Source organism: Hemiscyllium ocellatum, chromosome 28, assembly GCF_020745735.1.
Source record: "Hemiscyllium ocellatum isolate sHemOce1 chromosome 28, sHemOce1.pat.X.cur, whole genome shotgun sequence".
Classification (NCBI taxonomy): domain Eukaryota; kingdom Metazoa; phylum Chordata; class Chondrichthyes; order Orectolobiformes; family Hemiscylliidae; genus Hemiscyllium; species Hemiscyllium ocellatum.
In genome coordinates, this window is record NC_083428.1 from 18,167,604 (window position 1) to 18,447,638 (window position 280,035).

Consider the following 280,035-nt stretch of genomic DNA (forward strand, 5'->3'; position numbering starts at 1 on the left):
AGTCCTCACTTTCTCCTGCCAGCTATCTAACAATCAGATGTTGTGCTACACAGACCCAACAGATTAAAGGTAAAATGAAGCGGTTAGCAATAAGACACTAGAGATCAGATGACAGTCAGGTAAGTGTTCAGTTATGAGCACTCAAATTTGATTCAAAGCATAAACTATAATGATTTTCAAAGCAAACCACGGAGAAAACTAAGACAAATTGCCTATAGGTTGGGCTGAAAAAGCTTCAGACACTATCTATAAAACCCTCTAAAGATCCTGCTACAAGAATTTGTTGGAGTAAAATAATGAACTGCAGATGCTGGAAATCTGAAACAAAAGCAGAAATTACTGGAGAGACTCAGCAGATTTGCCAGCATTTGTGCAGAGAAAGCACAGTTTTCCTGAGGAAGAGTCACTCGGCTTGAAACATTCAGACTGCTTTCTCTTCACGGATTTTGCCAGACTTGCTGAGTTTCTCCAGCAATTTCTGTTGTAGTGTAAAATCTGTGTGAGGTTCCTTTCTTTGAAATTACATTTTTTTTCTAGATTTTTGAGTGAAAAAAATCACTCCTCAATGGATATATTTCTTTAGGTATTGAGACAAACAATGATAATATCAGAATGACAGAGACAGGAGAGAAAGTCCTTTGCTTACAAAACTCTGAAAGAAGAAGTATAATTTTGGAATTTGGTGTTGAATAGCTAAGATGAACATCAGAGGAATTGTGAATATATTGTCATCATTCAAGAGTTATCCATGTTACTATAAATAAATAAACATCAGTCTTTCCTGAGGTAAATGGTCATGGTGTCATTCTTTTCCAATGCTTCAGGAGATATATGACAAATCTAGGGCATGAAACCAAAATATTATTACAATCTGAGTACAATACTGGCATGTATTGAACTGAATGCTGAACAGATTATGGGAGGCAGTTATTATAGAAGCTGGATGGTAACCAGACATTGGGTACCAAAATATCTTATGTATATCTTCTTTGAAAACTGTCAGTCATACCTCACCCCTTTTTTTTATTTCTGTGCAATCTCCTGTTGTTGTTTTATGTATAGACAGTTTGCAAGTGCCAGGTTTGATAAGCAACATTTTTGTGAACCATCATACTTAAATAATTGCTCACCACTTTACAAGGATCCTGAGAATGAATGGTGAATCCATGCTGTATTGGTAAAAACTACAGTGACAACAATTTAAACTGTCAATTTTGCTGACATTTTATGTCATAAAATGCTAGTGCTTTGGAGCCACTTGGGGAATTTGATTAGATTCCCTACAGTGTGGAAACAGGCCCTTCAGCCCAACAAGTTCACACCAACCCTCTGAAGAGTAAGCCACCAGACTCCTTTCCCTCTGACTAATGCACCTAACACTATGGGCAATTTAGCATGGCCAATTCACCTGCCCTGCATATCTTTGGACTGTGAGAGGAAACTGGAGCACCAGGAGGAAACCCACGCAGACACAGGGAGAATGTGCAAACTTCACACAGACGGTTGCCTGAGGCTGGAATTGAAGCTGGGACCTGGTGCTGTGAGGCAGCAGTGTTAACCACTGAGCCACCGTAGAAAGAACGCTAAACATCAGTTTGCAATAATGCCATCAACCTGAATTAAGGGACCAAAAGGCATAAACAAAACAAACCTGTGAACTTCTAATTTGCGTTGAGAACTTTATTAAACTGATTAACTCATTGTACTGTTTCTATGATTTGTGAGGAAAGTGTGTTTGAAAAAAAACTAGCTTGCACAAAAACATCATTGGAGTTTCTGAAATGGCAAAATAGAATGTAAAGTTTGCCCAGAATTGCTCGTTTAGGACTGAAATGGATGTTCATTGACCATTATGAAGCCATGGAAACATATGATGTTTACATTGCGAGACTGGACTGATTTCATTCCATTGATGATAGGATAGAGCTTCTGCTTTGGACGCAATCAACAATCCCAGCACAAACTACAGCTGAAATTGCTTTGGATTTCACTTAGGATCAATTCAGGAGACTTGGTTACCAGGAGATCAAATTAGGGAAATAAACATTCAGAGTTATAAAACATTTTGAAAAAAACAGGCAGAAAGCCAAGGGTGTTTGGGTAGATTTGTTGGTATGAGATGAAATATCAGTTGCAAGGAATAACCTTGAGTTGGATGATGTAGAATCCATATGGGTGAAAATAAGAAAGAACAAAGGGAAGAAGGGTGAGAGTAATCTATAGGTCACCTCATAATAGTAGCTGTTTTGCAGGACAGAGAATAAATTGTCAGATAATAAGGATGTTTAAAAAAGATCATGGGTGACTTTAACCTTCATGTAAATTAGAAAAATCAAATGGGCAAAGGTAGCCATGAGAGAATTCATAGAGTGGATTCAGGGCAGTTTCCTAGAACAATATGTTGTGGATCCAACCAGAGACCAGACTATTGGAATCTGGCAATGTTTAATGAGGAAGGTTTAATAAATTACCTAAGAGTAAGAGATCTTCTAGGATCAGTGGCCACAACATAATATAATTTAGCATTCAGCAGAATAACTACTACTAGAGAAAAATTACAAGGAAAAGTGATGGGAAAATGCTGATGGATCCCCTCAACCTGGGTTGCATCATACAATTTTAAAAGATAGAGCTAAGAGATAATGGATGCACTTCTAATATTTCTTTCAAGAATCTTTGGATAATGGGGATCCTGTAAATGTAGTATATCTGGACTTCCAGAAGGCATTTGATAAAGTTAATACACAAGGTAAGATCACATGGGGTTAGGAGTAATTTATTAGTATGGACAGAGGATTGGCTCGAAATGTCGAATTCTCTATTCCTGAGATGCTGCCTGGCCTGCTGTGCTTTGACCAGCAACACATTTTCAGCTGTGATCTCCAGCATCTGCAGACCTCATTTTTTACTTGAAGATTTTAACCTACTGCGAATCCTCTTACAAGGATGCCTTCCTTGAAGAAGCTCTCTTCCTCCCTCTACAAGGATTTCATGAGTCCCTCTCTCACTGCACCCCCCAAGGTCATCTCCTCTGCACAGAAACTCTTCAGCCACGTTCTCAAACAGACTCGTTACCACAGCCACATCTCCTTCCTCAGCCCTCCTAACCTGCAATCTTCTTCCTGACCTCTCCGCCCCCACCCCACTCCGGCCTATCACCCTCACCTTGACCTCCTTCCACCTATCCCACCTCCATCGCCCCTCCCCCAAGTCCCTCCTCCCTACCTTTTATCTTAGCCTGCTTGGCTACTCTCTCTCATTCCTGATGAAGGGCTTATGCTCGAAACGTCGAATTCTCTATTCCTGAGATGCTGCCTGGCCTGCTGTGCTTTGACCAGCAACACATTTTCAGCTGTGATCTCCAGCATCTGCAGACCTCATTTTTTACCAGAGGATTGGCTAACCAACAGAAGCCAGAGAGTTGGAATAAACAGATCTTTGATTGCCAAGATGTAACTAGTGGGATGCCACCAAGTTCAGTCCTTTGTGCCACAACTATATACAATCTATATTAGTGATTTGGATGCAGACATACAAAGTACTACTGTGAAGACAAATTTGGAGATGACACTAAAACAAGTGAGAAAGTAAGTCGCAATAAGGAAATAAAAAAATTACAAATGGATATGGATAGGTAACATGAATGAACCAAAACTTGGCAGATAGAGTTTAATGATAATATGTGTGAGGTTATCTATTTTGATTGAAAGAATAGTAAGGTAAGTTATTATCTAAATGGTGAGAAATTTCAGAGCCCTTAAGTGCAGGGGGATCTGAGAGTCCTTGTGCATGAATTGCAGAAAATAAGGATGTAGAACAGCAAGTGATAAGGAAGGCAAACGAAAGAATGAGAGGATTTCTGATTAAGAAAATAAAATGATAAAGGGAATTGGAAAAAAAGTAGATGCAGAGAGGATGTCTCCACTTGTGCAGCAATCTAGAAGATTTAGACTAAGGGCTGGAAGATTTAAAACCGAGACTATGAACAAGTACTTCTCTCAAATGTTCATGAAGGTATAGAATTCATTACCCCAGAATATGGTGGATGCCAGAACATTGAGTAAATTTTCGAAGGAAGTAGATGGATTTTTAGTTAGTAATGGGTTGAAGAGTTAGGGAGAGTTACAGGAAAGTGGAGCTGAGGCTGAGGTGAGATCAGCAATAATCATATTGAATGGCAGAGCAGGCTCAAGGGGCTGAATTGCCTACTCCTGTTCTTGCTTCTTATGTTCTTAGACTTGGGAAAGGTCCCTGAGAAATGGGCTCCCTCCCTCACACTCAAAAAGGTGAGGGAGGGAGCCAAAAAAATAAAAACGGGCAACAATGACCAATTAGGTAATTGGGAAATCCTAGAATCTATTAAAAGATTTAGTAGCAGATAATTTAGAAATAAATTAAAAAATCAACAGAATCACTGTGGCTTCAGTATTGAAAAATTTGTTACAGTTCTTTGTGGAACTAACAAGCAGGACAGGTGAAGGGAATCACTAGCTGTAGCATATTTGAATTCCAATTGGCATTCCAAACAAGTACCCCGCATAAAACTACCCAATAAGAGAAGCGCCCATATTGTTGGGGGTAGTACCTTGGTCTGGATAGAGGATTGGCTTACTAATAGAAGACAAAATGTTGAGTTGGGGGGTATTTTCAGGATGGCAACCTGTAACTAGAGGAGTGCCAGAAATATCAGTGCTGGGACCATGATTAATTATAAATAATTTGGGTGATGAATGTGAGTATACTATTGTCAAGTTTGTAGATGATACAAAAATAAGTGGAAAGGGAAGTGGTGAGGATGACACAAGTGGATTCTGCAGGGATATTGACCAGTTAAATAAATGGCAAAAATTTAAGCAGAATATTGTATGGGAAAATACAATGTTATGTAGTTTGTCAGGAAGAATAGAAGAACTGAATATTATTTAAATGGGAAGAGACAGCAGGAAGCTGCTATATGGTGGGGATGGGTTTTGGTGCATGAATCACAGAATGTAGCATTCTAATTCAGTGAGTAATGGTGAAGGCAAATGGAATGTTAGCCTTTATTTCAAAGGGAATGGAGCTTAAATTCAGATATAAAGTATAAAATAACAAAAAGAAGGGATATGAAAATAGAAAGATCTTCCTAAAACTGTATATGACTGTAATCAGACCACAGCTGGAATTCTGTGAACTGTTTTGGTCTCTTTATTTAAGGAAAGATAGACTTACATTGGGGCCAGTCCAAAGGAGGTACGGTAGATAGATTTGGATATGAAGGGATTTTCTTATGAGGAGAAGTTGAGGTGTTTGGGGTTGTAATCATTGGAGTTTCGGAAGAATGAAAGGAGACTTTGTACAACCATCTGAGAATATTTGGAGGCTTGACAGGGTAAATGTGGAGATGTTGTCTCCCCTTGTGGGAGAGTCTCGGACCAGAGTGTATAATCTCAGAATAAGAGTTGCTCACTTAAGAAATGTGGAGGAATTGTTTTGTCTCAGTGGGTTGACAATCTGTGCATTGCTTTACCATCTTTAGCTTTAGCTGTAGAGGCTAGGCCATTAGTATATTCAAGGTTAAGATAGACAGATCTCTAATCAGGAAGGAAGTCAGGGGTTATGGGGATAAGGTCAGAAAGTGGAACTGAGGGTTAGCTGATTAACCATGATCTCACTGAATGACAGGGGACTCAATGGGCTGAATGGCCTACTTCTGTTCCTTTATCTTGTGGACTAATTCAGATCACGTTGAGCCTAAAGTCTGTCATGAATCAGTGCAAGCAGGTGTTATTTTAGAGTCTTATTTTTAAAAAGAATACTTTTATTCTTTCAAAAATATTCCTTTAACATTTGTACAGTATGATTACTGCATCTCACAATTATCACAAAAATTTACCATTTTTTAATCAGTATCTAATCCATTTCTTTTGAGTCACTTGGTTTTGACTAATTAAAAATTACTTTTTAAAATGCAATAAAATCCATTGCCTGATTCAATTGGTTTTAACTAGACAGTTTCTTAGTACTTTAAAAATATTTGAATTTTATTTTTAATTTCTCATTCATCTCTTCATTTTAAAGGAAGCTTAATTTTAAGAGATTCTGTGAAGGCCTATAAATGGGTGCGATTAGCAGAAACGACCAGTGATGGTTTGATTTCACTGGGCAAGGTTGGTGTTTCAGGCAGGGCCAACTTCTAGCACATTCTTTATTAAAATGGTGGAAATTGCATTTCCATGGACATATATTACACTTGAACTTCTATGATTACTTGCACTGGATTACAGAATTTGGACACGTTGTGATGGAGAATTCTGCTGCTTAAAAAATCCCAACGCTCTCCTGAAATAGCAATTTCTAATGTTGCACAGAACCATTCTCCTAGCAATTTTCTTACCTCTTCTACTGTTGACAACAACTGTGACTGATGTAATAGTCCACAAATGCTCTTGGGTGTCTTGTTCAAGTGGCCAATCTATATGTGTGGGATTGGACAGTGAATAAAGCCATGCTCTTATTGCGCATGACACCACTGTTCCTTCTCTTGGCATTCTCACTAGCACTGCACTGCATGGTGGCTCAGTGGTTAGCACTGTTGCCTCTCAGTGTCAGGGACCCGGGTTCGACTCCATCCTCGAGTGACTTGGCTGTGTGGAGTTTGCACATAATCTCTGTATCTATGTGGGTGACTTCAGAGTGCTCTGGTTTCCCTCCACAGTCCAAAGGTCTGCAGGTTAGGTGCATTGGCCATGTTAAAATTGCCCATTAGTGTCCAGGGATGTGCAAGCTAGGTGGATTAGCCATGGGAAATGTAGGGATACAGGGGTGGGCTTGATCAGCTGAATGGCCTGCTTCCTCACTGTAGAGATTCTATGATTCTGGGTACATTGGTTAGAGATCTGGAGAGGCAACTCCAGCTGAGTCTTTGTTCACCTGCATCCCTAGCATAGACCACTTGCTGCTGAAACCTGCAACCATGCATTTGTCATCTCTGGGTTTACTCTTCCAAGAAAAGATTCTGAACAGGCTTCCATCCTTCAGAAACAAGAGCTCATTCAAAACTCTACTGGTTTGCATTCTCTTCTGTACTGACGGTTCTTCAGCGTTTACACATTTGTTCACTGACACATTTTTCAGTTTCAATCCTGCTCGCCCTTGGATTAATAAATTCTTAGCCCTCGATTCAAATCCCCATAAAGCCTTGTATCTCTGTAATATCTTTTTGCCATATCACCATTTGAGATTCCCGCATTTCTTGAATTTGCATTCTTACATGTCCTCCACTGCTTGTGCTGGCTGTGCAGCCTTTAAGCCCTACATGCTGCAAGTCCCTCTCTAAATCCTTCTGCTTCCCCTCCTTTTAAGACGTTACTTGAAATATAATTTTCATCACTCAACCTAGTGTTTCTTCCTTTGGTTTTGAATCTCTTAATCCGAGATTGATTTTAGTTGTTTTGTTCTCCTGATTCTATAGTTTTTACTTAGCTAGCAAATGGGATTCCTGATTGCAATTGCCTTCACATTTTGCTGAGTCTAAAGTGATCCAGTCACCAACTGATCTGTAGAGCAGTCACTCTTCAATAATGTGCATCATTGCTTGTCTCTTCACAAGGGTTATGTACCCCCCGTGATGGAGGGCAGCTTCACAGGGGCCATGGTTTGCCCTGTTTAGCGAGAATCACTCTCGCCATGGTTGTTCAAAGCCTGCCATTCAACAGATGGACTTTGTCACCAGGAACTTGCAAGCGACTTCAAATAAAACACTATTCTGCAGATGCTGGATGTCTCAGATTAAAAACAGAAAATGCTGGAGAAACTCAGCAGGCCTTACAACATCTGTGGAGAGAGAAACAGAGTTAGCATTTTTGAGGCTGATTTGGCTCTTCTTCAATGCCTCCTCAGGCAGGCACTATGAGGTAAAATACACTCATCTCCTGACTCTACTAAGTCCTGACCACAGTGAAGCCACTGGATGCTTGGGAAACCTGGCTGACTCAGGTGAAGTCAGAAACCTGAATGTCAATGAAGCTTGAAACCTCATCATTCTCTTTAAAGTTCTATATTCCAAAGCCTCTTTGGGCTGGGAAGGGAACTCACCTGCTTTCCTGACTTCAACCCAGTCAGGAAAGGGTATGTTACAGTCAAGTTTTGAATCAGATGCTGATTTTTTTCAGTATTTAACCTCACATCTGACACAAATCTGCCTATTACTTTCATTTCCCCCCAGCTCTATGGGTTACTTCTCTCTCATCTGAACTGACCTCTCCTGGAATCATCTCCAGGGTGGATGCAGAGAGGCTGTTCCCAATAGTGGGTGCATCCAGAACCAGAGGTGTCACACTCTGAGGATTTGGGGTGGACCATTTAGGACAAAGATGAGGAGACATTTCTTCACCCAAAGAGTGGAGAGCCTGTGGAATTCATTACCACAGGAAGTAGTTGATACCAAAACATTGGATGTATTTGAGAGGAGGCTAGATATAGCACTTGGGGCGAATGGAATCAAAGGTAATGTGAAAAAGCAGGATTAAGCTATTGAGTTGGACGATCAGCTATGATCGTGATGAATGGCAGAACAGGCTCAAAGGGCCAAATGGCCTCCTCTCTTTTACGTTTCTTTGAATAGAGACCAAAAACCTAAAAGGCTAACTCTTGCTTCTCAGAGATTTCACTGAAAGATTTATTGGTAAATTTGTTGTTAGCTGACTTCAGATGGGAATAAGTTTCAGAGTACTTCCAGCTGTCTGTCTCCCACTAGTAACAATTTGCAGTTGGAATATCTGGTAACAAAAGGAAACCAGTGAATGTTTGTCCGCAATGAGTTTTAATATTTTTGACACTTCATTTAAGGTGAACATAAGGTCTGTCAATTTACTTGAGAGCTGGCATCTCTTCTAATCAGCTCGTGGATAGAAAGGGAGATGAAATGGTTGGGCTCATACTGATTTGGGAATATTACTGTCAAAGCTTGGACTTGTAAAAGATGATGGAAATCTTTACAAAAGCAAAGCCTGTTGTTAAGGTTTAGATGATATCATTTGAATGTCTTTAGGGAATCACTGCTAAACAACACAATGTGAATAGGCTCAGGTGAATAATAAGATTTCACAATTAATCAATTACTTTTTTTCCTGTTTTGCTGGAATAGAAAAGAAGCATCCGGAATTGAAATGCACAAGAGTCTACAGGAAGGTTACTTTGTGTAACAATAAAGAAATAGTAAGAGAGCAAAGGCCATTCAGTGTTTTCCTCTTCAGCTTTGTAAAATTTGAGCAGCATGGAATTTACTTAATCTCACTCAGAAATCTTGATGGAATTGATCAAACATTGTTAAAACCCTACAGAAAGTGACAGCACCATCAAATTTCTGCTTTGCTTTATATTCAAGTGAATAACACTTCGAAATATTATAGCCCACGCAATTCAGCTCTAACCAGTGGCATTCCACAGCTGACTTCTACCTTCCCTCAGCAGCACTGATGTATCATCTTTCAAGGAGTTATTAATCAGTCTATCTAAAGTCAGGCCCTCTGCAAATTTACTTCCTGGGCTGAATAAATGGTTTGAGAATAGACCTTTTGGTTTTTAAATTACTAGATGCTCCCTGACATTACACAAAATATGATGAAATAACACTTAAAGGTCTCGTACAAGGGTAAACATTGACAAATTCTTTGGACGGTCTTTTGGCAGAGGGCAGACCACAAGATCTCTTCTGAGTGACCGTTTTTTTTTGTTTCCTTTATGCCAACTTTGTGTAACTTCTCACAACAAGGAACAGTGAAAATTAAGCCAGACCTCCAAATACAACAGAGTGATTGAACCCCAATTTAGAAATGATTTTCTTTAAATAAAGATTATGCTTCATGTATGCACCTAACAGAGATTTTCAGTACATTCATAGTTTAAAACTCATGCTTTGGAATATTGCAGTAGGTAGAATCTTACTGAGTCACTGGGGGTCTTGTCAACTGGTGAAGGAGCTGGGGAGAGGCCTGCTTGTGGAAGGCCTGATGAACCACATTGCAATTACATTGTAGGTAGGGCTGTAGCCATCAGCAAGCCTTCCCTTGGGATCAAGATCCTGGGAACAGACATCCCATCCAGGGAGAGCTGTCAGCCAGTCAGAGGCTGGCAAGACCAAGGAGAAGTGATGTGGGGAGAGTGGTATGTTGGATTGATTGGTCTCAGAAGAGGGGGTGAAGAAGGGTCAAAAGGAAAGGCAAGGAGTTCGTTCTCATTGAACCCCCCCACCCACTCCTTTATGATATCCAGCCCCATTATCAATCACTGATTGCTTTTGGTTGAACACCCGTGATCTCCCCAACCTTGAGACAACAAGCAGCCGGCATGGTTTGACCTGTCACTCATGCTGTAAGGCAACAAGCCTGCTTGCAGCTGGGTAATCCTAGTGGCCATGGCATGGAGACCCTTTTTCTGGTCCTTTAATTGACCTCAGTTGGCAGTGGAATGGTCAGCAATGGACTTGCCGTCCAGAACTGAATTCTGCTAGAGGAGGGAAAGCAGCGAGGTTTGGTGTGCCAACACCCATGCCCACACCTCTTCCCCCCCCCCAACAATGTGCCATTCCCATCTTCAACATTCTATCCCATGAGATAGTAGGAATTGCTGGATTGAAAAAGGATGCTTCATTTGTGCGCCTTGACAGATCCTGGTTAATCGGAAGGGGGAAGTAATGATAAAAGATAATTGCAAAATAATGGAACAAGTCAAAGTCAAAATACAAGCTGAAAAAAGGGAACAGTATGCAAAGGAAGACAGGTCCTGGCCACAGCAGCATTTTATATAATTAAGAGGCTGCAGCTATTTAAATGTATGGAAGAGAATTTGATGTTCTGCTCACACTGGTCTCAGTAATAAAGATAATTACAGCTGAGGGAGGACATTCAGCTTATCTTGCCCCAATCTACTATAGAAACCAATGTTCTCTCCATGACAACATCTGACTACCTCTTAAATAGCTCTCGCCTTTTGTAGCCTCATCCTCTTTTTAAATTTATTTTGAGCTTTATCACATCTCTTATAAATTCAGTTTTTAGCTTAAAAGACAGAAAGCAACTCTCAATGGCATTTTGCTACTATTTTCAAAAGACTGCAAGAAAAATAACAATACTGGTATCTGACTAAAGGGCTACTTCATCAATGTAGAAATGCTAAGGGAGAAAGAAATCCCAACATCAGGGATTTGATATGAACTTTCATCAACCACTAGGATACCAAAAAACGTAACATAAAGGCTGAGCTTATTGCCAGTGTCACATTAGATAGTGTAGCAACTGCACACATGCAGAGACACAGCATGGCACTCAACTCCTCAATGTCAGCTCATTGCAATCCATAGACAGAACAGTAGGGCAGAATTAACATGTTCGTGTGTGGCTTTATTAAACGTGCAACACTGAGCTGTACTCATGCAGGAGGTGTCTCTGCAATGAATTAGAAAATCATTGACCTAGAGGTACACACAGCACCCTTGCTGTTTTAGTTGATCGCTGAGCAAAGTGGTGAGCTGTGCAGTGAGTGATGGAGCTAGCAGCAGGGGCAGAGGCATGGAGAGGCAGCAACCAGTGGGATAGACAAAGGCTCCATCATGGTGCCATGACATCTTTGCCGCCCACTGTGGCATTGACAACACTCTCACTCCGTAACATAATGAATACCTTCAATCCAAAATCAGCTCACATTTAACATTGATCACAACTGCTGACAATGACACCAAGAAAGCAAAAACATAAAGTGAACTAGAACTAAAACAAAATAACCTGATGGACCCATATACCTTCAATGAAAGAGACTGAGAAGTACCAAATTTCCAAAGATGTCAAGATGCATATTAAGATCATAAAACTTTTAAGATGAAAGGAACAAACAGTGGACATGCAATTAGAATGAAGTGGATTACACTTAATAGCTTACTCCAAGTAGGAGGGCTAATGATGACCCAAATGACAGCCTCAGAGGATTTTCCCCCAAGCCTAATGGAGTTAATATGTTGATCGTGAATAAGGAAAATACTATAAACAGCTACGAATGCATTAGCTGCAGTCCTTCATAATGGGGTTAGGAAGAGTCTAGATTGTAATATTGACATTTATTTTTAATTGGGATTTTTGTAAAGGTTTATTGGATTAGTTAAGCTAAGAATGGTAAGGGCCTTATCAGTACTAAATGTGGGATCTTTGTTCTTTATTCCCTACTATGATGTATTAGGTAAACCTGGGTTTAAACAAGTATAGCACAATGAAGCATCAGTATTGGAGGGATATGCCTCCATTCCACTAGCTTCCTGATCTGGACCAAGACGATATCACTTACGGACTTGTGGAAAGCAATATAATGAGAGGCCAGCCATTCTGCGGCTACTACTTATGGTCAGCACCTACTGATGATCCTAGATTATCACTTCAAAGGCATGAGTGTCATCAAAGTGTACCAGCAATTAGACAAAGCAGTTTTACTCCAAGTTCATTTATATTCTCGAAGCAAATAAACAATTCGAACTCTTAGGTATGGCTGGAATTGTTTGGATTTAATAAATAAGTGAACTTTTGCAACACAGATAACGTTTAGCACGGTAACTACTAACAGAAAACCATTTATTGCATGTTAGTGCTGCCTAACTAATTATTTTGCTATTTTTATAACATATCACACCTTCATTCATTAGTTAGAATGTCGAATCTTTGAAATGTAATTGCTTGTGTAATGTACAAAAAAATAGCAGTTTGTGCAAAGCTAAATCCCACAAACAGAATTCAGAAAATCTATTTTATGATATTTGGTTTTGGAAGATTTGTGAGCAAGGACACCAGAGAGAACTCTCCACTTTTCCTCCAACAGTACCACGAGATTTTTAAATCTCCATCTCACTAAAGGCAAACATAGTCTCAGTCTAACATTTCATCTAAAAGATATTACTGCTGAGAATGCAATAATTTCTCAGTATAGTACCTGCATTTGAGCCCACATTGCTCAGATGGGATTTTGTTCCAAACCTTAGAACTCCAAGAGAAAACATATATTTTGTCTACTTAATATGACTGACTTGAAATGAGATTAAATGTCAGCCACATGTTTACAAGCAGGTTAAGCATGTTTTTTTTAATTTTCAGGTTCATGACTGACAAAAAAAACTCTCTCAAATCAAATTGATTCAGACTTTCCCAATGAGCATGCAAGAATTTTGTCTAAAGGTTGGAGTAAATTGTTTCTGAGAGAAGATGATGTACATGGCCTGATTTATACCAACAAACAAAATACGGTAAGGCAAGCAATATTGACAGCTACTAGTTTTGTACAGAAGAGCACCTCGTATTTTGTAAAGTTGAAGAACTAAGTGGTAGATAAAGTTGGGTTTGTGGAGATGAGGTTATAGTAAGGAAACATGAGGGTTAATGTTGATTGGTCAGGTGGCTGGAAAATCTGTTTTATCAAGGACAGGTAGAATTTTAAGTAGAAGAGAATATGTGAATGAACATGAGTTAGGATCACATAGGAGCACATGAGAAAACAGTAGACGAGGCCTTTTAGCTCTCACTCTACCATTTAAAAAAATCACAGCATATGCCACGAAGATTGGTGGAGAAGCAGAAAGCATAGGGGGCTATCAAAGAATACAGGAGAATATAGATAGACTGGAGAGTTGGGTGGTGAAGTGGCAGATGGAGTTCAATCCAGGTAAATGTGAGGTGATGCATTTTGGGAAGTCTAATTCTAGAGCAAATTATATTGTAAATGGAAGAGCCTTGGGAAATGTTGATGAGCAGAGAGATCTGGGAGTTCAGGTCCATTGTACTCTGAAGGGGCTGCACAGGTGGATAGAGTGGTCAAGAAGGCATATGATGTGCTTGCTGTCATCGGACAGGGTATTGAGTATAAGAGCTGGCAGGTCATGTTAAAGATTTGGTTCGGCTGAATTTAGAATACTGTGTACAGTCTGGATGACACATTACCAAATGGATGTGAATGCTTTGGAGAGGGTGCAGAGAAGCCTTACGAGGATGTTACCTGGTATGGAAGGTGCTAGCTATGAAGAGAGGTTGAGTAGGTTACGATTGTTTTCATTAGAAAAAAGGAGATTGAGGGGGACCTCTTTGAGGTCTACAAACTCATGAAAGGTATAGACAGGGTGGATAGAGGTAAGCTTTTTTCTAGGATGAAGGATTCAATAACAAGAGGTCATGTGTTGAAGGTGAGAAGTGAAAAGTCTAAAAGGGATACACGCAGGAAGTACTTTACATAGAGGGTGGTAGGTGCCTGGAATACATTGCCAGCACAGGTAGTAGAGACAGGCATGGTAGATTCATTTAACGTGCATCTGGACAGATGCATGAGTAGGTGGGAGCAGAAGGATACAGATGCTTAGGAATTGGGCGATTAGTTTCAGACAGTGGATTTGGATCGGCTCAGGCTTGGAGGGCTGAAGGCTGTAAATTTTCTTCGTTCTTTGTTCTGATTGTAAGCTCAAATCCACATTCCCAGCTACCTCTGATAACTATCACTCCCTTAATTATTTATTCACCTCTCTTTTAAAAATATTTAAAGTCTCATCATCTTTTAAGAAAGAAATTTCTATAGACTGAAAACGTTTGTCTCATCTCTGTAGAATGACGTGCACAAAAACATTGAGGGATGGATAGATGAATTAAACAAGAGGATAACTTTCAACCTTCAAATTCTGTCTCTGCTACAAAGCAATTTTATTTTTCTTTTAATATTTGCTTTGTTGTTTATGTAAGGCCTGTACATTTTTGGCCTACACTAGCAACATGGGAGTTTCTCAACTAAAAGACTTCTCATTTGCCCAGTTTCAAATCCAATATTTTATATATTCAAGCAACAATGCCAATGGAAAATGGAAAAAAAACAGGTAAAACCAAGAACAGTCAATGCTTGAGGTCTGAAACAAACAAAAACTGATATTGCTGGAGAAATTCAACAGGTTTGAAGATGGGTGACTGGACTGGATATGTTGCAGATGCTGGAGATTAGAATTGAGAGTGTGGTGCTGGAAAAGCACAGCAGTCAGGCAGCATCCAAGGAGCAGGAGAATCAATGTTTCGGGCAAAAGTCTTTCATCAGGGATTGATGAATACGTTAACTGTCTTCTCTGCACAAATGCTGCCAGACCTAGTTTCTCCAGTACTACTTGCTTTTGTTTGAACTAATTGAGGTAACTATTTAACTAAAACCAGACTTGTTAAAGAAGCAAGTGGCTAATAGACTATTTCTCAATAGTCTCATCTTTCCAAGTGTTCATGGTTCCTACAAAATGGAAAATGGGCAACATAATGGTGGCTTGATGGCTCAGTGGTTAGCACTGCTACCTCACAGCACCGGGGACCCAGGTTCAATTCCAGCCTCGGACGACTGTCTGTGTGGAGTTTGCACATTCTCCCCGAGTCTGTGTGGGTTTGCTCCGGTTTCCTTCCATAGTCCAAAGGTGTGCAGGTCAGGTGAATTGGCCATGCTAAGTTGCCAGTAGTGTTAGGTGCATTAGTCAGGGGTAAATGGGACTGGGTGAGTTACTCTTCAGAGGTTCGGTGTGGACTCGTTAGGCCGAAGAGCCTGTTTCCACACTGTAGGGAACCTAATCTAATCATAAAGAGGGTGAATTTCAAACTCTTTGATTACTATGTCTTTCAAATGATAAGATCTAATATTCAAAATGTCCTCATGCTTCTATTGAAGGTAACTATGGAGAAAACCTAACAAAAACCTAATATTATTAATGGAGTCTATATCTGCAAATATCCTCATTTATAATTTTTATTTGCAAAAACAAGAACTAAGGAGCTAGTGGGAAAGAGTGACACAATGGTTCAGTGGTCAGCACTGCCACCTCAGAGTGCCAGAGTTTCAGCCTCTGTTCTATCCAAAAAATGTGGATTTCTATCTTGGGAAACTGTCTGCGTGGAGCCTGCACATTCTCCCTGTGTCTGTGTGAGTTTCCTCCGGGTGCTCTGCTTTCCTCCCACAGTCCAAAAGTGTGCAGGCTAGGATTGGCCGTGGTGTCCAGGGTTATGCAGGCTAGCAATGGGAAATGCAGAGTTACAGGGATAGGGTAGGTCTGGTTAGGATGCTTTCCAGAGGGTCAGTGTGGATCTGAAGGGCCAAATGGCCTGCTACCACAGTGGAGAGATTCTATGGATTCTATCTTACCTGAGGACATGAATGTAGTCCTGATAATTACTGTGTTATGAATCGGAAATGTGATTGCTTAACCTGATATGTATATACAGGAAAATGCTTCAACTCTATGTTGTCTGGGTGTGGGAATAATCTTGTCTGCGTTCTGTCCTGTTGTGCGGAATACTCGATGGATGTTCCAGCCTAGGATAAGGTCACATGACACGATTGAGCCTATACAGGCAAGAAGTGTGGATTTCTGTGGCAGTGTGTCACTTGAAGTGTGCAATCTAACAGTGTTTGTTTCACCAGTCTCCACAATGGAAGTGATTCATTCCCGCACTAAATTGGCAAATACACTCGGTGCATGGAAAGGGTTCAGCTGGGGAAAACAGCATAATCCTCTTCCGTTTCCAATTTCCACGGCCAATATAGCCAAGACTCACAAATGAATGAAACGCATTCTCAAAAGCCCAACCCAATGCTAGTGCGCACAAATAGGCTTTTGTATGTGCGTGGACCCTCGGGAAAAAAATTGCAAATGTTAGAAATCTGAAATAAAACGGGCAAAAATGTCGAATATGGACATTTAAAAAAAAGCTTGCTGTTTCAGAGCCGGCATTCTGTAATGCTGAGATCTGTCACCAGCAAAACAAAAGACGAAAGACCTATACCTGAAATGTTAAAATCTATTTTCTCTCTTGCACTCCAGTATTTAGCATCGAAACTCACCTGCGAGCACAATATTCGTGGCGACTGTTCTTTCCCCAATCTTTTGCTTTAGCATCATTGTAAGGACGGAAGTGCAATTTATAATTCTTTTATATCTACGAATCGAGGAGGAAATATCAGGCTAGACTGAACGGGGGCTCCATCTGCTGTTGTGCACAGAAGAGAGGATAAATGGCGCTTTCAGTTGTAACCTACCCGGGCAACTGCCCAGCTGAACAATGCAGCCCTGAGAGATTGGCAGGAGCCGGGAGGAAATTGCTGTCTGGTAACCTGGCACATGTGGCAGCGGTCCGAGCATTCCCCTTCAACCCAGCTCAGAGAGAGAGAGAGAGATAGATCTGCCTGGGGGTGGGTGGGAGGAGGCCAAGGGTCGAGACCCCTGAAGGTGGACAGCTCATGCCCAGTTGAAAGCAAAAGAAAAGCATTAACTTTGAAGCCAATGGCGCTTACCAGAGTGTAAGGCCAGCCCCAGCGTCGCCCGGGCAGAGAGAAGCTGAACAAGGGGAGGAGGTGCCTGCGTGGAAGCTGATCTGGGGAGGGCTGGGGAGAGAGGGAGATTCCTGCTTCATGGGCGATTCCTCCGCTTGGTCCTTGTGCAGTCGCTTTCCTCTCTCTCTCAGATCCCTCTTTTCTTTGCAGCCTTGGGTTAGGGGAAGACTGGACCCGCCAACCTCTCCCCGCCAGCTATTCCTTTGCCATTTAGTATGAATAAATCCGGAAAGAGGCGCTGTCATATTCTGTTACACAACAAGTGAGTACATTGTGAAATGATGCGTTTCTCTCAGTTTCTGCTTCGTTCAATGCCCCTTGCCAACTGAGGGAACTTTTCTGTTCTGCATTAATACCTTCGGTTGCTTCCTGTCGAGTTGAGCTCACCTCCTTATTGGAGATTTAACGCTGATTATTAGGGATAGCAGAAGAAACATTATTGCCAGGAGCCTAGCTGCAATAAAACCCTCCACATATCCGACCGTAAGATGCTATTTTTTCTTTTGTTGTATTGTAGGAGGATAAAATAACCCTGTCTCCGACGAACTGGACCATGAGCAATGATTTGCCTGCATGGAAATACATAACTGAGAACGCGACGGTGAGTGACTTAACCACAGAGATGCTATACTATCATATTGTAGCTAAAACAAAGCTGCAAGTGTCAGTCTCTAACTGAGAGATGACACAGGGGCGGCTTGTTGCCATTGTACCTGAAGAACCGTGTTCTTGCTCTCAGCTTAATGATCTGGTCTCCACAATAGGAGGATGCTGAAATAATTGCCTGTTGTATCCCACTGAAATAGACAATCACTGATAGGTATTACTGTGTATATAACACAAACTGATTAATTCCAGTAATTATTAGCGGGTTATTTTTCAACACTTCACCCTCCCCCCCTCGGATTTACAGGTGGAAATGTGTTAATATATAGACCCAGAAACATGCAGCCTTCACGTTATTAGTGCTAGATGTAGGCCTTTAATGAAAGCTGCGAGCTTCTGGGTATCTTAGAGTGGAGTAGGAAAGGGGATTGAAATGCTACGGTAAAATTACCATCTCTGACATTTTCGTTATTGATGGCGTTGTAACCGGGTTAAACAATCTTTAGACTGACCCTTTCTTTAAAAATCTGTGCTAATGTGTACCTCTCGCCTTTCCTTGTCACCTGCTTTCGTCTGATGATCGAAAAACAGTTTGTAATGTATCTCATTGCCTGTTTTTTTCGCGACTGTGTAAAACATGTTTGCCATATCGCTTTTTTCTGTCTTTTGGAAAAATGTGCACCCCATTTGATTTAATAATTGTGCAACATTCATATTTTGGATATTTCAATTGCCATCTGTGTCCCCTGGACAAGTGCAAATCAAACAGCTGCTCAATTTTTCGCTGTCCCGTTGCCTAGGTGAATATATATTCCTTTGGGAGTGAGCACGTGTGATAGGATGCTAAATCTCAGCCACAATTCCTGGCAGCAACACTCACCCCTCAACTCGGGACGAACTAGATCATTAGAAACAACCATTGGAGCATCCTTAAGGTGTTACTAGCAAGTGGACTTCTCGCCTTGAGTTCGATTGTCCCGGATGCATTATTGTTCATGAAATAACATTGCAGAATAAGGTGGATGGAATACAGTGATTATCCTGAAATTAGTAACTGGAAACGTTATCAGTATATAATGGCGGGGGAATAGCTTAGTGGTGTTATTGCTAAACTATTTATCTGGAGACCAAGACAATGTTCTGGGGCGTGGGTTCGAATCCATGCAGTTCATTTATAATTTAAAAAATCTGGAATTAGTGATGATGATATTGGTTGTCGGGGAAAAGGCATCTGGTTTACTAATGCTCTCTGGAGAAACCAACCATCCTTATCTGGATTGGCCTATATACCCAACTCTTTCCTGTCCCCATCTGGGCAATTAGGGATGGACAGTAAATGACCTAGCCAATGGCGTCTATATTCATAGTCATAGTTATAGTCAAGGAGTATACAGTACGCTTCAGTCCGACGTACCCATGCTAACCAGGTTTTCCCCAACTAAACTGGTCCCATTTGCCTGCATTTAGCACATATCCCTCGAAACCTTTTCCATTCGTGTAGCTGTTCAAATACCTTTTAAATGCTATAACTGTACTTGCATCTACTACTTCCTCTGGCTGTTTATTCCACATAAGAAGCACCCTCTGTGTGAAAATGTTGCCCCTCAGGTCCCTTTGAAATCTTACTCCTGTCACTAATAATTATGCCTTCCTGTGAATTAATTTTTAAAATGGGATTCATCTAACATGTGACAACAGGATGAATTTTGTTTCTATGTGCATAGCCTCCATTGGCAAGATAAACATGAATTAATATATAATGGGCCAGATTTTGATGTCACACAGGCTCATGACACTTTTAAATATTGCAAATTCCAGCAGCAGTATGGTTACATGTTACTATCCAAAATGTTCCCGTCTCACTCTGTGTGATTCCGCCATTACTTGTGTGAAAATGTCATCTCACTGAAAGGCTAAAAAAAAGAGGGATCTGAGAGAAAGAGAACAACTAAAATTGGCAGCCCATTCCTTCAGGTATTAATTGTATTTGGGGATTTTCAAAATGAGTGTGCATGCACCTGTTTACTTATGTACTTTATGAGGACAGAATTTAGCATTATGATAATTCCAACTTCTTGTTTAACCAACTTCCTGATATTTCCTGGCACATGAAGAACGAAGGTGCCAGAAAACAGCTGTATACCAGAGTGATGCTAGGAAGATAGTAGAAAATAGCAAGCGAAAACATATGTGAAGCAACTGATGACTATGCAACAAGAGTGTAGTCCAACCTTCATTATAAAGATCGCAATTATGATCTTAAACTTTGTTTCTCTTCTTTCACGTTATACTTTGTGTTATGCCATGAGTACTTTATCTTTGCAGAAGGGCTGGACTTTATCATAGAGAAAGACTTAGCACCAGGGGAAGATTATTAGGCGAGATCAAGGAGATAAAGGTGGAAGGCTGTTTTCGAAATATTGACTCTCTTCACAGAAGCTGCTGAATTTCTGAGCCTTTTCCAGTCTTCATTTATTTCAAGTAAACATTGTACCTTAGTTATTAGAGTTTTTGATAGTTAAAAACAGACAATAGTATACTATTAAAATAAATATTTAATTTGTGATGTTAAAGAGACATCAATTGATAATTATTGGTTTAGGGCAAACAATTCGCCATTATTTGAAACACTATTAGTATATTGCTATATCAGATGTGATCTGGCCATTTTAAGCTTATATGAGAGATTATAAGAGATCTACAACAAACCTTGTGCCCAGCCAGTATTCTTCCTTTTTATCATTATCCTGTGACCTCTGATGTGATATGAATGTTATATTTTGGGTCCTACCTGTCCATCTTGTTGCAGACATTTTGCCAGCTTTATTTTAGATCACTCTTTTGGGTGAATTTTCACATTCTTCTATCCTCAAGCACCTTCATTGACTGTAATGTTAGGTAAGAATTTACAATGTTGTTCAGGATAATGAACAGAAAACCTTTTTTGTTGTTTCCCAACTGAATCTACTTGAAAGTAGCAGAGCATAATTTCAGGCTGCAGCTGTTAAATGAATTTATTGATTAGTGGATGAATAATCAAATAACCAATGATATGTACGTATTTACACAAGATCTTGACTGGATTTTCCCCTGGCTTATGCTAGTTTTCTTCAGCACAGAACATCCAAACATAGCCTAATAATTGCAAAAGATTGTAAAATTTCAGACACCAATTTAATCCAGCAACGATCTAGTTTCTGCAAACTCTCAGCTAATTTTAAAGAAAACATTGGGCAGGAAGTCCTTCCTCACCAGATAATGGCCCTGACCCAAAATTGAATTAATCACCATGATGGACTGCTATTAAGCAGATCTTTGTGAGCCTAGGAGGAGGCTCATAAAGTCACTCCAGGTTTAATTGTTAACTATAAGGACACACAGGCACATTTTGGAAAATATTAAAATATGCTTAATTTACCAACAAGTTGACCACTCAATGCTAATGAAACTGATGAATGTTTCTGATCAGTTTTATTGAAGTAATTTGCAGTTATTTAAAATTAACTTATTCACGGGGGAGGCTAGACACTTGTTAAAAATGCTTATTCATTCTGTTGTATTAATAAGACTGAGCCTGCTTGTCATTCTTAAATGCACCAATGAATATCTTGTCATGCAGGAAAATGGATAATTATCTTCCAAAATACTGTGCAAGTGGATTAGCTCATGAAAAAGTTTGTTTTGGTGATAAATATCTCAGTTTCACCAGAATCTTGTGCAAAATTTATACTTTACAAACTAACATGATTTTAAGCATAAATTTGTGCCCAGATTGTCAATTGTGCCCAAAACAGAAACTCCACCCTATTATGTCCTTCCAATGACTATGATATTCATTGTCTCTATATTAAACAACTACATTGTAGGTAACACAGCTATTACTTTCCATATCAACTAATCAAATTTGGGAGGCAATAGTCTGAGGTATCTTTGCAAAAGTTCAATGGCAGAGTCCTCTTGAGGGTCTCACTTACTCGTTGTAGATTCAGTGGGAGAGCTGTGCTGTCTATACCAAGGCTCACTAAGCCATAAGTCATTTAGACAGTGGAGAAGCCATCTGTAGGCCTTCCCCTATAACTGGTCCCCAGGACAAGACGTCCCTCCCAGCTGCCAACCAATAAGAAACTAGGAGGTCTTGCACTCATCAGCACCTGTGAGGAGACTGTGACTGCTGCCAAAGATGAACCTATGGGATGCCCCAGATCTTAGTGGATTTAGAACAAAGATAAGTGATGTGGGTGGCTTACTAACAGGAGTTGACAGAGAGAGAGAGAGAGAGAGAGCAGGATAGTCAGAAGCAAGGATGGAGGGAGACTGCAATCAGCAGGCACCCCCTACTTGATGGACAGTCCCTCAAGCAGAGATTGCCTTTGATTGAGGACCTTGCCCACCATTGCCTGAGGTGACAAACTGCCTTTAAGACGGAAGCTATGAGGAACATTGAATGGTGGTAGATCCACCTGTTGCTGCATTATTCCCAATGGCAGTTGTCAAAGGGCCGTAATTGGCCACTTACGGGCTTCAGCAGATGGTAGGGCAGGAAGATTAACCATGGGCCTTTGAACCCAGAATCCAGGGTTAGGAGCTGAATGTTCAAGTCTATACATCCTATCGAAAAGATAGGCAGGTGAGCAGAGGGGGGTGGGGTTGCCTTGTTACTAAGAAATAAAGTTAAATCAATAGTAAGAAACAAAGTAGGGTCAGATGGTGTAGAATCTGTGTGGGTAGAATTGAGGATCCGCAAAGGTCAAAAAGCCATAGATGGAGTTATGTATAGGCCTCCAATAGTACTCAGGAGCTGGGGCGCAAGATACACCAGGAGATAGAAAAGATGTGTAGGAACGGCAAAGTTACAGTGATCATGGGGGATTTCAATTCGCAAGTGGACTGGGAAAATCGGGTTTGTATTGGATTGCAAGAAAAGGAATTTGAGGAATATCTATGAGATGGCTTTTTGGAGCTGCTTGTGGTGGAGCCCACTAGGGGATAAGCAATACTAGATTTAGTGATGTGCAGTGAGGCAGAGTTGATAAGTGAGCTTAAAGTGAAGGAGCCCTAAGGAGGCAGTGATCATAATATGATTGGTCTGCAATTTGAGAAGGTGAAAATAGAATCATAGGTAACGGTATTACAGCTGAATAAAAGCAAGTACAGGGGCATGAGGGAGGAGCTGGGTAGAATTGATTGGGAGAGGAGCCTAGCAGGAAAGACAGAAGAACAACAATGGCAGGAGTTTCTGGGAATAATTAAGCAGACACAGCAGAAATACATCCCGAGGGAAAAGAAGCATGGTACAGGGAGGATGAGGCAACCATGGCTGATGAGGCAAGTCAGGGATAACATAAAAGCTGTGACGATGTTGCGCCTTTAACAAGGTTATGTTGTCCTGCCTATTTTTCTCAGCAAGGTCATAAAAGCAGCAATTCCGATAAGTCTATGTTTGGAGGGTTTCAGGCCCAGTTTGATTATAGCTAACAGATACTGCCTCAGGCAAAAAGCTTTCAAGTTTAAAAAAACTACTCATGCAATGAAAGGGGAATGGCCAGTTCTTCCGGCTCAGCTTTTCTCTGGTTTGGTTTGGTTTTTAGCAATCTGGCTGTTCACTAGAAGCAGGCAGTCAGTCAGTTTGAGGAGGAAGCTGTTCCATGCTGAATCCCTCTGCCATCTCTGTCTCTCCTGTAAGACCCTGTATTTGATTTTTTTCCTTTTTTGCCAAAGGACGTCTATGGGGATTGTCACAAATATTTGAAACAGCATCATTAAAGTTGGGATATCTTGTTGGGTTTTCGATTAGGTTAAGTTATTCTGTATTCTGTTCTCTTTTGTTTGTGTTCCATTCGGTAATCTTGCAGTTAAATTCTGACTTGTTTGAAACGAAGTGGTTGGGCCAGCTGCATCCCTCCTGAAATATCCACTATATACCTGCTTAAAACAACTCACCAAGTTACGGTTAGGGCTACTTTCTTGAAATGTTTTGAGGGGGTCTGGCCTGGTCCATTAGAAAGCAAAGCAGAAAGCCTATAATGTGGCGAAGGACAGTGGAAAACCAGAGGATTGGGAAATTAAAAAGACCAACAGAGGGCAACAAAAAAAAATAAGGAGGGAGAAGATCAAACATGAGGGTAAGCTAGCAAGTAACACTAAGGAAGACTGCAAGAGTTTCTTTAGGTATATCAAGGGGAAAAGAGAGGCAAAAGTGGACATTGGACCGCTGGAAAATGACACTGGCATAATAGTAGTGGGGAACAAGGAAATGGCTGAGGAACTGAATAATTACTGTGCGTCAGTCTTCATGGTGGAGATACAAGTAATATCCCAAAAGGTCAAGAGAGTGAGGGGGCAGATCTGAGTAAGGTGGCCATCACCAAGAAGGTGCTAGTAAAACTAAATGGCCTGGAAACGGATAAATAACCTGGACCAGATAGACTACGCCCCAGAGTTCCCATGGAGATAGTTGAAGAGAGAGTGGATGTGTTAATAATGATCTTTTAGGGAATGCTAGAATCAGGTGGAGTCCCAGAGAACTGAAAATTGCTAACCTGACACCCCTGTTTAAAAGGGAGTAAGGCAAAAGATGGAAAATTACAAACCGATTTGCCTAATCTCGGTTGTGATCCTGGAATCCATTGTGAAAGATGAGATTTCTGAATACTTGGAAGTGTATTGTAAAATAGGGCAAAGTCAGCATGGTTTCATCAAGGGGAGGCCATTGCCTGACAAATTTGCTACAATTCTTTGAGGAAGTAATAAAGAGGATTGATGAGGGCGGAGCAGTGGATGTGATCTATATGGGCTTCAGTAAGGTATTCTACAAGGTTCCCCATGGGAGGCTGATTAGCAAGGTTAGATCTCATGGAATACAGGGAGAACTAGCCATTTGGATACAGAACTGGCTCAAAAGTAGAAGACAGAGGGTGGTGGTGGAATGTTGTTTCTCAGACTGGAGGCCTGTAACCAGTGGTGTGCCCCAAGGGTCAGTGCTGGGTCCACTACTTTTCATCATTTATATAAATGATTTGGATGTGAACACAGAAGGTATAGTTAGTAAGTTTGCAGATGACACCAAAATTGGAGGTGTAGTGGACAGTGAAGAAGGTTGCCTCAGATTACAACGGGATCTTGATCAGATGGGCCAATGGGCTGAGGAGTGGCAGATGGAGTTTAATTTAGATAAATGTGAGGTGCAGCATTTTGGGAAAGCAAATCTTAACAGGACTTATACACTTAATGGTAAGATCCTGGAGAGTGTTGCTGAACAAAGAGACCTTGGAGTGCAGGTTCATAGCTCCTTGAAAGTGGAGTCGCAGGTAAATAGGATAATGAAGATGGCATTTGGTATGCTTTGCTTTTTGGTCAGAGCATTGAGTATAGGTATTGCGTCTATACAGGATGTTGGTTTGGCCACTTTTGGAATATTGCATGCAGTTCTGGTCTCCTTCCTATCGGAAGGTTGTTGTGAAACTTGAAAAGGTTCAGAAAAGTGTTACAAGGATGTTGACTCTAGATTAGAGTGGTGCTGGAAAAGCACAGCAGGTCAGGCAGCATCTGAAGAGCAGGTTGCCAGGCTTGGGGATTTGAGCTAAAGGGAGAGGCTGAATAGGCTGGGCTGTTTTTCCTGGAGCGTCGAAGGCTGAGGGGTGGCCTCATAGAGGTTTATAAAATCATGAGGAACATGGATAAGATAAATAGACAAAGTCTTTTTCCTGGGATGGGGGAGTCCAGAACTAGAGGGCATAGGTTTAGAATGGGAGTGGAAAGATATAAAAGGGACCTAAGGGGCAACGTGCATGGAATGAGCTGCTAGAGGAAGTGGTGGAGGCTGGTACAATTGCAATATTTAAAAGGCATCTGGATGGGTATATGAATAGGAAGGATTTAGACAGATATGGACCAGATGCTGGCAAATGGGACTAGATTAGGTTGGGATATCTGGTCGGCATGGACTAGATAGACTGAAGGCTATATTTACGTGCTGTACATCTCTATGACTCTCAGTAATGAGCAGGTTAGACCAAGGAGAGCCAATGGATGTTACCTACCTGGATTTCAGGAAGACCTTTGACAACTTGCGCGCAGGAAGCTAGTGAGTAGGATAAATGCCTATGGTGTTAGAGGCAAGACACTAGCATGGATAGAAGCTTGGCTGTCTGGCAGAAAGCAGTGTGTGGATAAACGGGTCCTTCTCAGGATGGCAGTTGGTGCCAAGTGGTGTTCCACAAGGCTTAGTATTGGGACCCCAACTTTTCATTTTATATGTTAACGATCTAGATGAAGGAACTGAGGGAATTCTGGCTAATTTTGTAGACAATACAAAGATAGGAAGAGAGACAGGTAGCCATGAGGAGGCAGGAGGCTGCAGAAGAATTTGGACAGGTTAGGAGAGTCGGCAAAGAAGTGGCAGATGAAGTATAACATGGGAAAGTGTGAGGTCATGCACTTTGATAGGAAGAATAGAGGCAAGGACTATTTTCTAAATGGGGACAAAATTCAGAAGTCTGAAGTGCAAAGAGATTTGGGAGTTCTAGTCCAGGATTCTCTCAAGATAAATTTTCAGGTTGCGTCAGTAGTTAGGAAGATAACCACAATGATGGCATTTATTTTGAGAGGACTTGAATATAAAAATTTCTGAGGCTGTGTAATTTGGAGTATTGTGCACGGTTTTGGGCCCCATATCTTAGGAAGGACGTCCCTGGAGCGTGTAAAGAGGAGATTCACGAGATTGGTCGCAGGAATGAAAAGCTTAACATATGAGGAACATTTGTGGAATCTGAGTCCATACTCGATGGAGTTTAGAAGGATGAGGAAGTATCTATTTGAAACATACAGAATACTGAATGGCCTGGACAGAGAGGATGTTGGGAAGACTTTTCCATTGGTTGGAGAGACCAGGACCCGAGGGCACAGCCTTAAAGTAAGGGGAAGACTGTTTAGAAGGGAGATAAGAAGAAACCTCTTCAGCCAGAGAGTGGTAAATCTATGGAATTCATTGCCACAGAAGGCTGCGAAGGCCAGGTCATTGAGTGTATTTAAGACTGAGATAGATAAGTTCTTGACTGTCAAGAGGATCAAGGGTTACGGGGAAAAAAGGAGGAGAATGGAGTTGAGAAACATATCAGCCATGATTGAATAGCAGAGCAGACCCGATTGGCTAAATGGCCTAATTCCTGCTCCTGTGTCTTATGGTCTCCAATGGAGGTAGGGAGGTGGTAGTTTTAGATACATCACCACACCACATAATTAAATGCTTTTCCTATCTTGTCATCTCATCACAGCCGGACACAGAAGATTCCACCAGATGACTTTGAATAATCTTAAATAATTGATTAATGGGATGAATCAGTATAACCACTAGCTGAATTCAAAGCTGATGTCAATGATACCCATACTGAACACAACCCATGTGTTTTTGTGTTTTCCTTGACTCCTGAGCCCATGCGGAGACCAAGCTTATTATATCTTTGCCAAGTTGGTACTTTCATAAGCCGGGAACATGATTTGGAACTATTTGTGTTTCCAAAGTTCCTTAATTTTGTGATTGAATTAAAAGAACTGTCACCAAGCTAAATTTAGATTTTTTTTGCCATAGTCAAAATGTTTCATTCTTTTTTATTTTATTCCTCTCATTTTTGTGAAAATGTTTTGACTATTTGATCAAGATCAGGAACTAATTGTATTGAGTTTGAACCTGTGTTCTGTTGCTTTTGCATATGTATGAATGTATTATTGAATAATATTGTGCATTCATTTAAAGAATACAATGAAAGAAACTCCAAGTTAATAAAATTAAAATTAAAGAGGTGGAATAGATTATCTACAATTCAGCAAACTCACTCAATTTTCACCTAATTTAATAAAAATTAGACAGACTATGACTGCTGCCAATGATGAACCTATGGGATGTCCCAGATCCTAGTGGATCTAGATCTAGATCTAGAATCTAGTAAGTGATGTGGGTGGCTCACAGATTGGAGTTTGCAGAGAGAGGGGGGGCAGGATAGTCAGAAACAAAAACAGACCATGAGAGTACCCTTTATAGCTTGTCACAAATTCCAATAAATTAGCACTCATGTAAATAAGTATACAAAGACTAGTGGGCAAAATTAATGATTTTAATCAACAATTGCAAATCTGGATAAACTAATTCTGATTTACAAAACTTATGCTACCACCATCCATTTCCAATTTATCATTAATCTCTTGGTATGACTCAGTCTACCACTCGCTTCATTATTTGACTAACATGGGAAAGTCTGCACCAAATCAATTTTGGAATGAAACAGTAAATGTGAATGCTCAACTAATTTTATAATGAAGATCTTACATCTAATGAATTGAATAAGGTTTTGGTTCATCAGCTCTTCTGTATACCTGAAACTGGTGTCTGATGGTTGTTATCCCAAAAAGTAAACTATTGGCATGTTGTAGATTGATCTCGCACCAACTTTCTCAAAGACACCTTAATGATGTCCAGCACATACATGCTTTGTTTCATGCATGGAACTGTGTTCTTCTGGCACCTAATATTTAACAGGCAGTAATGTCTGTTTTATCCTCACATTGAATAAATTCCATGTAAAACTTACAAGTGCCCAGTAAGTTCAGTGGATCACTTTGAAACTGGTGCAAATGTGAAGCAATGCACACCGACACTGATTAGAAAGCTGTTTAATTGCTTTGTTTTAATGCATTTAGAAACCAGGTTGGGATCTGACTGCCAAATTATGCTACTATGCTTTACATTGATGACACCTAATTACTTTGTATTGACATGAAAGTGTTTGCATTAATGTATCCTAGCTCACCATATTTGTGTGAATTTATAACATTAACCATAATGGTTATCTTTCAAGATAAGAGACTCCTTTGTTCCTTTCTAGCAAACTGATCCAGTAGAATAATAATAAATAAAGCATCATCAAATTTATGTGGAAGCTCCTTTTGAGTTCCCGCTTCTGTTTTGCATCTCTGTTACCATATATTCTATTCTCCCTCATATACTTACCTAACTCCACTTTAAATATACTAATGTTATTCACCTCAACGTCTCCCTGTGGCAGCAAGTCCCACTCCCTCAATAAAGAGCTTCCTCCTGTATTCCCAATTGAATTCATTCATCAATATCTTATCATCCTGGTGCTCATTAATACAAACACATTTTGCATGTCAAGATAATAAGGCATATTTCATTTTTTAAAAATCTATTTGTGGGCAGCACGGTGGCTCAGTGGATAGCACTGCTGCCTCCCAGTGCCAGGGACCCGTGTTTGATTCCCGCCTTAGACAACTGTCTGTGTGGAGTTTGCACATTCTCCCCGTGTCTGTGTGGGTTTCCTTCAGGTGCTCCGGTTTCCTCCCACAATCCAAAGATGTGCGAGTTAGGTGAATTGGTCATGCTAAATTGCCATTAGTGTTACATGCATTAGTCAGGATTAAATCTAGGGTAGGGGAGTGGGTCTGGATGGATTACTCTTTGGAGGGTCGGTGTGGAGTTGTTGGGCCAAATGGCCTGTTTCCATACTGTAGGGAATCTAATCTAATCTATATCTATGTAGAATGGTAAAATAAATATTTTTAAAAATTAAGTTGAAAATTCACACAACACCCAATGTACATGCCTCAGGGCATCTTTGCCTGCAGCGTATGAGATAGACAGCATTGGCTGAGTCACATGAGTACCTTCCATGTATATGGTGGGAGGTGTCTCCACGGGTAATAGTGGCATCCGTGTCCACACTCTGACACATTTTGCAGCGTCTACCATGACAGGGTTGTAAGGAGTTGTCCTGAAATTAGAATCAGTCTAAATATTGTGGCACAGACAGTATCACACAGGGGAGCTCACACCTTCAATACATTAACTGGGCTGACCGACACCAGTTGTTAAAGTCGCTTGAGAATGTAACTTTTAAAAAATAGTTTTGCGATTTACATATAAAAAACTGAAACCAACTTGGTCATTCTAACAGACGAGAGACTTAACAAACAATCCAGGTCTTTTTCAATGTATAACTTCAGTGACATCACACTGTAAATGTTTGCTATTTATTCTGTGTCTTACAAGCTTATACTCCACAACCACCTGATGAAGGAGCAGCATTCCTAAAATTAGTGCTTCCAATTAAACCAGTTGGATTATAACCTGGTGTTGTGTACATCCCAGTCCAAAACCAGCATCTCCAAATCACAAAATTTGGGTAGTAAGTACTCTTTTTCCTAAAGATCTGCCAACTAACAATCGCACTTAATTTTTAAGTTAACAAAAAGAGACGAGGGAAAACATTTGGTTTTGGCATAAATCAGCTGAGTAGTTGTCCAGGCGGGTGATCCATTTGAGTAAGAGATTTAACATGTGACTCATGCCCTTCTGTGGCGTTAATTCAGTGAGTTGCCAGTGCAAAATGTGCACCTTTTAAAGGCAGCGCCAACTTGGAGGCGAACCAGTCAGTGATATTGCAGGGACAGCAGCAGCCTAATGGAAAGGCTGATTCGAAGAACATGAAGTCAGAGGAAACACTAACTTGCAGCAGCTGGCACAGTAGTTGCCACATCAACAGTACCAAGGAGTTTAAGTGTGGGAGTTTTCGGTAAATTTATTTCTTACTGATAGCTGTTAATAATTATATCCAAGGTTAATAACTGAAGTCTAGGAGGTGAGTGCAAATTGCATGTGAGATTAGAACCAGAGTTCTCGAGGAACTGAAATAAAGTAACAAAAACAAATGGAGGTCTACAGATGCATAGAAATAATTTCCCTTTGACTTTAATTTTAATGAGTTAAACATGAAAGTACTAACCCTGAATGAATGTCTGTGTAACAGTTTAGAGGATTGCTTCCCTTGAGGTCTTTTAAAATGTTTTATTGCTTGTGGTTTTGCCCATCGACCAATGTCACTGCCTGCAATATTACTTATGTTAGACAGTATCTGGTTTAAAGGTTAAAAGTTGCTTGTTTTAAGGATCTCAAACCTCAGCTTTGTTCAACTTTTCACATATGTTATTAGAATATCTTTTGTGAGCAATTTGGTTCTCCACTAATAAAGTATGTTTCATGAATTGCCAAAAACAGATGACTGATCTTGCCACTGTAATAATTTGTATTACATGACGGAAGAAAGAAACGCTTTATACAAAGTCTAAGACTAAATGAGGGAATTCAATGTATTTTTGAGTGATGTTCTGAGGGCAGCAAAAAGAATACTGTCTGTTCATTGATTAAAGGTCATTAAGTTTGAATTATGTGAAAGGCAATATAATCATTTAGAACTTTAGAAGTTTTTGCACAGAAGGAGGCCATTCGACTTTCTGTAACTGTGCCGGATCTTCGCTAGAATAATGCAAAACTAATCGCATTGGTCTGCTCTTTCCTGTGGCCTGCTATACCCCTTTGCTTCAAATACTTTTCCACTTTACTCTTGAAACATACAATGGCTTCTCTGAACTATTCCCTGAGGCAAAGCACGCTTTGCTCCTGCAATTCTCTTTGTAAAAGACATTTCCACCAACTGTTGCCCTTACTCATTTCATAAGGATTTTAATTGAAGGCTCCTTGTAACTGGCTTTCAGATCAGACAAAATAATCTTTCACTGTTCGTCCTACCAAAGTTCTTCAGGATCTTAATAACCTTTATTTAATCTTCTTTTAGCCTTCTCTGCTTTAATAAAAATAGACCTAATAAATAACATATTTCTTCACAACAATAGTTTCCTGTTTCCAATTATCCAATAGTGTAATCTTTGTAAATCTGCATTCTATCCTGATAGCTTTTAATGCTCTTTCTATAATGGAGCACACAAAGCTGTGACTTTTAAAATAAAAGTTCTGCGATGTGGTCATCATTGACAAGAAAAAGGTTCAATTTATTTGCCCTGTAGGGCTCCTTTTGAAATATTGCCCTGGGTTACTTTGTCTTTCAGGTGCTCCATTTTTGTTTTAGTGGCGATGTTTAGCTCTTAGGGGCTACATTTGCAATCTCAGTAATTCTTTCATCAGATGATCCAGTCACGTTGTAGCATTACTTTCTGTATATCTGTTGTGTTTTTGTCTGGGGTTCTTTCTTTACATATACAGGGTGGTTACAAAAGATTGTGCCACCGAAGGACAAACCAGTAAAACTGGCAAAGAAACCTACTGGTGTGATTTGTCTTGTGTACCCTAAAATGAGGCTCTGGAACAACTTATACTTTCGTTTCTAAGTATTGCCGTCTCTTTAAATTTTGGACGCATTGAGGCCTAATTGATGCTGGACATCATCAGTCACCTTTTTTCTGTCTATTTTACTTCTTGCCTGTTATTCCTGCTCTGTTGCTTGCTGCAGCCAATTTCTTAGCCAAGTCAATAATTTGCTTTCAAATCCATGAGCTTCAATTTTAGCTAGCAATCTGGGATGAAAGACTTTATCAGATGCCTTCTGGAAGAAACAATAATATCCAGATCCATTTACCTGGCCACAACTTTAAGCATTTCAAAAAATTCACAGACTGGGCTGATTTCTCTCTTATTGGTCACTCCCCATGATTGCATTTTCCTGGACACTTCAGTCGCTTTTGGGTGAATTTATCCATGTTCCTGTGTATTTTGAGCCCTGAGTAATAACCATCCATGGTTGCTCTATGCAGGTGGTGGTAGGCGTTCACTTGAACATTTAATAAAACTAAATGCCTGGCTAGGTATTGAAGAGTCTACCACAGGAGTATAGGATCGGAATCTTGTAATCCTGGACTGGGTAACCATAGCCTCAATAAGATAGAGACTGAGACCTTTATATTATCAGGTCACTTGCCATGAAATAGTAATAAAATCATGAGCTCATCCATTAAAGATATTTCACATAGCTGCTGTGAGACATAACACAATATACTCCTCAAGCTACAGTTTATCACAGGTTAACCTTCTAGCTTTCAGTTAAGTTTTAATCTCTCAAACTTTAATTTAGGCCAGGAATGTAGCTAACTGCACTGGGTAAAGCTTTCCTTAACAAACTAGTGGGCTTTTATGATAACCAGAAGTTTAGTGCGCATTCTATCCTGATAATAGTCCGCAAATGATCAAATATAATATGTTTTGAATATCTATGCAGCATTGAGAATTCCAGTTTAAAAAATAAATTGATGCACATCTAGAGACTAAGTTTAATTTTTGTTTATAGTGAGTGACTAACTTTTATACAGTATTAAAAACAATGCTTTTAGTACTGGAACTACTGAGCTCTTACAAAGCTGTTCCCCAATGTTCAGCTTTCTTTTATGTCTGCTACCTGTAAGAACTTTAATCTCTACAAATTGGAAAAATCAAGATAGTGATCTTCAGGAGCAAAGTTCCTACAGATCATTTGAGCAGCTGTTGGAAAAACATGCCAAACCGCCTCCAACAGGCCAAATTGTGGAATGCAGAATGTAAATGACAGGCCATCCTCAAAATTTAAGGATCTCTGCTTTACCTCTTCATGCAGTACTCAAACAGTATCTTAAAAGCAACCCAAAGGCAGTTGTGGAGGTAGTCAACATGGCACATGCTTGAAGATCTGTGTCTCCATGAAGTTTGGATTATACTATAATATGGATAATTACGAGTTTTTATGTTAATGTTTTCCCTAATATATTGACAATTAGATTACTACAGTGTGGTAACCGGCCCTTCAGCCCAACAAGTCTACACCAACCCTCCAAAGAACAACTCACCCAGACCCATTCCCCACTGACTAATGCACCTAACACTACAGGCAATTTAGCACAACCAATTCATCTGACCTGCACACCTTTTGGACTGTGGGAGGAAACCCACACAGACATTGGGAGAATGTGTAAACTCCATACAGACAGTTACCCGAGGCAGGAATTGAACCTGAGTCCCTGGCATTGTGAGGCAGCAGTGCTAACCACTGAGCCACCATGCCACCCAGATGTAATGTTGAGTTAGTTAGAAACATGAACTTATAAGTATTTTCTGAGTTAAGGTGTGTATATAAGCATTAGAATAAAATCAAGGAGTGCTCTGTAGGTTTGCCTATGGATTGACAGGATTGTAGAATTCAGCAAGGATTCTGAATGTTTAAAATATTAAGCAATTTTACTAGATTTTGTTGTTAACTCAAATAGAATGTGCATTGTAATTTGGAAAATATTTGAAGAGATCACTCCACAAGTTTTTTTTCTATCCAACATTATTGGCTTTGATCAATTGTTGGACAGATAAAAGGCCCTTATGTGGGTTTATTCCGATACACATCTGTCCTGCAGAATCCAGTTACACAGATCTCTAGGGACGGTGTCTTAGATTGCTTATCCGGGTTTAGATTTATTGTGTAAAGTATGTAGCTTGCATAAAGTTTCTGACAATGATGGTCATTGCAGGACACCAACCTCTTTATTGATCCAAGCTTTAAAAATTTCTTTGGTGTTGGTTTCTCTTTCAAATTCCTTTGCAAATGCAATGGAAACTAATAAGTAAAGTGATCATAGAACCAGACCTTAAATGGCAATCAAACGAAACTTATAAAATTAAATTTAAAATTTGGTTGAAGGGTTTGGAGGTGGGGTGGGGGGCAGAGGGGGAGCAGATGACTAACCACAGCCCCTGCCTGCTGATTGTGGTATGTCTGAATTATACCAAGGACACCCACTGCATGTACCCTCTCTAGGGCCATCTGCGCTGGGTGTAAGAGCCAGGTATCCTAGGCCATCTGTTTTATTTCCAAACAAGTCAATTATCATTTCCCACTGATGCTGTGCTAATGGGGAATATGTTTGGGGTTCTTCTGATTGGTGGCTTTGGTGTTCTGATCAATTATTGTTTACGCAACTTAGCCTAATTTGTCCAAATGTCTGTTCTTTGGCCAGAACAAGCATGTATTTCACAAGTATGGGCACTGCCACTGACACCCTGCATAATATATGCATCTCAATTTCAGAGTCTGTTTATCAACAGCAATTTTTGTTTGCCATCTGGAAACCAAGAGATTCTGCATTTTCTTGAGCACAACTGTTCACTTTTTCACACTGTGCCCCACCTTGACACATTTTTCCATTCCATGTAATACAGTGGCTAGCACCAGGGACCTAGGTTCAATCCCAGCCTTGGGTGACTGTCTGTGTGGTGTTTGCAAGTTGTCCTCATGCTCCAGTCTCCTCCAACAATCCAAAATGTGTAGGATGATGGTTTGGACATGCTATACTGCCCATATTGTCCAGAGATATGCGGGTTAGGTGGATTAGTCATAGGAAATGTAGAGTTAAAGGGATAGTGTGGGGAGGTGATTTTGGGTGGGGTGGTCTTTGGAAGGCCAATGTGGACTCGATGGACCAAATGACCCTACTTCTACACTATAGGCCTTCTGTGATTCCTGATGCTGAATCCCTTGTACTTCAGCCTGAAAAGAAAAAGCATCACTTTTCATTTGTAAAATATATGCACTTTTGGTCGATCTCAAGTTCAGGTTTCACTGTATTATCAGTATAACTTATAAATGACTTTTCCATCTTTTAGGTTATAATCTCTCAAACTTTAATATGATAGCTCAGCTGCTTAGTTTTTTAGTTTAAAATGCAGTTTACAGAACTCAATAAAGCTATTTCCTCCTTTTGTAGTATTAATGTATTAACTTTCCCTAATGCACTGTTGCATCCTCCTGCTTTATGGTAAGTTTCTGCGGTCACACAATCCATTTAAAGGTTTCTTCACTTGCTATTCATTAGTTTCTCATGTGATCACATTTAAAACAGTGATAATTCCTAGACATCACAAGAAACTCTTGCAACAGCTCACTTTGTAAAGTGGGAGAAAGGAGGTGTTGGTTCAGCAGGAGTAACTTAGTTAGTCTGGGCTATTCTTTTTATCATGAGGGCTCTGGTGTTTCTCCAAGGGTTTTTATTGGAGTATTTAATTATTCATTTTAACAGAATCTCAGACAAATGTTGTACAGTATATCCATCAGTATCCCACAGTGTAACATTATGAACAAGAGTGTTAACTAAATGTCACACCACTACTTATGTGCTGATTCTGAAAGTATGTTAAACTGAACAAACTGTAATTGTGAAATTCCATTTTTCTTTGCCCACCAGCTCTTAGTAATACATATTCCAGTAGTAGCAGGCTAGCCAAGAATAGTACTTGTATTTTAAGATTAAATTGACTATGGACTGATAAACGCACCTGTACTCCATCATTTTATCACTGTAACCACTATATACTACAAATCCTTCAAGTTGTGTGGTAATTCAATTTCCTTTTAAATACTAAATTTCCACTTTGATATGTAATGTATTTTGTTTAATTGAAATGATTTGATAATTCCTTTCTTTTGTTTGTTCAGAATACAACTTTGAATTGTTAGAAATACACTGTATATTTGACTTGAGAGGAATTGGATGTTTGAATTCCTTAAAGTTAATTCCTTCTTTAACCTGTGGTAATGACGTCACTGAAAGGAGTATTTCTAACCAAACCTTTTTCTAATACCATTTTATTCAACTATAAACATGTGTGTTATCTGCCTGCACAGTTAAAAATAATCAATTATGCTGCTATAAGCAAAGGTTCTTTAATTGATTTAATTGATCAATTCTTTAATTGATTTTAATATTTTGTTTTGCTACAGGCTATTCCCAAAGATCCGAGTGTCCAGGATGGTTATGTCCTACTGCTTGTCCTTGTGTCTGTGTTCATTGGTGGGACTTTAGTCCTACTCTCTGGTATTTTGATTATCTGCAGAAGATGCTGTGAAACTGACCGAAGATATTCAAGGTAAGCCATGTGATATGTTTTCTGGTAAACTTCATTTCATCTACTGGAAGTGTCCAGCTATCTATCTGGTCAATAATGTTTTTGGAACATACAATAGATAAAACTGTGTTCTAGGCTTTCTTGTACTGAATTTCAGAATACTCAGTGTTTACATGCATCATATATTGGTTCACTCTGTGTGCAAGCAAAATGGTTGCTGATATAACAAAACCACACCCAGATTACAAGCAATAATCCCTGTCTGTAATTGTATTGTATTGTATATCCAAGTTGATATAATTGTTCTGACTAGAAACCGTATTGTGTTGTGACACTAGCTGCAGATCCAGCCTCAACAATTGGAATGAAAGTCTCCTTTCACCGACAGCTGTTATACACTTTAGTACAAATGTGTCTTGACAGTATCAATCTGGTTCCTAGTGAAAGCCAGTCTATTGAATCAATATGTCTATAACTCAACAGTAATTGTGTAATCTCATTAGCAGAAGCCATAACGACAGACATTGTGGAAGACAGAAATTGTCACTGTGATGGGGCAATCTTTACTTTGCACTCACTTCAAGGACTGTTTGTGTAAAGCTCTACAGACCATGTTGGCCATGTACTTGGAAAGGAATCATTGTATAGTGCCTTACTATATTTATAGTACACTCCATGGTGGTATAGTGACACATGGTTGGCACAGTGGCACAGTGGTTAGCACTGCTGCCTCACAGCACCAGAGACCTGGGTTCAATTCCCATCTCAGGCAACTCTCTGTGTATAGTTTGTGTATTCTCCCTGTGTCTGCATGGGTTTCCTCATACAGTCCAAAGATGTGCAGGTTAGCTGAATTCGCCATACTAATTTGCCCGTAGGGGAATGGGTCTGGGTGGGTTACTCTTTGGAGGGTCAGTGTGGACTTGTTGGGCCGAAGGGTCTGTTTCCACACTGTAAGTAATCTAATCTAATTCTCTAGAATATTTATGTGTTGTCATCACTATGAAAGTGAAGGTTAATGCAATGATCAAATAACACACAGCAAGATCTCACAAACATTCATTCACTTTTAGATTCCAAAAAGCAAATATTCGTCATGTTTAATTCTAGTTTAAACGTAAGTGTCCATTCACACAAGAGAGTATGCTAGATGTAGACCCTGGGATATTGGAATTGATAGATGAATTAATTTTGTTGCAGTGCCATTATGTAATTAATGGCAGTAAAATGGATATAGTGGGATATGCATACAGACAGTATCCTTGTGCTTGTCTTTGTTTTATCTTGTGCTGCTTTTGACAGTCTGCATCACATTGTTTGGTAGCAGTACACACCAATTTGTCTTCAATAAATGCTGATTTGATGGACCTTGGGGAAATATGTCTCAAAAGCAGAATTTAAGATGAACTGCTGTTAAACATACTCTATCAGGATGGATAAAGGAAATCTTCGCAATAAGTACAAGTACAAATATCTATTTTAAAGATGGATTGGACTGAGTCCACCTTCTTCTACTTAACATGACAACATAAGAAATAGCTGACAATTAGATTTCTGCTCTGTCTCTACCTTCAACTACATGTGTTATCTGCCTGCTTGTTTAAATTAAACTTTGTGCCAGGGTGTTCTTTGGTATAACATTGGCAAGTCAATTTTGTTTGCTTGTATCAGAAACTTTGCGTTAATCGTATTAATATTTTAACCTGCTTATTCAGCCACATCTAATTGTTCACAGTCAGAATATTCTAGCCATGACTGAAATCTTCAAACCTCATTATCAAGACTACCTATTTCAACCAAGTAATGCATTATCTACCAATACCTATGCCTCATTCAAACACTGATCCAAACCATCATCTGCCCTTAATTCTCCTCAAAGTTCTTTATATTGATGTTCTGACCTCTTCCCTAAATAAACACAAACTTTAGCCAGAATTCTGTTCCTATGCTGTTCATGGTAAATCTCACGTACCTCCCCTTCTTCCTGTTACTATATTCCATTGTCTACCTGCCCTTAGTGTAATTAGTTCAAAATCCCTTTATCTTATTTTCCAATCCCTTTCCTGCCTTACTTCATCTTACATAAGCTCAGTGCCCTAACATGTGCTGTTCACACTGTTTAGTTTGTACAGTTCCTTGCCACCACTGTGTCAATTGTAGATCCTGTAGCTGCTATCTCCCATCAAATTGGAAATCTTGCTATCACTGACTTATAAGCTCATAGGATCATGCAGCATTGAAGGAGAACCATTTGGTGTGTATGCACAGCTCTGTATTTAAGAACATTTTCGTCTCACTCTCCTTTCCACCTTGGCTTTGCAAAACTTTCTTTTTCATGCACTTATCCAATTCCCTCTTTAAAGGTGCTATTAAATCGGTATTCGTCATCACTATATTCCACATAATAATGCGTTTAATAAAATAAAAGACTTCATCTTACCTCTGGTCCTTAATTCTTTTCTCATTAATCTCTTAGGCTTCAATGTTGCCAACATGTTTATTATTGTGAACTTATCACACTGTCTCTAAACATCTCCACAGAGGAACCTTGATTATCTGAAAGACACAGGCGGGGAACATTACGTTTGGTTAATCAAATGCCAGATAGCATAGTTAGCCAAGCATAGTGACTTTGCGATCTTGTTCAGGTAATCCAAAATTCGGTTAATCAAATGCCGGATAATCGAGGTATACGCAACATCACCTGCACAAGCTTCATCTTTCCTCTCTAATGCCCTCAAGTGCAATATGCCTTTAATGAATTTGCACTTGCTTTTGTTTATTAATTGTAACTTTCTAAGTGACAATTGCATTTGTTTCTGCTAATTGTCTGTGAAGGTTTCCTAACATGACGTTGGAGATAGAGTTCTGGGTATTTGATGAAGAGTTTGGCATTTGCAACAGGGAGGAGACCAGAGACACCCTTGATGACCACGGGAGCATTTCAGCGCCTCTTGGCCGACAAGGATTCTATAAAAGGGCCTTGCCTTGTGTGCCAGCATTTCATGTCTTTTTACTGCTGGGCTTCCTAGTGCTTGGTACACCTGGGTAACAAACATAAATTCTAAATCTAACTTCCAACCGCACTGTGGGAACTTGATTTAATTATATTACTGATGTCTTGCCCCCATGCATAGTATATGATTTTATATATTATAACATGTACAGTATGTATATAAACTCCTTTAATACCTCACCTCCACCATGACTGATGACTGACTGCCTATTGTGACATGGGTAATTAACATTGACTCTGTCATTGCAGATTGGATTTTTGTGTTAGTCTGTAGCTGGTGAAGTTCCAATTTATTGCTTTTGGGTGCTCTGGTCTGATATAATGACTTAAGAACAGGAATATATACAGACATTTAGTTCATTGTGTTGCCTAGCAACTTAGCACAATGGACAACCCGGCATGGAAAGACAAAATCACACTCCAGTTGAATATCGGACAATGCTTACAATTCTCCTTCCAATGTTTAACTAAGGGGCCATAAAGGATTCAGGTTGCTGGATATTTCATTCCCATGGAATCACTGTCTTCTGGAAAATAGTTATTTTGTGTGATATAACTAGAAGACTGGAAATTTCAGTTCAAGATGTTATACCTTTTGTGACGTGGCTTTTGGTTATTGCTTCACTTAAGTTTTGGTTTATCTTTTCTCTTTAGCACAGTTTCCAAAGCATAAGAATTTCTTTTCAAGTGGTTCCTGTTTGCGGTTATGAGCAACATACCAAATGTTTTTTGGAGTATGCAGCCCCTTTACATTTGTTTTGTGTTGCTGTGCACGTTTGGTAATTTCCCCTTCTGTGGAAAGGGTCACTTGTCCTGAAGCGTTAACTCTGATTTCTCTCCAGAGGTGCTGCCAGACCTGCTGAGCTTTTACAGCAATTTGTATTTTTGTCCACAGTTTCCAAATTGTGCACAGTCATTCTGGAGAATTTTGGGTTGTTGTGCAGGTTATAGGGAGCATTGGAAAAATTGAACTCCTCTAAACATTGTGGTTGAACAATGTTCTCCTTACATAACAATTTCTTCAATAGATGTCGATTGTGACTTTGTTTTGTCGCAGCAGGTTCAAGTGATTCAGAATGAAATTTCCTGTTAATTTTGTTTTAAGCTTCAGGATATAGAAGATATAGAATCCCTGCAGTGTGGAAACCTCACATTGGATTTTTTCTGAATATTAATAAGATTAGATTATACCTGTGAACATGGACATCTTAAGACCTGAGATTCTCTTTCTTTTTATTCTTTCATCCTTATTTTCATTCAGTCTGGGTGTCCATGCCAACAGTGTACCTTACACAAATACCACCAGAGCAATAATGTCAGAACAAAGCATTTCTGGCTACCTTGCTGCTTTGAGCATTTTCAATGTTTAATAAATTACATTTACAACCTTTCCTTGCCTCCTTAATTTGGAGAACTAGAAAAAGGGAGAGTACATAAGTGAGTCAAGCATTGGTCATCACTTCATGACTGCGCTGAAAGGTATCTGACCAAAATCCCTAACTACGGCCACATGTAATGCATTTAACAGGTTTCTTATTTTCTCATGGGAGATGCAAAACTTTGGTGAGTGGTTGGAAAGTTAGCTTGCAAGCCTTTAGCGAAAATTGTGTAGTTTCTTGAAGAGAGAACTGAAGGGGCAGCACCATTCTAAGATGGTGGCACCGGCAAGTGTTCAGGTGCATAAGCCTACCCACTGCAGACTAGCCACTTCCTCTCTTCTTTCCTTACCCTTTTCGTTTCCTTTCTTTCTCCTTTTTCTTCCTGTCAGTGTCAGCAGAGAATGTGACATTGTGGGGGAGGGTGTCTGGAGCGGGACTCTTGTTGAGGTGGTGGCCTGGTATGGCTACTGAGCCAGGGACTCCTGGTTGTGGTAGACCTGGAGCCAGGGACTCCTGGTTGTAGTGGACCCGGAGCCAGGGACTCCTGATTATCTGAGAGGCAGCAGCAGCAGAGCTTGGGGCTCCTGGTTGCAGGTGAGTATGGGTCCAACACAGTACATGGCACTGGTGTTGGTGAGGTGGAACCAACGATGATGAGATGACACCTGAAGATTGGTGACTCCTGTGTTGGTGGATGTGGTGTGGGCAGCGGTGAGGTGGTAGTGAAGGGATGGTGGTTCACCTGTCAGTGGTGATCTGACTCAGGGATCAGGACTCAGGGCGGAGGCATGTCCCAGAGCATGGGAACACAGAGAGAGCACAAGAGATAATCTCTTCAGTCTAGGGACTGGCTCTGAATTGGCTGGTCACAGCCCATGTAATGTGCACATGTAAATAAAGGATGACTTGGAGATGGTATACCGGCCTCTGAGCAGTTATTTCAGTATTAATGATGATTTGAATAGAAACAATGTGCAAAGTATTTGAAAAAAGTCAATAGAATGACACTAAGTCATGATACTCATTTGGCGAGCTGGCATAGAAATGATGGGCTGAATGGCCTCCTTCTGCACCACAATATTTTTGTGATTCACATTGGAGAAGGATGTTCCATTATTTGTGCAAAAACATGGCCATATGTTTTAGTCTCAAATGCTGATTTTATTTTATTTTTTGCCGTATATACTATTTAAAGATCATGGTCACGTTATCCTTAATGAGATGGCATATACCTGTCAGAGCAATTTAGGCCACTTGTAGCATTTTATTGATGTTCCAATTGAGATCAACTGATGAAGAATGAAATTGATCCTGGGATCTTTTCTGGCCTGTTAAGTGCTTATTTCCATACCACGTAGCATTTTTATCATTCAGACCATTCAGCAATTTGAAGCATGATGCCCTAAATATTCTGACTTTCCTCCTTTATTGTGGCAAAGGGAATTAGATGGATTTTATAAAGCTAAAATAGTAAGCAGAAAATAACATTGGCTTTCTTTTAATTTAAGTAAGCATCTGTGGAATTTGCGTTTTGATCTCGGACTTTCCCTTCATTGATCATTTTTCTATCCTTAATTTTTTAAAAATTTAATTCTGGCCTGGTCTATCATCCAGCCAGGCACAAAATAATACTCAATGCATGCATAATCAATCTATCTGTACCTAATTGATTTAATTAATCATGAAAGTAAGTCATGCCATTTTGTAGCTGTTGTTGCTTCCGCCATTGATTGCACAAAGTGAAATGGGCGCGCTTCCAACGCTGTGCTCCTCACAACTGCAAAACACATCAAAATGATGGCTGGATGTTTGTTTTTCAAGAAGGCTGAGCTTCCTATGAGTGTCACCTCAAGATGGCAGAAAGACTAGAAACCTGACATCATTCCCAAAGTGACAGGAGCCATCGCCTGTCTAAGGATGTGCTAGCAGAATGAGAAATAAAATGAGGTGACTTTTTTGTTCTTGTAGCTTTCACCCCTCTCTCTCCCTCCACCCCCCAACTCCCTGCGGCTCCCAGTTCACACAGCTTCCACCCAGCCCAACTTTTGCTCCTCGTGAGCCAGTCTGTACCCCACCTCTCCAACTCCTCATCCCAGAGATGTCATTGACCTACTCTGTTGTGGCCCCAGTAACATTACAGGCTGCATTTCTACAAGCACAGCAGCTGTATCACATGATGGATAATCATTCCATTTCATAAAACGATCAATTGATCTTTATTTCAGAGAAATCCAGAAGGATTTCAATGTTGATAATTATATTGTATAGGACAGCTCATTCCCCATAAAGATATGGTGTTTTAAAAAATATTTCTGAAGCATAAACAAAAATTTGTGGCCACATACTATATTTCTTCAAAAGGTAATGAAATTCTTATTCAACATTTGTGACATTCACTCATATTAAGTTTGTTTCTATATTTTGCAGCGAGTGTCTAACCAAAACTGCAGAATATTTCAGCATTTACTCACTGTAGTAGGATGGGTATCACTTTCTCACTTAAAATAAAAACAATATGATGATAAATGCATTTTAAAATCAGGATCTTCAACACATATGAAACTGAAAGGCTAATTAGTATATCCTATCTTTATTGAGTTACAGATTCTTTTGTTCTCAGTGATCTGTCATCAACACAAAATGAGAACGTTGATTAACATTTCCTTCATAAAATAGTGACGGTGATGTGTCAGAATATCATATTTCATTGTAGTCACCTCCTATCTAAAACCAAAAAGTCAGAATGATCATGAGGCAACACTTTCACCGTCTGCATTCATGAAACATGAAGTGTTTCAGATGAAATTCCATTGCATAGAAATGCAGGGGCACCTAACATTCATGTGGTGGATTGGTTCCATCTTCTACACGCAAATATTACTGGTGGAAAACATGAGTGACATCTTGCAGAATTATTTCATTCTGAAGAGTGGGATAAAGAACCTCAGAAGATTTCAGCGATTAACCATGAATCAACAATAAAAATTGATCAGAACACTTCAAAAGTAAGCAGATCAGGCCAGTAAGTTGCGATAGCCCATAGACATGGCAGCTTCGGTAGAAATTTTACCTTATTGATAGAACTGGTGTGATTTAACCAGTGACATCAGCATTTGAAAGAGTCAATAGAAGCCTACTTTTTAAATAGATTTATTTCATCCAGCATGATAATGTGGGTACAGTGCTTTGAAAGATAAATTAATTAGAGACATTTATAGAGTTATGAGCAGTTATCAGACTTGAACTCAAGGAGGACTTAAAGCTGCGGTGGGCAATCTGACTGCTGTGCAGGTGGAAACTGGGGTCCCAAACAGGTCAGTACTGCAAGCAGCATTCTCCCTTATATTCTTTCTGGCTGCAACTTCCAAGATCTGTCTACAGCAGTGATTTCTGGAACTGGAAGTCGGTGCCACAATTGGCATGGTGACACTGATCTTAGCTGGAACATTGACTGCAAGGAAACATTGAGGATTCTTTGACATGACCAAGTATATCAGCATCAAGATGGCATTGTCATCCTTCCAAGAATCTACCATAAGAGTTAAGCAAATGGCAATCAATGTCATCAGCCATTTTTGGTCATGCAAGATGTGGCTCCACATAGAATCACCAGTACGACAAATGTCCAGCAAGGGAGCTGAGTACTACCGCCATGGCGCCTTCGACCACTTTAAAAAATAGTGCGAGTTAACACCACCTTCAGCATCTCATAGATAAAGAAAAGGTCCTACAAAAGAAAGACTTTCAGAGAAATGGAAGTTGTACAACAAGAAAAATGTTCATACCAGTGATGTAGAATGATATTCCTAGGGGAGGTCAAAGAGAGTCAAAACAGATTCTAGACCATCACTTTGAAGGTAAAAGGCTTTGAAGCAGAGTTTAAAATCTACACGAGCGTTTTCTACACAATTTCAAAACTGGAAGACACAGTTTACCGTAGTTGAAATCTGTGAGAATCAAATGAGCTAACATTAAACTACCAGTAAGCAAAGATCTTTCGGTACATGGACAATCACCTGAAGCTTAGCCATAAAAGATGAAACTTCAGTGAAACATTATATATGCTAAGGAATCAGAAATGCATGATTTGCCTTTATCTCTTGGACAAAGTGGATACAGGTCTTCAGAATGAAGCTGGGAGAGTCATAGAGTCATAGTGGTGTACAGCATGGAAACAGATCCTTCAGTCCAACTCATAAATGCCGACTAGATATTCTAACCTAATCTAATCCCATTTGCCAGCACGTGGCCCATATCCTCCCAAACCCTTCCTATTCATATACCCATCCAGATACCTTTTAAATTTCAATGTACCAGCCTCCACCACTTCCTCTGGCAGCTCATTTCAAACACGTATCACCCTCTGTGTGAAAAAGTTGCCCCTTAGGTCTTTTTGAAATCTTTCACCTCTCATCTTAAACCTATGCCCTCTAGTTCTGGACATACCTACCCCAGGGAAAAGACCTTGTCTATTTATCCTATCTATGCCCCTTGTGATTTTATAAACCTCAATAAGGTTACCTCTCAGCCTCCGACACTGCAGGGAAAACAGCCCTAGCCTATTCAGCCTCTCCCTATAGCTCAAATCCTCCAACCCTGCCAACATCTTTGTAAATCTTTTCTGAACCCTTTCAACTTTCACAACAGCCTTCGATAGGAAAAAGACTAATATTCCAAAAGTGGCCTAACCAATGTCCTGTACAGCGGCAACATGGCTCCCAACTCCTATACTCAATGCTCTGATCAAAAAGTGAAGCATACCAAACACCTTCTTCATTATCCTATTTATCTGCGACTCTACTTTCAAGGAACTAAGAACCTATACTCCAAGGTCTTTTTGTTCAGCAACACTCCCCAGAACCTTACCGTTAAGATAAGTCCTACTCTGCTTTGCTTTTCCAATGCAGCGGCTCACGTTTACCTAAATTAAATTCCATCTGCCATTCCTCAGCCCATTGGCCGATCTGATCAAGATCCCATTGTAATCTGAGGTAACCTTCTTTGCTGTCCTCTGCACCTCCAATTTTGGTGTCATCTGCAAACTTACTAACTATACCTCCTCTGTTCACATCCAAACTATTTACATAAATGATGAAAAGCAGTGGACCCAGCACTGATCCTTGTGGCACTCCGCTGGTCACATGCCTCCACATTGAAAAACAACCCTCCACCATCATCCCCTTTCTTCTATCTTTACGCCAGTACAAATGGCTAGTTCTCCCTGTATTCTATGAAATCTAACCTTGCTAACCAGTCTCCCCTGAGGAACCTTGTCGAATGCCTTACTGAAATCCATTTAGATCATGTCTTCCACTCTGCCCTCATCAATCTACTTTGTTACTTCTTCAAAAACCTCAATCAAGTTTGTGAGACATGATTTCCCATGCACAAAGCCATGCTGAGTATTGTTAATCAGTTCTATCCTTTTCAAATACGTGTAAATCCTGTCCCGCAGGATTCCCTTGAACAACCTGCCCACCTCCGATGTCAGGCTCACCAGTCTATGGTTCCCTGGCTTTTCCTTACCACCTTTCTTAAATAGTGGCACAACATTAGCCAACCTTCAGTCTTCCGGCACCTCACCTGTGATATTGATGATACAAATATCTCAGCAAGGGGCCCAAAAATCACTTTCCTAGCTTCTCACAGAGTTCTAGGGTGCACCTGACCAGGTCCTGGGGATTTATCCAATTTTATGCATTTCAAGGCATCCAACACCACCTCCTCTGTAATAGAGACATTTTTCAAGATGTCACCATCTATTTCCCCATGTTCTATATCTTCCATGTCTTTCGTCACAGTAAACAATGATGCAAAATACTTGTTTAATATCTCCCTATCTCCTGCGGCTCCACACATGGGCTGCCTTGCTGATCTTTGAGGGTCCCAATTCTCTCCCTAGTTACCCTTTTGTCCAAAATGTATTTATAAAATCCCTTTGCTAAAGCTATCTCATATCCCCTTTTTGCCCTCCTGATTTCCCTCTTAAGTATACTCCTACTGCCTTTATACTCTTCTAAGGATTCATTCAATCTCTTTTTTCTATACCTGATATATGCTTCCTTCTTTTTCTTAAACAAACCCTCAATTTCTATAGTCATCCACCATTCTCTACACCTAAGAGCCTTTCCTTTCACCCTGACAGGAATATACTGTCTCTGGACTCTTGTTATCTTATTTTTGAAGGCTTCTCATTTTCCAACTGTCCCTTTCTCTGCAAACATCTGCCCCCAGTCAGCTTTTGAAAGTTCTTGCTTAATACCATCAAAATTAGCCTTTATCCAGTTTAGAACTTCAACTTTTAGATCCGGTCTATCCTTTTCCATCACAATTTAAAACTAATAGAATCGTGGTCACTGGCCCCAAAATACTCCCTCACCGACACCTCAGTCACTTGCCCTGCCTTATTTCTCAAGAGTAGATGATTATTTGCACCTTCTCCAGTAGGTACATCCACATACTGAATCAGAAAATGTTCTTGTACACACTCAACAAATTCCTGTCCCTTGAACCTTTAATACTATGGCAGTCCCAGTCTGGAAAGTTAAAATCCCCTACTATAACCACCCTCTTATTCATACAGCTAGCTGAAATCTCCTTACAAATTTGTTTCTCAATTTCCCACTGACTATTAGGAGGTCTATAATACAATCCCAATAAGGTGATCATCCCTCTCTTATTTCTCAGTTCCACCCAAATAACTTCCCTGGATGTATTCCCATGAATAAATTCCTTAAGTACAGCAGTAATGCTGTCCCTTATCAAAAATGCCATTCCCCCTCCCCTCTTTCCCCCTTTTCTATCCTTCCTGTAGCATTTGTATCCTGGAACATTAAGCTGCCAGTCCTGCCCATCCCTGAGCCATGTTTCTGTAATTGCTATGATATCCCAGTCCCATGTTCCCAACCATGCCCTGAGTTCATCTGCCTTCCCCGTTAGGCCTCTTGCATTGAAGTAAATGCAGTTGAATATATCAGCCCTACCTTGTTCTCTGCTTTGTTCCTGCCTGCCCTGACTGTTTGACTCGCTCCTTTTCCCAACTGGACTGGTTAATCGAAATCGGCTTTCCAGACAGTCACTGAATTACAGTGCTCAACATTTACATCCTTAACAGTATTTGGCCCAATTTCTGGCAATAATTTTCAAGTCCTCCTTGGCCACAGGTGAGGTGCCAGAGGACTGGAGATCTGTTGACATTGTTCCATTATTAAAATAAATTTATGAGGAACGGATAGACCACAAAATTACCAGCCAGTTAATCCAACCTCAGTGGTGGGGAGATTATTCGAAATAATTCTGCACTTCACTATATAGGATTGATCAGGGATAGTCAGCTTGGATCTATTAAGGGAAGATTGTGTCTGATAAATTTGAAAACAATTGTGAGGAGGTAACTAGGAATATTGATGAAGCTAAAATCATTGAGATGGTCTTACGTGGATTTTTTGTCAAGGCTTTTGATAAGGGCAGACTAGTCAAGAAAGTGAGAGCTCATGGGATTCAAGGCAAGGTGCCACATTGGATCCAAAATTGGCCGAGAAGCAGGAAACAGTAGAGGGATGTTTCTGTGAGTGGAAGTCTGTTTCCCGTGGGATTCCACAGGACTCGCTGCTGGCGCCTTTCTGTTTCTGGTGTACATTTATGACTTGGATTTAAATGAAGGGGAACGATGAAGAGGTTTACAGATGCCATGAAAATTGGCAGGGTGGTAAATAACAAATAGGACAGTCAATAACTGCAGAACTGTCCAGCGGGTATAGCAGTGACAAATGGAATTCAACATGGAAAAGTGTGAAGTACTGCAATTAGAGAGGACTAACAAAAACAATGGATTACATGATAGCGTCCTGGAATGCTCAAAAGATCAGAGGGACATGAATTGGAAGGGTTTGAACGGATATGGGCCGGGTGCTGACAGGTGGGACTAGATTGGGTTGGGATAGCTGGTCAACATGGGCGAGTTGGACTGAAAGGTCTGTTTCCATGCTGTACATCTCTGTGACTCTGTGACCTTGCTGTGCATATCCACAGATTCCTGAAGGTAACAGGGCAGTTAGGTTAGGTAGTTATAGAGGCATATTAGTAATGGCATAGAATTCAAGGGCAGGGAGGTTACGCTGGACTGTTTAAAATGTGATAGGGCCACAACAGGAGTATCTAGTTCTTGTAATTCTACTCACTACATTATATGGAGGCTGTCGCTGCATTAGAGAAGGTACAGAGGAGATTTATCAGGATGCTGACGGGGCTGGACGCCTGAGCTATGAGGAAAGACTGGATAGGCTGAGGTTGTTTTCGTTGGAGCAGTAAAGGTTGAGAGGAGCTCTGATAGAGCTGTTTAGATTTTGACAGGCATAATATGGTGAACGGGAAAGCACTTCTTCTTGTGTAGAGTGGAGGTCAGTAACCAGGAGGTACAGATTGAAGGTAAGAGATAGAAGACAATGAGGAGAGTTGAGGAGAAACCTTTTCACCCAGGAGATGATAGGAGTCTGGAACTGTTTAGTCAGAAGTTCTCAATCTCCAGGCTATGGGACCAAGAGCAGGAAAATGGGATCAGTGTATTCAGATATTTATTGACTGGCACAATAGACCAAAAGGCCTCCCTCTGTGCTGTAACTTCTATTTATAAGTTTATGAGTTTTATTAAAAATCATCATTTATGACACATGGAGACAATGTCAGATAGAAAAGAAGAGCATGTGATAACAGTTGTTGAGCATTTCCAGGAATTTGTCACTCTCCCATTCTCAGTTACTGTAAATTGCTAATTTGATAAGTATTCTTAATTGATTGGCCATTCCAATCTTCCTCTTCAAGTTATGGGGCTAATTTACAATCCATGGCATTGATTCATTTTGACAAACCCCAGTGACCACGAGAAGAGTAATAATGCAGTTTCGGAGGAAAGGAAACGGGACTCATCTCCTTTCAGAAGCATTTCAACTAGTGAAGTGGTTTTGAGGTTACTGAAGGATGGAATATGCGGAAGAAAATTCACAAAAAGTAATTGACTAATCCTATCTAAAAGCAATGACCCGTTTGGAAATCTGGCCATGTCTGTACCTACTGTGCTATCTGAGATCAAGAAACAACATTAGCTCCTTAGTCAGCAATGGAGTTTGTCCTGCTCTCAAATATCAGCTCGATTCCACTGACTATCTACAATTAAACCATCTGAGTAGTTACATTTAGACTGCATTACACCTGAGTTACATTGTCAGCTCTTATACAAAAAAAACCTAACAGGATTAGGTTGCCATTTACAGCAAAGTGCCATTCATTTACTGGGTTTAAATATGCTCTCTTGTAAAGCCCACTGCTCTTGAGTCTTTTTGATTCTGAGTGGGTTTTATGCGTATGTCAATCTTTCTGATCACAACTGTCACTCAGAACATTTCCTTAATATTAGCAGTTTTGAATTTTAACTCAGTTATATTAGATTCTGGCAAAACAAACTCCATGCAGGAAAGCATCTAGTCTAGTAACTAGACGAGCATTATTACATCCTATCAAGGCAGCACTGACTTTAGAACACAACAATGTGCTGCTTTTTTGGATATTTGTAACTGTCCGCTAATTTTAGAGTAATGCAAATGGTTCAACTAATGACATTGTCGTAAATGCATAAGAGTCATTAATCATCTTGTACACCATTTGTTGGGGCAAGGGAGTGCGGTAGATCATAGCAGTGCATTGAGTGGAGATTTGTCTTCAGTGATTAAAGTCCTATGATCTATTCAATGGAAAAATTGCAGACATTTGTAGCCATTTGTGGTGAGTCCAAGATTCTTCTTATAGTTTTGTTCTTTGCTTTCTGCTAAGCTATATTTTGAAACAATAGTTAATAAACTACTGGGGATACTGTTTCGAGTTAGAAAGGTGTTTCAGATGTATGGAATGCAAATATGATCTACTACATATTTTCAAAATCCAAGCCAAGCAAGTTTAGATTGTTGAACAATAGAAAACATTTTTGAAGAAAGTTTTAATTTGTAGTATTTTTCACCAGAGGGAAAAGAATGTATTTTGTCTTGAAGTAGAGACAACTTTAGACACAATAGACCTATTGTGAAATAGCTGATGGGAAGTTTTAATGGGACAAACAGTAGAACATGAAAGGACATGAGGTTACAAAAATGTCCCAAGGCTACAAAACAGTCAGAGGAATTCAAGTTATGATATAAATGGAAGAACAGTCTATACTGCTATTAATTTGCTGAGAATGATTTGACAGTTTAATGCTCACTTTTTCCTCTTTAAATGCTTGAGCTTCATTTTGAATACTTTCCCAGTAACTTTTTTTTTTAAGTTATACTTGTCCTTAGATTACTTGTGGGTTTTTGTCCTGGAAACTGTAGTGTTTAGAAGTTCCTACCAGTACAGCATCTACTGTGCACCTTTCCAAATCAATTTCTATCACCTAGGAGAATAAGGGCAACGGCTACGTGAGAACACTACCACTTTCAAGTTCCCCTCAAGCCACACACCTTTCTGAATTGGAAATATATCATCATTTGTTTATGTTGTGGTTCTGTTTGCCGAGCTGGGAATTTGTGTTGCAGACGTTCCGTCCCCTGTCTAGGTGACATCCTCCGTGCTTGGGAGCCTCCTGTGAAGCGCTTCTGTGGTGTTTCCTCCGGCACTTATAGTGATTTGTATCTGCCGCTTCCAGTTGTAGGTTCCAGCTGTCCGCTGCAGTGGCCGGGAAATTGGGTCCAGGTTGATGTGCTTATTGATTGAATCTGTGGATGAGTGCCATGCCTCTAGGAATTCCCTGGCTGTTCTTTGTTTGGCTTGTCCTATAATAGTGATGTTGTCTCAGTCAAACTCATGTTGCTTGTCATCTGCGTGTGTGGCTACTAAGGATAGCTGGTCATGTCGTTTCGTGGCTAGTTGGTGTTCATGGATGCAGATCGTTAGCTGTCTTCCTGTCTTCCACAGATTCAATCTATAGCACATCAACCTGGACCCAATATACTGGCCACTGCAGCGGACAGCTGGAACTGACAAAAGGAAGCGGCAGATATAAATCACTACAAATGCTGGAGGAAACATCACAGAATCGCTTCACAGGAGGCTCCCAAGCACTGAGGATGTCACCTGGATAGGGGATGAAACGTCTGCAACACAAATTCCCAGCTCGGCGAACAGAACCACAACAACAAGCACCCGAGCTACAAATCTTCTCACAAACTTTGAACCATTTCTTTATTGCTGCTGGGTCAGAATCCTGGAATTCACTTTGTAACAGCATTGTGAGAATATCTGCTCTCCAATGACTGTAGTAATTCAAGAAGACAGTTCATCACCATTTTGTCAAGGGCACTTGGGCATAGACAATAAGTTTTGGCCCAGCAAGTGATGCCCATCTCCCATGAATGACTATTTTAAAGAAACAGTACAGGAGATGTGGAACTTATGTGAATATGGCAGGCAGTGCACTGTCTCCTTAACCAATCAGCTTGAAGAACACTTCACAACAGAAGTAATTCACTTGAGTAGCACTCTTCTGGAGGTGATATGTAGACTTTGCAGGGGCTGACAGTGCTGTAAGTCACTACTCACTGTACCTTAATTAAAGAATGTTCTCTAATCATGCAGATAGCAGGCTATAGTGCAGCATATTATCTGGTGAATCGGTGGAAGTCAATGTGTACCCATGAAGTTGCTATGCAAATTAATTACTCTGTGCATCCCAATTGTTATGGTAGATGAAGTGAAATGGGCTTAACAGCAAGAGAGAGAGAAACAAAACAGACAAAGTTTAAAGATTAATTTCTTTAGTTTTTCCAAATTTCCAACAATAGTAAATGGAATGAGACTCAGTGTTTGTAAAAGTTATGTTTCATTGGCAGAGAATTACCTTTTGGCAGTAATTAAGACTTGTCATGCCACGAAAATTCCACTTAGGTTTTACTGGTCAGTTTAATTGGTGTCAGTATAAATGCAGCAAGGGCATATTTGCAACACTGATACCTTGTTGGTCATTGAAACACCAGAGAGGTATCAGTGCCACTATAGACACTTGGAGTACCAGGGCAATTTGGACAGCAACACCAGCATTTAACTATACAGTTGTAGATACCAGAAGTCACTGTTGAATTTACTCAAGAATAACTGAGTGCTGTAGTCTTACTATTATTTTAATGCAAAGTTCTGGAACAATGTGCCTTTGGCCTAGTCAGTGACTTGTTTTAAACTTTGGCACCTATATTGGAGGATTCATAATTTTCTCCAATAGCTCTCACTACAGCCATTATTGCTTCTTTAGGTTTAATATTGAGCTTTCATCTCACAATGATATGAATGTTTTAATTTAATAAAAGATCATAACCACTGTGTTATACAATGGTTTAGAGTCATAGAGATGTACAGCATGGAAACAGACCCTTTGGTCCGATTCGTCCATGCCAACCAGGTACCCTAACTTAATCTAGTCCAATTTTCCAGCACTAGGCTCATATCCCTCTAAACCCTTCCTATTCATATACCCATTCAGATGCCTTTTAAATGTTTTATTAGATCAGCCTCAACCACTTCCTCTGGCAGTTAATTCCATACATGCACCACCCCCTGCATGAAAAATTGCCCCTTAGATCCCTTTGAAATCTTTCCCCTTTCAAAGTAAACCTATGCCCTCTACTTTTGGACTCCTCTACCGTGGGGAAACACCCTTGTCTATTCACCCTATCCAAGCCCCTCATGATTTTATAAACCTCTATAAGGTTATCCCTCAGCCTCTGATTCTCCAGGGAAAACAGCTCAGCCTCTCCCTATACTTCAAACCCTCCAACCCTGGCAACATCTTTGTGAATCTTTTCTGAACTTTTTCAAGTTTCACAACATCCTTCCTATATAGCTGGGAGGCCAGAATTGAACGTGGTATTCCAATAGTGGCCAAACCAATGTCCTGCATAGCCATAACATGACCTCCCAACTTCTATACTCAATGCACTGATCAATAAAGGCAAGCATACTGAACGCCTTCTTCACTATCCAATCTACCTGTGACTTCACATTCAAGTAAAGTTTACTGAACATTGGAACCTTTCCCCTACTGGATTCTAAATAATGCCTGGAATGTTGCAATCTGGATCAGAAACTCCACTTCCAACCCAGATCAGATGAAGTGTTGTCCACTCACCAGGAGCCTTCCAGTTCAAGCAGCTTCAGTGATCTAGGAGTCTACACATGCAGCAGCAGAGTGGATCACTGCTGAAACCAAGCTCCCTTTTTCAGTAGTAGGTGCTGTCCTTTGTCAGGTCAAAACCCCAAAGCACCTGATGGCTACAGAGAGATTGTAAGTGCTCAAGCTGGGTGGGGGTGGGGTAGGATGGCAGCCATGCAAGAGGGAGGGTGTTGGGAGGCTATGTTGGCTGGTGAAGGGTGGTAGGTAGGTGGGTGAGGGCTGAGGTAATGTTGGGGGCTTTCAGATTGGGTGGGGAATTGGAAGCTGTCAGGCAGGTCTGATCATGGTTCAGGATTGTTGCTGTGGGGGGAGGAGGTCAGGTGATTGGTTGAGGTGAGGAATAGGATCAAGTTGGACATGAGGTAGTGGTGGGATGTGCAAGGTTGGTGCAGGAACATGCTGGTCCTGTGGGAGGATAGATGTGATCGCTCATAAGGGGTTGAGAATCTGGAGGACGTTTATGTTGGGAAGTCATGAGATGGGAACTGGAGGGGGTCGGGTTGTGGTGATGTCAGGGGTGACTCTGAATTAGGAGAGAAGCCAGTTTAATAGACAGTCAGGAATTACTGCAGTCTTTAAGTGCTCCTTTTGTTCTTCACTAACTACAAAGGTAAGTCGGTTGAAACTATCTGACATTTGTGACTCCAACTCCCAGTTGTCAAATTTTTTGGAGTTTGCCAATGCCCAATGACTGCCAATTGGAACTTTCACCTTTCCAGCCAGTTCCTGGAAATCAGCAACATCAGGAATTCTGCATGAATTTGACACGCAATTCCACTCTATACTTCAATTATGACTATATTCCTCTTGCAAGATCTAGGGCAATATTTTCTGGCTGTCTGTGGCTACAGGCTGGAACTTTGATTGGTTCAGTGAATGTTTGTGCATAACTTTTCTGCTTGGTTCAGAATATGCACTATTTGTAATTGGGAGAAAGTAAGGACAGCAGATGCTGGCAATCAGAGTCGAGAGTGTGGTGCTGGAAAAGCGCAGCAGGTCAGGCAGCATCCGAGGAGCAGGAGAATCAACATTTCAGGCATACGCCCTTCATCAGGAAGGGCTTCCTGATGAAGGGATTATGCCTGAAACATTGATTCTCCTGCTCCTCAGATGCTGCCTGACCTGCTGTGCTTTTCCAGCACCACACTCTAGACTATTTGTAATTGGGACTGTTTATTATCACTCATGATTCATTTAACATCAGTCATGATGTTTAGGAAAAGGAATTGGGGCTGGACTTTACAAACAAAGACCTGTACTGGGTAGCACCCAATGGATGATAATGACAGATTGCGAAATTGGTCATATGACACAAATCCTGTAATGATAACACGCAGGCTTCTGACAACAGAGAGTGAAATAGCGAGCCTTTTTCTTTCAAAGACTTGTAGGCCAGGAAATTTAAATGCCTTGTCATCTTGATTCCCTTGTCAGCTTGACAGTTCTAATGAGTTTATCCACCTTTTACAGATAATCATGTTGTAAAGATCATATCTTTTCATTTTAACTTTATTTTTAATTGTCGACTGAATTGGGAAAAGGGTTGTTTCACAACAAAGGATGGAGAAAGGAATTGCTGTACTTTTAAAAAGCAAGTTGCTGAAACTCATTGTAAGAAGTGCTTACACAGCTGCTCTGTGCACAGCAGGAGAAGGTATTAATAGATGGCATAGGATCAGGGCATGTGGACAGAATGGGAATCTGCTGACAACAGGGTTTGACCAAGATGATTAGCTTGGGCAAATGTGACCAGTTGTGAATGCCAACGGTCATCAACCTGATGACAACTCTCTGATTAGTTCCTGGGCAACTGAATGGTTTGTGTCAGTGAACAGTACAGGAAGAATCCCTCAACCTTTGGAAGGGAAGATGATGTTATTCTCTTTCTGGCTCTGTCTATATCTGTCTGTAGTCTGTCTGTCTGTCTGTCTGTCTGTCTCTCTCTCTTTCTCCCTCTCTCTCTCTGTATCTGTCTTTGTTTGTTTGTCTGTCTCTCACAATAAGTCAGAGAATATACTTCCTGAATCAGATGCTGTGTGCGTCTTGTGAAGATGTGAAAGAACTTGAAGGAAAAGATCCAGAAACTAGAGGACGTGGGCATCAAAAGGAACACTCTATCAAATCCTGAAAACTGGTGCGATTGAACTGTTTCACAGATCTTTTTCTCTCCACCCATTGCACCATTTTGATATTTGTCTGTCTGTGTCTGAATGCATGTGTATGGGGATTTTAGAAGGAGGGGTTAGAGTTTTCATTTATAGAGTGTATATCAACAGTTCATTGTTGTTTACCTGTGGTTAGAATTTATTTCTTTGTAATAAAAGGTATAGAAATCTGGGGTTTGTGTTATTGTCAACCTGAGTCTATCAAACAGGTAAACTGGGGATCCCATAATCTGATATAATTTCTTAACTTCTGTGTTACTCCAGGAACAGCAGGTTTTGATTTCCAGCATACTGCCTGAGTGAGGAATAACAATGTGCACCTGAAACCACACCAAGTGGCACTTTCCATTTCCCAAAATTGGCCCAGGAACTCTTCAAAAGGGTAACATCTCTCTCAAAGGAAATCAACAAACATTACACCTTCTGATGATTAGATTAGATTCCCTAGAGTGTGGAAACAGGCCCTTCGGCCCAACCAGTCCACACCGACCCTCTGAAGAGCAACCCACCCAGACCCGTTTCTCTCTGACTAATGCAACTAACACTGTGGGCAATTTAGTATGGCCAATTCACCTGAGCTGCACATCTTTGGATTGTGGGAGGAAAGTAGAGCGAACCCGTGCAGACATGGGGAGAATGAGCAAGTTCCACACAGACAGTCACCCGAGGCTAGAATCGAACCTGGCATCCTGGTACTGTGAGTCAGCAGTGCTAACCACTGAGCCACCATACCACCATGAATAGTTGCCCCTTAGGGCTCTGTTATATCTTTCCCCTCTCACCCTAAACTACAATGCATTGGTCGGGAAGCAAACCCGGGCCTTTCGCATGGCGGGCGAGAATTCTACGGCTGAACCACCAATGCAACTCATTGATCTAAGGTCTTGTTTGAATGTTTCACTGATAAACAGTAGATCTGAACAAAGACAACTGCATTTTAACATGTTCAGTTGGCTCTGAGAACCACGTATGCAAAGTACAAACTACCCCATGGAAAATGGTGGGTGCCAGGTTTTGTGGGATGGGGAAGGGGGGCAATGGTGGGGTTAGTGGTGGGTAGGGCTTCTTCATTTGCATCTCTGGCACCATTTAACTAAATTGGGGACAACCTCCGTTGTGGCAAAAAAATCAATACTTAATCCTGATTCTGTGTACCCATTCCAGTCAAATAGTCTGTCAACATTTAATGACCAGCATCAGATTTATTTTCTTAAATGAGCAAATTTTTGATTGGTAAGTCTTTTAATGCTGCTGTACTAAACTGCAATTAACACAACAATGGCCTAATAATGTGACTCAAGAATGCAATGTCATATAGCACAGAAACAGACCTTTCCTCCAATCAGAGCTGAAAATGTGTTGCTGGTTAAAGCACAGCAGGTTAGGCGGCATCCAAGGAACAGGAAATTCGACGTTTCGGGCCAGAGCCCTTCATCAGGAATCATTCCTGATGAAGGGCTCTGGCCCAAAACGTCGAATTTCCTGTTCCTTGGATGCTGCCTAACCTGCTGTGCTTTAACCAGCAACACATTTTCAGCTTTCCTCCAATCAGTCCATACTGACCATAATCCCAAAGTAAACCTGCCTGTGCTTGGAAATATGCACAATAGTTATACTTTGTCAGAATTTTATAACAGTGGCCATGTTTCTATAAATAATTGATAGGCTCCAAAGAACTTTGAGATATCCTGAATTTGTGTTTTAGCTATCCGTCATACATTTGTCAGGGTATTCATGAACAATAATATAGAGGGTAAATATGAACAACATTGGTTAGCAGTTAGCATTCACTTATAACACCGTCTGAAATATTGTTCCCTTTGCATTGATATTCTTGCAAATGCCCTGAGGAGGGCAAAATAGAAAGCTTTGACAAAGTACCTCTTTTTCAGCAATACTCAATTTATGTACAACCAAGTGACTATCTGTACACCCTGAATGGGAAATAGTGTCTTATAAATGTTTGTTTAGAACTCGGTTGCAACAGCAATAAAACCCTTCTTTTGAAGATTGACCTATTGTCATTTCCAATCGTTCACTTTTTCCAAAAGTTCCCCCAGAATGACAATTTAATAAAACTTTATCCTGTGAAATACTTAGCAAGTTGTGCATCAGAACAGTCTGCTCTATAAAAGGCATGCAACAGCAATCAGTAATGAGGAGTGTCAGACACATTTTCATGCTGATTACACTAATTATAATTGCAACCTTATTATCTCAGTGAACATATGCATCAATCACATTTCCACACCAAATTACAAAGTAAATTGGTCCTATTCAAAAATTCATATTTAGGCACAGCATTCCACATAATCTGCTGGAAATAAAGTTAATTTGCAACCTGATTGTCTAGCAGAGGAGCAGAGTTGAAATGTTGGTTTTGCATCAACACCTCAAGATGTGAAGCAATCAGAGGTTATATGAATACATTACCACTGATATATCTTTTGAAATTATTTTATGTCACCACGCCAATGCCTTGTGTTCTGTCCTCATCAAATTGGTATTGACATCTCGTAAACAACTTGTCAGATGCAGACACACAGTGCAATGTTGTCATTAGTGCTCCTAAGTCCCTGACAACGTGATAATCCTGACAAATGTTTCAAGTTTAATATAAATCTAAGAAAAATGACAATGCAGAGGAACCATTTAAGATGTGGGAGTGTGGATTGCAACAAGGTAGTATCTCATTTGAATCTCTGGAATTCTTGTTCACTCTAAGAATTCAGCTGCTTGTAATTTTATTAGTGTGGTGATAATCCTGTATCTTGAAAATAAAAAGAAATGCAAAGTAGATTTAACACTGACATATGGTCACAACCCAAAACTACATTTTCTTTCTGATGTGGAGCATATTTACTTTAGTAATTTTCTGTTCATAGTCCCAACATTTAAGATTTTTAATTCACCGAACACCCATGTGTGTTTTGTTTTGATTTTATTTATCAATCTTTTCCCTTCCTCTCTTCTTCCCCAAGGCATGGATGCCATGCTGTGTACAGTTCCATGGGCATTCTGCAGTGTCTATGCTGTGCTCACTATCCATGTGTGATACCGTGTCTGGAAGGAACATCATAACCAAGAAGGCTCTATTTGTTGCAACCACAAATCTAAGGAACATGCAGCAGCCTGCATCAAATAAAAAATGAAACGGAACTGATTTTAACATGTAGTTTGTTCAAAACTTTCAAAAAAATTGAAGGTACAAGTTTTATTTATTAAACTGTTCACATTTTGTCTTTCACTGTGAATGAGGGTGAGCAAAGCGTTGAGGGAAGCAGAACACAGGGCTATAAGGAAGTATTTGGAGAGGGTGGTGAGCACAGCAGTGGAAAGGTGGGTTAGTTTGCCAATGTAGAGGGCAGTGAGCAAGATGGCAAGTGGGGCAGCGAGGACAGAGGTGAATAGGGCCGAGTGGGGCACAGCGAGATGGCAGCAAGGCAGGTGCAAAGCAAACACCAAGGGGCCAACAAGTTGACAACTGGCATACAACTATCATCTGTACCATGCATTCATCCATAGACAGAGTGGGTATCAACTTCCTGTTGCAGTGGGGTGACAGGAGATGCAGTGAACAAACATACTCAATCTCTCTCTTTTGCCCTCTCACTGTCAATCTTTCTCTCTCAGTCACTCCCTCTCTCTGTCACTCTCTCTTTCTCTCACCCCCTTTCTCTCTCACTCTCTCTCCTCACAGTGATTCACATAGTGCTATAGAGTCACACAACACAGAAACAGACCCTTCGGTCCAACCAGTCGATGTGACTGATGAAGGGCTTTTGCCCGAAACGTCGAATTTCCTGTTCCTTGGATGCTGCCTGACCTGCTGCGCTTTAACCAGCAACACATTTTCAGCTCTGATCTCCAGCATCTGCAGACCTCACTTTTTACATGTGACTATAATCCCAGACTAAACTAGTCCCACCTGCCTGCACTTGGCCTATAGCCTTCCAGACATTTCTTATTCATGTACTTATCCAAATGTCTTCTAAAGATTGTAACTGTACCTGCATCCATCACTTCCTCTGGAAGTTCATTCCACACACAAACCATTCGCTGTGTAAAAAACATTGTCCCTCATGTCTTTTAAACCTTTCTCTTCTCACCTTAAAAATATGACCCCCTAGCCTTGAAATCTTCAACCCCAGGGAAAAGACACCTGCCATTCACCTTACATATACCCTTCATAATTTTATATTCCTCTATAAGGTCACCCCTCAATCTCCAACGCTGCAGTAAAATTAAAGTCCATCTGCCACTCCTCAGCCCATTGACCCAGTTGATCAACATCTCTTTATAATCCTTGGTATCCTCCTTCACTGTCCACTATTTTGGTACCATGCAGAAACCATGCTTTCTTTATTCTCACTTAAATCATTAATATAAATGACAAACAAATGTGGACCGAGCACTGATCCCTGTGGAACACCACTGGTAACAGGCCTCTGGTCCAAAAAACAACCCTCCCCCACCACCCTCTGTCTCCTGCCATTAAGCCAATTTTGTAGACATTTGAGAAGTTCACTCTAAATCTCATGTGATCCAAATTACTAATTAGTCTACCATACGGAACCTTGTCAAAGGCTTTACTAAAGTCCAAGTAAACAATATCTACGGCTCTGTTCTCATCGACCTTCTTGGTTACTGCATAAAAAACTGAATCAACTTGGTGAGACAAACACTCATACCACTCTAGATTTGCAAAATGTAACAATTTATATAGTGAATTCAACCATTCTTTGCTTCCACTGTGGTCTAATCTGCAGATTCTGGCTGCTAATAACACAGTTATTTTCTTGTCAAGAGTTTTGACAGGGCTATCATTAGCATTGTGATCTCTTCTGCAGTGAAACACACCACCTCCCTGCATTCAAGAGCCTAATAGAATATGTTAAAATGTCTCTGTAAGACATTAAATGTCTGCAACAACCAAATTTCTAAAATTAGCCAACATCTGCTCACGCAAAGCAAACTTAAGAGGTGCTTTATCATCAGTTTCTTGCAAGCAGATTCACACTAACTTTCTTGAAAACTTTATTTCAGAAGAGTAGCTCTTTGGCATCAAATCTAATAGCAGTCAGATATTGGGAGGAGTTAACACTGGCGATGAAACAGCAGCTGCAATATTCGCCCTGTGAGACATGGTGTCACATATGTTGGGCAGTTAGAACAGCATTGCCTAAGTAATATTCTGGACATCACGTGGAGGGACTGATGAAGATAAGGTATGCATGATTGATTAACGGCATGTGCAGGATATCATGACAAAGAGAGATGACTGAGACCGAAAGGACACAGATTTCACTTTCCAGATATACACTAATGAACATCACCAGACTGGAAAAGAAGGAAGAACTTGTCAAAGAAGACTTGGCAAATACATGTATGGAGGCCCTATAAGAGCAGGATTTTCCCTTGGCTGGACTAAAAGATGATGTGGAGTGCCAGTCTTGGACTGGGGTGGACAAAGTTAAAAATCACACAATACCAGGTTATAGTCCAACACATTTATTTGGAAGTACAAGCTTTTGAAGTGCTGCTCCTTCATCAATTAACTACCAGATAAAAAAGCAGCACTTCAAAAGCTTGTACTTACAAATAAACTTGTTGGACTATAACCTGGTCATAGAATCGTAGAGATGTACAGCATGGAAACAGACCTTTTTGTCCAACTCGTCCATGCCAACCAGATATCCCAACCCAATCTAGTCCCACCTGCTAGCACCCGGCCCCTATCCCTCCAAACCCTTCCTATTCATATACCCATCCAGATGCCTTTTAAATGTTGCAATTGTACCAGCCTCCACCACTTCCTCTGGTAGCTCATTCCATACACGTACCACCCTCTGTGTGAAAAAGTTGCCCCTGAGGTACCTTTTAAGTCTTTCTCCTCTCACCCTAAACCTATGCCCTCTAGTTCTGGACTCCTCCACCTCAGGGAAAAGACTTTATCTATTTATCCTATCCATGCCCCTCATGATTTTATAAACTTCTGAGGTCACCCCTCAGCCTCCGACACTCCAGGGAAAACAGCCCCAGCCTATTCAACCTCTCCCTGTAGCTCAAACCCTCCGACTATAATTCTGGGTAATCCAAGATGGAGGATGGGAAAAATTTCTGGCTGTAACAGACTATTTCTTTTTTTGTATTTTAGGTGTTGGAGGGGATGTCCTCAAATTCTAGGGGCAGCAATTACTGTTTTATATGTTATTGCATTGCTTGGAACTTTGGGGAGAAAAAAATGCAAACAACAGTACTTGTAAAAGGGAGGACAGACAAAGGCAGCACATGGTCAGGTCAGTGCAGGACAATAGACAATAGGTGCAGGAGTGGGCCTTTCAGCCCTTCGAGCCTGCACCGCCATTCAATATGATCATGGTTGATCATTCCTAATTAGTATCCTCTTCCTGCCTTATCTCCATAACCCTTGATTCCACTATCTTTGAGAGCTCTATCCAACTCTTTCTTAAATGAATCCAGACACTGGGCCTCCACTGCCCTCTGGGGCAGAGCATTCCACACAGCCACCACTCTCTGGGTGAAGAAGTTTCTCCTCATCTCTGTCCTAAATGGTCTACCCCGTATTTTTAAGCTGTGTCCTCTGGTTCGGCACTCACCCATCAGCGAAAACATGTTTCCTGCTGCCAGAGTGTCCAATCCTTTCATAATCTTATATGTCTCAATCAGATCCCCTCTCAGTCTTCTAAACTCAAGGGTATACAAGCCCAGTCACTTCAGTCTTTCAGTGTAAGGTAATCCTGCCATTCCAGGAATTGACCTCATGAACCTACGCTGCACTCCCTCAATAGCCAGAATGTCTTTCCTCAAATTTGGAGACCAGAACTGCACACAGTACTCCAGGTGTGGTCTCACCAGGGCCCTGAACAGCTGCAGAAGCACTTCTTTGCTTCTATATTCAATTCCTCTTGTTATGAAGGCCAGCATGCTATTAGCCTTCTTCACTACCTGCTGTACCTGCATGCTTGCCTTCATTGACTGGTGTACAAGAACACCCAGATCTCTCTGTACTGCCCCTTTACCTAAATTGATTCCATTGAGGTAGTAATCTGCCTTCCTGTTCTTGCCACCAAAATGGATAACCATACATTTATCCACATTAAACTTCATCTGCCATGCATCTGCCCACTCACCTAACTTGTCCACGTCACCCTGTAATCTCCTAACATCCTCATCACATTTCACCCTGCCACCCAGCTTTGTATCATCAGCAAATTTGCTAATGTTATTGCTGATACCATCTTCTATATCATTAACATATATTGTAAAAAGCTGCGGTCCCAACACGGATCCCTGCGGTACCCCACTGGTCACTGCCTGCCATTTCAAAATGGAGCCGTTTATCACTACCCTTTGTTTCCTACCAGCCAACCAATTTTCAATCCAATATAGTACTTTGCTCCCAATACCATTTGCCCTAATTTTACTCATTAACCTCCTGTGTGGGACTTTATCAAAAGCTTTCTGAAAGTCCAGGTTCACTACATCTACTGGATCTCCCTCGTCCATCTTCAGAGTTACATCCTCAAAAAATTCAAGAAGATTAGTCAAGCATGATTTTCCCTTCATGAATCCATGCTGACTCTGTCCTATCCTGTTACTACTATCCAGATGTGCCATAATTTCATCCTTTATAATAGACTCCAGCATCTTTGAGGTCAGACTACCTGGTCTATAGTTTCCTGCTTTCTCTCTCCCATCTTTCTTAAAAAGTGGTATAACATTAGCCACCCTCCAATCCTCAGGAACTGACCCCGAATCTATCGAACTCTGGAAAATAATCACCAATGCATCCACGATTTCCCGAGCCACCTCCTTCAGTACCCTGGGATGTAGACCATCAGGCCCCAGAGACTTATCAACCTTCAGACCTAACAGTCTCTCCAACACCAAATCCTAGCAAATATAGATTCCCTTAAGTTCAAGTCCTTCAGCCACTGTTACCTCAGGGAGATTGCTTGTGTCTTCCCAGTGAACACAGATCTGAAGTACCCATTTAATTCTTCTGCCATTTCATTGTTCACCGTAATATATTCCCCTGTTTCTGTCTTCAAGGGCCCAATTTTAGTCCTAACCATTTTTTTGCCTTGCACATACTTAAAAAAGCTTTTACTATCCACCTTTATATTATTGGCCAGTTTACCTTTGTACCTCATTTTTCCTCTGCGTATTTCCTTCTTAGTAATCCTCTGTTGCTCTTTACAAGCTTCCCAGTCCTCAGTTTTCCCACTTATCTTTGCTATATTATACATTTTCTCTTTTAACTTTATATGTTTCTTAACTTCCCTCGTCAGCCACGGCCGCCCATGCCTCCTCCTGGGATCTTTCTTCCTTTTAGGAATGAACTGATCCTGCAACTTCTGCATTATACACAGAAATATCCGCCATTGTTCCTCCACGGTCATCCCTGCTAAAGTATTGCACCATTGAACTTTGGCCAGCTCCTCTCTCATAGCTCCATAGTTCCCTTTATTCAACAGAAGTACTGTCACTTCCGACTGTACCCTCTCCCTCTCAAATTGCAGATTGAAGCTTAATGTATTATGGTCACTACTTCCCAATGGCTCCTTCACTTCGAGGTCTCTGACCAATTCTGGTTCGTTACACAATACCAGATCCAGAATTGCCCTCTTTCTGGTCGGCTCCAGCACCAGCTGCTCTAAGAATCCATCTCTGAGGCACTCCACAAAGTCTCTTTCTTGAGGTCCAATACCATCCTGATTCTCCCAGTCTACCTGCATATTAAAATGCCCCATAACAACTGTAGTAACATCTTTGCGACAGGCCAATTTCAACTCCTGGTTCATCTTACATCCGACATCCAGATTATTGTTTGGGGGCCTGTAGATGACTCCCAAGAGGGTCTTTTTACCCTTAGTATTTTGCAGCTCTATCCACACTGACTCTACATCCCCTGACTCTAGGTCTCCCCGCGCAAGGGACTGAATATCCTTCCTTACCAACAAGGCCACCCCACCCCCTCTGCCCGTCAGTCTATCCTTACGATAGGAGAGAGAGAGAGAAAACAAAATGCACTCTGCTAACTGAAACAGCAGTGAACTTGCACAGTTACTGCCTTTACTGTTTGAATTCATGTATGTGTGTTCCTGGTATTTGACCAAAAGTGACTGTAGTGGACCTGAGACTGGTCGTGCTTTGGAGAAAGTAAGGACTGCAGATGCTGGACATCAGAGTCGAGATTGTGGTGCTGGAAAAGCACATCAGATCAAGAAGCATCTGAAGACCAGGAGAATTGACCCTGATGGAGGGCTTATGCCCGAAACGTCGATTCTCCTGCTCCTCGGATGCTGCTTGACCTGCTGTGCTTTTCCAGCACCGCAATCTCAACAATAGTTGTGCTTTGCCATGCCATAACTGGAAGAACTAAGATGAAGTGAGTAAGTCAACGTTGACTTCAGTAGAATATGTTATATAGGCAGCTACAGAGAAGGATACAGTGCGACAAACCTCATTTTGGCATGTGTCTATTAGAGATGGAGAGATGGCAATCTCTCAGCTATCTGGTGACAGATTTAAGTATTACATTCAAAATGTATACAACACACAATTATGTCAGCAGCCAGTGAAAACTAAGGAGACCCACAATGATAACTTCACATATTGTAGTGACAGTTCTAAATCTGGGCTCTCCCTTCCCATGGGACAGTGAGACATCTGAAAGGAAGTGATGGTGAGGAGGATAAACAAAGGTTATCATTAAACTAGAAAGAGTGCAGAAAAGATTTATTAGGATGCTACTTGGATTGGAAAGTTTGAATTATAGGGAGAGTTTGGATAGGTTGGGACTTCCTTCAGTGGACTGTAGGAGAATGGGGGGTGAACTTACAGAAGTCTATAAAATCATGAGAGGCCCAGATCAGGTAGATAGCCAACAGCTTTTTCCCATGTTAGAGGAGTCTAAAACTAGAGGACATAGGTTTAAGGTGAGAGGATGAGATACAAAAGGGTCCAGAGGAGCAATTGTTTCCCCCAGAGAGTGTGAATGTCTGGAATGGGCTGCCAGAGGTAGTGATGGAAACAAGCACAACTCTATTATTTTAAGAAACGTTTAGACAGGCACATAGATGGGATAGGTGCAAATGGAAGAATTTGGACCAAAAAAGAGTAATGGGACTAGTTTAATTGTGAAAACTGGGAGGCACGGACAGATTGAGCTGAAGGGCTTGTTTCCATACTGTAGACCTATGCCTCTTCAGGAGTCTCTCACTGTGAGGAGACAGCGTCACAGGGTCCATGCTGCAGCTCAGTTACACACACCAAGCTGGGACTGATAGGACAGGGAGTGTGTCCCACATGGTGTCATAACAGATTACAAGTGAGCAAGAACAGGTCAGGGAGAGAGGGACATCTGTAAAGAAACCCTATCAAAAGAAGCAGGACAGTCAAAATCCCTTTAGCTGGACTGAAACTCTGAGCTTCTAGGCCACTATTGAAGAGTACAATTCTGGGGCAGCAACAGAAAGGAATGGAAGTATGAGCAGTCTGACCAACCACACTGTGCATGTTTGTAGAGGATTGGTGGAGTCCACCTATAGTATGAGTGTCTCAGGCCTTCCATGGGAAGGATGACCAGCTGCATGCTGCTTCAGATATGGTATCAAATGAATGTATGGGCCCACACTTTTGGCTTTAACCTTCTACGATCCATTTTAAACAGGGTTGGTGAAGTTGTTCCTTGTCCATTCAATATTCCATCGTTCTGCCCAGTGCTGGCAGGCTCTTACAATGAGCAATGAAAGTGGCAACTCTGTTCAAAATGTTTCCATTTCCCACCAAGCTGGTAGTGATGTGTCACTTGTATTAAGGTTAAGAATAAACAGGTGGAAGGTAATTGATTAGTTAAGAATTGAACACATTTAAAAAGGCCATCACGTGGCTCAGTAATGGGTGTTCCTAACCTTGGACCAGGAGGCCTGAGTTCAAGTCCCACCTGCTTCAGAGGTATGTAATAACATCTCTGAATAGGTTGATTAGAAAAATAGGTAAAAATTAAAAAGGGGCCATCAGTGGTCTTGTGTTACAGTGGTAGTGTGCCTACTCTGAGCTAGGAGCCCCAGGTTTAAGACCCACCTGCTCCAGAAGTGTGTAATAACATGTGAACAGATTGGTTAGAAAATATTTTCAGAAAGGGGCAGCATGGTGGCTCAGTGGTTAGCACTGCAGCCTCACAGCGTCAGGGACCCGGGTTCGATTCCAGCCTTGGGTGACTGTCTGTGTGGAGTTTGCACATTCTCCCTGTTTCTGCGTGGGTTTCCTCTGGGTGCTCTGGTTTCCTCCCACAATCCAAAGATGTGAAGCTTAGGCCATATTAAATTCCCCAGAGTGTTCAGGAATGTGTTAGTGAGGGGTGAATATAGAGTAATTGGTTAGGGGAATGGGTTTGGGTGGGATTATCTTCAGAGGATCAGTGTTGAGCTGAAGAGCCTGTTTCCACACTGTAGGGATTCTGTGATTCTATGAACCTTTCAGGTGCCCGACAGAAGCAAGGGCTCAAATTGTTGGGATGACAAAAGTTGGCTGTGCTGGTTGCTGGAGGAGTGGGACAAATAATGCTGATAATACTATCATGTTGTGTATTGTTGGATGTTCAACCTGCAGCCAATGCTATCCATCAGTTTAAAGCTATGGCGTTCTGCCCCAAAGATCCTGGGCCTCGCAGCTTGAGCATATGTACCTGCCTCCGTTTCTCATTGCACCTCCCTCCGTTTCCTTTCAGTTGGCTTCCTGTATGGGCTGCAGCTCACCCTTCACTTTCTCACCTTGGTGCACCAGCTCGACATGCTTTGACATTCTGTTCAGTCCTCTGGCAGTGAGGAAGGTCAACAATCTGGTGGCTGTCTGTGTTGGAGTCCTCCCCTTACTCTCGGAGATCTGGGGTGGAGGGTGTTAGAACATAGAACATAGAAGGATACAGCGCAGTACAGGCCCTTCGGCCCTCGATGTTGCGCCGACCGAATCCTACCTAACCTATACTAGCCCAATAACTTCCAAATGCCTATCCAATGCCCGCTTAAATGACCATAAAGAAGGAGAGTTCACCACTGATACGGGCAGGGCATTCCATGAACTCACAACCCGCTGTGTGAAGAATCTACCCCTAACATCTGTCCTATACCTACCACCCCTTAATTTAAAGCTATGTCCCCTAGTAACACCTGACTCCATTAGCGGTAAAAGGTTCTTAGTATCTACCCTATCTAAACCCCTAATCATCTTATACACTTCTATCAGATCTCCCCTAAACCTTCTCTTCTCCAATGAGAACAGCCCCAAGTGCCTCAGCCTTTCCTCATAAGATTTTCCTACCATTCCAGGCAACATCCTGGTAAACCTCCTCTGCACTCGTTCTAAAGCTTCCACATCCTTCCTATAGTATGGCGACCAAAACTGCACACAATACTCCAGATGAGGCCTCACCAGAGTCTTATACAACTGCAACATGACCTCAGGACTCCGGAACTCAATTCCTCTGCCAATAAAGCCCAGTACACCATATGCCTTCCTCACAGCACTATTTACCTGGGTGGCAACTTTCAGAGATCTGTGTACATGAACACCAAGATCCCTCTGCTCATCCACACTACCAAGTAGCCTACCATTAGCCCAGTAATCCATCATCTTGTTATTCCTACCAAAGTGAACGACTTCGCACTTAGCTACATTGAATTCCATTTGCCACATTTCCGCCCAGCTCTGCAACTTATCTATATCCCGCTGTAACCTACCACTTCCTTCCTCACTATCCACAACTCCACCGACTTTTGTGTCATCCGCAAACTTGCTTACCCAGCTTTCAAGTCCTTCCTCTAGATCATTTATAAAGATAACAAAAAGCAATGGTCCCAAAACAGATCCTTGTGGTACACCGCTAGTAACTGCGCTCCAAGATGAACATAATCCATCAACTACTACCCTCTGTCTCCTTCCAGCCAGCCAATTCCTAATCCAAACCTCTAATGTATCCTCAATGCCATACCTCCGTAGTTTTAGCATTAGCCTACCATGGGGAACCTTATCGAACGCCTTACTAAAATCCATATACACAACATCTACTGCTTTACCCTCGTCCACTTCCTTAGTCACCTTCTCAAAGAACTCAATAAAGTTTGTGAGGCACGACCTGCCCTTCACAAAACCATGCTGGCTATCCCTGATCACGTTATTCCTACCCAGATGTTCATAAATCTTATCCCTTACCATTCTCTCTAAGACTTTGCCCACCACTGAAGTCAGACTCACTGGCCTATAGTTACTAGGGCTATCCCTACTCCCTTTCTTGAACAATGGGACCACATTCGCTATCCTCCAGTCCTCTGGTACTATTCCCGTTGACAATGACGACATAAAAATCCAGGCCAATGGCTCTGCTTTCTCCTCCCTAGCTTCCCATAGGATCCTGGGGTAAATGCCATCAGGCCCAGGAGACTTATCTATATTCATCCTTTCCAATATTCCCAAAACCTCTTCCCTGCATATTTCCAGGGCATCCATTCTAATTATTTGTGATTCCATATTCACATCAGCAACAGTGTCCTGTTCCTGAGTGAATACTGATGAAAAGTACTGATTTAATGTCTCTCCAATCTCCTCCGCCTCCACACACAACTTCCCACTACTATCCTTGACTGGACCGATACCTACCCTAGTCATCCTTTTATTCTTGACATACCTATAGAAAGCCTTTGGGTTTTCCCTAATCCTACCAGCTAAAGACTTTTCATGTCCCCTTCTCGCTTCTCTTAGCTCCCTCTTTAGCTCCTTCCTGGCTACCTTATAACTCTCAATCGCCCCCACTGAACCTTCACGCCTCATCTTTACATATGCCGCCTTCTTCCCTTTCACAAGGGACTCCAATTCCTTACTAAACCACGGCTGCCTCACAAGGCCCTTTACACCATGCCTGACTGGTACATACCTATCGAGGACACGCAGTAGCTGCTCCTTGAACAATCCCCACATCTCATTAGTGTTCTTCTCTTGAAGCCTGTTTTTCCAATCCACACATCCTAAGTCAAGCCTCACTGCATCATAATTTCCCTGCCCCCAGCTATAACTCTTGCCCTGCGGCGCATGATTATCCCTCTCCATCACTAAAGTAAAAGTCACCGAGTTGTGGTCACTGTCCCCGAAGTGCTCACCTACCTCCAAGTCTAACACCTGGCCTGGTTCATTACCTAGAACCAAATCCAATATAGCCTCCCCTCTTGTTGGCCTGTCGACATATTGTGTCAGGAAACCCTCCTGCACACATTGTACAAACACCGACCCATCTAATGAACTCGAGCTATAGCTCTCCCAGTCAATATCTGGGAAGTTAAAGTCCCCCATAACAACCACCCTGCTACCTTCACTCTTTTCCTGAATCATCCTCGCAATATTATCCTCTACTTCTCTAGGACTATTAGGAGGCCTGTAGAAAACACCTAACAGGGTGACCTCACCTTTCCTATTTCTAACCTCAGCCCAAACTACCTCAGATGGCAAGTCCTCTTCCATCGTCCATTCCACTGCTGTGATACTATCTTTGACAAGTAATGCCACGCCTCCCCCTTTTTTACCCCCATGTCTGATCCTACTAAAACATTTGAACCCTGGAACGTGCAACAGCCATTCTTGTCCCTGTTCTACCCACGTCTCTGTAATGGCCACAACATCGAAGTCCCAGGTACCAACCCACGCTGCAAGTTCACCTACCTTATTCCTTATACTTCTGGCATTGAAGTATACACACTTCAATCCACCCTTCTGGTTACAGGCACCCTCCTTAGAGATCACTGCATTATTCCTAACCTCCCTACACTCAAGGTCCTGTACCCTAAAGCTACAGTCCTGGTTCCCATGCCCCCTCGGAGTTAGTTTAAACCCTCCCAAAGAGCACTAGCAAACCTCCCCCCAAGGATACTGGTGCCCCTCAGGTTCAGGTGTAGCCCATCCTTTTTATAGAGGTCCCACCTTCCCCAATCTCAAACTTCCACAGATTGCATAGTTCAATGGTCTCTCAGTTCGCCTGTAATTTCTGTGGAGTCCAGGGACCGCATGTGCAACAGGTGTATGAGGCTGCTGCCCATTTTTCAATGTACAGTATAAGGGAACTCCTCTTCAAATGTAACTTGAAGTTTAGCCGCAGCTCCTGTTCTTTGGCTACCCAATGCAGAGAGGGATAGGCAGGTTGGAAGGGCCTGCTACTGGGCCCAGGAAGCTTGACCATTAATGGGTCCATTTCCCAGGCCAGGGAGGTGGTGGTGGTGGTGTCATAATACCCTAATCTTCCCTGGTTATATCTGCATCTCAATGACCCTGGAGAAAGAGCATGGGATGTCCACTGATGGTGTAACAAATGGCCACTGCATGAGTCAGGTGACATCATCACCCCGTAAATGTTAAGTTTCCTTTGAACTTTGACTTCTCTTTTCAGGGCCCTTTTAAGGAGTTGTCACATTTTTAATTTGGTTTGATTCCGTTTCAAGTGGGTTAATGAAAAATAGCCTCAAAATGAATTTTTAATTTAAACTTGATAATTTGTCTTTGAAGTTTTGCTCTTTGTTTTACTGCACCTTTGAATGTCAGTTGGTTTGGTTGTCCATTTCTTTCTCATTTATTCAAAAGGGTGTAAATAGGGAAGTCAGTGCTTGTGATGCAGTGTTAGTGTCCATACCTCTGGGCCAGGAGACCTAGGTTCAAGTCCTACCTGCTCCAGAGATGTTACAGTGTCTTGGAGCAAGTTACTATATCTGTAAATGGCGACTCCCTGGAGCCAGTAATTTCAGTGGCCTTGAGGAGTCTGTCATCCATATTTATGTTGGGTGTGAGGTTGTGTGTGCTGTTTTGATGTGAAGGGGCTGCTCTTCAGTGTTGCTTGTGCTTCAGCCCCATGCTCCTGATCTTTGTAGAGATGGAAGGCCAGATCCAAGGTCCCCCATGTGAAGCTTTTCCCAGGACTGATCACATTGTGCTATTAACATGTCCAGTTTGTGGGCAGTTGAGAGATCTATTTTTCCCAAATACATGCCCCTCCTCCATGGTTACATCAAAGGTTTTGGGGTTTTCCTTTGAGGGAAGCTATTGTGGTACCAATATACTTGATGCCTTCTGTCATCACTAAGCATGCTGGGGCCACCTGCCTGGCAGCTTTGCTAACAACATTGGATCTAATTTCAATGTCTCCAATAAAGTTTATGATTTAACTAGGGTACCGTTTGAGGGACTGTAAAGACATCCAATTTGTTTGTTTATATTATTAATTTTCTTGAATGTAACAAGGATTTTGAAGGGATTAGTACATCATTGACACCCTAAATGTTTCATGATTTTGGTTTATGTCACAATGATAGGAAAGTGGCCCTTTAAGGAATTTGTCATGCATAGATTTGATTATTGCTCTTTAAAAAGCAGAGAAAAGCACCGACAAGGTGCTAGTAGGTGAGAGTCAGACGGATGTAATTATAGCAGTATTCTGTTAATGAACAACTTTATGCAAATCTTTTTCTTGATAGTTTTTTCGTAATTTACCATCTGGCTTTGGGTCCATTTAAAAGCTGCCACTGTGTAGATCAGTCGCACATGTTCTCCCCAATGGTTGTCAGTGGAACAATTATGACATTCTCCCGCAGAGGATGCAATCAATGGTTTACGGAAACAAAACTGAGAGCTGTACTGACCATGTCATTTATATTTCCAAATATCACTAGTTTGTATTTTGTGAATCCAGGACTTTTACTTTATGCATACATAGTGCAATACAGCACAGGAACAGGCCTTTGCCCCACCATGTCTATGCCAACCGTGGTGCAGTTCTAAATTAATCCCATCTTCCTGCACATGGTCCGTATCCCTCTATTCTCTTCCATTTAATGTGTTTGTCTAAATGCCTCTTAAACATTGCCAACATCTCTGCTTCTACCACCTCCCACCTCCCCGGCAGTACATTCCAGGCATCTACCGTTCCATGTGTTTTTTTTTAAAAAAACTTTTCTTTGCACGTCTCCCTTAAACTTTTCCCCTCTCACCTTAAACCTGTCCTCCCTAACATTTTCAGTCTGGGGAAAAGACTCTGACCATCCATCCTACCCATGCCTATCAAAATTTTAGATATTTCTACCAGGTTGTCCCTTAGCCTCTGATGCTTCAGAGTTTGTACAATCTCTCCTAAGAGCTAATACACTCAAATCCAAACAATGTCTTGGTAAACCTTTTTTGCACCCACTCTAAAGCTTCCACATCCTTCCTACGGTGTGTTGACAAAATACTCCAAATGTGGCCTAACTAAAGCCCTATACATCTGCAATATGACTTGCCAACTTTGATACCCAGTGGCCCGACCAATGAAGGCAAGCATGTCATACACCTTCTTTACCACCTTAGGCACTTGTGTTGCCACTTTCAGGGAGCTATGGACTTGCACCCCAAGCTCCCTCTGTGTATCAAAGCTGTTAAGGTTCCTTGTATTTACTGTGTACATGCCTCTTGCATTTGAACTCAAAAGAGACATCACTTCACCCTTGTCCAGATTAAACTTCATCTGGCATCTCTCCACTCAACTTTTCAACTGATCTATATCCTGCTGTATTTTTAGACAACCTTCCTCACTATCCTATAATGTGGGACCTTGTCAAATGCTTTTGTAACATACAACATCCACTGCCCTACTCTTGTCAATCATCTTTGTCACTTAAGACTATAAGATCGTAAGATATAGGAACAGAATTTTCATGTCATCTGCAAACTCACTCAACAGACCACCTACATTTTGATCCAAATCATTTATATGTATTACAAACGATGGAGATCCCCATATTGATCCATGCAGAACACTACAGGTCAGGCTTCCAGTCAGGAAAAAAACCCTTCGCAACTATCCTAAACCTTCTCTGTCCAAATCAATTTTATATCCAACTTACCAACTCACTGTGGATCCCATACAACTTAATCTGGTTCTGGACCAGCCTACAATGTGCGACCTTGTCAAATGCTTTTGTAACATTCAACATCCATTGCCCTACTCTCGTCAATCATCTTTATCACTTAAGGCTATAAGATCACAAGATATAGGAACAGAATTAGGCCATTCAGCCTGTCGAATATGTTCCAGCATTTGATTGTAGCTGATGTTTCTCAACCCCATTCTCCTGCCTTCTTCCCAAAACACTTGATTCTTTTAAGAACCTATCTGCCTCTGTCTTGAATGCATTCAATGACTCGGGGCTCCACAGCCCTCTGTGGCAATGAGTCCACTAGTCCTCAAAAAACTCAGTTAAATTTGTGAGATAAGAACTCCCCTCCATAAAGCCATGCCAACTCTCCCTAATAAGTCCATATTTTTTCAATTGTGAGTAAATCCTGTTTCTAAGAATTTTCTCCAATGATTACCATATATACTCATGTAAAGGTTGATCTCATTTAAAGTCGATCCATTCAGTAACAAAATTTTGATATACCTTGTGTAAAAGTCGACCCCATCTTTTCAGGGCTCTCTTCCTACCATATATGGAGCCTTAAAGGGCATAGTACTTGGATACTACCAGAACATACCATATTGTTACCTCAAAATTTCATTACCGATATAAGAAAACTTGAAGTGTTGGTATGTACCGATAAACTACAAAACTAAGCTGTATATACGATAAGAGTGTTAATATGATGAAGCAAGCTACAGTAAATGTGTACTCTCTATGGTAGGCTTTTCATTAACATACTTTCATTAAATTATGGCACTAATTTATGTGGCGTCCTGACCATCTGCTGGTTTGACTATTAACATTTCTACATGAGTAGACCTATATGTACTTTACAGTATTGGTAACTGGAATATAGTATGACAGTACTGTTCTACTGTGGCAGGCAGAATGGTGACAGTTATTTTGTAGATAATTATTCAATAATGGCCATAATTCCTTTTCCTTTTTTGTTAATATTTATATAGAGATCTGGCTCTTGTTTGTCTATTTTTTGACCTATACCAAGCGCGAATTTCATCCCCCCAAACAATACTTGTGAACTAATCGACCCCCTAATTTCAGCTTAAAAGAAAGTCAAAAAAATTCAGATTTTACATGAGAATATATGATACCTACAATTGATGTAAGGCTAACCAACCTATGATTATCCCTCTTGACTTTCTTAAACAAAGGAACAGCATTGGCTCTTCTTCAGTCTTCTGGGATCTCACCTGTGGCTAAAGAAGATTCAGAGATAGAACATAGAACAATACAGCACAGAACAGGCCCTTCGGCCCACCATGTTGTGCCGAACATTTGTCCTAGCTTAAACACCTATCCATGTACCTATCCAATTGCCGCTGAAAGGTCACCAATGATTCTGACTCTGCCACTCCTACAGGCAGTGCATTCCATGCCCCCACCACTCTATGGGTAAAGACCCTACCCCTGACATCCCCCCTATACCTTCCACCCTTCACCTTAAATTTATGTCCCCATGTAACACTCTGTTGTACCCGGAGAAAAAGTCTCTGACTGTCTACTCTATCTATTCCCCTGATCTTCTTATAAACCTCTATCAAGTCACCCCTCATCCTTCACCGTTCCAATGAGAAAAGGCCTAGCACTCTCAACCTATCCTCGTACGACCTATTCTCCATTCCAGGCAACATCCTGGTAAATCTCCTCTGCACCCTCTCCAAAGCTTCCACATCTTTCCTAAAGTGAGGCGACCAGAACTGCACACAGTACTCCAAATGTGGCCTTACCAAGGTCCTGTACAGCTGCAACATCACCTCACGACTCTTGAATTCAATCCCTCTGCTAATGAACGCTAATACACCATAGGCCTTTTTACAAGCTCTATCCACCTGAGTGGCAACTTTTAAAGAGCTATGAACATAGGCCCCAAGATCCCTCTGCTCCTTCACCTCACTAAGAACCATTAACCCTGTATTCCACATTCTTATTTGTCCTTCCAAAATGGACAACCTCACACTTGACAGGGTTGAACTCCATCTGCCACTCCTCAGCCCAGCTCTGCATCATATCTAAGTCCCTTTGCAGCCGACAACAGCCCTCCTCACTATCCACAACTCCACCAATCTTCGTATCGTCTGCAAATTTACTGACCCATCCTTCAACTCCCTCTTCCAAGTCATTAATAAAAATTACGAATAGCAGAGGACCCAGAACTGATCCCTGCGGAACTCCACTCCAGGCTGAATATTTACCATCTACCACCACTCTCTGACTTCAACTGGTTAGCCAGTTCTCTATCCAACTGGCCAAATTTCCCACAATCCCATGCCTCCTGACTTTCTGCATAAGCCTACCATGGGGAACCTTATCAAATGCCTTACTAAAATCCATGTACACTACATCCACTGCTCTACCCTCATCCACATGTTTGGTCACCTCCTCAAAGAATTCAATAAGACTTGTAAGGCAAGACCAACCCCTCACAAATCCATGCTGGCTGTCCCTAATCAAGCAGTGTCTTTCCAGATACTCGTAAATCCTATCCCTCAGTACCCTTTCTATTACTTTGCCTACCACCGAAGTAAGATTAACTGGCCTGTAATTCCCAGGGTAATCCCTATTCCCTTTTTTGAACAGGGGCACAACATTCACCACTCTCCAGTCCTCTGGTACCACTCCCGTTGACAGTGAAGACAAAAAGATCATTGCCAACTTCCTCTCTTGCTTCCCACATAATCCTAGGATATATTCCGTCAGGCCTGGGGGACTTGTCTGTCCTCAAGTTTTTCAAAATGCCCAACCCATCTTCCTTCCTAACAAGTATCTCCTCTAGCTTACCAATCCGTTTCATACTCTCCTCTTCAACAATATGGTCCCTCTCATTTGTAAATACTGAAGAAAAGTACTCATTCAAGACCTCTCCTATCTCTTCCGACTCAATACACAGTCTCCCACTACTGTCCTTGATCGGACCTACCCTAGTTCTCATCATTGTCATGTTTCTCACATCCGCATAAAAGGCCTTGGGGTTATCCTTGATCCTACCTGCCAAAGATTTTTCATGCCCTCTCCTAGCTCTTCTATTCCCTTTCTTCAGCTTCCTCCTGGCTATCCTGTATCCCTCCAACACTCTGTCTGAACCTTGTTTCCTCAACCTTATGAAAGCCTCCTTCTTCCTCTTTACTAGACATTCAACCTCCCTCGTCAACCAAGGTTCCCTCACACAACCATCTCTTTCCTGCCTGACAGGTACATACATATCAAGGACACACTTCAACGACATCCTTCCCTGACAGCCTATGCTCCCAATTAATGCTCCTCAGATCCTGTCTTGCAGCATCGTATTTACCCTTCCCCCAATTGTAAAACCTGCCCTGTTGCATGCACCTATCTCTCTCCATAACCAAGGTGAAAGTCAAAGAATTGTGGTCACCATCACCAAAATGCTCACCCACTAACAAGCCCATCACTTGTCCCGGTTCGTTACCAAGTACCAAATCCAATATGGCCTCCCCTCTGGTCGGACAATCTACATACTGAGTTAGAAAAACTTCCTGGACACTCAGCACAAACACCGCCCTGTCCAATCTACTTGATCTAAAGAGCTTCCAATCAATATTTGGGAAGTTGAAATCGCCCATGACTACTACCCTGTGGCTTCTGCACCTTTCCAAAATCTGTTTCCCAATCTGTTTCTCCACATCTCTACTGCTATTGGGGGGCCTATAGTAAACACCCAACAAGAGGACTGCTCCTTTCCTATTTCTGACTTAAGCCCATACTACCTCCAAAGGCAGATCCCCCTCAAAAAACCTTTCTGCAGCCATTATTCCATTTCTAATTAGCAATGCCACACCCCCTCCTTTTTTTACCACCCTCCCTAATCTTACTGAAACATCTGTAACCAGGAACCTCCAACAACCATTCCTGTCCCTCTTCTATCCATGTTTCTGTGATGGCCACAATATCGTAGTCCCAAATACCGATCCACGCCTTAAGTTCACCCACCTTATTTCTGATACTCCTTGCGTTGAAGTGTACACACTTGAGCCCATCTCTGTGTCCGCAAGTATTCCCTGTCAGTGCTACCTTTTTCTCAGCCTCCCTACATTCTTGGACATCCTGAAAAACAGCTAACCTACTTGCTGGACTACAAGTCCGGATCCCATCACCCTGCCAAATTAGTTTTAACCCCCCCGAAGAGTGCTAGCAAACCTACCTCCCAGGATATTGGTGCCCTCTGGTTCAGGTGCAACCCGTCCTGCTTGTACAGGTCCCACCTTCTCCAGAATGCAGTCCAATTGTCCAAATACCTGAAGCCCTCCCTCCTACACCATCCTTGCAGCCACCTGTTCAACTACACTCTCTCTCTATTCCTTGCCTCACTGTCACGTGGCACCAGCAACGACCTAGAGATGACGACTCTGTCCGTCCTAGCTTTTAGCTTCCAGCCTAACTCCCTGAGCTCCTGAATGACCTCCCCACCCCTCTTCCTACCTGTGTCGTTGGTGCCAATGTGCACCACGACTTCTGGCTGCATACCCTCCCCCTTAAGGATTCTGAAGACACGGTCCGAGACGTCTCGGACCCTGGCACCCGGGAGGCAACAAACCAACCGAGAGTCTCGTCCATGTCCACAGAACCGCCTGTCTGTCGCTCTATCTATAGAGTTTCCTATAACTTGCGCTCTCCTCCTCTCCCCCTTTCCCTTCTGAGCCTCAGAGCCGGACCTCGTGCCAGAGACCCGGTCACTGCAACTTACCCCTGCTAGGCCATCCCCTCCAACAGTATCCAACGCAGTATACTTATTGTTGTGGGGAACGACCACAAGGGATCCCTGCACTGCCTGCTTCCTCCCCTTCCCACCTCTAACTGTTACCCAGCTACCTCTGTTCTCTGGCGTAACTATATCCCTGTAGCTTCTATCTATCACCCTCTCAGCCTCTCGAATAATTCTCAGTTCATCCAACTCCAGCTCCAGATCCCTAACACGGTCTGTGAGGAGCTGGAACTGGCTGCACTTCCTGCAGGTGAAGTCGGCAGGAGCATCGGTGGTCACCCCTACCTCAAACATCCTGCAGGAGGAACATTCCACTGCCTGCGCTGCCATAACTCTACACTTAGTCTCCGAAACAAGAACACTAAGTAGCTTACCTGTTCAGCCGACTGAGTCCTTTTTTTTAGGTTAGAGGAGGAGAGAGGGTGGGAGACACTACACGTGTAGTGTCTCGGGTTCCTTCTCCACTCAAATAATAATCACTTACCTTCCTGACCAGCTCTGTGCTCCGATTTCACTTCCGCCCAGCTCCCGCTGCTCTCTGTTGCAAAAAGACCATTAGCGTCGAAGTAATTTCTTAAATAACAATCACTTACCTTCCCGACCAGCTCTGCGCTCCGACTTCACTTCCGCCCAGCTCCCGCCGCTCTCTGTCAAGACCCCAGCAATCTTCTCCCTTGCCTCTTTCAATATCTTGGAATAGATTCCATCAGTTCCTGGAGACTTATCTATCTCAATACATCCTCCTCCTTAATATTGACATGACCTAGAATATCAACATATCCCTCCCTAATATCAGCATTGCCCATGTCCTCCTTTGTGATGAATACTAATGCAAAGCAATCATTAAGGACCTCACCCACTTCCTCTGGCTTCAAGCATAAATTTCCTCCTTTATCCTTGAATGGACCTGCCCTTCCCCTAGCTACCCTCTTGCTCCTAATATATGCATAAAATGCCGTGGGATCCTTATTAATCCTAATTTCCAAGCCCCCTTTTAGCCCCCTGAGTTCTTTGTTCAAGTATTTTTCAAGGGCCTAATCTGATTTCAGTACCCCAAATCTTTACTCTTTTTGACTAAACTTTCAATATCTCATGACATCCAAGGTTCCTGAATTTTGGCATCCTTACCATTCATCCTCACAAGAACATGCTGGTTCTGAACTCTAATCAACCAGCTTTTCATGATTCCTACATGTTAGCTGTGATTTACCCTCAAGTAGCCACTCCCAATCTAATTTCTCCAATTCCTGCCTCATCCTGTTGTAATTCGCTTTATCCCAATTTAACACTTCCACCCGAGGACCAGTCTTTTCCTCATTCATAACTATAGGGATAGCATCTTGGCACAATGGTTAGCAATGCTGCCTCAGGGTATCGGGGACCCATTCAATTCCAGCCTTGGGTGACAGTCTGTCTGTGTGGCGTTTGCATGTTCTTCCCATATCTGCGTGGGTTACCTTCAGGTGCTCCAGTTTCCTCCCACTGTCCAGGATGTGCAAATTAGGTGGATTGGCCATGGTAAAGTTGCCCCATAGTGTTGAGGGGTATATAAGGTAAATGTCGGTTACGGGGATGGGGTAGGGGTTTGAGTCTGGGTTGGATGCTTTTCAGAGGGCAGTCTGAAATTATAAAACCTTCAAGCACAAATCAGTGGAACAAACAAAATCAGCCTATTCAAAGTAATTCTCCATCTAGCAGCCAAAATATATTAATTTAATGTCTAAAAAATGCTTATCTACAATTCAAGTCTTGCAATATGTGTGATTTGAATTGTGGTATTTGTAATAAATTTGCAAAAATAAATGAGATACATGGCTTTTAATTAACTTCAACATTTATAAATGTGGAAATGTATTGTCCACATTAAGGTAAGACTTGAACAGTTGTGACTGGAGACAGTGCTTTTGAGCAGTGCTGTTTCAGTTTGGTTTTCAGTATTGACGGAGTTTTAAATCAAGGTTCCTTGCATTTAGGGATTTCCTGAGCTACTCTTCACAGTCCACAGTCCTTTGATCCTCCTGAGACTCTGTTTCTGTTGTTTGTCACGACTTTTTTGTTCTTTTTGAATGTAAACATTAATATTCATTGTCTGCATCATTTTGATTTTGACAATAGCCTGGTGACTCACTCTTGTACATAAACCCTCTGAATATATCAGCCTCAAATCAATGAAAAGGTTTTGGTTAGTACTAAGAGCAAGGAAGCCTCCCTCAATCGCCTTTCAACCAGGAGATGGACTCCTGTGCCTGGTCCAAAAATAAATTGGGTCTTGTTTTACATCATTACACAGATTTGCATTGATGTGTCTTCTTCATCTCGTCGACATGGAACCTTGTGCATACCTTGTCATCAATGTAAGGTCTGCGAGTCTGACCACTGAGTTGGTGAAGCAATGCCAGACTGCTAATGTCACTGAGCAAGTGATGCAGAGCCTCAGGCTCATGTTATTGGCAAATAAAAGCAAAGTTCTGTAGATGCTGCAGGTTCCAACGAAGAGTCAAATTAGATTCAAAGTTACATAGAAATTAAGAACAGGAGTAGGCCCTTCAAACCTGAACCACCATTCAGTTTGATCATGGCTGATCATTCAATTCTATACCCTGTGTCAGTTTTCTTCCCAAAAGCATTTGATGCCTTTAGCCCTAAGAACTATGTCTAACTCCTTTTGAAAACATTCAATGTTTTAGCCTCGACTGCTTTCTGTGGCAGAGAATTCCACAGGCTTGGAACACTCTGGGTGAAGAAACTTGTCCTCATCTCAGTCCTAAATGACCTGACCTTCCCTGTATCCTGATATAGGAACTCCAGATTGTGGACTCCTTGGTCATTGGGAACATCCAGGCAGAAGTCGGTACTGCAGATGCTGGAGATCAGAGTCAAGATTAGACTGGTGCTGGAAAAGCACAGCAGGTCAGGCAGTATCCGAGGAGCAGGAAAATCGACATTTCAGGCTAAAGCCCTTCATCAGGAATAGAGGCAGGGAGCCTCCGGGGTGGAGAGATAAATAGGAGGGGTGGGGGGGGGGGGGGGAGGTGGCACTGAGGAGAAGGTAGCTAAGAGTGCAATAGGTGGATGGAGGTGGGGATGAAAGTGATAGGTCAGAGAGGAGGGTGGAGCGAATAGGTAGGAACGAAGATTGGCAGGTAGGACAGGTCATGTGTGTGGTGCTGAGTTGACTGGTTGGAACTGGGGTGGAATGGGGGGTAGGGGAAATGAGGAAACTTGTGAAGTCCACACTGAGGCCCTGGGGTTGAAGTGTTCCGAGGTGGAAGATGGGGCATTCTTCCTCCAGGCATCAGCAGGTGAGGGAGTGGTGATGGAGGAGGTCCAAGACCTGCATGTCCTCGGCAGAGTGGGAGGGGGAGTTGAAGTGTTCAATTATGGGGCGATGAGTTGATTGGTGCAGGTGTCCCAGAGATGTTCCCTGAAGCACTCTGTAAGAAGCGACTGGTCTCCCCAATGTAGAGGGGACTGCATCGGGTGCAACACAAATTCCCAGCTCAGCGAACAGAACCACAACAACAAGCACCCGAGCTACAAATCTTCTCCCAAACTTTGAGCAATAAATACAATAAATGACGTGTAGATGTGAAGGTGAAACGTTGATGGATGTGGAAGGCTCATTTGGGGCCTTGAATGGAGGTGAGGGGGGAGGCGTGGGGGCAGGTTTTGCAATTCCTGTGGTGGCAAGGGTGGGTGCCAGAAGAGGAGGGTGGGTTGTTGGGGGGTGTGAACCTGACCAGGTAGTCACGGAGGGAACGGTCTTTATGGAAAGCGGACAGGGCAAGGGAGGGAAATATTTCCCAGGTGGTGGGGTCCATTTGCAGGTGGCAGAAATGTTGGCGGATGATGCGATTTATGTGGAGGTTGTTGGGGTGGAGGGTGAGGATCGGGGGTTGGGAGTTCTGTCCTTGCTGCGGTTGGAGGGTGGGATTTGAGGGCGGAGGTGCGGGATATGGATGAGATGCATTGGAAGGCATCTTCAACCACGTGGGAAGGGAAATTTTGGTCTATAAAGAAGGAGGCCATCTGGTATGTTCTGAGGTGGAACTGGTCCTCCTGGGAGCAGATGCGGCAGAGACAGGGGAATTGGGAATACGGGATAGTATTTTTGCAGGAGGTAAGGTGGGAGGAGGTATAATCCAGTTAACGGCGGGAGTTGGTGCGTTTGTAAAACATGTCAGTGTTGAGTTGGTCATCATTAATGGAGATGGAGTGGTCCAGGAAGGGGAGGGAGGTGTTAAAGGTGGGCTAGTTGAATTTAAGGAACATCTATCTAGTCCCGTTAGATGTTTATAGGTTTGTATGAGATCCTGCCTCATTCTTCTAAAGTCCATTGAATGTAGTCCTAACCAATCAGTCTATCTTTGTACGCCAGTCCTCCCAACCCAAGAATCAATTTCGTAAATCTCCATTATGCTCCCTCCATAGCTAGAGCATCCTTCTTTGGATAAGGGAATCAGAATTGCACATAGAAGGCTAGATGTGGCCTCACCAAGGCCCTCTGAAATCGCAGAAAGTCCTCTCACTATGAAGGACAATATCGCATTTTCCTTTTTCACCACCTATTGCACCTGTGTGATTACTTTCAGTCATTGGTGTACAAGGACACCAGGTCTTGTTGCCATTTCTCAATCTGTTGCCATTCAGACGATCTGCCTACCCACTTTTGTTACCAAAGTGGATGATCGCTTATTTATCCACATTTTACTTCATTTGTCATGCATTTGCTCTTTCACTCAACTTGTCCAAATCAAACTGAAGTATCTCTGATCGTCCTCATAGTTCACCCTCACACCCAGATTCTCTGAACTCTAATTCTCTCTTCTCCGATGCTGCCAGACCTGTTGCTCTTCTCCAGCATCTTCAGTTCTCATCATGTTTTAGGGACATGTGTTCAAATCCCATCATGGCACATGGAGGAATTTGAAAGAATTCTGGGATTTGAAGCTTACCTCATGCTGAAAATGTAACCGCTGCTGGTTATTGTTTAAGGCCCATCTGCTTCACTAATGTCCTTTAGGGAAGGAAATCTGCTCATACCTGGTCTGACCTACATGTGACTCCAGATTCTCAGCAATATGGTCAACTCCTGGCTGACCTCTTGACAATTAGGGGTGGGTGATAAATACAGGCCTTAAAGGAAGGCAATAGGTATGTTATCGCCTGCCTAGATTCCAAAAGAAGCAACCTTTAGATGTACTGCTTTAGACCAGGGCTGTGGGGGACCAACAGTTTTGTTCTTTGAGAATCTGACATCTTTCCCATTTCACCCACTGGCTATAATCCCTGAACTCATTGGTAGATTGTCTCTCCACTTTAGTGGAGATGACCCAGGTGCATCTCTGGCTTGCTGAAGTCATACATTTTTAAAAATAATCTGCAACTGGACGGACCAACGCTGACAACTGGGGCTGGGTACAGCTTGATATGTGGGTGGCTCAATGCCTCACAGCACTAGGGACCTGGGTTCGATTCCGACGGACGACTGTCTGTGTGGAGTTTGCACATTCTCCCCGTGTCTGTGCGGGTTTCCTCTGGGTGTTCCGGTTTCCTCCAACGATTCAAAATGTGCAGCAATTGCCCGTCGTGCTCAGGGATGTGTAGTTTGGTGCATTAGTCAGGGTAAATGTAGGAGTAGTAGGGGAATGGGTCTGGATGGGATACCCTCCGGAGGGCTGGTGTGGATTTGTTGGGCCGAAGTGCCTGTTTCTACACTGTAGGGATTCTTCTATAAATATCGATGTGCTGGCTCATAGATTTTCAGGGATGTTTGGAGACATGCATTCGCATGTAGGAGAAAGTGAGGACTGCAGATGCTGGCAATCAGTGTCGAAGAGTGTGCCAACTTGTGATCTGAGTCAGAAAGTGTGGCACTGGAAAAACACAGCCGGTCAGGCAGCATCTGAGGAGCAGGAGAGTTGACATTTCGGGCTGAAGGGCTCTTGCCCGAATTGTTGATTCTCCTGCTTGTCAGATGCTGCCTGACCGGCTGTGTTTTTCCAGTGCCACGCTTTCCCACTCAGATCACAAGTTGGCACATAGGGTCAAGTGTCCTCTCAATCAGTCCTTCATGAGATGAGGTCAGAATTGGATGGTATGCGGAATGTTGTGACGCTGCTCAAGTATGAATTGAGAACAAATGGATAGTGTTGTGTAATCACTGAATTCCTGGTTTCTGGATTGCCCTTTAGGTGGCCTCACGTTCCAGACGTGAACTCCACTCCCTTTCCAAACCACAGCTACTTATTCCTCACGCTCCAATTCCTATTTTGTCAATATCTAAACCTTATTGTGTGGCTGATTTTGGGAGCAATGAGACTTTTGCATTTTCTGCTGTGACTTGCAGGCTCTGCCAGGATTCTACAAAACACCCTCCTATTCTTCATGTATGCTACAGTGTCAGGTTTCCAGTGCCCCCAGTGCCCCATAACTCTCTCCCATTTTGAGCAGAGACCCTTTGTTATGATGTTTTAATAGTAATGACCCTGTTTTGCCCTGGGGCCCCTGACTATAAAGGTTCCTTTGCCCCTGCATTCTCCCCATATCAAGGCCAGCATGATCATGCCTTGCCTTAGACCCATCCTCTTTGATATGCTATCAGGGGTTCTCCACCTACAATTTCCCCCATTACTGTGGTCGTTCCCTCAGCCACTGAATATAACCAGACCAATTCCTAAGCATGAACTCCCCGCAATCTTAATGGCAGCTTAGACTGGCCCTTTTAAAAAAAACTACTCGATTATACCTGCCCACCCTCCTGACTAACTGTGGCCCATATTCTCCCAGTGTAAATTTGCAAGATGAGCGCAATTGAATGACCAGGAAATGCCAGACTGCTTTTGTTTGCCTGCCAGGACTGATTGATTGTAACCCATCCCAGACTGCCAAGACACAGACCCTCTGATTTACATTGGACCAACTGCCTGACTAAGGCCAGTTTGCCAGTCAAGAAATGACCTAGCCCCTGGTCTGCCTCCCAATGTAGAGACCGGACTCCACTCTCTCCTCACTAACCATGTCTCCTGTTTCCTTTACACACATCACCATGCTCTTCAAGCTCAGGCAGCATGTTGAAAGCTGTTGTCATGTACACCCCTGAGCTGTGCACCACCAGGTCCTCCACTTGCCCACTTTCACATTTGCCTGACATTGTTTCCTATAGGTAAAAACAATGACTGCAGATGCTGGAAACCAGATTCTGGATTAGTGGTGCTGGAAGAGCACAGCAATTCTGGCAGCATCCGAGGAGCAGTAAAATCGACGTTTCGGGCAAAAGCCCTTCATCAGGAATAAAGGCAGAGAGCCTGAAGGGTGGAGAAGTTTCATTTCCCCTTCCCCCACCTCATCCTAGTTCCAAACTTCCAGCTCAGCACTGATCCCATGACTTGTCCTACCTGCCTATTTTCTTTTCTACCTATCCACTGCACCCTCCTCCCTGACCTATCCCCTCCCCCACTCACCTATTGTACACTATGCTACTTTCTCCCCATCCCCACCCTCCCCTCGTTCATCTCTCTGCCCTGATTGTTTCCTGTAGCTACAGTAACTAGCCTCTGCAGCTCCATCTGGTGGTGACCACTGTTGATGCAAGTGGGAGCACTGAAGCCCAACATAAACTTTTAATATTTTAACAAAATTGAAGTAATGAAGAGAAAACGCTTCTGAGCAAATTGTTTGAGCTACAGGGGCCTTTCTTGCCCACTGTTGTAAGTGTACCTTGCCTTCAAGAGATTCCACCTTTCAAACTATAGGTGTGTGTGTACAATGGTGTCGCTCTACCAGTAGTTAGATTGATGTAGACCCGCAAGCTGCACACCCACAGAATCATGGTGATGTCTGTTCATAGTTTTTAATGTGATATACTGTTATAAATACACCCACGGAATTAATCAGCATCTGACAAGCAATTGATTACTAGACGGTTATGAATAATATGATGCCTGCGCTCTCTTCTTTAATTAAGAAATACAGTTCCCACAGGATTGCCACAGAGAGGTTGCCTCCACTTAGTTAGTGACCTCCCATATGACGGGGTTGTTGACTGGATTTCCTCTCTCCTTGTGGTGAGAAGCCTAAGGTCCATTGTGCCATTTGTTAAAATTCCCCAGCTGTGGCTTGTGTTCTGAGAGCTGATTGGTCATGGGTCCAGACAATCTTACCTTATCCACAGCTCAGTCCTCAAACCATCCCACCAACCGCCCCACCCAACACACACGTGCACACCAAATGCACACAGCCACGCCCATGTGCCCACAATCAATCCTAGGAAGTTGTTTTTCATATAAAGAGGAAATTAGCTTGAAGGTAGCACAACGGTTTAAGCCCCTGATTATCGTCCTCATGAAAACACACTGAATAGATGAATAAGGATCAATTAAGTGTTTTTCCTTATCCTTCCATAATCCTTATTTGTCTTGTGATCTTACACTCTGATAACCATCTGTGGATGTAGAAATGTCTGCACCTGTCTGGAAGTGACGATACCTCTGTGCTGACTGATCCTTTGTCCCTGCACCTTGAACACCACTAGCTTCATCATTTTCTGTGAAAAGAGCAGATGGGAATTTTTAGGAGTTAATGCATAATAATGAATTTGTGGTTCGCATTTTCATTTTGATCCAAGTACATTTTCTTAAGTCTTTATTTCTATAATCATTTAAGCTAATATGTCTGTCAAAATGCACAGCAGAGATCTCCGTTAGTTCTGGACCCTTTACATTCAACATTTCTCTCAATGCTTGTATGGCCACAGGTCTAAACATGCTCTTACTTTCAATAGAAATCCATGTAGTTCTCATTGGTCTCAACGAAATCTACCCCTTTGTACTTGACAATCTTGATCTTAGAATAAACAAGTATGTGAATGCTGAAAGCAACATTGGTTAAACCTCTCACAGAGTAGTTCAGTTTGTATTTATGTTGTCTGAAGTGTAGATGTCTGGGCTCAAATCTGAACTAAAAATAGTCTGAGTGCCATAATATCAGATACTTAACTGATAAGATTTTAACCTCTGTATTTTAAAATGAATTTTCATTGATTGCAAAATTAGTTCTTCATAACAAATGAGGTATCATTAGAAAGTACAGAATGTGGAAAGGATTCAATTGCAAGCAGAGCTTATAAGATTGTTATGATTTGGGAATGTCTCTTTAATTGATAACGAAACAGAGGAATGAAGAGGGTCATTTTTTTTAGATTAGATTACTTACAGTGTGGAAACAGGCCCTTCGGCCCAACAAGTCCACACCGATCCACCGAAGCGCAACCCACCCTTACCTACATTTGCCCCTTACCTAACACTACGGGCAATTTAGCATGGCCAATTCACCTGACCCGCACATCTTTGGACTGTGGGAGGAAACCAGAGCACCCGGAGGAAACCTACGCAGACACAGAGAGAACGTGCAAACTCCACACAGTCAGTCGCCTGGGGCGGGAATTGAACCCGGGTCTCTGGCACTTTGGGTGCAGCAGTGCTAACCACTGTGCCGTCCACACAGTGATCTGCTTTGAACTTTGCCCAGTAATGAGCCTGGGTGACAACGGTTGCTAAAAGTTCAATGGAAGCTCGGGTTGATTTCCTAGGAGAAAGGTGCAACATAGTCACACTTGTGGTCAATGGGAAGAATAATGTGCTGACTGTGGGTAGGCAGTCTCATATTGGAGTGTTGGAACTGTCAGGTTTTATAAAGAGTTATACTTTGAATTGTTTATTCTAAGATAGATGGAGTTAAGAGTCTAGAGGATTACTATTCAGTATTTCTACTGGGATACAAGACCCATGTGATTCATATTGTCATGGAGATGGGTTTGAAAAAGGACAAGCCCATATGAAGCCACTGTAGTATCAAGTTACAGGGTATCATGAAAACAGACAGAAATGCTTACAAGAAACAGAGAGAGAGAGAAGGGAGATGACACCAACCAGTCCTGCACACAAAATAGAGAATCAGAACACGAGTGAAATCTTGGCTGATTGAACGGGTCAAATTCAAGATGATTTATGCTGTGAAATTTGCCAAATTCTGGTAACCTTCACAGTGAAAGTCAGTCCTGGGATTTAAGGTTTCCCAACTATGAAAGAAAAAAAGAAGCACTGAGAATAGAGACTGAGCACAGGAGAATACAATGATCATTTAAAGGACAAAGTCTTGCATTGTCGGTTGTGATAAAGACCACTTGGGGTATCTTCTCTGTGGTTAAATTATGTTGTCTATTGGACATTGATTAGTCAATGTTACATTTAATTTATTTATTACAGTAAAACTCACGAAAGGTGAAATCATGTAGTCAGCTTTCTTGGCAGTGTGGAGGAACAGAGGGATCTTCATGTTCAGGTACATAGATCCCTCAACGTTGCCACCCAAGTGGATAGGGGGTTGTTAAGAAAGTATATGGTGTTTGGGCTTTCCTTAACAGGCAGATTGAATTTTAGAGCTGCGAGGTTTTGCTGCAGCTCTACAAGTCCCTGGTGAGGCCACACTTGGGATATTGTGTCCAGTTCTGGTTGCCCTATTACATGAAAGATACAGAGGCTTTGGAGAGGGTGCAAAGAAGGTTTACCAGGATATTGCCTGGACTGGAGGGCTTGCCTTATGAAGAGAGATTGACTAAGCGTGGACTTTTCTCTCTGGAGAGAAGGAGGAAGAGAGGAGACATGATTGAGGTATACAAGATAATGAGAGGAATAGATAGAGTCAATAGCCAAAGACATTTCCCCAGGGCAGGATTGAATGGCACGAGGTGTCATAGTTTTAAGATATTAGGAGAATGGTATAGAGGAGACATCAGAGGTAGGTTCTTTACGCAGAGAGTACTGAATACATGGAATGCATTGCCAGCGGTGGTGATGGAAGCAAAGTCATTAGGGACATCTAAGCGACTGCTGGACATGCACATGGATAGCAGTGAACTGAGGAGTGCGTAGCTTAAGTTATTGTATTTTACATTAGGATTAATGCTCGGCACAACATCGCGGGCCAAAGGGCCTGTTCTGTGTTCTATGTTCTTTTGAATTAGTTATTGAAACACAATGATTTTTGGAAGTTCTCTGTCCTTGTGGAGGTTAGAAGAATGTTATAGTGTTCAAATCTGTTACTTCCACAGATCTACCTGATTTATGATCTGCACATCACGTTTTAAATCTTCTGTCTTTCATAATCAAAACTCCAGAAAATATGCTGAACCCCGTATTTCTGCTGAAATAAGGCTGTCAGCAGATAAGCATGCTGGCTATCAGGCCTGTTCTTTTTGCCTTCCCAGGATTTACTTTCAATGTCTTTAGCACCAATACCCTCTGTTTCCTCATCATTGAAACTGGTTGCAAATAGTTTGTATTTGTCTGGGATACTGCCTAATGGAAGTGATGGTACCAATACGTTAACTGTCCATTTGTTTCTGTACCTTGAGCATGTTTTCATTTTCTGTGAGAAGGGCAAATGGAAAATATCTATGAACTTAGGGTTTTGAATTGATGGCCGAAAGTTTGAATCACATCAATTCAAAATCAGTACACACTGATAAAAATTATGAAACATGTGATTAATAAATGCATTTCAGATAATCCAGCCATTGCTCCCAAATCACACTGAGAGCTGATCAGTCCCTCTCACAGGCTGTAGTGTTCTTTTTGTTTAGTGATTTGTGCAGTCGGATTTAACCAGAGAGTATGACTATTCCAGTATATTTTCTTGTTCCAAGTGATTATTGAACATAGAGTCATAGAGATTAACAGTATGGAAAATGGCCCTTCGGTTCAACTCATCCATGCTGACCAGATATCCCAACCCAATCTATTCCCACTTGCCAGCACCCAGCCCATATCCCTCCAAACCCTTCCTATTCATATATACATCCAGATGCCTTTTAAATGTTGCAGTTGTACCAGCCTTCACCACTTTGTCTGACAGCTCATTCCATACACGTACCACCCTCTGCATGAAAAAGTTGCTCCTTCTTTTATATCTTTCCCCTCTCACCCTAAACCTATGCCCTTTAGTTCTGGACTCCCCCACCCCAGGGAAGAGACTTTGTCTCTTTATCCTATCCATGCCCCTCATGATTTTATAAACCTCTACAAGGTCATCCCTCAGCCTCTGACGGTCCAGGGATAACCACCCCAGCCTATTCAACCACTCACTATAGCTCAAATCCTCCAACACTGGCAACATCCTTGTAAATCTTTTCTGAACCCTCTCAAGTTTCAGAACATCCTTCCGATAAGAAGGAAACCAGAATTGCATGCAATATTCCAAAAGTGGCCTAACCAATGTCACCAATTTCTGGTACAGCTGCAACATGACGTCCCAACATCTGTACTCAATACTCTGACCAATAAAGGAAAGCATATCAAACACTTTCTTCACTATCCTATCTATCTGCGACTCCACTTTCAGGGAGCTATGAACCTGCACTCTGAGGTCTCTTTGTTCAGCAGCACTTCCTAGGACCTTAACATTAAGTGTAGAAGTCCTGCTGAGACTTACTTTGCCAAAATGCAGCACCTTGCATTTATCTGAATTAAACTCCATCTGCTACTCCTCAGCCCATTGGCCCATCTGGTCCAACTCCTGTTGTAATCTGAGGTAACCCTCTTCGCTGTCCACTACACCTCCAATTTTGATGTCTTCTGCAGACTTACTAATTGTACCTGTTATGCTCATATCCAAATCATTTATATAAATAACGAAAAGTGGTGGACCCAGCACCGATCCTTATGGCACTCCACTGGTCACAGGCCTCCAGTCTGAAAACCAACCCTCCACCACCACCCTCTGTCTTCTACCTTTGAGCCAATTCTGTATCCAAATGGCGAGTTCTTCCTGTATTCCATGAGATCTAACCTTGCTAGAAAGTCTCCCCTGGAGAACCTTGTTGAACACCTTACTGAAGTCCATAAAGATCACGTCTACCACTCTGCCTTCATCATTCTCTTTGTTAAATACTCAATCAAGTTTGTGAGACATGATTTCCTACACACAAAGCCATGTTGACTATCCCTAACCAGTCCTTTCCTTTCCAAATATACGTACATCCTGTCCCTCAGGATTCCCTCTAACAACTTGCCCACCACCGACGTCAGGCTCACTGGTCTATAGTTCCCAGGCTTGTCCTTACCACCCTTCTTAAACAGTGGCACCATGTTAGCCAACCTCCAGTCTTGCAGCATCTCACCTGTGACTATTGATGATACAAATATCTCAGCAAAGGGCCCAGCAATCACTTCTCTAGCTTCCCACTGAGTTCTAGGGTACACCTGATCAGGTCCTGGGGATTTGTCCACTTTTATGCATTTCAAGAAATCCAGCACTTCCTCCTCTGTAATGTGGACATTTTTCAAGATGTCCCCATCTATTTCCCTACATTCTATATTTTCCATGTCCTTTTCCACAGTAAATACCGATGCAAAATACTTGCTTAATATCTCTCCATTTTCTGCAGCTCCACACAAGGGCTGCCTTGCTGATCTTTGAGGGGCCCTATTCTCTCCCTGGTTACCCTTTTGTCCAAAATGTATTTGTAAAAACCCTTTGGATTCTCCTTAACACTATTTGCCAAAGCTATCTCATGTCTCCTTTTTGCCCTCTTGATTTCCCTCAGTATGCTCCTACTGCCTTTATACTCTTCTAAGGATTCATGGTAACAATATCTGGTTAGGATAATAAATTCTTTGTGAACTCCTCCAGAAGGATATTTTTAATTTTTAAAAATACTTTGCAGAATTAGTATTGCATGCACAGCCTCTCTTCCTCTCTGTATTTACCTACCTTTCTCTCTCTATGTTTATATATGGCATTGAGGAGGAATTGTACTTAGCACAAAGGAAGATGGTTGTCAAGGGCCTCATAATCATACTTCAGAATTTCCTTGGGGCAAGTCCTAGGTTCCACCATCTTCAGGTCCTTCAGTGGAGACCTTCACTTCACCATTTGGTCAGAAGTGGCAATGGACAGTCATCAGTGAGCAACGTTCAATTAAGTTATCAACTCCTAAGAAACTGAAGCATTTTCTGTCCATGTGTGGCAAAACCTTCATAACTCTCAGAATGTTAGATGCTAAGTACCCTCACCAATAAAAGAGTCACTAATTCCAAAACATCAGCATCCATGGGTGGACCACTGACCATGAAGTGAACTGAAGAAAGTTCAGGCACTAGAAATTCTACAATGAGTAACTCACTGTCTCAGTCACTGATGCCAATCAGGAGTTAATCAAATGATATTCTGCACTTTCCTAGATAAATGCAGCTCCATCAGCACTCAGGAAGCTCAACACATTCTAGAACAAACCATCCTGCATGATGGATAACCCATCAATCACCTTAAACATTCACTCCCTGCACAATCAGTGTAGCATAGCTGAACATGTGCCAAGAACAAGACACAATACAAAGCCAAGGCCTTTCTTGGCAATCTCCAAACCTTCAACTGGTCACTAGAAGAACACAGCACTAGGTGTAAGAGATCACAACTACCTCCACTCCCCTCAGAGTCATGCATAATCCTTGGAAGTGTATCACCGTTCCTTCATTATTGTTGGATTAGAATCCTGGAGCTCACTACCTAAATAACAATGTGGGTTGCAACAGTTTACAATGGTAGTTGACAGCCATGTACTGTAGGACAATTGGGCAAAGGTAATAATGTTGGTCTTGTAAGAGATGTGTGCATCTCATGAACAAAGAATAGCTCTGCAAATTCATTCATATTTCTGTGTAAGTACTACCTTTCCATTGTTTGTCTATTAAGCAACCTTAAGTTTTGTATAAATGCCTCCTATCTCCATGACAAAGTAATATTTTTTTTTACTTTTGAGAACACTGTCAAATGATTAACAATAATGCTGTCCCTCAGGCCCTTAGAGCTGGCCAGTCTGCAATATGCTGTCTTGTTCTTTCACCAGTTTTGATCTGAATTGAGTACTTTGCAACATTATGGAAATTAACCTTTAATTTGCAAAATAAAGGCAGTGCTCTTTGGGTTTTAAATATACAAGCACTTTCGATGCAATTAGACAAACAACAATATTTCATGTTTTGACGTTAATGTATGTGAACAGAAATTTCATTGATGTGGAAAAAGTGTCCATTTCTCAACAAAAAGAGGAAAATGCAATGGGGTGGTGTTCTTGTTTATGAGCAGGCAAAGTGTTGGCAAAACACTTAATGAATGCAAATTTTATTTTGAGATCCTTGCGATATTTCTGTTTTTCCAACTTTATCCTTAGTAATGCATTGGATTCTTTACTCTTCAAATTACTAGGGATAGCATTTAGGATTGAATTATGATTTAAGCAATGGTCTTTGCCTATTCACTGCAAAATAAATGAACCTATTTTTCATGCTTGATTCACATCCTGAACCAATCGAGAACAGCAAGAGATGCCTTTCGAAATGAATAGAACCTCTTCACCAAGTTCCTTGCTTTATTCTTGAGCATGTGGCTTTTGGAAAGTCTAATGATATAGCAGGTTAAAAACTCCAGGAAACCTTTTGATCAAGTTTGATTAGATTAGATTACTTACAGTGTGGAAACAGGCCCTTCGGCCCAACAAGTCCACACCGACCCGCCGAAGCGCAACCCACCCATACCCGTACATTTACCCCTTACCTAACACTATGGGCAATTTAGCATGGCCAATTCACCTGACCCGCACATCTTTGAAGTGTGGGAGGAAACCGGAGCACCCGGAGGAAACCCACGCAGACACGGGGAGAACGTGCAAACTCCACACAGTCAGTCGCCTGAGTCGGGAATTGAATCCAGGTCTCTGTTACTGTGAGGCAGCAGTGCTAACCACTGTGCCACCGTGCCGCCCATAAAGTTCAACAAGCTCAAGACTGTAAATGTTCCAGGTGAAATTGAGATAGAAAAGGAATTGGTTGTAAAAGTGAAAGCAGTGGGTTTGAGCTAAGGGAATGGCATCAAGTCTGTCAATATATTGAGTGGAGTGCCACAAGCTTCTGTCCCCAATACTCATAAAATCCAGATTCATAAATACGATACAAGTTCATAGAAATTGAGACTTCTTATATCAGCCATCTACCTATCTCAGTACTGAGAAAGGATCACTGCACCTGAAATGTTAACTTTGATTTCTCTTCACAGATGCTGTCAGACCTGCTGAGCTTTTCCAGCAACTTTTGTTTTTTGTTTCTGATTAACAGCATTCTCAGTTCTTTTGGTTTTTACCTACCTATCTCATCCATTCTCAGTTAAACTTTTGCACCAATAGATGTAAGTCCAATTTTGCTTAAATGAAGAAAGGGGAGTTCCTGACCTCTTACTTTAATCTACCTCTCAGAATTCATGCCGAGGAAAGTGATGTCTGAAAAATCTTGCAAGGCCTGCCTCCTGATTGGCAGTTATAGAGACTAAAAAGAAAATGTTTTTGTGGAGATTTTAGCCATTGAAACCTGTGAGTGTGTACAATAAAGCAGTCCATCTCTTGTAATCCAAATATCAGTCACAGAGTACTTGTGGTTTATCTCGTGAGCTGAATCTCTCAGGTTGCTTTGTGACTGGCTACTATCCTTTGTCTAACTGATGTGTGGATTATATTTGTTACAAGAAACCAATACTGCCATTTCTACTTGCAGAATTTGTGGATAATTAAAAGGTGACCTTACTTAAGTGAGTCTAGTTCTCCCAACCAGTTTAGGTGAATACTCTTCGTTTTTAACCTTATCATTTCTCAGAACTCTTCTTTATGAAGTTGTCATTTTTTAATTGGTTTTCTCTGTTCTTTGCAGCCAATAGATGGTGAGCACTTCAAGTAGCAGTGTGCGCAGTTTTGATATATGACATGTCAGTCAGAAAAGCTGTCATTTAAAAAGAAATTGTTCCTTGGTTTCTACTAAGGACTTTTTTTTGGGAAAAAGGTACTGCTTAATGGTTCACAGGCTTCAATGACTTTGTAGATGCTGGGCATTAATAACACAAAAGCAAACCCGACAAGCCACTGTGGCAGGTTCCATGTATTTTACTTTAGGGAATGTATTCAATTTTAATATATACCACTCACTATAACAGTCCCTGATATTCAGTCCCATGACCTCTGATATAACAAAGACTGGGTTAATATTTCACTGCCATTATTACATTTATCAGTATAGCATGCAGCACTAATGTAATCACAGCAAATACACAAAACATCATACTCCAGTTTTGCAATCCCTAGCAGCAATGTTGTGGGCCCAGTATTCGGATTAATTTGGAGGTGGATATGGTGTTAATGGAAGTCTGTGCACCTTGGAGAGCAACTACAGCCATACTTCAAATATGGTAAATCAATAACACCCACATTGCAAGAAATTTTATTATCTTCAAAAAAGTGTGTTTGAAAAATCAGATTCTGGGTAGAACAGGAGTTTACAATGACTTCTGTTAGAATTGTATCAATCCTTTTTAATCAATTTATAATTTACATTGCCATGAAATGATTTCTCAGTCTTGTGAGTCTGTGTACGAACATTTCACCTAAGGCATTTGTGGTGTGAAACATTTACTTAGTTTTACTAGAATTTCAAACGAATTCCAACATTAATTTTCTACTGAGGAAATGAGACTCCTTGCCAGTCAAATTAATCTATCCAAGCCAGAGAGGTTGTTCATCAACAGTCATTACTTATGAATTCTCAAAATATCACACTGGTTAAATCAACTGAACACTCAGGGTTTGAGCAACTGACACATATTCACACCTTTACATTGACTTCTGGTACCTTCTATTATCAAAAGGTGGAAAACACGGTCTGTGGAGGTGTGTGGTGTCACGGATTGCAATTTTGAGATTTCTGTATTTTAGCTGAGCATGTGCGGAAGCAAGGAGTTAATGCCAGAGTTCCTCTGCCTTTAAAATAAATTGCTCATAGCCTTGCTATATGACTGCAGCAATATTCAGACCAATATCCACAATCTCATGATAGATTACTCCTCATCTGTACTTTGTAGGAGGAAATCTTGCCTGATATTTAGCATAGTAGCTTTACTGTATGGAAGAGTAACAATTCATTTGATATCTGTAATGCACTTTTAATCCTGTATAAACCAATCGGCAACATTATTTCATTAATTGACAAGTAGCAATAAAATTTAAATCCCAAATCATCCTAACTTTCTGAAGCCTGAGGTTACAGTATGGCAAGGCAAACACACTGCCAAAGCAAAAGTTTTTCAAAATTTACGTTCTCCTATTTTCAGGTTATTACTACTTGCAAGTGCTGACCAATCTGCTTATAGTTTTGCCTTCGCTCTGCTGAGGAAAATTGCATGAAGTTTGGACTATCCATTGTGAATATATCAATTAAAGGTGTAGGCGATAGAATTGAAGTCAAAACAATCACAGAAAACTAGAGAGACACTGCAGGTGAAAGGTCAAAAATAAAGGAATGAAGACGAGATAGAAGAATGTATTAACATTGCTTGACAACCTCTTGTAGAACATCTGACTGCTCCAGTTTACTAACTCTAACTATGGCCATGGCTTTTGGTGCATGAGGAGATGAGAGGGTCTTGACTGAAGATCTCATATCTAGGATTTCTCTGGAACTGACACTGTTGAATTTGACTGTCTGACTAACCATGTAGAAAATGTCTACAAGCTTTCATAAAGATTACAGCAACCACATCTATCCTGAGGGGCATTTCCTGGAGTTATGAAATTAAGTACCTATAATCATTACTTTAAAATTATATTCCCTACAGTATGGAAGCAGGCCCTTTGGCCCAACAAGTCCACACCAACCCTCCGAAGAGTAACCAACCCGACCCATTCTTTTACTGTATATTTACCCCTGACTAATGCACCCAACACTATGGGCAATTTAGCATGGCCAATTCACCTGACCTGCACATACTTGGAGTGTGGGAGGATACCAGAGTACCCAGAGGAAACCCACGCAGACACGTGGAGAATGTGTGAACACCACGCACATGGTCGGCCTAGGGGGGGATTGAACCTAGTCCCTGGCGCTGTGAAGCAGCAGTGCTAAACAATGCTGCCAAAGCAATGGAAGTGTTTTCGTCCCTGAATGTGTGAGGTATTTTTAGACAGCAAACTATTTTATGAGGCTTTCTAGCATTCCCAGGTTCAAATACCAGAGCATCATTTTGTTTCGAGGGGTTTTTTTGTAAATGAGATTGCATATCTAACATGACCATCCAGTTGATTGCCAGCTTTCAAGCACACCACACACGGAAAGTGTTACTGTAACAAGTGCTTTGCAATTAACTTGCTTTGCAATTAACTTACAAAGCATGTGCAAAAATAAACCCATAAAACAAAGTAGTGAAAAACATTTACATTCCAGAATGTTATTCTTAATATATTTGTTGCTACCAATAAAATGTCTTTAATTTGTAAATTGCAGCAATTTAACTTAAAGAATGTTTTGCAGTTGATTAAACTTGCATTGATTTCCTTGCTTCATAAAAACGGCGTTTTTTTAATATTCATACAGGGGATCTGTGCTTTGCTGGCTGGTCCAAAAGTTCTTGCCTATCCTTAGTTGTCCTTGAGAAGCTTGTGGTCAGCTGCCTTTTTTGACCAGCTGTAATCTGTTGGTGTAGGTATACACACACAATGCTGGAACAGAAGGAGTTTCAGGATTTTGACCCAGTGACAGTGTAGGAATGGCAATATGTTTCCATGTCCGGATGGTGAGTAATTTGGAGGGGAATTTGCAGGTAGTAGTGTTCCCATGTATCTGTTGCCCTTGTCCTTCTACACGGCAGTGGTTGTGAGTTTAGAAGGTGTTGTCTCAGGAACCTTGGTGAATTTCTGCTGTCCATCTTGTGGGTGGTACACACTGTTGTGACTATGTTCCCATGGTTGAGGATGTGATGCCATTGAAGCCAGATAGACAATGTCAAGCTTCTTGTGTTATTGGAACTGCAACCATCTAGTCAATTGAAGAGTGAGTGATCATGTTCCTGATTTGTGCCTTGTAGATGCAGACAGGTTTTGGGGGGTCAGGAGGTGAGTTACTTGTCGCAGAATTCCTAACGTCTGACCTGTTCTTGTAGCCACTGTATTTATATGGTTAGTCCAGTTCAGTTTCTGTTTGATGGTAAATCCCAGGATGTTGATCATGGGGGATTCAGAGATGGTAGTGCAGTTGAGGGAAGACGGTTAGATTTTCTGGTTCTATTTTGCAGAAAATGTTACTTGCCACTTATCAAGCAGCTTTTATTTCGCAACAGATTGGATTCTAGGTGATAAAGGCATTAAACAAGTACTTGCCAGACACATTGTTCCAATTCAAAACCATTGCAGTTTTAAGTAAGCTTGAGAATTTTCAACATTCTAATTAAGTCTACAAAACAGCCACTGAATAAAATGCTATGTGTATGTTTGTGTAAATAAGCCCATTGCATATTAATGAGCTGGGTATTGCAACACAAAGCAATAATTTAACATTGGTCTTATGCATCACCCATACATGTAGTGCGTCATGAATTAGAGGACTTGACAATTCTCGGTAGGATAGGGGTTTAGCAGCCAGCATTTGTCAATGTGCATCATGTAGGTATTTTAGTTTGCTTTCAATTTGAAATGGTCACCAGCTGAGAAACACAAAAGGGATATGTGAAGCTCTACTGAGTCCCTATAATTTTCTATATTTGGTTTGGAAGTATTCTTGGATTGGATTGTGTGAAGTACGTGTGAAGCTAAGCTGCTGATCTCACACATCACTGACTTGTCAAATTTAACCCAGACCACCTGCACTTTAGGGAGTACTGCTTATTGATCTAGCTGCTTACTCTTTGAAAGGTTTCTATGGATTCACTTTAGTAGTAATTAACCACATGCTATCAACAATAATAACAACACATTTACGTAGAGCCTTTTATGTACTAAGATATCCCAAAATGTTTCAAAGAGCTGTTAACAATAAGATATGAAGCAAGCTGGCAAAAGGAGATATTAGGATAGATAATCAAGAAATTATTTGGCCTAAGTGGGCTGTCTCCAAATGAGGAAAGTGATGTCAATAGGCAGCAAGGTTTAGGAGGGATTTTCGGAGCTTAAGGTCTAGGCCACTGCTTCACAAAGTGGTGTTTCTATATCTAGCCAAGCTATAACAGTTACATCTACCAGACAGTGCAGAAAGCTATTCAAAAAGCAGGACAATTCCAATCTGGCCAATTACCACCCCATTAATCTGTTCTTGATCATCAGTAAAGTGGTGGAAGGTATCATCAACAGTGCTGTCAAGCAGTACTAATGAGCATCAATCTTATCACTGATGCCCAGTTTGGGTTCTGCCAGGTCCATTCTGCTTCAGACATCATTACAGACTTGGTTTGGACATGGATGAATGAGCTGAATTCCAGGTGTGAGGTGAGACTGACTATCTTGACATCAAGGCCTCATTTGACAAGTGTGTCAACAAAGACCCCAGCAAAGCTAGAATCAATGGGTTCGTCAGAGTGGCAGTTGGGGGGTATGAGGTCAAGTCAGGGATCTATAGCTGCAAGACATCTCTGCAGGAGCTCCTCAGGTCAGTATCCTAAGCTCAGCTATCTTCAAATGCTTCATCAATGACCTTCACTCTATCATATGGTCAAAAGTGTGCAATCATCAGTGGACATTCCCATTGTTCAGCATCATTCCTAACTCCTCAGCTACTGAAGGAATCAATGTCCAAATGCAGCAAGACCTGTACTTAATATATAAATTTGAGCTGGCCGGAGACTCTAGCCATCACTCTTTGACATTCGATGATATCACAATGGCTTAACTCCTCCTGTCAACATCTTGAGATGTTTTCAGATTTTTATTGGTCTTTGTGTAGCAGAATGCTTTCTGAATTCACTCCTAAATTTGAATTCTAATTTTTTAAGATTATGTCCTCTTGTTTTGGTGCTCCTCTGTCCACAGAAAGCGGTTTCCCAGTATTGACCCTATCGAATCGTTTGATTGATTAAAATGCTTAGATGAAATTTGCCCGAGCTAATTCGTGTGTTACAAATGCATGTTTTATTATAAATGACTTTATAGATTACCTGTTGGAAACTACTGAATGGATTTAATGAGATTGAAACAAAATTCCAATGATTCAAATGGTAACTTCTTGGCTAAATATTCACTTCACTGGACTTAGCAAATTTCCAAATCAGTAAGTACAGTGAATGTGTCTGCAAGAGCCATCAAAGACAATTTCCTTGAAAGATGTTCACTGATTGCACAATATTCAGCACCATTTGCAACTCCTCAGATGCTGAAGCAGTCAGTCCATGCCCCAAACAAGGCCTAGACAATATCAAGTAACTTACTTCGTGATTCCTCAAAGTCCGTCCACCTTCTAAGACTCAGGAGTGTGATGGAATACTCCCCTCTTGCCTGGATATGTGCAGCTTCAACAACTCTCAAGAAGCTTGACATCATCCAGGACAAAGCAGTCCACTTGATTGACACCACATCCACAAACATTCACTGTCCCCAGCACTGATACTCAACTGTAGCAGTGTGCACCATCTACAAGATGTAATGCAGAAATTCATCAAAGATCCTTAGGCAGCACCTTCTAAACCTACAACCCCTATCACCCAGGACAAGGGCAGCAGATATGGAACATGACCACCTGCAATTCCCCCTTTCATTCTGATTTGGAAATATGTTGCTGCTCCTTCACTGTCACTGGGTCAAAAATCTGAAACTCCTTCTGTCATAGCATTGTGAGTGTGCAGCTGCACCAACTGGATTGCAGCAATTCTTGTGCCACCTTCTCAAGGATAACTTGGGATAGAAATGTTGGAGCAGCCAGCAATGCACAAATCCCTTGAATGAATATAAACAGGCTGTTCTTGTGGAACAAGTGAATTAATCCACGTTTAATCAATGGTAAATCATGAATTTAAATTGCTAATATTCAAAAATTTAAAAATGTTGATCTTAACACGCACGTCAAACATAACGTTCTGGACAATGAATGAATGTTTTTTATCACTTTGATTTCTGCACTTATTTTTGGGCATGCTGTAAGTCTGTTTAGTTCTGAATTCCATGTAGTGGATAAAAAAATGTGAATGCAGCACATCTCCTGTCCTCATTCACTGGGCGTCCAGTCAGCTGAGTGGGAGAATGAGCATTAGACACAGACGAAGGACTTTGACTCAGGGAAGAATTGATTCAGTCTTAAAGTTACAACTGGAATCTACTAGCCATGATCATATCTGGGATGCTTGTCATTTGGTGAGATAGAAATATATGAATTTCAAATGAACCTTCTTTTGTGCTGAAGAAACTTTTTTCTTCTGGGCTACAGGCAGATGCAGAAAATATGCTGAAGTGGCAAAAAACCTGTGTGTGCCTCATTCACCCTTCTTGCAAGCTCAACCTTTTTTCCTGCCACAGACAGAGATTGTAAAGAACACAGCCAAGCAGCTGTTGTCACTAGAATAACAAAAAAAATGTTCTTTGTCAACATCTTTAAACGTACTCCGTGCTGAAATAAGAATGACCGATAAACGCAGCCTGGGTCCATCCAAGTCATCAACCTATATGAAATGTCAATTTAATCTTTCTTGAACATTAAGACTATTCCTTAATCAATCCTCCAACTTTGTAATCTACTTTTATACAAGTGTTTTAATTAGATCTGGTTAAGAATCAGAGAAACTATCCTCTTTGTAAATAAAAACTCAAGAAAGCCAGTCTACTTGTTTCTTTTAGAATCACATACGTAAACAGTTAAACATTCATTGAATTGGCAAACGTTTCCTTTTTCAGAAATCCTATCCCTCATCACCTGATTGTTACATATGATTCATACGTGATAAACAGTATTAAAGTTACAGATAGATCTATTGTTGTCAGGAATAATATCTCCAGCAGACTAATATTTATGCTAATGTGGAATTGTTTACCCACAGCAGCCAATATACCTGCCTCAAAATACCTATCTTTCCAAAAGTGTATTTTTATAAGTAACAAAGTGCTAATACTACATTATCTGATTAACAAGTCATTATCTAATTTATATTTTAAAACTTCAGTGAAAAATGAATGTCACATTTGAAATAATTTCAACAGGTTCTCTGCCAGAAAAAGACCCTGTGTACAAGTGAGAATTGCAGATGGATTACATCTTATCTGTTATCCCTATTCTCCCTGTTATCCTGCTCAGTGCTGGTGAATTCTCATAAGACCTATTCCCATAATTTAACCTGATTGACATAACGCTCTTCAAATTAGATCTGTTTGATCTAATATATTTAGATTCAAACGTACAGCATCATTAACAATGCATTCAAGTTGAAAACAATGCAAAGTGATGTGCAGAACAGTTTATAATGATGATAAAATTTCTGTTAGTAGAATGAAGACCAATTAGGTGTTTACAAAGCCTCGGCTCTCCTGGCAAACCTTCAAGGGAGATAAATCATCACAAGGAACATCTTGGATACTGAGTACTGTGACTTGTGTTCCTAGAAGATTACAGTTAGATTAGTTCGGCACTGTTGAAGCAGTTTGGAATTATTCTCCTGAAATGTTGCAACACTTTGTGTTATACAGAAAACTCAACTTTGGATGGGTCAGCAATGTCCCATGGTTTTATTTAGTCACTCATTGTTTCCACTATTGCCGACCTGAAGGTAATGCTGCTTGTAGTCCTTATTACAGGTGGCTTTGAAAGCTGGTTTAATTTTCTAATAGTTCTCATTTCTCTGAAATTATGTCTTCCAGGGCTAATGATGATCCTGAGAAAACAAATACAACATACCTGGAAGAATCTCAACCTACACAAGGTAAGGTATAGCTGCAGGTTTGTAAACAATCTGTTGTAGGCTTTGCTCTTAATCTCAGAATATGTTGTCTGTGTTATTCTCAAACTGTTTACCATCACAGTTATTGTTAGTGTTAGAATGGTCTTGCCATTTTAATGGGATTGAATTGTTATTTGTCCACAAAGAGCATTTTTCCCTTGCAAGGCAGCGATTCCTTGTGCTGGGTCTTCTCGGTTACTTTGGGGGTGGGGGAGGAGGAAATACCAAACCATTCAGTAACTATTGACTGAGGAAATTGACACAAGAACCAGAGAGTGGATCTTTATCTCCTCGGATGTTTCTGAGTTTGACACTGGAAGGTCATACCTCAGCTTAGGCTTTAAATTTTCAGCATTATCATCAGCCTCCAAAAGTTCTAATATTTCATTCCTTTACCTTTCCCTTTGGAACAAGTGATTAAATGGATTGATGGGTTCTGTCCTGGAGTATTCCTTTCCTTAGGAAGCACAAGGGTATGCATTTGTTTTTGCTCAGAGAATGCAATGTACCTGTAAGGAAATAACTTTTATTGTACTTCTGCAACACACAGAAAAATTACTGGCTGAGACTTTGATCAGTTCTATAGCTTTTTGGAGGGGAAAGGATTGCTGCACATTGAGGCTAAAACTCTGTTCATTTCGATAGTATGTAAATATTCAGGAAGCTATCCAGCCTCACAACCGATCTGTCAGGTGCTTCTGATCAAATATCTGAAACTCAGTTGACTTCCTTGAGCTGGGTTGATGACTAATGCCAGGCTTCTGGTTACTCTCAAGGTGTTGAATAAACTTTGTGTTGTGTTGCAATTAGGTTCAGTCGAGTTGGGGATCAGGCCACAGTAGATATGACATGATTGCCTTGGGGCAAAGAATTCAGTGGGGAGTAGCTGCAAGCAGACATGGTTAGAACTGTCAGCACCTTCAGATAATATAGACCAATCTACTTCCAAACACTTATGAGTCATCTGAGCGACATTACTCCGATTGTTAGAGGTGCTGCAAGGTCTTCGTTAACTTTCAAGGGTTGAGCAGTTTTTATTTCTTCAGCAATATACAGATACTTACTTTCTAACCAACTTCTTCAGATATATTATTACACACCTCTGTAGCAAGTGTGAGTTGAACCTGGGTCTCCTAGTTCAGATGGAAGGATGCTATCACTCTGCTACCAAAGTGCTGAAGAACAATACATAACACTGGGGGTGGAATTTAATCCAGATGATAAGCCAGTGGATCTGTGTCACTACTATTTGAGGGAGGTCAAGTGCCAACCAGGGGAACAATGTCCCAGATCTAAATACCACTTCATCGGGGTTCCAACTATTTAGAGGATCATTGAATCTTATGATCCCTACAGTATGGAGGCAGGCTATCTAGCCAAATGAGTACACACCAATCCCCCGAAGAGCATCCCATCCAGATCCTCCCTATGCCTGAAACCTTGCATTTCCCCTGGTTAAAATACCACATTCCTAAATGCTATGGGCAATTTAGAGTGGGGTTGAAAAGTGTGGTGCTGGAAAAGCACAGTGGATCAGGCAGCATCCAAGGAGCAGGAGAGCAGGAGAGTCAACATTTCAGACATAAGCCCTTCATCAGGAATGTGTGTGTTTGTGTGGAGGGGGGTGGGGGGGGTGCGGTAAGGGGGCTGAGAGATAAATAGGATGGTGGTGAGGGTGGGGGGAAAGTAGCTGGAAAGATGGTAGGTGGTTGCAGGTGGGGGATGATGGTGATAGGTCTGAGGGGAGGGTACAGCGGATAAGTGGGAAGGAAGATGGACAGGTAGGACAGCCAAGAGGGTGGTGCCAAGTTGGAGGGTTGGATCTGGGATGAGGTGGGGGGGGAGGGAAGCTAAGGAAACTGGTGAAGTCAACTTTGACACCGTGTGGTTGAAGGGTTCCGAGGTGGAAGATGAGGTGTTCTTCCTCTAGTCATTGGGTGATTTGGATTTGACTGTGGAGGAGGCCCAGGCCCTGCATGTCCTTGGCAAAGTGAGACGGGGAGTTGAAGTGGTTGGCCACAGGGCGGTGGGGTTGTTTGGTGTATGTGTCCCAGAGGTATTCCTTGAAGCATTCCATGAGTTGGTTTCCTGCCTCCCCAATGTAGGGTAGACCACATCACGAGCAATGGACACAATAGATGAGGCATTTGGATGTGCAGGAAAATCTCTGCTGGATGTAGAAGAATCCTTTGGGGCCTTGGATGGAGGTGAGGGGATAGGTATGGGCACAGGTTTTACACCTCTTGCGGCAGCAAGGGAAGGTGCTGGAAGTGGAGGGTGGGTTGGTGGGGGGTGTGGACCTAACAAGGGAATCAAGGAGGGAATGGTCTTTGTGGAATGCAGATAGAGGTGAGGAGGAAAATATATCTCTGGTAGTGGGGTCTGAGTGAAGATAGCAGAAATGGTGGAGGATAATGATCTATATCCAGAGGTTGGTGGAGTGGAAGGTGAGGATCATGGGGGTTCTGTCCTTGTTGCAGTTGGAGGGGTGGAGTTCAAGGGCGGAGGTGCGGGAAGTGGAGGACATGTGCTGGAGGACATTGTTGATCTTGTGGGAGGGGATATTGCGGTCGTCGAAATAGGAGGCCATCTGGGATGTCCTGGAGTCAAATTGCTCCTCCTGGGAGCAGATACGGTGGAGGTGGAGGAATTAAGAGTAAGGGATAGTGTTTTTATGGGCAGGGTGGGTGAGAGGAGGTGTAGTCCAGGTGGTTGTGGGAGTGGGTGGGTTTGATGTGGATGTCCATGTTGAGTCGGCTGCAGGAGGTGGAGACCCCATGTTTAGAATTTAGACTGGCCAAATCACCCAACCTGCATGTCTTTGGCCTATGGGAGGAAACCAGAGCATCCAGAGGAAACCCACACCGACACAGGGAGAATGTGCAAACTCTGCACAGTCACTTAGAATTGAACCCACGCCCCTGGTGCTGTCTGACAGCAGTGTTGAGCCGCCCTCAGTTTGATAGCTCCTCATTCCCATCAGCACCATTGAGCAGAGAGGGAAGTAACTGCCAGTATTGTACCCACCAGAAACCCATGATCTGTATGGGAGTCCAACTGTGTGAGGGCAGATGGCTCCCCCCTTCCTGTCTCCTATCCCAGACCAGGAGCCTGCAGGAGCCATGCTGTGTGGGGGAGGGTCTTAACTGCCCCTTCTGCTTCTATTTGACTAGCAGCAGCAGAATGAAGTTTCCAGTGGGCATGGATTGGGTTCTCAATCGGTGGCAGGGCAGAAAAGCTGTCAGTGAGGCAGGGGCATGATAGCAAGGGGAAACCTCATCCAACATCCTCCCACCCATTTTAATGCCCCTCCATCTCCAAACCTGCCCTGGGATAATTCTATCCCAAGAAGAAAACTACATGATGGAATTGCTCATGATGGAATCTTGCTCTGAGCTGGACTCACAGCATTAATAATCTCAAGTATTAACCAGACAGCATTAATACCAATCGTCTTGTTGCGAAGGAGCTCAGATGCTGAAACTGCAGCCGTGTTCATATTGATGTGCACACTAGGGTGGAATGCAGCTGGAATCAGTCATGTGCAAGGGAGAAGCTTAAACAAGAGAGTGAACCATTGTCTGTGCTTGAGTGAGCAGAAAACAGAGTTTGTAAGTAATTTAACCTACAGTACAGCAGAAAACTGAGATACTGGTTGCTTACTGGCAGTACAGATGGCAGGCAACAATATTAGCACAAGGTCAAAGATACCAACATCAACCTATATTTATATAGCACTAACATTCGCGCCACATAAATTACCATCAGCAATAAGAAACAATCTAATCAACACCCCTGGACATTCAATGGTTTAGTCACTGAATCCTCCACTGTCAACATCCTTGGGTTACCATTGACCAGACACTCAGCTGAACCTGCCACATAAACACAGTGGCTACAAGAGCCGTAGTGAGTACTGTGGTGAGTAACTCACCTCCTGACTCCCCAAAGCCTGTCCATCATCTACAAAGTCGAAGGTGTGGTGCTATAAAAGCATAGCAGGTCAGGCAGCATCTGAGGTGCAGGAGAATTGAAGTTTCAGGCAAAAGCCCTTCACCAGAAAAGAAGCTCCAACATGTACAAGGCATAAATCAGGAATGTGGTGGAATGCTCCCAAATTGCCTGGATGGGTGCAGCTCCAAAAACACTCAAGAAGCTTGACACCGTCTAGGACAAAACAACCCATTTAATCCACAAACATCCATTCCCTCCACTACTGAGAGTCAGTAGAAGTAGTGTATACATGATGCACTGCAGAAATTCACCAAAAATCATCAGATAGCACTTTGCAAACCCATGACCACTCCGATCTAGAAGGATAATGGCAGCCAAGATATGTGAACAGCAGAACCTCCAAGCCACTCACCATCCTGACCTGAAATATATCACTATTCCTTCACTGTCACTGCATCAAAATCCTGGAGTTTCTTCCTGAAAGGCATTGTGAGACAACTCACAGGAGATGGACTGCAGTGGTTCAAGAACGCAGCTCACCAACTTCTCAAGGACAGCTAGGAATGGACAATAAGTACTGGCCAGCCAGCATTCTTCTCATACCATGAATGAGTAAAATCATAAGATGAGTGCATGGAGCATTTTTTGTACCGACTATGTAGGAATACAAATACCTTAGTCAAAATGAAAATTGTTAACAAATGAGAAAGCATTGTGTTCCAGTAGCTCTTCAACACATGTCTGAACCAAAACACTTGATCAATGCACCAAGGGGTTCTGATATAACTGTACTCAAGGCAAAGCAGCATTTTAAAGAGAGAATAAAAGAAACAGGGGATAAATATTGGTAAATATTATATGAAAGTCATTACTGTGTTCTAGATTCTTTTGGCAAATGAAGCTGTAACAGCACAAACTACTGAGCCTTGTTTGAATTTAATCAGTTAACTAAGACAGTTAACTGGTACAGCTTACTGTATCAATGCCACCTATAGTCCAAGCAAGCAGCACTTTCTCCTCATTATGTGTAAATTGTTGGTTTCTTTTTTTGTTGTTTTTATTCCCGGGTTACAAGAATACTCTTCATGGGTAAAAAATGAAAAAACTTTGACTTCATGTGTTGACCATTTCTTAGCTATTTAGATGATTTATAGAGACATAGTTCACGAGGACTTCATTAGAACCTTTGTCAGGTAGGTCCTAATTCTATCACCTGACATCATTCATGAAAGTCGCAAACTATTAGCATAAAATCTTTTAATCCTTTATCCAACAAAATTAACATAGATTACTAACATTTGAATGTTATCTGGATTGTTGAAAAATCCTTATCAATTTAGCACAAACAGATTGTTGAAATTTAGCTTTTAATTGACATGTAACATAAAATTTTGTTCCAGGGTCATAGAATTATGGAGTCATGCAGCACAGAAACAGAACATTTGGTTCAATTCTATGTTATTAAGCAGACTGGTCAAACCATTGCTTCAACATTTACCAAGAAATGGGCAATGTTGCGAAGATTTAGTACACTTAGCTTGCCCAAAGCCAGTCCCTAGCATGAGGAGAGTCTCTAAATCTCCTGTTTATAAATATCAGCCAGAGCTCCCTGATTACCCTAGGTTACCAACCCCAATGAAGTATCTCATAGTCAATGAGATCCACCTCGCCCTCATTCCAATCACCACAGTATAGAGTATATCACTTTTAAACATCATGGATTTCAACAATATTTTGTCCACTATTTGCCAGAGGATATTTTGCGATGACATCACCGATTAACCCTGCTTCATTAATCAATATTATATCTAAAATTATTTAATCTCTAGTTTGCTCCACAATATATTGCTCCAAGGAACTGTCAACAAAACATTCTGCAATCTTGTCTTTTAGAGCACTGTTACTAACTTAATTGTCTCAATCTATATGAAGATTGAAGTCCCCCACAGATATCACATTGCTGTTGTTACAAGTGCTAATACTTTCTTGTTTAAAGCTTTGTCCAACATTATAACTGCTGTTAAAAGGCCCATTAACTACTCCCACCAGTGTTTACTGACTGTTGCTATTGTTAACTTCCAGCTATATTGATTCTATTTCATGATCTTCTGGGGCTAGGTACTTTCTTGCTCATGCTCTCTTATCATCCTTTCCCATCAAGACTGTTCTTCTTTCTTTGGCATTCTGTCTTTCTCTATGAAATGTTCTGTACCCGGGAATGTTTATTTCTCCTCTTGATCACCTTGTAACCATGTCTCTGTAATGGTAATTAGATCTATATACTGTAATTTTCTTCTATTTAGGCCACTAGTTCATCTGTCTTACTTTAGATGCTTTGTGCATTCAAATAAAGCAGACTGAATTTTTTATTTGCTTTTATTACCTAGAAAGGCCTTATTTCTGGAACTCTTTTTTTCCCTCCATGTTCAGCTTTGCTTGTTACATTGTGCTGACGTTTTGACTTTTGTCTTTGGATTTCGAAATCTCTGTAAATCAGAATCCTCATAGTAATGTTGGTCACCAGCAAATATCTGTTGTCAATGAGCTGTACGGTTTACATTCTGTTTTTTTCTAGCACAGGCCCAGACATGTTGTTCCTTGTTTTCTCATTTTACTGACTGCTGGAGGAAATATAATTAATCAAAAACTGAAAATGGAATCAAAGATGATTGTATGTAAACCGTATAATGAAAAAAAAATTAAAATTTCCATGTCAGTATTGCTAAATTTAATTCCGTTTGCAATTATTCTCTTTGCAACTAAATGCTCAGCAGTATAGATACGTATGCAATTTCTTGGATTAATATTTCAGGAATTGTAGCCGTGCACAGTTGTGGCTTTGTGCTGATATGAATGGGTGACAGCATAAAGGAGAGTGGCCAACCATAAATACTGAATCAACCACATGGTTTTGCAGCTCTCAAACCAGACAATGCTATTCATTATTACATTTCTATTTTGGAGCAGCAAAAGAATGAAAATAATTTTGATCACTTTTTTAAGTGTTTCTTGTGCCTATACGATTTGCAGCAGATTAAATAAAGAGTGGAAATGCCATGAGTCTGTAAATATACAAGATGGGTTCTTTCAAAATTAAGGGTCTTCTTTACTCTTGTTTTCTATCCCTTCATTGTCTCCTGACTGTGGTTCAGTACACTTGATCAATGGATGTTATTGAGTGTCGTTAGTAATTTAGACACCAAGACTCATACTCTAGAGAATAGCAGTTCAAATCTCACTATGACAAATTAAAATTTGAATTTATGTTGAATTAATCTGAAAATAGTATCGCAGTAAATTTTGATAAAAATAATGTGGTTTCTGAATCTCTTTTAGGGAAGATAATGTGCCATCCTTACTTTTTTAAAATGTAACTCCAGTTCCAATCCAACATGGCCGCCTCTTTCCTAACTGCTTTGCCAGTGTGACTAATGAAGCCATTAGTTGTATCAAACCAGCGGTTCAAAGTGAAGGGCCATCATCGTCTTCTCAGGGCCAATTAGGAATAAAAAAAATCGAAAGCAAGACACTGCACATGCCGATACTCTGAAATAAAAACAGAAAGTACTGGAGAAACTCAGCAGGTCTAGAAACATTAGCGATGAGAGAGACAAAGAAAAGGTTGATTGAACTAATTTACTTCAACAAAGAACAGAGATTAAGAGCAGGCCATTTGGTGCCCTACCAAAGTGAGAAAAGGAGATGGATGGGGCCAAACAAATCCCAGTGTGGGCAGATGTGCCTGTTTCCTGACCTGCTGAGGCAGATTCATGGGTAGTGAGGCAGCTTACCCTCATGAGCATGGAAACCAATTAGGCTGGTTAGGGTTGTGGCTAACTGGGATGGTTGATTGGGATTTTCCAATTTCCCAATGGGAAGATGTAACTGCCTGCTGCTAGCCAATGAACAAAAGCCATAGGTATGGTGTCCAGGCAGATGTGGGGTATCTCCCTGCCTGCATGAGTGTCAATGTGGCCAAAACTACCCAGTAGAGCGATTCCCTTCCCACCTCAGTGATGGCCTATCTGCTTACTGTATAGTGATTAATTCTTTTTAAATGGGGATGAGAGGGCACTTTCCAATTGACGTGTCTTGTCAGTTAACTTATCTCGCACTGCCATCAAGTGTTTCTTTGAAGCTAATGGACATTATCCTGAGAATCTAACTCTGTCACTGTGGGCGATGGAGATATGTTTTTCCGTGTTGAAGTCTATTATGGAGACAGACTGCCTGGGTTGGAAGATTTGAGCTTTAGGGAGAGGCTGAACAGGCTGGGGCTGTTTTCCCTGGAGTGTCAGAAGCTGAAGGGTGACTTTATAGAGGTTTACAAAATTATGAGGGGCATGGATAGGGTATATAGGCAAAGTCTTTTCCCTGAGGTCGGGGAGTCCAGAACTAGAGGGCATAGGTTTAGGGTGAGAGGGGAAAGATATAAAAGAGACCTATGGGGCAACTTTTTCATGCAGAGGGTGGTACGTGTATGGAATGAGCTGCCAGAGGAAGTGGTGGAGGCTGGTACAATTGCAACATTTAAGAGGCATTTGGATGAGTATATGAATAGGAAGGGTTTGGAGGGGTATGGGCTGGGTGCTGGCAGGTGGGACTAGATTGGGTTGGGATATCTGGTCGGCATGGACGAGTTGGACTGAAGAGTCTGTTTCCATGCTGTACACCACTCTATGGGAGTGGTCAGCATGGTACAGGATGGGTTGGGAGCAAGATTCAATTTGAACTTTGGGTGATCATGTCAATTGCTAATATCAACCTACCTGTCAATAAATACCAACCCCAGTCTTCCTCTCCATGGACATTAAAAAGGAGTATAATGGGCTATAAATTATATATCATCTCTTTCATACCAGCACTCAAACTTTAAAATTAACTCTTGATTGCATGAAATGGAACCATTCCACCACCATCACTCATCATGTTGAATAATGGTTTAAAAAGATTGAAGCTACTGGGATATAGCTTAGCTTCAATATTGTCACAAAGTATAGGCAAAAGCATATAGCTAAAAATAATCTAATGCATATTTATGAGACAATTAGCAACTTCATCTTGTTCATGTCACATTAAATAAAAGAAAATCTGATTTAAACTTGTCTGTGATTTATCTTCAAATGATCAACTCAATATGCATCGTTTGAGGAAAATTTTAATCAAGGCTGCATGATTTTGGGCAGGTTGCTGTCAGTCACAGAATCTTGCATTCTTTCTCATAGCTTAGTCTGCACGAATTGAGTGTATTATCCTTTCACAAGGCCAGTATTCTTGCTAGGAAACAATGGACTGCACTGCAGATTGGTTGAACTACAGCCAACAATGAACGTTGAGAAATGTCATGACAAATGCTTTCTGTCAAGAATGTAGTTATATAATCCATTCTCTGGGATTGTTCTGGATACTCCAGGTGTAGTAATGTATCTCCTGGATCCTGTTCCCAAGCAACCTGACAAGGCAATCACAAGGACATTCACAAAGAGAAAATATGGTTATTTGAAACAAGTGAAACTTGCAGCAGGCGCTTGTATGGTTTCTGTTATGATTCCAACTGATGTTATGATTGAACAAGTCCGATCCCAGACTGAAATCTGACTTTGTTGATTTTCTTTTGTTTTAATACAATGGTCTTTCACTGAAGCACAAACATGCAATGATGCAGATTTAGTTTTAACAATAAGCCAGATGCTTATACCGGAAAATAAATAAAATAAATAAGTAAAATAGAATAAATCAGACTATTTAGATGAAAAATAATTTAAAGATTTCAAAACATGTAATCCATTAAACTGAAAAATACCTGTTTATAGTGCTTCCCCAGAGAGAATTCCCTTCTCTATTTCCCTTATTTGGTTTTATTTTGCTTTGGCTTTAATGTCCAATCTTCAGAATCTGATAACGCCATCCTGGAGTAATCATACAACGGAGATAAAACTTTTTCAGCTGCAGACAGCACCTTTAGAGTTTTAACGCTTTTGATTTGGATCGTTTGGTAACTTCCTCACCCTATTTCCTAACAATTCTCAGCTATATTCTCCTTTTCTCAGGAGTAGTTACTATATACGTTCAATTTCAGCCAACACGTCTCTAGAATTGCCTCAAACTGAAGCAAAAAGTGTTTTACTAGCTATGGGGATTTCCCTTTAGCCGAGAAACAATTTCAGAATTGTCTAGCTAAAAGCTTAATGCCTTGAACTGATTACTTTGTTCACTGCTAAACTCTCCCAATATAAACAAAAATCCATTACTCTCCAGAAAATCCTCCTCTCATGTTATGTTTTAAAAGAAATCAATGCAGCCACTGAGGTACTTATAAGTTAATCATTAAACATCTTCAGATACACAGAAGCCTGTATTTGCCACACATCAAATTCAAAAATCCAAACTCAGAAGTAAGTATGAAAACATATGTATGCCACAGACCTTAAATCACATTCTCAAGAAACACATCCAGCTTGAGTTGGCAACCCAATTAACCAATGGCAAACTGTTTATATCGTGCACTTACAATATGTATTTTAAATAAGAATCACCTTATGTGAAAATGTTAATTATTGTGTACTTGATGTTCTTTTATATCGTTGATATTTCTTCTGACTTTCATTTTAATTCGGCATATTTTTAATGTCATGGAGACTTTGTTGACCTTGGTCATATGGGGAGTTAAAGTTATATGTAAACTCTGTGCATTGAGATCCTTGTAATACTGAACTTCCAGTCAGTGAACTCCGAATTTAGGGTCAGCTGGAACTGACTACAGTATTTTATAGGTTTAGAGAGACAAAAATAGGAAAACAATAGAACAGCAATAACCAAAAAAAATGAAAGATTTAAATTAGTAATACTATAAGACCAGCAGATATAAGGAGCAAAATTGGGCCATTCAGCCCATCAAATCTATGCTACCATTCAATCATAGCCAATATGTTTCTCAACTCCATTGTTCTGCTTTCTCCTCATATCCTTTGATTCCCCTCCTAGTCAAGAATCTAATTATCTCTGTCTCAAATACGTTCAATTATATGGTCTTGACAGTCCTCTGTGGAGATGTGATCCATATTAGCCACCTTCTGGCCAAAAATATTTCTCCTCATCTCAAGGGTCAGCCCTTTACTCTGAGGCTATGAATTCTGTTCCTATTCTGTCCAGATATTCACATCCACTGGCTCTCCTCCATCTAACTTGCATATTACCGCCTCAGAGAATTCTAACAGATCTGTTAGGCATGACCGACCCTTGATGAAGACATGCTGATTCAGTCCTACTTTTCCATGCACTCCCAAGTACTCCACAATCTCATCCTTAATAATGGAGTCTAAAACCTTACCAATGACTGAGGTCAAGCTAACTGATCTATAATTTTCCATCTCCTGCCTCCCTGCCTTCTTAAACAAGGTATTGAATGAGCCATTTTCCATCCTCTGACATCTTCCCTGACTTCAGTGATTCCTGAAGGATCACCAATGCCTCCACAATCTCCTCAACTACCTCCTTCGGAACCCCATGGTGTAGTCCATCTGGTCTGGGTGATTTATCCACCTTCAGCTCCCCCAGCACGTTCTCCTTCATGATGACCACTACATTCTCACACAAAGTATCACACAAGGTATCACACAAAGTCCTTTAGCACTAATCTAATCTGGCAAAGCAAAGAGAAATCTCTTAACTTTCCCAGGAATGAGGATAATTGGTCTTCAGCAGTTGTGTACATCGGGCAAGTGCAAGCACACAGTCTATTTTCCACACTGGTTTGAAAGGAAAATACAATCATGGCTTTGTGTGTAAATGAGTTTGCAGATTCTCTTTTGTCCATTTTACTGCACTGTCAAAGACTAAGTTCACTCCAAATATTAATGTAAAAAATATGCAAATAGGGGCAGGCTGTTTCTGCAAAAAACAAGGAAAATTTAATCAAAATGAAAGCTCTGGTATTGATGTCTTGGGAATGGTTAGATTAGATTAGATTCCCTACAGTATGGAAAGAGGCCCTTCAGCCCAACACCGACCCTCCGAAGAGTAACCCACCCAGACCCTTTCACCACATTTACCCCTGACTAATGCACCTAACATTATGGGCAATTTAGTATGGCCAATTCACCTAACCTGCACATCTTTGGACTGTGGGAGGAGACTCATGCAGATGCAGAGAGAATGTGCAAACTCCACACACAGTCGTCCGAGGCTGGAATCGAACTCGGGTCCCTGGTGCTGTGAGGCAGCAGTGCTAACCACTGAGCCACCATGCCACCCATGGTAGATCACTCAAGACCGAGGAAGCACAGCCTTTTTGAATCTATGATCGATACTTCCTGCAATGTCAAAGTCTCCCAAGTAATAGAAGGATGGCCAGTGGTACTGATATTGAAGAGACTTACTGAGGTTGGGAAATCAGCTGTATTTACATACTTCAGCAACTCGGCTAGTTTTTTTCACAGTTTTCACAAGTATTCTAGCCTACCAATTTCCATATTGAAATCAATGGGGATGATAGTTGATTGAGTGTAGATCCGAATCCCTGATTTACTTTCTATGTGGAGAGCAATGAGTTTGGAGTATTTGGCTGCCCATCAACATGAAGTGCTCAGTGGGTGGTGGAACTTGACAGGATCTGGGATAACCATCTAGGGTAATGATGCTGCCTTGTTGAGTTGAGGGAATGGTGGCTTGGCAATTGGAGGGCCACAGCAACTGAAAACAGTGAACAGTTGTTGGACATGCCAGGACATCTATCCTCTGGTACGGAAGGGGCGTAACTTATAGAGTTCTAGACAAAGAGTCAGATGTTGTACTGTGAGAAGGGGAACCAGTGCTGGAACTGGTTTTGGTGCATTTGGTTGGGAGGGAAAATGTCATTATGCCTGTGGAAGAGAGGGGTCCACAAGGTGGAAATGTTGTGCAGTGTTGAGCAGGTACTTAATGGGTATAGATTGTAGTTGGAGAGATTTCTTTTTATAGAGAAGCAGCAAGAGGTTTGTTATTTGGCAGGAATGGGAGAAATTTACTTTCTACCTGAGAGATCTGACCACAACAAGGGAAATGTGATTGGTAAAATTCACATTTGGGGATGTCATAACAAAGTGTAGAAGTACTGTAGTTGTAGCTTGAAGGAGTGAGGATGGGCAGATATTCCTATAAAATGACCAACATGATACTCATGTGGTGTATTACTTCAGCACTGCAAGGATGAAGAATTTCATAGAACAGGTGCAGAAGATTCTCCAGGTGAAGTGGGAGCAAAGCCAGAGTCATGGTCCATATGGAAGTTAACAGCATAAGAGAAGGGGTTGAGGTCCTGCGTCAGAGTTTCAGGAGAAATGCGAGAAGTTAGGAAATTCCTGAAAAGTTGGAAATCTCTGGATTTCTCCCAGTGACACTTAAGCTGTTTAATCCAACTATTCCTATGCTAATCAGCATATTATATGGCTGGAGAAACAGTGCAGGAAAGATGGCTTCCAATTTCTTGGATATTGGAGCAGACTGGACAGAAAAGGAGTGTAAGAGGTGGATGAGCTGTAACTTGACAAATATAAAGCCAATATCCCTGTGGTGAAGCTAATATATGTTGCGAGTACATAGAACATAGAAAAGTACAGCACAGAACAGGTCCTTTGGCCTATGATGCTGTGCCGAGGATTAATCCTAATGTAAAGTAAAATAATCTTACCTATGCACCCCTCAATTTACTGCTGTCCATGTGCATGTCTAGCAGTCACTTAAATGTCCCTAATGACTCTGCTTCCACCACCACCACTGGTAACGCATTCCATGCATTCACAACTCTCTGCGTAAAGAACCTACCTCTGACGTCTCCTCTATACTTTCATCCTAATATCTTAAGACTATGACCCCTAGTAGGGCTTAAATAATTTGTCAAGTGAAGAGCCATCAGGATGAAGCATTAGAAATGAAAAGCAAAATGAGCAGAGAACCAGGAGAAAAAAAATAACATTAATTTAAATAATTGTACTGTATTAGAAGGGATCTGACAGGGTGAGGTGAGTGCTGTAGTGCAAAAGTATTAAGTATTTAGAGCACAAAAGTAGTTTACATAGAGATGATTTGAGGAACAAATTGTTATATGATATAGTAGCCAAACAGAGATCTGGCAGAAAATTGGGAACTTCCCATTCCCAACTACAAAGTATTTAGGAAATAAAGGGAGGATAAACAAAGGAAGTTGTGGGTGTGAGGGATGTAGAGAAGGTTGTTGCTATTGATCAAAGATAATATTAGAGCATCAGAAAGGGAATTTTTTATTATTCATTCATCGGACTTGGACATCATTGGCTAGGTAAGCAGATGGAGGGGCAAATTTCAGAGCATACACAAACTGTGGAATGGGGTTGATTGAGAACTACAGTTAGCCTAATAAAGATTTGGAAAATAAAAGCATAAGGGGCAAAGAGCTGCAGGACTTCCTGCAATGTGCACTAGAGAAGATTCTTGATTGTTACATTTTTAACTCAGTGAGGAAGCTGGTCATGTTGGATTTGGTTCTGGAAGTTAACGGGACACAGCACCAGAGACCTGGGTTCAATTCCCATCTCAGGTGACTCTCTGTGTGGAGTTTGCACATTCTCCCCGTGTCTGCGTGGGTTTCCTCCAGGTGCTCCGGTTTCCTCCTACAATCCAAAAAATGTGCAGGTTAGGTGAATTGGCGATGCTAAATTGCCCGTAGTGTTAGTTGAAGGGGTAAATGTAGGGCAATAGGTCTGGATGGGTTGCGCTTCGGCGGGTCGGTGTGGACTTGTTGGGCTGAAGGGCCTGTTTCCAAACTGTAAGTAATCTAATCTAATGTTTCAGCTGGGGATCATTTGGGACTTAGTGATCACAGTATCAGGTTTATGGGTGATTTGGAAAATCACAAGGAACAATCAAGTGTGAAATTAATAAACTGGATAAGAGTTAATTTTAGTGAGTTGAAAGGAACCTGTCCCAGGTATATTGGCCTGAAAGACTGGTACTAAATGAGCAATGGAAAGCTTTCAAGTAGGGGATAGTTTTCATAAACCAGAAAGGAAGCCCATTGAGGCTTGAGCTTTTTGGATGATGCTGAAAATGTGTTGCTGGTTAAAGCGCAGCAGGTCAGGCAGCATCCAAGGAACAGGAAATTCGGCATTTCGGGCACAAGCCCATCGAATTTCCTGTTCCTTGGATGCTGCCTGACCTGCTGCGCTTTAACCAGCAACACATTTTCAGCTCTGATCTCCAGCATCTGCAGACCTCACTTTTTACTTTGTGGATGATGGCAATGAATAAAGAAAAAGTAATGAAAACGTTGGCTGTGCAGAAAGTAGAAAAGTCACCCAGCCCTAATGGGGCTTGTCCTGGGATGCTGATGGAAGAAATGGTAATAACAGCAGAGCTGCCCATCATAATCTTCCAATCCTCGGGCGAATGAAAAGACTGGAAATATGACAGGCCTGTTCAAAGTTTGGGCATCACACTTGGCAAGCCTTAGATAGGGGACAAGGATTTTCTGGAGTGACGTGAGGGATTACTTGGAATGGACAGAGATGCTAAGGAATCCCAGAGAAGGGAATGTTAAAGTGAGGCTTAGTAGCATTGGCCTAATTGGGAAAAGAACAAGAGATCACACGTGGAGATTGTTTTCATATAATATGTTGTGATGATTTATAATAGTGCACCTTCAATACAATTTAATAAAAGCTTTCAGAAGTGAATTGAGGAGTAATGATAAATAAAGTTTAGTCATTGGCAAGCTGGGATTACTTGGGTCCCAGCAGGAATTATGTAATTGTCTTCAGGAAGAGAAATTTTCAATGACCTGAATAAGGATCATTCTTATTGGGTTACTGGTAAATGCTTAAAGGAAAAATTATTTTGCAGGTCCATAGGGAGAGAGTAGACAAATTGGTTAATTCCTTTAAAGTGTCGGCATAAGCACAATGGGCCAAATGGCCTCGTTTACTACTGTATCATTCTCCGTATGATTGAACGTTAGATTTATTGACTTTGCGAGTTAGCTGCTGCTCAGGCAGCTCATTGAGATGAAGGCTGGTACAGCAGAATTGGTTTTGCTGCACAAGGGTTTTCAAGCACACTGCTGTTACTGGAGGTTTGCCAGCAGAACTGCTGCATACGCTTCTGATGAGCTATAACATTAAGAAAACTGGCAGAGACATTGCTTCTACATTTACCAAGAAATGGGCAGCGTTGGGAAGATTTAGTACGCTGCTCTTCACTGTCAACCTGCAGATTGTCATTGGGAGAGAAGTGAAAAGTAAAGAAAAAAAATCAATAGATAATGTTGTAAACTCTTTATAATTGCAAGGTTGACTTAGAATTGTAGAATCATGCCAGCACAGAAAACCATCAGGCATATACTGGCCTCCTAAGAAGCAGTTCACAGATTGTCACTCATTCATCCACGACTCACATCCCTGTAAATTCTTGTCCTGAAAATAGTTAGAATATTTAGAAAATATAGAAACAGTCTCATTGCACAGCCATTCAGCCCAACATGTCTGTGGTAACCAAGAAATGGACCACCCAGCCTAATTCCATTTCTAGCCCTTGGTCTGTGTCTCTCGAGGTTATAGGACCTCAGGTGCACGTCCAGACACCTTTTTATATGAGTTGACGACTACTGCCTCCACTATCTTTCTCAGGCAGTAATTTCAAGAACGAGTACAGCAGGTCAAGCAGCATCACACTCTCGACTCTGATCTCCAACAACTGCAGTCCTCACTTTTTCCTTGTAATTTCAAGAATCCCATCACTTTCTGGATAAAAATATCTTTCCTCATCTTCTGTCTAATCCTTCTACTAGTCCCTTTTGAGGTATGTCCACTCGTCACTGAACCATCCATTGGGGAAAAGAGGATAGGAGCAATGATGGCTCCATTTCCCCGTCCGTATTTTGGAAAATCAGATTGCAACGCTGTGCTCCTTTTCCTGACTTACACGCAGAAATTGAGGCATGAGGGCCCAGTACAGGAAGTACTTCACTGTTAGTCTGAGGAAGCTGAACAGCTTCCTTGGGACTGCTTAGAGTTGATAGACTGGTCCATATTCAAGAACTCAGCAGCCAACCTAAAGGAGTATGCCACAGTCCAATGCAGACTCCGTGCCAAAGAAGTTAATCCAAATGTTTTCCAATCGAAAACCATGAATGAACCGGGAAATCCATTCCCCTTTAAGTCCAGGACTAAGACATTCCAGCAGGGCAACTCTGACCTATGTAGGAAATCCAGGTATGACCTTCGCAAGGCCATCAGAGATGCCAGGAGGCAATAGCAAACTAAGCTTGAGACCCAAACTAACGACGCAGCCACCTGTCATTTCCGGCAAGGCTTACATGACGTGACAGGCTACAAAGTGAGGTTGAACAGAATCGCAGGTAACAGTACATCCTACCCAATCAGCTCAATGCATTCTATGCTCGCTTTGAACTGAAGGGCAGTGAAGCGATGTTAGCTGCCCCACCAGCCTCGGATGCATCTTTACCTTGGTCACCAACGCAGACATTACATTCTTAAGGATGAACCCATGGAAAGCGACTGGCCGGAATAGAGTACCTGGCCGTACACTCAAGTCCTGTGCAGACCAGCTGATGGGAGTATTGGTAAGCATCTTCAATATCTCCTTACTCTGATCTGAAGTCCCTACCTGCTTCAAGAAGACACCATCATGCCAGTGCCAAAGAAAACTCATGTAGTGTGCCTCAATAAGTTCCATCCAGTGGCTCTGACCTCCATAATTCCAAAGCCAGTGCTTTGTGAGGTTGGTCATGCCTAACATCAACTCCAGTCTATCAGATTGCCTTGATCCTTTGAATTTGACTACCGGCGTAACAGGTCCATGGCAGGCGCCGTATCCCTGGCCCTACACTTATCCCTGGAACGTTCTAGACAACAAGGATACCTATGTCAGGGTCCTACTTATTGTCTACAGCTCTGCCTTCAACACCATAATTCTAAATAGACTCATCTTAAACTCCAGGACCTAGGTCTCTGCTCTACTCTCTGTAATTGGATTCTCAGCTTCCTGACCAAAAGACTGTAGTCAGTAAGGAAAGGCAACACCACCTCCTCGATGGTAAAAACAAGGACTGCAGATGCTGGAAACCAGAGTCTAGATTAGAATGGTGGTGGAAAAGCACAGCAGGGCAGGCAGCATCCGAGGAGCAGGAAAATCGACGTTTCGGGCAAAAGCCCTTCATCAGGTCTTCTTCAGCTCTTCCTGATGAAGAGCTTTTGCCCAAAACGTCGATTTTCCTGCTCCTCGGATGCTGCCTGACCTGCTGTGCTTTTTCACCACCACCTCCTCTATGATAATCCTCAACACTGGTGCCTCACAAGGCTACGTACTCAGCCCCCTACTATACTCCTTAGACAGTCACGACTGTGTGGCCAAATTCTGCACCAATGCCATTTACTAGTTTGCTGATGACACCAACCCAATTTACTGTTGCATCTCAAACAATGATGAGACAGAATATAGGAAAGAAATTAGTGCTTAGCAGCTTGGTGTACAGGCAACAATCTCTCCATCAACGTCAGCAAAATGAAGGAGCTGGTCATTGACTATAGCGGAGTGGAGGGCATGCCCCTGTCGGTATCAATGGTGCTGAGGTCAAGAAGGTCAAGAGCATTAAGTTCCTGAGTGATGTAAATTAACAATTCCACACAAGATGAATATCAGGGTCAAAAGAGCATAGCAACACTTCTACTTCCTCAGGAGGCTAAGGAAATTTGGCATGTCCATAAGATCTCTTACAAGATTTTATAGATGCATCGTAAAAAGCATCCAATCTGGATGCAACACAGCGTGGTTTGGCAACTGCTCTTCCCAAGACTGCAGGAAACTACAGAGGGTTATGAACACAGCCCAGTCTATCACGCAAGCAAGCCTTCCATCCATTGACTCATCTATACTTACCATTGCCTCGGGAAAGCAGCCAATATAATCAAAGACCCCTCCTACCCTGATTATACTCTCTTCCACGCCATTCATCAGACAGAAGATATAAAAGTTTGTTTATACGTATGAAAAGAGTCAAGAATAGCTTCTCCCTTGCTGTTATCAGACTGTTACCTTGATGCTCTTGTATACTATGATCTGCCTTAAAGCATGTAAAACAACACTTTTCACTGTACCTCAGTACACGTGACAGTAATAAATTAAATCACCGATGAGATTTCCCAAGAGGCTAATGGATATAAGTTAATACATAATAGCTTTTGGGTTAATTACTCTATATTCTGGGCGTTCATAATAGAAAGTAGTACAGCCATGAAAACAATAATATTTAGAAAGGATTGTAAAAAACTTGTGTAAATAACAAATTTTGTGTTGCCCTTCAGCATAAAAGCATTATCAAGCAAACTTTAACACAGAGGCACAAAAGGTGGTAGTAGGGCAGACTAAAAACTTAGTGAAATATGTAGATTTTAATAGACATCTTAAAAGGATAAGATTAGATTAGATTAGATTAGATTACTTACAGTGTGGAAACAGGCCCTTCGGCCCAACAAGTCCACACCGACCCGCCGAAGCGCAACCCATCCATTCCCCTACTTTTACCCCTTTACCTAACACTACGGACAATTTAGCATGGCCAATCCACCTGACCTGCACATCTTTGGACTGTGGGAGGAAACCGGAGCACCCGGAGGAAACCCACGCAGACACTGGGAGAATGTGCAAACTCCACACAGAGAGTCACCTGAGTTGGGAATTGAACCCGGGTCTCTAGCACTGTGAGGCAGCAATGCTAGAGGTGGAGAGATTTAGGGTGGGAATTCCAGAGCTGTCAGCTTGAGCCATGAAGGACATGGCCACCAATGCTGGAACAATTGAAAGCAGGTTAATATTGTAGGAAGGTAGTGGCCACAGAGAATTGAAGAGCTGGACTAAGTTACGGAGATGGGGAAGGATGAGTATTTGGAGAAATTTCAAAACAAGCCTTAGATGTGGAAACTTCATTGTCAGTATGAGAGCTCATATATGTCAGCTAAACATAAGTGCGATAGGGAGATGCTCAAGTTTGTATGTACACTATAGAGCCTTTAATGAGCTAAAGTTTATGTCAGGCTTTTCAAAAATCACATTACATCGTCAGAGCTTTTCCTTAAACCATAAACAATATTAAACACAAACTGGATGAAACAGCTTGGTTAAATATGACAGGCAACATGTGTCACTCCTACCATTAGTCACCTGCTGGTGCAGTGGGCAATCAATGTAATTTTCAATGAAAAGTTTTGATAAAGCTTGGGCATATATGTAATTATGCTACACGAGTAACACATTTATCAGAATAGATGTTTGATTTGAAATTCTGGGATTAATGTTTCTGATTTTCTATAATTAAAGATCATGTTCATGTCTTCCTCTGAGATTGTAAGAAGGATTGTGAGGCATATTTTCTAGATCCTGAGGTGGACTGTCCCTACTCATCTATCTTTAGCTTTTATCAGACTCTCAAGATCCAATATAGGTTTATTTAAGAAAAGAATGATAGCACCTTTCATTACCTCAGGATAACCAAAGTATTTTATAGCTAAAGAAGTACTTTGAAAGTGTAATCAAAGTTTCATTGAACTCAATACATCTGCCAACTTATACAAAGGTCCTGCTTACAATAACTAATCTGTTCTCACAGTGTCAGTTGGCCAAATTATTAAGAAGAATTCGCTTGTTCTCAAGTTAGTATCATGTCTATCCAAAGGTAGGCAGGGGCTCTGTTAACACTGCATCCAAAAGACAGCATCTCTTACAGTTCAGCACCCATCAACACTGCATTGGAGTATTGGTCTAGATTTAGTGAGAAATCTGTTCTTGTGATTCTCCATGGCAGTTGCTGAGCCATGGAACCTTTCTTTTAGTTCATTCACGGAATGGGGACTTTGCTGGCTGGGCCAGCATTTGTTGCCCTTTCTCGCATATCTTTAAGAAGGCATAGAACATAGAACATAGAAAAATACAGCGCAGTACAGGCCCTCGATGTTGCGCTGACCCAAGCCCACCTAACCTACACTAGCCCACTTTCCTCCATATGCCTATCCAATGCCCGTTTAAATGCCCATAAAGAGGGAAAGTCCGCCACTGATACTGGCAGGGCATTCCATGAACTCACGACTCGCTGAGTAAAGAATCTACCCCTAACATCTGTCCTATACCTACCTCCCCTTAATTTAAAGCTATGACCCCTTATAATAGCTGACTCCATACGTGGAAAAAAAGGCAGTTGTGAACTGCCATCTTGAACCACTTCAATCCACTTGGTATAGGCACACTCACAGTGCTATTAGGAACAAGTTCCAAGATTTTGATTAAGCAACAATGAAGGAACAGTGATAGATTTCCAAGGCAATATGTGGCTTGGAGGAAGACTTGCAGGTGATGGTTGTCCCATGTAGCTGCTCTCTTTGCCTTTCTAGGTGACTATGGGTAATGCATTTGGAATGTCTTATCAAAGGAGTCTTGCAGTATTTGCTGCAAGTTGACCCATAGACAGATGATGCAAGTTGCTCAGAAGCCCAAACACGAAACCTCTCCATTTCTGCACCTTTGACAGAAACCCATTAACTCTCTGTCCCACAACAAATAAAGCATTTTTTAAAAAAAAATCAGGCCTTAAACTTCTTCGGCTTAATATCATTTCTGAAGTAACTGCACAGAGGCCAGTATCCTGTTACCAAATCACCCATTATTTACATGTGCCTAGTACATGGTCTCTGACCAGCCAGCACAAAGCCAGTCCCGAAGCACTACTAACAGTGGTGGTGCTTATTTTTCCCCAGCATCCACGTCATGCAGTGAAGAACAACAAGTGTGTATATCTTTATTTATATTCCATCACCCGGAAGAAAGGAAACCCCAGAGTGGTCAGTGACCAGCAGTGCCCTTCTCAACAAGGGTAATGCTGCTTAATCAAAAACGTGAAGTGAGGGGTGGGGGAAGGGGGTGCACAGGGATTAAATTAAAATAGAATTAAAGGGGAAATAAAATACTCCACTCCCTGCAGAGCCCACCTCTACCTGAACAGCTAAAGAGTGTTGGTGGACACCATGCAATCCTTCTGCAGGAACACCCGGGGCTCAAACGTAACCACAGAAGAGGGGAATCTTCTGTTTATATCTGTCAGCCAGGGTTCCCTGATTTGCCCAGGTTAACAATCCTAATCAAGGATCTCCTAGTCAAGGATCCACATAGGCCTGGTTCCAGTCACTACAATTCCTTACTCCTTTTGGCAGTGAGCACCTTCAAACAATCTTGACATAGTTAGGTTAAATTTTCCTTGTGTAGTTAAATTTGCCTTGTGCAGTTTTGAGGAGCACAAAGCTCTTTCCTGTTAATTAATTTGTCAAAATAAATTAAAATTCACCTAATAGATAACTTTTCTATGAGAGATGCTCACTACCATTCAGATCAGCATTAGTGATCTGCAGCATCTGTATATACATGGTATTTCAATTGAAAACATGCTGAACTATTCCAGATATTGAGCAAGTGCTTTCAAATAACAGTCATGAAACTTCAGTGTGAGTATCTTCACACATCTCAGTCTGATCAAGATATGCGCATAACCTTCCATCAAGTTCCAGTTAGCATTACTTTGGCATACACAGTGTGGATACCTATTGTTATAGATGATATTTAAGAAGAACCCATTATTATAGTAGGACAGTACAATATATCAAATTACAACAATGTTCACACTACCAATTTGGAGAATAGAAATTTGGGCATTTCATGCTTAGAGAATGTAACAAGCAGAGTGGATAAAGAGAGATCAGTAGATGTAATGTATTTGGATTTCCAAAAGATATCCAGTAAGGTGCCCCATAAAATGTTATTCCATATGATGAGCACTCCTGGTGTTAGGGGTAATGCAGATAGATGATTGGCTAAAAATCAGGAAAACAGAAACAGAATTAAGTAACTATGTTTCAGGTTTGATTTGGAGATGCTGGTGTTGAACTGAGGTGTACAAAGCTAAAAATTGCACAACACCAGGTTATAGTCCAACAGGTTTAATTGGAAGCACTAGCTTTCGGAGGGCTGCTCCTTCATCAGGTGGTTGTGCATTTTAGCTTGGCATGCATAACTTATGGAATGCCACAGGGATCATTTCATGAGGGTAGTCTCAGCCAGTTACAATCTGAATTAATGACTTGAATAAAGGGACTGAGTATGGTGTAGCCAAATGTTCTGACAGTATAAACATCAGGGGGTAAGATAAGTTGTGACTAGGACATAATTTGGCAGATGAAGTATAATGCGAAAAAAATATGAGGTTTCCCATGTTGGTGGGAAGAGTAAAAGACAGAATATTTTTAAAATAGAGACAGACTTCAGAATGCTGCAGTGGATCTGGGTGACTTTGTAGATGAAGCACAAAATATTAGCATCCAAGTACAGCAGGTAATTGGGAAGCAAAATGATGTTTATTGAAATTGGACTGGAGTTTGAAAGGGAAGTCTAGCAACACCTTTACAGGACATTGCAGAGTAAAATGTACAGATTTGATTACCTCATTCAAGGAAGGATATACTTGCATTGGAAGCAGTTCAGGAAAAGTTCTCTGGTTCTATGATGAAGTGATTATATTAATGTTAAAAGTTTAAGCAGGTTTGGTCTATATACATCAGAGTTTAGAAGGATGAGAGGTCATCTTATGTACGTTTCAGAGAGGCTTGATAGAGTAGGTATTGAGGGGATGTTTCCACTCAGGGAAATGTAGAAGGTCATGGTTTTCAAAACAAGGCATGTCGATAAAGTGTGGTGCTGGAAAAAACACAGCAGGTCAACAGCAACTGAAGAGCAGGAGAATCGACATTTCGGGCATTACCCAAAACAAGGAGTGTCCCTTTGAAACCTGAAACGAGGAAGAATTTCTTCTGTCGGAGAGCCAATACCTTTGGAATTCTCAACCACAGAGGGCAGTGGAGGCTGGGTTATTGAATATATGTAAGGCTGAGTTAGAGAGATTCTTTTTGATCTACAAAGGGGCCTAGAGTTAAGGGTGGGCAGTGAGGAAAGTAGAGTTAAGGCCATAATCAGATCAGCCATGTAATTCTTGAATGGCAGAAGAGGTTTGAGGGGCCAAATGGCCTATTCCTCCTCTCTGTTCTAATTCTAAACAATGTATAGTGAAAAGAAGCAAAGAATTTATGAACTTTTTACACGATGGGAATGGGTTGCGCAGGACGAACACACTGTCTCGTCACCTGTTTTACTGGATACAATTCTATCCGAACCATGGGATGAAATGTTTCGCTGAGTTTGGCTGCTCTGATTCCAGTTCTCTGAACAATGAAGAACTGTCTAAACCATGTTGCTGATTGACATAAATGAAGCAATTTCACTGTGAGCAGTCACAAGAATGGCTGCTGTGGGAACTGGATATGTCACATTCAGCGCAATAGGGAATTCTATCTGAAAGTATGTTGTCAGAACAGCATAGGAGGAATATTTTTCTGGATGCTATGTGTCTACTCTGACAGTGACGTTTGATATGTGGTAGGAAAACTTTGTTTCTCAACTCTGCTATCCTTCATCAGCATGTACTAACCCCCAATTTAAAAATAAAGACCTGAATAAATATCTGTCCACACTTTCTTTGTTTGTAATATTGTATGAGGCTAGTCATGTAATCACTGAGAAAGGAAATGACTCATAGGAAATTATGTTATGATTTATGGGTGGGGAGAATAGTGTTAATTATATTTTAATTTTGGGCAAGGTAAAGGGATCTATTATTAATAAACATGTCCCAATCCCAAGCTTTACAAACATTAAAAGAAGGAATTACCTCGTCAACTGACAGAAAATAGTTCAATTTTCATCTTGAATGTACGGGACAACAGTGCACCAGGGTATGCATGAATTACAAGTGCATATAAATTTTGAAAAAAAAAATACGTTATTCATCAAGAACAGATGATAAAGTAAAAGTGATGAAGTGAATTTTGTAATAAGGTGATATATTGTGCAAGGGTCTTAGCCTGCGAGAAATCTATTATATAGACGAGACAGCATAAAATATTATGAAGGTCTTTGGAAGCTTCATGATAACTATAAACCTGCACTACAATTCCATCACCATCCACTTTAAATAAATAGATGGGAGTGCATTTTTTCAAAAACCAAACATTTACAAGGACTGCAATTCCACTACACCATACAGGTGGAATCAATTTTCTTTTATATGGCTAAACCAATTCAGTTTCTGGTCAATGATAACCCTCAAGATGTTGATAGTGGTGATACCATTGAATGTTAGAGAATGTAGTTAGATTCACCAGTCAGCCTAAGTCCAGATATTGTCCAGGTCTTTCTGTATTTGGACATTGAGTGCTTCAGAATCTGAGGTGTTGCAGATGGTGCTGAACACTGTGCAATCACCATTAAGCACCCCACTTCTGACCTTATTATGGAGGGAAAGTCATTGATGAAGCAGCTGAAGATGGTTGAGCCCAGGACACTACCCTGATGAGCTCCAGTCATGTCCTGGAGCTGAGATGATAGACCTGCAATAACTACAACCATTTTTGTTTGTGCCAGGTATGATTCCAACCATCAGTGGGTTTTCCTCTGATGCCACAAGTGAGGACTCCTTGATGTCACATTCAGTCAAATGTGACCTGATGTCAAGAGTAGTCATTCTTGCCTCACCTCTGAAATTTTGTCCACATTTGAACCAAGTCAGCAGCTGATTGACCCTGACAGAACCCAAACTGAACATCAGTAACCCAGGGAATGATGCCTGTTTACCCAATGACCTCCTATATTGTGAAATGGTTTTTGGTCTACGTACTCATTGACGATATATCCAATATTCTGTAGCCAGGCAGTCACTTGAAGGGTCTGTGTACACTGATTGGTATGTGGATGCATTGCATTCTGGTTTCAGAAGTTGCTAACACACACCACCTTATATATCTACTACAATTGAACCTGTAAGTAAGTTATAATGAAAGCGAGTACTGAGATAGATAACTGGAAGACATCACGGATGGGCTGAAGGTGAGGATCTCTGGAGGTTGATGGAAGGGGTATTGGAAGAAGAAAGAGAAACACAAAATTTAGCAGAGTGTGGAAACAGAGGCCGGTGAATTCTGCACCTTCTCAGCCCACTGTCTTTATCAGCAGCAAAGGCATCAGAGATTGTCAGTGTGAGGGTCCTGAGCCACACCTTGTTTATGCAGAGTTGATTTCCACTGTGGAAGCCACTGTCGCACAAGATGGAAGGTTGCCAAAGAGTAATCTTAGTGACAAAAGTGAACAGTTGTGCAATTTGCGTTATGATAAATCAGTCTACAAGTCACTATAGTTGGTGATATGATTAAAATGGACTGTAGGGTTCCACCACTATTCTACTTTCTCCAGATGGAGACATAGTTCCAAGAGTGTCTCCCAACCACTTTATTGCATACATGGGACTATGTACTGATAACCATGAAAACAAAGTGCTGTCTGTGAAAGTACAATGGTAAAATGGAATATATATGACACAAATTGTTTTAATTTCAGTTTCTGTGTTGTTCCAGAAATCACAATCAAAGTTGATGATTCCGAGTGTTTGTCAACGGGCAGCTATCATGACCTGGAAGCAGAGCGATTTCTTTCCACTGGTTCCACTGGTCGCAGAGTTTCTTTTAATGAAGCATCGCTATTTGATCACGGGAAGAAAACACAGGAAAAAGGGCGGAGGTACCAACTGTACTATCTCCAATATTAGAAAGATTCTAATTGACATAAGTTTTGACTTCAGTCTGAGAAGAATTAGTACATTCCCCCAATCCATTAAAAAAAATCGAATCTATTAAATTCTGGAGCAAAATGGGCTTATGGTAGCAGAGCAAACTGACACATAGTGAGTCAAAAGCTGGTTTAATAGCAGAACCTCAGACATATATGCAATAAAGACACATTCGAAAGGCAAAATACTTATGATATAATGGTTAAGCATTAAAACAATGGGTGTCCTTGTTTGATGGTTAGAAATTCTTATTCCTTAAAGAACTGAAGAATAATTTTATCATCAATCTCTAGTCAGCCCACATTAAGTCTTGGGTTTGTTCTGTCATTCAGTTAGATCATGGCTAATGTGCATTTTAATTCCATTCTGACTAAGTTCCTTAAGCCTGATCTGATAATAATCTATCGCTCTCAGTTTGGAAATTTTCAATCGATCTTTACATTCCATGTTGACCTTTTTTCACAACACTGTCCTCTCACTACTTGTTAGATTTAATTTTTTTTAATTCTTGTATTTCTTTGGCATGCAGATGCATTGGCGTCGTTATCATGATTAATCTTGAATACAAACCCTTTCAGAAGTGCTGTATTTGGAATTGACCCCAGATGGTCCCACTTGTGCATGCAGATAAATTATAGGAGATACCATGGAAGAAGTGTTGCAAACCAAGTGTGAAGGGATTAATAAATCAGTTACCTGAGGTCAGGACTGATTGTAAGTTCAGGCACATTTGTTCAGCTGTGACTGGCTGAAAGACTGTAACGAGAAATTGCATCCGCTCAAATAGCTCTTAAAAAATGCAATAGAATAGCTTATAAAAAAGGCTAGGATATGTCTTGGTGATTTGGATAGTTAAATATTTACTTGGTGCAATAATTTTTGTATCGCTTTCTGTTTTCAGTGAATTAGTTTTACAGGACACATCAGTGGGAAAAAGTGTATGTTGACACACAGGCTGACTGACCCTGATAATTCATAAATGACGAGTGCACAGCTCTCACAACTGAGCAATGCAACAAAATATAAAACTAGGCTGGAAGGCTTAGTCAGATCGGTTAATGCTTGTTTGTAACAGAATATCTATTCATAGAACAATTCATTTTTGGAAATGAATACAGAGTAGCAGTTTTATTGAGGAAGTGAGCTGTCATCATAAAACAAAGCATTAGAAGTGACTAGTTCTGGCCAAGTCTAAAATGTAATTCCTGTAATCACTTCCATGTACCCATTTATCATCGTTTATTTTTGTGGTGAAATATTTTCACGGGTTAATGTTTTACATACATCAGAAGGAGACTCGGAAGGTTCGCTTTTATGGCCTCTCTCATGGCAAGCTTAGAGACAGGAAGAACATTTAACGAGGCCAAATACATACACTGTCTCCAATAAGTCAGGGCAAAAAAGCCCATGGTCGAAATCCCTACCCTGCCACCAACTGAGGCCCTTAATTGGACAATTAATGACCACTCAAGGGCCTCATGCCAGTGGGCATTAACCTAGTAGTGAGTGAGTCTGCCAACATGCACGGTGCCCAATGGGTAAAACTGCTTGTTTGCTGCTCAGAAGGTGCAGTGGTGGGGTGGGCAGTGGTTAGGGAAGGGTCTCTGGTCCAAAGTGTCTGTAAAGGAGGTGACATTGGGAAAGGGAGAGGCATGTTCCAGCCCATTGTGTCAGTTGCCCTCCCCCATGACCCTAACCTCCCCAACAAGCTCTTCCTGCCATTAACCACCCATGACCTGGCTCGCTTTTCAACCCTAGGGCCCTGGATTCCATGTTTTTCCATGGCCTCCCCTTTGGCTGAGCAGCCCTCTGCTTAGCTCGCAGCTCTCATAGAATCATGGAATGCCTACAGTGTGGAATCAGGTCATTTGACCCGTCGAGTCTGTCCAAAGACCGTCCCACCCTGACCCATCCTTCTACCCTGTTCCTGTGACCCTGCATTTCCCATGGCTAATCCACATAACCTGCACATCCCTGGACACTATGGGCAATTTAGCATGGCCAACCCACCTAACCTGCACATCTTTGGACTGTGAGAGGAATCCGGAGCACCCGAAGGAAACCCATGCAGATACAGGGAGAACGTACAGGTTAAGTCCACACAGACATACCTAGCCAGGGCTGATCTTGACATTCCCTACTCCAACTTAATTGGTGTGAGTAGCAAAGATGCAAAACACTGTACTGCCTGCTGTCCCATTTGATTATTAGACACCTCCTCCCAATCTGCCAGCTCACTCATGAGTTTAAGGGAAACTAAAATCCACTTTGTATTGCTGTTTTTAATTCTTGGCCTGCAGTCTATTCCTATACTTAGAACATGTGATAAGGAGCAGCCTCTGAATTTCTGCATCAAATGCAATTCAGGCAACCCACACCTGGGTAATTAGTGCAAGTTAAGTTAGCATCTTAGTAAAGATCCTTCATCAAAACTTAAGAACCTTCAACCAGAACACTGATTTTCACTTTCAGTCGTCGAATGCTTTTCCAGACTTTCCATCTTTGTTTCAAATTTTCCGCAGTTCACGTTTTTTATTCTAGCTGCCTATTCTGTTGCAACTTCTTTTCTCCCCCCTTCTTTCCACATTCTCTCCATTGTAATTGCAGCTGTCGCATAGAATATGATGGATGGATGGTACCTGACAGCAGCTTCAGGCAAACGCCTTTTGGTGCCTTCACTTCTCCTCCTTGGAAATAAACCTTCCATGCTCTTAATGGACCAGACAATAACTGCAATTTGCCCCATTAATTCTATGCAAAATTTGTGCTCCTTGATCTCTTTTCAGGTGTATAAAATGGAAATTGGGATTATTCTTGGAAATTGGTACTACTGTATATCTTCAAAGCCAATACTTACAACTGTTGCACACCCTGTGAATTAGTGTCACAAGTACTGGTTAAATGCAAAGCACACTATAAATTAAACTCTAATTTGTAGTCAGGATGTAACAAGGTTTACTTTTCATAGCAAGATACCTGGCTGCCTTATGCACAGTATAATAAATTACAATGCTACTTATTTTGCCTCAAAACTTGGGATCAATTCCAGGGAAGGAACATTTCTTTTATTAGGGATTTTAACTCTTTAGGCAGTGTATTAGAGCTATCGTTGTATAGTGGTAAATTCTTTCACATTCGCATTTTATCAGCTGGATATGGCTCTGAAATTTCATAGGGATTGTTCTGATTTCCCACCAATTAAGCAGACAGCCTAGAGAAATGCCAGATGTGTAATTTTCCAAAAACAGCTCCTCAGGTCTTCAAGTTTGGTTAGAGCATGAATAGCAGAGCCCTTAAGTCTACAACGTTCTGAGTCTTTAGAAATAACTTAAGTTACTAGCAATAAAAAAAATTCCACACCTTTCAGTATTCATGTCCTTCAAAAGGTAAAAACAGAAAATTTGCAAGGGGGTTGCTCTCCTGATGATTGCATCCTGATATAATTGGACTTGTCCGTAATACCGTAAATGGGGGAACATCCAGCCTCCACTCACATTCAAGACTTGTGTATGAATCACCGTCCATTGGCAAGAAAACATCTTGCATGGGAAACTGCAGCTCTCCAAATGTGACAAGGGGTTAGGAGAATGGTGCAGAAAAGCTGGATAATAAAAATGACATGGTGCTGATCTTCCATGGAGCAACAGTCATCATCAGATTGAACCTTCACTTGAACATTTGCACATCCCAAAACTCTTCCCAATTTTTGGTCAGGTCCTTTGAGTCCAGTTTCTTGGAAAATATGGAGTGCACTGTCTCACAGAAAGCACCATCTTAGAACTCTGATGTTGTAGAGGAGATTGGGCACAGCCCCTTTGTGTATGGCATTAACTGCTGTTAGGCAGGTTCAAATGCCCAGTGTAAATGTCAGTAAGTAGGTAAGTGAACAAGTAAGTGATTTGAGTTGGGGGATAGGATGTGACAAGTGGCTAGGGTGGCACATGAGTGGGGTGGTGGGAAGGCCAGGGTACTAGGTTGCTAAAATGGCTAGGTTCCTTGTTGAAGAGGGTGGCATTTGGGTTAGTAGCAGGTGAAGTGAATAGTTGGTGGTGAGGATGACAGACAGATTGAGTGGCAGATGGGAAGAGTGCAGGGTGAATGGATAGGTGGCTGAGTGGGTAGTTGGGTTTGGAAGTTAGTCAAGTTGTGGGGGCTAGTCAAGTCAGCTTGAGGGAATGTTAGATCCCCAGACTGGTCTGGTAGTGGAGAGGCTTGTCAGTTCACACTGGCAGAAAGTCTGTTGGGGATAGGGTTCATCAGGGAGCATGGGACTAGTCAGGTAGACTTGTAGAGTCAAAGAGGAGAAAGTGAGAACTGCAGATGCTGGAGATTAGAGTCAAAAAGTGTGGCACTGGAAAAGCACAACAGGTCAGGCAGCATCTAAGGAGCAGGAGAGTTGATGTTTTCGGCATAAGTCCTTCATCAGGAATGTGTGGGGAGGGGGGAAAAAGGGGATAAATAGGGAGGTGGGCAGGGGTGTGGAAGGTAGCTGGGAATAGGAAGATGAAGATGGAGAATGATACTGATAGAGGGGCAGGTGGAGTGAAAAGGTGGGAAGGAAAATGGACAGGTAGGATAGTTCAAGAGAGCAGTGCTGAGTTGGAGATTTTGATCTGGGATGAGTTGTAGGGGAGGGGAGCTAAGGAAACTGATGAAGCCGACATTGATGCCGTGTGGTTGAAGGGTCCCAAGGTGGAAGATGAGGTGTTCTTCCTCCAGTCGTTGTGTGGCTTGGATTTGGCGGTGGAGGAGGCCTTGGACTTGCATGTCTTTGTGGAGTGGGAGGGTGAGTTGAAGTGGTTGGCCATAGGGTGATGGGGTTGTTGGGTGCGTGTGTTCCAGGGATGTTCCCTGTAGCATTCCGCAAGTTGCTGTCCTGTCTCCCCAACATAAAGGAGACCACATTGAGAGCAACAGACACAGTAAATGAGGTGTTTGGATGTGCAGGAAAATCTCTGCTGGAGGGTGGGTTGGTTGGGGGGTGGGGATGGTGGGGGGGAGAGAAGAGGGAATGGTCTGTGCAGAATGCAGATAGGGGTGGTGGTGGGGTCTGATTATAGGTGCTGGAAATGGAAGATAATGTACTGTATCTGGAGATTAGTGGTGAGAATGGTGAGAGCCAGGGGTGTCCTCACGTGGAACTGGTCCTCTCCCTCAACAGCTTCTCCTTTGAATCCGCTCACTTCCTTCAGACCAAAGGGATAGACATGGGCACCAGCATGGGCCCCACCTATGCCTGCTTCTTTGTAGGATACTTGGAACAGTCCATCTTCCACACAGTTACACCGGCACCATCCCCCACCTCTTCCTCCGTTACATTGATGACTATATCGACACCACTTTGTGCTCCCATGAGGATGTAGACAGTACATACACTTCACAAACATCTTCCATACTGACCACAAGTTCACCTGGACCGTCTCAGATACCTCCCACCCTTTCCTAGACCCCTCCATCTCCAGCGACTAACTCAATACAGACATCTACTTCAAACCCACCGACTCCCACAGCTACCTGGATGACACCTCCTCCCACACCACCACCTCCACTATCCTTTACTCCCAATTCCTCTGCCTCCACTGTATCTGCTCCCAGGAAGAGCAATTCCACTCCTGAACATCCAAGCTGGCCTCCTATTTCCAGGACCACAGTTTCCCCTCCCACATGATCAACAAAAGCCCTCCAGCATACCTCCTCCACTTCCAACACCTCAGCTCTTCAAACCCACCCCCACCCACCGGCCCTTCAACCGCAGCAAGGATAGAAACTCCCTGGTCCTAATCTTCCACCCCACTAATCTCTGGATACAGCACATTATCCTCCGCCATTTTCACTACCTACAGTTAAACCCCACCACCAGAGATATATTTCCCTCCCCACCCCTATAAGCATTCTGCAGAGACCATTCCCTCTGCGACTCCCTAGTTAAGTCCACGCCCCCCACCAACCCACCCTCCACTTCCGACATCTTCCCTTGCTTCTGCAAAAGGTGTAAATTCTGCACCCACATCACCTCCATCCAAGGTCCCAAAGGACCTTTTCACAACTGGCATAAATTTTCCTGCACATCCAAACACCTCATCTAATGAGTCCATTGCTCTTCATGTGGTCTCTTCTACATTGAGGAGACAGGACACCAACTCATGGAATGTTTCAGGGAACATCTCTGGGATACATACACCCAACAACCCCACCACCCTGTGGCTGACCATTTCAACTCCCCCTCCAACTGCCCCAAGTACATGCAGGTCCTGGTCCTCCTCCATCGCCAAAGCCAAGCCAGCTGACAACTGGAGGAAAAACGCCTCATCTTCTGCCTTCAACCACACAGCATCAATGTTGACTTCACCAGTTTCCTTAGCTCCCCTCCCCCCACCTCATCCCAGATCAAAATCTCCAACTCGGCACCACCCTCTTGAACTGTCCTACCTGTGCATCTTCCTTCCCAACTTTCTGCTCCACACTCTCCTCTGACCTATCACCATCAACCCCCAACTGCATCCACCTATCACCTTCTCAGCTACCTCCCCCCCCCCCCCCCAACCTCCATCCTCCTATTTATCTCTCAGTGAAAAGATATCAAAGGGACCTAAGAGGCAACTTTTTCAAGCACAGGGTGTTGCATGTGTGATATGAGTTGCCAGAGGAAGTAATGGAGGCCGGTACAATTGCAACATTTAAAAGGCATCTTGACAGTTATATGAGTAGGAAGGGTTTATAGGGATATGGGCCAAATGCTGGCAAATGGGACGAGATTAATTTAGGATATCTCGTCAGCATGGATGAGTTGGACCTCTCTGTGACTCTGTCACTTTATATAGCATTCTATCATGTTGCTCAGAAGCAGTTTCAAATATTTTTGACGTGACTATATAGACAAACATGCCAGCTCTGATATACACAGTAAGGTCCCACTCTCAAAATAACAGTGCTTATCACTGATAAAATTTAAAAATTGATTGCTCTTTAACGTACTTGTTAAGGAAGGACTGTTGTCCAAGATGTTCCCTGAAGATTATGTGGAGATCTCGCCAGCTAAATAAGCAGGAAAATGAGACTGCAATTCAACATTCAATCTGAAGGGCAACATCTCCAGCTATGGGGTTTAAGTGATAATAAACAACACTTTCACTTAAAAGTGCTTTTAACAGTTCAGAATGTTCCAAGACACTCCACTAGAGTATAATCAAATGTAATTTAACATTGTGCCACATAAAGAGATATCAGGGGACTCAGCTAAAAGCTAAGCGACAGATATAGGTTTTGAGGAGTAGAGAGCATTCAGGAGAAATTCCAGAATGTGGGGATTAGACAGTTCACTGTGCAGCTGCCACTTGTGAGATAATGGAAGTCAAAATTGAGCAAGAGGCCAGGATTGGAGGAGCAGAGATCTCAGAAGGTGTAAGTCTGGAAGAAGTTACAGAGACAAGACACACAGAAGCCATGGAGGATATGGACAAAAAGGTGAGAATTTTAAATTTGAGGCATAGCTGGGCAAAAAGCCAGTGCTGGTCAGTGACCACAAGAATGATGTGAGAGTAATGTTGGGTGCAAGTAAGGATACCACAAGCAGAGTTTCTGGAGGAGCTGAGGTTTATGGGCTGTAAAAAGTGAGAGATTAGCAAAGAGAGTGTCAGAATAATTCAAATAATGATTTAAAAACACCTGATTCAGGATTTTTCTGACCCAGAGGCAAAAAAAGCTAGCTGCTGAACCATGCTACATGAGGGGACCTCAATAAAAAAAAGATAAAACAGTACATGATCAATTTACTCAAATATCACAGCTAGCAAGGAGAAAACAAGGAGCCACAAATCAGTAAATCCAGCATTGTCAGCAATTGTGGCTTTATTACAGGTACCATGAATATCAAGAGTAAAAATTCTTTTGAGTTCAGGTTAGTCATTAATAGGTAAATGTCATTTAGAAAACGAAGCATAGAATTGATAATTATGAAGTAAAATTTATTTTTAGATTTGATAATTAATTTGATTCTTTCACAATGTGAAATAATATATTTGAAAGGAATCACAAATCAGAAATGGCAACCTTTTTTTCACTTTTAATAGTGATTCACCAATTATCCTGTGGGAGACAAGACTGATCATGTTGCGCTGTTTGCTACTTATATCAAGGCTGTTAAACCTGGGGCAGGAGTTTGGCTCTGGAAGCAGGCAGGCACAACATTTCCTGATGTATAGGCTCCCTGACAGTGTCCAACTCCTGAAGATTTCCTGGGCGCAGGTTTAAGTGGGGAATGGATCACAAGCAGCGGCTAACTTGTTAACGCAGTTAAGATGCTAATTAAAACCACCGATCCATGACAAACCAGAATTTTCCGGTTGCACTCCACACAACATTAAAAAACTTGACAGTTTGAGTTGAAATGAAAAGAGAAGGCGCTAGAGAACCTCAGCAGGTCAGGCAACATCTGTGGAGTGAGAAACAGAGTTAGAATTTCAAGGCCAATATAACGTCTTGAGAACTGATCTAGAACTCTTTGCTTCAGGATCACTTTGAAACTACAATTTAGCCATGTACCCATTTGGTTACAGATGTGCCATAAGGTCAGTCTTTAAAGGTACTCTCCCTTTCACAATGGCAGCCTGGCAACCACCATCATTTATTTTCTTCAGTTTTCCAAAACATGCCTCGAGCTGGAGGGATCCTCTTTGTCCCTTACCTGAAACAGTGGGATGGAGCACCACCAGTGCTGGAATAAATACAAAAGCAGCTAGGAAAGCTCAATGGATCAGGTAGCAGCTGTGGAGAGAGACAGTGTTAACATTTCATATCGATGCTCTTCTATTGAGACCGGACTGTCTAGTATTCATTGCTGAAATGCTTCATCTTGGCCCTCCAACTTCAAGGGCCCACTGGGTTTCCTTAATTGGAGATTGAATACCTGGTTCTGGCCAATAATTGTCCAATCCTGCAAAAATCTCCATCGGCCAACTGTTCCAAACACAATGTGCATACTACATTTGATCCTGACACCGAGGTCCTGATCCCAAAAGGAGCAGCCTTTCTTCTGTATCAGTTGGAGATCAGAGGTCACTCACTTGCAGTTAGAGTCAGAAATTGATCTGTTCAAGTCAGCAGGGTTCTCTTTGTGCTGAGATATTTAACTGAAGTTCCTGTGAAGTGAAGATAAGAGATTCTTCTAAGTGAAGAAGATCAGGAAAGCTGTCTCTGATATCGTGTCAACATTTATGCCTCAACCAGTAATGTCAATAGATTTTCTTGACATTATCACTTTGCTGTTTGTGGGACCTTACTGTGCATCCTACATTACAATGCTGTGGTGCTTCCTGCATTACTTTGGAGACTGCACTTCAAAAATATTTCATTGGTTGTGAACCGCCAACCTGAGACATATCAATACAAGTCTTTCTTTTCTCAGTTATCTTAAGCAGGCTGATAATTTTGATGAATTGGGGACGGAGGACTTTGACCTCCATGCTTCAATCAAATTGTTGAAAATACCCACATCCTACATACCTCCCTAGAGATACTGAATGGAATATAATGTTCATGACAGGACTGTCACATGCCAGCTGTAGAACTAGTGGGAGGCTGGCATCGTCTCTATTGGGGAAGATCCACCAGAACTAAGTGCCCATCGGGACGTCATAAGGTGGAAGTGGGAAGGCAGTGGGATATCGAGCCCACATCCTCCAACCTGATTAAATGCACCCCCAGTGCCACCTCCAAATATGTCACTAGGGAGAAGGGAACAGTAAATTCCAACCACTTGAACAAAATGATAATGTGAAAGACATTATTAATGTATAAACTTATGCATAAATTTGTTACTCATACGTGTTATGGAAAATAGGAACATTATGCTTATATTTATATAGAACTGCATCAGCACTTGGGATAAAAGCATTATTAGAGTTCTTCAGCAAGTTTATTACTAAATAGTTTTGCCTTGCAGGCTACAAATTCCTCTTTGGTTAGCAGACAGTTGGATGATCTGTCGAAATTAGCTGTTGAGTTTCAATCCTGATGTGGCTTCTCTAACTATACTTCTGTATTATTTAAAAGCTGCACAATTGAACAAATGTTTTCCTCAATGATCAGTTTTGAATCTATCCAAATGTAGTACTAGTGAAAAAATATTTTTTCATATCAACTATCAGTTAATTTTGTGTAGCTTCATAGATCACAACTTTGAGGTTTTAGGAAAATTGTCAGAAACATTGCCTTTTTGAAAGAGTAACATTGACATCATTCGTATGAAAGGATGAGGCGAATCAACCAACTCTTATTGGTATCAAAAGAATTAATGCTAGTTGAGATTAGTTGTATTTCTACTCAAAGTAGTCAAAGCAGCCCAAACTCAATGATAGAAGAAATATTGTTATAATTGATTCAGATAGACAACTAAAGGGTTAAAATAACTGGCTTACAAGGGGCCATTTAGAACGACAAGAGGCAGATGTTTCTTCCAACTGTATTGACATCTGTTTAATAACTGGAAGCAGAATGCATGCACTCACGCTCTCTAATTCACATTCTACAATTTTCAGTCTGTGCAACACCAGTAGGGAAACTTCATGTAAATTTTGGTGTAAATATAATAGGACATTTCTTTTAGGCAAAACAGGAACTTTATCAGACTGGAAAGATATGCTGAGGAATGTGCAAGGATAGGTTACAGTAATTTACCATAAACATAAATGTCTAAAATTAAGAATTGAGGGAGCAATAACAAAATTGCTAATGATGCCAAATTGAGTGATGCAGCAAAATATGATAAAGAATATGTGAGAGACTGAATTTGGACATAAGCCAGGAGGGTAGGCACAAAGAAAGCAGATGTTGTTCCAATGAAAAGAAGATAAGAAGCCAAGCTTAATTCTTTGGTGTTATACTAGAGGAATGGAATATAAAAGCAAGAGCATTGGAGCAAACCTTAAATGGGCATCATTTGAAACATTTGTAGTTTCAGGGCCCCAACATAGAAAGGTTAAAAGAAAAATGTACAAAGCATAATCTAAAATGATTAGGATGTTACTGGGGCAAAGCGGATATGGTTATGAAGAGACTTACAAGATTGGAACATCTTAATAAAACTAGGAAAGTTAGTTTTGGAGGGTCCCATGGTGATGCCGATCCAATAGAAGAACTCAAGGTCATCAAGAGCAAAACTGTGGTGGATGCAGTTCAATGTAGAGAAATTTGAGGTGGTTCACATTGGAGTAAGAAAGAGAAAATGGAATATGTTCTACTTGTCAAAGGGCTTAAATACTGTAAACTGTCAAATGGATCATAGTGTCACAAAAAACTTTGGCACCAACAGTAATCAAAAATTGTAATAGATTAATGGCCCCATGAAAATCAATTATTCATGTGCTGCTTTCTGTCCATGTAGAGACCAGCATATTGCTGCTGCTGAATGTCAAATTCAAACAATTTGGTGTTTCAAATTCATAGCCACTGCAACACCATCATTTCACTTTTGGCTTATGATGGCAGAAGAGATATGACTTGCACATTCCTCATTTCAACTCTGAATCTGCTTGGGTTTCAGAGCTTCAAAAATAACAGCATAAAAATGATTGTTTCCAATTGTAACAGATGGATACTGAATATTTTCATGTCATATTTCCTGTGTTTGCTAATTTAACAAAGCAGTAACTCATTTGAAGTAAATGGATTAACAACACCACTGAAATAGCAACAGTGAAATGCCAAACAGTAAGCATTTGTCTAGCGTTATCACCAACAGTTGTTTCTGAATGCATTTCACAGGACAGTCTCAGGAATAAGGTGTTATGTTATTTTTAATTGAGATAAAGCATGCAATCCCACACTTACAGCAAAAATGCCTCACATTGCATGGGTCATGGATAGGACTGCAGCATTGTAGCTCAGTTATCCCACCCAAATGCTTCATGAGTGCAATCTTCCTGGAGCAGAACAGAAGGGCCCAATTTACCCAAATGCCTTTTGCTGTGGATCGAGCTTAAAGCAGTGTGATAACCAGGCTGGTCAAAAGAAAAATCACAAGAGCTACATTTCCAACATGATTTGGCTCATAGCAGAATGAAAACCTTTTCTTTTATTCTGTTCTTCACTTAGATACACTCTGACGGAAGGAGATTTTCACCACTTAAAGAATGCTCGATTAACTCATTTGCACATTTCACCTCCTTCTTTGAAAATAGTAACAATTCACGAATGTGAATCAAGTGAGAACAACAGCTTGGCAATGACTACCCAAGCTCCATCTTCCTCCAAAACCAACCTTTCCATTTTCCAGGCAAGTATCAGTTCATTGTCATGTGTGATCTTTTATTGCTAAGAAATGCTGTGAAAGGAAAATACCTTTAAGGTTAATTTCCAGTGTTACAGCTCATGTCTTTAAAAGTATTGTCATGATTGACTTCTATATTCAAATAAATGGTATTTTGCTGACAGCCCACGAATAAGTTGGTGTGTGCGGCAGCTGATGGTTCAGATGTCGCACTTTTCGTCTTGATTCTCACAAATTTGAATTGTAACCTTAGGTGGCATTCAGGTTTACCTGTCCTCAGTGATAGGTAGAGAACCGGCAGTAAATTCCTCCAAGCAGAATTGCATTTGTGTAAGTATTGTAGAAGGTGATAAATTATTGCTGAGGAAGGGAGCGGGGGACAAGCAGCATTGATGACAGAAGTGACTATCATAATGAAGGACTGTCAGTTGCTCACAAATAGCCTGGAGCAACAAGGACGCCTGAAATAGATTGAAATTCCAGCAATACTGTTGATGTTATGAGAGTCATCTAATATTTGGGCTAAAAGGTATGTGGTGTTATTGCCAGCCAGAGGAGTTTTTCATTTTACAAACTGGCCCTACAGATTTGACTTTCTTTTCATTCAAGTGACAGATGAAAATAGCCAGGTAATACAATGGGCCTGAATTGGTTTGGAAGTGCAGTGGATCCATGCCGTGTTTATTTTATTTTATACCATGGAGCATCTGTTTGAGTATTTCAGAACATGTAATGGATAAATATGAGGATAGTCAATGACGAGTCTTCGCGATTATAACTGTCAGAAAAGAAAGCTAAATACCTTATATTTAAAATTATTTGTCTATTACCTTTCCCTTTATAATACTTATTTAAAAATTAAATGGCTAAAATTTAGTTAGGAAGTAACAGCGAAACAGGCTCAGGGGTTAATTGCCTAATCCTAGTTCTTATATGGAATCCCTTCAGTGTGGAAACAGGCCCTTTGGCCCAACAAGTCCATACCAACCCTCTGAAGAGTAACCCACCCAGACCCATTCCCCTACATTTACCCCTGACTAATATATCCTGAACACTGTGGGACAATTTAGCATGGCCAATTCACCAAACCTGCACATCTTTGGGTGATGGGAGGAAACCAGAGCAGCTGGAGGAAATCCATGCAGACACGGGGAGAATGTGCAAACTCCACCCAGACAGTCGCCCAAGGCTGGAATCAAACTCGGGTTCCTGGCACTGTGAGGCAGTTATGCTAACCACTGAGCCACCCTGCCGCTCCTGAAAGAAAGAATTAAGCTAAGCAATATCAAGGAAATGGCTGTCAAGATAGTGGAGACATTGATTGATGTATTCCAGAACTCACTGGATTCTGGAAGGATTCCAGTGGTTTGGAATACTTCCAATGTGATTTTCTTGTTCAAGAAGGCAAAGAGACAGAAAAGCAAGAATCTATAGATAAGTGAACCTAGCATCCATCATAGGGAAAATGCTGGAGTCCATTATTAAGAAAGAAATAGTGTGACATATTTAACATAATTAAATGGATTTGTGAAAAGGGACAAATTTTCTAGAGTTCTTTAACTAAATAAAATTTGATAAGGGGGAACCAGTAAATGTAGTGTATTTGGATTTTTACTTATAACATGTAAAAGACATTTGGGAAGGTACATGAATGGGAAAGGTTTAGATGGATATAAGCTAAAGGCAGGCAAATGGGACGGGTTTAGCTTGGGGAACTTGGTCGACATGGACTTGTTTGTCCAAAGACTCTATGAGGAACCTCATGAAAGGTTATTACTCACAGTATTGGGGATAATGTATTAGCACGGATTGAGGACTGTTTAATACATGGACAACAGAGATTTGGGATTAATAGGTCTTTTTCTGCTTGGAAATTCACAACTAATTGTGTGCCACAAAGATCAGACGGGGGGCTTACTACCTATATTAATGACTTACTATCTATATTAATGACTTGGAGTGCAGGGCAGAGTGTAATATGCCCAGATTTGTGAATGATACAAAAATAGGTAGGAGAACATGTTGTAATGAGGATATAAAGACTCTGGAAGGGGATATAGATAGACTGCATGAGTGGGCAAACTGATTTGAGGGAAAGGGTTTGGAAGCCTACAGTAAAAATGGCTTTTGAGGATGATTTCAAAGGAAGACAGAGTTACAGAGAGGCAGAAGGTTGTTGAATGACACAGGATGGTGAGAAGCATTCAACCTATCATACCTGTTCCAGCTGTTTGGCTGAATTGTTAAACTCTTTCCTCCCTGATCCCGAAGGATTTCAAACAAATTGAACAAGACTACTAAGGGCTATGGAGCCAACACTGGGGCAAAATTACTGTTCCCGGCACTGATGGTCAAATCTTTGGTACGTTTGCATGACATTCTTTTTTTCCCTTGCAAAGGCATTAATTCAATGGACAGAAGTAGGCTAATGTCTGATTAAAATAACAAGAGAGAACTGTCACACCATTTGAAAATTGTTCAGCTGCTAATTTCTAGGCTGTGGGTATTATTCCAGATTCTTGAAACTTTCAGAGATAGATTTATTTTAGGAACTGCTTAAATTACATTTCAAGCAGGTACAATGGAAACATCCAAAACATTTCAAACTTAAATTATCACTGAAATCAATATATATATGAAATACAATCTAAATAGAGACAAGAGAGTTTCAAACAATTTATGTGTGCGTGTAATGGATTCAGGCACAAGAGGATCACATGTAGTATGAATTGTAGGTAATGCCTTAAAACAATAATTAAGGCGGAGGCACCAACTTAACAAATTGAATATACTAATTTAATGGAAGAATGCCAACTTGACTATGTTGTGTGTGAGAATGATTATGACAAGGTTCTAGTAGGTTTGAATTAATGCAATAAAATCAGACTACTACAAGGCATGATTAAGTGGGAAGTCAAAGTAATTGAAATAATTAGTCCTTCATATATGTTTGCCAATGATTGTAAGTGTTGATATTGCAACTGTGTAGAAGAAGGATGATCTGAATTATGTAATCATGGGAAGTTAATGTTCTGTTTCCAGTAAAGTGCATAGTCTTGGGAGACTCGGCATAATTTTGGATATATTCTTCATAAAGCTAATTTCAATTGAATGCGTTTATTGCACCATCCATGGTCGTCAAAAAGGGAAGTTTTATCTGAGGGGAAAATGAATTCTTTCTCGGTGAGGTGTGATTTTAAATTATTCTCTTCTCAGTGACATATCAGTGCTCTGATGCAGGATGATAAATATTCATTTGATGGCATTGTTACGCAGATGAAATCAGGTTCTGGAAATCATCAGTGCCCTTAATGAACTGTTGAAGAATTAAATTCAACCTATTGTCTTTGAGAGAGTATCTTTAGCCAATACCGTAGCATAGTAGTTACTTCCTGCAAATTTTGTTGCTCATTCCCATTTGATGCTTTAGGTTGTCTGTCAAATTGCTGACATCCAACTCTCAAATATGATTTTATTGTGACAGATGAGCAAAACAAACTAGATGTAGTTAAGGAAGGAGAAGAAGCTTGTTTGGATAAGTGGTGCTACACAGTTTTGTATCGATTTCCCAGGGGCAGTCCGCACCATGGATGACTACCTATACAACCTGTGCAGCGTTCCTCATTAATATCAATGAAAAGCGATGCTTGGGCAATGCAGATGGCATCTACAAAACTGCTTGCCTCAAGGGAAGCAAAACAGGTCTGCCAAGTGAAGTGGCAAGAACAAGTTGCTCCTTCAAAAAATGCTAAATATTTTGCTAGAGAATATCTATGTAAACTAAAGTATATTTTAATAATTAATCATAATCTATCAGCATTTTGTTACAACACTAATATCATGCTTCAGTCATTAATAAATGTGGCCAAATATTTCTCATGTTTGTTATTGCGTTGACAATTTTAATTACATGTCATTTTAATAGACATGACCTACACATTTAACATAGGCAAGTACACTTGAATTAGAATAGGATAGTGCACATAAATCCAAACATTTTCAGTTCAGGAACCCTCAAGCTTACATTACACCTGTATTGATAAAATGTATTTGCTTTAACATCATTCACAGAAAAATAATTACCTTTATTGTAGCAAAAGTAATTGATATAAGGTTTGAATTTGGCTGTTACATTTGTAGATCAGCTTTTTTTTTCATGTCAAGAAGGTTAATTCTTGACTGCTGTAATGAATAATGTAGATATGAGGCCCACCGGTAACTTCATGCACAGGACTCCTTTGGGGAATCCTAATCTTGAGAGCAATGCTAAGTTCCTTCAGAGGTAAGTTTGCCCATTTTAGATTGTTCACCTTAGAGGAGAGTGGTGCCCAGGCATCAATTGAAAGCAGCATCGGCAGTGACCACTGGCAGAAATGCCCTGTGCGAAATTAGGAAGACAATTTCTGGGGAGGGAGAGGAAAGCAAGTAAGATACATCTATGACTGTAACCTCTCAAGCAAATACAAAATTTTGTTCCAGAAACACACTGACTTGTTGTGTTGATCGGAAATCTGGTCCTGCATAACTGTGCCCACCACCTTTAAATGCACTGAAAATAACACACGGAACCATAACAAGTTGTTTTCACAGTGTGTTAGCATCCTGTTTATTTTGTTTTTCCAATCCACAAAGACTGCTCAGTCACTGGAGAAGTAAAGGTTAAGACTATTTAAACTCATCCACTTTAGATCTATTTTTGTGAGCTGATTGTTTTTTATTGTGACTTTAGCTTATTTCTAATTTTGTTTGCAGTCCATCATAAATCCACTGCCACAAACAGCTCTGACAAGCCACTCAGTTAACCCCAGCTCAGCCTTGCCTGGGGATACATTCAATTCATCAGTTAATACTACCTTTGTTGACGCAAATGTTCCTACACCTGCTGATTCTGGAGAAAGTAGCGTGGTAAGTAAAATTACATAGCATTAAATAGAATCTACAGCACAGAAATAGGTCAATTGGCCCAACTGGTTTATGCCAGTGTTAGTATTTCACACGGGCTGTCTTGCACATTAATTACCACTTCCCAGCCTGCCCCTGTACCCCTCTATCTCGTATTCCCTCATATATGCATCAAGCTTCTCCTTAAATCCATCAATGCTACCTGCTTCAACCACTCCATGTTGTAAGCAACTCCACATTCTCATTACTCCTAATTTCTTTGTTTGATCTGCTGGTGGTTATGTCATGTTTCTAATCCATTGTTTGGGATCCCCCACAAGTAGAAATAGTTCTTTTTCAACATCTTTCGTATCAAACCCTTCTAAATTTTAAAGACCTGTTTCAGACCTCTCCTTTTTCAGAGAAAAGAACCCAACCTGCTCATTTTTTTTTATGAATAGCACCCACTCTGTTTTGGAAACAGATTGGCATGAGTGTTATTCTCCACAGCTTTAACAGCCGTATTGTAGTGTCAGGACCAGGACTACACACAGCACACTACAAAACTCACTGCTGTAACTTGCCAAGGCTTCTTCGACAGCACTTGCTGAGCTCTCCTGCCGAGAAGTTCAAGGGCAGCAAGGACATGGGAACAACACCACCTCCAGGTTCCCCTCCAAGTTGCACGCCACCCTGACTTTGAAAAACATTGCTGTTACTTCAAACGTGCTGTCAGAATACTGGAATTCTCTGTCTAGCAACACTGCAGGAATACTCTCAGTACACCACCATCTTTATCAAGGGCAATTAGGCATTGGACAATAAATGCTGACCCACATTCTGTAAATAAGAATTGTGTGGTCTTACCAAGGTTCAACATAAATTTGAGGTTACCATCTTGCTACTAAATTCTCTCCCAATTTGGCTTGTATGTCATCGTTGAGAGTGTGGTGCTAGAAAAAGTCAGGCAAGTCAGGCAGCATCCGAGGAGCAGGAGAATCGACGTTTCGGGCAAGAGCCCTTCATCAGGAATGAGGCTGATTGTATGTTATTGTGCCAAGAGAGGTTGAGGGGGAGATTCGTTTAAGGTTTTGAAACTAATCAAAACATTCAATGGAGTACCTTTTACCTCCTCCCATTGGGGGTTTCTGGAATAAGAGAACACAAGCTTCAAATCTGAGCTAGACTCTTCAGGTCTGAAATCAAGAAATGTTCTTGGAAATGTGTAATTTGATCCCCTAAATGTTTACGGATGCAGGATTTTCAGGATCAAGGTAGACAGATTTATTGAGAATATTGATGGATACAGAGCAAGGCAGGTAAACAAGGTTGAGGTAAAGATCAGCAATGTTCTGATTCAATGATGTCACAGACTTGAGGGGCTAAGTGGTCTTCTCCTGTTTGTACGCTCCTAGAAATAAATCCAAGTATTTCCTCAGAACTCTCACGGCCTCCTCAACTTCTGTTGCTATCTTTGTGACTTTTTTACCTGTACTTCAAGATCTCTTTGCTCATCTACCCAGTTTATTTTAGAGTCATAGAGTCATAGAGATGCGTAGCACGGAAACAGACCCTTCGGTCCAACTCGTCCATGCCGACCAGATATCAACCTAATCTAGTCCCATTTGCCAGCACTTGGCCCATATCCCTCTAACCTCTTCTTGTTCATAAACCCATCCTGATGCCATTTAAATGCTGTAATTGTACCTGCCCCCACCACTTCCTCTGGCAGCTCATGACATACATGCACCACCGTCTGCGTGAAAAAATGTCTCTTAGATCCCTTTTTATATTTTTCCCCTCTCACCCTCAACCTATGCCCTCTAGTTCCGGACTCCCCACCCCAGGGAAAAGACCTTGTCTATTTATCCTATCCATGCCCCTCATGATTTTATAAACCTCTGTAAGGTCACCCTTCAACCTCCAGTCCTTCAGAGTAAACAGCCCCAGCCTATACAACTTCTCCCTATAGCTCAAATCCTCCAACCCTGGCAACATCCTTGGAAATCTTTTCTGAGCATCCTTCTGAAACGAAGGAGACCAGAATTGCACACAATATTCTAAAAATGGTCTAACCAATGTCCTGTACAATCACAACATGACTTTCCAACTCCTATACTCAATGCTCTGACTAATAAAGGAAAGCATACCAAATGCATTCTTCACTATCCTATCTACCTGCGACTCCACTTTCAAGGAGCTATAAACCTGTAATCCAAGGTTCAGCAGCGCTCCCTAGGACCTTACCATTAAGTGTAGAAGTCCTGCTAAGATTTGCTTTGCCAAAATGCAGCATCTTGCATTTATCTAAATTAAATTCCATCTGCCACTCCTCAGCCCATTGGCCCATCAGGTCAAGATCCTGTTGTAATCTGAAGTACTTCTTTGCTGTCAACTACACCTCCAATTTTGGTGTCGTCTGCAAACTTACTAAGTATACCTCCTATGTTTATGTCCACATCACTTACATAAATGATAAAAAGCAGTGGACCCAGCACTGATCCTTGTGGCACAGGCCTCAAGTCTTTCCTGCCAAGGCATGGTTCTTTCTTATTCTACCTACCTGAACTGCCTCACACTTCTCTATGTTGGATTCATCTAGCCATTTATGTGTCAACTTTGCAAGCCTTCCTTATGTTCCTTTATTTTGGTGTTGTCTTCTACATTATTACCGATACTCCGAATTTGCAAATTTTGACATGATACCTTCATAGTTAAATTCAGAGTTGAAGTTGCTTATGTGTAGGATAAACACAGAGGCCTGAGTACACATAACTGTGAAAAAAAAACAACCCTTCTACTACCATAAATGCAAAACTTTCCTTAAGTCCTCAACAATTGTCTGTTACTTGGCCATCCTTTAATCCATTCTGCTTTCTGAGCCTTAACTCCACACACCCTGACCATTGTTACAATGTGAAACTTGTCAAAGACCTTCTAAAAGCCCATGTATGCAGTATTCAGTACATCATCCTTGTCTTCTCATTGTTTTATATACAAAGAATTCCTTATGTTTCATTATTTATTGACCCTCCCTTTTATTTCTAGTTTATCTTTAATATTTTGTTTTATCTCTGTAGATGTTTCATAAGTCTGCCTTTTAACAAACATTCTTGAATCTTTCTAATTACTGATATCAAGCTAACTGGCTTGTATTTTCCTGGATTCAACCTCACCTCTCTTTTTGAAACTAAGGATTATATTTTCTCTTTGCCAGTCCACTGACCCAATTCTTTTCACTATTGTTTTTACTTGCTAGCACTTTGTTCTTTCCTCCCAGTGCCTTTGAGAATCTTTAAGTACGCAATACCTGTAACTCCTTTCTATCTTAATTGTTGGAATAGCTCTCTTGACCTCGTCTACTGTCATTCATTCCTCTTTGGTAATCTTTTCAGTGAGAACTAAGATAAAATTTATATTCGGTTTTCTTGCCATTTCAGTATCATCTCATGTGGAGATAACTTGCTCATTTCATAGTGGCTACTCTGTGTTACTTATGTGCCTAAAGAGTACTTTACAATTTCTTTTTATATTTCTTTGATACTTTTAGTTGTGTGATAAACAAAAAAATACTTTTTTATTTGCTTGCAAGCCTTTGAAAATTTTACTCTGTAGGCAAAAGACTGGCAGCATAAAATTAACTGGTTCCATTTAGTCATTTCCTTTAAACAGACTTGCCTGAAATAAAGGGAGGTATAAATAGGTTGAAGTGTCACCAGCCGTGATTCCAAACTTAGACTTGCTTTGTGCTCATTTGTTCTATGCTTCAGCATCTCTCTTTTGCCTGAAGTCACTGCAGGGCAAACTGTCAGAGTGAATTTGCAAATATCGTCAGTGATGTTTGTATGTTTTTTTTTGCCAGACTGAAGGTCTAGCTGGGAGTACCAAAGGCAGCAGCAGCAGCAGCAGCAATGCCATTGAAGCTGTGACAGCTCCCAACCAAGGCCCGGTGCTCCAATTCTTCACAAAGCTGCGGAGAAATGCCAGCTTAGAATCTGCAAGCCCTTACTTTAAGATCAAGAAATGGAAGTTTGAAACCAGCCAGCGAGCACTGAGCCTTGATACGAGAGGTAAGGTCATGGCAAAACCAGCAATTAATGTTAACCTATCTTCCTTTGATATTTGCAGGTCCGATAGAGAGATTGGTCTTGGTATTCTATTTATCATAGAAACTGTTGCAAAAACTGTTGAAATAAGGACCATAGCAGTCAATCTGAAAATATTGCATTATTTTGTTGTGTCTTGCAAATTTACTTTGCTACAAACTTTTTTTAAGTTCGACAGGCATTTTGAGCTTTTTATAGCGCAGTTCCTCTTTGCTGACTCTTGCATTGATTATTTTAAAGGAAACTGGGCTCACCATCACATGTTCAAGGGCAATGAGGGATGGGCAATTACTGCTGACCTTGCCTGCAGTGCTCACACCATCAAAGAATTAAAAAGAACAGGAGTTTGATTTAAGTTTCTGTGTAGTAACGTCCTGCAATAGTTCGAAACAAAGACAGAAGTTGCTGGAGAGATTCAGCCAGGCTGGCAGCAACTGTGGAGAGGAAGCAGAGTTAACATGTTGTGTTTGAGTTTCTCCAACAATTTTGGTTCTTGGTTCAGATTTCCAGTATCCACGGTTTTTGGTGCTTTATTAGGGGTGGCTCAGTGGTTAGCACTGCTGCCTCACAGCACCAGGGTCCCACGTTCAATTCCAGCCTTGGGCGACTGTCTGTGTGGAGTTTGCACATTCTCCCCGTGACTGCGTGGGTTTCCTCCAGGTGCTCTGGTTTCCTCTTACGGTCAAGGTGTGCAGGTTAGGTGAATTACCCATAGCATTAGGTGCATTAGTCAGAGGGAAATGGGTCTGGGTGGGTTACTCTGCAGAGGGTCAGTGTGGACTGGTTGGGCTGAAGGGTCTGTAGGGAATCTAATGTAATCCACTGCAATGGTTGGTTTCTGCTAGATTATTTCTCTGATATGTGAATTGGTGGACTACTGGCCTGGTCCACTGTTATTCCTGTCTTAGGTTGGAAGTGGTTTTAATGAAGTATAGAGCACCTTGTAGAATCAAAACTCAGAAACGTCAAAACTGTACACCCATAATGTGGTGTAAATTCCCAAAATTCCTTCTCATTTATATTCTTTCAAGTAAAAACTGGCTAACAGCCTTTGTGTGGTGTTTCCCAAATAAATCTGCAGAAATAAAATTCAAAGCCATGAAATGACACCTCTGAAAACTTAAACGGTTATTCTTGAAACAAAGTGTGAAAGAGATATTCAGTGATTATTGGATATTGTCCATTAAGTTTGTGTTTGTGTGTTGCTAACAACTGCAGTGATGTGTTCAGCCAGCCATTGGGAATTCGTGAATTGGTGTGAATTATGTTTGATGAACTCATGTTGCAAGAGGATTCCAATACATCTCGCTGGTAACAATGCTTTGTATTCACTGATTAAAAACTGGAGAAAAATGATATGAATAGATCAAGGAAATCCAGACGTGACGAATTAATTGTGGTTGTAGTGGTTAGATTGTATTTCCTCGTCTTTAAAGCTGGAAATAATGATTTCGTAACCACCAATGGTAGCGTTCTAGAATAAAGAGGATAGCTCCGTCAGTAGATGTTAACTGTGCATATTTTGCCAGATGGTATTTCTGTCTGTGATAGAGAGAGGAGGAGGAAGGAGACGACATTGACCTCATTATTGTCCGCAACCTCAAAAGAGGTTCAGATAAGCCCTCATGCAAAAATAAACTTTATTTTCATTCTTCAATGATTTCAGTTGTTTGCCATACATTAGCTATAACAGCTTTCCACAAGAATATTATCGAATTATGATCTTAATAGAAGTAATGTACTTTTGTTTAATTTTAGAATTAATGGCTTTAATGTACTGACATAAAATCAGGAAGGAACATTTTTCAAGTTGGTGTTTATAAACCATTTGGTGCAGCCAGTCTGTGCTGCTTTGCTGGAGACTTCCCAAGTTTTCAATCTGAACCTAGCACGGGAACCATCTCGAACATAGAACATTGAACAGGACAGTACAGTACAGGTCCTTCAACTCTCAATGTTGTGATGACCTTTTATCCTACTCTAAGATCAGACTAACCTACATACCCTTCATTGTACTATCATCATGTGCCTATCCAAGAGTTGTTTAAATGTCCCAAATGTATCTGACTCTACCAGCACTGCTGGCAATGCATTCCATGCACCCACCACTCTATGTATAAAGAACCAACCTCTGACAACTCCCCTAAGTCTTCATCCAATCACCTTAAAATTATTCCCCCTCATGATATACATTTCCGCCATGGGTAAAGGTTTCTGGCTATCCACTCTATCTATGTCACTCAACATCTTGTACACCTTTATCAAGTCACTTGTCATCATTCTTAGATCTAATGAGAAAAGCCTCCCTCAACCTTTCTTCATTGGACATGTCCTCCAATCCAGGCAGCATCCGGCTAATTCTCCTCTGCACCCTGTCTAAAGCTACATCTTTCCTACAATCAGCCTACCAGACCTGAATAAAGTATTCCAAGTTTGGTCTAAGAAGGGGTCTATAGAGCTGCAGCATAACCCCACAGCTCTTAAACTCAACCCCTCTGCTAATGAAAGCCAAAACATGCCATATGCATTCTTGACAATCCTATCAACTTGGGTGGCAACTTTGAGGGATCTATAGACATGGACCCCATGATTCTTCTGTTCCCCCACAGTGCCAAGAATCCTGCCTCTAACCCTGTATTCTGCATTCAAATTCAACCTTCCAAAATTAATCACTTCACACTTTTCCAGGTTGAACTCCATCTGCCACTTCTCAGCCCAGTTCTGCATCCTGTTAATGTCCCATTGCAACCTACAACAGCCCTCCACATTATCCATCCCTGTTACTTCTACACCTTTCTATAACCTGCCTCCCAATCTGCTCCTCCGTAACTCTGTTGCTGTTGGGGGAACCTGTAGAAAACTCTCAATAAGATCTATTTTGCATTTACCTCCAGATGCTTCTCTGTATCAGAGTAATCATTGATTCATTTAATCTTGCTCTCACATTTTTCTCAGTTTCTTCCCTTGTTGGATTTTTTGATTGCATCACACTCCTCCATTTCCTGTGTTCCTTGGTAAAAAGTACCAATGTTTTCGGATCTTTCAAGTTCACTGAATGGTGAACAAGCATTATCCGCTGACCACAAAGTCTCAAATATTCACGATATAATTCTAGTGAATCTTCACGATAGGCTATCCTTCCTATAATGGGATGCTACTGCATGCATTGCTGAACCTTCGTAAATCAGTCAGGTGAGGAATTAAATCCATCTCACTGATCCATGACAAAGATGCTTAGCCCTCCAACATTCTGCATCATTGCTTAGTCAGAATTACTTACCTACTGATCAGTGGTATTCATTCATTGTCCTGAGCTCGAATAACTGGAAACTAAAGGAATCATCCTAAAAGAAATAAACAAAATTCTGTGCTTCATGAAACCATTCTTACTTATTCAGTCAGTTTTTCAAATTTCAATATTAATTTCTAGTCTTATTACAATGTATTGTGAATCACAAAAGGAGAGAATTAAACATGAGATCAAACATCAAGCTCTCATAACCTGTCGATGAGGTATTTCTTGCAGGTATGATCCAATTTTCCATCAACAAAATAACTCTCCACTGATAGTAACTTGCCATTTCTCATCAGGAAATTCTTTGTAGTTGATCTGGGTGCATTGGTGAAGCTATTGAATCTTTAGACTTCTGCATATACATAGATTGAAAGCTGTTTGCTTGACCAAATCTTCTCATTTTTCTTTTTGCCCATGCATAATAGGATTTGGGAAGGCTAAGAAACCATGGTACATGAAAGTTATTTTTAGTGTAGAGAGTGCTTTAGAGATAGAAATGAAATAAAAGATCACTTAAAATAATAGCAACAAAAAGAAGGATAAAGTCTAGGTAAATAACATATTGCAATTGTTATCTAAAGTCTAAAAGACAGAAGACAGATATAATCTCCTACGTAACCAAAATAGTGCCAGAACCTTGATTCTGGAAGTCATGTTCCTGAACCCAACAACAATTGCTTTCACTGGGGCAGGAGGGAACAAGGGCAGTTTATATTTTGCATACTTCCTGTCTTCTGTGTGTTAACCATTCCTCAATATATGTAGATGTATTACCCCCAAGAGTACCAAGAGTTCCTGTCTTATGCAATCTCTTATGTGGTACCTTTTTGAATGTGTTCTATAACTCAAATTACATTACATCTACTCATTCCTCTTCAGGAACACTATTTGTCATATTCTCAAAGAACTCTAGCAAATTTGTCAATCATAATTTCTCTTCACAAAACCATATTGACTCTGGTCAATTACGTGAAACATTATTAAATGCTCAGCTACTCCTTCCTTAATAATGGACTTGAGCCAACAATGGATGAATCTATCTGGGCTATAGCTTCCTGCTTTCTATCTCTGTCTTGAACAGGAGCATCATATAAGCATTTTCCAATCTGTTGAAACCCTCCTGAATCGAGTCAGTTATGTAATATTTCAACCAGTGCCTCTATTATCTTTGCAACCTCTCTTTTAAATTCCTTGAACACAGATAATCTGGTCCTGGCTTTTCTGCCTTTAGTTGAATTAGTTTGTCAAATACGCTGTCCCTCATGATAGAAACTTCATAAGACCTCTCCTCCCAATAACACCTTGCATATCTGATATCTTTGTGATGGTTGCCGTGCCCTCCATCTTGAAGATTAATGCAAAATATTTGTTTAAGTTATTTCCCATTTCCCAATGATTGATTCCCCAGTCGTATCCTCCAAGGTTACATACCAACACTTTAGCTACTCTCTTCCTTTTTAAATACAAGTGGGAGTTCTTGCTATTTGTTTTTATATTTCTTTCCAATTTATTTTCATAATCAATGTTTTCTCTTTTTATTAACCTTTTAGTCATTCACTACTGGTTCCAACTCCCAGGCCTACCACTAACTTTCACTGCTCTGCACATTTTAATTTTTGATTAGAAATCTCCTTGACCATCTTTGTTAACCATGATAGGTCATCCTTTTCATCAGGTCCTTTTTAACTAAAATAACATTTTGCGGAGTGTTAAGAAATATCTGCTTAAATCTTTGCCATTGCCATTGGTCTGTTTTCCAAGGTTGCTTTTGACATTCATTTTTCTTTGAAGAAAAGAAGAAATTAATAATATAGTATGCAATATGCAAGGAGTCAATAAATGGAATAGAGCTTCAACTACACAAAAAATACAAATACTACAAGTACAAAACAAATCAAGAAAACAATGTAGGATCGCAATGCATAAACACATGGATGTAATTTGAAAGCTGGCAAACTGCTTTACTTTCCATTTCCCCAAGCATACCAAATATTTTCCTGTTTATTTAGAGAATAGAAGTTTCCAGACCTACTTGGAACTAATAGTTTTTTTGTTCTACTGGGTCAGTTAGTAGAACATTTATCAATGTGACAGATGGAGTTGTGATTTAAAGCTCCGTGAACTTTAGATTGTGATATAGACCTACCTGTTTAATGTATAACAGAGTGATTGGTTTAGCTGTATCTTTCAGGACAGGTGTTGAACCATAACCCTGTTTGCAAGTCTGTTTCTTTTACTTGTTTATGGGACATTACTGGCAAGATCAGCATGTTATTACCTGCACGTAATTGCCCTTGAAAGGTTGGTGGTGAATCATCTTCTTGAACCAAGATATGGATGGGTTAGATACACTGTTGTTATTACTTAATGAATGATTTTATCACTTGTACTCTACAAAGAATAACACAGTAAAATACAGTGAAAAAGCTTCAACTGTCGCCACAGTCCACGCCATTTGAATATTTTAAGAATAAAATGATTAAGCTGAAAGAAAGTCTCTCCTCATTCTGCCACCTCCAACTGACCAATGACACCTGCACTGCCACCCCTCTGCCACCTGTGCCAGACCCAACAATATCAGAGTCACCCTCTTCAGGCATCAGTGGGTCCACCTCACCAACAGGCCACCAATGCTGGGTCCCGTGCAGGAACTACATTCTCCCCGCTACCAAGAGCCCCTGCCTCCACTGTTGCTCCCGCCTTGCCTTACCCATAACCAAGAGACCCCAGTTCTAGGTCGAGAACAACCAGGAGCTGCTGCGACTGCCAGGCCTAAACCAGGAGTCCTCACTCTGCGCCTACCAGAACCCAGAGGCCCTGGCTCTGCTTCCGCTGCCACCTTGACGATGCCTGGAGTCATCAATCTGGGCCTCCCACAACCAGGAATCCCTGGCTCCACTGCCAGGCCATGCTGCCGCCTCGCCAAGAGACTTGTTCCAGCTGCCTTCCTCTGCAATGTTACCTTCTCCGTTGCCACCAACAGGAAGAAAATGAAGAAAAAAATAAATGGAAGAAAACAAAAAGTGTAAGGAAAGAAAAGATATAGCATCAGTCTAGTGCTGATGGGCCCAGGAGCTTGAACACTGACTTTGTTGCCGGTGCTGCCATCTTAGATGAAGAAGTTTCAGGATTTTGACCTTGTGTTGATGAAGGAGCGGCCATGTCAGGATGGTGCAAGACCTGATTGGAATTTTGCAAGTGCTAATGTCCCCTTGTAGCTGCAACACTTGCTTTAATAGGTAGAGGTCACAGTTTGGGAAGGGGCTTGTGAAAACGCCCTAATATTCAAAGAAAAACGGAGAATAGCACCCCAGTGTTTTGGCCAGTGGTTCCTACTCAGCCAATGCCTTCAAAATATGATCTAATCACCAATTAATTTGATTTTGTGCTATTTTCCTGTGTAATAATTCACTATATTTGTCCACATGGCAGTGAGCGTTATAAATCGCTTTAGGACATCTTGCTGACATGATCATGCAATATATATATATATTCTTTTTCTTCATATTTTTCTATGGGTTCTACTTCTTTTTGACATTTTTACACAATGTAGCTTAGACATAAGTTATTAAAGTCATAGAGTGCTGAACAGTATTGCAGTCTTTATAAGACTTAGAAGATAGTATCTAATGATACGTTGTTTGTTAAACATCTTTTGATCTTGCAGGTTTTAAGTGTGCTTGGTGAGTTACTGTTAATTATATTTTATTTATATTAGCTTGTATGCAGATGGTGCTTAATAATTTGGCATTCCCTTCAGACCACATTGATAAAAACAAACTAAAACTGTGGCAGTTGGGTGTTTTGAAGAGTATGCTTGTATTGTATAACTTTGTAAATAATTATATAAAGGTATAAAATTTGACTTCAGTTCTATCCTTCACTAACTGGCTTTTTGGAAAAGAACTGTTATTGCCATATTAGGAAAAATTATAATACTACCAGGAGGAATAGCATCAATTTTACAGATATAGTGGAACACTGGTAATATTTTGGACAATTCTGGTGGGCACTGTATAAAATAGACAAAAATCACACATGTTCTTAAACTCGTTTTACTGACATCTGAAAAGGATATCATATTTATTTAGCAAAATATTAAATACTCATGGCCTGCAGAGAAAGATTATTGATATTCATAGTATACATAATAGTGAAAGATGCTTAATTTGCAAACACAATGTAGCAGTGAGAACAATAATAAGAGATCAATCTACTAGAATATTGTTCAAATATCCAACTTCAATCAAATTTGTAATGTAAAATCGTAATGTAAGCATAATTGACCTCCTGGTGTGATTTGTACCGGCGTGCTCAACTCAGTTATTTGCTTCTGTAATATTTCCAACATCACATTGATTTCTGTAATGTAGGATCTTTTAAATGTTTTATTTATAATCCATTTCAGTGACTGAATAGACAAACGGACTCTCTTTCTGGTATATATTAAAAACAAATGTATTGAATTGTAGCTAAATCATATTAACTTAACAATTATTTTAGTGCAAAATCAAAACAGACTCTTGCCACCATCCATTTCACAAAAGGTCAGTTGGGTCATGTTTACCTCCAGTCGGCTGGGTTACCATGCTCTGGTGCCAGTGAGTTGGAAATGGGAGGTGCACACCGGCATACTCTGCCTTCCTCTTACCATCCACCCAGGCCAAGTGGCACTGATGTTTTACCGGGTGACATTGTACAACATTCCCCCCAGTCGGCCAATGGAGATCCTCAAGTGGATAATTGGTAATCGTTGGAAGGTCCCATCCTGCCACCACTAGTTCTTTAACTAGTGGTGAAGAGTCCCACGCTGAGAATCAAGTCACTCTCAAACATACCCTAGTTGTCCTTCTTCTTCAGTAGCACTCATCGGGCTGCTGGCAGGCAGGAGAATACCTCTCTTTAAGGGGTTATTTGGAAGGACCCATCAAGGTATTAACCATGGTTCATCTATCCCATTGCGTCTCAAAAACTAATTGACACCACCCTCCCCCCAAACCCCACCCACACCATCTCAAACAGGGCCTGCCAACTTGCCACCCAGGGAGATTTCTGGTTCACTATTTGGGACTGGATCCAGTAGAAGAGGCCACCCTGTGCTGAATACATTAATTGTCAGTGCCACTACATGTGGTGAGTGCTACCGAAAAAGAGAGAGAACTAGGAACTACCTCAAGATGACTATGACGGCCTCCTTCTTCAATCCGTAATTTAAAAATTGACAAAGTACAGTGAGGGGCCTCATTGTGGAAATAGTCCTCCAGAAGAGTACCTATAGTCTCTCTTGAACATGTGAGTATTGCAGCCCTCTGGTCCTGCCAATGAATGCAGCCACTCGTGACCTGCCACCCTGCCAGTGGGCGGCTGCATGTACAATGTTATTGGATCACCAGTAGGTTGGCTTTGGTGATGCTCAGAAAGTTGTGGGAAAATTGCCTTTGGTTGGGGTCTTAGTTGGATATTATTGCCTGCTGGCTTAGTGGAGTGGATGCTGAGTACTGTACCAATGTGTCCCGGGGAAGTGGTCCACAGGCAGTGGACCAGTGTCATGGAGCCATGAGATGCGATGTCTCTGCTTTCCTGGCAATGCCTTCCAAACCCATCTCTGCAGATCTTGGAGAATTCAGACCCTTGTTGTAATAAATGGCCGTGCATTTGCAGCACAGTGAGTCATTGGATCACTGTGGTATGCCTTGCTTTAAGCTCATTCTTCCATATATTTGGCCTTCATCTCAGAAACATCTCCTCATGGACAAAGAGGAGTATTGGCAGCCTCAAAAGACCAGGTCCATTAAGCATGTATGGTATGGTCACAGAGCAATTTTCCTAGACCTGAATAAGGAAGAAAAAAAATGGTTATCCATTTGAGAGAAGGGCGGCTTCATGCACAGCTCTAAACTGATTGTTTTCCTTGTCCCTTGGTTTAAGAACAGAAGTTCATATATTATCTCCAACCTTATTGCCTTAACCAATAATCCCTTCACCCTTCCACAACAGTAATAGCCCTTCAGTTCACAACTGAAGACTTGAAACAGAAAATTTTAATCAGCCAGTCTTGGGGATAAAGACAAGATAATCTTCTATGTTTAGTGATGGAGGAGAAGGATGGAGAGTTAAAGTAGCACAGCCAAAACCCAGAGCTGCGTCTCTATCACATCATCACTGAGATTAAACTGTTTGTTACAGCTAGTATCAGCTGCATGCAATTTTGCTTATGTACTGCCGTAGATCATTGTATTACTGCAGGAAAATAAACTCCTGTTATTGACTGATGTCTATTAAATACAAGTCTTGTGTGATAATAATACACCACATCCAGAAAACCATTGATATTGTTGGTGACAGGAGATGCCTGTTAGTTTTTATAAATCTGGTTCTCTTTGCTGTCTGTGGATAACAGAAGGTTGCTAGCAGAAGGTATTTTCTAGAGTCCTTAAGGGGCCTTAGAAAAGCATGTCATAGAAAGGCAGAAAATCTAGCATTTCTATACTCACTGCTAGTGTACTGTATATGAAAAATGGAAGAACACTACATTAGAAAACTATCCTGTTTGTGGACAGTTCATGAGATGTCGGTGCCTCTGGCTAGTTTATTGCCCAGAAGGCAGTTAAGAATCAACCATATTGCTATGGCTTTCAAGTCATATGTAGGCCAGACCAGGCAAGGATAGTAGAGGAAATTAAAAGACATGAGTGAACCAGATGCATTTTTTTACAACAATTGACAATGGTTGCCATTGGGTTAGCTTTTAATTTATTCAAACATTATCCTCTGCCTTGGTGGGATTCGAACACACGTCCCCAGGACAATGGTCTGGCATTCTTGGATTGCTAGTCTAGTGAAAGTATTACTCCACAACCACCACCACCTCTCTCTATTTGGTGAAGGAACTATGGAGAATTGCAGCATTGAATCATCAAGGTCTTTACAGGCAAGAACCAGTTCACATAACCTGGCCTTTACTGATCTCAAGGGAAGGCCAGGATTGGCCTGAAGATCCTTCATTGTAACAAGACTGCTGTTAGCCTGAATACAGGCCTTCGCCTGTCTGAAATTCTGAAGTTTCTATCATCTTTTTTCTCAATCTGTTGCAATTTCAGAAACATTCACATTCTCCTTCCAACAGCCAAACAAAATCCAAATTTGACTAATAATTCACCTCTGTTATCTTTATTTCTATTTAAATCATATCTGTCTCTGAACCCTCAAGCACATCATCACGCGTGCTTTAATCAATGCTCACTGCAGCCCCGAATTCTTTTTCAGTCAGTACCTTGACAGAAATTTTCTAGGACTTGATTCTCTAATCAAGCTGGTGCAGTCTTGTGCCCTCAAATCTCATCCTGTCATCAGGACTGAGCTGCCAGTTTATAAACTGAAAAATAGGGCAAGATAATGAAGTGAAAATCCTAAATTAGGGGAAAGTATTAAAGTAGTTTTATGTTTGAATACAGAACAGGCATTTGGAGGAAAATCCGGGCATTGAAGTCTTATTTGGGCAGCATGTCTATCAAGTCACACAGCTATTCCGGGGTTTACTGGATGCAGAGTCTCAACAGAGCTGGATTCAAGTCAGCTCAAAAGGAATAAGACAAGTGACACAAATGTATTGCAGTTTTGCTTTGTTATAGCCCCGTTACACTACATCTTTCAAGATTGATTAATGTCTGCTACTCTGTCTACATCAGTGAAGTTGTTAATCATAGTTCTAACTAAATTTAAGAGCTTTTGAGATGGCTGGGTGCAGGTCAATAATGGACACTAAAACTGACATTTGTTGGGAACAGGAAACATGCTTACTGTCTGCTGACTACCAGCACGCTAAATGTGATCTGAAGGGAACTGTCAGTTTCACAGAATATATCATTGCCCTGGTACATCACCTCAATGAGCACAGGAGACACCTGGCTGACTGAATTACATATGTCCTGTATATTTTGTCTCTGGTTAGAATGGACTTCCGCACAAACAAGGTTTGTTTATTTTAGGTAATCAGACTGGTTGATAGGCAGTACTAATAAATACTTGTCTCACATTTCCACATGGGCCACATAGTCTAAGATTGACTTATTGGATCAGCAATGCACAGAGGTCTCGAGATGGCTGAGAAATTGAAATCAATAAACCTGGCAAGTTACAGTAGTCCCCCCACCCCATACCTGTGGGGGATACGTTCCAAGACCTACTGCGGAAGCCCGGAACCACGGATCAGAGCGAACTCATTCATTTAAATGGGAAATTTACCTTCCCAGCATCCCCGTCCCTGCTTCTGGAATCTTCCCTGTAATATGTTTGGGCCGGGTAAACTGCGGATAACTGAAACCGCAGAAGACAATTCTGTAGATACGGCGGTCGCCCTGTATATGTTGAAACGTATGGCGTTGGAAAAGCACAGCAGGTCAGGCAGCATCTGAGGAGTAGGAGAATTAGCATTAGCCCTTCATCAGTTACATGTTGGCACCATCAACAATTAGCATACTCCAGTTGTACACCAGGGTGCTCAGGGAGGTATTATTTCTGCTCAGGATCTAATTTGAACTTTGAATAAAACACATTTGAGTGGATTAACTTCCTTGGCACTTTTCTTTACCACTGTAGCTAATATCTTTGCCCTAAATATATCTCCCTGCAGGAGTTATTGCTGATTTTAGATTAAATACATCAGCTGTGCATTGCGAAAAAGTGCATGGAAGAAATAAAATAAACCTCTTAATCAATTCTATCTCAACTTTTCACTGGTTTTATACATCTTTATACACATTTGGAAGAATAATTGTGCTATAATTCAGAACCCTACATCGATTGGTCCACATATAGGAGTTCAACCTTCACCATGGCAATTTAAATTAAGTTATTTCAATAAATCTGGAATTAAAAGACTAGTCTCAATAATGATTGTTAAAATATCAGATTGCTACGCAAACCCAACTGGTTCACAATTGTGCTTTTCAGGTAGGAAATGTGCCATTCTTACCTAGTCTGCCCAATATACGAGTCAAGACCCGCAGCAACGTGATTAACTCTTAGCTGCCCTCTGAAATAGCCAAGCAAGTTACTCATTTAACAAGGATTGACAGTACTGTAAATTATGTGATTGCCAAAGGATGCCCACATTCATGAGTCAATAAAAAGAAATGCAGAGCTCAAAGTCTTCCTTTTTTCCCTCATGACACCACTTTTTTTTGATTCACTCTTTTTGGCTTTTTTTACTTGATTCATTGCTCAATTTTCACACAGTTACTAAACTTCCACGATGATACAGAACACCCAGCTGTTCCGTGTAGAACTTGTTTGTAAAGAGATAATTCATAAATCTGTCTCCAGTTTCAAAGAAAAGCACATAATTTAAAAATATTCCTATCACTACACAATCATTTTTTGACAGATACAATGCAAACTATGACAGAAGCCAACAGAAAAATTAAATAAAAGAGATTAGGCATTAATTCAACGGTTTCTACAACCATGGGAGACTGGTTAGCAAGGTAGATCTCACGGAATACAGGGAGAACCAGCTATTTGGATACGGAACTGGCTCAAAGGTAGAAGACAGAGGTTGGTGGTGGAGGGTTGTTTTTCAGACTGGAGGCCTGTGACCAGTGGAGTGTCACAAGGATTGGTGCTGGGTCCTCTACTTTTTGTCGTTTACATAAATGATTTGGATGCGAGCATAAGAGGTACAGTTAGTAAGTTTGCAGATGACAGCAAAATTGGAGGTGTAATGGATAGCGAAGAAGGTTAGCGCTGAAAAATGTGTTGCTGGCAAAGTGCAGCAGATCAGGCAGCATCAAAGGAACAGGAGAATCGATGTTTCGGGCATAAGCCCTTCTTCAGGAATCAAGGCTGAAGAAGGGTTTATGCCCGAAACATCGATTCTCCTGCTCCTTTGTTGCTGCCTGACCTGCTGCACTTATCCAGCAACACATTTTTCAGCTCTGATCTTCAGCATCTGCAGTCCTCACTTTCTCTCAGCGAAGAAGATCACCTCAGATTACAATAGGATCTTGCCCAGATAGGCCAATGGGCTGAGAAGTGGCAGATGGAGTTTAATTCAGATAAATGTGAGGTGCTGCATTTTGGAAAAGCCAATCTTGGCAGGACGTATACACTTAATGGTAAGGTCCGAGGGAGTGTTGCTGAACAAAGAATGCAGGTTCATAGCTCCTGAAAGTGGAGTCGCAGGTAGATAGGATAGTAAAGAAGGCATTTGGTCTGCTTTCCTTTATTGGTCAGAGTATTGAGTACAGGAGTTGAGAGGTCATGTTGGGACTGTAAAGGACATCGGTTAGGCCACTGTTGGAATATTGCGTACAATTCTGGTCTCCTTCTTATTGGAAGGATGCTGTGAAACCTGAAAGGGTTCAGAAAAGATTTACAAGGATGTTGCCAGGGTTGAAGGATTTGAGCTGGAGGGAGAGGCCGAACAGGCTGGGGCTGTTTTCCCTGGAGCGTCGGAGGCTGAGGAGTGACCGTATAGAGGTTTACAAAATTATGAGAGGCATGGATAGGGTAAATAGACAAAGTCTTTTTCCTGGTGTCGGGGAGTCCAGAACTACAGGGCATAGGTTTAGGGTGAGAGGGGAAAGATATAAAGGAGACCTAAGGGGCAACTTTTTCACACAGAGGGTGGTACATGTATGGAATGAACTGCCAGAGGAAGTGGTGGAGGCTGGTACAATTGCAACATTTAAAAGGCATTTGGATGGGTATATGAATAGGAAGGGTTTTGAGGGATATGGGCCGGGTGCTGGCAGGTGGCACTAGATTTTTTTTTTAGATTACTTACAGTGTGGAAACAGGCCCTTCGGCCCAACAAGTCCACACCGACCCGCCGAAGTGCAACCCACCCATACCCCTACATATACCCCTTACCTAACACTACGGGCAATTTAGCATGGCCATTTCACTTGACCCGCACATCTTTGGACTGTGGGAGGAAACCGGAGCACCCGGAGGAAACCCACGCAGACACGGGGAGAACATGCAAACTCCACACAGTCAGTCGCCTGAGGCGGGAATTGAACCCAGGTCCCTGGCGCTGTGAGGCAGCAGTGCTAACCACTGTGCCACCGTGCCGCCCAAAATTGGGCTGGGATACCTGGTCAGCATAGATGGGTTGGACTGAAGGGTCTGTTTCCATGCTGTACATCTTTATGACTCTATGACTCTAAATATTCCAGAAATAGATCAGAGTTAGCACTGAGTTATTCATAAGGTTCCAAAGAACATTGTTAGTATTTGTCTAATCTTGACTATGGATGCCAAGTTTCTTATAGTACAATCTATCGTTACAGGCTGTGTTCAATCCAGGAGGTCCGTGTTCAAATCCCACCTGTGCTGGAGGTGTGTCATGTTGGGTAGATTAAAAATAATTTGAATGGTCTTTTTGCACAATGGTAGTGCCACTACCTCCCGGCTACCAGATTGTGTTTCAGTCCCAGCTGGCCAAAGGTATATTATTATAATATGTCTGAAGAGGTTGTTTCCAATTTCCATGCAATCTAGCTTGGTTTCTTGTGGTGCAATGGTGATGACCCCACCTCCAGGTTAGAAAGTCCAGGTTCATAATCCCACTTTTTCCAGAGGTGTGTCATAACATCTCTGAACAGGTCGATTAAAGTATATCTATGTTCTGTTGGTAAGTAACATCTGTAAAGCCTAATAATAGATAAATATTTATATTTAAATGTGTACTCCCTCCAATATATTTTCAACTTCAGAGGCTTTTCTACATGTTAGTTTATTGTTTCACTGTAATGGGTGATTTATTTGTTATCTGAAATATTTTAGAGGAAATTTCGTCCTGTTTCTTAGAAAGGACCCTGTCTGCTGTATGAAATTGTGTTGGAATGTGATCAAGGGGTAGGTGTTTAGGGATGATGATTTATTCTCAATGGCCAAATAATAAAATTCTTCTCTATTGCTAATGCACTGCGTAATGAAGTGCATTGAACATTCATCATATTAACCAAATCTTTAACCTATTTAAAATATGTTTAACTTGTTAATGTAGTGCAGAGAGAGGTTTTTTTTTGTCATAATGTTAATCAGTTTATGGAATCAGTGTATTGAAGAATTTCAACTCTCTGAAGTGAACCTGAACAATATAGAGTAGATGAGGAATTCTGAGGAAAGTTCCAGACCCCAATGAAGCCTGGATAGCAAGTCCATGAATAATCAAACTAGCCTGGGAGAGCAGTTCCTGGATGACTGGAAGTTTTTATTGTAGGAATTTTGAAACATCCTACCAATGATAGAAATGTGAGGAAGTGAAAATACATAAAATATCCTGCTGCATATCAATAGCAATAATTTACATCTTAGTGGTACAATAGATTAAAGGGGAATGGCTATGTAAGCAAAAGGGAAGAATATAAAAACAAAGAATTTCAAACTCTTGTATCTGGGGCAGGGTTTCCATCAACAAGCAGTTTACCTGCAGTCTAAGAGGCTCTCAATATTTTGTTACACATTTGCATTGTCATTTCCTAATGGAATCATTTGTGCTTGTTAGGGTCTCCGAAGAGACACCAGTTTCATCGACAGCGTGCTGCCAGTGAGAGCATGGAACATGAAGATCAGGACCCCCACCAGACTGATATTATCCAGTACATTGCCCACACAGATGACGTCACCTTTGGGACCCCTTCGACTCCATTTGCACAACCTCCCTCCAGTCCACCTCCATCAGCTAGCAGGTATTGTTCAAACAGTTGTGATTCAAAATCTGATTGAAGATTTGTAGTTCGGGTATCCGTTGTTGTGGTTCTGCTCGCCGAGCTGGAAGTATTTGCTGCAAACGTTTCGTTCCCTGGCTAGGGAACATCATCAGTGCTGTTGGAGCCTCGTGTGAAGCGCTGCTTTGATGTTTCTTCCGGCATTTATATTGATTTGTTCTTGCCGCTTCCGGGTGTCAGTTTCAGCTGCAGTGATTTGTATGTGGGGTCCAGGTCGATGTGTCTGTTGATGGATGTTCTTGCCGTTTCCGGGTGTCAGTTTCAGCTGTAGTGGTTTGTATATGGTGTCCAGGTCAATGTGTCTGTTGATGGAGTTTGGGGATGAATGCCATGCTTCTAGGAATTCTCTGGCTGTTCTCTGTCTGGCTTGTCCTATGATAGTGGTGTTTTCCCAGTCAAATTCATGTTGCTGGTTGTCTGAGTGTATGGCTACTAGAGATAGCTGGTCATGTCATTTTGTGGCTAGCTGATGTTCATGGATGCGGATTGTTAGCTGTCTTCCTGTTTGTCCTATATACTGATTTGTGCAGTCCTTGCATGGTATTTTGTAAACTACGTTAGTTTGGCTCATGCTGGGTATTGGGTTCTTTGTTCTAGTGAGTTGTTGTCTGAGCGTGGATGTTGGCTTGTGTGCTGTTATGAGTCCTAAGGGTCGCAGTAGTCTGGCTGTCAGTTCTGAGACGCTCCTGACGTATGGTAGAGTGGCTAGTCCTTTTGGTTGTGGCATGTCCTCGTTCCTCGGTCTATCTCTTAGGCATCTGGTGATAAAGTTGGGTGGGTATCCGTTTTTGGCGAATACCTTGTATAGATGTTCCTCTTCCTCTTTTCGCAGTTCTGGTGTACTGCAGTGTGTTGTGGCCCTTTTGAATAGTGTCCTGATGCAGCTTCGTTTGTGTGTGTTGGGGTGGTTACTTTCATAGTTTAAGACTTGGTCTGTGTGTGTTGGTTTCCTGTGTACCCTTGTGGTGAATTCTCCGTTGGGTGTTCTCTCTACTAACACGTCTAGGAATGGGAGTTGGCTATCCTTTTCCTCTTCTCGTGTGAATCGGATTCCTGTGAGTGTGGCGTTGATGATTCGGTGTGTTTTTTCTATATCTGTGTTTTTGATGATTACAAAGGTGTCATCAACATATCTGATCCAGAGTTGGGTTGGATTTGTGGTATGGCTGTATGTTCTAACCTTTGCATAACTGCCTCTGCTATGAGTCCCGAGTTCCGTTGATTTGTTCGTATGAACTCGGGACTCATAGCAGAGGCAGTTATGCAAAGGTTAGAACATACAGCCATACCACAAATCCAACCCAAACTCTGGATCAGATATGTTGATGACACCTTTGTAATCATCAAAAACACAGGTATAGAAAAAACACACCGAATCATCAACGCCACACTCACAGGAATCCGATTCACACGAGAAGAGGAAAAGGATAGCCAACTCCCATTCCTAGACGTGTTAGTAGAGAGAACACCCAACGGAGAATTCACCACAAGGGTACACAGGAAACCAACACACACAGACCAAGTCTTAAACTATGAAAGTAACCACCCCAACACACACAAACGAAGCTGCATCAGGACACTATTCAAAAGGGCCACAACACACTGCAGTACACCAGAACTGCGAAAAGAGGAAGAGGAACACCTATACAAGGTATTCGCCAAAAACGGATACCCACGCAACTTTATCACCAGATGCCTAAGAGATAGACCGAGGAACGAGGACATGCCACAACCAAAAGGACTAACCACTCTACCATACGTCAGGAGCGTCTCAGAACTAACAGTCAGACTACTGTGACCCTTAGGACTCATAACAGCACACAAGCCAACATCCACGCTCAGACAACAACTCACTAGAACAAAGAACCCAATACCCAGCATGAGCCAAACTAACGTAGTTTACAAAATACCATGCAAGGACTGCACAAATCACTATATAGGACAAACAGGAAGACAGCTAACAATCCGCATCCATGAACATCAGCTAGCCACAAAACGACACGACCAGCTATCTCTAGTAGCCATACACTCAGACAACCAGCAACATGAATTTGACTGGGAAAACACCACTATCATAGGACAAGCCAGACAGAGAACAGCCAGAGAATTCCTAGAAGCATGGCATTCATCCCCAAACTCCATCAACAGACACATTGACCTGGACACCATATACAAACCACTACAGCTGAAACTGACACCCGGAAATGGCAAGAACATCCATCAACAGACACATCGACCTGGACCCCACATACAAATCACTGCAGCTGAAACTGACACCCGGAAGTGGCAAGAACAAACCAATATAAATACCAGAAGAAACTTCAAAGCAGCGCTTCACACGAGGCTCCAACAGTACTGATGATGTTCCCTAGCCAGGGAACGAAACGTTTGCAGCAAAAACTTCCAGCTCGGCGAGCAGAACCACAACAGTTGTGATTCAATTAATCAGAATAACTTATTTTGCATTTGTCAATGTAAATTTAAGCTATCAGTTATAAACATGCGTGTATCTGTGTGTGTTATCTCTGGGAGGATGCACGGTTGTATCAGTTTGATACAATGGATAGAATAATACTGGGGTTTCAGCGACTTGGCCTATCGCGAGATTTGTGGCAGAGTCAAGCAAGCAGATTGGTGAGGGTGATCTTGATGTTAGAAGCATTTTGTTCCATCTTTTACGCTTTTGATAAGTAACACAGCAATTGGTAGCAGCAAGGTGCCAATTAAGGGGGATTATTGCTAGTTAGATGACTTGCGAACAGCCCAACTCACCTTATTAATTTTCAGTTTTATGTCTTACTACACATGCCAAACAAGCTTTGAATATCAGCCCAGGGACTTAGAAATGGTCAGTCAGTCAGTAGAGGTGGTCAGAGTCAGGATGCTGTCCAGGTAAGGGATGAGGAGCTGAATATCAAGCAGCCCACCACCCGTCGTGAGTCTTTCTGTTCTCTCGGGCATGATGTGGAGTTGCTGGTGTTGGACTGGAGTAGGCAAAGTTAAAAAATTGCACAACACCAGGTTATAATTCAACAGGTTTATTTGGAAGTACTAGCTTTTGGAGCACTGTTCCTTCATCAGGTAGCTGTGGAGCAGGATCATAAGACACAGAATTACACTTACATAAGATACACTCACACTTATCCCAAGAATGTGACTTAGAAGAAGTTCTGGGATTTACATATTATTGAACCGAAACCTGCAACCCATTCTAAAAGGTGAAAGACTTAACAGCAATCAAGGTTTGTTCAATATATCTTTTCAGTTGCGTGACACTGCGATCTTTTGTTATAAATTCTGTGTCTTATGATCTTGTTCCACAGCTGCCTGATGAAAGAACAGCACTCCGAAAGCTAGTACTTCCAAATAAACCTGTTGGACTATAACCTGGTGTTGTGTGATTTTTGACTTTGTTCTCTTGGGGACTGTTTACTTCCTGGAATGAGTGAGAGGCAAGTATTAAAGGAGTTGGAACAGACAGCAAGGTATTATTTATGATGCAGGTGGAGAGATGTCCCAAGTGAATGATCAGGCAGCACAGAGCAGAGTTAGTGGTGTCAGTGTTGGGGTGTGTTACAGTGAAGGAGGGAAGATGTCACAGGCATAGTGAGAGTGGTAGAGGATGTGCCATTGTGGGAGATGGGTACAGTATGAGAGTTGGTGTATGTAAGGTATCAGAAGGAAGATGGTGGCTCTTAGGTAGATAGAGTGACGAAAGACATTGTTAGCTTCTTCCTACAGACCCGGGCATTCCTCCAGATGGCAAAGACTGATTCAACCAGAGTGGCTGACTGGTCTGGTGTTGAGCTGTCCATTGCTGGTCCTGGAGAAATAGAAAGCCCCATGTTTGCACCACCCCACCTCAGAGGACCTACGTGTACCTTCCCCTCTGCCATGTCAGGGGCAAATGTCTGGAGCTGTGCAGGCAACTGGCTTCAAAAGACAATGCGGGACAAAGGATGCCAATAAATTCTGGGATATCTACTGGGTGGCGTGGTCAGAGTTGGACATGATGAATGCCATAGGGGCCTAGTAGGTATTTAATAAAGCGCATTTGGTTAGACGGGTCAGAAATCTTGCTAGGCATCAAGACAAAATTCCCTCCGTAAAACTTGATGTTACTCAGACTTAGTTGGAAAAAAGTCAGATTCAGCCCTATAAGTACAATTAGTGTGTGTGCATAAGTGTATTCAGATAAAAGTGCATGTAAAATGGTGAAAAGCATGCATAAGTGCATGAGTTTGAGTGTGTGCAGGTGTGTTGGTATATGCACGAAAGTGGGTGCAGAACACAGACTTACCAAATTTCTTAAAAGAATTACATACTTCTAAGTATTGAACGGCAGCTTCTCAGTAGATGAGTGATTTGATGCTTGAATTAATATTATTTTGCACTGAATATGTCACAACGAGGGTAACTTTGACTTTGTACGATAGTGTAAAATATGCAGCAGCACAATGGCAGCCCATTTTATATCTCTTCCTCTTTTCATTTCATTTGGAATCACTGTAAGTTAAAAATGGGGAAAACAAGTGTGACATTGGTTGCAAATTCTTGAGTACCCTTTCTTCACTATCTCACAGAGTCAAAATTACTTCAGCAAAATGGACTCTTTGTAACGATGAATCCGAATTATCCTTAACTGACACCAAGAGCTAATCAATTTTTAAATAATTTCCTGCATTTCAGGAAATAAAACTAAATGCTAAAATGATGATGGCCAGACCTGAGTATTAAGAAACACCTGGCTGAAGGGCAGAAAGGAAAATCTGGTGGATTGATCATATGCCAGTAACAGGATCAGCCAGAGTTTCCTTCTATTTAAGTTAATTTAAATCCTGGAGGCACTGATAGACCAAGCAAACTCCCTGCCAGATTTTACATTTTGCACTGCAAATGACATTGAACAAAAAACTCCCAATGACTGAATACATATATTTGAGAACAGAGTATATTCTAGAAAATAGCAAATACTATAAAGAGTTTTAAAATCTACAGTTGAATCTGACTGTTCAACTGTTGCTGTTAAATTATTTCCATTCACTTTTATGCTTTACAACACTTCTTCCTTGAACACAATGCCATATATTATTCATCTCAAGATTTGACACATATTCTTCAAGAGATGTGTACAACATAAAATAGGCAAATTGTAATTCCTGGCAGGAAGAATTACTTTTGTTGCTGCATGGCATTAAGCATGTATTGAATGCATTCACAATGTCAAAATGCAAAACAGGAATAAATCTTCAGACCCAGCCACGCCACGCCTCTCCCAGTTTATTATTTTATGAAACGTATATTGTTACTCTGTTTTTTGGTTGCATATTCCGCAACTAACCTGATTGCCAGTGACATCGCAGTATTTGCTCCAGTTGGTGAGTGGGGTCTGTATGAAACATGACATAGGATCCAGCTACAAAGAAGGAGGTCTTTGCATTAAGTCAAAACAAAAGGCTACTGTGAAAATCCTGTCATTGTTTTGGCTCAAGTGGGTAGCAAACTGAGCATAGCCTGCCCACTGGCAACTTGAATCAGTGCACAAAGAAATGTGAATGCTTGGAATTCTTTGAACCAGACATAGTTCAGGAGTGTAAACATGGCTTATTATTATTCATAAAATGAAGCAACAGTTGACTAATTCTATAGCTTTGAGGCAGGTAGCTTGGATTCACAGCAGAGAATATTATTTTCTAATCAACAATATTAATCAGACACCTTTGCAGCAAATGGGACTTGAACCTGGGCCTCCTGGTCCAGAGGTAGGGACATTATCACTGTGCCACAAGAGTTTCCTAGATGCTATGTAGCAAAACATAGCAGTTGATTCATAGCAACTGGGATCTCATAGTCTCTTCTAACTGGGTAGATCCCACGTCTCCTTTTATACTTGTTGTAGGGGCAAGTGCTTTCTGGGAAGTAACTCAGGCTTGGTAGCATCATTGAACATTTCCAGTTATCCACTTGGGGGGAGTGTAGGGTGGCACTACCACAGCATCACATTCCCCTGGGAAATAGAACATTATTTAACTCCCCAGGCTAAACACTGACTTAAACTTTACTACCATTCTGCCATTAAAAATTGTGTGAGTTTTCATAGTGTTGTGAGACAGTGGAGGATATATTTGCATGAATTTTCTGAAGTTCATATGAACTGATATGAACTTAGCGTGAGTGAGGCTGTCTGAGAAATAAATCACAAGTAACTGCAGGGGTCTTTAAATTATATACAAGGGGAGGTTATAATGTGCTTCACAAATATCCTCCATGTTGCATGACATAATATTGAATTCAAGAATTTCCATGGCACTTAAAAAATGGAGGGCTGGATTTTGGCTAGCTCAAGTTGGGTATTTGCTCGACTTACCAGACCCAACCTTGTTAAAAAGTACCCTGGATCAAGCAATTTCTGCTTCGGGAGAGCAGGTATGGGATAGAATCACTCCTGTTAACCCCAGAAGCAAAGCCCAGCTGCCATGGGAATGGACAGGTACCAAGATGGGCTATTTAGAAGGTCCACCTCAGATCTCCATGATTTTGACTTGGTTGTTGTGCAAGTTGTTAGGCCCTCCAGCCTACACTCCTCACACCCCTTCAGCTACCCCCATTTGACCTTGATACCACTAAATGCACCCGGCCACCTCCACCCCAGTTCATTCAACCAATCCAAACCCCCATTGCCCTCTTTTAAATTCCATGCCAACTCAAGTTTACACCATAGTAATGCTACATGCTCTCCATGCCCTTGACTCCCCTTCCATGGCCCATCAAACCCTCCATGACACCTGCATAGTCACTCAACCTGCATCCATCATGGGTAGACCTCAGGGGCTTTGTGAAGATGATAAAATCAAACAAGAGAGAGGCCAAAGTGTTGAATTTTTTTTCAAGAAGTAGTTATGTATAGTTCTTAGGACTAAAGGGATCTATGAGGAGAAACAGGAACAGGATGCTGAGTTAGATGATTAACCATGATCATTATGAATGATGGAGTTGATTCAAACGGCCAGTTGGCCTATTTCTGCATCTATTTTCTACATTTTGACATCTTTAAATCTCTTCAAGTGTTAATATCTTATAAGAACAAACCACCTTTAATCAGACCACATCAAAGACCCTGTGAAGCTGTGAAACTGTAGACTCAGAAACCCTTGATCAGACAATTCTAACATTTGAAACCCAACCAAGCATATCATCATGACACGATGATAATCTTTTTGAAACTGCACAACTAAATGCTGCCATTTTTCTAGCTTATGCCTGTCACACATAGCAGTACAGTAGAGAATTGTTTCAGATGGCTCACGTCTTACTTTCACTCTGATCCTACATGCCATTCTATTCCATCATTCTGTGCGTTCTGGGTTACATCACAATAACAACTAAGACGGGGATCCATTGGAACTTAGCATTTAGATTGAATGGCCCAGCTGAGTTTGGATATCCCTCATGTCAGAACCATGTTCCACCACCATAAAGCCCCCACCATTCCCCTTCCATCAAAAATTGGATTTGTCAGAAATGAGTCCACAGTCCTCCCAACTCTGCAAAGTTCATCTCCACAGTTCCTTCATGTCTCACTTGTATCTGTGAAGACTTCACCTTTAGTTGTTTTTTATCATCTGTATACATTTGCAACCGTACTCTTGCTCCCAGATTTGAAAGAATGACTTTATATGCTTCATTTTTAAAAGTAACTGCAAGAGGCCAAATTTAGCTTTCCTGACACTTCTTTAACCCTCAGTAACTCCTAGATCTCATTAGAGTATGTGTCTAACTAAGATTTTAGTATACTTTCCCATATTTGGGGAAAGTATTTTGGTCACTTCCCTTGCACCTCTGGAAAGAATGCGAGAAAAAAATAATTATTGATCTTATCTCACATCTAACCTCTAGAATCTCCTTAATCTCCAAGTACACCATCCTCTAGGCTGTTCCTCCTCCATATGATTAAGTTTCATCACACATTTCATGATGTGAATCGTTGGCCCTGATATTTGCAGGGAAGGAGAGAGTGGATCTAGTTGTGGATGAGAAATCCGAAACTTTTGGGAAGATGAGGATTTTGACAAATTTATTGGCAGGACCACATGCTTCTATTTAATTCTGCTTTGAGCTTGGCAGAGATCAGATAGTTAGCAATGCAAAGTGCAATCTGTTAGAAGATAGTTATAGCAAAATAGCAAATTGTTAATGCTCCTTTAATAAAAGCAACTCCTTCTGGAATAGAAATCCATAACCTAAGCCAGCCAGATTTCACAGAAATTCCCCAGGTCGCCTTATTTAATGGGGCAGGCTGGGAAGTAAAATAACCAACTGTGGTGGAAGGATTGACGTTGACAGACGTATGCTTGAGAGCAGAGAGGAATGTTTTAAAAGGACATGCCCTGCAGAATCCAGATTCCCATCTCCATTTAGCTGTTGAGTTTCCCAGATCCAGGGACAACCAGACCAAAAGCACAGCAGAAGACAGATTTAAACATTACTTTGAACTTAGCTGTGCAGTCTCTCAAGAATGAGAGCTGAAAATGTGTTGCTGGAAACGTGCAGCAGGTCAGGCAGCATCCAAGGAGCAGGAGAATCGACGTTTCGGGCATGAGCCCTACTTCGGGCTCATGCCCAAAACGTCGATTCTCCTGCTTCTTGGATGCTGCCTGACCTGCTGCGCTTTTCCAGCAACACATTTTCAGCTCTGATCTCCAGCATCTGCAGTCCTCACTTTCTCTCAAGAATGAGATACAAACACACCACACAAATTGCCACTATAAACATGGATGTAGGTACATGGGAAGCACCAGATGGGATTGGTTATGCGATTTTAATGTTTAAGCCCTCCAACCCTCTCCTGCTCACTTTATCAAACTGAGCCTGTTGTGGGTGCTCAAAATGATGCAACTTCTAATAAATCTGCTGTTTGCAATTGCTCAGCGTACATTTCAGAGAAAGACATTCTCCTGGTTTCCAAGTCAATATTCACCCCTCAACCGACATCAGCAAAAACAGATTAGCTTATCAGTTATCTCAGTGCTGTGCAGAACATCGCTGTGTGTAAAATGAATGATGACTGGCTAAATTTAAAAAAACTGATGCACTTGAAACTAATTTCTTGTACTGAAATATTTATAGTTGTTCCTTAGGTCTATGAATACACCCTTTATAAATCTATTCCTCACTTCATACTGTGCTGATTTATTTCATTGTTACACACTAGAAAACAAAAAGAATAATTCTAAATTGATAACTTTATTAATACATCTAATTATAACCTAAATACGATCAGCTTTCCATTCATTCAGAAGTTTAAGATGCAAGTAGAATTGAGAGTGCGAGAAAGTTTGGGTAGAATTTAACCTGAATGACCCACTGGCACTGATAAGGGAGCATATGGCATGGGCTTTTCTGATGCTTCTTACCTCAACTATAGAATTGGATCCCACTTCTGGGTTTTCTGATCAATCTTAGTCGATAGCCTTGATCACAAACTGAAACTGAATCTTCAAGCCTCAGACCCTGGTGGGAGTCAAAATGGTCACCATGTTTCAATATTCAAGATACTGGTGATAGTAATGGTGGAGCAGTAATGTGAGACAGCTCCTCCATCGTTCTGCCAACACCCCATTCCCCCAAAATCATCGCCACACCCAATTCTCTGAGACATCTCCAGATTGGGAGCTGTGAACTATTGGGACCAGAATCAATACTGTTCCCACTAAACTAGAAGAAGAGGCCATGCACTGAAGTAAGGCCGACCTGGCTGGAACTGCTTGATGAATTGTACAGCAAGAGGATGCTCAAGTATAACAAATGAAAGGGAGCCATCAACCTCATCAGGGCGATGAAGGTGAGTGACGTGTCACATTCACACCTATCCTCATCACTCTTCTCCAACATAACTTGTCTCTGACCAATGTAACTTGCTACTGCACCCACTGTTCTCTCACCAGGCATCTCTTCATCACCAGTTTGTATCCATCACATACCCATCCCTCACAGTGACCCTCCACAAATGCTGATCCGCTATCATCTCATTACCGTCATTTCTGACATCCATAACACTGCTTTATCTTCTTGCAGGACAGGAGAGCACAGAGACCCAGGGAAAGGCAGAGAGCTGTGGGGGAAGCTCTTGAATATTCAACTCTCTGACTGCTGTGGAGGACAACACATTAAAACGTTATGGCGTGATAGAGAACATGACCATGGGAGATGGAGAGATTGTCATCTCCCAGATACCTGATGGCACAGTTAAATATCACACAGCTAAATGGAACCTACATCACTTTTGTTGCAGTGGTGTGCTCTGTATGATCGCCTGTGCAATGATGAGTATGAACACTTTCCCCTAGGCAGATCTATTTTCATGCCTTTCAGCTCCCACAGGTTCTTAAAGAGTAATGGAGGAGCTGAAGTAGGAAGAAACCCAGGTGACCTCAGAGAAGGTTGCACACTCTGAGGAAGCACTTTCACACAGTTCATCCCACCTTCCAGTATTTCAGATGCATAGAAAACGATGTAGCCTCTAAGGCAAGTAGATGTCACCTGGTGAACTGAACATGGCTTTTGTGCAGGAGCAGGTTTTGGAGATGGGGGAAGCAGCAGAGAGTTCACACTGGAGGGTATAATTCCCTCCAAACTCTGCACAACTGAATGCATATGCTGAGTTTGGAGGGTCATCGACCAAAAGGACCAATCTGGAGCAGCTACCGAGACTGTTTGAGGCTCTGTCAACATTTCCAGGGGACTATGCTCAGAGAGAGACTGGAGACATTTACCTTTATTCTGACTGCCATGATGTCCTAGGTCTTTGCACAGATGGTCCACCTGCAAGGAAAGAATGGTCAGATGGATGGAGCAATTGAGTATGTATGGACCTTCACTGAATGACCTACATCCTTAGTTCGTCATCTTCAGTAGTTTGGAGGAAAGCCTCATTTCGACTATGCATGAAACACTCCCCAGCTCTTGTCCAGCAGGGCTGTGAAAGTGGGCCATGAGAATGAAGATGGACACATGGAGGTGAGGGCACTGCTCAAAAACTTCGCACACCTCCCATCTTGCCCCCCACGCAGCAAGAGCCCCTAAATTTAGGGTCCCTGCCCCAGTGACCATGTCTGCTGCTGCACAAGTACAAATAGGCAGTCCATAGTGGGGTGTCCCCAGAGTTCAATATGCAGAGAGCATTGACCACTCAGTCAGAGCAGAGGAACAAGCAACCTGTACCTAGCTGTACTGAAGCCACAGGAGTCAAAACAGGAAGAGCTAATAGGATGAAGAAAAGAAAAGCTAGGTCACACTAGAGAACCATGTGTTAAAGTGTCAAAATGAAAGATTTATTTATGCTAGCAACTTTATTTCAAATATCCATTACCCAGTCATTTCTATGGTCTGTCAATAGGGCAGGACTCTTGAGATAATTGTAATAATAACAGCAGAAGCTGACTGTGAGTGTCAGTGGGATGGATGAGTTATTGACGGTGGGAATGCTTTATGCTGTGGGAAATGATTTCAGCATTGATGAGCCACATGATTGCACAACCTCAGACTGGCTGAATCCTTCCTGATGAAGGGCTCCGGCCTGAAACATCGATCTTCCTGCTCCTTGGATGCTGCCTGACCTGCTGTGCTTTTCCAGCACCACTCTAATCTTGAATCCTATCAGTACATGGCCATCTTGTGTATGTCTGGGAGCTAGGTGTGCTGCTGTCAGCAACTGGCCACATGCAGCTCCTCTTCCTGTTGGTCCTCCCCTTCTGCATATTCAGAGTGGTTATCAGCTTCCTATCCTCCAACTCCAGCCCTCTCAGCTGCGCTCTGATGCTCAAGATGCAGCAGACTATTGTCATTTATAGATCCATACTGGTGCATATTGAAGGGTGCCTGGGCTCCTGAATCACATCAGCCCAACATGTGCACATGTGGTTTCAGTTATGCCTTTCTTGTACATCAATGTCATTAACCCTATTCATTAACCTTAGTCTACAAACAATTATCCATTATTCAAAGTTTGTGTGAAGATTTGTAGCTCGGGTGCTTGTTGTAGTGGTTCTGTTCGCCGAGCTGGAAGTTTTTGTTGCAAACGTTTCATCCCCTGGCTAGGAGACATCATCAGTGCTGTGGAGCCTCCTGCGAAGCGCTTCTTTGATGTTTCTTCCGGCATTTATAGTGGTCTGTCCTTGCCGCTTCCAGGTGTCAGTTTCAGCTGTCCGCTGTAGTGATTGGTATATTGGGTCCAGGTCGATGTGTCTGTTGATGGAATTTGTGGATGAATGCCATGCCTCTAGGAATTCCCTGGCTGTTCTCTGTCTGGCTTGCCCTATGATAGTAGTGCTTTCCCAGTCGAATTCATGTTGCTTGTTGTCCGAGTGTGTGGCTACTAGGGATAGCTGGTCGTGTCGTTTCGTGGCTAGTTGGTGTTCATGTATGCGGATTGTTAGCTGTCTTCCTGTTTGTCCTATATAGTGTTTTGTGCAGTCCTTGCATGGTATTTTATAAACTACATTAGTTTGGCTCATGTTGGGTATTGGCTCCTTTGTTCTAGTAAGTTGTTGTCTGAGTATGGCTGTTGGTTTGTGTGCCGTTATGAGTCCTAAGGGTCGCAGTAGTCTGGCTGTCAGTTCTGAAACACTCCTGATGTATGGAGCGTTTCAGAACTGACAGCCAGACTACTGCGACCCCTAGGACTCATAACGGCACACAAACCAACAGCCACGCTCAGACAACAACTTACTAGAACAAAGGAGCCAATACCCAACATGAACCAAACTAATGTAGTTTATAAAATACCATGCAAGGACTGCACGAAACACTATATAGGACAAACAGGAAGACAGCTAACAATCCGCATACATGAACACCAACTAGCCACAAAACGACACAACCAGCTATCCCTAGTAGCCACACACTCAGACAACAAGCAACATGAATTCGACTGGGAAAACACTACTATCATAGGGCAAGCCAGACAGAGAACAGCCAGGGAATTCCTAGAGGCATGGCATTCATCCACAAATTCCATCAACAGACACATCGACCTGGACCCAATATACCAATCACTACAGCGGACAGCTGAAACTGACACCCGGAAGCGGCAAGGACAGACCACTATAAATGCCGGAAGAAACATCAAAGAAGCGCTTCACAGGAGGCTCCACAGCACTGATGATGTCTCCTAGCCAGGGGACGAAACGTTTGCAACAAAAACTTCCAGCTCGGCGAACAGAACCACTACAATTATCCATTATATCTGTTTGAGACTTGGATGATCTTTGAGAGACTTGACGGATTTAGAGTGAAAGCATCATGGCCACTTCTTGCTACCTTACACAGACATCATGAATATTTTCTAGTAGTAATGTACCAGCTGCACATTAATGCAGTGGAATCATTTTCTTTGACAAATATTGCTGGTTGAACCTCTGGCACCTTGATTGCTATGTGGGTGTAAACAGTCAGTTCCTAGAGTCTGGCAATCTAGGCAATGCAGCAATCTGAGAGCCCTTGCATTGAGAATGGCTCATGGCTCATGGCTTGCAAAGTGAACCTGAACTTGTAAACATGGGATCAGCACACCTCAGAGGCAGATCTATGTGCAGCAGATTGTAAAATCCTCAAGATGTCATCAGCAGATCCTTGGAGGCAAACAAATTCAGGGCTGTCATCATCTTAACCACCTGAACTCTCAATGTATTCGCAGCTGGACCAAGAAATCTCCCAAAATGTGGCAGAGGTCGGCCCTGACCTACCAAGAAAGTCTGAGCTGCCTAAAGCACCATTGTTCATACATAGCAAGATAACTATTCCTCTGTTAGTAAATCTTACATGCATACTTAGGAGCTGAAGCTCTGTGTTTATCCCCTCTGCCTGGTGGAGCCATCTGGCTGAGACAAAATTGTTGTTTGCTGCTCTTGCTATGACTTCTGTTCATGTTGGTGTCACTCCTGCAGCTGGTGGTGTTTGCAAGCACAGCTTCTCTTGCTGTTTTTCAGAGCTCTGAGGTAGAGCAGCAGAAGTGCAGATCAAAGTTGAAGGGTCACAGAAGTGACTGCCATACTCTCACATCTGGCTTTAAGAGCAAGATCCTTTCCTTTAGGAAAAGAAACAGTTGTACTGGTGCAGGACTTTAAGACTCCAAACCTGTCAACTTCACAAGCTTGTCAGCAATTCCCACTGGGCTGTCTTCTTGTTGACCCAGTTGGTTTCAAACATCCCAGGAAATCCATGCTTTGACCACCTCCAAACGGACCCCACCACCAGAGATATATTTCCCTCCCCTCCCCTATCAGTGTTCCGAAAAGTCCACTCCCTCCATGACTCCCTCGTCAGGTCCAACCCCCCACCAACCCAACCTCCACTCCCAGGACCTTCCCCTGCAACCGCAAGAAATGCAAATCCTGCGCTCACACCTCCACCCTTACTTCCCTCAAAGGCCCCAAGGGATCCTTCCATATCCGCCACAAATTCACCAGCACCTCCACACACATCATTTACTGCATCCGCTGCACCCGATGCGGCCTCCTCTATATTGGGGAGACAGGCCGCCTACTTGCAGAATGTTTCAGAGAACACCTTTGGGACACCTGGACCAACCAACCCAACCACCCCGTGGCATAACACTTCAACTCCCCCTCCCACTCCACCAAGGACATGCAGGTCCTTGGACTCCTCCATCGCCAGACCATAGCAACACGACGGCTGGAGGAAGAGCGCCTCATCTTCCGCCTATGAACCCTCCAACCACAAGGGATGAACTCAAATTTCTCCAGTTTCCTCATTTCCCCTCCCCCCACCTTGTCTCAGTCAAATCCCTCAAACTCAGCACCGCCTTCCTAACCTGCACACTTCTTCCTGACCTCTCCGCCCTCACCCCCACTCCAGCCTATCACCCTCACCTTGACCTCCTTCCACCTATCGCATTTCCAATGCCCCTCCCCCAAATCCCTCCTCCCTACCTTTTATCTTAGCCTGCTTGTCACACTTCCCTCATTCCTGAAGAAGGGCTTATGCCCGAAACGTCGATTCTCCTGCCCCTTGGATGCTGCCTGACCTGCTGCGCTTTTCCAACAACACATTTTCAGCTTTGACAGCTAATGCCAAAATGGAGGGTTAAGTCGTCAATGAATTGCCTTCTGGCAAAGTTGAATTGCAAACCCACTCATCACTTGCAGTATTCAGTACTCAGACTTGTGAAATGTGGAAGTCGGCAGGTTTATATCAGATGCCTGACAGGCTCATGATTTTTTTTTGCTAATATTGTGATTGAACAGGTGCACTATTTCCTCTTGTAATCCTATTCTTCCATTGACCACAACAAAAATTAAATTTAGCCAAGTTGGTTATATGGTCAATTATATTGAACTAGACACAGTCTAAGACATATGTGAAGAGCAAGGTTTCTTACATCAGCAGCAAATAACTGGTTTGTTCCTGAAAAACAAACTTACTCAAACAAAAATTATTAACAAACAGTAAAGAAAAAGCTAACACACACAAGTCTAAGGAAAAACAAATAAAAACTCTGTGGTGGTAAAATTGTGAAGTTTTTGTTTTGCCAAGAACTAGTCAAATTGGGAATTGGTTCAGCTCATTTGGCTAAATTGTTGGTTTACAGAACAGTGTGATGCCAACAGCGTGGGTTCAATTCCCATCACTAGTTTGAAGTTACCATGATGGACTTTCCTTCTCAACCTCTTCCCTCACCTGAGATCTGGTGGCCCTCAGGTTAAATCACCACCAGTCACTTCTCTCTAATGAGGGGGCAGCCCCTAATGGTCTGATAAGACTGTAGCAACACAACACACTAGTTAAACTCATGAAAAAGAATAAGTCATGAATTATCCTAAATGGTGTTCTGACTTTGAAGTTATTCCGCTCACACAAACTGACGGCACTGGAACAGTTTGAACTGGCTGAATTCTCTTTGCCTTCAGCAAAGAGATCAATGCCAAAAGTCTTCTGCAGGAATCCGCCATGAGTGGTAAAAGTGACCTCCCTGACACTGTGTTGAGAGGGGTTGCAAAGAAAGAGAGGGAGTGGGAAATGGGCTGTTGCTCCCCGGGCTGGTCACATTCTCTCTGACTGAGCTCAAACATGCAATAATGCCATCAGCCTACTGAGTCACGTAATCTCTCTTTGAAAGTTCTCAAACATATGACTCGATCCAGGCTCCCTGTTTCTTGCAGATGTAAAAGTTGTTGTTAAACTCAGTGTTTTCCTTAATAAAGTGTTCTTTGTTTAAAAGTTCAAAATATATTTACAAAAGTCCACATATTCCTTTAAAAATTGATATTTGGATCACATCTTTTCATAATATCTTCATTATCCCCTCTACATAGGCTTCCTTGCAGATTGAAACTAGCCCCTTAGTTTCATCTAATTATGTTTACATTTTCCAGTTTCAGCATAGTCCCAGCATCACTACAGAACATTTCCAAGCAGGAAAGCAATTATTATGCCAAAATTCACCAAAAGGTCTTGCTGTCATCGGGTATAGTGAATGGTACAAATCAGGCATGTCCTCAACATTCACTCTGACTCTTAGGTGGCTGGAACCTCACTAAGACTTGGCATCTGCTTAGGATGAGCTCCTGTACACTCACTGCATAAACACGAATATGTGCCATGCCATAAAGTCAATGAAATTCAGAAATAGCTGTGTCAATCGATGAATCTCAGGGAATCAAAAGACAATCATTTTCAGCAATGTTTTGTAACCTTGGGGAGAAGTCCACTGCAAATCAGAAAAAAAAAATTATCCTCTAATTGGCCTCATGATGTGCTGAAGAGGAACGAGCTTACAACTGATTTTGAGCCATGTCCAGTTACAGCACGCTGAGTCCAGAGAATTTAACAATGTGCATCTCCACTTGAACAGCAGAATGTGCATTATATGGTTTTCTACTCCTGTCCTGTGGTAATGAAACTGAGAAGCCTCCATTGACAATCTATGAATCTGTCTGTCTTTCTGAACATTTTTGACCTGTGTGCCTGTTAAAAGGCTGACTGATGGTAAGCAGTAGGAAATGAGAAGCATTTTCTATTTTTTCATCCAATCAAGCACTTCCAAAAAGAATTTCAACCAATGTACCATAATTGTACTTAAAGGAGGGAGATTTTGGGAGGTGCAAATGATTAAAGACAATTTGAATACATCTAACTTAGCAACCAGTTAAATAAATTATTAGAATATTACGGTAGAAATTCTCACATATCCCATCTGACTTCAATGTAATTGATTGTTTTGCAGAGTATGTAAAGAGTTGCTCATGCAGTTTTTCCCATTTTATACCACCTCTCAAGATGAAAATCTATCACATGGATTTGAGTTTCATTTATATTGTGGTAGAATTTATGGATTAGTACTCCCAGTTCAAAGCTTCCTACTTTAGACACTAACACCAGAAAGGCTGCTATCAAGGTCAGCACATCCACAGAATTTTCATTAATCTAATGGCTAGAAAATTGTTTTGGGCAAATTGACCTCAGCAGCAGAATTTTCTAAATGTGTCACCCTTGTACAAGCTCTGAGTGAACTCTGCCAGTCAATCAAATCTACCTCATTGTCACCTATACATAGCTGTGTCTGAAAAATTATATTTGGCAAGGCCTGGACTTTCAAAATAAACTGGAATATTATGTATGAGTGTCTTCTGTTTGAACCCATCACCCTTAGGATGTCAACTTGTGCTGCAGATGTACAACAATTTCATGGAAATAAAAGGCAGCTATTTTTGACAATGTTTTGTAACCTCGAGGAGGGTGGAGTCCACTGGCAGTCTGAAAACAATTATCTTCTAATTGACCTCATGAAGCAAATTAGCTTACAAATGACATTGACACATGTTAGTTACAGCACTTTTGTGAATTTAAGGATGTGCACTTCCATCCTAATAGCAGATATGTTGTGCATTACATGGTTTCATACTATACTCCTGATTTACTGAAACAGGCTGCACTTCAATGCTTCATGAGTGACAGAGCAAGAGGTCCCAGTAAGGAGCCAAATTTTTATCTGGCTGTGTAGGAAAATATTATATTAGCTAATTCCTAAACAAAAAAATCCAAGAGTGTGGTGAGTACATTGTGCTGTGCTAATTCAACTTGGGCAAGCTTTGTGAATGCAGAACCCTAGTTAGGAAGGTGCTGGGCAGGAAGAAGACTGCAAATGACGTATTTTGTGTTCCCAGTGCTGGAGACTATTGAAAGATTTACGGTTTCGTTATTTGTTTTATCATTTGCTGAAACTGAATGGGTGTTATATTAAAATCTGAAAGGGGACTCAAATTTTGAAAAATAGATTGAACATGCCAATCCACCCCATATTCATCCTTGTAAACTTGACGCATAAGAAAAATATACAGTTGAGCCTAGTTTTCAGTGCACATTTTCACCTTACCAATTTCTTTTCATTAATAATTCATTACCACAAGGACAGTACCTGCTGGCTCAGCTAGTGATGCCATGTCTCTCAAGTGAATAGAAAATGTGAAACAACTGGACACATTGTAAAGGGTTCTGCTCTTCATCTACTTTTAATATGTGCTTTCTTCAAATGAATGAAAATATAGGTTCATCAAATCTTTCTATATATGATCTGAAGATGAAAATATAGCAATATATAAGGCACTAGAAATGGTTCTGAACCAACCAGGGGTTTGGGTTAAAATCTATAGGCTGCCTGTCAGGAGGAAATTTCACTGACTCTTGTCTGGATTGGTAACAAACTAAACCAATGTCTTAGAGGGATGAGAAAAATGATCACCCTGGTTTTGCCATGAATCATACTTGTTAATTGAATGTAGGATCAGTATTTAAATAAAAAAAAACTTTCCATCCCCTCCCTTTCCAAATGGTTAAAAAAAAACTGTGATGGAGAGATGAAGGGGAAAAACAGTAATGTAAACATGGTGGACTGATACGATGGCGAGAATTGTTCTTCTAAATTCTTACATCTCTCTCTAATGCAATGTGATCTGAGTTCCACACACTCATTTTTGTGAGTTATAACTTACTCCAGCTTCATTGCCACTTCCTGCAATGGTGCAATAACCTGTCTCTGATTCACAACCACATTGCCAAGGCAAATAAGTTTGTAATCTGAAATCATTGTTACAATTATAATAGCACATTAATGGCTGCTGCTAGTTCTATTCCACTCACTGCTATCATGCACAAAGATTACCCAGTTAGAATTAGCTCTTAGCTGTCATAGTTTTTGTTTCTTGTTACTTATGTTCCAGTACCAAATAACACAAATAGGGTGGGAGGGAGCTCATATGTAGCATATAAGATGATATTGATTAGTTTAGATGAATAGTCCAATTCATAAATTGCTGAAAATGGTGTTGCTGGTTAAAGCACAGCAGGTTAGGCAGCATCCAAGGAACAGGAAATTCGACGTTTCGGGCCAGAGCCCTTTGCGCTGGCCCGAAACGTCGAATTTCCTGTTCCTTGGATGCTGCCTAACCTGCTGTGCTTTAACCAGCAACACATTTTCAGCTCTGATCTCCAGCATCTGCAGACCTCACTTTTTACTCAATTCATAAATTGGCCTAACTGGATTTTGAGCAACTTCAAAAAGTTGCATAACTGAGTTAAAGTAGTTTTACTTTTACCTTGCTAGACTCAGCTTCAAGTCTTTAAATTTTTCTCAACACCAGTCAATGAGTGTGTTGGCATTGGTAAAACTCCCTTTGTACATTGCGAGGGGTTGGAGTTCCAGTTGAACACTCTGTATGATCTATGAGTCATAGAGCTGTACAGCACGGAAACAGACCCTCCAGTCCAACTTGTCCATGCCGACAAGATATCCTAACCTAAACGAGTCCCATTTTCCAGTACTTGGCCCATATCCCTCTAAACCCTTCCTATTTATATAACCATCCAGATGCTGTTTCAATGCTGCAAATGTACCAGCCTCCACCAGTTCCACTGGCAACTCGTTCCATACACGCACCAAGCTCTGCGTGGAAAAGTTGCTCTTTATGTCCTTTTTATATTTTTGCCCTCTCACCCTAAACCTATGGCCTGTAGTTCTGGACTCCCCTACCCCAGGAAAAGATTTTGTCTATTTATCCTATCCATGCCCCTCATGATTTTATTAACCTCTATAAGGTCACATCTCAGCCTCCGACACTCCAGGGAAAACAGCCCTAGCCTATTCAGCCTCTTCCTGTAGTCCAAATCCTCCAACCCTGGCAACATCATTGTAAATCTTTTCCGAATGTTTTCAAGTTTCACAACATCCTTTTGATAGGAAGGACACAAATGGCCTAACCAATGTCCTGTACAGCCACAACATGACCTCCCAACTCCTATACTCAATACTCTGACCAATGCTTTCTTCACTATCCTATCTACATGTGACTCTACTTTCAAGGAATTATGACTCTGCACTCCAAGGTCTCTTTGTTCAGCAACATTCCTTAGGACCATACCATTAAGTGTATAAGCCCTGATCTCATTTTTAAATTATATTAAATTCCCTACAGTGTGGTTGCTTTTCCAACATACAGCACCTCGCATTTGTCTAAATTAAACTCCACCTGCCACCCCTCAGCCCATTACCCCATCTGATCAAGATCCCATTGTACTCTGAGGTATTCTTCTTCACTGTCCACTACACCACTAATTTTGGTGTCATCTGCAAACTTACTAACTATACCTTTTATGTTCACTCCAAATCATTGAAATAAATGATGAAAAGTAGTGGACCCAGCACTCCACTGGTCACAGGCCTCCACCACCACATAATACTGTGTACAAGTCTAATCCCAGAAAAGCCAGGCTTAATGGATCTTGCGTTTCATTTTTGTAGTTGATTATTGGGCAATGTAGTCATTAAAACATCTCATAAGTTGCTGCAGATATTCCTTAACAGCAGAACATCAATCCATTATACAAAAGGAAACAAGTCAAACAAAGCGATATAGGACAGCAAGATCTTAACACAAACCACAAAACAAAGTTTCAACCTATTTCCCAACATTATCCTTTTACACATACTCAGTCTTAGATAAATATCACTCCTAACTCAACTCTTTACTTACTTACTTCACTTTCTCTTCCCAGTTTGTTTTGCTCAGACTATTGTGATAGTTTTATGATTCCTTTTAGAGTCTGCTGGCAAGAGCCTTTCATAAGTCTGACAGGCTAAACCTCTTTTCAGTTTCTGTACAGTCACAAACTGGGTACTTCACATGCTAAAACAGCCCTACCAGGGTGACTGGCTGTCCTGACCCAAAAAGTTGCTTCCCTCACTAGGAGGAGATTGTTCTTCCTTTTGAACGGAACTCCTGATTCTTCTGAACTGAAGGCAAAGACTAAACAAATGACCTCTGGTCTGTTGCAAACTCAGCAGCACAAATATTTTATCCAGTTTGTCCTGTCCTGTACTTGATTGAAGTCACGTGCTTTCTTAGAAATTGCACAGAGTCATAGAGATGTACAGCACAGAAACAGACCCTTCAGTCCAACTTGTCCATGCCGACCAGATATCCCAACCCAATCTAGTACCACCTGCCAGCACCCAGCCCATATCCCTCCAAACCCTTCCTATTCATATATCCATCCAGATGCCTTTTAAATGATGTAATTGTACCAGCCTCCACCATTTCCTCTGGCGGCTCATTCCATACACCTACCACCCTCTGCGTGAAAAAGTTGATTATTTAGATATGCAGATTCAGATTTCCATAATTAAAATCATGTACCTTTACAACACAGAAGGGGAGCATCACTTTTGCTACGGTTCTCTGAAAGATTTTGTCCCATTCGCATATTTAAATCACGTACAAAAAGACTTTCTGACCTTTCAAAACAAATCCTTTACAGGATTGATCAAAATGCATATATACCTATATTAAAATACAAATCCCAAATGATAATATATGTACAATACGCTTTTATTTAATCAGAACCCACTTCCCCTTAATTGATATGATCATAATGCAGCCTTAAAAGGAATCGAAAGGTTTTGTCTGTAAAATGTGTATGAATAGTATGTGAGGAGGAAATGGATGCAGGTTGGTTGTTGGTTTCCCTCCACCCACTCTGACATGTCACGGCCAGACAGTGATTTTAGTCACTGCCTGGATTAGTCTTGCTGGTCTGGGTGGATGTTTACATCAATGAACTATTGAGAACTGGAGCTAGTTGTAGCAACTCTACATGTCCAATCTTACATCTGTGCAGTTCAATCTTTCATTGTTTTGAAACCAGTGCTATGTAAATAAGAGTTCACAAAAGCCAAAGGCAATAGATGACCAATTCTAGTAGATTCAATTCTGTCTTGAGCAATTATTATCAAATAATTAGTTTGGTGCAAGTTCATTATAGAGGCTTACAATGTGAGATATGAGATGTCTAAGATGGTATGGGGGTGTAATACCTTTTATTTTATTCCAGAGTGATGTGTGACCTTCTAAAAATATTCTGATCATATCAAAGTTTTGTTTCTACTAATAATGCACATGGATAGTCAAATCATAAATGAGGACATTAACTTCAGTATCAGAAACTGGTACAGAAAAATGAATTCAAATACTCCATTCCACAGTGCCATGGAGTTATTTACAGCATAGAAAGAGACATTCGGCCCATTAAGTCAATGCTGCTTTCTCCAGACTAATGTATCAGCTGCATTCCCTGATCTATCTCTGTATTCCTGCAGGCTTATTTCCATTGAGTTTTAATCCAGTTTTCTTTTGAAACCATTGATCATCTCTGACCCCAGACTTTCAAATGCAGTGAGTTCTATATCACTACCACTCACTGCGTAAAAAGGTTCTCCTTCAGAGCTTGTGCATTTCTTTCCAAAATTTATAATTGTATCCCCTCAACCTTCTACCATCAGATAAAGGAACACAGGTTTTCACTGTCTACCCTAAGAAAACCCAATCATACTCTTATACACCTCACTCAAACCTCCCATAGTTCTCCTTTGGTGAAATGAGAGCAATCCTAGCTTTAAGGTTATAATGACTAGGAGAAATTGAGGACTGCAGATGCTGGAGATCAGAGTCAAAAATGTGGTACTGGAAAAGCCCAGCAGGTCAGACAGCATCCGAGGAGCAGGAGAATTGATGTTTCGGGCATAATCCTAGCTTTGCCAACCTACCCTTTAACAAAAACCTCCAATACCTGGAGCTATGCTGGTAAATCTATTCTATATTCTCTCAAGGATACTCATTTCTTTCCTAAGTGTGGTGCCCAGACGTGGATGCAGCATTCTACTTGTGACCTCCCCAAACTTTATAAAGGTTCAGCTTAACTTTGCTGCTTTCCTACCCAATATCCCTGTGTATAAAGGCCAAAATTATTTATAACCAGCTAAGAATTTCCTCAATATGTCCTGTCACCTTCAAATAAACTGACTCTGTATATGCTTCTGGCAAGATGCAGCACGTTATATTTGCCTCTTGTCTCCCCATTCTCTTAGCCAACTATATTTTGTTCCAGTTAATAATTTCCCCAACGTTTTCAAGTCCTTCAAATCAAGTATCATCAACACCTTTTGAAACTTTCCTCTGTTCAATATGCAACAAAAGAAAAGCAGTGGTCCTGACAAAATCCTTTGGGGAATACCACTATCTACCATACTCCTGTCTGTTTACCATGACTCACTGTTTTCTGTCATTCAGCCAACTTTTTTTTAACCTATCCTGACACTGATCGTCATTACATGACCCTTTTTTATAACTTATCAATCTCTTTACTTGTCATTGGTTCATTGTTTTGGCCACTTTTCAACTCATCCTTTAAGTAAACAAAAACCTCTTTTAATGCAAGGTTTGTGTGAAAGCTTTATTGAACTCACTTTACTCACTTCACTGTAACCTTATTCAGTTTTGTATAAGAACAACAGGCAAATTTATTGTGGCATGATGGCTCAGTGATTAGCACTGCTGCTTCACAGCACCAGGGTCCCAGGTTTGATTCTAGCCTCAGGCAACTGTCTGTGTGGCGTTTGCACATTCTCCCCGCGTCTGTGTGGGTTTCCTCCCACAGTCCAAAGATGTGCAGATCAGGTGAATTGGCCTTGCTAAATTCCCCAGGACAGGATAGATGCTGAAAAGTTGTTTACTCTTGTGAGAGAGTCTACAACAAGAGGACATAGTCTCAGAATAAGGAGGCACACATTTAAGACAGAGATGAGAATGAATTTCTTCTCTCAGAGAGTAGTGCATCTGTGGAATACATTTGCACAGAGGGCTGTTGAAGCTTGGTCATTAAGTATATTCAAGGCTAAGGTAGACATTTTTAATCAGGAAGGGAATCAAGGGTTGTGAGGAAAAGACAGGAAAGTAACCTTTCAGGTTTATCAATGGCAGAGCAGATTTGATGGGTTAAATGGCCTAGTATTGCTTCTAAATAATATGGCCTTACAGTGGGAAGAATTTAAGGCTCCCCACAGGAACAGACTTGGATACAGGTTGAGTGGAAGGGGTTGTGGGTGGGGGTTGGAGTAGAGTGACATGTAATCAAGAGGGAAAGAGCAGGATGGAGATCCTATCACATTTCCAATTTTCAAGATTTGATCCAATGGAAAGGTCTAAGTCAACACTCTTACTCTGAGGCTAACTGAAATTCTTAAGTGGCAACTTAGGAGCCTCATCTTGCAGTGTGGAAGGAAAGCATACATTGTTGGCAAAGCTGATAAGTTTACCTTAATGAGCCCTCCTTCAACCTGAGTGGAGTGGGGTCTCTCCTTCTTAGACAGCTTGTGTCCAATGGAGGGATGCCATCCTCAGCATCCTTTAAGGCAACCACCCATCCCAGCTCACTTACAGCACAGTGAGGCCTTTGCTCGCTTGGATTCCAAGAGCTGCAGTAACATTTCTTCTCTCGGATCTCCTGCGGTACAACCATTCCTGGTGGCACCACTGGATCTAAAGTGCTGTCAACCTCTGATTAGCCAGGAGACAATGGGGACTGCAGATGCTGGAGAAATCAGAGTTGATCAAATGTGGCACTGGAAAAGGCACAGAGGTCAGCCAGCATCCAAGGAGCAAGAGAGTCAAAGTTTCAGGCAAGACCCTTCTTCAGGTCCTCAATCATCAACTCTTTTGATCCTTGGATGCTGCTTGAGGTGGGATCTGTCAATATTAGAAATGCATGTGCTCTTAAGGCTAAACCAGCTCAGCTGGATAATGCGCATTGGACTTAAAGAGCTGGGTTCTTCCCTGGTAGTTGGTATCTAGACAGGAAAAGGGTCCAGAAGGGAAAGGTGGAAACTAGTGTTTGTGCTAAGTAACATATCCCTTATAAACCTCTTAAAGTCTTTTGATGCCTAATTCAAATTTAGACGTTAGTCTGCTAAACAGGATCCTCTTTGTGAAGACCCTGAGAATTGATTGGCAAGCAGCAGGCTGCCTGATTTCAATTTAAATCTCATTGGTCCTCCTGGAAGTAACCACAATGGGATTTCCACAGGCTCTCCAGTTATGGTCATCATCACTGCCATTAGTTCCGGTCCAGTCTGCACGAGTCAGTGTTTCTAACCTTAGCTTGAGCTATTTGTCAGGAAGTGCAAATTGAAAATTAACTATTTCATCCTATAACTAAAATGGCTTTAATATTCATAGCTAAGTTAACAAGTTTAATATCTCCTGCCAGGAGACTGGAGCATTAGCTGAACGCTGCAAGAATTATTTCTGGTTTGGGGAACATGAATGAGTGTATTCAGTTCAGAACAATTTTCCTTCTAATGAGATTTGTCCAAATTCCCACTGAGAATGTGCAGGAGGAAGGATAGGAACAATCAACCTTCCTTCCCACTGACTGTTGCTATGGAGAAAATATATCCCATGATGTTCTTTGCTAACAATGCATGGTTAGCTAATTTTATCCTTGATGCCAGTTAAATTGAAAATGTTGCTGTCACAAACAATTCCATTCCATTAATAAAGGAATTGATTTAAATAGAGGAAAAGATAATGGCATCATTAGGTATAGGGTGGGTGAGCAACTAGAATAATAATTTAAAATGTACACTGACCTATAACAGAACTTTGTAGCTATCTTGTTCCAGCCCAAAGGTGAAAGATTAAAGCCTGAGTCTTAACTCAATCAGACATTCATTATAACGTTTTAGTGTCATTTCTTACCTGGACATTCTAAGCAATTTCATTCTGACATTGCATCAACTATAGGGCATATACTTATATCAATGAAATTTATTACTGAGAATGTCATGTCCCTTTTCCCCCATTCTGTGGTCATTTTCCCCCTAAAATGAAGCTGGTGTGTTCTTATATGCGGACAGACACCACAATGTCAGGGCTATGAAAAAAAACTTGTCATTTGAGAAGGAGTTGAGACTATACAACCCACTGGTTATAAATGAGTAGGCAGGCAGTAATTTATTCTAACAGCTCAAACCCGAATGTGAGTTGACAAGGTCAACCATCACGTCCACTGAATGAATCGACCTGCTCCAAGTAGGAAGTTAATGGTGCTAATACTGACGAACCAAGCAATGTAGAAGTTAAGTGTTGTAAATGCTGTGCTGCTGTCTCCCACATTTTCCTGAGATAAGCTTGGTTTTCTTTCAGGTTAGATGCGGCAGAGAATCTGCCGAACGGGAGTGAAAGTACTGAGAGGAGGGAGAGCTCAGATCAGCAGAGGATCTGCCGAGATATCTGGAACCTTCGAGCTTCTCTCGAACTTTACATATCATCAGAGCAGAGCAGCAATGACAAGGAGTCGGAGCGAAGTGATGCCGAGAGCGTGTGCTCAGTGGGTGGCCTGCTCACCACCTTCTCCCAGGACACGGCTGACGAGGCGGATGATCTTGAAGAGGTCACTGGCAGCAAGCGGCTGAAACAGGACAGCGTGGGGTCAGAGCGGGTCAGCGACAGTGAGACCAACACCCGGAAGCTGCTGCAGATGGACAGTGGTTACGCCTCGATCGAGGCTCCCAGCAGAGCGCTGGAAGAGAGGATCCCGAGGGGTGACAGTGAACGCGGGACGCAGGACACAACTGCCTCAGAGAAGAGGAGGTTTTTCACAAGTTCTGGGCGCAAAGGGACTGTCTTTGAAAGCTACGATGCAAAACCCTTGAGTGAGGAGTTCGAGGAAGAGGGGGCAGTGGGGGGTGAACCGATTGACTGGTCACCCTATGGCCAAATGTTTGTCACTAGAGACTATTTGCACAGGCGGGATTACAGTATTGATGAGAAATCCGATGCCTTATTCAATGCATTTCTCCGACATGACCCTCAGTTTGATGATTCTCCACTGAAGTCCAAGCACCGGTCTCGTATCCATCTCCGGAAGCAATGGCAAAGGACCAAGCAATACAGTGACCCAGGGATCCGCTATCCGCCTGCACTGGAACGCCACCGAAACCCCCTCCGGAGAGGCGACAGTGTGAATTATCCACTAGATCATCGATACCAGAGCACCTTACCACGCATTATCAGCGCCACGGATGAAGAGCCAAGTGAGAGCGGCCAGGAACACGTCAAATCACCCACGTCCAAACACTCAGAGGCTGAACCCTCAGGCTCAGAAACAGCCGGTGTTGATGCTGAAGCAAGAATCCAAATCATTGAGGAAGAAACAGCCGAGCAAGGAAATGCCACTGACCAAACCGAACAGCCAGACCAAACAGACTTCCCGCAGTCTTTAGGTCAAATCAGTGGCTTCACGGAGACAAACAGACCCACAGACTTTGCATATGGACCTCAAATGATAGGGGCCGATCCCATAGACAAATTAACGACGAGCATCGAAGACAGGCTGTACACGAGTCTCAAGAAGTCAAAGGAGAGTGTTGATTGTGTAGTAGTAACTGTCACACATGCTTCACCAGATCACAGCCCTGTTTAGCCTTTTTCTCTGTGGAAGAAGAGTGATTCTCAATTTGATTTTTAAAAATTCTGTCATTGATGCTAGTCTTAGACCGTCCAGAGAAATACACCAAGAATGTTTGCTGCTATACTACACTACATGCTTCATTTTGTTTTCCATTAAAGAATGATTAGATGTTTTTGGAGCTTTAATCCCTAGTATATTTAAATGTTTTATTAGAAGAATACCTTTGCTTTTGTTTAAGAATAAAAGAGTAGTACTGGTGACCTGGGGAAAGTTTTAGAGTCAGATTGTTTGGCTGTTATTTTGTTTCTGTATTTCCAAAATACCCTTTAGTGTTGAAGAAAAAAAAAACAACCCTAGATGAATAGCATAGTACACCAAAAGCTTCCTGTTCTGAGAGTTGGCTGCATTGCTGGGTTTGCATGCATACTTTTTATTCTTAAGAATATCATTAAAAATTCCTCAACAATTACAACTTACATCATAACATTATCATCAGTGCAAGTAACTTAGATTTTTTGAAGCCTTTTTCGATTTTTATAAAATATAATTTTGTCCCCTAGACTTTCAATTTCTGTGAAGTTGTTAAGTTGTAATCAGAATTTTTGTGTCATGGTTTGTGAATTAGCAAGCTCATTCCTAAATGCATTAAACAATATGTGCACATTTTCTCAAATGTAGAAATGTCTGTTGTAGTTCTATTGTTAAACACAAACAGTGCTATTTTGTATCAAATATGGGCTAGGCGCAATAAATGGACTTTTTTTTCTTATTTTAATTTAATTCTTTTAGATATCTTATTTCCAAAGGCTTTTTCTAGATTGGTTAAACACCAATCTCTTTGCACTGAAAATTCAGACACGGTGGTTAATACATATGCCAGTAACTAGGTATCTATGTTATGTCTTAATGCTATATTCACAGGTTTGATTAATTATATGAAATAGTTTTATAAAATATGTATGTGGTATTATGAGTCACAAAGAAATTCTTACAAAGACATTTTTCTTGTTTCTATTTTTTTTGTTTAACTTAACTGTAAAAAAAAGCCCTGAATAAACATTTCATTGGGTTTCTTTTGCTTTTCATGTTAAAATAAATAAATTTTTTTCTCATTCAAATTTTTTTGTGTGAGTTGGTTGTAACTTGTGTTGCTGCCAGATGAAGCATGGGGTTTGAGGGGGATTTGGAGGGTGGGGGTGGAAGTGTGGAGCCAAGACCTAATGTACAGGAGAAATAACTACACCAGTTCTGCAGATGAACCTGTGCCCATAAGAAACACTCTGATCTGAGTCATTTTATTACCTTATGACGCACAGCAACAGATGACGCATCAGATGAGAAAGACATGTATGAAAGGTTTTGTGTGAAAGGAGATTCTGTTATTTCTTTTCTCTCTCACTCTTTTTCTGTCTTTCTCTGTCCATAACGCTTCTGAAGGCCCATAGCTGAACATATTCCCTCAGCTGGTTTTGTGCATTTTTTTTTGTCTGAGAACTTTGAACAAAATTTGCAATCTCAATAATTTTTCTAACTGCCTAGTATAATGTTTGTTCTCCATTTCAAAAGTGTGTCAGAAGCTATATCCTGGTTCAGCTAGGTTTATCTGATTAAACATTCCTATCACTGCAGATTTTGTCACAATGCAGTATTTAGTGAAGATGTATAGTGAGGCCTTTCATTTATTTATCACCAAAGTGAAGATGTTGTCTCTTCCTTGGAAAGTACACACTGTAGTTACCATGTAGGTTTTACCATTGCTACACAGTTCCATGTCTCAACTGTGGTCCTGTATTCCATGTCAAAACTGTTGAGCTACTTTTCTACTATTGTCCTTCAAAAATAACTAGTTTGTTCTAAATTGAAGAACCTGGTGGCTGATTGATTGGTGATCACTCAGAAACAAAGAGTTACATCAGTTCGTCCTATGAGGATTACAATTAATTGGCATTGAAATATAATACTGATATTATATGTCACTACTTATACTTTTGTTGTTACAAGTGATTTATTTAAATATACTATCATTTTGTTTCTAATACTTTATACAACTATGTCTTTATTTGGCTTAATTTCCGCCCAGCATTTTGTATAGTTCATTAAACAATGCCATTATTCATTTTAAATAAATGGTGTAATGTATTTGTTAACAGAGCAAAGGATATTATAGGAACATGTTTCATGTTCATCAGTAAATATTGTCAATTACCTATTCTAAACTCATGTTTGCTTTCAATTATTAATACTTAACATGTGTAAACACAATACCCATGTAATTAGTCCATACATGTTAGAGATCAAATGTGGCTTGAAAAAAAATATTGTGGAAACTTCAATACAGTGGAACCTTGATTAATCAGACCCCTATTAATTGTGTTCTCAAATCTACATTGAACTCTTTGCTTCAGGTGTGTGTCACACACCATGAAAACAGCAATGTAGTACTTTTGAAATGGTTGAGATTAAAAAGGATACAAGATCCATTTATAATTGTGCACAATGGAAGATTTGAAGGCCAATTTTCATTATCATTGGGCAAGGGAAAGTTCTGTATTACGATGAATGGTCATTGTTTTGTGGATGTAAAGTGGATGCAGTAATAACAAATTTAGAAATACAGAGCCCTATTTACAAAAATTAAGCGATCTCCAAATGGCATTAACTGCTTTAAACCAACCATCCTTCAAGAGTTCTCAAGGCTGGTCAAAAATAACCTAAAAGCTTGGGCAATATTTAGTATTTCACAGTACAAGGAAGGAAGGAAGGGCTAGAGTCCAACATGCAAATTTTACATTCATCACATCTTGAGAGTAAAATATTCTTCGTTAGGAAGTGAATTATTATCTTTGATACACCCCCATGTACATAGTTATTTTTATTCAATCTGTGGTTCACAGCGCTGTTGGTTGAGACCAGATGGTCAATTTGCATATCAATGTATCTATCAATAGGAGCCACAAACGTTGTAACACCTTGTAATGAATGTGACAGCAGAATAGCAAGCTATTATTCTATTTGGAGAGCTCCAAAGACAAGAAAAACAATATGGTTTATGCACTATCACCTGAATACTCATGTTCAATCTTCAGCACAACCATCATTTTACTTATCAATGCTATTGTTGTAAAATAACTTTGTCTTTATAACGAATATTTATAAAAATAATTAAATGGTAAAACATCTCGAGACATTCTGCCTACATTAGAAGGTATGATTTAATGCAAGCATTTCCTTTTTAATTGGACATTTTATTTACATCAGTACTTGAAGTCTTTTAAGGATGGAAATCCATTAAATTGTGACATACATTCAAATGCAATAGTTTTAAAATTGTTATGGTTGTGAAGAAAACAAAGAATTGCAGATGTTGAAGATCTGAAACAAGAACCAAAATTGCTGAAGAAACTCAACAGGTCCAGCAGCACATGGACTCGAAAAGCTAATCCTATTTCTCACCACAGATGCTGCCAGACCTGCTGAATTTTTCCACAAATTCAGTTTTTGTGATAGATGTGAAATGTTTAAGCAACATTTTAAAAGTGGATTTTTTTTGGGTGTGGGGTAGTTGTGTTTTCTGTATGAGATCTGTAATATTCAACGATAACAATGATTCCAGTTGTATTTGGCTGAGAAAATACTAACTGTTACCTGATTCTCTTCTTTTTCTCTCAGGTCCCTGAGTTTAAGCTGACTTTTTAAGGAAATGAACGAAAATTACTCTGAAGGCCTGCACGTTGAAACGTGTGCGCTTTTTCAGTTTTCAAATACAGCCTTCTCAATCTGAATGGTTACAGTCTCAGCAAGAGAAGGGAGAGCAAAAGGTTAAAGACGTAAATCACATGAGGAGAACCTGGTCTAATCTGCTCACAAGAGGCTTTGTGCTGTCCATTTCAACAGCCCAGGTCACTGGGATTTCAGCTTTCAGGAGAAAACTATTCGAATCGAGGATTGCAGTTCCCAAACTGTCAAAAGTCCTTCATCTCCCTTTAATAAAACATGGGATTTGACTCATTCAGCCACTGTAAACCAGTAGCCTTGTTCATTACCTTCGGGCAGTTGTTGTATAATAATTGTGACATTTGTAACTTGAATTTGTGGCTGCTGCTGCTGTACTGTGGTTGCCATGTAACAAATTAAGCAAGTGCTGGATCATGTAGCATCATGTGTCTGCCATATTGTTTCAGGTTAGATGGTATTGTCACAAGTTGAGCCTATTTGCAAATCTAATCATTTCATTGACGGTCATATGAAGCATGAACAAAGGCAACACTGCTGTTGCACTGAACTATCATGAACAACATGTTGAACATATGGGTGACCAGTTGAAATTGATATAGCTGTGGTCGGCAGACACTCCTTGTTGGACAAGGTCAGCTCCAGGCTGAAGCGATTATTTTAAAGTCAGGAATTATTGTGCTTCTGCATTTCTTCCAAACTGATACTACTCTTTCAGTTAGGAACATTGCAGTCTGTCTGTTCACATCCATCCCTTTTGTCACCAATTCCTATATCCCTTTCTAACTGTATTGTTCAGGTACTCGCATGCTGTAAGTTGAAGGATGGTAAGAAATCCACTGTTTTTAATCTTGAAAATCAATAAACGCTGTTTTAATTCTACATGTTATTTGGCTATATTTTAACTTTCTTCTAACTTCTTGGTCTGAAGGCAGATCTTTAGCATTTTTTCATCAAACCACAACACAGTGCAGTGCAATTGAACTAAAGAATCTCTACAGTATGGAGGCAGGCCCATCAGTCCACATTAACTCTCTTCAGAACATCCCACCCAGATCCACTCTATATTTCCCATGGTCAATCCATCTTACCTGCACATCTTTGGATTTGGGAGAAAACTGGAGCACCCAGAGGAAACCCACGCAAACATGGGGAGAATGTGCAAACATCACACAGAAAATTACCTGAGTGCAGAATTGAACCCGGGTCCCTGGCACTGAGAGGCAGTAGTGCTAAGCCACCATGCTGCCCCAATTCTAACTGAAAGACAGATCATCTGAATAACAGAAAAAAATTGGAAATTTGTGTTAAAAATACAAACACCTAAAATGGAACAGTATTTATATAGCTAGAGCATGTGTCCTGACATAAAACAGTAAATGATAGCTTTTGATATTTAAAAATGGCAATGAATCCTATCTATTGCTCTGACAATTGAAACTGGAAATTGTAGATTTCAGCAACCCACACCTGTTAATGCAACCGTTTAGTCAAAATATGTCACAAACAATGTAAACTGTTTATTTATCTGGAGGAGACTTAAATTCACAAGTGAAAACTGACAGTTCAGTTTTGAGCTTTTGGCAAACTACATCTAGATTACTGCATTCAGTTCTGTGTACCAAACTTCAAGAAAGATATTGCAAGTTCTGATATGTGTTAGAAAGGATACAGTGCATATTCACCAGAATGAGTCAAGGGCTTAAATTCTAAAATTAGGAGAAGTTACATAAAGCTGACTTTATTTGGCTGTCAAAGCCTTTGGCATGAGTTGGAGTTGACAGAGGGAATAATCTAATTGAGATATATATAAAACTGAGAGATTTGAATAGAGAAACATATTTCTATGATTCGTACAATGCAGAACAAGATGCATTGTCTTAACATAAGAGCTAGGCAACTTAGGAGTGAAATTAGGAAACACAAATTGGAGTAAGAACCTGAAACACATTCCTCTAAAAAGCAGTGCAATCCAAATTCGTTGATATTTTCAAGACTGAACTCAATTTTTAGCATTTATTAAAGATAAAGATGTGAGATATAGAATAAAGATGAGAAAGTAGAATTGAGATATAGATCAGCCATGATCTAATTAAACATTGAAATTGACTCAAACAGCTGAAGGCTGTCTTAAATCATTTCCTATATGTTTTTTGCAAAACCATGTGGTTTTAGGGTGAGAGGTGCAATGTTTTTTTTCACAGAGGGCGTTGCGTATATGAAATGAGTTGCCACAGGAAATGTAGAGGCAGGTACAATTACAACATTTAAAAGACATTTGGACAGATGCATGGATAGAAAAGATTTAAAGGGATAAGGGCCAAATGCAGGAAAACGGGACTAGTTCAGTTTAGAAAATGACTTGGGCCTTTAGGTCTGTTTCTGTGTTGTATGCCTCTATAAAGAACTTAACAATTAGCCAAGTTACAATAATGTAATGACTGGAGTTAAAGCAATATTACTCTAAATTAATAAAATGGTCTTGAACAGTACAGATCAAGGTCACAAAAATCAACATGCTTTATCAAGCTCCTGCAGAAAATCAAAAGGAAGACCTGCAACATAGAAGAAATAACTTGGATTTATGTTTCCAGAAGAATTATACTTTGGTGCTTGAATCTTCCAGATGTTAGGACAAAATCTGTTTCCATGATTATTTATGACCCCTGGCCTTTCGAAGAATCCTTATACAGTTGCAGAGTCCAATTTTAACTGCTGAGATGCCAAAGCCAATACACTCTCAAAGACCCCAATGAAATAGATTCTTTGATAAACCTGTGTGATTGATACATATTTCTCATTAAGTACAGAATGACCAATATCATTTATGCAATAGATCATATTCTGGAAGATAATACCTCTATCTATGGTTGCAATAAATGGTCCTGCTGTAGGGCTTCATACAGTGAGGAATTTCTTCATTTCAAAAATAATACACCTGCTAATTAACTCATTAATGAAAGAAATCTCTTTGGTCATCTAAATCAGAAATTCAAACTATGGATGCATAGCTCTAAGCCATATTTTTGTCCGGAAATAGGAGAAATGCTGCTGAGGAATGACCTTATATAGGTTTATAAAATCAATAAGGGCATGGATAGGGTAAGTAGGCAAGGTCTTTCCCTTAGGGTGGGGGAGTCCAGAACTAGAAGCAATAGGTTTAAAGTGAGAGGGGAAAAATATAAAAGGGACCTAAGGGGCAACTCTTTCATGCAGAGGGTGGTGCATATATTGAATAAGTTGCCAGAGGAAGTGGTGGAGGCTGGTACAATTCCAACATTTAAAAGGCAAGTGAATGAGTATATGAACAAGAAGGGTTTCCAAGGATATGGGCCAACTGTTGGCAAATGCGACTAGATTAGTGTAGGAATCTGGTCGGCATGGATGAGTTGGAATGAAGGATCTGTTTTTCCATGCTGTACGTCCCTGTGACTCTATGACTCATAGAGTCATGGAGATGTTAGACATGTAAACAGACCCTTTCTGTCCAACCCGTCCATGCCGACCAGACATCCCAACCCAATCTAGTCTCACCTGCCAGCACCCAGCCTATATCCCTCCAAACCCTTCCTATTCATATACCCATCCAAGTGCCTTTGAAATATTGCAATTGTACCAGCCTCCATCACTTCCTCTGGCAGCTCATTCCATACACGTACCACCCTCTGTGTGAAACAATTGTCCCTTAGGTCTTTTTTATATCTTTCCCCTCTCATCCTAAACCTATGCCCACTAGTTCTGGACTCGCCGGCCGCAGGGAAAAGACTTTGCCTATTTACCCTATCCATGCCTCAGCCTTCGACATTCCAGGGAAAACAGCCCCGCCTGTTCAGCCTCTCCCTAAAAGGCATAATTTGCTAACAACATCATCTGAACACACAAGTGAGAGAGTGCCATTCGTTTAGATGTAATTACATTGGAGTTTTTGTTAACAAAAACAAAAAGACAGTTCCGATCCTTTGAGATTTTCCAAGCAGCTATCAAAGCACTTTATTTGAAAGAATGTCAAAAGGTATTATTTATCAAGCTCTTGATTGTGTTAAATACATGACAAATGCATTGAAGACCATTTTTCAGACGCCCTAGCAGAAGTCTGCTGCTAAATTCAGATGGATGATCTGCGACTGTGCAAATGTAGCAGAAGATCACAGATTTTATGTTTTCAGGAGCATAGACCTCCTAAAGGGGAAAGCAAAAAGCACAATGTATGAATGGGAGCATGCAGTGTGAGGGTAATAAAAAACATGATTATGAAGGAAAGCAGTTGTTTTTAGATAATACAAAGAAAAACCCTCTATCATGACACAATGATTTTAGTGATTGCTGGTGTTACAACAAGTTGGTCATTAGGGATGAAAATGACTGGATTATACAAATAATATTCTATCACAAGGAGAGTAAAGCAATACAACACAAAAACGTTTCTATGGATTAATTCTCTGAGATACTCAAAACCTAATCACTTACTCGAAGTTAAAATTAGGCTTAAGTATTTACTGTCTTACTGTTCATTGCCTAAACTTACATTTGGGAGAAAGTGAGGACTGCAGATGGTGGAGATCAGAGCTGAAAATGTGTTGCTGGAAAAGCTCAGCAGGTCAGGCAGCATCCAAGGAGCAGAAGAATCGACGTTTCGGGCATGAGCCCTTCTTCAGGCTCATGCCTGAAACGTCGATTCTCCTGCTCCTTGGATGCTGCCTGACCTGCTAAACTTACATTTGATCAGTGGTGGCACCATGGAGCTGGGTGATACGTTTTCACAACAACACAGCAAATTCCTTATGAAAAAGCTCTTCTAAATTTGTTCAGAACAGAAAACTTGGAAAGGCTGTTGCCTTTGGAGACTGACGACCCATATCATGTTACACAGCTACTCTATGATTTTCTCACAGTGTTAGACTAACCTGTTAATGCATAATGGCGAGCAAATAGTAATTACTCTGTGCAACAGCAGTACCCGAATAGACTATGGACTAAAGAAAAACTGAAAGAACTTCAGGTGCTATAAATCAGAAGCAAAGACAGAAATTGCTGGAAAAAGCTCAGCAGGTCTAGCAGCATTTGCGGAAATGAAATCAGAGTTAACAGTTCTGAGGAAGGGTCACTCGACCCAATCTGCTAACTCCTATTTCTCTTCACTGATGCTGCCAGACCTGCTGAGCTTTTCCAGCAAATTCTGTTTTTGTTGTTAGACTATTTACTAACTGGGTTTTTAACAGGACATAATCAATTAGAGAAAGATTGGACCCTATTGTCAGACAAAAAAGTAGAATTATGGCAGATCTTCTGCCTCACCACGATTTTCTGACCTGGTCCTCAAGTAATTTGAGTCCAAGAGACGTTAAAGATTAAGTTAATGACCGTAAAATATATTCAAGAATCAAGCATCACCTCCTGACTCCCCAGAGCCTGTTCACCATCAATGAGGCACAACTCACGATTTCCTTGGATTGGTGCAGCTCCAATAACACCATCCAGATCAAAGCAGCCACTTGATTGGCACCACACCCATAAACATCAATTTCCTCTACCGCCAACACTCAGTTGTAGCAGTGGGCACTATCTAAAAGATGCACTGCAGAAATTCTCCAAAGATTCTTACAGAGCGCTTTCCAAACCACTTTCATCTAAAAGAATAAGGACAGCAGATACGTGAAAATACAACCGACTGAAGTTCCCCTCCAATCCTGATTTGGAAATATATCAACGTTCCTTCACTGTCACTAGTTCAAAAACTTAGAGTTCCTATGAGTGTTGTGGGTCTATCTATAGCATATGGACTACAGCAATTCAAGAAAGCAGCTTACCACCATCTTTGCAAGGGTAACTAGGGACAAGCAATAAATGTTGGCCCACCAAGTGATGCCCATGTCCCATGAGTGAATAAAAATAATTAACCATCCTCTGTGACAGAGAGTTGAAGTTTTATAACTTTGACTGAAGGCACTTCTCCTGATATTAGTCCTAAATGTTCAACACCTTATTGTGAGATTGTATCCCCAAATTTTTCAGCCAGCGAAATAATCTCTCAGTGTATATCCTATCAAATCCTTTCAGAATCTTCTATGTTTCAATAAGATTATCTCTCATCCTTCTAAACCCCAAACTGCATAGGTCTAATTTATTCAACTTTTCATCATAGAATCCTTTGTGGTACCATTTTGTTGCAAAAAAGCCTCCCTTAAATATGGAGACTAAAGCTACACGCAACACTCTGTGTGGTCTCACCAAAATTCAATACAATTTCCATTGCCAAGTACTCCAATCCCTTTGCAATAAAAGCCATTGTCACTTCCGAACTGGTTATGGAGACTGTCTGTATTCCTAATACTTGCATATTCAAGTTGATCTGAACATCAGCATTTAGACATTTTACAGCTTTTTAAATAAAGTCTGATTTTCTTTTCTTACTGCGAAAGTGCGTAACCTCTTACTTCCACAAATTGTACTCCATCTGCCACTTTGTTTCTCGTTCACTGAACATTTCCACATTTAGTTGCAGCCTCTTAGAGTTCTCCTCACAGCTTACATTCCTCCTAGCTGTCTATCATTAGTAAGCTTAGATAACATTACTCCTGACCTCTTTGGTTAAGTAAAATATCGATTGTAAATAGCTGAAAGCCCAGCACTTGATCCTTGTAGCCTTTAACTAGCCCACAGCCTGTTAACTTTAACATCAACAGAGAACCAAATTAAATTCAATGTAAATCTATAGAGTGGCACTTTTTAAAGCATCAAGTGTCACCATTCTCACTTGAAATTAATATCAGCAAAAATATTCATCCTAGCCGATTTTGATCTTGAGTGGATGCACAGAATAATTTACCAAGTACTAATAATAAATGGATATTAATTTTGAAGAACCTAAGAATACAAACTCAAGAGTGTGCCAATAGATAAGGCTAGATTACAAAAATAATAAAAGATGGGCTGAGAGATGAGCTGATGACACAAATGGAAGTAAACAGGTATGGTCTAGTTACAGACAAACTATTGGAATGTGACAAAAGCTGGGAAGTGAATGGATAAGTTAGAATTGGCAAAACGGCGAAAAAGGTGATGTATCACTGTTATTAATGAATGAAATCAGTATATAAGAGAAAGCGGATCTTGGATTGGAGACTGCAAGATAGAAAATCTTGTAAGATCAAGACTGTAAATCAATTTTGATGGAGCTAAGAAAGAACAAGCAGGTAGTAAATATTGGAAGGATGTGTTTATAAGCCACCAAGCAGTAGTGGTAATATAGGATATGACATAAATCAGAAAATTGTAGGTGCCTAAGGGTAATATCATACCCATGAGGACTTCAATGTACACTTAGACTGGATAGACCTAATTAACACTAATTTCATGGAGGACAAATTTCTAGAATGCATATGAGATGGATCTCTAGAACAGTTGAGGAACTTGCTGGGAAACACATTATTTTAGATCTGGTATTGTGCAACAAGAATGGGCTAATTCATAATCTCACTGTAAAGTAGCTTGCAGGGAAGAACAATTAAAACATGTTGGAATTTGACGTTAAATTTGAAAGTGAAGTGGTTCAATCTGAAACTAGAGACTTTAAAGCAAATAAAGAAAATTACAAGGGCATTATTAAAATTATAAATAATGATATGTAATGACTAGAATTTATATAAGTAACACATGAGTTACAACATTTATATATTCTTTCGAATCAGATAAACCCAGTAGGAAAGGTGATTGAACCATGGCAAGCAACAGAAGTTAAGTAGTGGGTCAGGTCAAAGAAAGGGATTTAGAAAGTTTACAAATAATATGTGGATTAGGAGTATTTTAGAATTCAGCAAAGGAAGACCAAGAAACTGAAGAGAAAATTAAAACAGCTTCCGAAAGTAAATTGGGGCTAAAATGGATTTTATAGCTTCTATAGGTAAATAATAAAAGGAAAACATTGCAGAGACAAATGTAAGCCCAGTACAGGCAAGGACATAGGAATTTATAATGGGGAACAAGGAAATGACATCAAAACTAAACAAATACTCTATGGCTATCTTCAGGATGGAAGAATCCTATAGAAGCAATGGTCTAAAAAGAATGAGGAACTGAAAGAAATGAATTTTAGTAATTAAATAGTACTGGAGAAGTTCATGGGAGCTCTAGGCTTGATGATGTACATCTCAAAGTATTGAAAGAAGTGGCTTTAGAAATTATGTATGTGTTGATGGCAATCTTACAAAATTTTGTAAATTCTACAATGGTTCCACAGATTGGAAGCGAGCAAATGTAACCTAATTGTTTAAAAAGGGAGAGAGACAGAAAATGTGAGTTGCAAACCCATTAGCCTGACATCAGTTATAGGAAGAGTGCTAGAAACTATTATAAAGGGTGTGATAACTGGATTGTTAAAGATGATGATAATATTGGGCTAAAGTCAACATGGATTTATGAAAGAGAATCATGTTTGACAGCCCTGTTAGAGCTTTTTTTTATTCAAAATGTAGTTAGCATAATTAGATAGGGGAAAATCAATAGAAGTGGTATCAATAGAAGCGTATTGATAAAGCTCCCACTCAAGAACTTGATCAACAAAGATAGAGTACATCAGTTTAGGAGGAATGTATTGGCATGGAATGAAAACTGATGAATGGACAGAATATGGAGGGTGGGTATAAAAGGTGCATTCTAATCTGATGAGTAGTTGGTCTGTAGGTGCAACAGGTAATTAAGAAGGCAAATGGTCTTTGTCCTTCATTGCTAAAGGGATTGAGTTTAAAAGCAGGGAGGTAATGTTGCAATTGTATAGGATGCTGGTGAGGCCACATCTGGAGTACTGTGTGCAGTTTTGATCTCCTTCCATGAGAAAGGATATACTGGCACTAGAGTGCAGAGGAGGTTCACTAGGTTGTTTCCGAAGTTGAAAGGGTTGGCATATGAGGACAGGCTGAGTGGACTGGGGTTATATTTATTGAAATGTAGAGGAATGAGGGAGGTCTTATAGAAACATATAGAATTATGAAGGGAATAGATTAGATAGAGAGGAATTAGAGAGGATAGGAATTAGAGATAGACTGAAATTGAGAGGATATTTCCACTGGCGGTGAAACTAGGACAAGAGGGCATAGCCTCAAAATTAGGGGGAGCAGCTTTATGACTGAACTGAGAAAGAACTTTTTCACCCAGAGGGTTGTGAATCTGTGGAATGCCATGCCCAGTGAAGTAGTTGAGGTTTCCTCATAGGATATTTTTAAAGCAAAGATAGATAATTCTTTTGAACAATAAAGGAATTAAGGATTATGGTGAGAGTGCGGGTAAGTGGAGCTGAGGCCATGAGAAGATCAGCTGTGATCTTATTGAATGGCGGAGCGGGCTCACAGGGCCAGATGGCCTACTCCTGCCCATAGTTTTTATGTTCTTATGTTCATATGAACATAAGAACATAAGGATGAGTGTTTGGGTACCAGCTAATCAAAATCTTTGTCAATGATTTGGATGTGAGAACTTTCTGAGTTTGTTGATGGCACAAAGTTTGACAAAGATGCAAAGTGGCTGCAAGAGAATTTAGACAGACTACCTAAGTGGGCAAGAACTTGGCAGATAGAATGCAATGTGGAAAAACATGAAGTTATCTACGTTGATAGAAAAAAATTGAAATCTGAAATATTTCTTAAATGGTTACAATGTTGATATCCAAAAGAACCTGGATGTCCTTGTTTGTAAGTAATTCAAAGCTAACATGCAAGTGCAGCAAGCAATTAAAATGGTGTGGGGTTCAGTAGAAACCCACAGGGCAGGAAAGAATAAAAGGGGAAAAATACAGTAACTGAATCAGGGAAACTTCATTTGATCAGAATCAAATTTGATCAGTGGGCGGCACGGTGGCACAGTGGTTAGCACTGCTGCTTCACAGCGCCTGAGACCCGGGTTCAATTCCCGACTCAGGCGACTGACTGTGTGGAGTTTGCACGTTCTCCCCGTGTCTGCGTGGGTTTCCTCCGGGTACTCCGGTTTCCTCCCACAGTCCAAAGATGTGCGGGTCTGGTGAATTGGCCATGCTAAATTGCCCATAGTGTTAGGTAAGGGGTAAATGTAGGGGTATAGGTGGGTTGCGCTTCGGCGGGTCGGTGTGGACTTGTTGGGCCGAAGGGCCTGTTTCCACACTGTAAGTAATCTAATCTAAACTAATCCCAAAGGTTTCCAATGGCAAAAGGGAATGAAGGAGAGCAGGTAGGCGTGACCATTTAACAGTAAAAATTCTTGAGCGCAGCAGGAGGCAACCACAGATTGTTTATATTTGGTCTAAACCATTTAAACTGAACAGACGATTCTCAAGTATCCATCTGAATGGGTCAGTTTCAAATACTTTTTAATGAACAGATAACTGCATTCTGTAAATGTTAAACCCGTTAATGGACCAATAACTGAATCCTGTAAATTTTAAACCTATGAATGTATTGATACCTGCATGCTGAAAATGTTGATCATGTTAATGAGCTGTGTGTTATGATTATGGTTTAAAAAAGCCACTTCTCCTCAGTGCCAAAGCTTCAGTTCAGAAACCTGTAACAGAAAGTAGTCCTGAGAAATGGTTCCACCTGAAATGTCGACTTCTCCACGTCCTGATGCTGCCTGGTTGTTGTGCTCTCCCAGGCTGCTGCTCGTCTAACTTAGATTCCAGCACCTGCAGTGTTTTTGCGTTGAACTCAGAAACCGGTAGCAGTATGTTCTCTGAATAAAGGCAACTCTGTCTCTCACTCCAGTTTGCAATCTAAGAAAAGAACCTCAACAATTGCAAATGATATGTTGGCCTTTATTGTAAGAAGATTTGAAAAGAAGCGTGGCTTCAAGCATATAGAGTACTGATGAGATAGCAATGGAATATTTGCACAACTTTGGTATCCTTACCGAAGGAAGGATATACTGCCATAGAAGAAGTGCAGCAACGTTCACCAAACTGATTGTAGGGATATCAAGACTGTCCTATAAGGAGAGATTGAGGAAGCTGGGCCGTATATTCTCTGGAGTTTAGAAGAATGAGCGGTGATCTCATTAAAACATACCTCTTTTCAGGGCATAACAGGGTGGATTTGGAAAGATGATTCCCTTGAATTGGATTCTAGAATTAGGGGGCATTGTATTACAATAAAAGGCAGATTGCTTATGATTTATCATAGCAATTACAGAAACATGGTTCAGGGATACAGGAAGGATAGAAAGGGAGGCAAAAAAGGAGGGGAAGTGCAATTTTTGATAAGGGATAGCATTACAGCTGTGCTGAGGGAGGATATTCCAGGGACGTTATTTGGGTGGAACTGAAAAATAAGAAAGGGATGATCACCTTATTAGGATTGTATTATAGACCCTCCCTAATAGTCAGAGGGAAATTGAGAAACAAACTTGTAAGGAGATCTCAGCTATCTGTAAGAATAATAGGGTAGTTATGGTAGGGGATTTTAACTTTCCAAATATCGACTGGGACTGCCATAGTGTTAAAGGTTTAGATGCAGAGGAATTTCTTAAGTGCGTAAAGACAATTTTCTGATTCAGTATGTGGATGTACCTACTAGAGAAGATGCAAAACTTGACCTACTCTTGGGAAATAAGGCAGGGCGGGTGACTGAGGTGTCAGTGGGGGAGCACTTTGGCATTTTAAAATCGTGATGGAAAAGGAAAGACCAGACCTGAAAGTTGCAGTTCTACATTGGAGAAAGGCCAATTTTGACGGAATTAGGCAAGAACTTTCGAAAGCTGATTGGAAGCAGATGTTCGCAGGTAAAGGGACAGCTGGAAAATGGGAAGCCTTCAGAAATGAGATAACAAGAATCCAATGAAAGTATATTCCTGTCAGGGTGAAAGGGAAGGTTGGTAGGTATAGGGAATGCTGGATGACTAAAGAAATTGAAGGTTTGGCTAAGAAAAAGAAGGAAGCATATATCAGGTATAGACAGGATAAATCAAGTGAACCCTTAGAAGTGTATAAAGGAAGTAGGAGTATACTTAAGAGGGAAATCAGGAGGGCAAAAAGGAGACATGAGATAGCTTTGGCAAATAGGGTTAAGGAGAATCCAAAGAGTTTTTATAAATATATTAAGGACAAAAGGGGATATAGGGAGAAAATAGTGCCCCTCAAAGCTCAGCAAGGCGGCCTTTGTGTCGAGCTGCAGAAGATGGGGAGATGCTAAATGAATGTTTTTCATCAGTATTTACTGTGGAAAAGGACATGAAAGATATAGACTGTATGGAAATAGATAGTAACATCTTGCAAAACATCGAGCTTACAGAGGAGGAAGTGCTGGATGTCTTGAAAAGGATAAAGATGGATAAATCCCCAGGACCTGATCAGGTGTATCGAGAACTCTGTGGGAAGCTAGAGAAGTGATTGCTGGGCCTCTTGCTGAGATATTTGTATCATCGATAGTCACAGGTGAAGTGCCTGAAGACTGGAGGTTGGCAAATGTGGTGCCACTGTTTAAGAAGGGTGGTAAGGACAAGCCAGGGAACTATAGACTGGTGAGCCTGCCTTCAGTGGTGGGCAAGTCTTTGGAGGGAATCCTGAGGGACAGGATGTACATGTATTTGGAAAGGCAAGGACTAATTAGGGATAGTCAATATGGCTCTGTGCATGGGAAATCATGTCTCACAAACCTGATTGAGTTTTTTGAAGAAGTAACAAAGAAGATTGATGAGGGAAGAGCAGAAGATGTGATCTATATGGACTTCAGTAAGGCATTCGACAAGGTTCCCCATGGGTGACTGATTAGCAAGGTTAGATCTCATGGAATACAGGGAGAACTAGCCATTTGGATACAAAACTGGCTCAAAGGTAGAAGACAGAGGGTGGTGGTGGAGGGTTGCTTTTCAGACTGGAGGCCTGTGACCAGTGGAGTGCCACAATGATCTGTGCCAGGGCTTCTACTTTTTGTCATTTACATAAATGATTTTGATACGAGTATAAGAGGTACAGTTAGTAAGTTTGCAGATGACACTAAAATTGGAGGTGTACTGGACAGCGAAGAGGGTTACCTTTGGTTACAACAAGATCTGGACCAGATGGGCCAAAGGGCTGAGAAGTGGCAGATGGAGTTTAATTCAGATAAATGTGAGGTGCTGCATTTTGGGAAAGCAAATCTTAACAGGACTTATACACTTAATGGTAAGGTCCTAGGGAGTGTTGCTGAACAAAGAGACCTTGGAGTGCAATTTCATAGCTCCTTGAAAGTGGAGTTGCAGGTAGATAGGATAGCGAAGAAGGTGTTTGGTGTGCTTTCCTTTATTTGTCAGAGTATTGAGTACAGGAGTTAGGAGGTCATGTTGCGGCTGAACAGGACATTGGTTAGGCCACTGTTGGAATATTGCATGCAATTCTGGTCTCCTTCCTATTGGAAAGACGTTGTGAAACTTGAAAGGGTTCAGAAAAGATTTACAAGAATGTTGCCAGGGTTGGACGATTTGAGCTGTAGGGTGAGGCTGAACAGGCTGGGGCTGTTTTCCCTGGAGCGTCAGAGGCTGAGGGGTGACCTTATAGAGGTTTATAAAATTATGAGGGGCATGGATAGGATAAATAGACAAAGTCTTTTCCCTGGAGTCGGGGAGTCCAGAGCTAGAGGCATAAGTTTAGGGTGAGTGGAGAAAGATATAAAAGAGACCTAAGAGGCAATTGTTTCACACAGAGGGTGGTACGTGTATGGAATGAACTGCCAGAGGAAGTGGTGGAGGCTGGTACAATTGCAACAGTTAAGAGGTGTTTGAATTGGTATATGAATGGGAAGGGTTTGGAGGATTATGGGCCAGGTGGGGCTGGTGGGACTAGATTAGGTTGGGATATCTGGTCGGCGTGGACAGGTTGGACCAAAGGGTCTGTTTCCATGCTGTACATCTCTATGATTCTATGACTCTATGAGGAGATAAATTATTTGAAATTATCCTCCAAGTTGCAGAGTTTTGATGGCCTTCTAGATATTAAAAATCAATGTGGATGGGGATAGATGAGGAAAATGAGGGAGAAGATCAGCAATGACCTAGTTAGATGGTGGAGCTTGCTTCAGGCCAAAATGGCCTAGTTTTGCTCTAATTTGCAGTGTTACAGCATAGCCATGTTGGATCAGTTTGTACAAGAACCAGTGTAAAACTGCAAATGGCTGCAGACCTTAAAGGCTGTGCAATAACCTGGAGTTTTACCAGGAGGACCATTTTCTGATCTGAGCCACTTCTATTCATTTAACAACAACCATTAGCAATGCATCAATAGACCAGTGTAACTCCAACAATGAAAGCACATCACAGTGTGGCAGATGAGCAAGCAGGATGCTAAAGATGCATATTGGGAAAGTATAGCCACAAATAGACTGCATGAAATGGAAAAAGAAAAAAAATTACTATGCATTCACCATAGGACTGTGCGATTGGAATGAACAATTCATCCACAGGAAGAATAAATTAGGAAAATAGGCATCAGTTCCTTTCTAGCCTTGGGTACCCAATTTTTGATTTGATTTGTTATTGTCACTTGTACCTAGGTCCAGTGAAAAGTGTTGCTTTACATGTAGTACAGGTCGATCACACCAAACAAGTGCATAGGATCATAGAACAGACCAAGAAATACAATGTTACAGCAAAGATTGCAGAGAGGGTGCACAGAGAGTGAGAATTACATTCAATTTAAAATTTGAGAGATCAATTCAGAAGTCTAATAACAGTAAGGGAAAAAAGCTGTTCTTGAATCTATTAGTATGTGTGATTCAAACCGTCATATCCTCTGCCTGATGGAAGAGAGTGTAATCGGGGTCGGAAGGGTCTTTGATGATGTAGGTTGCTTTCTTGAGGTAGTAGGAAGTTACAATGGAGTCAATGGCAGAAGGCTGGTTTGTGTGATGGACTGGACTGTGTTCACAACTCTCTGTAGTTTCTTGCAGTCTTGAGAAAAGCAGTTGCCAAAACCACACTGTGATACGCCCAGATTGAATGCTTTCTATGGTCCATCTATAAAAATTAGTAAGAGCCCCTGTGGACCTGTCGAATTTCCTTAGCCTCCTGGGAAGTAGAGACTCTTCAACACTAAGGGATATGATGAGCTTGCATTCATTTCCTGCATGAATCTTTTAAAATTGCTAGATTTAATGCAAATTCATTGTAATTTTTACAGACTAGAAATCTATTGTTCGGAAACACCAGCTGCTCAGAAGACTTTTGAGTAGTCTCAAACATTCCTGTGATGTCATCAGCATTACTTTAGTACAAGATCCCATGGCCTTGACTGAGCTCTTGTGGCAAGACAAGAAAAAAGCAACAGATATTTCAATTCAATAATTTCAGTTTAATAGATCAACAGAATTTATTAGGCAAATGTCTGAACAAAAATACCAAACAATAAGTGATAACAGATATGCTGATTTTGATTTTTGCTGTTTGAAGCTGCCAGAACCCAGGTGTGATAATTGGTTCTCTTCAATGTCTTCAGTTTGATTTGTTTTCTGACTCCTCCTATTGTGTTCTGTCATCATTGAGGTCTCCACTTTTATGTCCTCGCCAGGTCTGCCTTGGTGTAACTTTATGCATAACCCATTGGTTTCACATGACCTAACTACTTGACTTCCTTATCAATACCCTGACCATCTAGCCCAAGAGCTTATGGTGACATTTTCATGTCATTTGTCCTAACTTGCACTCTGGGAGCCACAAGCTGATGAAATAGATATATATATTCCTGAGGGTAGATAGGGTCTCCAATAGTATAATAATCTGAAATATTTTCAACTTGCTGCGCTTATAATTTTGAATCAAGAAACAGGCTGTTGTCAGTGAGAGTTTTAAAGGATCCTCTGCTCACTGTTTCAATTGATAGGCAGGTTCTCAGGTATTTGAAAAAAATCTGGAATCTATTAGTACAATATCACTAGTGTTCTTTGTTGACATTTCCCTGAAGGCTTTCATTATGTAATTGTGAATATTTGGCTGAAATTCAAAAGATATACTTATCTTAATGGGTGCTTCTGAGTTGATTGTTTAAGTGACAGTTTAAAGAATCTATTAAAGGATTAATGGTCTGGATTCTGGATACAACTTTGTTTTTACAGACAATTATTCATTTTCAGAGATTTGTAAACTTTGAATGAATTTTATAAATTTTTCATTTTTAAGTTGTCAGGAGTGAGAGCTAGATTGTTAATGTTTATTTTTCATCTTCACATAGCTTCTGAGTTCCATGGAGGACAGAGTTTGAGTAGCTCTTGGAGTTGGTGTGGTGTGTATCAGGAGTTATGGTGGGTAAAAGGTAGAGGTAAGAAAATATGAATGATGAGGGCTGGAGGACATCACAACTTTTAACAGCTCGGAGAAAGTCCTAGAGTACTGACGTCATCAGCCCACCTTGACACCAGACTGCTGCCCCACTTTGTGGTTGCCTATGTGGTCCTTTCAGAGTTGGCAGACACTGCACTGAGCCTCTAGAGCAAACACTACACATTTGGGACACTTTCCAGAGGCAAATCCAATGATTCCAGAAATTTCCTGACTCAAGCTAACACTCGCCGTACTTTGGGGTCTTTAGGTTGGAATGGACAAGCTCAGACCTTTTCCAGTTTGGCATGTAGATAAGAATATTATCTTATTATGGACTCATGGACTCATAAAGATGTACAATATGGAAACAGACCCTTCGGTCTAACTTGTCCATGCTGACCAGATATCCTAACCTAATCTGGTCCCATTTGCCAGCACTTAGCCCATATCACTCTAAACCCTTCCTAATCATTTACGCATCAAAATGCCCTTTAAATGCAGTGCTCCGAAAGCTAGTCTGCTTCCAATTAAACCGGTTGGACTGTAACCTGGATGTGTGATTTTTAACCTTTTAAATGTTGCAATTGTACCAGCCTCCATCACTTCCTCTGGCAGCTCATTCCATAAATGCACCACCCTTCGCATGAAAACATTGTGCTTTAGGTCCTTCTTAAATCTTTCACCTCTCACCCTAAACCTATGCACTCTAGTTCAGGACTCTCCCACTCCAGGGAAAAGACCTGGTCTATTTATCCAATCCATGCCCCTCATGATTTCGTAAGCCTCAATAAGGTCACCCCTCAGCCTCCGACATTTTAGCCTATTCAGCCCCTCCTTATAGATCAAACCCCTGGCAACATTCTTATAAGTTTTTTCTGAACCCTTTCAAGTTTCACAATATCCTTCCTATAAGGGGCAGTGTTGGGAGGGAGGGGTTACTCTGCAGTTCAATATGTTTGAATGGTAATTTTAATGGCAAAGTGTCGCAGAGGAAGGTATACCATATCACAGACATCACTTTTTGCCTGTTGCTTTTAATTACCCATTTCCATCCACAAAAGGTTACTGTCCAATGTCAACATTAATAATGGTGAATATTGTTAATCTCACAGCTTGATCTGGCCCCTGATGTTTGTCACTATCAAGTTTACAGGAGCAGTGTTGCAAAAAACATTGTCTAGTCCCTTCAATGGTGTTTTTAAACACACATTCAAATATATCTTGAGTGTTGAGGTAATAGACAATTCATGTTGTTTTTCCTCATGATTGGAACCAAGTGTGCACATCATTTCTGTTCTGCAAGGTATCGCTCATAATTATGTCACATGTGTAATCATGCATTTCCCTGAATTTTTTTTTGAAATTATATTAGCAATATGAAATAGCCCCACACAAAAACTGAAGAATAAAATTCACATAGACATTTCCTCAAAGCTGGTGGTCCCATCCAGCAGGACCATTACATTTTTTCTGTGAACTGACTGAATCAGGAAACAAAAATCCTTATAAAATGGTAACAAAATGCTGCAAAGACTTTTCTCCATATATTTTAAAAGCTTTGTGAATGTATTTTAAACTTTAACCATTCTTGCAGTTGTGATATAATCTCTATGACTCTATGAGTCCATAATAAGATAATATTTTTTATCTACATGCCAAAGTGTGATAGATTACTTTTTTAAAGTGAAGAGTCTAGTCCTTTAAAGGCATTCGTGTAAGTATAGTGTGTACTCATTTAAAGTTGCCGCATTTAACATTGTTTCGCTTTAAACTTGGTAAGTTAATGGGGCCTATAATATATAACCAGATTACTGCCTCACTCATTCCATAGCCTCCAACTTATGGCATTGCGTCATCACCAGCCTCTGAATTGAGGCCTCTCCTTACTCCCATCATCCAAGTTGTGGTTTCTCTCTCTTCCCTGTATGAACCGCACACTGTTTTTTCTTTCTAGGACTTGAATTCCATTTAAAATTCAGAACGCTTCTGAAGCTGGAATAGTCCTGTTGTGGAAATGCAAGTCTCAAAGGTTCAAAAGTGCCTGAGCTTTTACAATCCAATCTCTCAAGCCCTTACTCCCAGCAAAGATTTAGGAGAAGGAAATCGCAAATAGGTGAGTTTGAAAAAAACATGGATTACAAAAGCCTGAGCAATTATGAAATATCAGGACTCGCACATCCAAAACACAGGAGCTCCAATTTCAGGTTTAATGAGAGCCCAAGTCCAGGAGATGGAAGCAGTGAGGTGGTGGGTTGGTGAAGGGGATGAGATCACAACTCAGAGGGTCAAAGAATGGACAGGCTCTGCAGTAACCAGGAGGTGCAGGAAGCAGGGGTTTCAGGGAGCAGGGGGGTGCAGGAAGCAGGATGATCAGGAGGTATTATGAGTAGCAAGTTCCATTTTCTTTTCATTCTTAAACTTATTTTATTTTAACTGTAATTTTATTTACCAATATTGAAATTTAGCAGATTCATCTTTTAACATTTTCATTTTCTGATAAGGAATCTCATACAGAACCTAATTATATTTTAAATACTGTTTCCCATGAGAACCAGCTAAAGTATTTTCACATAAATTTGCGATTTTCCGAAATGCAACCAATATTTTAAGTGAGGACACCACACAAGTGCTCAAGGTTAACTAGAATTAATTTTCTGTTTTTGAGCAGTATTTTCTCAATTGGTAAGTACACCTGAATCCATAATTCTTGCACACAATCAGAAGAAATTATGTTTATTTTTAATGTTTATGTTTATACATTATTGTTTGGAAAATAATTTCCCCTTTCTTACATTTTAATATTTATTTTTGGGACAGCATATAGTGGACATGCCTTGACCTTATGTATAAGTTGATGGATGCCCCACGGCTTCATTCACAAAAAGTCTTCAGTATTTGGCACAGTTTGAGGATATTTTTGGATTACACCCATGAAGTTTGTTTTTCTTGTTCATTTTGAAGTTGCTATATAAATGTATGCTGGAATGATATTTATGTGGTAATCAGTGTGTGCATTCAAGTAACAAATAAAGAATATGTACAGGAATGTGGTTATCAGTGAACTTGGTGATCAGGAGAGTTTGGAATAATATGTTGCAAGTGGGCTTGGTTGGATCTGGGATGTGGGATGGGTACAGTGGTGAAAAATAACTCCAGGGAAGAGTTCAAGCTGGGGTGATAACAATGATGATAACTTACAACTAATCAATTGAATTTTCACGTCCTTGATATTGTGGTTTTTTTGGCTTGCGATTTGTTAAAAACACGAAATAATTGTTTCAACATGTATCTACAGAATAAAGATACAAAATTTGGGTTAGGTGATTATTGTCTGTTCAATAATCTATTATATCAGCACACATCCATTTGGCTTGGCTGTCCAATGGAAAGAATGGTCATTCGGCTTGGAAGAATGCATTAAAAAAAAATCTAATCCCTATCCTTCTATGGGAACTAACTGAGAGAAAGCGAGGACTGCAGATGCTGGAGACCAGGGTCGAGAATGTAGTGCTGAAAAAGCACAGTAGGTCAGGCAGCATCTGATGAGCAGGAGAATCGACATTTCGGGCATATGCCCTTCATCAGGAATGCCCGAAACATCGATTCTCCTGCTCCTCAGATGCTGCCTGACCTGCTGTGCTTTTCCAGCACCACACTCTCGACTGAGAACTAACTGGACCAACAATGGAGAGGTATTTTTAATTAACTGCTCCAGACATGTTGTGACGCATCTCTGGAAAAGGGAACATGAACCCAGGTTTTCTGGCCCAAAGGTAAGAACACTACCATTGCAACACAAGAGCTTCCTAATTGAAACCCAGAGTTTGGGAAAAAACAGACAAAGGCACTGCTGTGATTCAAATATAAGCTTTCTGGTTTACAAAGCAGCACTTTAATCATCTAGGTCACCCAGAAACTGGGCTATGAGTAATATTAAAGCAGAGGTACATTGAGTTAATGACAAGATGGCCACCGTAAATTCATGTTGACAGCTTCAGTAACTATTCCTGGCCAATTTCCACAATGTCTGTCATCAGGATTGCTCTTTAGTGCTGGATGTTTCATGAAAATGTTTCATTAAAATGTCAGCAAACTTACAAACAAGTGAAAGAGTGTTAATCAATTGTAACTATTTGTTCTTTAGATATAGGGCATACATTAAAATAACCTCCAGAGCAAAATTGTATTTAACATACTTTTTATACAAAAAGAAGTAACAGCAAAATATCATCCAGCCATAGGTTCAGGAGAGCAAAAGATTGAGTCTTCTGAAATAACTCCACAGAGGCTGGAATTCCATCACGAAGTCACTCTTTATTTACATGTGGAGAGTTCTTGACACTGACCCAGTTCCCTCAGAGCCACCTCTCAGAGTGAACAGGATGTCTGACACTTCTGTTCTTATCTGTCAACCAGGTCTTCCAATTATCACAATATAGAGTCATAGAGTCAGCATAGAGATGTACAGCAAGGAAACAGACCCATCAGTCCAACCTATCCATGCCAGCCAGATATCCTAAATTAATCTAGTCCCATTTGTCAGCATTTGGCTCATATCCCTCTAAACCCTTCCTATTTGTATGTGTATCTAGATGCCTTTTGAATGTTGTAATTGTACAAGTCTCCACCAATTCAAGTGGCAGCTCGTTCCATACACGCACCACCCACTGCGTGAAAAGGTTCCCCCTTAGATCCCTTTAAAATCTTTCTCCTGTGGATCCAAGATGGTGGCGATCTAGGAAGGTCACGTTGCAGAGCTCCGCAACGCAGTGCAATTGGGAAGAACTTCCAACCCATCCTACTCAGACCACTGCGATATCCTGGGACTCTGGAAAGGTCATGGAGTCCCAGGAAACTTAAAAACAACTTACCTGGACTCTTGCCTTCCAGGGATGCCAAAGAAGGGAGGAGGAGTGTCCAAGGCTGGGCCCGCGGCCCAACCTACAGGATCGATTTCTTACCAGGCCCTGGTGAAGGAACTTGCAAAACCTCGCAAGATGTTGGGTGAGCAGATAGAGGAGAAGCTGGCCATGATCTCTATTATGCTGCAGAAGCATGAGCAAGCAGCTGGGAGACCTGGAGAAAAGGATGGATGAGGTAGAACACAGTGTCACAGTGGTGGAAGCTGATACCGGTTCCTCCAAAGATAGGATCCAAGCCCTGGAGACACAGGTCCAGAATTTGCTTGACCAAGTTGATGACCTTGAGAACAGGGAAGGAGAAGAAATATTCAGATCGTTAGTCTGCCGGAGGGTAACGAAGGTGAGCAGCCAGCAGAATTTATTGATGACTGGTTGCTGAAATCCCTTAATTTGGAAGCTGGAATGAGAGGCTTGGAGATTGAGAGGGCACACTGGGTCACGGTGCATAGGTCAGGTCTGGATCAATATCTTTGAACTATCTTGGTACAGTTTCATCATTATAGAAACATGGAGAGAATCACAGAATTTTCCAAAAACCAGGGGAAGATTCCAAAGGCCCTGATTTACAAGGGTTCTAAGATCATGTTCTTCCAGGACTTCTCAGCAGCAGTGATCCAGAAAAGAAGACATGCTCAATGACTCATACAGTCATGATCGTCACGCACCATCTCTGAGAGAGGCCAATATTTCATTTATTCTTAAAAAAGGCAAAGTCCTGGAGGACTGTGCTTCATACAGGCCCATTTCACTCTTAAATGTCGACTTTAAAATTCTCTTTAAGACTCTTGCGTTAAAGCTGAAGACTGTGTTACCTTCTATTGTTAAAGAAGACCTGACAGGCTTCATAAACGGCTGCAGATCCTCCAATAATGTTGGGAGACTGCTTAATATAATTCAAGCAAGTCAACAACAGTCAATACAGGGACTGGTGATTTCTCTAGATGCAGAGAAGGAAGTTGACTAAGTTGAGTAGCTGTAACTTTTTTATACTCTGGAGGGGTTTGGCTTGGGTGAAGCCTTTATAAGATGGGTAAAGGTTCTCTACAGTTCGCTGCGGTCATCACCAATGGGGTACGATCAAGCAAATTTAACATTTTTAGGGGCAGCCAGCAGGGTTGTCCCCTTTCACCGTTGCTTTTTACATTGGTGATTGAACCGTTGGTGGAGGCCATTCGTGGGGATCTCAGTATATCAGCTCCAGAAGTGGGGTCAAAATTACATAAAATTCCATTCTACGTGGATGATGTCATCATTTTTTTGTCAAATCCAGCAGTTTCGGTGCCTCACCTGATATAATGCATCAGCTCGTTTGGCACCTTTTCCAGGGTACAAGATTAATTTTGCAAAATCAGAGGCTATGCCTCTGGGTGGTCTTACAAAGGTACTAGGTCTTGAGGGTGAATCTCGATTCCCATTTAAGTGGTCACAGGGGGTTTTGTGTATTTGGCGATATTCATCACTCTAATTCTTGATCGGTTGTTCAAAGCCAATTTTGTTCAACTATTCAACAAAATCAAACAAGACCTTCAAAGATGACAGGCACTTTCGGTCTCATGGTTAGGTCGGATAGCACTTAAATTAGGATGAATATTCTCCCCATTTGTTTTAATCTATATGGATGCTCCCTGATGTTCGATAAGCAAACATTCAGGAGACTGAATGGCTGGTTCAGCTCTTTTATTTGGTATCGTAAGAGGCCCCTTATTAAATTAGCTAAACTGTAATTGTCTCACAGGTTGGGGGAATGGTTCTCCTGGACATTAAAAAACTATGATCAATTAAGCTCGCTTTTATCTTACATAAGTGATTGGGCTTGTGAGGACTCTCTTTCAATATAGTTAGATATTGAAACCTCTCAGGCAGGGTGCCCCCTTGCTAGCTTGCTGTTTTTGGACAAAATGAGGACAGTTAAAGAATATTGCCATAACCCAGTAGTTATCAATACTGTTAAAGCATGGAGGGCAGTTCGGCAGAGGGAAGGTAATATTGGCAAAACATCTTCTCTTTCAACCAGGTATAATAGATTCAGGATTCAAACATTGGGCAGCTAGGGGGTGTCTTCGAGTAAAAAGTGAGGTCTGCAGATGCTGGAGACCAGAGCTGAAAATGTGTAGCTGGTTAAAGCACAGCAGGTCAGGCAGCATCCAAGGAACAGGAAATTCGACGTTTCGGGCAAAAGCCCTTCATCAGGAATGATTCCTGATGAAGGGCTTTTGCCCGAAACGTCGAATTTCCTGTTCCTTGGATGCTGCCTGACCTGCTGTGCTTTAACCAGCCACACATTTTCAGCTAGGGGTGTGTCTTGCACGGGTGATTTATTTGAGGGAGACAAAATTATGTCCTTTGATCGGTTAGCACAGAAATACAAGCTATCTAACAGGGACCACTTTCGTTTGTTTCAAGTTAGGGATTTTATTCAAAAAATATTACACTTTTGACTGATCCCTACAAATCCGTCATGGATAGAAGGGTACTCAGTGTTAAGATTACACTTTCTATCTGCACTTCATATCATCAACTGGGGAGGTGCACCACCTCAGATGAGTTTGATCGACTCCCCAGTGTGTGGGAGAGAGAGCTAGGCATTGAGGTCTCCTCAGAGGCTTGGCAAAATATTTGGGAAAATGCAAGAAAGATATCAATTTGCAAAAGGACCCATGCTGTTGAGGATTTTCCATAGGGTCCACTTGATTCCGAATTGTCTGTCAAAATTTAAACCAGGGGTATCTTCAACATGTCCCAAGAGCAAGGTTGGTATGGGCATTCTTACCCATTGTCTCTGGTCCTGTGGTAGGCTTCAAACATACTGGAGTGCTGTGGCGGGTGCAATGGAGGGGATTTTGGGTCTAAGATGGAGAAGGATCTGATTTCTCTTCTTCTTGGCCTGTCCAGTGTGTTCCCTGTCGATGCACACAAAAAAAAACATTTCAACATCCTCACTTTCTGTGAAGGAAAGAGTATCTTGTTAGGTTGGGTATCCGAAAAGCCCTGGGCCCGTCAGGTTGGCGGACAATTGTTATGGAGCATATACCCTTGGATTTTCTCATAAATACGGTTCACCACAAGACAGACAATTTCTAGAAGACACGGCGGCCCTTTTTGGAATACCTGGACACAGATTTGTCTGCCACACTAATAAGAGCTTTTATATAGCTGTAATAATTGTGCTTTACGAGTCAAATATCCAGAGAGGGGGAACTGCAAACGTATGAATATATGAAAACTAATACTCTCAATATTCAAGAGTGAGTGTTTTGTTTGGCTGAGCTGTGTTGTTATTATTTATTAGTTTGTTGTTGGTTATTATTTATTTAGTTAAGCAGTTAGTTGGAGTTTTATATATTTCTCTTCTATACATATTTATACTTTTGTACATTAGGGCAGTTTGGGATTTTTGCATTTTTTTTGGTGTTTATTCTTGGGATTGTTTTGAATTGTGTTGTTTTGCATTTATTGTGATGTTAAAAAATCTATTTTTCAATTTTAAAAAAAAATCTTTCACCTCTCGCCTTAAAACCCCTGGTTTTGGACTCCCCCACCCCAGGGAAAAGACCTTGTCTATTTATCTTATCCATGCTTCGCATGACTTTATAAACCTCTATAAGGTCACCCCTCAGCCTCCGATGCACCCGGAAAATAGTCCCAGCCTATTTAGCCTCTCCCTATAGTTCAAACCCTCCAGCCCTGGCAACATCCTTGTAAAGCTTTTCTGAACCCTTTCAAGTTTCACAACATAATTCCTATAACAGGAAGACCAGAATTACATGCACTATTCCAAAAGTGGTCTAACTAATGTCCTGTAAAGCCACAACATGACCGCCCAACTCCTATACTCAATGCACTGACAATAAAAGCAAGCATATCACATGCCTCCTTCACTATCCTATCTACCAGTAACTCATCTTTCAAGGAACTATGAACCTGCACTTCAAGGTGTATTTATTCAGCAACACTCCCCAGGACCTTACAATTAAGTGTATACGTCCTGCTCTGATTTTCCTTTCTAAAATGCAGCACCTTGCATTTATCTAAATTAAACTCCATCTGCCACTCCTCAGCCCATTGGCCAATCTGATCAAGATCCCATTGTACTCTGAGGTAACCTTCTTCACTGTCCACTACACCTCCAATTTTGGTGTCATCTGCAAACTTACTAACCATACTCCTGTGGTTATAGCCAAACTATATATATAAGTGACAAAAAGCAGTGGTCCCAGCACCGATTCTTGTGGCACACAACTGGTTACAGGCCTCCAGTCTGAAAAGTAACTCTCTACCACCACTCTCTATCTTCTACCTTCAAGCCAATTCGTAACCAAATGGCCAGTTCTGCCTGTATTCCATGTGATCTAACCTTGCTAACTAGTCTACCATGAGGGATCTTGTCAAGCGCCTTACTGAAGTCCATATAGATCACATCCACCACTCATCAAACCTCTTTGTTACTTCTTCGTAGAACACAATCAAGTTAGTGAGACATGATGTCCCACGCACAAAGCCATGTTGACTATCCCTAATCAGTCCTTGCATTTCCAAATATGTGTAAATACTATCCCTCAGGATTTCCTCCAACAACTTGCCCACCATTGATGTTGGGCTCACTGGTCTATAGTTCCCTGGCTTTTCCTTACCACCTTTCTTAAATAGTGGCACCACATTAGCCAACCTCCAGTTTTCCAGCACCTCACCTGTGAGTATTGATGATACCAATATCTCAGCTATGACTATCAATGATACAAATATTGCATCAAGGGGCCAGCAATCACTTCCCTAGCTTCCCACAGAATTCTAGTGTACACCTGATCAGGTTATGTGGTTGTACCTACCTTTATGCGTCTTAGGATGTCCAACACTTGCTCCTCTATAATATTTTTCAAGATCTCACTAGTTTGTTCCCCATGTTCTCTATCTTCCATGTTCTTTTCCACAGTAAACACTGATGCAAAGGACTCATTTAGTACCTCCCCCATCTCCTGCAGTTCCACACAAAGGTAGACTTGCTGATCTTTAAGGGGCCCTATGTCAAGGCCAGCTTTGCACCTCAACAATCTACAGCACCAGAAAATAGCACAGTCTTACTACTCTAAAAAAACACTGCTTCAGCCTAACTTATTACCTTTTTTTATATTTTTAAAGTTTAATCAAGAGACAGATCTCAATAAAAACATATAATCAAAAAAGAACACACTCTATTCACTGTTATAAATTTACAAAATAGAGCGGTAATGTTACTTTTTAAAACTAACCCTGTAGTCGCTCCCCTGCTCTGAGCTCCCTCACACAGGTTTCTCCAAGGTCAGCGGTGAACTTCACTGTTTGTTTATATTTCTTACACAAACTCTGATGTCCAGAAATACTTGAAATCAAACAACAGAGTTTCACTGCTGGGTCTATAATGTCAAGATTTTGCTCTAGAAATGATGGTGAGGCTAAGTTGGACATATGATCCCTGTAAATGAACATGAACAACTAAAATTGGAAATTTGAAAGAGACTGCCCAAGTTCCTCAGTTTCTAAAGAAGCTGCACAATGCTGCTTTTTGGCCTAAAGATTGAAACACATACAACAGAATAAAGTGCTACACTTTCAGGATGCATGCCAAATAATTCACTAGAGTATTTACGCCTTCAGTTCTTTTGTTACAATTTTCTAAATTCTGCCAATAAATAACTTTGTTAGTAGTACACTTCCTCCGAATTCCAGGGAAAGGACTTTCTCCAAATCCAGGCACATTATTTTTCAGAAGCAATGAAGATTCACCACTAAAAAGCCTTGAATGATAAATTATGCTAGCATTTTTTCAAAGTCCATTTATAGATCTACTGATGTAATTTTGTGATCTAGCACTCGGTGAAATTGCACAAAATATACTAAAAATGTTGTTATTGATTTCTATATATTGAAACAATGTTATAAGAAGCTATGAAAGTACAATTGCTTTTAAGGATTCAGGCAGTATTTTTTCAGTTTTCTCCCACAGGAACTTGAGGTGGTGTGGAAATCTATGGTATGATGAATTGTTCATGCTTTGGAAGAAATAATTCAATAGGCAAATTAATAGACTTTTTTCCCATTCCATACTCCTGGTTACAATTTGGATTCCCTTTGGTCTTTGTTTATTTTTCTGGGAAAATATATTGCCATGAATAAACCTTTTGTGATCCAAACCTTTTAGTTTTCTGTATACAATGAATGAGGGGAACAATTTTTTTCTATATTGTGACTTTTTGTACGAGGAATTAAAACAGCTGCTAATTATGCATGTTTGCCTACTCTAGAAGGGAGAAAACACAAAGTCAGATCTAACTCCCTTGGCTAAAGGTAATAGGTAAATATATTTATAAGACATACAATTACATAGAAGTAACAGATTGAAATACTAATAAATTGAAAGTAATGCTGACCTCCAATCTCAGCTTCTCCACAGATTTTGAACTCATCCAAAATTCTTCATGCACCCTAACTTGCACCACATTTTGTTTTACCTGTGTTCCCTAATCCACTTAATTCCCTTTGGCCCAAACCTCAGTTTTAAATTCTGTTTGTTGTTTCCATGTTCTTCCATCATTTCCCCTGTGGCATTCCCCACCGCCTCTCTAAGATCTCTCCAATTCTCCAATTTTACCATCTTGCATTTCCCCAACTCACTTTGGCCCATTGATGATGATGAGCAAAATATTTTACCTGTTTAAGTGACATGGGTAATGGCCAGTTTGTGGAAAGTACAGCAAAAATTAAAGAATCAGAATCTTGACATCATGAAAATACATTGCAATTTTACTTTAAGGCTTAGATGGTGTGCTCAGAATCATGCTAATGAGTGGCTACTTTCTTATTTCCATGTATTTTCATCTCATTAATACCGAACTCTGACATGAATGTGGTAACTTGCTTCTCTGGGTCCTCATCCAACATTGTCTCCATTATATTTTCCCTGCATGCTCCAAGGATTCTCTGTGATCCATCATTCAGGCAAGTCAGCATTAGCTAACTACTAGCCTCACCACATCACCATGCCTGCTCTTGGATTATCTCACATATCAGTTTGGCCCCTTGGCACTTCACATTAGAGTTCAGGGACTTGCAAGTTTCTATCAGTTCACTTTGCGCAGAGGGACACTAATGCACCTACACACGTTACTCACCTCTGGGATGGGTTGTTGTGGAGATAGAGCTTGTATTGCTGTTTTGGCACTGTAAAAGTGGAAGGATGCTTGTCTAAGCTCAGAGCATTGAACACTCAGGGGGTTGGCGGGTTACCATATGGCACTGTGCTACATTGACATCAGACCAGCAGCAGGTGCCAACAGTTTCCCAGGCAAAAACACTGCATGTGCTTCAAGCAAGGGCCATGTTTGAAAGTGAAAGGGGTCTAGTCCTTAGTGAGGTCTAGGGGGACTATGGTTAATCAGGGATACTACCACAGTCAGTGAAGGGGCTCATCCAATTCCAATCCAGGCAGTCACCCATTGTTGACCAGGTGCTTGGTCCTACCAGAGACTGTGGATCTGCATCTTTGCAATGGGGAATTAATCTGCTGTCAATCCTGCAAGTCAATTGCAACCATTTCATAAATTACAGGTACATTAGTCATTGTACAATAGAGACATCAGTTGATAGAGTTGACTAATTCTCGCTGCATTAAGACAAAGGGAGGGACTGAGTATGATGGGAGTGCATGGAAGAGCAGTTAGTTGTGATCAGGATCAATGACCCTCTTCTTGCCCTGGTGTGCATCATTTTTCATCTGTGACATTGCACTGAAGCACTGCTATCTCAGTCTAGACTGACTGGATCTGGTGGTGTGACCTCCTTTGCCAGTAAGTAGAATCCAGCATTGCCCTCTTATCCACCAGGAGAAAGTGAGGGCTGCAGATGCTGGAGATCAGAGATGAAAATGTATTGCTGGAAAAGCGCAGCAGATCAGGCAGCATCCAAGGAACAGGAGAATCAACGTTTCGGGCATAAGCCCTTCTTCAGGAACGAGGAAAGTGTGTCCAGCAGGCTGGAGGAAGAGAGTTTCTTCAAGAAGGCATCCTTGCAAGAGAATTCGCAGTAGGTTAAAATCTTCGAGGAGAAAGTGAGGGCTGCAGATGCTGGAGATCAGAGCTGAAAATGTGTTGCTGGAAAAGCGCAGCAGGTCAGGCAGCATCCAAGGAACAGGAGAATCAACGTTTCAGGCATAAGCCCTTCTTCAGGAATGAGGAAAGTGTGTCCAGCAGGTGTGTCCAGCAGCCTGCAGGACACACTTTCCTCATTCCTGAAGAAGGGCTTATGCCCGAAACATCGATTCTCCTGTTCCTTGGATGTTGCCTGACCTGCTGCGCTTTTCCAGCAACACATTTTCATCTCTTATCCACCATCCCACCCAGCAGCACCTCCAGGTTTCTATCACTGAACTGACAAACTAACATACATTGCTGGGCCATTTCCTCAGGAACAATGGTGCAAATCCACCATTGGCGCAGTATGAAATGCAGTTTGAGCATCTAGAATTGCTGGCGCCATATTTAAACCACATCAAACAACTCCACAGCACGTCATAGAGACATAGAGTCATACAGCATAGAAACAGATTGTTCAGACCACGGCGCAGATGGGTTGGACTGAAGGGTCTGTTTCCTTGCTGTATGAGAACTCAGTTCCATGAGAAGGACACTGTAGAGCATAATTAATGAGGTGAAGAATGGACAATTCTGTGAGAAAAGCCTCCATGGACATTGATGGGCTGGGTTTCATGAATCTCATTCAAAACTTACATTGTCAAAAACTGGGAAAATTCAGCTGCTTTAAGCTCTGGAATTCTCTCTCTAAACCACCCCACCTTTTCTAAGGAGCTACTTATAGCTTACATCTGTGACCAAATGTTTGGATACATTATCATCGTAACTTGTTTTGTTGCCTCAATAGTGCTATATAAATGTAAGTTGTTGCAGTAGCTGAAGAACCAGAATAGCTTATTCAGAATGGTCATACTCCACTTTGACCTTAAAGAAAAAATGTTCTTAATATCAAGTTTATGTGCTAAGATTATTGTAACATAACGCTGAATACAATATATATAGTTTACTAACATTAGTTATTAACAGTCAATTAGATATTAGCATAATTAAAGCTGAAGAGTTGGTATCTTATTGGTAGGTGAGATATCTCATCCCTCAAGTTCTTTTTAGTGATTGTGCATGAATGAGATTATGGAGATAGCTTGCAAGCAATAATTGGGGGAATAATGCTCTTCTAAACTTCTGAGTCAGACTTTCTAACTAGAGTGACTAAACTAAAAGGAGAGAATACATTTTTCTTCTCCCTGTAGTGCTAACTTTAAGATGACTCACAATTACTGATGGTATTGATTGTGATGGCTGGGGGAAATAATGTTTTCTTGGCTGCTCTGGCATATGAATCAGAGCAATCCATTATATCAAACAGCTACATGCTGATAATAAGAAAGGAGGTTTTCATACACTGGTAGGCCTGCAAATGAAAATTTGCTTTGAAATTTATACAGTGGGTTTCATCCGGAACAAAATGATGCTACTCTGCTATAGCAGTATCCGTGGATAAAATATGGATGCTTTCTATTATGAAACATTAGAGAAGGAGAATGATCCAAAGAGTGGAAAGTAAAGACTGGAATATTTACTGATTGAATAAATTGCTCGGCAAATCGAATAGGTAATTAATTAAGCAATATTCATGAAGTAATGTATGAGCTAGCACAAGAAACGATCTGCTAGTCACTGATATTCACCGTAATCTTTTCCTGTACATTTCTATGTTTGATTTTTCAGTGACATTGCAAAAAACACAAAGAAAAGAGATGGACCAAAAATGAAGCTAGCTTCCATGCAATATTTTAATGTTTGATAGTATGTAGAAAAATGTACACCTTCATTCAAAGATCTATAAGATTTTAATATATTAAATATATGGGATATTTAAATAATTCAGCAAGGTATAGTTAGGTACTTGGGGTATTTATACAAAAACATCTCTTATTTCAGGTGAATTACTTTGTGATTAATAGGGCCTCTCCCACTAGAGCCCCAAGTTGTTATCTGTTGAATATGGCTGTGTGCTATAATATCAAACATAGCATTAACTAGTTTTTACATTTGATGATAAATTACTATTGATGGATGTAAAATAATTAGGTTTGGGAGGTGGTTCTGCTGTTTTAATTGTAATAACTTTAAGTCATAGATGAAAAGTGTGGCACTAGAAAAGCACAGCAGGTTGGAGGGCATCCAAGAAGGAGGAGAATTGACGTTTCGGGCATAAGGCCTTCATGAGGCTGGTGCCTAACCTGCTGTGCTTTTCCAGCGACACCTTTTGACTCTGATCTCCAGCATCTGCAGTCCTCACTTTCTCCTTTTTTCTTAAAGTCATAGAGTCATATAGCATGGAAACAGATCCTTTAGCCTTATTCATCCATGCTGTGTAAAATGGGTTTGCTGAACTAAACTAGTCCCATTTGCCTGCATTTAGCCATATCCCTCTGAACCTTTCCCTATCCATGTACCTATCCAAATATCTTTTAAATGTTGTAATTGTACCCACATCTAGCACTTTCTCTGCCAAATTGTTCCACACGTGCACCCACCCTGTGTGAAAAGGTTGCCCCTCAAGTTCCTTTTAAAACTTGGTAAATTAGTATTTTAAATCCAAAGAGACATCAGATAATAGTCGCAATATTGCGGTACAGCAACTGGTTCCCAAAGTAGACTCATGTTTGAAAACTGCATGAATGAGTCGTAGGGGTGAACTTACTTGAATGAAGGAATTCTGGACATCGACAGTTAAGAGTAAATGATATCCCAAAAGTGCCAGCAATGTTGCTAGACAGTCTGATGTACAATGGAGTGGAAATTCAACTCAGCCATTTGGCCTCACTGTGACCACTGCCAACCAACATCCTGGGAGCAAATGTATTTAAATATCAGAGAAAGATACTAAGAGAGAACAGCATTTCTGGGATGCTCACATTATGGCGTTTGGGAACAGTATGTTGAGAGCAATACTCCCACATAGCAGGCATGGCACAGGAAAGTCAGGTTTGAGTTGTAAGGTTCAATCATTCCACACAGTTGTTTCCACAAGTGGGCCCATGTTCAAATGGTAACTGATCACAGCTGTATATGGCACTGCAGGGCCCACCAACAATCCTTATACAACAAGTACACTGGCTTTATGCAACTTCAATTGTGCGAAGTCATACAAGCAATATAATGAGCAGTATATTCAGGGATGCCTATATGCAAGTTTTGTTCACTAATGTACCATGGGAACTGTGGCGTTTATGGGGAAGTGGTGCTTGGGGGTTGGAGAATTTGCAGAAGCATCTCTATGGAACTAGGACCTACCATGAAGACAGCTGTGAGTACAATGGAACTAAATGGACTATAATGGGTACCAGAATCATACCAGAACTTCAAGACAGTCGGGGAGGAGAGGTGAATGTAGTGGTCATCACTAAGGAGAAGGTGCTGGGAAGCTGAAAGGTCTTGGCACTCTTGCCTTCACTGGTCAGAGCACTGAGTGCAAGAGTTGGGATGTCATGTTGCGGCTGTACAGGGCACTTTTAGAATACTGCATAAAATTCTGCATACTCTTCTTTAGGGAGGATGTGTTAAATTTGAGAGGGTGCAGAAGAAAAGTACAAGAATGTTGCCAGGACTGAAGGGTTTAGGCTGTAGGGAGAGGCTGACTAGGCTGGGTCTTTTTCCCTAGAGCATCAGAGGCTGAGGGGGTGACCTTATAGTGGTTTATAAAATCATGAGGGCATGGATAGGGTGAATAGTCAAGATCTTTTCCCTAGGGTGGGGAAGTCCAAAACTAGAGGGCACAGGTTTAAGGTGAGAGGGAAAAGATGTATAAAGGATCTGAGGGGTCACTTTTTCCCACAGAGGATAGTGTATGTATGGAACAACTGTAAGATTATATTGAAAAGGTATCTGGATGGATATCTGAATTGAAAGGGTTTAGTGAAATATGGACAGAAAGCTGGCAAATGGGACCAGGTCAGATTGGGATGCCTCGTCAATGCAGATGAATTGGGCCGAAGGGTCTGTTTCTTTGCTGTACGACTCTGACTGCACCCCAGAGTTCTGAAGGAGATAGCTGAAGAGATTGTAGGGACGTTGGTGGGGATCTTTCAGGAATCACTGGAGTCAGGGATGATGCCAGAGGACTGGAAAATGGTTAATATAACACCCATGTTTAAGAAGGGAGGGAGACAGAAGCCAGGAAACTATAACCTGGTTAGCCTAACCTCAGTTACTGGTAAGAACTTAGAGTCTATTATTAAGGATGAGATTGCAGAGAACTTGGAAGTGCATGGTAAAATCAGGTTAAGTCCACATGGCTTTGTCAAAGAGAGGTCATACCTGACAATCTTTTAGAATTGTTTGAGGAGGTAATGAACAAGTTAGACTCAAGGTTGGAATTTGGATAGACTCTAACCTCAGACCTTTAATGCATTGTCTGAGCTGAGATATCACTTTTTTATATAAAACCTTAAGTTATCTCAGGAATGTGACTTGAAACATGTTCTGGGATTTACATTTAATGAATTGAAACCTGCAACTCATTCTAAGTAATTAAGACTAAACAGCAATCTAGGTTTGTCCAATGCATTGCATTAGTTGTATGACACTTTGATTTTTTACTATAAATTCTGTGTCCTGTGATCTTGCCCCACTAGCTACTTGGTGAAGGAGCAGCGCTCCGAGAGCTTGTATTTCCAAATAAACCTGTTGGACTATAACCTGGTGTTTTGTCATTTTTAACTTTAAGTTAGACAAAGGAGAGCCAGTGGACATGATCTATTTGAATTTCCAGAAGTCCTGTGATAAGGTGCCACACAGAAAGCTGATAAATAAAATAAGAGCCCATGGGTGTTAGGGGTAAGGTATTGACATGGATAGTGGATTGAGTGACTGGCAGAAGGCAGAGAATAGGGATAAAGGGATCTTTTTCAGGATGGTGGCCAGTGACGAGTAGAGCTCTGCAAGCGTCTGTGTTGGGACCATAACTATTCACATTATACATTAATGATCCAGATGAAGGAACTAAATTGATAAGTTTGCAGATAACACAAAGATAGGTGGAGGGACAGGTCATGTTGAGGAAATGGGGAGGATGCAAAAGAACTCAGACAGCCTAAGAGTGCAGGCTAGAGTCACAGAGTCACAGAGATGTAAAGCATGGATCAGACCCTTCGGTCCAACCCATCCCTGCCAACCAGAAATCCCAACCCAATCTAGTCCCATCTGCCAGCACCCAGCCCATATCCCTCCAAACCTTTCCTACTCATATACCCATCCAAATACCTTTTAAATGTTGCAATTGTACCGGCTTCCACCACATCCTCTGGCAGCTCATTTCATACATGTACCACCATCTGTGAAAAAGTTGCCCCTTAGGTCTCTTTAATATCTTTCCCCTCTCATCCTAAACCTATGCCCTCTATTTCTGGACTCCCCGACCCCACAGAAAAGACTTTGTCTATTTATCCTATCCATGCCCCTCATAATTTTATAAACCTCTATAAGGTCACCTCTCAGCCTCTGAAGCTCCCGGGAAAACAGCCCCAGCCTGTTCAGTCTCTCCCTATAACTCAAATTGTCCAACCCTGGCTACATTCTTGTAAATCTTTTCTGAACCCTTTCAAGTTTTACAACATATTTCCAATAGGAAGGAGACCAGATTTGCACACAATATTCCAACAGTGGTCTAACCATTGTCCTGTAACATGACCTCCCAACTCCTGTACTCAGTACTCTGACCAATAAAAGAAAGCATACCAAACTCCTTCTTCACTATCCTATCTACCTACAACTCCACTTTCAAGGAGCTATGAACCTGCATTCCAAGGTCTCTTTATACAGCAACACTCCCTAGGACCTTACCATAAAGTGTATATGTCCTGCTAAGATCTGCTTTCCCAATATGCAGCACCCCGCATTTATCTGAATTAAACTCTATCTACCACTTCTCAGCCCTTTGGCCCATCTGATCAAGATCCTGTTGAAATCTGAGGTAATCTTCTTCGCTGTCCAACCCCCACACCTCCAATTTTGGTGTAGTCTGCAAACTTACTAAGTATACCTCTTAGGCTCACATCCAAATCATTTATATAAATGATGAAAAGTATGGGACCCAGCACCAATCCTTGTGGCATTCCACTGGTCACATGGAATACAATGTAAGAGAGTGTGATGTTATGCACTTAGTAGGAAGAATTGAGGCATAGACTGTTTTCTTTACACCCAATGGTAAATATCTCAGGTGGTATCATTCTTATATTCTGTAATATATTTTATTATGTAAAGTATGTGCTATATTTAATACTATTTAGCTTTGAATTTGGAATTTGGAATTTTGAACTAGTGACATATGAGTTCTCTGTATGTCTGAAGGGTTTAATAAGAAGCTCTGTCAGCCATGGTGATTTTCTTTAAAACACAGTGTGAGAGAAGAGTTCCTGGAGACTAATAGAGTGGTTTTATTTACATTAGGAGAGTTTTATGAGTAAACATGCTAAGCAGTGTACTGCATATGCTTTCAGATAGAAGATCCTAGAATTTTCTTTTCAGCATAATGACAACACACAGAGCTTAGAAAGCAGCTTTTTTATTTTCAGTTTGAGTAGTTCTCCAGAGTATGTGGCTGAAGATGAACATGTAAAGTAATTGCTGCTGAGAAATGGAGAATATAGTTCAATAATTGTTTAGGTTAACTCAATGTAAGGAGTTTAAATTATGAAGTTCAGGACAGAAATGTTTGGTTAAAAAAGAGGTTATTTGAAACTGAGAAAATTTAAGCTCAGTTATATGATGAATCAAGGAAGAGTCTTTCCAATTTTGATGACCAGGAATTTAAACCACAATTGTGACAGAGACAATGTGAGATAGCAAAGGGAATTCTCCCTGGTGTTGTGGGATTCAGTTGGGAGTAATGTGGTTGTATTTTTATCACATTTCATATATAAATAGTTTGTCTTATGCTATTCTAAAATGTGTTTTATGTAAGAAACTTCGGTTTCATTGTTAAAACCAAATCTGAAATGTTGTGTGCTTATATTTTATCAAGACACTATCTCATTAAACCAAAAAGATGATCTATCAAACAGGACTTCAGTCCGCATTTCACTTATTCAGTAATAACATCAGCCAGGATCATATCATTTTACAAAATAAAAGTATTCATATGTACAGCATGGAATCCAATATGATAAAGTGAAAGTTTAATCCAGTTTATATGATATGCATATGAACACAAAGGTGACAAAAGTGGTCTATTAGATATTTAGTGCTCCTTGTGAACTTGTGTCCCTCCATCAAACTGTGCAGAACTATTGGAACTCCAAAAGTATTCCTAACTTCAGCATTTTACAGCAAGAAAAACCATTTATAGAAAGTCTATTTTTAAAAGCCATACTGTGAAAAAAAAAGACAATTTTCAAAGCAAACAAAATATATGGAAGAAGAAAAATACAGCTGAACATCAAGTTCAGTTTAGTGCTGGTATGCTCCCCAAAGAAATATTCTGAGAATCTGAATTCATCATAGGTCCCTTTACATTGTCAAAGTGAACCTTGGGTTTAGAGCTTTCTGGAACACAATAACAATTGCTCAAGTTTAATTAATATTATTTATTGTTGAGGCTATAATGGAGATTCTATTGGGTGCCAATACAGTCTTTTGGCAACTGGCTAGCTTCTTCACTCACAATCCTGCGATTCCCCTTGTGATATTGTACATCACCAGCAAATCCACACAACTTTAGGGCTTAGAAATGTGTCCACAACTGAAGAACCAACTTATCATCCCTTGTCTTAATTACTTATTTATTGAAAATTTACTAACCTTTGCTTTAATTCTCTTTTCCAATTTTATTCCAACTTACTTCAGCATTCTGAGATTATACCCCATCTGGACCTAGCAAATTTTCTATTCAGCACAGATTTACAAAGTTGTAAGTTGCAGTGACTTACCTTCTCATTTTCCTTTCTTCCCTTTATGGGTTTATTCTCTAAATCAGTGGTTAAGATCATGAAAATTTCTCAAGTTTTAGTGCAAACTCACATCCTACATTATGTCAGTGAACTACTGCAGGATAAGGTCTAGTCGCCTAAAATTGAGTTGAGGAAATATTTCTCTTGGAGGTTGGTGAATCTTTGGAATTTCCTACCCCAGAGACTAATAGATGCTCAGTCTTTGGGTATATCTAAGACTGAGATCAATAGACATTGAAGTTCAATTTGAATCAAGGAGTCTAGAGATTGGTGGGCAAGTGAACTTGAGAATGAAAGGTAATCTGTGATCCCATTATAGGTGGAACAGGGTCAAGGTGTCATGTAGCTTTTATCTGCTCATATTTCTTAAGTTTCTTCTAACTATACTAATGGACAGTCATTTCCATATAGCAGAGTAGAGGACTTTTAAGTTTTGTCTCACAAACTTAAATTATATTTGAAATTGTTATCCTCATTAAATGAATTCCCCAGGAGAGTATAATATGACAGCAGCGTACTTGGTGGAGTTTGATGACGCAGATTTCCTTACCCACAATGGACTAATCTGAATTGATTTTAAAGAACATTAAGACAGTCTCTGGAGAAATACATGAATCATCCTTGCTTTCATGTGAGAATAGAAAATATGAGTGCACAGTCTCAGCAGCACCTGATACAGGGGAAACGTAATTTTAAAAAGTATTATAATCCCACAAGTGGAATTTTTATACCATCATGTTGTACAAGCAAAAGCAATAAAGGGAGGGAAAAATTGAAAAGCAAATAATAAGAGCTGCAGCTTGAGATGCATTGAGCAATTTGCCAATACTCCTTCAACAGTAATCCCAAATTCTGACTGCTACCATTTCAAAGAAGAAGAGTAGCTGATGCTCCTTCATTTTTGCTGGGTCAAAGTCCTGGAATTGCATCCATGTAGAATGATTTGGATTGCATTGCTGATGACTCACTTCCACGTTGTTGGCTATGGGAGATAGTGTATAAATGTCTCATGGAAAAAACCTGCTCAATGACAGAAAGAGTATGTTTAGTTTTTTAAAATAAAAATGATACTCTATATATTTTAACTACAGCATCTGGTTAAAAACCAGCATTTATTTTAACTATAATGCAACTGTGCCCTAATATAAAACAGTATAGGACAATTAGCAAGGATCAAACTTTGTACACAATCATTAAACCAAATATTACTGTGAAAATAGGAGCTGCAAATTGCAATTTTCTGCAATCCCTTCCTGACAATGGCACTCACAGATTTTCAGTAACAGTGGATGGAATCTTACAGGAGACTGAGCAACATGGTTACGGCAAGTTTTGTGGTAGATTCGGGTATAAGTCCAGCAAGACCTATATCAATGCCTAGACCATCTTGCTTAATCTTTTATCCATTTACTGAGCGAAGTGGTGATGATTTTCTAATTATGGGGATTATAATTTGTTAAAGTCTTGTTAATGGCTCAACTCATGACTTTACTGTTCAGTTTGTTATCTTACTAAATTGGCCATATAAGCTCAATATCAAGAATTCTCAACATGTAAATCAGAGTAGCTGCCTCCTAAATTCAGCTTATTACTTGCTTTGAAGAACCTCTATGTTGAACGCTAGCCACCAACGTCTCAAAGCATGCTCCATGAGCACCAGCCAGATACATGCTACATCCAAGAGGTTTTGGAGACAAGATGGTATCACTTATTCTAGCAGTGTGAGGCAGGTCATTGACCTTCTCCCCACATTACTGGACAGGTGGCTGAGACTGCTCTGACATGGGTGACAACCTCAGGCCAGGTTGGCATTGACTTGCATCATGACTTCCACAGCTGATCCTGGAGATAGTTGGCATTCTGCCTCTGCACAATTCCATCCAGAAGACTTCCAGGCTCCTGCATTCATAGCAGTGCACCAATTGCTCCCTGTCTGCCATTCCCAGGGCAAGTATCAGGAACTGTGCAGGGACGTTCTGGACTGGCAGGACTTGTCTGGGGGTACAACCATCTTTTAAAGGTGACGTAGGCACAAGGGATGCCGGTCTTAGGGTAGTTATCCAGTGAGTCGTTCTGGGAATAGAAATGGACATGAGGGACAACGTAATGGCAGGGTAGCTAATAAGCGCATATTTGGTAAGATATTGCGAGATCTCTTGATAGACCTCAAGGCATGAATCCCTCCACAAATAACTTGACACAACTTTTTTTTAACTGAAAAAAATGGAAGGTTCAGCCAAGAATTTCCTGCTTAAGTTATCTCGGGGGATTCAAATTCAAATTCTTCAGTTATATGAAGCCTTGTCATGCTCTACCTGAAATATTGAATTCAGTTTTGAACATTTAATTGTAGGAAAGATAGATTAATCAGAATGGCACCAGGCCATGACAGGTTAAATTATGACAGTTGCATAAAATTGGTTTGTAATGCCTGGCTCTGGGAGACTGTCAGTGATGTAAACAAGGTACTTTATGTGATTAAGGGAAGTGATGGGACACATGACTTCCTTTGGTAGGGAAATCCAGAATTGGAGAATATGATCTTAAAATTAGAGCTAGGCTATATTCAAGTGAAACGAGAAAGCATTTTATCACATACATAGAATGCAAAGAACTGTGGATGCTGGAAATCTGAAATGAAAACAGAAATTGCTGGAGAAACTCAGCCAGTCTGGCAACATCTGCAGAGAGCAAGCAGAGTTAATGTTTTGAGTCCAGAGACCCTTTGTAGTGTTCGGCTCAAAAATGGTATCTCCCCACCAGATCATTAAGGTTGAATTGGACCTGGCAATAAGCAATTGGAGGAAAATACATGAGAAACAGGCTGAGTGTAAAAACAGCCTACTTTGGCTGGAAGGTAACTGCAATGACCTTGCCTTGATTTGGGAACAGGCTATTTTGCAGCAACGAATCGAGAGTGTGTTGCTGGAAAAGCACGGAAGGCGAGGCAGCATCGGAGGAGCAGGAGAATTGACATTTTTGGGCATAAGCCCTTCAATCAGGCTGTTTTGCAGCAACATCTGGATTTGTTTGTGACCATAGAGTACAGAGCTTGTGATATCAGATTTAGAATTGTATTAATATGGGCACCTTTCACCATCAGACCCGGATTCATGTAACCATTACCACAGAAACTGAGATAGAGCTCTACGTGCCAGCTGTCACCAGGGAGTCCCTGATGGATAGAGGCAGTGACTCTTATTTGTTGAATATGTCTAAAATAGCTTCAGTTAATAGATTCATCATTAGCTTGCATACATCTAAATGAGATGAAGCTAATCAATTTTGCTTTATATCAAAGTGCGTGTGTCTTCTTGCATTCATTTTGATCAGACCATAAAGAACCTGTTCAGCATTTTCAGCTTAACAATACACCATCTTCAGAATGATTCAGTTCAGTTAACCAGACAATTGCTGAGTTTCAGGTTAGTGCCAATGGCATAGGGTTTAATTCCCATGGGAGAGATCATGGTGCTATGGTTAGAAATGGGATCTCAAGCAGCAGAGATGAGCAGAGAGAAAAAGAAACAAATTCAACATTTAAGAAAAAACTTACAGTTTTTAAAATATAATTTGTTCATGGGTGTCAAACTTTGGGCCAGCATTTATTACTCATCCTTAATTGCCTTAGATCTGATTAGCTTGTTTAGCAACTTCAGAATGTGCTCAAACATATTGGTATGGGTGTGGAGTCATGAGTAGGCTACACCAGTTAGGGACAGCAGATTCCCTTCCCTAAAAGACATCAGTGAACAAAATGTGTTTATTTTTAACGTGACAGTTGTCTTTGAATCTCTGCAGTGTGGAAGGAGGCCATTGAGCCCATCGAGGTTACACCAACCCTCTAAAGAGCATTCCAACCAGGTCCACCCCCCTAGTTTATCCCTGTAACCCCACATATCCCTGTAACCTGCACATTTTTGGACTGGGGGAGGAAACTGGAACATTCAGAGGAAACCCACATAGATTGGGGTGGGGGGGGAGGAGGTGGGGAGGGGGAGGGGGAGGGTGGCATACAACTTCACACAGAGACTCACCCGAGTGTGGAAGCCAGCCCAGGGTGCTGGCACTGTGAGGCAGCAGTTCTAACCACTGAGCCACCATGCCATCATCATCCACCATTTGGAAGTTTTTTTACTATCTTGCTATCTGCCATGCTGGATGTGAACCCACATCTCTAGAACATTTGGGCTTTACATTACTGCCTAAGCAACATTATCACAATGTCATCACCTGCCCTCCCAAAATATAACATCTACCAAAGTCCTTAGTCTCGAGTTAGAAACTGGCCTATTTCTTATTCTCCAACAGTTTCCTGAATTTTTTTTCCAAAATACCACAAAATAAATTGAAGTCAGCACCTCACTGAGAATTACAAAATCACCCAACTTGGCCCAGATTTTTCTGTTTGCTGTAATTCTAACACCTGCATTAAAAATTCCACAGACTAAAAAACAATGAGGTTGTGCCTGTTTTATTCCCTTATGAGATGTCGTTCCATCTGAATCCCAAACTTGAAATAGTTTGAAAGTTCTGTTGAAGGCTGCTTCTAAAATAAAACTTCATTAGAGCAGCTTAGTTTTTAGTTTTCTTTTTCAACCTTTCTGATACCTCAGTATATCCTCAGTTAGGCTGAGTGGGTGCAGATGGTATGGTGGCTTAGTAATAAGCACTGCTGCCTCATCACCAGGGACCTGAGTTCAATTCTACCCTTTGATGACTGTGTGTGGAGTTTGCACATTCTTCCTGTATCTATGTAGGTTTTCTCTCACAGCTCAAAGATATGCAGGTTAGTTGGATTGGCCATTGGTGATGGGGTGTGGCTGTGTGGAATGCTCTTTGGAGGGTCAGTGTGGACTTGATGAGCTGAATGGTCTTCTTCCACACTGTAGAGTTTCTACAATCCTGTTTTTTTTTAAAATCTACCTGTTCTGATAACTGCATCAGGCTAAAAGGTTGCACAAGAAGTTTGGTGTATGGATGTTAACTTAAATTTTTAAATAGCATTGGCTTGTAAAGTCCTAACGCCTTTTAAAGACTACATCAGAATCTTTTGCCACCTCGGGACTACCTCGGCCCCTCACATCCCCCAACTCCCATGTCCAAAGCCCCCGACATAGAGGTGTTAGAATGGTGGTAAAAGCAACATTTTGCAGATGCTGGAAATCTGAAACAAAAACAAAAGGCACTGGAGAATTTCAGCAGGTCTGGCAGCATCTACAGAGAAAGAAACACAGTTAATACTTTGAGTCTGGTATAGCTTTTCTTCAGAATTGGTTTCCAATGAATTGTGGTTTACGTTTCACAAGAATTCTGGATTTTATAAACTGTTCACAACGTAGGCGACCAGGTCATCCAACCTTGTTCTGCCACTGAATTACACTGTGATTGATCTGTACTTTAATTCCAATTATACAACTTGATTTCATTTCCCTTAATTCCCCTGGAGTATTGTTAGTTTCATATTAGCAAAATTAGAATTACCCTGTATAATCCCATTACCTTGCAAATTCAAACCAACAAGTCAGCTGCCATGATAAAGGGGTTACATTTAGTGGTGCAAAGGTCAACAGATGCCTCAGGGCAATTTTACCAGAAGGTAAGGTCATGGATGCCCAAAGATTTCAGGTGATCAGATATTCTTTTTGAATACCCCCTTGCAAATAGGGTCAGCAGGACGGTTCTGAATTTTCCTGGAGGACACCCAACAAACCCCACCGATAATTAACTTTCTACCACAGTAAATATTAACTTTAATGATCAAGTACCCAAATAGTATCTGGGATAATACCTTGCACATAAAGGACCTCCCCACCCGTTTTCCCAGCACCACAAACATTGGCTGAGATCATGAGCTATAAAGCTGAAAATGTGTTGCTGGAAAGGCACAGCAGGTCAGGCAGCATCCAAGGAACAGGAGAATCGACATTTCGGGCATAAGCCCTTCTTCAGGATTTCCTGAAGAAGGGCTTATGCCCGAAACGTCGATTCTCCTGTTCCTTGGATGCTGCCTGACCTGCTACGCTTTTCCAGCAACACATTTTCAGCTCTGATTTCCAGCATCTGCAGTCCTCACTTTCTCCATGAGCTATAAAGCCCCATAATGTTTGAATAGTCCAAACATTGTATTTTATAAAGTGTTTGGTTACCAAAGATTACAGCTACCCCTACTGCCTTCAAACTGTGAATCAGGTAATTTTTGAGCACTGTTTAAAATACTTCTTTATCGTAGCGTTAGCATGACTTCCATTTTTTTTACCTCATTTGTGCATGACTTAATTTAAGAATTCTTCATATATCCAGATTTGCTGAAGGGTTGTCACTTTTGTATGCATATCTTCCAATGGACACAGCACAAGATACAGGTTGAATTAAATCTTGCTGTATTTTTTATGCAAATCTCCTAACATCATGAAATATGATCTTAATCCAAAATATGCATAAAATCAAATAATTGACCTCTGTTAACTAATGAGGTCCACCCTCAGGAGAGCATTACAATGGTTTTTATCTCTTCATTTATTTATTCATTCATGGGACGTGTATATAGCTGGCTGGACAGCATTTATTGTCTGTCTCTATTTGTCTTTAAGAAGGTGGTGGTGAGCAGCCTTCTTGAACTGCTGCAGTCCATTAACTGTAAGTTCACCTACAGTGCTATTATGCAGATAGTTTTAACCAAGATTTATAAATGGACTCTCAATAACTTTTAAATCATAGCATTATAAAGATTCAAAAGAATCTGTAGTGTACTATAAAGTAATTCTCATAAAGTCCATACTGTCACAAAGCTAGTCCTTTATTTTCTAAAAGCTGTTCCTTGGCTCAAGGATACTTTGTCCTTGATGTTTTTCAGAGGGATAATAAACCATGCCAGGCTCCAACCAGTCTGGTTTGGTACAGAGGTGAAAAGGATTTTGAGAGGACTTTTATTTATATGTAAACATATGAGACTTCAAGCCAGAGGGAGTTGAAGTGAAATGCTCCATGAGTTGGGGTCCTGTCTCCCCGATGTGAAGGAGATCACACATCTGTCAAGCAAGTTCTTGGTCCGATAGATCCTGTCATCATTCGTGCTTTTTCACTTTTCTCATTTCTTCATGCAAACTGCCTGACAACATTTTCAATAAATGGACCCTGTCCTTTATAATCTGAAACACACACTTTGGTCTCGTCTCATGCTAAAACAGTGCAGCCTAGGTCCGAGAATGGCCAACTGCGCATTGCAACTGAAACAAGATTCAGCTCTCAATCCAAATGCTAGAAAATATAAAGAGCTAGATCACCTTCATAGGTAAGCTCATTTGAAATGAGATGGTTTGCAGAAGCAATGAGGGTATCAAACAGAAGGCAGCATCAACAATGAAATATAATGCCAGAAAATGTTTTTCATGGAAGGAACTATTCTCTTGAAATGCAATGGTCACGAAATTCTTGTGATTCATTTTACCAAGGAAAGATATGTCAGTCCATGCTATAAGCTGTTGATCCTGCCCCAAGTTGCAATGATGATTACTTATTTGGCCATGATGGATGTTTCATGCCTGAATGGGGTGCGTCAGCGTCTCATGCCCCATTACACATGTGCTCTAGGACCTTTCTGGCACAAAGTCAGAAATGAAAAACAAATTTTTCAGCTCCAATTCATTAGTTCTGAAATTCCTGGAGCTGCATAGGACCACAATAAGGGATGAACCCATGCTGTGATTTATTTGGCTTGACTTTGAACTCTAGTCAGGTGTGGAGGAGAAGCTCTGCGCTATCAATCCCTCTCATCATCAAAAATGTCTTGTCATTATGACTGTCGATTTTATTTTGAATAAAAGGCAATACACAGTTTTAAAAATAGTCTTTCAGTCTTCAAGTTCAAGCAGGACTACAGGCTTCCTTCATTCACTGTCAAAGTAATTATGGATAGTAATGCCCAAGGATTGCTTCTCAATATATTACTGGATTTGATTCTAATCCGGACTACTGCACAAATATTTCCAAGAACTGTTGTTTCAGGTCTTGTTTCAAGGCTATAATATATTTGGCAGATTCCAATTCTAACAAGTTGTGAGATTATAAATATCATATAGGTTAGGACATTTTTTCATTGGAACTTGAGGGGTGACCTTATAGAGGCTTATAAAATCATGAGGGGTGTAGATAGGGTGAATAGCAAATGTCTTTTCCCTAGGGTGGAGGATTTCAAGACTAGTGAGAAGAGAAAGAATTAACAAAGATATGAGGGATAATTTTCTTACACAGACAGTGATTCATGTAGGGAATGAACTTCCAGAGGAAGTGGTGGGTGCTGGTACAGTTACTAATTTAAAAGCCATTTAGATAAAGTGGGACCAGTTTAGTTTTGGGATTATGGTTGGCATGGACTGGTTGGACCAAAGGGTGTGTTTCCATGTTGTATGACTCTATGATTCCATCTAAATCTCAAAAGTCTATTCCCAAATTTAGCACAGTGTCAAACCTTCTTTCTTCTCTATAATAAATATCGTAGATGTTTACAATTTTAACAAGCATTCGTTTGCCATTTTTAATGTACCTGTAATTGTACGTAAGCAATAAGTCAGTTGCCCGTGTTAATGTTCCCAGTTGATGTTACTTCTGGAAAAGTCAGATCACAGAGTGAAATATGGCCTGATTGGTGTTTACTTTTATATAATTTAACATACTAGTCTTTCACTGAAACACAAAAGCAAAAGCTTACAGATTTGGTTTTAACAATAAGACAGAAGTTTATTGCACAAAATAAATAAAAATATAATAAAACATACCAAGCTATTACATCAAAGATTTTAAAACACAAAGTTTCAACAACTCCCAATTCCAAGGCACGTTTTTGACTAAGAACAGATAAATCACCAGTGTACCCTGGCCAATATTTATCCTTCAATCAACTTCACAAACTAATAGATTATCTTGTCATTATCACATTGCTGTGATTGGGAGTTTGCTGCATGTACATTGACTGGTGCTGTTCCTACATTGCAATATAGTAATGGCTACTTTTCAAAATTATTCATTAGTTACAGAGTCCTGTGGGATATCTTGTGCTTGTGAAAGGCATTATTTGGATGCAAGCTTTTCTTTCTATGTTCTCATATTTTATGACTTGATAGAAACATTATCCTCTGTTTCTCAATCCTTTATCAACCATTCTTTCTGAGTGTCATCTCATGCTAATGTATAGTTCAACATTACAAGTAGGCATTCAGCATCCAGTCTGCGTAGAGATTCTTCGTGTGCAAGTTTAGGCAGTGAATGTTAAAGGTTATAAAACCCTGGAGGCACCCTCAGGACAGTGTGCAAACATCTCTCCTACATTGCTCTCATTGCAGTTCAAAGAAATTCTTTCTTGTAATGTTGCCTGCAACTGTTTTTGACCTATTTATCAAGGATTTTCAGATAAAACCAACTTGACCTACTCCCACTAGATTATCGTATGCTATTCGCATCATGCAGCCCTCCCAACTCCCTGTAGGATATACTTGATGAAGCCATGTATATAAAACACTCTAACTCCTGCCACTGACCAGAAGTGTGTCAGAGACAGTTCATTGGCAGTGTAATGGAATTTTTCAATATCAGAATTACAACAGAGGTATCAAACACACCCACACAAAACACCAATTAACTCGACACAATCTGCAAAAAATCAGACCGTGAAAATAAACACAATAAGTGAGTTTATTTAAATACCATTCTTCCCCCGCATGTTAAATCTTGGTGCAGGAAACCAAATTCTCAAAGCACAGATAGCTTAGCTAGATGATAGACATAAACGTAATTGACTCAAAACATACCTGAGAAAACAAACTTCTTGAGTTTTCTGCTCCAAAAACATTTTATTGATTTTTACCAGGAGCTATTACAATCAATTCTGCATGATTCATGGTTTTACTACCCATCCCTGGGCCAGTTCCCAGTGCAGTTGGGTCAGGTGGTTAGTTCACTGCCTCCCTGCCCAGCCCAACCCAATCTCTGTAAGATGCCAGGCATGGGGTGCTACAATGAGCAACCTGTCTGCCATTTTTTTTAAATAAAAATATCAATAATGTACTTATTAAAAAAGCAAATTGACACAAATGTAGCACTGGCCTTTGCATAACACATGGGGTTTTGAAGGTCAATGCTTTAGACTCAACTGGTTAAAAGGCAGGAAGGACAGAGTAGATAAATCCTTTTAGAGGGGGTGTCCTGAGTGCTTCATTAGCACGTCTGCCCCAAGATATGTTGCGCCCACCACATTGTCACTTCCTGCTTGGCCATTACCACTCGCCAAACCTCCCATCTCTCTTGCAAACCTGAATAGGCTCCTCCAAACCCCTCACCCCCAACATTGTACAGGACCTCACTTACTGATCTCATGAGGCTTCCATGGAGACCTCATAGTGCCCACTACTGTGGTCTGGTACAGCTGAGACTGCTGGAGCTATTGGCAAATCAGATTACCCTGCTGATTTCAAGAGCAGAACTTCCTCTCACAGATGGGTTAACTCCGGTGTTCATATTTTCATGACAACTCAGTGTGAATTATGGGTGTAGCATGACCTTGTTAAATGTTAGACCTTTTGTTTCTTCCAGGAAGGTGAATGGTATGCACCTTCTCTGCGTCTCCATCTATGTAAAATTCAGCCCTATGAGTTAATTGGCATTTGGGAATCTCATTTACTAAACTTTCCTAAATATATTTCTTGCAATTGGTTAAAACCTGTACTATATTGATTAAACTATGTTACAATAAGATGACCACTTCCATCTTTTTAATCCCCTCTTGGTTGGTTGCACCAAATATTTTAATTTACATCATTTAAAATGTAATTAACAAGATGAAAATGAAACCACCAATTCCAAGGTTTCCTTGCATGAAAATAATAGGAATTTTATTACTTACTATCCCAAGTTAATAATAAAAAGTCAACCTCAAACATGCACACAAACACAGGTAATAAGAAAAATGGCAATGGCAAAAGACGACAGGAAGAAAAGAAATTTCGTAGAGGTCTGAAGCTGTGAGAGTGACCAGAGTCCTGACTGTTTGACTATTCATCAATGGCAAGGTTTATGGACATCCTAGAGTTTTTGCTGAACAGTTGTTGCTTCAAGTCGCTTTTGGAGAACTGAATTCTGAGATTGATGAGAGAGATACATAAATGTCTTCCAGTATCTACTTTCCTACAAATCCATTTTACCTTGGCTGTCCTTTGTGTTTCAAGCAGTTGTTGACATAACCCATTCATGCATTCCTGCATGTGCTCATTGATTTTCTACCTGGTGAGCTGGGTGATGAGCCTCTCCATATTTGACATGGAGACTGACACTTCTTTTGAAGGAAACTCCCTTACTGTTCTAGCACACAAACCCACAGCCTAAGTAAAATAACAATCATCCATTTCTTTTGGCCTTCAGTAACATAGTAATTTTCATCAGTTATATATTTATTGATTTTCACATTTTAATTCATACAATTGAAATTTTTTCACCAATCTTTACTCCATTTTTAAATTTAATTTATTATTGATTTGATCTATTATTATCACAAGTACCTAGGTACAGTGCAAAGCTTTGTTTTGCGTGCAGTACAGGTCGATCATACCATACAAGGTACATTAGGGTAATAAAACAGAGCAAGGAATACAATGTTACAGGTGCAGAGAAAGTGTACAAAGAGCAAGGTCAACATTAAATTTGAAATTTGAGAGGTCCATTCAGAAGTTTAATAACGGCAGGGAAGAAACTGCTCTCGAATCTGTTAGTACAGGTGTTTAAGCTTTTGTATCTTCTGCCTGGTGGAAAAAGTCAGTCAAACAATCTGTTCCAGCACCAACATATCTACTTCCTACCTTCCAATTAATTCATTCACAATTGCATTGCACAAGTTCCAAAGAAATTTTTTCACTGTATAGTTAGATGTCTAATTTTAGATGTCTAACCCTATTACCTAGTCACTGCGTATTTGAAAGTCTGTATAACTAATTCAATTTGTTCTCCTTGTCTAACCACATTCTAAAAGCAACTATTTCTGTGAACATAAAACTGTTAAATGTCAACAGTAGTAAAACCCCTAAATATCTTCATATTTAAATTTCTACATTGAGTTGTCTGTTCTAAGCTCTTTGCAACTCTTTTTGGGACATCCATTTGTATTGTGTGATCAAAGTTTATAATAAATTCTTATCATTGGGGGATTTGGTTTTAAAGCAGACGTAAAGTAGATTTTTAGATTAGATTCGATTAGACTACTTACAGGGTGGAAACAGGCCACACCAACTCGCCGAAGCGCACCCACCCAGACCCATTCTCCTACGTTTACCCCTGCACCTAACACTACGGGCAAATTAGCGTGGCCAATTCACCTAACCTGCACATTTTTGGACTGTGGGAGGAAACCGGAGCATCCGGTGTTAGTATCAGTTCTGTGAAAGTGATTTTTTAACTTTGTACAGAAGTCTGAAAATCATTTAGAACAGTGAACTAAAAACATCATTTCTAAGAAAGCATGTGATTTAAGTTAAATGCCTCAAACAGATATCTGATGGGCTAGATTCTGAATGTTTACAATGCTGAGTTTTATTACTTACATAGAAAGACTAGAATCAGGTTTCAGTTCAGAAAAATAGTTTCATATCAGCAGAAGGGCAGGTTTATTTGTAGAAATTTCTGAGTTTTTTGGTTAGTAAAAATGTCTAGATTGTGGGGAATTTTGTACAAACCACCAGGTTGTGAGAACTGAAAATAAATTTAGACTGTCACCACTGGAAAGTAGTCTCTAAACCAATTAAACCTGGCAAGAACCATTAAGCAAGAAATCTTAATGTTAAGATAGGGGTGATACCAAATTGGGATTGAATACTTGTAAAGGATATTCATGGGAAAGGGTTGAAATCATATTTATTTTGTAGTTTATGTTATATAAAATAATTTAACTTAACTTGGAAGCCTACCTCAACTGTCTTTCAAACTCTAAAATATATGCATATTCCTGATGAACGGCTTTTGCCTGAAACATCGATTTTCCTGTTCCTTAGATGCTGCCTGACCTGCTGTGTTTTCCAGCACCACCTCGACTTAGACTCTGATTTCCAGCATCTGCAGTCCTCACTTTTGCCTACAAAATGCATATAATTTACCTTGCATCCAATACGGACCCTTCTGCCTGGTAACTATGGAAATATAGCGATATTTTAGAACAGATATGAGGAGAATCTTCCCTCAAGAGGTAATGAATTTTTTGGAATTCTTTAGTACACAGAATTGTAGAGCTTGGGTCATTTTTTCCAAGGATGAGGGAGACAATTTTTTAATCAGCAAGAGAATTGAAGTTAAAAAGTCAGGAAAGTGAAGTTAAGGATTATCAGATCTGTCACGATGCGCTGAATGGCCTACTGTTGCCGGTTCATCTTAAAGCTTATTACAATTAGGTGATTAATTAGATCCAAAATAACCAGTCAGCATGCCTGATAGAGTCTGCAACCCAGCTGAGAAACTTGAAGAACAATGCGAGATCTGAACAGCACACTATCCACATGAAATCATTTCTCCCCACATTACATTAGTTATTTTTTCATCAGTAAAGTCTCTTCCTTGAATTTCCTGCTAGCCTACTCTGCCATTGAATATGATCCTTACTGATCATTCTACCCTGTCTCTGCTTTCTCCTAATATCTTTTGATCCCTCTGGTACCAAGAGCTGCATCTAACTCCTTAAATATATTCACATGTTTTAGCCTCAACTGTTTTCCATGCCAGAGAATTCCACAGTCTCACCACTCACTGGGAGAAGAAATTTCTTCCTATCACAAACCTAAGCGGCTCTATATCCTTAGACTGTGACCTTTTAATTGCTTTTAAATAACCCAATTTTGAATATGACATGTGCAGCACTTTTGCTGTTAATATATGCACATATTACAACCTCAAATACCTTCATTTAAGCATTAATGGTTGCAATTAATCTTCACCCCTAAAAATTGTATTCGCATCATTTAGCATAGTATCTTCATAACATAGTGACAAAAACATGGAATAACAAGAATCCATTTTAAAAAATCAGAATTCTTCTAACTATTTCAGATCTTTCAAATAAATAAAAGAAATATATTGAAATTCCTATGATAGATCACCCACTGCTGTCCTCTATAGCTCATAGCAGTTCTATTAGGTATTCAACCAGAAATGGCAACTCCTGAATCCTCCTTGCTTCAGTAAACCCTTTGGGAAAGCAGAATCCTTTCCAGTCAATTGCACCAGTTACACAAGGTTACCTCTTCTACAAGAATACTTTTGATGATGGTCTCTGATTTCTTTGAAAAATTTCAAAATACAATGATATCATATCTACCTGACTAATAACAGCAGTCTTGGTGGCATGAGCCATCATTCATGTAATTCGATATGGGCTCCAATAGCATAGCAGCATAGAACAAGGGTCGAATTTGACCAAAAGTAACTATCAATTGCAGGGAATTTTATGAAACTTTTCTCTCTGTGAGTTCTATCATACAATTCCCTGCTCACCTCATTATGAATGCATTACTTCTCAATGGCAATGTACACACATTGTCTTGTGTTCACTAGCAATGGAAGTATTTGCCAAAGCCAGGCCTTTCTAAAATGTCAGCCACCATCGCCATAATTAAAGCCCAGTTGTGCAAGAGGTTAATTGTTGTCAGTTATGGATAGCCTTTCACAGTGTAGTGAAATGAAAAGGGAAATGATAAAAGACAGCCGCTGTGCACACAGAGCTGACACCACATTTGAAATCGAAGCACATATTCTTAAATATTTTACAGCATCACTTGTCTGTCATTTTAACTGCAGCTGCAAGGATCAAGCTACACAGGTTACCTGTCCTTAGTGCGATACCATGTTAAAACCCAATCAATGTTGTGTCAGATTATTTTCCCTTATGTCATTGTTTAATGAGGGAATATTGCACGTGAAATGTTAACTTTTATGCCTTTCAAGCAGCCAACAAATTTACCGTCAATTAATAATTATTTCACACAATTCACATCTATTGGAACTGGATGTTAATTAAATCCTGGATTGTTGCACCTTCGATGCACCACACTATCCTGGTGATAGGGTAATCTTCCTCTTCAGAAGACTGTTGCTGCTTTCCCAGCTCTTGAAGGTCCATCACATGCACACTTTGCCAGCTCTAATTGTACAGGGTGTGGCATGCTAGGAAGATGTGGGACACTCTGTATGGACTGTACCACAAGATCCCTCCCAGACTGATCTAGCATTGAAACTTCATTTTCAGGGCACCTATCATCTGCTCTATCGTGGCTCTCGATGAAGAACGGACAGCATCATATTTAGTCAAGGGGTTGCATAACAGACTCAGCGGTCATGATTGCAGAGGCTAGTCCTTGCCTCCCAATAGTGATTCTTCTCAGGCATCTGGTCCTTGAAGTGAAGCAGGAACATGAGCATTCCTGAGATGAGGACGAATTTCTTCTCTTAGAGGATAGAGTATGCTTTTGGTACTCTTTGCCATAGAAAGCTGTGGGGCAGAGTTCTTGTGTATATTCAAGGCTGAGATAAATAGATATTTGATCAGTAGGGGGATCAAGGGTTATAGCGAAAGGGCGGGAATGAGGGTCAGGTCTACAATGATCCTATTGAATGGCAGAGCAGGCTCAGTGATCTAAATGGATTCTGGATTAGTGGTGCTGGAAGAGCATAGGAGTTCAGGCAGCATCCGAGGAGCAGCAAAATTGACGTTTCGGGCAAAAGCCTTTCATCAGGAATAAAGGCAGTGAGCCTGAAGCGTGGAGAAATAAGCTAGAGGATAAGCTAGATAAGTTTTTACGTCGGTGACCTAAATGGCCTACTCTTGTTCATCTTTCTTATGTTCTTATGGAATAAACATGGATCTTTAATATAGTGGTCCTTATTCAAATGAATATAGGAGATACAGATGCCGCTCCATCCCCATATCCAATACACCCACATTGTCTAAGAAAGGCAGCATTGCATATAAGAGCATGTTGGTGAGTCCTTACAGTGCAAGGTAAGACAAAATTAACCTCATGCCATTGTCCTGTCAATAAGATCTTGGGTTGTCTTTGTGAATTGTAGCTCACAGGTGACAATTTTAAAGTCACCTATGGTTAGTTCTGCTTCATGGAGATCACAATGATCAATTTATAACAAATAAGGATATTGTTTGTATCTGACATGGTTGGTCATTGCATGCATTTCACAAGCAGGGTACAATGATTAAAGATGCCTTTAACCTCTTCAGCGTAAGTGCCTAATTAATGCAATTGCCAGTTGAAGGGCTTCTCATCAATCACAAATACAACTCACACTTTCAGACAGAAACAAAACATGCCACCCACTCCAGGTGTGCAGTTATTTTTCATTTTCATCACTCACCTGTGATTTGGATGTGAGTGGAAGGTAACATAAGGCGAGGCAGGATCAATCAGGTGATCTGGATCCTCTGAACCTTCATGTTTCTTTGTTCCTTGCACTTGCTGTCGATCCACATATTCACATATTTCTACACAAAGTTTTGATTTACATCCTCATCTCCTAGCATTACCACCTGACCCCAGCCCTGAAGTGTAGTCATGTGGACAATCATGATGCATTGTCCCCCTGTCAACGCCAGGGTGTTGGTGACTGTTGATGATCCCCTCACTACCTTTGAAGCCAATGTCCTCGAATGCACTATCATCTCCCATGTTGAGTTGCCCCTTGTCACAATTATTGTCCCCTCCGTCACCCAGCCTCCAACTCCTATAATAGTGGCCCCTAATAACCGGCTTTGATTTTCCCATATAGGCCAACAGGACTGACAGTGGCACACCCTCCTAATCGTCTCAGACGTTCTGCCCCAAAAGATGAATGACCAGGACCTTGACAGATCTCTGTGCAGTTCCCTGACTGACCTGCTGCTAATAAACAGACAGATTGCATTGGAACTGCAGGACTGATCATGGCCTATTCTTTAGTCTGTAATAATATGGAACTATGCCTAGGGGTGGCACAGTGGCACAGTGATTAGCATTGCTGCCTCACAGCACCAGGAACCCGAGTTCAATTCCAGCCTCGGGTAACTGTGGGGAGTTTGCATGTTCTCCCCATGTCTGCGTGGGTTTCCTTCGGGTGCTCTGGTTTCCTCCCACAGTTCAAAAATATGCAGGTTAGGTGAGTTGGCCATGTTAAATTGCTCATTGTGTTCAGGGGTGTGTAGGATAGGTATATTAATCAGTGGTAAATATAGGACAATAGAGTAGGGGAATGGGCCTGACTCGGTTGCTCTTCAGAGGGTCGGTGTGGACCTGTTGAGCCCAAAGGCCTGTTTCCACACTGTAGGGATTCTATGATTCATGATAAACCCTTGGACTGAGACTGACTGTGACAGGACCCTATGACTCATGAAATCAATATCTTGGTAATAAAGGACAGGTAAAGGGTACAAAATGGTTGCAGGAAGCTGCACGTTACACTGATGTTTAAACTTAAAAATTTGATTACCTGTGCCTACAAACATTAGCTGGGATCTTACGTCCTATTGAGTGAAATTAACATGTGCAAACCATTTGGGTTAGACTGTTTATTTGTGATTTTCCAGTACTACATTTGTCTATTTCATAATTACTGAAGACTGTAGTCACTGAGGATATAATAAAGGAAATAGCTAACCAGTTTAATTATTATGTATATCATAGTTTCACTAATTACATAAACAAGATAGCTTGATTGGAATGATAAATTCAACAATGTTTCCAATTATGGAAGATTACTGCAGTAAGGAAGTGACTTAACGGTCTCAGATTATTGCCTTTTGCTAGGGTCTAATACATACAAATCAACTCCCCAGTAAAAGATTTCAACGTACCCTTAGATAGCTTTTGAGACAGACTTGGTCCTAAAAGCTTTAGCAGAACAAGAATTATTTTTATATAATGCTCTTAATGTCGCAAAAGTTGGCACTGAACAGAAAAAGAAGACATTAGGACAGGTAACGAAAAGCTTGGTCAAACAACTTGGTTTTAAGTGTCTCAGAGGAGATGGGATATAGTAACCTCAGAATTAAGAACAGATTATAGCATTGAGACCCGGTGGATTAATTACAGCAATATTTTCATAAATGCAACATTGCAAGCCAGCAAAGCAATTAAAATGCTAACAAGGGACTAGGATTCACTTCTGGGGTATAAAATGAAGTCACATGGGATCTGCAGTGACCCGATAAGATGGATACAGAACTGTCTTTGTAATTCCTGATGAAGGGCTTATGCCCAAAACATTAATTCTCCTGCTCCTCGGCTGCTCCCTCACCTGCTGTGCTTTTCCAGTGCCAAACTCTCTGACTCTGATCTCCACCAACTGCAATCCTCACTTTCTCCTAATCACAGAATTGTCTTAGTCATAGAAGTGGAGGCGCCAGTGTTGAACTGGGGTGGACAAAGTTAAAAATCACACAACGCCAGGTCATAATCCAACAGCTTTATTTGGAAGCATGAGCATTTGGAGCTCTGCTCCTTCATTGGGTAGCTATGGAAGAGGATCATGAGATACATTGCTCTTGTACGTGCATCCACCAACTCCTCTGGCACTTACCACCCTCTGTGTAAAAAAAACTGCTTCTCACATTTTTTTTAAAGTTACCCCCTTTTATGTTAAACCTATGTTTCCTAGTAAGTGACATTTCTACGCTAGGGAAAAGACTCAGACCATCCATTCTATTTGTGCCTCTCATAATTTTGTAAACTTATATCAGATCACCCCTCATTCTTCAACATTTAAGTGAAAACATCAAGTTTATCCAATCTCTTGGCTAATACCCTCCAAACCTTAGTCATAGAAGACAGAGAATATCAGTGGGCAGGTGTTTTTCTGACTGGAGATGTGAGACCTGTAGTATTCTGCAGGAATCAGTGTTGGGACCCCTGTTGTTCATTTGGAGGGGAAATTAGTAAGTGGCTAATTAGAAAGTTTGTCAACGGCACATAGATTAGAGAGCTGAAGAGAGTGAGGAGGTTTGGCAGAGTATACAGTAGGATATAGAATAAATGGCATAAACAAACAGAGGGATCTAGGTATAGAGGTCCACAGTTCCATGAAAGTGGCAACAAAAGTGGTCAAAGAAGCATGTAGCATGCTTGCCTACATCTGTCAGGACAGAGATTATAAAAATTGACAAGTCGTGCTGTAGCTGTATAGAATTGTTACGACAAAGCGGTGAACCCTTCTGTTAATTAAACCAAACACCCAGAAAAGCTCACCTTGCCTCATAATCTGTTAAAATATGAGTGACAGAGAACTCCCAAATTCCACTATTTAAAGAAAACAACATAAATTTATTCTTTAACTCTTGCTGTGTGGAGTTTGCACATTCTCCCCGTGTCTGCGTGGGTTTCCTCCAGGTGCTCCGGTTTCCTCCCACAGTCCAAAGATGTGTGGGTCAGGTGAATTGGCCATGCTAAATTGTCCATAGTGTTAGGTGAAGGGGTAAATGTAGGGGAATGGATGGGTTGCGCTTTGGCGGGTCGGTGTGGACTTGTTGGGCCGAAGGGCCTATTTCCACACTGTAAGTAATCTAATCTAATCTAATCTACAAGTGAAACATTAAACAACAACTATTCACAACTTTAAGTCCACCTTTCTCTTAACTGCTTACTATCTGCCTCCAACACTATAACAGTATACTCTTCTGATAAAACACTTAATAAAATTACATCAATTTAATTTCAAAACCATACAGCGGCTGTTGTCTCCGGTGTCTGCCTTCTTCTGGCTGAAGATCTCCCTGGGTCATCTTCTTTCTTTTTACTGTGAAGCTATTTCCTATGAAAAGGTACCTTTGATAGAGAACATTTCAATCTTTTGGGTCTCTCTCTGTCTCTCAATGGCAGTTACTCTGTCGATAGCAGTTACTCAGCTTTCTAAACTTTCTCGACAAACTTGGGAATCATCTTCAAATCCCAGAGCCTCTTTAGCAATCTTAAAAGCCATTTCTCTTACTTTTAATTTAACCACCCACAATTAACTGAAATTAAACAAACTGCCTCATCTACCTTTTATTTAAAGATCTAGGACACTAATTGGCAAGTGTTTAAACTTGCTGGGATCTTTCCTACCCAAAATCTGGTTAAATTTGTCCAAATCTCAGACAGGATCTGTCTGAACCTGTCCAAATCATGGGACTCGAGCCGCCATATTTGGAATATAGTTTACAGTTCCACATGACGAGAAGGCTTGGAGGCTTTGAAAACAGTACAAAAACAGGATGTTGCCTGGTTTGGAAGGTATTAGCCAAGAAAAGGTGGTGGATGCAGGTACAATAACAACATTTAAGAAGCTTTTTGACATACTTATGAATCGATAGGGAATAGAGGGATACAGACCATGTAGAGATGAAAGATTTTTAGCATCATGTGTGGGCACAGTCTTGGTGGGCTGAGGGGTCTGTTCCTGTGTTGTATTGGCCCTTGTTCTTAAATGTGTAAAAGGCTCTAATAGTTTGTTGTGGTTAAGAATTCAAAGCCTTCAACATCAACGTCTGCCAGGTTTATGTCGCTATTACACAGATTTAACAATAAGATCTGACATATCCAAAACATTGCTGCTCATATTCCAGCTCACAATGTATACATGTGCATACTGGTTTCAAATGGTTTCTTATTCCTCAATGTTGCCTTGAAAATGTTTCCTATGAAATTTCTCTACTGGCTTCTCTGTATTTCTGAGTACACAATCAATAGTATTGGAGTGTTTGACTATCATTGAGGGTAGGTGAAAGTGTGGACTGCAGATGCTGGAGATTAGAGTCAAGAGTGTGGTGCTGGAAAAGCACAGCAGGTCAGGCAGCATCCCAGGAGCAGGAAAATTGACATTTCAAGCATAAGCCTTTCATCAGGAATGAGGTTGGGAGCCTTGGGATAGCTGAGAGTGCAATAGGTGGATGGAGGTGGGGGTAAAGGTGATAGGTTGGAGGGGAAGGTGGATTGGATAGGTGGGAAGGAAGATTGACAGATGAGACAGGGCTTTAGGGTGGTGCTGAGCTAGAAGTTTGGAACTGGGGTAAGGTGTGGTGAGGGTAAATGAGGAAACTGGTGAAATCCACATTGTGGCCATGGGGTTGGAGGATCCCGAGGCAGAAGGTGAGGGTATCCTAGAGGGTATTTTGGAATGCTCTCCCTAAACCACTGTGCCCAATTACAATAATCTGCATTTATACAGTGCCTTCAATAACATTTATTACAGAGCCAGACAAATCTCTATTTGAGAAGGTGGCCAAAAGCTTAGTCAAAAATCATAGGTTTTAAGGAGCATCCTCAAAGAGGAATGATGTGGAGATGCTAGTGTTGGACTGGGGTGGACAAAGTTAAAGAGCACACAACACTAGGTTATAGTCCAACAGGTTTATTTGGAAGTACAAACTTTTGGTGCGCTGCTCCTCCATCAAGCAGTTAGCTGACATGTCTAAAAGGAAATTCCAGAGGTTAGAGCCAAGCCAATGGAAGGTACTCTCTCTGAGCATCTAACATTGAGATGGTTCAGAATTGGAGAAATGCAGAGATTTTAAAAAGTCATATGGCTGAAGAAAGTTATAAAGATGCACAGGGATGAGACCATGGAGTGAGTTGAAAACAAGCACAGATATTTTCATATTTTCTTTTCTTTTCAACTTCAGTTATTATTTTGAAAGTGTCTTTGGAGATCTCCACAAATCCTTCAGGAATCCTAAATTTCATTTATTTCATGAATGGTATGATAAAGTGAAATTTGTTGTTGATTAAGCTTGTGAAATCAGAATTGCATTACATTCCTGTAACAAATCAATTGGCAATTAAACTGTTGTTATTTTACAATCATTCCTGGAATTGGGACATCACTGGCAAGTTCACTATTTAATTCCCATTGAATTGTTTTTCAGAAGGTGGTGGTGAGTTGTCTTTTTGAACTGCTGTCCATTGTTGGCACATGTTGGCACACTCACTCTGCTGTGGGGAAGGGTGTTCCAAGACTTTGAGCCCAACCGTGATAGAATAATGATATAGTTCGGGGTCAGATGGTTTCTGGTTTGGAGTGGAAATCACAAGCGGTGATGCACCCACATATCTGTCTTCCTGCTTGACTTGCTACAAGTTGAAAGAGGCATGACAAGCTCCTGCACTGTATCTTGTAGAAGGTACATATTTCTGCTCCAGTGCATCAGAGGGAGTGAATAACTAAGAGGGAGAATGGGGACAATCAAGCAAATGTGATGAAGCAATTCCCACAATACTGTTCAAGAGGTCACAGGTCTGGGTGGTACCGTTAAAGAACTACATGCAAAAAGGGTTTGTGGTTTTATTAAATTTTATTTCTGAGAAAATGGGAGGTATGTAGTCTACTACTGGGAAGTATTGGACATTTTGTTTGATCATATTCCCATCTAATTTACAAGGTGGCTGCCTTACTAATTATAAAAGCTGACTAGGAAGCTAACAGAACTTCATGAATTAGCTTGGCTACATACCAAAGCTGCACATGAATAATATTAAGGAGTGTGAATTTGTGACAATGTTGCTCATTCAAGGGTAATATGCAATGTGGCAAGTTATTCATTGATAAAGTATTTTGGCAAAGATGTTAAATTGAATGCGTACAGTGCTTAACCTCCTTTAATCATTGACAAATGGAGACTAGAGGTGGAGGCTCTTCTGCATGCATTCAGCAGAAGTAGGATGCAAGAGGCAGACTTGATACAAGTATAGTTCTGATGAGTGCAAGATGAAAGGTTCCAACTTCTAGTTTGCTCTTAGCAATGTTGAAGTTCTGTTCTATCACATTAGTGTATATACCTGAGACAAACAGGTCATCAGCAATACAGCTGGTTAATGTTGTATAAAATGGTGTCTCTTTTTCAAGTTTGTTTTTTGCATCCTTGTCCTGATGGGTGCAAGGCAAAAACACTTTCCAAAGGCACAATGAAATAACTCAGGAAGCCTGACTGAAAAGGCACATAATTTATTGTTAAAGAGCATAAGAGTGTCTCTGCTCATGGTGTACATAGGCTAGTCCCAGCACAGGACAGACAGTTCTACAGACCCATCCTGGGGTGGAACTTGAGCCTGGGTCCTCCTGCCACAAAGGTAGGGATACTATCACTGTACCACAAAAACCCTCAAATTCAGCTCAGAAGTGCTATCACACACAATGAATGGCCTTCTCATCACCAAAATCACCATGGCCTTTTTTGCTTTTTTATAACTATTATCCACCAGCAGTAAGAACACCCATGCAACCCCACTTTAATATTTACATACAAAGCCTATTATGGTTAATGCAAACCATTAAAAGTCTGCGTGTATTTTATAATTTTTATTCAATTAATTTTTCACATCAACCTTTTCAAAGGTTATATCAAATACCTCCAAAGCCTGCACATAGGCCCCTCTGGTGCAGTTATAGTGTCCCAATTCCTGGTCCAGGGATTGGGACACCATAACTACACCAAAAGGGCCTACGTGCAGGCATTACTGGGATGCAAACCCAGGCTGTCCTGTTTAATAGGCAGGCACTTTACATAAACAGCTCAAGGGATGAGGTCCAACTGGGCATGCCATGGCTGATTTCCAAGGGAAATCACACTGATCAAGCTTCACAGGGAGATTAAACAATGATTCCCCATAGGCTTTGTAGGGATGGTCACACACAGAATACCACCCAACATCCGTGAACCTCATGAAAATAAATGACGACCAAAACAGAAGCTTGACTCAAAATGAATTACAGTCAAAAAAAAACTACAAGACCTAAAGAAAAGACGAACATATCGAGTTTAATTCTGAGAATGTTACATGAGAAAGGAAGGATTAAGATTAGGTTCTTTTCGGATGCAAAATAATAAAATCATGTGTATTTTTGATCAAAATTTATGTAAAGGATTTAGTAAATTTTTAATATTCACTGATGCATTAAGTAATCCATGGAATAGAGTAAGAGGAGTGGGGTTATTTTAATTGAAAACGAGTGTGTTTGATAAAGGATGAATAAATGTTGAAGATTCAAGTTACAAAATTACTTCACATAAATAAAGACTTAGTGCTGGACCTTTACTATAACAGAAAATGGAGAAAACAGCAGACAAGCACAGAAACAAGAACTCATATCCCTGAATGTGGGATTTCCCACTCTGTGTTGAAATGGGAAGGATCAGCTCATGTTTTGCACATTGCTTTTCACTGAGGCAGGTGGACATTTATATCATCAGTTAAATCAAGTCTTACTTGGTAGCCGAGGAGTGTGAAACCTGACATGTGTAGGGTAGACCTGGTAAGAGCAGGTTTGAACTTTCCGCTTTGAGTAGCCATGGTGCCTGTTTGGAAAGGAAGGCACTCCTTTGATTATGGTTGCTAGACACCTGTGGAATAAGTATGCTGCCATTTGGAAAATGCAGCGTGATGTTGGAATTACAAAAATTAGACAAGAATGTGTTTCAGAAAAGCATGAACTCACTGATTATCAAGTTAATTGGAATTGTGAACAAACCTGTCAAAAAGAACTGTCAGACCTTCCAAAAGTACCAAGAGGGCCTGTCGAAGTGTTACATGGAACTATCAAAAGCAACTGTCAAAGGGATCTATTAAATTGCCAAGATATTTAAAAGTCTAGACCCTTAAATCTTGAAAAATGTATGGCATGTTTACAAAAACTTTTCTCTCTGTAACTCTTACTGTTGATATAAACCTGCTGACTTCCTTAATGGGATCAATGCTGCATAACTGGTTTCACAAACATCTATTATCACAGTAGGGTGCCTGCCAATTCACACAGTGATCAACAACTTCATGTGCTCATAGACTCTTTGATGTAGCAAACAACATTCCACTGCCAGTTATTAAAAATGATTATGTACTTGAAGGAAATGTTTGTTTTTTTAAGGCAATGCTTGGTTGAAGGAAATATAGTAACTGGGCTTTTAAGAATGGTAATACTTTTCTCAATATATCAAAATCCGCAGAGATATATAGGGTAGCATTTAAAATGGTATTTCTAGTGGCATCTGAGATCTTAACCTATTGGCTGGAGAACTGCTCCTTTTCAGGAATGCCTGTCAAACCATGGTGGGGGTGTGGTACGTTTGTGGGTATAAAGTACAGTACCATCTGCATAATTAAATGTCTCCTTGTCTCTACGTTCACCAGCATCGAAAACAGAAAATTTTACCCCATAAATTTTATTTTTGTCCATCACAACTCATCTCCTCCATCACCAGACCATGGCAACACGACGCCTGGAGGAAGAGTGCTTCATCTTCTGCCTAGGAACCCTCCAACCCCAAGGGATGAATGCAGATTTCTCCAGCTTTCTCATTTCCCCTCCCCCCACCTTAACTCAGTCCCAACCCTCAGACTCCGCACCACCTTCTTGACCTGCAATCTTCTTCCTGACCTTTCCGCCCCCACCCCCGTCCGGCCTATCACCCTCACCTTGACCTCCTTCCACCTATCGCATTCCTAACCCCTCTCCCCCAAGTCCCTCCTCCCTACTTTTTATCTTAGCCTGCTTGGCACACCTTCCTCATTCCTGAAGAAGGGCTTATGCCCAAAACATCGATTCTACTGCTCCTTTGATGCTGCCTGACCTGCTGCGCTTTTCCAGCAACACATTTTTCATGTTCTGAAGTCTGTCCATGGTGAACACTGGATGAATTAGTATCATAAGAAAAAAAGAATAGTAGGTGGGTGATTTGGTTGTTATGGCACTATATTTGCATTGGACTGTAAAGGACTATGAGGGTGTGGGTACAGTGGTATAGATGGCATAATGGGTATGGGGTTTATGGAGTTGGAAATAGGATCACAGGTTCATATGGAAGTCATGAGCAGTTTGGGTTAAGTACAGGGCATAAGGTAACATGGGTTGGTATGGATTGGGCATGGGGATCTCTCTCTCAATGTCAGCAATACGAAGGAAATGGTCGTTGACTTCAGGCAGTTGACTTCACACCCCTATCTATATCGATGGTGGGGGTGGTCAAGAACTTCAAGTTCCTAGGAGTCAATGTCACAAACAATCTCTCCTGGTTCATCCACAGTGACGATACAGTCAAGGAAATACACCAGAGTCTCTACTTCCTCAGAAGGCTAGGGAAATTTGGTATGTCCACAATAACTCATACCAGTATTTATAGATGTACCTTGGAAATCATCCTATGTGGTTACTTCACAGCTTGGTATGGCAACTGCTTTGCCAGTTACTGCAAGAAATCACAGAGAGTTGTGAATGCAGTCCAGTCCATCACAAAAACCAACCTTCCATCCATTGACTCCAATTACACTTCACACTGCCTCAGAAAAGTAGCCAACATAGTCAAAGACACCTCCCATCATAGTCAAAGACACCTCCCATCATGGTTATACAGTCTTACATCCTCTTCTGTCGGGAAGATACAAAAGTTCAAACTCACATATCAACAGATTCAAGAACAGCTTTTTCACCACTGTTACCAGAGTTTTGAACATATCTCTCATATTAGAGTTAATCTTTTGCTGCACCTTCTCTGTACTAGTAACTCTATATTCTGCATTCTGTTCTGCCTGGTTAGCATGCAAAATAGTACTTTTCACTGTATCTTGGTACATGTGATGATAATAAATCAAATCAAATCAAAGAGTGTGTTGGAAGGGATGAGGGTTGGGGGATATTTTATTTTTCTTTTTCTTAAAAATTTGGACAGAGTATCAGAAGCCCTTGCCCATTCCCATCCAGCATTCTGCAGTCATCTGTTGCAACTTTTAATATAGTCTATATCCCCAAACTGAAAGTCTGATCATGACCTTATTTTTAAAAGTCAGATTCACAGATCCAGGAATTCTTCAAATTCTGCACGTGGAACTCTTGGATGAAATTTCAGGCCTTGGAACCTGGGGAGACTTCTTCCCCACAGAGACGGTGACAGTTTGACCTTAACTATAACCTGCTTAATGCACCCATTCTGAATCAGACCAGTTAAAAATTGGCAATGCAATCCATTCCCCCAGCGCAATCCATTACACACATGCTGTTGTCACTTTTAAGGTGTTGCACCATCTGGTGTTGTGAATTGAACAGCCCATATCTTACAGATGTTGTGACAGCTATAAGCAATACTTTTTTAAAAAAAACAGAAAGTCAGTCAATTACTGGAGACACTGGGGACATCTGCAAATAGATGGGGGTTGTGGTGTCCACATTGTTAGCTTATACTTGTTTAACACAAATTTATTAATTTCACACCAGGACTGGCAAACTAAACACAGATGCAAGTTATTTCAAGATATACTAAAGGATTGCAGGCAGATTGAGAAGAAAGATTCAGCAGTTATTGTTAACGGAACAGCACAGCTGTGACTCCCTCACACTACATGTTACAGACTGGACTATATAGCAGCTACTGGTCACATGTTCTACACCTTGATTACTTGATTATTAACTTAAAATCATTTCATGATCCAAAACATGACAGCATGAAGGTTTCCTTAAGGGCGACAAAGAAGGTTAGTTTTATTCATTTCGATGACATAGGAATGTTCAGAGATAGTGTGTTGCAATTGTTTTTGATCTAAAAAGTTCTGACCATTGATAGTTATTATAAATGATAAAACATCTAGACTTTGGAAATGCAAATAATCAAATTACAAATGTTCAATTGTTTGAAATATCATAATCAACAGCAGAATATACAATCTCAACTGTAATATGCAGTGAATGAATTCAAATTAAATTTTTACTCTATTGGAATAGGATATCCTGGTTCAGAACTGATTTGGAGTTGCTGGAGTTGGAGCAGAGGCTGATAGCCAAGTTCGGTCACACTACAGGTGACCACTACACCTACACACACACACACACTCTCTCTCTCTCACTGACACTCGCAACCCCCCACCCCAGGCACACACACACGCACACTCCTACAGACACATACACTCGCACATGCACCCTCTCCCAGACTTAGACCTCTTTACAGTCTCACACAAGCACATATACACTCTCTCACAGACACAAGCCCCATCCCAGACAGACACACACGCAAACCCACATACACATATACATTTGTGGGGTGAATTTGTACTTGCAGAGTTACATTGTACTTTGCTCAAAAACTGCATGAATCCATGTCAGACTCTGTTAACTCATTTTTCAGATGAGAATCAGTCTAAACATTATGGCACAGACAACAGAACACAGGGGGCTAACACCTTCAACATCTTATCTGGGCTGACACCAATTGTCACAGTTAAGCTGAGAATGTAAATTTTAAAAAAAGTTTTGTGGTTTACATATGAAAAAAGTGAAACTATCACGGTCATTCTAACAGATGAAAAACAATCAAGGTATTTTTCAATGTATAATTTCAGTTACATCACACTCTAAACTTTTGCTATAAATTCTGTGCCTTACAATTGTGTCCTCCACAACCATCTGATGAAGGAGCAGTGCTCCAAAAGCTAGTGCTTCCGACTGTACCATTGGACTATAACCTGGCGTTGTGTGATTTTTTTTTAAACCTGGTTCAGAACAATTATTTTTGTGGCTTTATGTGATTTGCAGTCATATCAGGCTCTAGTTATTTTAGAATATTTCTTAATATTATACATTCTGTACAATGTTTCATTCTCATTTTCATGTTGATCTCTTTCTGTGAATTGTACTGCTGAATAGCTTATGAAAATATTCTTAGAGCAAGATTTAAATAAGCATTCAGATAGTGACACTAGCTTGACAGCTACTCCTGTGTTAAATGTATTTCTATATATTCAAGACTGGCAAACTGTAGAGACTTTTATTGAAGATTGTGAAATGTCAATCACACCAGTTAAAATTATTCTTGGTGCCCTTCACACATAAAATGGAATAAAATCAAGCTGACTCATACTGGCTAATTCACATCTGCTAAAAAGCATTATCCACTGAAAGCCTTCTGCAGGAAACCTTTAAAATATTTACAATGCTAACCATGATGTGCACTATCAAGTGTATCTCTAACAGCAAAAAGCCATTTCAACATAGACTTCTCATAACTGCAAAGGACACTTTGTCACAAGACCTTTTTACAAGGAAGCCTCATGGTCTCAGATAGAAGCAATGTCGCCATCTTTACATCATCTGTTTTATTTTCCTATATCCAACAATCACTTGTCAATGCTTGGCCAATTGAAACCTAAAAATCATTAGAATGGTTCCCTTCTGTATTCAGATGTAACAAAGTTGCACATTTAATTCTGGAGAACATAATGCACATGTTGATGAACATATACACCCTCCTGTTTTCTAGAAAAAAATCTTCCCTTCATAGTACAGCTTATTTTCATCCTTTCTAGCAATGGAAGGATCAACAAATAAATTAGGTTGGCTGCTCTGTGAATTGAATTGCAAATATGCTGTGGTGAGCAGATGGTAAGTTTAATTCCAGGATAATAAAAATCATTATGGATACTTGATCTATGATTTGCTAAACCTTTGACTTTGAGATGGTGATGGGTGCAAGTTGCTTGCACTCAGTGCCCACAATGTATTCTGGACTTTTTTCAAATGTTGTAGCATCCGCACCAGTGATAAAGAGGGCAGATTTCAGTATTGAGGCAGTAGGCTTGAATCAGGAAATTTTCAGGCTGGATTCAGGCCTCCACATCTGCAGGCGGTTTGGAGGTTGACAAGGATTGAGTGAAATGGGTAGAAGGTTTTCTGAGACTTTGGCTCAGTTTTAAAATCATTTTTAAAGGACTGGGCATTTAAATAATTTCACATTTTAACACTTAAGGTCAGATCTGATCAGATTCTCTACAGTGTGGAAACAGGCCCTTTGGCCCAACCAGTCCATCCCTCTGAAGAGTAACCTACCCAGACCCATTTCCCTCTGACTAATGCACCTATCACTACGGGCAATTTAGCATGGCCAATTCACCTGACCTGCACATCTTTGGACTATGGGAGGAAACCGGAGCACCTTGAGGAAGCCACACAGACACAGGGAGAAAGTGCAAACTCCACACAGACAGTCGCCTGAATCGAACCTGGGACCTGGTGCTGTGAGGCAGCAGTGCTAACCACTGAGCTACCGTGCTACCCCTTTAAGCAAAGTTATTTATCCTTCAGGAAAGTTGACACATCCCCCAATCAATGACTTCCGCACTCTGGGTTAAGGCTATTGGAACAGAAAAAATGGTGTCTATGAGTCTAGTATTAATATCAATTAGCCCAGATGAGTTCAGGTTTTCTGTCTGTGTGATCTAAGCTGCCACCCCACCCATACTCTACCCCACCTTCAAATGCTGCATTTGCTGGAAAGGAGTGGGACTTCCACAGGTTCTGAAAAAATTCTGAATTAAGTAGTGTGAGGTACCATTAAGCATGCCATCATAAACTCCCTATCCCATTTTGGAAAATAACAACAGTTAGCCAACTGACGGAAAATTTGGATGGCAAAAGGGCCAATGTAAGTTATTCAGTAAGAGATTAAATCCCTGGAGATTAGGCTTAATTGTGAGGAAGAGAAAAGGAGAACCAATAACTTTTACTTAATTTCGTTTTATCCATTCGATAGAGAATTTGGCTGCATCAAGAATTACCTTGGGTGAACTCTTTCCATCATGGCTCCTGAGGTCTGAGACTGGGTGACTTGATGTTCAGAATGGAAGGTCAAAAGGGTGGTGAGGTTAATTGCCTAGAGTTGACATGATGTTAGCATGCAGGTTAAAAGTGGTCATAGAAGCAATTATGGTCACTCTGTCCAATGGTAATGTTGGAAATAAAAATTGCATTTTTATCACATGTGCATTTATATTCTCTAAATTGTTAATGAGTTCCACCTTAATCTTGTTTCACTGGTGGCATGGTGGTTCAGTGCTGCCTCACAGCACCAGCCTTGGGTGACTATCTGTGCAGAGTTTGCACATTGTCTGCATGGGTTTCCTGTGGGTGCTCTGATTTCCTCCCACAGTTCAAAGATTAGATTAGACTTACAGTGTGGAAACAGGCCCTTCGGCCCAACAAGTCCACACCGACCCGCCGAAGCGCAACCCACCCATACCCCTACATTTACCCCTACCTAACACTACGGGCAATTTAGCATGGCCAATTCACCTGACCCGCACATCTTTGTGACTGTGGGAGGAAACCGGAGCACCCGGAGGAAACCCACGCAGACACGGGGAGAACGTGCAAACTCCACACCATCAGTCGCCTGAGTCGGGAATTGAACCCGGGTCTCAGGCGCTGTGAGGCAGCAGTGCTAACCACTGTGCCACCGTGCCACCCACCTGTACAGGTTAGGTGGATTGGCCATTTTTTTTCCTGGGATTCAATGACTCCTCAGTTGACAAGATATTGAGATTTGGGAGAACTTATGGAAATTAACCTCTATAATTCAGAATTTTCAAATTGCATCCAAGCTTAATGAGTATGGGAATTGGCCACTCATTGGCCACGTGGGGCTGGGGGTGGGATGCTTTTCAGAGGGTTAGTATGAACTTGATGCATTGAATGGCCTGCTTCCACACTGTACAGATTCTATCAATTCCATGGAAACTACAGACCCTGGTTCTTAATGAGCCATCTTATTGTCATATGCTAATAGTTTGGTTGTTTCAATTATTCTAATGATGGTGTAGCACTTTGGGTTGAGAGCGTGGTGCTGGAAAAGCACAGCAGGTCAGGCAGCTTCCAAGGAACAGGAGAATTGATGCTTTGGGCAAGTGCCCTTTATCAGGAGCCCTCCATTCCTGATGAAAGTTCTTTCCCAAACTGTCGATTCTCCTGCTCCTCGGATGCTGCCTGACCTGCTGTGCTTTTCCAGCACCACATTCTCGACTCTGGATCTCCAGAATCTGCAGTCTTCACTTTCTCCTAGCCTTTTGGGTTGTCCTTAAAGTATAAAAAGGCATCATATAAATGCAATCAACACAGGCAATGCTAGAGAAACTCAGCAGATCTGCCAGCAATGACTTATCCCATTATTGTAAATGCAAGCTCAATGATGTTTATGGACCCAAAGACATTTCAGCACATTTCAATTAATCATGCCTGTGCCAATGCTAGTGACAATCAGCACAATCTACTCTAATTTAATTGCACTGGTCTCTCCCAGTATTCTATAATATTTTCCCTCTTCAGGTTAAATTCTCTTTTAATCATCATAAATGACTCAGCTTTATGACTCATTTACAGAATGCACTTTATAAGTGTCCCAAACTGTATTTTGACTCATTCTTTTGTGATATAATCAGAAATGAAATTGGTGTAATAGCTCCTTTGTAGTTTATCATTTTCTAATAACTAGTCAGTGTTTAAAGATGGTAAGCAGAGAGAGACTATATTTACAACCTAATCGGAAAAGAAATATTCCCATACTCATTAAGCTTGGATGCAATTTGAAAATTCTGAATTATAGAGGTTAATTTCCATAAGTTCTCCCAAATCTCAATATCTTGTCAACTGAGGAGTCATTGAATCCCAGGAAAAGTGGGCGGCACGGTGGCACAGTGGTTAACACTGCTGCCTCACAGTGCCTGAGACCTGGGTTCGATTCCCGACTCAGGTGACTGACTGTGTGGAGTTTGCATGTTCTCCCAGTATCTGCGTGGGTTTCCTCTGGGTGCTCCGGTTTCCTCCCACAGTCCAAAGATGTGCGGGTCAGGTGAATTGGCCATGCTAAATTGCCTGTAGTGTTAGGTAAGGGGTAAATGTATGGGTGGGTGGTGGGTCGGTGTGGACTTGTTGGGCCGAAGGGCCTGTTTCCACACTGTAAGTAATCTAATCTAATCAAAAATGGAATAAGGTGATGCCCAATTTTGGTTAAGATGCTCATAATTGTACTTCAGGATGCCAGCATTAGAAATGTTCCAGATGACTCCTGCATGCAATAGACTTCTTATGCGTATTTGAATTATTTCTGCATTAACAGCTTCTGACACTTGGAGTTGGATTTAATGCAGGCCATTCCAGAAGGAACCATGGCAGTTGGGTCCATTTAATCACTAGATTAGACCCTGCATCAGCTTCCCAATGTTGGTAAAAATGTTCGCCAATTGGGTTTGAAAACACATGAGGTTTGCAGCTACCACTGGCAATCGGGATTCTATATCCTACACCATTCTCCTGTCCCACCTTCACCTTTGCTTGGGACCTCATGATGTTGAGGTTCCGTTGGGTGTCTTGCTGCCAGCTGCTGCTCCCTTTTTGGCACTGGCAATGATATGTTACTGCCTGGCCTCTACTCTTGCCACTGGGACCTCAATCATGGGGTGGCCTGCTTTTGGCCACTTATTGTCCTAACAGCCACTAAATTGGATTGGCCTTCCTCATAGAAGTGATTGGAGATTTCCCCCCATCTCACTTAGGTTTTCCACGCAACCCCCATTAACCCCATAAAATTCAGTTTCTGGTGTTAACACACAGTCAAATATTATTGAAGGATGTACCAAATTTATTGTCCCTGATAATATAGTGCCTCAGAACAAACAGGGACTGTAATTGGAACAAGAATGACCAGATGGATCTCATTGCATTACCTGTTTGGGGCTGTTGACCTGGTCAATCAGGGAGCCCAGGCTGATTGAAAAAACAGGAATCTCAAGGATTCTCCTCACTCTTAGGAATGGCTCTGAACCAGTTGGCCAGAGTCCATACCCTGTGCACATGGAAATAAAGGGTAATGACTTGGTGATGGGATACTAGCATCCATGGAGTTATTCCAAGACCTTTACAGTCATATTGCGTATTTCACATTACTAGGATATTTAGACTGCATCAAAGCTGATGACTCCCTTCTTTAGTCCCTGATGTTCTATAGAGTAATATGGACAGAGTTGGTAGCCAATTTGATCATAATAAATTTTCACAAGCTGTACATTTAGTAATGTTTTGGGACTGATAATTCATGGAGTGGGGGGCACAGTGGCACAGTGGCTAGCACTGCTGCCTCTCAGCGCCAGAGACCCGGGTTCAATTCCCGTCTCAGGCAACTGACTGTGTGGAGTTTGCACATTCTCCACGTGTCTGCATGGGTTTCTTCCGGGTGTTCCGATCTCCTCCTACAGTCCAAAAATGTGCAGGTTAGGTGAACTGGCCATGCTAGGTGAAGGGGTAAATGTATGGGAATGGGTCTGGGTGGGTTGCACTTTGGCAGGTCGGTGTGGACTTGTTGGGCCAAAGGGCCTGCTTTCACACTGTAAGTAATCTAATCTAATCTAATCAAAAAAGTTAGCCAGGGCACCAGGAAAATTCCCAGTTTTTTTAATGACTCCAATTTACACACACTTGGATGGGCAAAAAGAGAATCAGTTAATTATCTCATCCAATAGGCAGCAAGTCTGCCCTAACTAATGTTCATTTCTTGAGCAATACCTCAAACTGTTGATTCGTTATGTTCGTGTTGCTTGCTTTGTGAAATTGGTTAGAGACAAAAAATCTGCAGATGCTGGAATCCAAAATAGACAGGCAAGAGGCTGGAAGAACACAGCAAGCCAGGCAGCATCAGGAGGTGTAGAAGTCAACATTTTGGGTCAACCCTTCTTCGGCTCTAGGGGTGGGTGTGGGGGCAGCTGCAGATAAAGGGGTGGTGGGTGAAGGTGGTGAAGTTGGGATAGGTGAAGACAGGTAGAGTGTATGTCTTGGTTGGTCAATGGGAGGAATGAATCCAGTTGGTGGCTGGGAGGAGTGGAAAGGGAGTCAGGGGATGGGAAGGGAGGTTGTTTGAAATTGTAGAACTCAAATGTTGAGTCCTCTGGGCTGAAGGCTGCTCAGACAGAAGAATGAGGTGTTGTTCTTCCAATTTTTGGTTCTGGCCATGTTTCCTCATTACAACAGCAACTACATGTCAAAAATACTCCATTGGTGAAATGGGATGACTTTGGATTAATTAGGAATGGCATTAGATTTAATTCTGATAACACTATTTACTCCACCTCCGCAACTCAGGTAGCACTGAAATGCCAATCTGCAGAGGGATTTCATGGCATTTTAAAGGAAAAGTGCAATTGCTGTGTCAAGCTGACGGTATTAAAAAGTATGCATTTACTTTTAAAAAGACAATGTAAATGTTTTCATTCTGGAGCACTGACCTCCACATTCTGCAAAAAGATGAATAGCCGTTATCATTTAACAAGTAAAACCATTGAAATACCTGATATATCATTAAAATGTAGTCAGTGAACACATTCAAATTATCACAATCAACAGGTACCTATTGTGAACATTGTTAAATGTTTTTTGAACGCCAACTTCTAAAGTGAAAGTGGTAACATATTAACAAACTCTTCATTCATTTAAGTAATTTTGCTAGTTCCAACTTTGATACCCCAGTTAATTATTGACTTTCAGTTCTCCTAATTCATTTTAACTTTAATATAGCAACTGGATTTCGGGGAATGGCTACGCACAGTTTATCTAACATTATCTTTCGGGTACCTTGCAAGCACTTTTCAATATGAATGAATTGTATACAAGGGCAATCCTTTGTAATAATATATCATTTTAACTGTTAAATTTTATTCTCTAATAAGCTGTCCAAAGCATCTTTAATGTCTGTAAAATAACTATTGCAACTGTCTAAATGACAAGACGACATTAACAGTCCATCATAATGCATCTGAGAGATCCGATAAAGTTATATCAGTTCACTTATGTATCCAATAGGATACTGAGGTAACCAATGGCTCACTCTCTAGTACATTAATATCTAATTTATTTAACAAATAACACATGCTTTAATGTTTGAATTATTCCTCTAAATTGAATCCTTCTTTAGTAGGTTACCATGTAGGTAACCTATGATTCTCAGACATCTTCTTGAGTCTCTGCAAACGTCCATATAAACCTACTCCTTTCCAACATATAGCCCTAGATCAACACCACCAAAACATATTTATTTCATTTTTCAAAAGGAGGAATCTTAAATTAGCTGATGTGTTTTTTTTCCCCTAAAACAAAGATAATGTTTCAAAAAGTGGTTCATTGGCAGTGAAGCTCTTTAGGATATCCTGACGTAATGTGAGCAGACAAATGAATGTTTGTTTATTAGTTTTAGAATTGAATTTCAGAATGTTATTTCTATTTGATTTTTACAAAGAGGGGTTAATCGGCTGTTTGGATGGCTCAACCTGTCCCCTCAGAGTACGGTGTTGACCCTCAGATTAAAGCACCGTCAGCCATCTCTATCTAATGAGAGAGAAACCCTATGGTCACTAAGACTATGGCAACTATTTTTACTCTCAAATTCTAAGTTCAAGCAGTCCCCAGGTTGTGACTGGATTCTGTTCTGAAGGCGATTCCCAAGCCAATTTGTATGCAAGTTGGAACATAATGTAGGATAACAAAGGAGCAGTAAAGAAAATATCAGTATTGCAGCTTTTTAAAATTAAACCCCTGCATGAGATTGCGTTCGAAGGACAAATGTCCAAAAGCCACACATTTATAAATGGAGGCCTCCTATTTACAATTACAAAGAAGATGCAATTATTAAATCGTTTAAATAATATGCCACCATTAGGAAATGAGATTGGTGAGTTTTACTTAATTTACAGTGTCCTTGGGTAATATAACATTATTTATGTTGCATTACAGAACACTAGAAATACATTGTACTAAAGGCGGTCATTTGGCCCACTAAATCTGTACCAGCTCATTGCTAGAAAAATAATCAGAATTTATTCTATTCTCTTTCCTTAGATTTACCTCTGCATCAAAGTATCATATATCTTTTCCTTAAAAGATAGCAAAGCACCTGCACTCATGCAGCTACAAGAAGTTCTCCGAAACTCTCTGCATTTTCTCAGTGACACTTATAAATTGATGATTCCTGTTAATTACTGATACTCTCCTATTAAGTTTGCTGTTAGCATCAGTGGAAACACTGCAACTGCCTTATGTACCTCAGTCAATGGCATCATTCTGAAGAGGTAGTATTCTATATTTTCAATGTTTTCTCTACAATGGGTCACCCAAAACAGTGAAAAAAGTTCCAACGCTGAGATAAACATTAATTTATACACACTTATCACGATTTCTTTGCTCTATTGCACTTTGCTGAAATTTATAAAATTCCAAATGCTGTTGGTATTTCCTGTCAATTCAATTTCCTATATTGGCACATTCAAGAAATCAAGTATGATCTCCCTGTTCCTCCCCATCTTTCAGTGTCTTTCCGATAAGGATACCCTCCAATTCTATTTCTCATATCTTTAATCATTCGAGCCAGACCATTTCAGTTTCTGAAACAGCTCCATAAACTCATTGATAAGTTCCTGCAGATAAGTCAGCAATTTTCCTGAGAAAATCGGCAGGAAGTGCCTGACTACTAGAAGATTGGGATCTGACACTCAAAGCCACAGTTTTATCACATTTGACCTTAATATAAAATCCTTGAGTCCAACTTTTGTCCTTAGTTCTAATTTGGTTGATGCAACTTTCAAGGAACTATGCACCTGCAACTCCAAGGTCTCTCAATTTGGCAGCATTCCCCAGTGCTTTGCCCTGGTTTGCCTTACCAAAATGCAAAACCTTGCATTTTCCACATTAAAATCCATCTGCCACTCCTTGGCTAATTGGCCCAAATGATAAAGATCCTATTGCACTCTTAGATAATCTTCTTCACTGTAAACTATACTACCAATTCTAGTATCACCTTACTAACCATGCTTCCTACATTCTCATTCAAATTGCTTACATAAATGACAAACAGCAATGGACCCAGTACCGGTCACTGTAGAACACCACTGGTTAGAGGCCTCCAGTCTAAATAACAACCTTGCACCATCACACTCTCTCCTACCATCAATCCAATTTTGTATCCAATTTGCAAGCTCTCCCTATATCCCATGTAACCTGACTTTACTAACCAGTCTACCATGCAGAACTTCAAATCTGATATCTCTCCACAGATGTTGCCAGAGCTGCTGAACTTTTCCAGCAATTCCTGTGCTTGTTTCTGATTTATAGCATCCATAGTTCTTTTGGTTTCTGTACTCTGTTATCTCTGTTCAAGTCTAAATCATACATTTATTTCAAGTACAAGTGAACCCTGTACTGGGTGTTCTTGTACACCAGTCAATGAAGGCAAGCATGCAGGTACACAGCAGGTAGTGAAGAAGGCTGATAGCATGCTGGCCTTCATAACAAGAGGAATTGAGTATAGAAGCAAAGAGGTGCTTCTGCAGCTGTACAGGGCCCTGGTGAGACCACACCTGGAGTACAGTGTGCAGTTCTGGTCTCCAAATTTGAGGAAAGACATTCTGGCTATTGAGGGAGTGCAGCGTAGGTTCACGAGGTCAATTCCTGGAATGGAGGGATTACCTTACACTGAAAGACTGAAGCGACTGGGCTTGTATACCCTTGAGTTTAGAAGACTGAGAGGGGATCTGATTGAGACATATAAGATTATGAAAGGATTGGACACTCTGGCAGCAGGAAATATGTTTCCGCTGATGGGTGAGTGCCGAACCAGAGGACACAGCTTAAAAGTACGGGGTAGACCATTTAGGACAGAGATGAGGAGAAACTTCTTCACCCAGAGAGTGGTGGCTGTGTGGAATGCTCTGCCCCAGAGGGCAGTGGAAGCCCAGTCTCTGGATTCATTTAAGAAAGAGTTGGATAGAGCTCTCAGGAATAGTGGAATCAAGGGTTATGGAGATAAGGCAGGAAGCGGATACTGATTAGGAATGATCAGCCATGATCATATTGAATGGCGGTGCAGGCTCGAAGGGCAGAATGGCCTACTCCTGCACCTATTGTCTATTGACTAAATCTACATTAAAGTCCCAAATGTTTCTGGTGGGCACAATGTCAATCACCTCAAATAGGCAGCAGTCAGTGTAACCAAGCACTAAGGGAATCCTCATCCCCACACTCTGCTCCAGTACCATTACCCAAAGTGGGGAGTTGGTTCGCCTAGTTGGCAGGATGGTTAGTTTGTGGTGCAGAGTAACACCAATAGTATGGATTCAATTCCTACACTATGAATGTCCTGCCTTCTCAACTTCACTCCTCGTCTGAATTATGATTGTTAGGTTAAACTTAAAAGCTGTCATCTCTCTCGAATAAGAGAAAGAGCCTCTCAGGCAATGGCAACTACCACTACCCAGACCAGGCAATAGTTTCAATGTGGGCTATCAACCATTATCATAATACAGGGAAGAAAATGTCAGAAAGAAGCAAGCAGTCCAACTCGAGTGTTGGATGGGGCTGGAATATATTGCGACTCTTTTGGTTTCACCTCTGTTTATGAATGAAATGATTGCAATCATAGGAGACTTAGAAAATCATGAAGGAAGAAAGATGATGATGGATCTGCCTGTAACTACAGATAGCAACAGCTGCTTCAACTGCCCCAAAATAGTTGGCATCATTGTAGACCATAGAGTCATAGAGCTGTACAGCATGGAAACACACCCTTTGGTCCAACTCGTCCATGCTGACCACACATCCTAACCTAATTTAGTCCCATTTGTCAGTATTTGACCCATAACCCTCTAAACCCTTCCTATTCATACACTCATCCAGATACCTTTTAAGTGTTACAATTTTACTAGTCTCCACCACTTCCTCTGGCAGCTCATTCCATGCATACACCGTACTCTGCAAAAAAAGTTGCCCCTTTGGTCATTTTTAAATCTCGCCCTCTCACTTTAAACCAATGCTCTCTAGCTTTGGAATCCCCAACCCTGGGGAAAAGACCTTGTCTATTTACACTATCCGTACCCCTCATGATTTTGTAAACCTCTATAAGGTCACCCCTCAACTTCTGACACATTCAGTAAAACAGCCCCAGCATATTCAGCCTCTCCCTATAACCCAAACCCTCCAACCCTTGCAGCACCCTTGTAAATCTTTTCTGAACCTTTTCAAGTTTCACAATATCCATCCGATGGAAACTAGAACTGATCACAGTACTCTAAAAGTGGCCTAACCATTCATTATGTAGTTTCCATCTAAAATATTGGCAAATAGTTAGCAATAGTTGCCTAATCAATTAACTATGCAAGACAAGCAAAGACAGCTTAAGCCATGATACTGTGTTTCCAAGCTTTCCCAAATCAGAAATTTATTTTTGACCAACACACTTTGTTTCTAGTCATCACCCAATCCTTTAGCCAAGTGTCTAGTTTGGGGTCGGATTGCCTCATCTCTCTTTATGATTTGCTTTTCTCTGGAGCCATTCACGATTATTGACTAGATTTGGAGCCACATACCGTTATCTACACCATGTTATAGTAATGAAATCTGGTTTGAATGGGCCTCAAGGAAGACATTCAGAATACTCCACTTCCAATAGATCCAGGTCTCTGAATTCTCTGGGAGTACTTCTCACTTCAGAACTTTCAGGTAATCCCCTCTCCCTTTGAAAATGAGGCCATAAAGATTTTTAAATTTGCAGAAACATAAGAAGCAAAATGATCTGCATAATATTCCCCAGGACTTTATCATTAAGTGTATAAGCCCTTGCCTGATTAGCTTTTCCAAAATGCAGCACCTCAAAATTATCTAAATTAAACTCCATCTGCCACTGCTCGGCCCATCTGAACAAGGTCCCGCTGTATTCAGAGGTAACCTTCTTGGCTATCCACATAACCAATTTTGAGGTCACCAATAAACTTGCTAACCATACTTGCTATTATTCATATCCAATTCATTTATATAAATGACAAGAAGCAGTGGACCCTACAATGATCATTGCAACACACCAATTTCATGATTTTGGTTATGTCATAAGTTCACTGTAGTAATTGGAGTCTATGCAACATTTTATGTTGCTGTTTAGCATGTTTTATGAAATTTATCTTCAAATTGTATACTATGTTAAAAATTGAGTAGATCTGAATCATTTATCAGATTCTAAATAGACCTCCTTTCCTTGTAGTGGAGCAAGACCAATTCCAACAGAACAAGAAAGGTTGAGAAACAAAATGAAACAAACACTTTTTTTTTGTTCACCCAATTCCTCTCTCACCAAGCTCCCAGATTTTCACTTTGCTTCTTTAACTGTACTGGTTAAAAACTATTGGAATTCTGAGGAAAATAAGGTCGCGCAATAGATGTAGAACAATTTAAATGTTGTTATTTGACAAAGTTTCTCTTTAGACGAGTAAGAAGAGTTATTCTCAAAGTGGATGACATGTTATTTTGATATGAATTGTGGTAGATTTTCATCAACATTGTCTGGACATTAATCAGGTAAGGAGAACATGCCTTAAATCGATAGCATGAAATTCAAGTGGGTTCTATAAAGAGTGAATGATCCACCCCACCATAGTGCATTCAGATGGCAAGGAAGAAAGTTTGTTACGGTATCTTTGGGTTTGTGACCGGTTTTACAGCTGGGCTGAAATGTCAGTGAATCTAAAGACACAGCTAACATTATGGTACAGTAGCTCAGTGGTTAGCAGTGCTGCCTCACAGCACCAGGGACCCTGATTCGATTCCTGCCACAGGTGACTCTGTGAGTGGTGTTTGCACATTCGCCCCATGTCTGCGTGGGTTGCCTCCCATAATCCAAAGATGTACAGAGCAAGTGAATTGGCCATGTTAAATTGCCTATAGTGTTAGGTACATTAGTCAGAGGCAAATATAGGGTAGGGGAAAGGGTCTGGGTGGATTACTCTTTGGAGGGTGAGTGTGGACTTGTTGAGACGAAGGACCTGATTTCATACTGTAGGGAATCTAATTTTTAAAAATTACATTTTAATAGACAGGAACTACACATTATAGTGGATGCAAAATTCAGTTCTACTAGAGTCATATTATGGTTTGAACTCAGGACCTTTTGTTTATGAGATGCAACAGAAATGCTTACTCTAAAATTTGAATAAGTATTGTGATTCTCTGATAAATTCCAGTTATAAGATCACCAAGTGTATTTGCAGCAGTTTCAATTATAAGATTGAATTGCTGCAAATAACCATGACAATGAACTGTAAAGTAACCCCCCATTAATATAAATATTTTATATAAAATATGTAACAGCCATCATCTTCTGACACAACTTTTTCACGCGTGGTGCGTGTATGGGGTGAGCTGCCAGGGGATGTGGTGCAGGCTGGTGCAATTGCAACATTTGGGAGGCATTCGGATGGGTATATGAATAGGAAGGGTTTGGAGGGATATGGGCCGGGTGCTGGCAGGTGGGACTAGATTGGGTTGGGATATCTGGTCGGCATGGACAGGTTGGACCGAAGGGTCTGTTTCCATGCTGTACTTCTCTATGACTCTATGACATGTTCTTTCACGACCAGTCTAACCTTTCAATGTGCAACTACGTTAATATTTCAGATTTGAAGGCAGGAGTAGCAGTGAAGCTACAAGCTCTCACCATTAATCTGACAGCAACTTCCAGTATCCACACATGCACAGAAAAACCCACAAATCAGCAAGGTGCTGACCAATTTCCCCCACTTCTCTCAAAGCATCTCACTCAGCGATTTGGCATTGGAATACATGCAAAGTCATGAAGATATGATATTTACCCCTGAGATACCCAGTAAGCTTAGAAGGTTAGAAATCTCCATTTCAGGGTAAATGAATTTTTCATGGCATAACCAGTTTTAATCACTTCGACTCAACCTCCCAGACCTTAAATACTAACAATTTTGAATGTGGAGTCTCATTCCTTTAGCTTTCAATGATTGAAAAAGAATTTTTAAAAAATCTTTTCTTTCTATTGCTCTCAATACTATTTTATTTCCCCTTTACACTTTTGAACATGAGTTTACATTGAATTAAATATTCTGACTTACTCTCCCTGTTTGAGACTCTGCATGTCTCAGTAAGGATTCTTCACTCTGAGATGTATTGTTGCTTACCTGCATCAAATCTGCAATAGAGGGCACAATGCGGTTTCAGATGCCCATTCAGTGTAGGTTGCGATGTGAAAGTTCACTAATCACCTTTTGGCAGCTGCAAGTGTGATGAACTGTGAACACCATTAGTTTGCCATGGATCGCAAAATCTGGGCCATCATGAAAACCGAGCTCAAATATTGCTTTACTTCCAGGATAATATGTACAGCATAGTTATCAATGTGTGAATATGTTGTGTTGCAGCACTGACCATTTTATGCCATTTCACTTACAACGTCCCACCCTTGCTGCTGAAAGTGATGCAATGTACTAATTCCAAGTACCATTCCTAGCCCCTTTCTCTTATCTAAACTGATCTGCGCTTCTGCTGAGAATGCTGCCCAACAACACTGCCTATTGAGGCTAAAACCCTTCTCCATATTTTTGTTACCTTATGAGCAGATATTGCTGGTCTTAGAAGCTGTTTTTGTAGCTGTACCATAAAAGGAAATTGGAAGCTTTACCAAATATGGTACAATGCCTATGTACTGCTCTAAAGCATTTTGGAATATTATTGAGAGATTTTAATAATATATGTCTGATTTTTGAGAAATTTTTTA

At 40.9% G+C, this 280,035-nt stretch overlaps 1 protein-coding gene across 2 annotated transcripts; it reads left to right on the forward strand.

The window, feature by feature from the left end:
* The first annotated feature begins 13,204 nt into the window (after window positions 1-13,204).
* cbarpb (CACN subunit beta associated regulatory protein b) lies at window positions 13,205-195,762 on the forward strand. Of its 2 annotated transcripts, none has more exons than XM_060846261.1 (10): window positions 13,205-13,261; window positions 17,867-17,950; window positions 36,552-36,697; window positions 103,860-103,921; window positions 130,420-130,582; window positions 142,722-142,902; window positions 147,649-147,801; window positions 151,640-151,847; window positions 167,693-167,876; window positions 194,465-195,762. In XM_060846261.1, the coding sequence occupies exons 2-10, from the start codon at window positions 17,903-17,905 to the stop codon at window positions 195,741-195,743; spliced, it is 2,424 nt and encodes an 807-aa protein (XP_060702244.1). In that variant the 5' UTR covers window positions 13,205-13,261; window positions 17,867-17,902; the 3' UTR covers window positions 195,744-195,762. The 2 variants fall into 2 exon arrangements, with proteins under 2 accessions (XP_060702244.1, XP_060702246.1); XM_060846263.1 differs by lacking the exon at window positions 13,205-13,261 and adding an exon at window positions 17,458-17,611.
* The last annotated feature ends 84,273 nt before the right edge of the window (window positions 195,763-280,035 follow it).

Coding starts and splice junctions, on each gene's coding strand:
- cbarpb (XM_060846261.1), top strand. CDS start 17,903: ATGAGCAATGATTTGCCTGCATGGAAATACATAACTGAGAACGCGACG. Junction 130,583..142,721: donor ACACAGGAAAAAGGGCGGAG/GTACCAACTGTA, acceptor TTCTTCACTTAG/ATACACTCTGACGGAAGGAG. Junction 167,877..194,464: donor CCACCTCCATCAGCTAGCAG/GTATTGTTCAAA, acceptor GTTTTCTTTCAG/GTTAGATGCGGCAGAGAATC.